Source organism: Lissotriton helveticus, chromosome 1_1 (genome assembly GCF_964261635.1).
Source record: "Lissotriton helveticus chromosome 1_1, aLisHel1.1, whole genome shotgun sequence".
NCBI lineage: Eukaryota > Metazoa > Chordata > Amphibia > Caudata > Salamandridae > Lissotriton > Lissotriton helveticus.
The window spans coordinates 1,645,006,684-1,645,261,952 of NC_136057.1; the positions used below are offsets into that span (position 1 = coordinate 1,645,006,684).

The window sequence follows — 255,269 nt, forward strand, 5'->3', positions numbered from 1 at the left end:
GAGATCGCATGGATCTTTAAAATGCAATCCATGAAGCCGATGGGATTAAATGACCGATTAGATTTTTCATGTTTCCTATAAGCACCCATCAGAACATAATATGTCGCATACAGGACTTCTATTAGTGCTGCTATAATGAGTACTATTCGTATAACTCATTGAATGTTTTGTGTATAATGTTTTGTGTATAATTTATATTATTTTCTTTAGATTTCTGTTTAAATATTATTCATTATTTACAAAGACAGTGCGAACTGTTGATATTAAATCTTACACTTTTTCTTAGACCTTGCATGTGTACAGACACTTACACAACATGGCTACCACACTTTTTAATTTATCGTGCATCTCGACACCCACACAATATGGCCGCCATACATAGAATCGCGTTAGTCCACCTTCTATATCTATGAACACACAGCTGCAGAACAATGATTTCTCTTCCGCGTCTCCACGCCGAAGGATACAGACCCCGACAACAGTACCTGACGGATAACTTACACGCATAGCTTAACAAATATCAAGTAAGTCGGCATCTAGCTGCATGTTATTTAATGTTATTTAACGGGATTTGAATTATACCAGTGTATATTTGAATACGATATATGACCGCTATTTATCCGCCCATTTCCAGATTCCATCACTCTTCCGACGATACGTGAGTGTACCTTGCTACGTTCAGCATGCCACCCGTTTTAGGCACAAATGCTCTATGATGCCATCACACACATGAGCTGCTGAAATGCCCCTGTGGCATGGTGTGCGTACATGTGAGACACTTGCTATCACGACACAGACCCATCATAGATAGAGTATGACGTTTACCCGATACAAACAGCATGTCCAATATATTACATGGCACACACATTACATTGTCACACAGGGTCATGCATAGCGTCAATTGGTACAGTGAGACAGTGCCCCTGTCCCTGGCATCATGTGACAGATGGCCGTAATGAAGTGTGTGCCATCACAGTGTTCATGTGAATAACAACATGTTCATTATGTTACTCATGTGACAAGTGTCAAGGTAATGTAAACCACATAGTAGGCCGTCACAAATGTCATGTCTCCACAGCCCATCACACATCAACAGTGCCACTAGTTCACATGCCCTCTGCTATATGACTGTGTGCCACACCGGGGGCCTGCTCATGTAGGTCTGCCATACAAAAACATACATGGACATCCTCATGATCACCTCACACCCACATCCCTGCCATGTGTTTTCCTGTTGTCACAGTAGTAATGGTGCCATGCGTGAGCTTGTGGAACGCACTGTACACATGCATTCACTGGAGCATGTGATACGCCCAGTACCCCACTGGTGCGTGCGTGTGTACGGGTCGTCTCACCAATGCATTGTAGCCATACGCGTGTGGAGCGAACCCCACTGGTGTGTGCGTGTGTACGAGTCGTCTCACCAATGCATTGTGCCCATACGCGATACAAGTCTGGAGCGTACCCCACTGGTGCGTGCGTGTGTACGGGTCGTCTCACCAATGCATTGTGGCCATACGTGTGTGGAGCGTACCCCACTGGTGTGTGCGTGTGTACGAGTCGTCTCACCAATGCATTGTGCCCAAACGCGATACAAGTCTGGGGCGTACCCCACTGGTGCGTGCGTGTGTACGGGTCGTCTCACCAATGCATTGTGGCCATACGCGTGTTGAGCATACCCCACTGGTGTGTGCGTGTGTACGAGTCGTCTCACCAATGCATTGTGCCCATACGCGATACAAGTCTGGAGCATACCCCACTGGTGCGTGTGTATGGGTCGTCTCACCAATGCATTGTGCCCATACGCGATACAAGTCTGGAGCGTACCCCACTGGTGCGTGCGTGTGTACGGGTCGTCTCACCAATGCATTGTGCCCATACGCGATACAAGTCTGGAGCGTACCCCACTGGTGCGTGCGTGTGTACGGGTCGCGTCACCAATGCATTGTGGCCATACGCATGTTGAGCGTACCCCACTGGTGTGTGCGTGTGTACGAGTCGTCTCACCAATGCATTGTGCCCATACGCGATACAAGTCTGGAGCATACCCCACTGGTGCGTGCGTGTGTATGGGTCGTCTCACCAATGCATTGTGCCCATACGCGATACAAGTCTGGAGCGTACCCCACTGGTGCGTGCGTGTGTACGGGTCGTCTCACCAATGCATTGTGCCCATACGCGATACAAGTCTGGAGCGTACCCCACTGATGCGTGCGTGTGTACGGGTCGTCTCACCAAATCATTGTCGCAATACGCGTGTGGAGCGTACCCCACTGGTGCGTGCGTGTGTACGGGTCGTCTCACCAATGCATTGTGTCCATACGCGATACAAATCTGGAGCGTACCCCACTGGTGCGTGCGTGTGTACGGGTCGTATCACTATCGAAACATGGCGTTTGCAACGAATCACGCACCGTACTTGTGTGTGGATGCCTGAGAATACATAGGGAACACCTAGGGGACGAGTTGGATGCACAGAATGGAGACTGGTTGTCAAGGAAACAGAGATTTGAGTGTGCTACAGGTGACCTGCAAAATTCAGTTGGCCAAAACTATACAATGTTGCAATGTTTGTTGTGTAGCTAGAGCTAAAATTTCAAACCATGCAAATGTGTGTCAGGGCCTTATGTGGAATGGGATTGGATGAAACATAGGATGCAAAGTAATGTGACCTATCACACTGGCTTCCTGAGAATGACAGCCCCTCAGCAGCAGAGATGTAAGGCTGCATGTGGCTGTGAGGGGGCACTTGTCTGCACAACATAGGAGTGGACAACACAGCTGCTGTCTCTGCATTCCCTGGACCCAGATTTTGCTGAGCATGGAGAGGGCACCTGCATTCAGTGAGTAGGAGAACCAGGCCCTGCTGGATGCTCTCCTACCCAACTACAGCAAGCTGTATGGGGAACCAGGGGATCAGGTGAGTGATGAATGTGTGAGTGTCACTGCAGTCATTGTGTTTTTATGGGACTGAGAGATGCAATGTAGTTTAGAGACAGTGCCTGGTGTGTACATTAAAATATCTACCATGCAGTGACTGATGTATCTAAATAGTGTTTACTGCTTACCGGCATTGTGCTAAGTACATTCACTTGAGAATGTGTGGTCTGCTTAGAGTTCTTAGGTGTAGTGGGATATGTGCCAGCATGTCACGTGCTGTACACCACCCTGCAAAAGCATATCTTGTTCAGTGTTAACCATGCTCAGTGAGTAGTTTTAAAGCCCTAGGGCATCTGTTGCCTTTCACAGACATGTAGTGCATTGTTGTTTGCTCACAGGCCACATTCACATGAACAATGATACTAGTCCTGTCTGCATCCTCTGCCCTGTTGTTATCATCAAAGTGGGGCAAGTGTGTCTCTTTGGGACATGGAGCAGGTGTACTGATGTACTTTCACTTTGTATTCCTGACAGGTATCTGCCCATGAGAAGGAGGACATCTGGCTGGGCATTGCCAGGGCTGTCAGGGATGTCAGGTCTGAGGGGGGACCTTACCGCAGGGTCTGGAACATCCGCAAGAGGTGGCAGGACATCCGGTGCTGGACCCGCCGTATCGCCCGGGTTCAGCTGAAGCTTGAGGCTCCACGCCGGCATGGCGGCACACGTCACCTCACCCCCAACCTGCTCTGGGTCCTGGTCGTTGTTTTCCCTGACCTCCATAGGCAGATTCAGGAGGGACAGCAACAAGGAGGGGGTAGGTACATGTCTGTTTGCTGTCATGTGTGTCACATGATACCTGCAGTGTTTGGAAGCCTGGTAACATTCCCATGGTTGGGGTGGTGTGGTCAGACCGGCACTTTATGCATTGTCTTTTCGAAGCCCCTTTTGAAGCTAATGCTCTTTTACATCCCTTTCCCTCCTCCACATTTGGCCGCTGCTTTGTCTTTTTCATATTTGTGAATGTCCTCCTAGGGAAGAAAGGTATTAGTATGCATATTGATTAGCACATCATCATGTTGGAGGGGGGTCTGTGACACTTGTTGATACCTTAACTGTTCAACAACCTGTGCACTGTGGTTGCCCTTCATGATAGCTTGGCACTGATCATGAGTCTCAACAAGGAGTTCTGCACGGGTCTGCATCAGTGGCCTTTGTCCTTGGTATGCTTTGTATTTCTCATGAGTTAGCTACATGTGCACACTGTCCATTTATACAAATTTAGGCTTGTGCATACTCACACTGGGCAGTGCGCGTGTGCATATTCACAAGAAATGTTGCAAGTTCTTTGGGACTAATTTTGATGTGCAGCAAAACAATGTGACCTTGGCTTACTTTATATAGCTTCCCAGTTATTGAGAGCCAGATTCATATTTTCCACTACTTGGGCAGTATTACTCACATTGACGGAGTGATTGGGATGTTGTGCATGGGAGGTGTGATGGGACCAACTGTTTGGCCTTGTCAGTGGTGTGCTGAGGATGTCATATCTGAAGTGGACTTGTCACTATGCACTTAGTCTGAGCTGCTGGAGAATGTAGTCATTGTAGAATTTACAGGCAATGTTATTGGCTCCCAGAGATGATTTTTCAACAGCGTTTTATGATACATGTATGTATTGGTGGTGCAACGCAGTTTTGGCTTGGTGTCCACACTACTGTATTCACTTTTCACATCTGGTTGCAGATGTGTCAATAATGTATCAATGTTTCTGACATTAACAATTGTAGGCACATTAGCTTTGCCATTTTCTTGATTTTGTTCATGTGTGTCACTTCACTTGACAGCCAGTGTGTGTTATGTGCCAGCAACTGTATGGTCTGGGGATAGATGCCACTGTGAGGAGTTTCACTAAAGTGTCTGGTGATGGAGGGAGCCTCTGTACCAATCATATACTCACACACAGTCAACAGCTCAGATTTTTACCCATCACCTCTCTGTTGCACACTCTGCCCCCAAGTTCAAACATGGCCATGTGTAAATCTGTCTATCCATGTGCCTCATGGGAACAGTCTAGCCATAATTGTCAAGCCATGCCTTCCCTGGACTGTTAACAAGATTCCTGCTACAACTTTCTGGCATTACAGCCGTCTTCAGCCATGCTTGTTTGTATACACATCTGTGTTTCACACAAGCCTGGCTGTATACAGCTGTGATGGCAGTGAGAGGTGATGGCAAACTTGTTTCAGCTCCAGGGATGGCATCACATGGCTGTCCAGGCAAGACTGTTCCCATGTGGCACAGGCTAAAACAGATTTGAGCATGTCCATCTCTGGCCTTGGGTGGCAGAGTGGGCAACTTGACGGTGATTGCTCAACACCTATCCTGTTGACAGGCAGTGGCTCATCATTGTGACTGTAATCCAAGTTGTGGCCTGGTCTGTGACTTTGATCTTTGTATACAATGAGCGTTGTGTCTATTAAAATTGCGCATTACTAGGCTTATATTTGTGCAGAGTTATGTGGCATGTGACTCATGATGCATGCCATGATTAGAAATGCCCCCAAATTATTTGTTGCTGATATGTATGATGTGGACAGGTGACTGATATATTGTTCTTTTCATCATTGCCAACAGCATCATCACCACAACCTTGAGGAGACACAGGCACAGAACGGACAGAGGGACCCAGCAACAGTGCCACCAACTTTGAGGAGTCGGAGGGAGGCAGTGGCACAGAGGGTGAGGGGAGTCAGGCGGCCGGACCTCATGAGCACGACACCTCCTACCATGCAGAGGGCTCGGATTCTGACTCCCAGGAGGAGGGGGAATATGCAGCTATGCCATCTACTGCAACTATGTCTGTCCCCTCCTCCTCCAGACCCATCTCCACCCTAAAAGTTGATAGGGGCCCTAGAGTCCATTTTACCCCCCGTGTCTCCTTTGTCCCCGGCACCGCAGCCCCTGCCCCTGTCTCCCCTGCTGCCCTCAGTGCTGAGTCTGTTGACCTACTCCGGCTGATTCAAGTTGGTCAGGCGTCAATGCTGACTGTCCTCCATGGCCAAACACAAATCATGATACAGTTGTTGTCTTTCATGGAGGGCATGTCAGCTGACATGTCTGATCAACGTCGGAGTTTGGCGTCCATGGACTCAACACTGACGGCAGCACTTGCCATACTGCAGCGTCAATCCCCCCCACTCCTTCTGACCCGTCCACATCCCCCTCTCCCATCCCTGTCCACCATACACGCAGACGCACAAGATCACACACCCCAACAGAGACACCGAGCACACCCACACGTAAGTCTAAGCGCAGACCTCCATTCACCCAATCTCAGGGGGATGTACGCACACTCACAGGGACAGGGGACAGACATCACACACCCACCCACAGACACCCTACACCTGACTCACAGCCCTCTACCTCCACTCCCATTGTGTCCCCGGGTTCAGGTGGTAGCCTGTCTGAGCTGGCAGCAGTGTGCAGCGCTGAATATGTTGCAACCTTTTGCGCTACACCTGCCACTGTGGAGGAATCCTCCCCACTTGCGCCCACTACACATACCCTTCCCTCTCCTGTCCCCGCGGTGCCGGATCCAGACTCCGATGATGCCCCCCATGGGTCCACAGACCTCTAAGTCCAACATGTGCAGGCAAGTTTTGGGGTGATAGCCTCCACGAAGTCACCACTGTTATGGACAGTATTTTGGACTGGCCATTGGCCTTCTGTGAGCCTGGACTCATTTATTTCTTCTTTGACGTATTGGCGCTGAATAAAGCATTTTATTTTTCATTCTGGACTATTGCATTTCAGGGAATTGCTTTAGGTGCTGTGTGCCTACAAGTTGGTGTAATGTAAATGTTTTGGTATTGTGAAAGATGTCATTTTTTCAGATCGGAATGAGGTGGACCATGGTATCTCTGTGCTATCCCAATGTTTCTGATAATTATCTAGATTTGTGTGTGTGCAGTTTGCATACAGACATTATCCAAAAGAGTGTCCCTTCCTCTGTGACACATGAGATCTTCACTACAGACAGCTGCACAATTGTTGTGGTGACTTCAGTATGGATTTTCCATTGATTAGTATATTCACTTGCGCAAAGGCCATGCCTGCTCACAAATGCTATCTGACAATTGGTCAGTGCAATCCATGCTACTCACTGTGCTTGGGTTTGTAGTGTGTAGTAATGCCTTCAGGGAGTACATCATAATTTTCCACACTATGCATGACAATTTTATCCGCCTTGACCTCATGATTCAGATTGTCACATTTAAAATTTGTGTTAAAAAAACACATTAGGCTGCTTTGTATCTAGGGCTTTCCTACCCTGTTCCTTCCATGAGGGAGTACATGTTTCACCACATGGACAGCCACATCATGTCCGGGATGTACATGACTCTTCCTAATTCCATTTGTGCTTCATTTGTATAGTGGTCTGTTGCATGACTACACACTATTCAGTCATGCTGGAGGGGGGGGAGGATGTGCCAGCAAACTACATGGGTGGATATGCCTGTGGGATCTGACAAAACAACCACATGTGGTGTGTCACTCAGTGTGTGACAGGAGACCATTCTCCGTGGAGTAGGTCACTGCTGAGAGTGATGTGTTGATATGCAACTATCATGAGTGTCACAAGTTAGGGGTGTACACATACAGGCATGTAGTTGTTGTATGATGTTGGAAAGGCACACCCCTATGTCTGGGCACTGCTGGGAGTCCTCTGCACCCAGCCCCTATTCTGTTGGGCACTGTTGGGCACTGCTGGGGATCCTCTGCACCCACCCCCTATACCCTTAGGCACTGCTGGGGGTCCTCTACACCCACCCCCTATACTTTTGGGCACTGTTGGGCACTGCTGGGGGTCCTCTGCACCCACCCCCTATACCCTTGAGCACTGCTGGGGGTCCTCTCCACCCACCCCCTATACTGTTGGGCACTGCTGGGGGTCCTCAGCACCCACCCCTCTTATGTCTGGGCACTGCTGGGAGTCCTCTACAGCAGTGCCCTGTTGGGCACTGCTGGGGGTACTCTGTACCCACCCCTCTTATGTCTGGGCACTGCTGGGGGTACTCTGCACCCACCCCCTCTACTGTTGGGCACTGCTGGGCACTGCTGGGGGTCCTCAGCACCCACCCCTCTTATGTCTGGGCACTGCTGGGAGTCCTCTGTATCCACCCCCTATTCTGTTTGGCACTGTTGGGCATTGCTGGGGGTACTCTGCACCCACCCCTATACTGTTGGGCACTGCTGGGCACTGCTGGGAGTCCTCTGCACCCACCCCCTATAGTGTTGGGCACTGCTGGGGGTCCTCTGCACCCACCCCCTATACCCTTGGGCACTGCTGGGGGTCCTCTGCACCCACCCCCTATACTGTTGGGCACTGTTGGGCACTGCTGGGGGTCCTCTGCACCCACTCCCTATACCCTTGGGCACTGCTTGGGGTCCTCTGCACCCACCCCCTATACTGTTGGGCACTGTTGGGCACTGCGGGGAGTCCTCTGCACCCACCCCCTATACTGTTGGGCACTGCAGGGCCCTGCTGGGGGTCCTCTGCACACACCCCCTATACTGTTGGGCACTGTTGGGCACTGCTGGGGGTCCTCTGCACCCACCCCCTACACCCTTGGGCACTGCTGGGGGTCCTCTGCACTCACCCCCTATACCCTTGGGCACTGCTGGGGGTCCTCTGCACCCAACCCCTATGTTGTTGGGCACTGTTGGGCACTGCTGCGGGTCCTCTGCACCCACCCCCTATACCCTTGGACACTGCTGGGGGTCCTCTGCACCCACCCCCTATACTGTTGGGCACTGCTGGGAGTCCTCTGCATCCACCCCCTATACTGTTGGGCACTGCAGGGCACTGCTGGGCACTGCTGGGGGTCCTCTGCACCCACCCCCTATACCCTTGGGCACTGCTGGGGGTCCTCTGCACCCACCCCCTATACCCTTGGGCACTGCTGGGGGTCCTCTGCACCCACCCCCTATACTGTTGGGCACTGCTGGGGGTCCTCTGCACCTACCCCCTATACCCTTGGGCACTGCTGGGGGTCCTCTGCACCCACCCCCTATTCTGTTGGGTACTTTTGGGCACTGCTGGGGGTCCTCTGCACCCACCCCTATACTGTTGGGCACTGTTGGGCACTGCTGGGGGTCCTCAGCACCCACCCCTCTTACGGCTGGGCACTGCTGGGAGTCCTCTGCATCCACCCCCTATTCTGTTGATGCACTGTTGGGCACTGCTGGGGGTACTCTGCGCCCACCCCCTCTACTGTTGGGCACTGCTGGGCACTGCTGGGGGTCCCCTGCACCCACCCCCTATACTGTTGGGCACTGTTGGGCACTGCTGGTGGTCCTCAGCACCCACCCCTCTTATGTCTGGGCACTGCTGGGAGTCATCTGCACCCACCCCCTATTCTGTTGGGCACTGTTGGGAACTGCTGGGGGTACTCTGCACCCACCCCCTATACTGTTGGGCACTGCTGGGAGTCCTCTGCACCCACCCCCTATACTGTTGGGCACAGTTGGGCACTGCTGGGGGTCCTCTGCACCCACCCCCTATACCCTTGGGCACTGCTGGGGGTCCTCTGCACCCACCCCCTATACCCTTGGGCACTGCTGGGGGTACTCTGCACCCACCCCCTATACTGTTGGGCACTGCTGGGGGTCTTTTCCAACCACCACTCAGATGTGACGAACCGTACCCACATATGTCGGCGTGTGTGCGGCACGTATCACTATTGCAATGGTGATATGCGCTAGCGTGTGACACACCGTACCCCGAGATTTCTGACGTGTCTGCAGCACGTATTCCTATTGCAATGGTGATATGCGCTGGTGTGTGATGCACCGTACCACGAGATTTCTGACGTGTGTGCGGCATGTATCACTATTGCTATGATGATATGCGCTAGCGTGTGACGCACCGTACCCCGAGATTTCAGACGTGTGTGCGGCACGTATCACTATTGCAATGGTGATATGCGCTGGCGTGTGGCGCACCGTACAGGTATACTTCCGTTGTTGCGGTGGGTTGTACTCACCGTCTGCGCCGTCGTCGGTTTCTATGTATGAGGTCGTAGGTGTACAGGGCTCGGATGACACGGTCGATGGGGTTCATGTCGTGAATGTCGCGTACCGGGGTGCAGTTCATGGCGGACTCTGGTTTTACGGCAGTTTACAGCTCTCGTAGCATAAGGGCCGTACGGAGTGTCGTCAACACGGATCGTACTTCCTTGTCCAGAAATGGCTGCCTATTTACATACGGACGTGGCGTCCTGCGTCGGCCGGAGCGAATCCGTATGTACTTTCTAGTTGTACGGTGTTTGGTACGAGTCGTACGGAGTGGCGCTTTCGGTTAGGATCGTACTTGCTCGTTCGGACGGGGATGTTGTTGGTGTACGATTCGTACGGGAAAAACGCTCTGTACAGCTAAACGGAGTGCTTTTTACCGGATCGGAATCAACCCCAAAGTGTTAACAATTTGCTTGCTCATGGGGATTACACCCCAGATAGAGGATTGTACCTCTTGGGGTACAGTTTTCACTGCAATATACACCAGGACTCATGGTATGCCGTCATTAGCAGTAATACCAGATGTATTAGGACAAATACAGAATGAGTATGGTGCAGAACCTGCTCTAAACTTAGGGGTGAAATTACTAGGTAATTTTGCACATGTATCAACTATAATACTAGCGAATATTAAAGGGGAAGCAGCATCAGTGGCAATTCACCAACGCCTAGGGAGTTCACTCCTTTACAACAGGAACATAAATCACCGTAAATAATTGAAACAGCTTATGCTGAATGAGGTAGAGACAGTTTGGGGGCTAGAGCAATAAACCCTCAACTTATGGGTGGTCCTGAGAAGGATAACATGAAGCAAGCACCTCCTTCTTCCAAGGAAAAATTGGATAATAACAAACAACAAAAGAATAAAAACAATAGATTTCAATCCAAAGGAAGGTCTCCTCAACAGGAGCCCTCCGAAAGGAAGTATAATACTAGGGTAAGCGTCTCACATTGGTTACATGAAATAACACTCCAAATGGAAGGAGACAAACCCAAAAAAATTAAAGGTCTCTTTTGGGAGAACCTGACTTTTGACTACGAATGTTTTTAGCTGAAAGAGATTGGCCGCCTACTATTGTTATGGATTGCCCAAAGGGAGAAACAGTAATTATGCCAGCTTTTTATTGACCTGGTTCCCCAATACTTAAAACACACATACACGCTGGAGTGGGCAGTAGTCCTTACTCCTGCATTATATCATAACCATGTTGGATGGGATGGGGATTCAACTCACCACATGATATCATTAAAATCTACTCCGACTCCACAGAGACAATATCAAATTAGGCAAGAAGCTAAGAAACAGGTCAGGGAGAACTTCGGATCTTGGACATGCATGGACGCTGAGGAAAAGCTTACCCCGTGATGGAACATATCATGGCTCCATACAGGGGTTGAACTCAAAGGATTAGCAGTTGACACAAGAAGTGCACGATTTGGTGCAGAGAATAAGATGTGAATCTTACATCAAGTATCTTAGACATTGGATCTTTTATTCATACCTGCAGAGACTAATAGGGTGTGAATTATATTGCCAGCGAGCCTTGAGGAAGGCCTGATAGGGCAAAACGCGTGTCGGTTGTGGAACATTGTGTCAGAAAATTGAATAAAATGTGATTGAGCTACACTACTTGATTTTTATTGATTGGGAACTCTTTAATATAAGAACATTCACTGCAGAAGAGTGCAAATTGCACGGAGGATGAGAGTAATTATAACATGATGTGCTCTGGTGTCTTTTGATAAGGTCAGAAAGAACTTATATCAACTTGAATATCAGGGGGTGATTGAAACTTGCACTTCTTCAATGAATAATCCTTTATTTCCCGTAATTAACCCAGACAACTCATACCGTCTAGTTTTAGATTACAGACATCTTAACTCATGCACAAAAACATTTGCAGTACAAAACACACATAGTGCCGCATTAACCCCTGGCGTGCTCATGGCGGCCCCCTTCCGTCATGCATCACAGTGCTCGTGTGCTGATGACGGCTGGGGGCCGTCATGAACCCGCCCACTCTTCAAAACGGCCGCACAGGCGCAGAATCGAGGCCACACCCAAGGGGTTAATGAATAACATTTTGTGTGGAAAAAATACAAAACAACACTAGATATCTCGAATAGATTTTTCTGCCAGTATACAGCACCTGAGAGCAGATATTTGACAGCATTCTCGGCGTTAGGGTCCCAGCGTTAATTTTGTCAACTCTCCCAAGGGTATAAGAACAGCCCAGGGTTGTTCTCGGCTAGAAAAACTGAGTTACTCCAAAATCTGGATGAAGAGGCATTTTCATATGTAGATGATATTTGTCTGATGGAGGAGGACCTAGAGGAACACTTGACCAGGTGAGCACCATAATTTTGGGATTTGCCTCTGAGGGCTACAAGTTCATCTTTAAAACATCAAAAATAACCCACCTCAATGTCCTATTTTTGGGATATGAGCTTTCAAGTGAAGGAAAAAGCCTGGCAGCTAATTTTTTAGAAATGTTTGCGCTGCTCCAACCTCCAAAATCATTAAAAAATTTACAATCCATACTAGGATTCCTGAATTTTGGTAGAACATACATTTTGGATTACGCAGAAAGGGTTAATCCTTTCTACGACCTCATAAGACCTGATTTTTCTGTTAGGCATTGGACACAGGCGCACACAGACACCCTTAGTTCCCTACAACTTGACATTGATAGCTTCAAAACACTTACAGACAGGCTTAAATGTCCGCAACCACTTGATCCGTACAGTTGCAGGTCAATCTGGGTACACCTACCTAACATACAATGAAGGCGAAACAGTACCCAAAGCATACAAATCACACTTATATACGAACGCTAAGTAAAGCGGACCGCCACTGGGGAAGTCAAGTCAGTCACAGCAAAACCTGTCTGCGTACCTAAAGTCTGTGATCTGGTCAGAGAAAAGATTGTGGACAAAAATGAATTTGGGCCATCGTACAAAAAGCCTGTACCTGTCCTGGCCGTTGAAGGAACAAGAATTGTACTTATGCCGCCTCTTGCCGCAAAGAAGGAGAAAAGTTTTGTCTCCATTGACCCGGATGTAATAACATTAAATAACAAAATCTCCAGTTTCTTGGTTTTCTTGTATTCTTCAATTTGTTCATAGAATTCTTGGTCTTTAGTCAACACGTGTTTCGTTGCCAAAGGAAAGTACCAGCGACTTCCTCAGGGCTGTTTTTTTACTTGAGGTAGGCTTTTCTTTGAGCCGGTTTTAATTCTGTCCAGGTTCACACATTCCTGTATATTGGGTGAAATTCCCCGTTTTCTGAAAACACGACTAGTCTTATGTCCGTTGCGGTTAGTTTAGTTGATTTTGACTTGGTAATAGTGCCGATTTTGTTTAGCGTAGTCCAAGTGAGTACGCTCTGTTGGTTACCAACAGACCATTAACAAAACTAACCGCCACGGACATAAGACTAGTCATGTTTTCAGAAAACAAAGAATGTGCATGGGACAAGGGCTGGCTTCTTTGTTGCTCTCAGCAGGTGGTGGTAGAGGTTGAGGGAATTGTTGAAGGCTGTCCATCTCAGTTCCACTGACTAGGACCCAATCTCTTCTTTTGGAGAGACAGCTGTATAAAAGTTGTAACAGAAATGTTCGTAACTGTCTGCGCTAGGAAAGCCCCAGGCCAGACTTTCTAAACAAAGTGGCAGAGACTCCTGAACCCTACCCACATTTGGCAACATTCCTAAAGAGTTCCTCCAAATACTCCAAGAAAGGGATCAACAGACCCTGGAAAGACTGTCGGGACAAAGCCCTAGACCTAGCAAGTCCCCTCTGCAAAATTCTGGAGATTGTCGTCCAAATGTAGGGTATAGAGTCAGAATATTGAGTTGGAAGTGTCGGCTTGCACTAATATCGACTTTGAAATATTGTGGTCCAGACTATCGAATTTAAGGTAAGAAATATCATTTTTTTTAAATTTCGAAAGTCATTAATATTGTTTGCAAAAATATTGTTGTTAAAAAGATCATTTTTTTAGTTAGTGTTATGCATTTAGTATATATTTTCAATGTATGTATCTTCTTTTTTGTCTAAGTATTTCTTTTGTTTTTTAATATATGTGTTAATTTTTTTGTAGTTATTAATTTGACTTTCATTAAATTTTGCATTTCAGTCCCCTAGCGGGTTGTGGGTTTATAGGGAATAGAGTGGTAAGTAATTTAATTATAATAAATTAAATATTAATTTTTATTTATTAGTATTTATTTTATTTAGATTCTATATTGGTAATTGTGATACTTAATTTATTATTAATTAATTAATAAATAGCTGTTAATTTTTATTAATTAATGAATTGGTAAATATGTTAATTGTATAATTTTTTAGGAGCGGGCTGTGGGTTTATAGGGGCATAGGGTGGGAAGTAATTTAATTATAATTAAATTATTCTTATTTTTAATTAATTCATATTTATGTATTCAATATGTTATACTGTTAATTGTGGGAATTAATTCATTAGTAATTATTTATTTATTGGTTGTTAATTATTAATAATTAATTGGTAATTGTGTTAATTGTTTATTTTTTTAGGAACGGGTTGTGCGTTGCTAGGGGAGTAGGTTGGGAAGTAATTTAATTTTAATATATATATATATATTAATATATTTTATATAATTTTTTTTAATTGTATTTTATAGTGTTAATTGTGGGAATTACTTTATTAATAATTATTTATCAGTTGTTTGTAAAATTGTCAATAATTAATGAATTAATCGTTAATTAAAATCTCTGGTGTTGTCTAGACTGGACTATGGGAACGCAATCCTCTCCGGTAGAGCTCTCTCCCGCCTAGCACCCCTAAAAACTACCCTCAATGCAGCTGCTAGAATGGTCTCCGGAGTCAAAAAATTCGACCACATATCTTCCGCACTCAGAGATCTAAAATGGCTCCCAGTGGAAATGCGGGCCAGCTTCAGAACTGCCTGCCTGACACACAAAGCCTTGCACACAGGGAAACCGTAATACCTAGCTTCTAAACTCAAGAAAGCCGGCCAGTCTAGAAGTCTCAGGAGTTCCAACTTCCTCCTACTTATCACCCTGAAAACAAACAAACAAAAAACCGCAGCCCGCTCTTTTGCAGGCAACGCTCCTAAGATCTGGAAAGCCATCCCTGCGGACATAAGAACTACCCCTTCCTTTCCAAAGTTCAAAAGCCGCCTAAATGTCCTCTACCTCAACCGTGCCTTCCCAAACTCAATTACATGACTCACACGCTTCCACCTGGCAGTCATCAGACATCGCGCACCTACAACCTACCTTATCCCTTCTCCCCATCCTATCGCCTGGGATCATTACCACCAGGAGAAAATCTCAGGGTAAAACTTTGTCGATACATCGAGAATACACCCTGACCGCTCTACCTCAATGGCGACCTCGGATCCCTTGATCCCTCAACCTCAACGTCGCACCTCAGGCGCTCAACTCAATTGTATCCTCTGAACACTTATGTTTACGTGTATTTTGTTCTTTTATTCTGTATTTGACTATTCCCCATCCTGCTGTAAAGCGCTCCGATACCCTCGGGTCTGGCCAGTGCTATAGAAAACGCCTAAAAAAATGTAAAAAACAAAAAATTGTGTCATGTTTTTAGAAATGGGTGGTGGGGTTTATAGGGAAATAGGAGGTAGGTAATTTATTAATAATTAATTAATTATTTTTTAATGAAAGCTAATTAACTAATTAACATTTAAATATGCAATTATGTAATTAATTTGATGTGTGAGTTGTGGAATTTATAGTGGTAAATGGTCGGAAGTAAAAATAATTACATTAATTAATAATTTGTGGTTAATTGACATTAATTTATTAATGTAAAATTACTTGTGGAAATTGTGTAATTATTTTTAGGTGTGTGTTGTGGTGTTTATTGGGGTAGAGTGTGGAAACTAATTTAGTTTAAATCAATTAATCATTACTTGATCATTAAGATTCGTTTATTGATAAATATTTTTGGTAATTTTTTATTTTTATTTTGTTTGGGTACTTGGTTCTATAGGGGTAATGTTTGGTTAGTACATTAATTTTTATCTGTTTTAATGTGTTATTAATTAAGAATATTTGTTTAATTGATAATTATTTGTGTTAATTATGGAGGTACACTTTTTTTAATTTAGATGTGTGTTTTAAATTGTGTGTGGTTACAGGGCAGGTACAAAAAATATGCTATTTATTTAATAGTTAATGTTTTTGATTATGAATAATTTCTATTACAAAATTATTATTTGTTTGTAAATTATTTTACATTTTGTTTAAATTAATCTTTGTATGTAATTTTTATATTTTTTTAACATTATTATATGTTTATATGTTTTGTAATTTTTTATATTTTTGTATGTTTTGTTTTTTGTTTCTTTATTATGTTTTGTATTGTAATTGATATTTTGTTTATTTTTAAATTTGAATTTTCTTCAGTCGGAATAGTCATTTTTACCCTTCCACTATCCAACACTTTCCCTACTTTTGCAATCGCTGGAATGGGAATAGTAGTTTTTTCCCCTCCGCTATCCAACACTTTCCCTACAGTTGTATTCGCTGGAGTGGGAATAGTAATTTTATCCCCTTCGCTATCCAACACTTTTCCTACTGCTGCATTCGCAGAAGTGGGAAGAGTAATTGATACCTGTTGGGTTCTGTCCGAGCTCGTGTGTCCCCTCGTGCTCCACCCCATCCTCGTCGCCACTGAAAAGAAGCCATGGTCAGGTAAGAGTATGCTTTATTCAGTCCAGTAACAGCAGCTCCCTGGCAGCAACTGCCCGACCTGGAACCCCAGAATAGAAACCACAATGAACGATCCAAGGTGGAATGGAGTACGAAAGGGACACATGAGCTGGGACAGGTTTCGACTTTCCCTCATCGTGGTGGATCCCGGTGCCTGCTGGTTGTCCATTGGATTCCTCACAGTTTACTTCTATGGTACTGTTTAGTATATTACTTCCTGTGCGCGATCGAGCTCTCCTCTCACGTCATCGTCCTCCCCACGGTCTGCGCGCAACGTGAATCCTGCCTGACTTGCCCGACGACGAATGAGCGACATCCTAACGATGCGTGCAGCCATTTTGATTTCCCCCATTGCCATAGCAACGCTTGGCTGTATTTCGCTGATGCGCACAGCCTTTCATCGTATGCGCTCAGTTTTCCCCATTCATCGCTGATGCGCACGGCTTTCATTTTTACACGCACAGTCTTTCTTAACTGCTCCACATCGCTGATGCGCACAGCCTTGATTTTGATCTCCACATCTTTTCAAAAATGTTCTGCCTTTCGCTGATGCGCACAGCCTTATAGTAGAGTGCATATACGTTTAACGCCTTGTTCTGCTCATTGTTAACCCCTTTTCAGCATTCTTCACTGTTTATGGAAATGCTCACATCTTCAATCATAATTTTTGCCAGTACTTATGACCTTTTCTGCCCTGACCGATTTGCTATTTACAGTTAACTCTGCAGAAACAACTGTTTTTCTTACAATAGGCACTTTAGACAGTTCCTTTTTGTTTTTGTTTTATCCGTGAATCTCTGGGGCAGCAACTCACCTACGCACATGGATCGTGTTGTGGTATCTCCGCCCTTTTTGCAGTCAGCTGGAACTCGACCAGTGCCTTGAGAACAGTGGAAAGACACATTTGAGGCTTACTTGGAGGCTATTGATGGTGAAACTTTTACTTAAAAAAAAAGAGCTCTTTTAGTTTATAATTTGGTACTGAAGGGAGGAATATTTCAAAGACTTTACCTTTGGAAGTTGTTAACACTTTAGTGAGCGGTGGTGACAATGGTGATTCACTCCTTGTTGATGACTATGCTTATCTTGTGAAAACTTTAGACAAAGGGTTCTCTCCTAAGAGGAATGTTGTACTTGAACGCCATAAGTTCCTTCAACGAGCTCAAACTCCTGGTGAATCAATAAATGACTTTGTTGCAGCTCTTCGTATTCTTGCCATCAATTGCAATTACAGGGAGTTTAGAGACGAAATTATATGCGATCAGTTAATTGAAAAAACTTGTAACAAAAAAATTCAAGAAAAGTTACTTTCTTCTGGGGATCCTGATTTAGAGATGGCTCTCACATTAGCCAAAAGTATAGAGCATTTGCAGTTTTGTGTTAAAGAGATGGGTGCGACCTCCTCATCCACCGAAGTAAAACTTTTGAACTCCAGGCCACCTCCCAAACCCAATGTCCCTTTACCTAAAGTTTCCCGCCCTATTACATCGCCTGTTTCGGCTAAGGGCAAGCCGGAAAAAAATTATTTAATGTGTTTTCGCTGTGGGAGTAAATCGCATCTTGGCAATGCGAAATTTTGTTTTGCTCTTAATCAAACTTGTTACAAAAGTGGAAACAAAGGTCATTATTCCAGGATGTGCAAAGCTGTCTTTATCAAGAAATCCCAATCTCAAACTCAAATTGTGAAGACAATTACTGAAGATTCTGACGAAGAATCATATTATTTATTAATGTTATTTCCTTCTTCGTCTTTTGACACTGGTGTTGTTGAACTATCCTCGTTGGCTGGTCTTCACAAAAGGAAATCTCCTTCTTGCCAAATAGCTATTGATGGTGTGAGTCTCAAGTTCCTTGCAGATTCTGGATCTCCTTTTACTCTAATCAATGCTCTTGACTTTAGTAAAATTTCCTGTACTCTGCTTGAGCCTTCTACCATCAAAATCTTTGCTTATGGTGGCAAGTGTAAAAGTACTTGGCAATTTTTCTGCAAATTTGGTTTTCAACTCAGATCACACTTCAGGTGTTATATTCGTGGTTAAACTTATTGGAGTGGGATAAACAAGGGGATTTGAACATTGTTTTGGATCCCAATCATCCTGACATGGTTGTATCCCATAGCACGTTGTGTCAATTTTACAGTTCTTTGTCTAATGCAATTCTTCCTCCTCCTGTGTCGCAAATTTCTAATGTTAAGTGGGCACAGATGTTTCCTGAAGTGTTCAAATGTGACCTTGGGATGCTTAAGGGTTTCCAGCACCGTATCGTACTCAAAGATGATGCTAAGGCTGTAGCTCATAAGGTGCATAAAGTACCTTTGAGTCTGCGTCCTGAACTCAAAAAGGAACTTGAACCGCTGTGTGCTGCGTGAGTCATAGAGCCTATAGAGTGTTCCGAGTGGCTCGCTCCCATAGTTTTAGCACGCAAGTCCGATAACAGTCTTAGGATGTGTGTTGACCTGAGAGACCTTAACACGAACATTTGGATTGATTGTCAACCACTTCCAAACATAAATGAGATGTTGTCCACTTTTGAAGGTGCCAGATTTTTCACTTCCCTTGACATCTCATATGCTTACCATCAAGTTGAGTTGTGTAAAGAGTCCAGGCACTTAACATCTTTCGTAACGCCTGAGGATGCTTTCCGTTACATCCGCATGCCTTTTGGTCTTGCGTTGGCTTCGGCCGTTTTTCAGAGATTAATGAACAACCTGTTTAAAGACATTCCCGGGGTGGTTTTCTTACAGGATGACGTCCTTATTCACGGGAAGACTGAGCCCGAGCATGATGAAAGAGTCAAACTAGTTTTGAGCATTATAAGCACCAGTGGTTTAACCTTAAGGGAGGACAAATGCAAGTTTCTTTGAGATGGTGTTGACTACCTTGGCCTTTATATCTCGCACAAGGGGATTGAGCCTAAACTCAAGATTATTGATGCCATTCAAAATCCACCTGTTCCGTTAAACACAGATCAATTTCGTTCATACCTTGGGTTAGTGGAGTATTACTCCAAATTTGTTATTAACTTTTCCACCAAAACGGCTGCTATGCGGAATCTACTAAAGAAAAATTCCAAATTTAGGTGGGACGATGTCTGTAACAAAAATGTTGAAACCATCAAGCAAGATATTGTGTGTGCTTGCCCTTTAAAGTTGTTTAACATCAATGATTTATGGATAATATCCACTGATGCAAGTAATGTGGGTTTGGGAATTGTTCTCCTGAAGAGACCAATGGTCGGGAAGAGACTATTGCTTTTGCCTCCAGGACTCTAAGAGGTGCTGAAAGTACTTAGAGAAGGAGGCTTTAGGCATGTGGTGAGGGGTTTTGCATTTTAAATATTTCCTGATTTATTTACCACCAAAGGTGGAGACAGAGCTACCCCTCGGATCTCGAAATGGCAGTTTAGACTACAGGAATTTCGTTATCATCTTGAATATGTGCCCGGAGCGAAAAATCTAATAGTTGATTGTCTGTCCAGACTACCTCTCTCCTGTGCAATGGATGATTCTGAGTGCGACGATTTTCAAGTGGTTTGTGCTGTGGGCCCTTTGAATGGTAGTGTGGGGAGTGCTTTGTCTGAAGGTGAATGGTTGGAAAGTATTTCGCTTGATGCTGATGTTGTGAAGGTTATTGATTTCTTAGGTGGTGTGTGGCTTTGTGATAAAGATTGTCCTTCTGAGTTGGTACCATACAAAAGAGTCAACGATGAGTTGTCTGTTGTGGATGGAATCTTCAGAAGAGGCGGTTTACTTGTTGTTCCTTTTTCTACTCAGAGTAAGGTTTTAAGTCTTGCTCATGAGGGGCATCCTGGTATTCGGGCGATGAAACGCAGAGTCCGGCAAGATTTCTGGTGGCCAGCCCTTGACAAGAATGTTGAGCATTTTGTTTGTGATTGTTGTGTGTGTGTTACCAGTGATAAGTCTCAAGTGACACGTCCTTCTCCCGTAGCATTGGACATTGCTGGTTCATTTGGTCTTATTGGTACCTCTCCTAGGTATGCCCTTGTCTTGTTTGACTATATGTCCAAATGGCCTGAGGTAAGATTTGTCGACAATATAAATTCTTCTGTGGTCATCAATTTTTTACAGGACGTTTTTCTTAGGGAGGGTTTTCCTGAGGAAATTGTGTCCGATAATGGGACCCAATTGGTTTCTACTGAAATGGCTAGGTTTTTCATGGAGGCTGGAATTAAACACGTTTGCACATCACTTTATCATCCTCGTAGTAACGGCTTGGTTGAGCGTTTCAACCGTGTTGTTAAAGAACACCTCCAACTCGCTTTGGTGAATGGTTTGCATTAACCCTGGGCGAAGCACTACGCTACGCTCGCGGAGTTTGCGCAACTTCGCACTACGCGAGCTGCACGTAGCACAGTGCGAGCATGCGCAGTGCAGCGTAGCATAGTGCAGCGGTCATTTTTTGCTTGTTCGCGGTCCTGAACGTCATGTTCGCGACCGCGAGCAAGCAAAATGACATCCCGGCGAGATTCTCAACGCGGGGAGGTCAGGTTTCTCATTGTGAGTGGTTGCGCATGCTCGCGACCACTCTCAATGAGAAACTACCTGTTGGCGTTGAGAAAGCTTTAGCTCGAGTAATAATCTACTCGAGCAGCAGAAAACTACAGCTCGCACTGTGCAAGATGCCGTTTTCAATGCTTGCACAGTGCCGGATTCTTGTCCGCACTGTGCAATCATTGAAAACGCATCGTGCACAGTGCGAACATGCTACTACGCAGCTCGCGTAGTGCTACGTGAAGTTCGCGTAGTGCGAAGTGCACTTCGCGTAGCGCTACTTCGCGAACTACGCCCAGGGTTAGTTTGCATTAGCGCCGGGCTGTTTGTAATATGTTGTGGGCAGTGAGAACTACTCCTCATGTTTCTACTGGTGTTGCTCCGTTTGCTCTTTTACGGGGAAGAGTTGCGGGGACTAAGCTAAACAAAGAGTGGATGTCCAGGAGAGTTGTGAACACTCAGGGTTTGGCTGTGGTAACTGTTATCAGGGCTGCTGTCCAGGCCAAGTATGACACCAGATCTTCTGTTTCTTCTTCGCTCAAAATTAAAGTTGGAGATTGGGTGAGGTTGAAGAACCCAGGTTTTATTCGCAAGGGGGAGTCCCGATTTTCATCTCCCAAAAGGGTGTCAGATGTGAGAGATCATGTTGTTGTGCTTAATATTGGAAGGATTTGGAATAAAAGTCTCCATTGTTCCTGAGTCCATGCTTGATCATGTCAACAAAAGGTTCGGGGTTCATTTTCCTCCTTGTGTTGATTCTTCAAGTATCCGTGGTGAGATCGTTTCACGGTCTAATCTTATTCCTGAAAGGCGTGTTTCTTCAGGGTCTAACATTATTCCTGTAAGGAGTGCTCTTCAAGGGTGAAATCTGCTCCTATCAAATTTTAAGATTATAAAATGTTATCATTTGAATGAAATGCTATAAATATTTTGTTGCATACAATGTTATATTAGGATATAATGTTCTGAACATGTTTCTTGCTTTATTTTCCTTCTTATTTTCCTTTTTCTTGTTTTCTTGCGTTCCTATTTTTTCTTTCTTTGCTTTCTCTTTTGTTATGAAGGGAGGGGGGGGTGTTGGGTTCTGTCCCAGCTCGTCTGTCCCCTCGTGCTCCATTCCACCTTGGAGCGTTCATTGTGGTTTCTATTCTGGGGTGCCAGGTCGGGCGGTTGCTGCCGGGGAGCCGCTGTTACTGGACTGAATAAAGCATACTCTTACCTGACCATGGATGCATGAGATGCTCTTCTTTTCAATACCCCTCCGTTATCCAACACTTTCCCTACTGTTGCACTCACTGGAGTGGGAATAGTAATTTTTTCCCATCCGCTATCCAACACTTTCTCTACTGTTGCACTCGCTGGAGTGGGAATAGTAGTTTTCCCCCTCTGCTGCAGTGGGAATAGTAGTTTATCCCCCTCTGCTATCCAACACTTTCCCTACTGATGCACTCGCTGGAGTGGGAATAGTAATTTTATCCCCTCTGCTATCCAACACATTCCCTACTGTTGCACTCGTTAGAGTGGGAATAGTAATTTTTACCCCTCTGCTTTCCAACACTTTCCCTATTGTTGCACTCGCTGGAGTGGGAATAGTAATTTTTTCCCCTCCGCTATCCAACACTTTCCCTACTGTTACAGTCGTTGGAGTGGGAATAGTAATTTGTTCCCCTAAGCTATCCAACACTTTCCCTACTGCTCCACTTGCTGGAGTGGGAATGGTAATGCGTTCCCCTCCGCTATCCAGCACTTTCCCTACCTTTGCACTCGCTGGAGTGGGAATAGTAATTTTATCCCCTACGCTATCCCACACGTTCCGTACTATTGTATTCACTGGAGTGAGAGTACTCATTTTTACGTCTCCGCTATCCAACACTTTCCCTACTGTTGCACTCGCAGGAGTTGGAATAGTACATTTTAATCCTTCGCTATCCAACACTTTCCCTACTGTTGCACTCATTGGAGTGGGAAGAGAAAATGATTCCCCTTCATTATCCAACACTTTCCCTACTATTGTATTCACTGGAGTGGGAGTACTAATTTTTACCTCTCCACTATCCAACACTTTCCCTACTGTTGCACTTGCAGGAGTTGGACTAGTACATTTTAATCCTTTGCTATCCAACACTTTCCCTACTGTTGCACTCATTGGAGTGGGAATAGTAAATTATTCCCCTTCGTTATCCAACACTTTCCCTACTATTATATTCACTGGAGTGGGAGTACTAATTTTTGCCTCTACGCTATTCAACACTTTCCCTACTGTTGCACTCGCAGGAGTTGGAATAGTAAATTTTAATCCTTTGCTATCCAACACTTACCCTACTGCTGCATTCTCAGAAGTGGGAATAGTATTTTTTACGTATCCGCTATCCTAAACTTTCCCTACTGGTGCATTCCCTGGAGTGGGAATAGTAACTCTTACTTATACGCTATCCAACACTTTCCCTACTGTTGCTCTTGCTGGAGTGGGAATAGTAATTTTTACACCTCCGCTCTCCAACACTTTTTCTACTGTTACCCTCAATGTAGTGCAAAATGTAGGTTTAAAAAGATTAAATATTTTAGTAATTTAATTTATAATATATAATTTTTTTAAGGTTTATGTTACAGGTGTATGTATATATATTTATTTATAATTTTTAATATATTTTAAACATTTCTAAAGTAATTAAAATTATTATTTAATTATTGTTTTTAAGTAAATATATAGATTACATTTTATATATGTATGTTTAATTTGTTAACATTCAATTTATTAATTATAATTGTTAACATTTACAAATAAATCTAAATATTTTTTTAAGTTAACTGTATTATTTCATTTATTTTACATTATTGTTATACATATAAAAAATGATATTTTATACATCGTTATATTTTACAACTAAATATTTGTTTCGATATTTTCGATATTTTAGTACTTACCATTATGAAGATAGGAGGTCGATATTTTTTACAACGATATTTATGTCCTGATATTTCTGTAGGTCGATATTGTTGTTGTCGATATTCTGTCAGTGATCCCAAGTGAAGGATGCAGGCAAGGCTATCGACCCCGCCGTTTTAGCGGGTTGGACGCAATGCCCTCTTTGCCTTCTAGGCAATGCAAACTGTACCTTTCAGATTTAGTTGTAGAGCTTACTTGCTGCTATTCCTTCATCCTTTTCTTTTTTTTCTTCGCTATTGTCAGACCAAGTGCGGGACTTCATTCTTGCTACTCGATCCAGGTCTCCGTTGGATCCCTGTCCCCTGGCGACTCTTCATACAGTGTCTGCCACTGTAGCCAGTTTATTTACACCGATCTTCAATTAAATGTTCTTGCAGGGTTTCTTTCTATCAAACTTGAAAGTTGCCTCAATTCTACCGCGCTTAAAGAAACCACGGGGCCCATTAGGATGTAGGGCGGATCGCCACCGCCAGCATGGCGGTGGCGATCCGCCCTACATCCTAGCCCGCTGGCCACCCATTTACCCCCGCCATATTAGTATGGCGGGGGGACCGCAGCAGACAGGAAGACCCTCCGCCGCTAGACACTACCATCCATATCAGGATGCAGGCGCCTTTCTGTGGCGGGAGGGAGCCTTTCTGTGGCAGTGTTGCCGCCACAGAAAGGCATGCGGATTTCGACTTTGGGGGCCAATTGTGGGCCCCCAGGATGTTGAGGGGTTGGGGGGCACATGGGGGTACCTATGATACCCCCCTACATGTGTATGCACAACATGGCAGGCACCGCGCGGTGCCTGCCACATTGTGCATGCACATGCACGACATGCATTTTTGGCATTGCGGCGGGCGGTGCTGAATGCACCGCCTGCCGCAATGTTAAAATGCAGGATGCGCCCGCCAGCGCATCCTAATATCACCCACGGGACCCCCGCACATACGGCCGGCGGTTCCTTTTACCTTCAGTATGGCGGGCGGATCCTAATGATGCCCTACATGTGGATCCTTCAGTGGCCTTATCTCGAGACATCCCTTTCCTGCTAAAATTGTGAAAAGGCCAATAATAAGGAATTGAGCCTATTCATGGAATCCAACAATCTACTGGATCACTCTCAATTTGGGTTTTGTGGCCAGCATAGTACTGGGTCGGCCTTAATCACAATCACGGAGGTGTTAAGGGCTTTGCTGGACAATGGAAATCAAGCAGCCCTCATTCTACTTTCTCTTTCTGCCGCTTTCAAAATGGTCAATCACAAGGTTGTGATTGACCGCCTCGAAGCCTTACTATCCTCCTTTCTCACTTCCTTGTGGTGTTCAACAGGGCTACTCATTGAGCCCTACTCTGTTTAATTTAAATGTCACTCCCCTAGACAACTTGATCCGAAAAGTGAGCTTCTCGGTCATCACCTATGCTGAGGATACTCAAGTTATAGTTTCAGTCTCTAGTAATCACCAAGAATCAGCTGCCAACGTCCTTAAATGTATGCAACAAGTCAACAGCAGGATGTTGAGTAATTGCCTAAAATTAAATTCCAACAAAACTGAAGTATTGCTGTTAGGAAACCATTTTATCTTTCTGGTCCCCTAATTGGTGGCAATCTGATTTAGGCTCGATCCCGATCCCAGTAACAAAAGTGAAGAACTTGGATGTCATTTTTTAAATCCATCTGTCCTTTGACAAGCAGGTGAATGCAATTACCTCCAGTATTGTTCTCACTCGAACAATTCTAAGAAAGATTCTGCCTTTCATCCCCCTGGACATGAGGAAACTAGTAAAAACAGCCCTTACCCTTTCTCAACTGGACAATTGCAATGGTCTGTACATTTATCTACAGAAACGCCTTCTCAATAAGTTACAGATTCTGCAGAACTCTGCTGCTTGCTTATTGCTTGGAAAACCCAGGCACAAATCTGTTTCTAAGGCGCTGGTTGATCACCATTGGTTGCCAGTGCAGAGGTGAACAGATTTCAAGGCGCTTTGCTTCGCATATAAATCCTTACATGATGAGGGCCCTGACTATTTCAAAAAGAATTTATTTAAATACACTACTTCTAGGCCACTATAGTCCTCTACAGCAGTCAACCGTACAGTACCCAAATTTAAAAGAGTATGCTGTGGTGGTAGAGGCTTTATCCATGGAACAACCAAACTGTGGAATGCATTACTGCTTCAACTAAAGACCAGCCCATCCTTGTCTTCTTTTAGAAAGAATCTTGAATCCTGGCTTTTTAATCTATAGCTCCTCAGTTGTGTCCACCGTACCAACCAATCTGTGATAGACTAACGCCAAGACGCCCTTGGGCATTCAAGTGCTTTAAAAACCCAATTTCATTTCATTTCAGTAGAACGAGGCAGGTTGATCCTCATCAGAATCAATCCGAAGCTTGCAGACCTGGTGACCGCTGAGGCAGGCCCTATGGCAAATATACTATTTTTTGCCTTCAAGTTTGTGAAAAATTTGGGCAAATTCGTATACACCTTCAAGGCCTTAGAGAAGTGAGTGTTCAATTCCTCATCTTTTTGGCCGGGCTGGACAATAAAAAAAGGCAATCACTCAGGTGAACCATATCAGAAGGCCCTTCCTGAGGCTTCCAAGCCAGATGTCGCAGTTGGCCAGACTCAACATGAGGCACATTCTTCCCCTGCAAAGGCTGAGGAGTTGGAGGCAAATATGGGAGAGCAAATTTCCACAACCAAGGAAATTTTGGCCTTGGATCAAGTTCAACAGATATGAATCATTTCAGCCTCATTGGTAACCCTTGGGGACAGGACAAGTTCTTTTCTCTCCAATTGGGAATCTCTGACGAATTTGTTGGAGGGTGAATTTTTACCTGCATAGCTATCCAAGGACACACCTATCACCTGCACAACATGACCCCTGTGTAGGCCCTGCTGTTTAGAAGTTACAGGCCTCAGTTACGTTGCCCTGAGCACTGCCATTTTCTCTTAGCTTAAGCAGAAGCAGAAAGCAGGTCTGACCCGAGCTTCACCCAGCTGCTCTTGTCTGCAAGGACCCGCACCCCTACCAGGCCCCACCTCATTGTACATTTCCCACAAGCTGTAGAAGTCAAGTTCCTCAATAAATCTTGCAACATACCCCACGTCCCCCACCTAAGCCATGAATAGAATAAGGGAAGCTCGCACAACAACTACGTCAAGCAAGATATCCGATAAACTGAGGATAATTGTGGCGAAATATTATCGCAAACTGCCTGATTGACACATGAATAGAACCCTTTCGAAGCAACAATAACACATTTCTGATTAATGACAAACTTCCAGTCAGAATGGCAGGAACTCAGTCTAGGCTAACGTATGTGCCACACAATTACGAGAAGGTAGTCACATTTACACCAATGATGGGAAAGTCACCAGACAGGGGCGTGAGAGGCGACAGAAGGATATGTGGTTCGAGGTGACGTGATATAGCGTGACCATAGGCCCCTCACCCCTGAACAATATAAAAGGCTGGTCCGCCAGAGTATCGTTGAACTACTCCGCGTCTGCACTTGAGTGTCTGACAGGAGTTTTTCCCAGGGGTTACTCGAGATAGCCCTTGTTTTATGTACTTAGGTTTCATGTACTTAGATTCTGCTCCTCCATTGTATATTCTGCTGTTATGAAATGCTTTTTCCTCTTTACATTTAAAGTTATATACGCTATTTGAAATGTTATGTTTTCTCTGACATTGTTTTATCTCCACTGCATTTAGGGTGTTTAAATTTGTACTTTCAGGATATCATACATGCAGTGGTGAGTGAGTGTGCCCAATAATATGTGCTTAACCTTTTCTAAACCTTTTCTATGCAATCTGCCTCAGCTCAAAAGTGTACTTAAAGCAAAGCCTCTCTCATAGCAGCTCTAGACTGTACTTTGTAAAACTCAAACTGGCCCATGTGACTTTCAAGAGAATGCTGGGTACAGGGCCAAGTACTACGTGGTTTTTATGCTATCATTGATTATTTCTAGAAGCTGTGTCTTCAAATAAATTGTACAACTCTCAAGCTTCAGTCTCCAGTGGCTCATATATATGTTTTTTCCTGTTTTTAGAGCAAGCGTTCCAGGAGCACCGGTTACAAATTAAGGTGTGCCATTTCCCTTGGTTCTCTCTCACGGTCTCCCCAGCGCGGCTTCTGAGCGGCTGCTCTGAGTCCCCTGGCCCCTCCTGCCCCTAATTAATCATCCCCTCCGACATTTTGGTGACCTCGACGTGATAATAAGGAGTTAAACTGACAGGATGCAGCTGGGTCCTAAGGAGGAAGTACTAAACTGCTAGACGATCCTGCGCAACCGTCCTGCTGAACCATTGTGAGGAGACCTCAGCGCTGACGGGTAAGCATACATATTATTGTGTCTGCCCGCCGCTGCGGTGCCTCTCTCTTGGGTGGCGGCCGAATGGTGTTCAGTGTTGTAGTGCAGCAGTGCTTCTGCCAATGGTCCAGGCTTCCTGTCTGTTAACCTTGTTATATGATTCCACGCAGAGGAAGGGATTGTGTGCCATGTGGAGACTGAACCTGACAGTTGGGTGATTATTACTGAGATTCATGTGTTCCTCTTTGCTTTGTGAATAGTCGCATGTTATTGCTAAGCCTCGTGTAAATACAAAGAAGGATTGTGGTTGTCATCCTTATTTTTAGCTTTTTATTCAGCATTTATTTAGCGGTTAAAGGGAGCCCCTGTTGCATATAGAATACAGGGAAGGAGAGCCGCACGTGGCAGGTCTCTCAGCTTATGGTGGAGCCTCCTCTCTGGGGGAGGGCCTTTGATACACCAACAATAGGGTGTCAAGGAAGAGTGAAGGTGAATTATACATCTTACTGCTTAAAGGGAACCTCTGAAGTTACAGGGAAGGAAGAGTTGCGTCTGGCATCTTTTCGATATATTCGTGCAAGTGATCCTCTGTTAGGAGCGACAGAGACGAGGAAATCTCTCATGTCAGTAGTCCATGAGAAAGAAGGAATTTCAGCAGGTCCGATTAGCTACCGTGACCTTTGATCTTTCCTTAATCTAGCGGTGATATCCCCTGCTGTATGTCCAGGGAAGAGTTCTGTGCGGGACTAGCAAGTTTATTTACTCATATTGTAGGCATTATATTTTTGCCAAGCTAAACGTGGTTTGTTAATTATTGTTGGTGCACCCCATATGTATAAGGAATATTCTAGCACACTCTAGTGGCCATAGAGCGTGATTTTTTGTAATATAATTGTTGAAATGTTTACATTTTACTTATGCTCTTATTAAATATCTGTTCAAACACAGACCTGCATGTTAGCACCTAGTGTTTAATGGTGAATGTATTTAGGTTCATAGAACAAGAACTCTTGTGTGATCCTTACTGTTTTCATGGTCTCTTTTGTTAGGAGTCACTGGCTGGCACAGAGGCTGACCATAGCAAAAGTATACTATTGATATATAAGTGCATTATGATCGTTTATCTTTCCTTGACTGATTATAAACTGTGAACATCGCATTTCTGTGTAACACTGTGTTGTCTGGCCCCATACCAATATTATTGTTTAGGGAAGGGGCCCGTTAAGTAGAAACTGCTGCTAATATATTTTGTGGCCATCATTTGAAAACTGGGATATGTTTTAGCGAGATCCAATAACTAGGGAGATTGTAAATGTATTTTGGTGTATCCCATGTACGTTGATCTGCCACTGACTAACTGAAGAAAGTCTATAAGCTACAGCATTTCAAGCGCCACGGCTGTCACACTGACATATTGTTTCCTTTTCTTCTTGCTGCTGCTCCCCTGTGTGCCCACCTGGCAATACAGGATTTCCCCTTCCCTCCACAAAGCACTGCAGGCTTTGCGAGGGAAGTCTCAGGGAAGTGCTCTGCGTTATTTTATTTTTTCTACAGATCGTTTAGACTAAATAAGAATGTTTCTTTTTTTAACTGCATTCCACGCTAATGAATAGGTTACATGAGTGTAGGAGGTAATCAGTCATCACAGAAGCATCGTGCTTGTGGTAAACTGCCCCACTCCCGAAAACAACTGACAGGAGGTCAGCCAGATGTCCGGTACATACATGAGCTATAGTGGAAAACAAATAGTTGAGGTAGTTCTACACATATTAGACAATAAAATTGTATCAGTGCAGAACGTGGGTGAACAAACTCATAGAAAATATAACAGAAGCGAAATTTCCCTAATATCTAGAGCGTGGGACTTATTGGGAATCCCACTCACACAGGGTACTGAGATAAGGGCATCTACATTGCATCTAGTGAAAGTGTGCCTCCCAGTGCCAACGTGTACATCCCCCACTGATAACACACAACTTACACTTCAGTCAGTAGGTAGTGTAGTAAGTAGCGAAAAGCCCTGATACTGCTCACCAGTGTTCACTCACACCGCCTTCTCCAAGCACCAGCTGCCCGGAGGGGCAGGGAGATCCATAGGATACCCTCACTCTACTAGGCTGTGAGCATCACGCCCACGAGTTACATGACCAGCAGCAGAGCAGCCATCACCAAGACTCACAGGACTGTTACAAAGACACCCTTCCACGACGCATTATCCAGAAATGTGGGCATATTTACAAAACAGCATTTTAAAAGGAGATTAGTTTCGCCACATTCACTGCTACAGATAGCCCACCTCAAAGATAACTCGACTCTAGGAGATGAGCAGACAGCCCAGGCAAAACACAAGACTACAGATCACAGTACACATAGTGAACGGCTGTATTGTTGCCCTTTCTGAAGGTACAGCAACATCCCCTGAGTCTGTCTCACCCCTGACATGTACAGTCATTTTGACACTAATCTCAGCCCTAGGAATTGACGTAACATCCTTGCAGCAGGTAAGGCTGACAATAACACCCGGTGGCGTTACACTCTTACCCCTGCTTACACTCAATACAGGAGAATAATGTCAACACCCACAGCACATCCACCAGCCTATGACGCAGATGACATTAATTTAGGACGAGGTATAAAGACTGACATAGAACTCTTATCAGATGTCCAGGCAGCCGTAGCCCATGACGATGCCTTAGCCCCAGACATCCCAGACAATTCACGAGATAGTACACCAGAGAGTACATCGGGTCAGCTATCCCTAAGCTCCCAAAGCCCAGTACTGCAGGATGCAGCATCAGGAATGCCAGGCCAAATTGACACACTATTGATAATAAAAATGAGACGTATCCAACTCTGCAGCCCCCAGCAGGAAGAAAACAAAGAGAGCCATGAGGCCTCCCACATGTCACTCCCCAGACCTGACCGCCCAGCACCTACATCCCTCACTGAGAATGACGATACTCCAAGAACAAGAACTAGACATTATGGCCCATTCCGATTCCCGAGCCACCAGCATTGCAATACACAGAGTCAGTATAATGAGTGGCAGCCCCTTGACACAGGTCCTAATAGAGAGGAAAAGCACCTGCTACAGTTCAATGATGTAAAGAGAGACAGCGAACAGTATCCCTCTGAGGTAGTAACTGAGGGAGACATTAGCAGGACTAGGACAGAAAGTGACATATGCCAAAGAACAGGTAAAGAAGAAGAGGACATGTCACACAAACAGTACTCGAGAAGCCCCATAGAAAATACAGCAGCACGCCAGCAACTTGCATTATACCTAGCCAGTATAGGGGATAGAATGACTGAGCATATGGGTGCAAAGAAACGACCAGCACCAAATGAAGTAGCTAGCAGTATGAAGGAGGTAGAGCCACACAGTGGTGGGGTCCCAACTATCATGCCACAGCAAGGGCCATGGATAGACTTGCATCAGGAAGCACAAAGTGCAGCCCCACCACAGATCAACATGGCAGTCTCTCTCGCAGCCAACTTAAGTGTACCCCAAGCTCCGTCTGCAGTCATTAATTTTAACACTCAGGTGACACGACCACCTACGCCTATGCCTCAGGCATCCCCTCTAGTAGTTACACCACATATACCAATGACACCACAGCTAGAGCAAGACTATTTGGATCTGCCAAAATTGTTTGAACAGGCAGAAAAGAGGAGAAGGCAGAGAAGAAGAGAGATAGAATGTGTTACTATGTTAGGTAACGAAGGGCGACCTGAGAACATCCCACAGGAATATGATGTATCAGGTACAACACGCCTGCGTACAGCAAGATCTAGAGAACTGAACAACATTGCCCTTTACAGGCCAAGACAGCCATTGACCAGTGGTCTGACGCCAAATGAGATAGTAATACTTGGAGAAGGGAGTGACCTTTATGTCATTCCATTCTCAGATAACTTGGCAGACTGGACAAAGGCTAATGCATTTCAAGAGAATGTCTGGCCCCGAGAAGGATCTTTTGAGCCAGAGCAAATGGCCACTGCAGAAGAATGTATCTTGCAAGAAGCAGGAGATGATGATTGGAACTACACCTACATGCGCCAAGGCCTAAGGGTCTGGAAGAAATACGCACGCAGGTACGGTCGCACAGGACTTACAGGGGAAAAGCACCAGCTGCCCCTGCTGTCGAAAGAGGTCAATGACCCCCCTTCCTCAGTCACTTGGTCCCTAACGGACAAAGAAAAACTGAAGAGAGAACTCCCACCCCTCACAGAGGGTGCGGAAAAGTGGATACAAGCCTTTGAAAATGACACTGATTGGAAAGGATGCAGAGGATATGTTTTCACGCATCGACACAAGGCTTTGCACCACTAATTCAGAATTAGAAGGTGATCCTTTCAATAAAATAAGATCAGCGCTATGGAACGAACTGCGCCAGAAGTTTCCAGATGTCTCAGACATAGGATCTCTAATGTCACAAACAAAGCAATAAGCTATTGAGAACACAGCTGCGGAACTAGAACAGCAGAAAGTAAAGAAAAGAAAGACTCTTGATGATGCAGTTAGGCTAGCTTCACCAGTGAGTCAAGTGACTACTGTCACTAATGTTTCACAAAGTGCCTTAAATATGCTAGGAGGTAACGCACAGGTAACAAATGATCAAATACAACAACAGCTACCTCAGCAACACATGCCTGTGTACAAACTGGTGTCCCAGACACAAGCTCCTGTATCACAGGGAGCTACAGTACTGCCCCCCTTCAATTCGGTTTCACAGGGCACCATCCAGCAGCACAAGGCTGGAGGCAATTCAAGTTAGGATGAGCCCACAGCCAACTCTAGTGTTTCCCTTATTGACATTAGAGAGGACCCCATTGTGAATGTCAGGATTAATAACATGTATAGTTTTTTGATTGACACAGGTGCCACATTCTCCTGTATCAAGGAGGGGGCACTGCCCATCTCCAACCAGAGCGCAAACACACTAGATTTCTCTGGGGCGATATTAAGGGTCCCTTTCACAGAGTTAGTACAAATAGAAGTATTCAACAGCGTCTACTTTATACACCACAGTCCACATGGTCTAATGGCCAAATTAAATATGAGAATATGTTTCAATGAAAATGGCACAATGCCCTTTACGGTTCCCAAATGCACGCAGACTGTCAATTTTATGTTTGCATTTTCTATATAGAAATAGATAGTTATGTTATGTGAATGGTCACATATAATTCACACACACTGTAAATTTCACCTAATAATGCAAGACTGAGCAACTAAATAGAATGATTCACTCACACGTCCCAAAATTCAGCAGCAGCTGACACAGGCACAAGCCAGAGATAAAACGATGGAATGGAATGCACACTAGTTGCATCACATTTCTTTTCAGATAAATAAATATCACGAGTTACGAGATCATGTGCTGCTAGAGCATTTCATCCTTCTGAGGTGGATTCAAAGAATACCTTGAGTTGGAATACAATAAAGATCTGCTGTTTATCATCAATATACTATTTTGAGTGAACATATACATTACAAATAATTCTTTATTTTATAATACAACACGTATATTTTGCATATTGCAAATAGAGACAACACATGTTTTCAGATATTATAAAATACAGACAAATTAATAGAGTTTCTTTTTATTTTCGGGCCATGTTCATAAGTAGCGTTTCTGGCCAGAGTGCATATTCTGGGCGTAGAGCCAAAAGAGGAAACAGGCTTCCTGTAGTTGGCAGCAAACAATAAGAAGAGATAAGGAATACGTTTCCAGATATGCACCGCCGTGTACAGCTATTACTTCACACATGCCCAGTGCTAGGGAAAAGCAAATTAATGCAGATATAAAATAGATTTCAATGTTAAAAGTACGAATACAGGGAATAAGCAATGCTCAGTATTACAACATTGTCAGACTAGAATGTGACACCATTGATAATACTCAGCACTATGATTTCATTGCACAGCTGCACCTTAGAGAGATACAGGGAAGTGCCCCACCTGAAGGAAAAGAGCTGTGGAAGAAGAGGGGAGTACAGAGGAATAAGATTTTATTTGTTTAATTTTCAGACACACAAGGACAGGAAGGCTTTTTACAAATAGCACTCACTCAGTTACACCTTCTTACACATGTCCCTCGTGATATCATGTCCACTACTTTGCAGACAGAGTGGTTCAATCCCAATGCACATGAACAGATACAACTCTTTGTGTCCTTTTAGAGTCCTTTTTGGAGAGACAGATGCCTAAGATAAAGACACATCATGTTAGTGGTGTGCCCTTTTTCACGGTGGATTTGAGTTGGACCGTGTGTCCATTGTGACGCGAAGGCCGCAGCTACCTTCCTACTTCATGAGGTCATATGTCACTGGGGATTACTGGATGCTGTTGCAGTGACCCGCAGTGACAGTGACAGTCATTTTATTTTCATTTTTCATTTTTCAGGCACTGTGACAATGTTAGGGTAAGAGCCTTAACGGCCTGTTCAAGTCTCACCGGCTTGTCATTGACAGATCAATAGATGTGGTTATTCTCTCCGCAAGACTTAAAAGAAGTCACTGGGCCCTTTTCTGATATTGTAAGCGATGAATTGTTGTTCATTTATGTGCACTAATGCGTGCTCCAAAGTTCTTTTTCATTCAGATATCAAAGACAAAGACAAGCGTCCTATCCCTGATGAACTTCCGCCTATCTGCTTTGGGACACACATCTTTTTATGAAGCAGTTCGGAAGTGGAGAAATTTCAATTCAATGAACACTTGCAAATGGACTTTTTGAGGTTCCACCCGTCACCGTCCAAAATCTGAGCATTGACAGCAAAGAAGACATCATGTGCCAGTTAACGATCCAAGATCAAGGAAGTGGAGATCGTATGATGGCCTACGGACTGAGACGCAGCAACAGAACAACCCTCCATGTCAAGCTTTCAATTAAAAAGATATGTACAGCTATTATTTTCTTTTTTATGTTTGTAGCTGCAGTAACAGCATTTCACTGGTTAGCAGTGCGATCAGAGAGAGAGAGAGGAGCTACTAGTAATATGAAATTTGTCACGACCACAGAGCTACCCATGCCTAAGACACTTCCTGATAACGAGCAAACTGGGAAAAGCACCAGTAGTAGCTATGACACCTCTGTGCCTGTCTTGACACCTTCTGTACCCCATGCTGACCCTACAGGAAGGGACTTGGCACTCGATATCATCTTGACCCCCACTGTGCCAGGTACACCAAGACGATCCCGTAAAAATAAAAGAAGTCTTAGACATAGACTGAGTGGCGAGATAGTGCCAGTTAGATATACATCGTGTATCCAACGTAAGCAAGAATAGGCTTTGCGAATTCCAGACTGGATCAGTAATTTCCAAAAGACAGTTGTGTACACCTTCGACCAGCACTCTATGCCTGATTTTCATTCCCAGCGCCCCAGTATGTCAGGGGAGGATTATGGTATATACAATGCATTGTTAGATAACAACATGTGGTATAGACACATGAGGGAGGTTGGAAGAAAGGTCACAAATGAGTCTTGCCTTGTATGTTCCCACATTCCACACGCTGTAGGCGCAGATAGATCGCTCTTTCCTAAATAAGTCCCACCACCCACAGCCAAATGTCTCCTACACCTGTTTCTTTGCCGCATACATGGTCAGATACAGCTCCACTCAGCCAAAGTGGATGATGCATTCGTAAATACCACAGAGTGGGATGACTAGTATGTACCATTCAGGGTGATGACTAATACATTGGAAATTGAAAGGAGAATGGAGGTTTACCGTGATATGAAAGTACCTGCCGACATAATGCAGATTTGGGAACATCACTATAAGAAACTAGGGTACTTCACCTTCCCAACACCCACATCCAAATACCACTCACCTGAACATCACCAATGTAACCACACCCATGACACATGCCCTTGTCAGTGGAGACCTATTCTACACCTGAAGGCCAGCATTTATTTCAATATCAAATGGAATGGTCCACATGACTTGATATGTAAAGCAGCCTCCTTAGGTAGCACAACTGTAGGACAAGAGCACAAATATAATTTAAATGAGGAGATAGAGAGGGAGTGTGCTGAGATATGGGGTAGGGAAACTAGAGGATACACATCCAGTAAAGGTACACCATACACACAGAAAAGAGCATACAAGCTAAAAGTCTCCTCTCCTTTGCTTCCTAGGTAATGGGACGGTACCTGTGGGCAGGAATGCCAATTGCAAGAGCACTAGATTTAATTCGGACATGAAGTACGGCACATCCATCCTCATTGGCATCTACGGATCTGCTGAGAAAATATGTACCTGCAATTGCCTCCCCAATGGCAAGGACTTTGTTCTATCGTGACGATGCGGATAATGGCATCTCGTCGTCCCAGCAACGAACATTTCCCACATCCATACACACCCAATGGCAGGTGATGTCACCCTGCTCCACCACCGAAAAAGAGAAGTCAAAAAGTACTCCTCAGATGACACATTCCATGAGATTCCGGAAGATTTCAAGGATGCTGAACTTTACCTTGGGGGAGTTATCCCCATGTTCCAGACCAAAGACAATGCCCGATGGCACCAAGTAACGAGATATGAACTGATGCAGCTTGTTAACAACACCCGTGATGGGTTCAACGCCGTGAAAGAAGAACTACGACCTTTGAGACTCATGGTTCTGAAACAACGCTATGTTTTAGACCAGTTAATTGCGATGACTAGTGGTGGATGCGCCAGGATGGGAAATTCGTTCTGCTGTGCCTTGATATTGGCCGATGATGCGGATAACAGAACACTTACAAAGGCCATTGGGGATTTGGACAATTTGGGAGACAGATACCTGAGGATGGAAGTGCAAAAGCAGATGTTTTAAGTAATTGGTCCAACTTGGACTGGACGCCTTTATGGCTATCTGCAGTACTAAAATTTATAGTGCCTATATTATGTGTGCTTGTAGTTGTGTATTGCGGAACACAGATTATTTTGCATTATGTTAGAAAAATAAGGTCTAAAAGAGTTGAGATGAACTACACAGATGTGAACACAGGTATGCACGGGGGACAAGGGGAAGATGTAGAGATAGCAGTGTTGAACATAGAGCGTACTGTCCCCGACCCTCACTTAGAGCAGGTCCCCTCTGAAAGTCAGAACCTCCCTATGAGACAAATGTGTAAGAGATTAGGAGGACCAGGTGAGGATTTAGGAGCTACTTCTTTATAACTCGCCCTGGCCACTTCCCCCATCTCCAGCTAAGTATGCAGTTCGTATGATGTTCGAGATGTTGATTGGTTCAATAATTTTAACCAGAGGGGGGAATGTTGGAGGGTGAATTTTTACCTGCATAGCTATCCAAGGACACACCTATCACCTGCACAACATGACCCCTGTGTAGGCCCTGCTGTTTAGAAGTTACAGGCCTCAGTTACGTTGCCCTGAGCACTGCCATTTTCTCTTAGCTTAAGCAGAAGCAGAAAGCAGGTCTGACCCGAGCTTCACCCAGCTGCTCTTGTCTGCAAGGACCCGCACCCCTACCAGGCCCCACCTCATTGTACATTTCCCACAATCTGTAGAAGTCAAGTTCCTCAATAAATCTTGCAACATACCCCACGTCCCCCACCTAAGCCATGAATAGAATAAGGGAAGCTCGCACAACAACTACGTCAAGCAAGATATCCGATAAACTGAGGATAATTGTGGCGAAATATTATCGCAAACTGCCTGATTGACACATGAATAGAACCCTTTCGAAGCAACAATAACACATTTCTGATTAATGACAAACTTCCAGTCAGAATGGCAGGAACTCAGTCTAGGCTAACGTATGTGCCACACAATTACGAGAAGGTAGTCACATTTACACCAATGATGGGAAAGTCACCAGACAGGGGCGTGAGAGGCGACAGAAGGATATGTGGTTCGAGGTGACGTGATATAGCGTGACCATAGGCCCCTCACCCCTGAACAATATAAAAGGCTGAGTATCGTTGAACTACTCCGCGTCTGCACTTGAGTGTCTGACAGGAGTTTTTCCCAGGGGTTACTCGAGATAGCCCTTGTTTTATGTACTTAGGTTTCATGTACTTAGATTCTGCTCCTCCATTGTATATTCTGCTGTTATGAAATGCTTTTTCCTCTTTACATTTAAAGTTATATACGCTATTTGAAATGTTATGTTTTCTCTGACATTGTTTTATCTCCACTGCATTTAGGGTGTTTAAATTTGTACTTTCAGGATATCATACATGCAGTGGTGAGTGAGTGTGCCCAATAATATGTGCTTAACCTTTTCTAAACCTTTTCTATGCAATCTGCCTCAGCTCAAAAGTGTACTTAAAGCAAAGCCTCTCTCATAGCAGCTCTAGACTGTACTTTGTAAAACTCAAACTGGCCCATGTGACTTTCAAGAGAATGCTGGGTACAGGGCCAAGTACTACGTGGTTTTTATGCTATCATTGATTATTTCTAGAAGCTGTGTCTTCAAATAAATTGTACAACTCTCAAGCTTCAGTCTCCAGTCAGACCCCCCAGGATATAGCGGCATGGATTAGCAAATTTAGCGGCACAAAAATGGAAATTTAGCGGCACAAATATGGAAATTTAGCGGCAATTTTGCGGCATTTCATTTGGCCCTGGACCTTCATAAAGCGGCCTCCAGTGACCCCATCCGTCACCCGCCCTTCCTAACACTCTTTCTGCCTCCCAATTCTCCCTCTCTTAGTTGTGTTTTGCCGCTTTTAGCTCCTCTATCTTCCTTCCTAATTCACTCTTTCCACTGTCCCATTCAGCTTTCTGTTTCTCATGCCCCCTCCTTTCTGTGCCTCATTCACTCATCCTCTCTCTCACGCATACACACACATCTTTCTCTCCTTATCGATATCTCTCTCATCAGCCCAGTCTCTTCTCCCCCCGTCCCTCTCTTTCCATCTTCGTATCTCTCTAGCACCCTGCCTCTCTAGTTCTCTCTTGTCGCCCTCTCTCCCTTCCTAGCCCTCTCTTCTCTCTCTAACTCTCATACTTTCGTTCTACCAGACACTGTCTTTCTTCCCCTTCCTATCTCGCCCTATTTCTCGCGCATTCACCCTCCCTCTTTCTCTCCTGCTCACTCCTCTCTACTTTTCTCCACCTTTCACTTTCATTCGCCCAGTTTCTCTCACCCCCTACTACCCTTTACTTCTTTCCCACCTGTGACTTCTTTGCTCCCTCCCCCTCTCTTTCACCCCTTCTTTCTCGTCTCACCTGGCCCATACCCTCAGTTTTCATTCTTGCTCCCCCTCTTTACCTTTGCGCTCCACTGCTACTGGATAGGGCAAAAGTAGGCACAGGCTGCTATAGGCTGTCTTCCATTGCTACTCACATCGGTGATTACTCAGGCTTTTAAGTGAAAGTGACACACTTTTCGATGCTAGATAATGTGCAATTTGAAAGTAGCACTTATTCCGATGTGCTACTCTGTAGTTGCTGACGTTGCAACGTGATTTGTTGATAGTATTCCTAAGATGGCCTGTAAGTCTGTGTTCATAAGAGATATATCATGGCTAAATCATCGGCCATCAGTCATAAAAACGTAATTTTATTGATGGGCACAACTAAAGTGGGTGGCACTAGACACTCTGAGATATGGTAGTGGGCACAACAGAAGAGATGGGATGGGACCGTCGCGATAACGACGATGTGACAGTCCTAGATAGTTGCTGTACACATCTCCATGGATGCCACCACTAGGCAGACGGTAAACTGACTCCTAAATCAACATTCAACAGTTCATCCCACATGCTGCCTAGATATTTTAAAGTACATTTTCCTAGGTATTTTACTTTTCTTGTTTTTTAAGATGTTTATCTTTGTGAGGCACTTTCCTTGGGTTCTGTACTATTTTAGCCCATTTGCTTTTACTGACCTGGAACAAAAATTGCCTGGCTGGTATCTAAGAGAATGAGAGGGGCAGTGGAGGTGCGAGCCCCTGCTTCCTGCTGGGAATCCAATCCCATCACAATCCTCGTGTTTGTTTCATTTCCTTCCCGAGACCCCCGGCTCCAGAGCTCATTACCGAGAGGAATGTCGGGATTACACTGAGGCTTGTCTTCAGGGTGGGGGGGTCGGGTGTCCACTTCGAGCCCCCCGGCCCGCCCTGCAGCGGTGTTCACGCTCACCCCACATCATAGGCAGCGCAGTCTGTACACACGGCAGACACACACACACTGCAAGGCACGCCGCTCCTCTCCAGCAGACACCCCCACCTTGTCTCTACTCCTCCCCCCCCCGCCCTCTGGAAGATAGATGCCCCCAGCCTCTGGCCACCTGCAGGCCCCGGGTCGGTCTGTGCGCTTCTATCGATTGTGAGCTGAGTGAGCTGCTAATGCCCCATTAAGCAAGCCCGGAATGTTATTCTTTCGTGCTTCTGTGTCCTTCCCGCCCGCCCCAATAAACAAAGTAAGTCAGACCCCCCCAGGATATAGCGGCTTTGGTAAAAATGCCGCGATTTCTACGAAAAGTGCCGATTTCGCGGGCACTTTTGTAAAAATCGCGGCATTTTTACTAAAGTGCCGATTTCGCGGCAAATCGCGAAATCGCGAAATCGCGATATCCTGGAGGGTCTGTCCAGTGGCTCATATATATGTTTTTTCCTGTTTTTAGAGCAAGCGTTCCAGGAGCACCGGTTACAAATTAAGGTGTGCCATTTCCCTTGGTTCTCTCTCACGGTCTCCCCAGCGCGGCTTCTGAGCGGCTGCTCTGAGTCCCCTGGCCCCTCCTGCCCCTAATTAATCATCCCCTCCGACAAATTACTGTTGGGTATTAGAAACAGTGAGGGGCTGCAGAATTGAATTCTATGGGGTCCCCGAATACACCAGGTCCCCTCATCCCATACTTTTTTCTGATCGAGAGCAGAACATTATGCACACAGATGTCCTTCAACTTCTGCGGTAGGATGCTATTTGCACAGTGGTCCCTCTCTCAAACATTTTAGTAGTGACCAATAAAGGTGTGGGTTCCTGACTCGTAATCAACCTGAGAGAATTCAATGGATAGATTCTGTACTGCCATTTCAAAATGGAGGGGATCCATCTACTCAATGATCTTCGAGACAAAGACTTGATGTTACATCTCGACTTAACGGACACATACCTCACTATACAGATTTTTCCACCCCACAGTAAATATTTACAATTCTTATTCTATGGACTCTGGTATGAATTCGAAGTACTCCCCTTCGGCCTGTCATTCTTCCCTTGGTGTATCACCAAGGTAATGAACCAGGTGATGGAGAGCCTCTGATTCGGAAGGGTGAGACTGATCATTTATCTGGAAGACATTTTGCTGATGGCTTAAGACAAAACTTGTTGGTTAACCCATCTGAATGAGATGATCCAACTTCTCCAAGATCTAGGCTTTCTAGTAAGCAAGAGGAAATCTTTATTGACTTCGACACAATGCATTGAACTTCTGGGCTTAATGATCAGTTCAGTGAAGGCCCAGTTATATCCCACATCAGAAGGTGAAAACATTTCAGAAAGAAATTAGGTCATCCCTGAACAAAGACAAAGTCTTCCTGAGAGCCCTAGCCAGGATCGTAGGGTTACTAGCCTCTACTATTCAACCCAATTTTCCTGTCTCATTGCATTACAGAGCCCTTCAAAGACTAAAACCCTAACACCATCAGAGGGGTGCATCATACTCTGATCATTTACTTGACTGTAGAGACCAAGGCAGAACTGCAATGCTGCAATGGGTGCTAGAGCATATGTTGGCTGAGAAAGGCAGAGACATCTTCGGCTCCCATCCAGGCATCACCATTATGGGGTTGGAGGCCACAGGTGTTCGTTGGGCTCCAGATACATTTTTTTTTTGTTTGTAAGACCTTTATTGACCTTTGTTAAACATACACGGCCATGAGCCTACAACCCTGGCGCCGGCTGCGAGTTATAGCGTTGATTGACGTTGAATTCACACAGCCCTGTAGCCGACAACGCTAGGTCCGGCGGCGTAATGCATTGTATGAAGTCTTACATTTTATGATATTTTGTAGGTAACAACAACAAACAGAGGACCGTAACTTAGAGACCAAAGATACATATCAGTACATTTAGCAGCGCTAACAGCTCAACCTGTCGATTCCTGTCGTGCCTTCCTGACTGGGCATTACGGCACACTACCCTCCCAATATCCGCCCTCACCACTCAGTAAGCATAGGTAGCTCATTCATCCGTGTCCGTTTGCAATGTACTCATGTAGTCCGTGAAGTAACTCCAAATGTTCTTGGGTCTCGATTTCGCTGGGAGCTCTTCCTCATATGTTAATAACTTATCTCTACAACCGGACATGTCCTTCAGCCATCTGGATGTCTGTGGTACTTTCCTACTGTGTGTAGCAAGTACGATGGGACCCCCTCAACAAACTAAATAAGACCCAGGAACAGAGGGGAAGAGAGCAACATCACTATGAAAAGTTGTTCCAACATGGGCCATTAATCTTCAGGTACTGGTAAGCATCCCATACTTAATTTAGACAAAAGGTGACAGATACATGACAATCTTTTTTGTAATTTTTATTTTCTTCAATGATCTGACTGTTTCTTTATTTTTAGTTTCTCAGTCTTTCTATGTTCTTCATTATATCTAGATTCATTTTAACCCCTTTAGAGCTTGTAAACAAACCTCCCCAGTGCTGCGCTGTCCATTATCCAGTGCTGAACTGGACGTCCAACGGTCGTGCGCAGCACTGGGGAGGTAGTGGCCGTGACGACCGTTGGCCGACGGCAGCAATTAAGGGGTTAAACATTTCATCACAAATACAATTTATAAATATATACATAATTCATACAAAAAGAAGGAAATATATAATACAATAATACACAACAAATAACAATATACCTAAAGTGAAAACGTCCCTGGTAACATGCACTCAATCAAAAAATACTACCACAATCATACCCATACTTCATTCAAATCCACAACAAAAAGAAGAGAAAACTGAATTTTAATTGGCAGGATCATCACGCCAATTAATAGGTCTCAAAGCACAGTATGAGACCCTGCACAGGTCGACGCGCGTTTCGGTGGCTCAAGGCCACCTTCTTCAGGACCTCTTCCAAACAATCTAATCCAAAAATCACAGGGGACCTAGAATGTACATAGAAGATACTGTCACCATAAACACTCTTAGATGTATAGAACAAGACACTAAATAATCAACATATTTACAGAAACATTGCTCAATGTACCACAATAGCTCAACAATTGACCCAGTATTGGTTGAACCTTCAGGAGATATGGACAAACAAAGTATTTATCAAAAAAACACGTAAATGTTAAAATACTATGAGGATAGCAATTCCACAGCTAGTCCCTAAAAAGACAAATATAGTAACTAGGACTATGGATGAACCTAAGGCGATGTCAATTACACCGCTTGTCTGAGAGGTAACATTTATGTTAACTAAGCCTTTATATGATCCTGGATGTAATTCATTCAGCCAGAATGAGTGTCAATTATCACTAAATTCTAACAAAACCCAAGAAGTGGCACCTTTTTTGAAACAGGTATAGATCTACTTACGGTTAAAAACAGGTACTTATTCCCAAATTTTGATCCATAATGTTGAAGAGAAGGGAATGGAAACATCAAATAACTAGGTGATTTAAGGATATTGCGTTTTTTTAAAACAGTAACCTAAGAAATAAAGTAGGAAATAATACGCTGTAACTACCTTTCTGACCAAATGGATTCATTGCATTCTAGATACAGCAACCCTGCTAGAATCTAATCTTACCACAATGCAAGTTGACGATGTCATTAATTAAGACATAGTTTTAATAAAGTGCCACACCAGGTCCACTCAAAAGGGACTTCCTCAATTCTTGGATGGACAGTATCACGATGACATAAGTTGAAACAAACAACATGGGCATTGCAAGACTGGTGATCTCATGATGAATAAAGAGATTTCAAGCGTATAATCTCAGAATGGTAAATGCCATAGATAATAATCGATATGGTAAGTAGATACAGCTATCAAAGATATTGAGAGGACACAAATAGACACCATCGAAAATGAAATGGTATCTATTTTGTAACATACCATGATATTTCCTCATTAAGGCCATGTTTCACGCAATCAAGATGATAAATCCAAAAGGTTTCACGTTTCTTCTGTGTGATCTCGATGGGCTGGCCTAATCTTGTTTGTACTTTTTCTAAAATCGACCATTTGATTTCTCTCTCATTATGATTCATGTCTAAGCAATGTTGAACCAAGGGTGCCATCAATTTTTTAGTTTTGACGGCAGACTTATGTTCACTGTAGCGAAGACGGAATTCACGACCCGTTTCCCCTACATATGCCAACCCGCAGCTACAGAACAAAATGTATATGATATTGCTACTACGACAGTTTGTTAGATGGCGTAGTTTGATTTTTTTATCATTGTATTCGATAACATCAGATACAATTGCTGAATCACAGGCGTGGCAAGAGCCACATCTGTGATTGCCCAAAACCACAGGCAAGCCTGTGATAGAACGCAAACCATCAGCGGTGGATCTTTTTGTCTGTCGAGTATGCACTAGCATGTCCTTAAGATTCTTATTCCTTCTATAGGCTAATAGAGGTAAAGGAATGGGAGGTGCATCTACATCCAAGTTAAGAATACTCCAGTTTTTATTGATGATGTTCCTAATTTTGTAATTCAGAGTGGAGTGATTAATCACGCATGTGATCCGATTCTAGTTTGGGCGCTTGGATCCTTGTAGTAAAGCAGATCTGTCATAGTATTTCGCTCTTTTATATGCGTTGCGTGCCGTATGAGTCGATGCGGGTAACCCCTCTTAAGGAGTAAGGGCATCACCATGTTTATGGAAAGCAGCCATATCCGTGCAGTTGCGACAGATTCGTAAAAATTGCCCAAAGGGGATGGATTCCCTTTGGCAGTTGGGATGATAGCTGTCAAACTTCAGAATAGTGTTTTTAGCTGTAGTTTTCCTAAAGAGGCTCACTTCCAAATGACCATTAGTACCTTCAATGCTGATGTCCAAGAAGTCAACTCTATGGTTGTTGTAATTAACCGTAAACCTGAGGTTGGTGTCACTGGCGTTAAGCCAAAGAACAAATGACTGAAGCAAATCAACAGGGCCACTCCAAATAAAAAAAATATCATCTATAAACCGCTTCCAGATAGAGACATTTTCAAAAAAAGGTGCCAATTCATTATGGATGTTCTGTAGTTCCCACTCTCCCATGAAGGTGTTGGCCACACTAGGGGCGCAAGAAGCACCCATTGATGTCCCTTTAATTTGTTTCTGAAGGTTGCCATTATATTCAAAGAAGTTGTTCAAAAGAACAACCTCCAGGCATTGTAAGATGAAGCCATCTGGCCGATCTCTTGGGTATCTCTGTAATAAGGCTGACGCCGCCTGTAACGCCCGACATTGAGGAATGTTGGTATATAACGCCTCACGGTCGAGCGTCACAAGGATGTCGGTGACCGGATTGAATGGTAGGCCCTCAATCTTATTGATAATATCACCGGTATCCCGAATGTACGAGGCATACCTCCGTGTGAGAGGACATAAAAATTTGTCAACGTATTTTGATAAGGGCTCCGTGCAGGACCCAATGGTGGATATGATAGGTCGCATGGGTGGATTTGTCTCTGATTTGTTTGTCTTGCGTAGCCCGTAAAGGGCGGAGGTGGTCGGGCAAGGTTTGTTTAAAAAAACATATTCATCTTCACAGATGAGCCCATCTGTGAATGCCACCTGAGTTATCTCTTGAATATGCTTTTTCAATCTTTCCAATTCCCTCCGTTGTGCTGGTCTATAATGATCTGTCACTGACAGCATCTCAGACATCTTTTCATCATAGGTGTCTCTATCAAAAATGACAGTCCCCCCCACCTTTGTCACAAGGTTTGATGACAACAGAGGGGTCTGTCTTCAATTTCTTTAGAGATGCAATCTCTAATTTAGAGAGGTTAGACTGAGGTTTGTAGGGATTCTTGATAATTCGTGCAATGTCTCGAAGGACGCTCTGTTCAAAAATACGCACTTCAGTGCCGACCATGTCCAACGTGGGGGTAAATGTCGATGGGGGTTTACAACTGGACAAGTTGCAATCCTCCTCGCATGACGGACGGTCCAAAAAGAATCTGTTCAGTCTGACCTTTCTAAAAAAGGCAAACAAGTCCTCATGTAACTTGAATTTGTTCATATGTACACTCGGAACAAACGACAGACCCTTGCTCAACAAATCTATATCTTCTGGCTCAAGCGAGATGGATGAGAGGTTGTAAATAGGCAGGTTTTCTACATTAGTCAGTAAAGGGGAATTCGATGTACCTCCTACCACCAATACTGGTGGTTGCGTGTCCTTACATACTGTTGAGGAGGTTGAGGGCTCATTTGACCTTGAGCTCCTTGATCCTGCCACCGTACATTCCTTCCTCGGTATTGGCCCCGGGGTAAAAAACCCATTCCATGAAATGTTCGTTGGGCGGACCTACCTCTCAAAGATCTCGAATTAAATTGGCCATTACTCATGTCTTGATAATTGTCACCATCAGATCCGGAGGAACCTGTATCTGAAAAATTGGTATATTTCCTACCCGGGTAACCATTGAAGTTCGAATTATAATTACCCTGTGTCCCTTCTTGATAGTAACTGGGAGTAAGGTTGGGGTAAATCTTTTCTTTTGTGAACCATCTTACATCTTTTCGTAGTTTTTCTGTTTTTTTATTTGTAAGATAGGTATCAAAGTCCTTCATTTCGAACTGAATTTTTTCAAGACAGTTCTTTGCTTGGATGTACTCAGTTTGGCCTCTAAGTCGTTAATCTCCTGCAAAAGAGTTGATGCTATATCCTTAGCTGTTTCAATTATTAACATCATCCAGTCCCTGTGCCAGCATTGCGCAATCTGTCTTTTGGCCAACAATAAGTATATTACACAAAATTTGCGCTTGGTGGCTTTTAGTTGCGGTACGATTCCCAGCAGGCAAGATCTTATTGTGCATTCTACCTCCACCTCTATCATAGTTGAGATCGTATTGGTGACATCTGCCCAATATTCCCGCACCTTAAGACAAGACCAGGCCAAGTGTTTGAAATCTGCGCCCTCTTTACCACATCTCTTACATCTGTCGTCCTCCTGTAGGCCAAATTTAAGCATACGCGCAGGCGTGTAGTATGCCTGGTGTATAAACTTAAAGTGTATAATTCTAAGGTTGCCATTAGGGGTGAGTATTTGTGTTAATGTGCACGTTTGCTGCCATTCTAGATCTGTCAATGGATCAAATAAAACCGTGTCTCACCTAACTCTAGCTTTATCAGTGGTGCGTGATATTTCGGCCTGTGCTGTGGAGTATAGCCGTGACACTAAGTGCGATAGATCCAGGGTGGTAATGATCATCTGCAGCGTGCACAGACTCTCTGGTTCGTCGGGAAATGTCGGATAGAGTTCTTTCAGCGCCCGCTTCAACCTGTAATACGTGAAGTGGAACATGGGCGATTTATTTTGGATATATGTTAGGTTCTCAATGTCTAAGAATTTGCCCTCATGGAATAGATCCCCCATCCGAACTATCCCTGCACATTGCAGTAGTGACATGCCCACTTTCTCGCTTGTTACCGATAGCGCTTGATGGTAATGCAATGGCATCGCAGGTGCGTATAGCGGTGCTTTGTGTGCAAGGTGCCCTAGTTTCTGCCAGGCTTTGTCTGTGGTGTTTATAGTGTTGATGTCTTGGGCATGAAGGGGCTGTCTGACATGAGATAGGATTGCTGTCAATGGGACGGGTTCCGCATCGCCCTCTTCGATGGCAGTATGTGTGAGATACGGTATCTCATGATACCAATAAGCCACGTATTGTGCCTGAGCACACAAATAATACAATAGAAAATCTGGCACCCCGAACCCTCCACGTATATATGGAAGAGTTAGTGTTTGAAGATCTACGCGGGCCTATTTGCCTGCCCATATGAGCTTCAGTACAAGCGACTTTATGCGGCGGAAGACCTCTCCAGGGGGTGTGATAGGGATGTTATTAAAAAGGTACAATAGTTTAGGCAACACGTTCATCTTTACAATCGCTATGCGGTCTGCCAAGGACAATGGAAGTTGTATCCAGCGATGTATTTTGTCTTCCAATTTGGAGATGGCTGATCCATAGTTCAACCTTATCACCTCCGCAGGGTCTCTATGGTACATTACGCCCAGGTATCGTATGGGATCATGCTGCCATTCCAGTGGGTACTCAAGGGCAATGGGAGTTGTTGCATCCGTTAGAGGGATGATGGAGGATTTGGACCAGTTTATGGCCATCCCGAGTGACCCACAAATTTGATGTATTCCCTGAGCAGACTGTTGAGGTGTGTGCCTGGGTCGCGAACATACAGTAACATGTCGTCTGCGTATAACGAGATATGAAGCGGTCTGGAATTAAATCGCAGAGCCGATTCTTTGTAGTTTTGTCTTATGAGGCAGGCCAATGGTTCTAGCGCAAGCGTGAAAAGTAAGGGCGACAGAGGGCACCCCTGTCTCGTGCCTCGCTCTATAGTAAAGACGTCGGACACATATCCATTTACACGAACCCGGGCGCACGGTTTGGTGTATATTAACGCCACCCATTGCACGAAGCGTTTGGGGAAACCCATTCTATTCAAAATGGTAATCAGATAGCTCCATTCAATGGAGTCAAAAGCCTTGGCGGCATCAAGCATGACCGCCGCCGCTTTCATGGAGGGCTGGAGATAGTGCGATAGGGCAAAGAGTGACCTAGTGTTGTGCGATGTTGTTCTAGTAGGGATAAAACCTGCCTGGTCTGGGAGGACCAGTTTCGTCATCAGTGGAGTCAGCCGAACCGCAAGCAGTTTGGCGAGTATTTTGGAATCCACGTTTATAAGCGATAACGGTCTGTAAGAGTCACACATCTCCGGGTCTTTGGAGGGTTTCAAAAGGGCGATTATCACAGCCTCTCGAAGTGTGGGGGGCAGCTCTGATTGGTCGAAAGACGCACCGTACATTTCTACTATATAAGGTGCAAGGACATCCGCGTATTGTTTATAAAATTCGTTTGTGTACCCATCGGGCCCAGGTGCCTTCCCATTAGGAAGTGATTTGATCACGTCGGTCACCTCCTCAACCATGATAGGTAGTGCCAACCATTCTCTCTGGCCAATCAACAGCCAGCCTATTGCCACATCATTCAAATATCTGAGTATCTCCTCCTCTGATTGTATTGGCTGTGATTTGTATAATTTCCCATACGTGTCAACAAAGCTATTCAGTATGTCTGTAGCATGTGTCTGTAGTGTACCATCTTTTGACTTTATGCGCAGTAAAGCAGTGTGTCCCTTACCCTCGCAAATTTTGTTTGCAAGTACGCCGCCAGGTCGACCTCCCTCACCGAATAACCTGGCCGTGTGTTTCCTATCTAGGTATTTTATTTCATCGTCGACAAATGCTTGATGTTCTGTGTGTATGTGGCGTAATTCCCCCAGTAGCATAACATCCTGAGTGGACTCATAGGCCACCTCCAATTCTGTCATGCGTGTTTCGCAACGCTTTATCTGTTGTCTAATGTCCTTCAATATGCCTATTGTGGTGCTTATGCACACGCCCCTTATCGTGGCCTTAAAGGCCTCCCACAGTAGGGCTGGGTCTTCGATCACTGGCGCGTTTATCTGAAAGTATTCTTTAATCGCTGTATTGATGGTGTCAGCGTAAACAGTGTCAGTTAGAGCACGGGAATTGAATCTCCAGTGAAACGGGGGTGGTGTGTAGTTCGGTATCGTGAGTTTAAGCAATACAGGGTTATGATCTGACAGTGTCCTTGGCAGGACGCACAGATCCCGTGTCCACAATGTAATGCTATCTGTGCCTAGCCAATAGTCCAGGCGCGACCAACTATTGTGGATCGCAGAAACGTGAGTGGCTCCTGGTGTGTGCGTGTGTCTATGTCTCCATATATCTGTTAACGACAGGTCCGTCAGCATTTGATCTAATTTCGCCCTTGCCTGCTTGTGTTGTTCTGATGAGTATAAGGAACGATCCGCCCCATCCACCATAGTCACGTTCCAGTCTCCCCCACATATGATGTGTGTGAAGGTGAATGTCTGTAAATGCCCCCACACTTCTTGAAAGAATTCTGGCGCATCCACATTCGGACCGTATACATTGAGGAGCATTATCCGTTGTCCACGTAATACACCGTACACTATAACATGTCTCCCATTCGGGTCCTGAAGCACATTTTGTACCGTGAAATTCACGCCCTTCCGGATCAGTGTTATCACTCCCCTCCAATAAGAGGAGTACGTGGCAGTGTAAGACGATTCCGCCCATCGTTTGCCTATATGCTGATGTGTGTTAGGCGCAATGTGGGTCTCCTGCAGTATAGCCACATCTACATGCCATCTGTTCAGATAAGCAAACACCTGCCTTATTTTCTTAGGTTGTGTAAAGTCTCTGATATTCCACGATAGGAAATTTAAGTGTGTTCTGCCTGTAGTTTTATCTGCCGGAGTCATTGAAAAGGCCATACAGTACATGTCAGGAGCAGATAACAAGCAGGATCAGAGTCCAAACTCACTGCAGTGTGTGAGGCCAGTCGTGGCCGATTAGCCCTTTGCCAAACAATGCACAGGATCGTAGCATTTTTCAAATTTCTTGGTCCCGTAACATGAACAACATCCCTACTCCCCCCCCACCCACTCCAGCAACCCAAACCTGCCGAAGCCATATTCCCTTTTGAGACACACCCTTCAAACTAGCGAACTTCAGGTCATTACCTGTCATAACCAAAACTTATTTGGGGAAAACCCTTGTGGAGATCCGCTTGGGGCACAACTCAGCACCCAACTGAATGGATGCGGACGACTCTCTTGTCTATCTATGCATACACGTTTGGTGTGGTAGGCTGCCCTTACCCCATACACAGCCAAAAGGAAACTCGAGTCAAGTCTGAGAACAGCAGCACCAGTACCCATGCAAGCAAGGCACTCATGCCGGAAAGCGGCCAACGACTCAGGAATGTCCGCCCCCCCGGCGGTGCCCACCAGGTCCCCCGACCCACTTGTTAGATTGGTAATAAATTGTAAGGCTTACAGTTACATGTAGCATTTACACCTGTAATATTGCAGTTTTGAGGATATCAGTGATAGTACAGATGACATAAACTGCGCAAATCAACGTCTCTGACCCGCCCAAAAACAAGGCACTGGTTACGTGCGTCGATAGTCGGGACAGTATGGCATCGTTTTCCACTCTCCCAGTGTAGTACATCACAATAAGTGGTCTCTGGAAGGTCTGGGATCAGTGAGTTAATGACTCCCTGGACGGGACTTTAAGAGAATTCAGGCCACGTTGTGGGTTAATACCATGTTCAATGACTTAAACGCTACATCAGTTCTACGTAAACAAAGAAACAGTAGGCTTATTTGGTGGGCATAGTAACTATACAATTTTCCTTGCAGTGCATGGGCCTCCATCCTGATGTGGGAGGCAGCACGATCCATTTGTTAATGTATCTCGCAAGGACATCACCAAACCCTGACAGCAAGCGTGTGATATCTTACCACATTTCACCAGTGGTCCTTACCAGCACCTTCATTCTGAGTCCTGATGCTGCTCCTCACGAGCATTAGTCTTGTTGTGTTTCAAAACTTTTTTTACAAAGTCCTGCGCCGCTTTGGGAGATGACAACAGCACCGCCTTGCTTTCCCATGTTACACGCAATCTGGCCGGGTATAACATGGAATACGTGATGTTAAGATCTCTGAGTTTGGCCTTCACGGATGCAAATTCCTTCCTCGCCTGTTGTACTGCTATGGTGTGGTCCGGGTAGAATTCGAGAGTGTTACCCTGGTAGATGATTTTTCCTTTTTCACGTGGCAGACGTAAGATGGTATCTCTGTCGCGATAATTTAATATTCTCGCTACAATTGATCTAGGCGCAGCTCCAGGTGGTGGGCGAGGCGCAAGAGACCTGTGTGCACGTTCCACTATGAAGATCTGGGAGAGCGCTTCTTCACCGAAGAGGTCCCTGCATAGTTTCTCTATGTATACTTCCATCCGCCCGGTGTTTGTCGACTTTGGAAGGCCTGTGTTGCGCACATTATTGCGTCTCGAACGCGCTTCCAACTCCTCCGCCTTCACTTTTATCACCTCCAGGACGCGTTCCATGCCGGTGCATTTGGTAGTTGTTATGCGCGATTCATCCTCTACGGCTGAGATGCGATTTTCGGCCGTGTCCAGTCTCTCGCCCTGTTTTTCTTGTTTGGCAGCCATGCTGTCCATCCTGCACGTCAAATTATCCAACTTGCCGTTGATGTCCTGCAGGTTCGCCTGGATAGATAGCAATATCTTTTCCATGTTGCTGCTCGGCACCGGGTCTGCCGGACCCCCGCTGTCCGCCATTTGCTCCGAGGATTTGGGTGTTTTTTTGCTCTCGAAGGATATCTTTTGCTGTTGCCTGTCAGGTTTCACCATCGTTACCGGCAGCGACGTTGGTGGGTTTGCAGTGCGGATTGAAGACCTGGTGACCCTGGTTGACGTCGCCGTCCTGATTCTCGGGTTGGGGTGTGCGCCTGGAGGCTACGTGTATGACCGTGGGCGAGATGTCCTTCCTGCTATGTCCTGGTTACAGCACCCTGCGAGTAGTTGTACGCCACAATCCGATTTATCTCCGAACCCTGCTCCGGGGTCCTACATGCAATGCCTGTGCTCCCCAGTTTCACGATGTATACATCGGGGAGAACGGTGGTCAGTCTCAGCAGAAAATGAAGAAGTGTATTAGCGCCCGGCACGACGCTCGTAGTGACCCCCCTGGTCTGACCCCTAGCAATGTGCACACGCTACCTTCTTCTCATTCAGGGCGCTCCATCAGATCCACCACTCAGGAGTCGCGGGCTTGTCGATAGACGCGGCATATGGTTTCGCGCCGTTTTACCAGTCTTTCATCCGAAGCAGCATTATCCATTCATGCCACGACGTCACACTTGCTTGGACAAAACTGATGCACACAACGGACCGCAGAGGCACCAGTGAGTTATGCGCTGCTTTAATTACTCTTACATGCCGTTGATGGCTATCATAAAGAATGTTTATGTTTGTTGGGCATCGGCTACTCGAGGGTGCCGCCATCTTGTTCCTACGCATATTCGGGTGCCTATCGGACATCGCAGTACGGCACCCGTGAATCGATACGCGTTTTTGAAGCACTGAACGTGGCCCAGTAAATGCAGCTTTTTCTGCCCCTACAGCGTCCACTGTGGTTTTGTGTCACGTTGTACTCACTGTTGCACCGTGGTGGTGTTTGAGATGGCAGCCGCATCCTCCGCCATCTTAGACTCCGGGCAGCCGCGCTCACAGACCCAGGCTGTTTTCACCGCGTTGCGTGCAGTGTTTCATTCCATCACTGACCCGAACGTGCACGGTGTGTTTACACACCTTGGGGAACGGTTATCTGGCACTTTAGCAGAGCCAGAGGCAGGTACAGGCCATGACGCTGTCGGTTGTCCGGCGGAGCTGCGGATCACCCAGCCATTCCGCTGTGCGCCCCCTAGCGCCTCCGGGCTCTAGATAAATTAGGCCTCCATATAAATTGTCTAGAACTGTTAGCAGGCTCCTCTTTGATCAAGACCCTATCCCCTCACAAATTGAACTGCTGTATTCTGCTTCAAATTGACAACATGTCAGCAGTCAGTACATTCAACTTCACCAAATGCCTTATCTGCAAAACAGAATGTATGAAAAACAACTGCTTGAAACTCATGTCAGACAAACCAGAAGTGCTGATCTTCATGAACAAGAATTCCCCCTGGGACTCCACCTGGTGGCCATCAGAGCTTCGCCCAACGCCGTCACCCACTAACCACCCACAAAACCTGGGAATCATCATAGATGATAAACTGAACATGACCTCACAGGTGAACACAGTTAGCTGTTCCTGCTTCTACATACTACGCATTCTCAGAAAAAAAATCTTCAAATGGATCCACAAGAACACTAGGCCCACTCTTACTCAAGCCCTAGTCACCAGTAGAATAGACCAAGGCAATGCACTCTATGCTGGAATCCCCAACCACCTTCTCCATCGTCTCCAGAGTATCCAGAATGTGGCAGCCAGCCTCATCTTGGTGTTCCATGGCAGAGAACATTGGAAAATGATACACAAATGCTGCCAATTCAATCTCCTCACACATGCACACATGGCACTGTACACCTTAGGACCAGTTTACCTCAACTGCCACCTCCACTTCCACCAGCCCACCAGACACCTATGCTCTGCCTGACTCTCTATTGTACTCATCCCACTCTATTATACGCGGATTATGTGGCCATTTTTTATTTAAATCCTATTGGCTTGCAACGTCGCCTGGGCGCCTTGACTAAATATGCAGAGGCCTATTTCTTGAAAATTAACATCGCCAAAAGTAAGATCTTGGTTTTCCGTAATAAAGGGCTCAGAATAAAGAGGTGTTACCAGTGGATGTTGGGGTCTGAAAAACTGAGATTGGTTGATTCCGATTTATATCTCTGAAGGGTCTTTTAAAAAACCGGGTGAGATATAGAGCATATTAAAGCCTGTGTAAGCTGGGCCGTTTCCCATGCTAGTGCACTGAACAGATTCTACAGAACATGTGGGAGATGTCACTTTGGCCATGTTTTATCAGTGTTCAGGGTTAAATATCCCCCTTCCCTTTCATGTGCTGCTGAGGTGCTGGATATGAACCATTAACTTTTCTTCGATAAGGCTTACGGTCGAATCCTTTGCCAAATCTGTAACCTAAACTCTCTGGCCACCCCCATGCTGTATGTCTTGAATTTGGCTTACTCTCCCCATATATTTTAACCCTGGCAGTGGTTTTGAGGAGGGGTAATTCCATCCTCTGGGGGAAGAGAGTACACTTTAGGCTGCCTTGAGAGGGGAAATCTTTGCTAAACTGAAAGAACAATCGACATTCTTTAGGTCCTTTGAGCGAGCAAAGAATTCATTCAGGCTTAGCTGGAACACTGACTCCCCATGCCAAAGTCTGTATTGAAGCTGTTTATAAAGAAGTCTGTGACCTCCATTACTCTGGCCAGAGATATTGCTTTAAGTCAGCCCAAGTCGCCTAATGAGGTAAGTAAGTAAATATTTTATTTAGCATAGTTACTTAAAAACATTGCTACAAGTATCTCATGACATTTCATTTATAATTTGCAATTTTAAAAACATAATATAAAACAATTTGCTAAAAATCTGTAAAATTTGTACAAAATTTTTGTTTAGCAGCATCCAACTCAGTTCTTAATGACTATAATGTTGTTCTGCCCAAAGATAGCGACCAGCGGTCAGCATCTTGATTTTGTGGTATTCTCCTCTCTGCTTGTCTCAAATATTTTACCAGGCGGCAGTTCAGCTGCATGTCGCATGGTGCAAAGCATGCCACCACGGCCTGCCTCCATGTGTGGATGCCTCTCTGGTTAAAAAGTGGCTTTAAGAGCTGGTTCCGTTCCTGTGTTAGTTCTTAAAGCGGATGCAGCATATCCTCCTGTGCTGTGCCGCACAGGGGACAGATGGAATCGGATTGGTGTTTTAGCCAATGTGGATAGTGCTTTATGCATGGTAGCAGGCCAAGTCGGTACTTCAGGAATTGTATTTTTATGGATTTGGCAAACCCTAGGGCTAGGTATTTTTGAGCAGCGGGAGAGGTATAGGAGCTCAGGATCATCCAGCCGAGCGATCTTCTGGATAGGGCTGCCTTGTCTTCGATCCAGGATTGGCTCTTTACTATTTTCTTTATTATTTTTTTGAGAAGGCAGTGGCTTATAGATGTTTCCCAGAGCTCGAGGAGGCCCAGTGTTGTCAGGCTTGCTAGTAGGTATTTTGTTGCTGGTGATGTTTTTTTCTGTTGTAGTTCTAACCACAAATACCAGTTTAGGGTTCCTGGTTTTGATTTTCTTATTTTGTCCCAAAAAATAACTGTTGCACCTTGTTTTGCAAGGATCTGTTTTTGAACACCAAACTCAAGCCTAATCTGTGCTGGAGAGACTCTTGTTGGTAGACCAAAGATTATTCTGTATACTTTTGCAACTACACCATCCAAGATTTTGGAGTCCCTTCACTTCTGTGCCTCGCTCCCGTAAGTTATTGTAGGCAGGAGTTTTGCCCATATTACTTCGACCAGTGGGGCAAGTGAGGGGCAGCTCAGTTTGGAGTTAAGGTTTCTCAATGAAGTTGCTAGGGCTGTTCCCTTCTTTTTGATTGTTTCCCTTTGGGCAGCCAAATGCCCCCCGTTGTCAATGATCACCCTCAGATATTTATACTCTTTTACTGAGTCTGCGGGTCTTGCCCCAAAACCAGACAGGTGTGTTCGTGGAATTCTTTTTGATTGTCATAGTTTTGTTTTCTCCAAGTTGATGTTCAGATTATTTGCCTCAGAGTAATCAAATGTAGTGTTGAGGAGATTATGTAGACCCACCTTCGTTTGGCTGATCAGAACTAAATCGTCAGCATAGAGTAGACATGGTAGAGCTAGATTTACGACTTTTGGAGAGTGCGAATTGCTGGCGTTTAGAAGCGGGATAAGGTCTGCAAGAAATAGGTTAAATAGGGTCGGGGCCAGCACGCAGCCTTGCTTGAGACCTTATGTTGTTGGTATCTTCCTTGATAACGCTGACCCATCCCCCAACTTTACTTGGATCCAGGTTCCAGTATGCAGATTATTTAGCAGATTTAGTAAAGTCTGTGGTATGCCCCTGCCGGCCAACTTTGACCAAAGTCTGTTACGGTTCACGTGATCAAAAGCGGCCCGGTAATCGATAAAGCATAAGTGTAGTGGCATTTTTGAAGTCTCTGCCTTATCTATTAGCAGAGCCATGGTGATTATATTTGTTACTGTTCCAACAGATTTGGAGAAGCCAGTTTGGTTTAAGGGTATAATTGAGTTGCTTTCTGCCCAGTTTTGCAATTCTTCCAGCACAGTGCCTGCAAAATATTTTGCCTCATTATCCAAAAGGGCAACTAAACGATAATTCCTAGGCAGAGTCTTATTGCCCGACTTGAAAATAGGTGAAATTATCGAGGCACTCCAGGACGAAGGAAGTAGACCTGTCTGCCTTACTTCCATGAACTGTGGACTAAGTGCTTTTGCCCAATAATCTGCATTTTGTTTATAAAGCACAGGTGGTATTCCATTTGGGCCCGGCACCCCTTCTTGTCTTCCCTTCTTCATATAGCTTTTTATCATTTTGAGGTGATCAGTTGGGGGTATGAATCTTGACAATTCTCCTTGTATTGTCTCTGAGCTGGTCCCAGTATGTAATAAGATATTTTCTTGGTAAAAGTGGTTTCCAAGGTAGATAGCCCAGTACTCCTTGGATATATTTGAAGACAGATCATCGTGTGTTGGTTGGGTAAATCTTTTCATAATCTCCCAGAACCTTGCACTGTCTTTCCATTTAGAATCTGCATGCAATTTCGCCCATAGAGAGTCCTCATTGTCTCTCCTGGCCTCCCAAATCGCTCTCTTCAGCAGTTTTTTTCGCTGTTGTAATTCTGCTAGTTTTAGGGTGTTAGTTGGAGACCACCGTACCTGCTGTAACGTATAATTGATAGTATTTTTTATTGATCTTATCTTACTCTTTTGGAAGCTTGTGATGTTGGGATTGCCGCTGCAGCTTTGCTGTGTCCTTGATTTAATTGGGACGGCAAATGATTTTGCCAAGGAGTTTGTATAGTTTGTCCATTTCTCCATCTCATTACCACCTTAACAGGATTCGAATAAAAGTGTTGCTGCTTGCTGAAAGTTATCTTGCCTAATGAGGTGGTTTGTGAGAGCGCACTGGGGAACAAACCACAGCCCTATTTAACTTGGAACCAACTGCATGGGATTAGAAGGGTGATGCTCTTATTGAGACTCCATTTGTTGCATCTAAGAGAAATTACAAACCTTGGGATAAAATACCGAAAGACAAGAGAATCTGTGAAATGTGATGTTTAAAAGTTCAAGATTTTAATCATGTGTTTTTTGTGTGTCCATAGTTGCAAAAGGCTAAGCGTATTTTTTAAAGACCTTCAGACATCAAATACAATATTTATTCCACCCAAGAGGCCCGTCTATTTGTCTTGTACCCACCAAATGAAATGGTCTGTCATAGGATTTACCAATTTTTTTAAACTTTCTTGGCTGTTTATTAGGTAATTGTAATGCTATTTCTTATGCTGTAATATTTTGAGGGTTGTTTATTTGGTTGTATATGCATCCTAATATTTATTCTCTTGCTCCATAGGAATGCCTTGTTCTATTTCACTACTTGTATTTGGTACTTTACACTTTGTTGTTTTATATGACTGTTTTATAGTCCCCTGTATTCCGTACAGTATGTATGATAATAGATTTTAAGGAGGCTGCCTTGTACAAAGGAAAAAATATTTATTGAATGAAATGCATTTCTTGTTTTGTCTATAGTGTGTCATTTTTTGGACCTCCGTAGGAGTTGCATATCATAGTAAACTTGATATTTGTACTCATCCCTCCCAACTGCAATAATAGAACAGGAGGCTTGGCCTACTTCTACCTCACACCCAAACCTTGTAACAACTTCCCTCGACATATAAGGGCCTCCTCCTCACTTCTGTAATCCTGCAGGAAGCTGACGACTTGGCTCTTCAACTAACACCCAGCAGACGACCTACACACCTGCCCTAGCACCTGGTTACCCTTCGGTTAATAAACTGTGCTTTACAACTCCAAATAAAATAACATAACACCACATAAACAGACTGGGAGATACCAGAACCAGAGTCCTAGTGGAGGTAGTGAAGGAATTCTGGCAATATTGTCTTCAATATCAGATTTCTGTGAGAGCAGAATATCCCTCAGATCGCAACAATGTAGTGGCAGAATGGAAGCCAAGATACCTTCGGGATTCAAGTAATTTAACCCTATAATTTTCTGGCCCCTTCAGAATGGTGTCTATGCAATACACATCGCTTTGACTCTCTCATGAACAAACAATTGAAGAGATTCTTCTCCTGGAGACTGGGCCTGATGGCCATCGCCACAGACAATTTTCTCCAGGATTGGCATGGTCCCTTTCACTCTGCGCTTCCCCTTTTCCGACATCAATCAATCAATCAAATCAAATTTGTATAGCGCGCTACTCACCCGCTAGGGTCTCAAGGCGCTGGGAGGGGGGGGTCGCTACTGCTTGAACAGCCAGGTCTTGAGTTGTTTCCTGAAGGAGAGGTGGTCCTGGGTCAGCCGTAGGTGGGTGGGGAGGGAGTTCCATGTCTTGGCCGCCAGGTAGGAGAAGGATCTTCCTCCGGCGGTGGCTTTGCGAATTCGTGGGACGGAGGCGAGGGCGAGGCTGGTGGATCGGAGCAGGCGGGTGGGTATGTAGAATGTGAGACGGCTGTTGAGGTATTTGGGGCCCATGACGTGGAGAGCCTTGTGTGCGTGGGTGAGGAGTCTGAACGTGATCCTCTTGCTGACGGGGAGCCAGTGTAGGTCTTTCAGATGGGCAGAGATGTGGCTGTGACGGGGGATGTCCAGGATGAGTCGTGCCGAAGCGTTCTGTATGCGCTGGAGTCTTTTCTGGAGTTTGACTGTGGTTCCAGCGTAGAGGGTGTTCCCGTAGTCCAGACGGCTGGTGACGAGGGCCTGGGTGACCGTCTTCCTGGTTTCGGTGCGGATCCACCAGAAGATCTTTCGGAGCATGCGCAGGGTGTTGAAAAAGGATGACGAGACGGCGTTGACTTGCTTGGTCATTGTGAGGGAGGAGTCTAGGATGAAGCCCAGGTTGCGTGCATGGTCCGTTGGCTTGGAGGCGGTGCCCAGGGACGGGGGCCACCAGGAGTCGTCCCAGGCAGAGGGGGATGGGCCCAGGATGAGGACTTCCGTCTTGTCTGAGTTCAGTTTCAGACGGCTGAGCTTCATCCATTCCGTGACGTCTTTTATTCCTTCCTGGAGGCTGGCTCTGGCGGTGGCGGGGTCGTTGGTGAGGGAGAGGATCAGCTGGGTGTTGTCAGCGTAGGAGATGATGTTGAGGTTGTGTTGGCATGCGATGGCTGCGAGGGGGCTCATGTAGACGTTGAAGAGGGTGGGCCTGAGCGAGCACCTGGTTACCCTTCGGTTAATAAACGGTGCTTTACAACTCCAAATAACATAACATAACACCACATAAACAGACTGGGAGATACCAGAACCAGAGTCCTAGTGGAGGTAGTGAAGGAATTCTGGCAATATTGCCTTCAACATCAGATTTCTGTGAGAGCAGAATATCCCTCAGATCGCAACAATGTAGTGGCAGAATGGAAGCCAAGATACCTTCGGGATTCAAGTGACTTCGGTGGCCGCGGATCGGAACGGGGGGAGGCGGACTCTCTGGGTTCTTTTGGCGAGGAACGAGATGATCCACTTCAAGGCCATCTCTTGGATTCCGGTGTTGCTGAGGCGCTGTATCAGGGTGCGGTGGCATACGGTGTTGAAGGCTGCTGAGGGGTCCAGGAGGATGAGGGCAGCTGTTTTCCTGTTGTCGAGCAGGGACCTGATGTCGTCGGTAGCTGCGATGAGGGCGGTCTCGGTTATGTTATGTTAAAAACTTTTATACCGCGCTCGGTCACCAAACGGTTTCATGGCGCTCATAACAAATACGGAGAGCAGGAACGGGTATTACTCGAAGGCTGACTGGAAGAGATACATTTTCAGCATCCTACGAAAACAATCGTAGGAAGGGCAATGTCGGAAAGCAAACGGGAGGGAGTTCCAGGTCTTAGGGGCCAAAAAAGAAAAGCAAGAACCGCCGTGTTTTTTGCGTTTGATTTTGGGGATGACTAAGAGGTTGTGAGAGGAGGAACGGAGATCTCTGGAGGGGACATATCGCTTCAGACTCGAAGAAGTGAAAACAGGGGCCAGATCGGACAGACTTTGAATACAGTACAACCCAGTTTGAAGGTGCAGCGCTTAGCCACCGGGAGCCAATGCAGGCTCCGCAGTAGCGGCGAAACATGCTGGTGCTTAGGTTGATGGTAGACCAGGCGTGCTGCCTGATTTTGCACCAGCTGCAACCTGTAGAGATGGTATGCAGGAATTCCCGCATACAAAGTGTTGGCGTAGTCAATTCTCGACGTAACGAGGGCCATGATGACAAGGATAAGTGCATCTCTGGTAAGAAATCTACAGATTTTACGTATCCTGCGCAGATGGAAGAAGCAGGATGACATAACAGCACTAATCTGGGGCCTCATAGATAGGTCGCTGGAGATGACTACGCCAAGGCTCTTCACAGAGTTGACAGGGCAGGGAGGGGGCCCTAGTGAGGGGGGCCAAAAGCTGTCGTTCCATGGGTTGGCTGCTCCACCCACGAGCACAAGCTCGGTCTTGATGGGGTTTAATTTGAGCTGGCTATGGTACATCCATTCCGATATCTCAAGCATGGTGAATTGGAAACTGGTACGGAAGGAAAGGGAGGTGTCAATGGGAAAAATTAACTGCAAATCATCCGCGTAATTGAAGAAAGTGGCTGCGGATTTGCGAAGGGAAACAATCAAGGGCTGCATGTACAAATTAAATAACAAAGGGGATAAAGCAGAGCCCTGTGGGACTCCGCAGGATAGGGAGGAATAAGAGGCGGAGAAAGTAGACAGGTGCACTGCCTGAAAACGCCTGTCCAGAAAGGATCTAACCCATTCAAGAGCTATGCCCTGAATGCCAGCATTTTTTACACGGTCGATCAATATTGCATGATCGACCGTGTCAAAGGCCGCCGATAAGTCCAACAAGACAAGTGCTTGGGAGATGTTATTATCGGCGCCCTTTCTTAGGGTATCCATAACAGCCACGATGACCGCCTCGGTGGAATGGAGAGGGCGGAAACCGGCTTGCTGGGCCTCCAGAAAGGACGAGCTCTCAATAAAAGCGCTCAGGCAGCGAGTGACATATGTCTCCAAGATTTTCCCCAGATAGGGGAGAAGGGAGATGGGCCTATAATTGCTCAAGGGTCGGCATTGGTCTTTTTTAAGATCAGTATCACAACTGCCTGTTTAAAGGAGTCCGGGACCACCCCGTCGCCAGCGAGTTATTAAGTAATGCCAGGGGAGGGTCGGGGCAGGCCAAGAAGATTTCCCTAAGAACATGGGGAGGGCAGCAATCATTGGGGGAGCCAGAGCTCACTTTATGCAGTAGTGAATAGAACTCCGAAAGGGAGATCGGGGGAAAAACGTACAGGCAGCAAGGATTTCTGAGAGGTAAAGAAGGAGAAAAGAAGGATGAGGGCGGGGGGATATTGTTCTTGATGGTGGTGATTTTGTCAATAAAAAAAGCATTAAGTGAATCACACAAAGACTGTGAAGGTTGGGGTTGGGGAGTGACATGGTCTGGCAGAGAGAGCTCATTCACAATGGAGAAGATATCCTTTGCCTTGGAAGCAGACTCCGTAATTGTTTGGGAAAAATAAGTTGTTTTAGCCAATAAGATGGATTTTTTATAGGTTTCAGATGGTCCATATACTCGCCTTTTAGTTGACGGTCATAGTTACGCCTCCAACGGTGCTCAGCCCGGAGTAGGGCCAATTTGTCCAGCTTTAGTTGGTCCGTAAACCACCGCTGGGCGTCATGGGGGCGCCTAGTTTTTATAGTTTTCAAAGGGGCAACAGTATTACAGGCAGACAGCAGCCATTGTTCTAAAAGGGAGGCCTGGTGAGTCACCAGGGCGGAGGTCAGAGGGACTGTAGCGGCCAGTATAGAATGGAATTCCACCAGATTGGCTCTCTTCCAGTTCCGAGCAGTGAAATTGGTCGTAGGGGAAGGACGACTGGGGGTAGTCAAATTGAGGGAAAAAGAAATAAAACAATGATCTGACCAAGAGCAAGGGGTCACTATAGGGGACGAAATTTCAAGATTGGCCGTCCACACTTGATCTAAAATGTGGCCTTTGCAGTGAGTGGGTATTGTAATGTGTTGGTGACAGTTCAGGCCTAATAAAAGATCAGAAAATTCCTCCGAGAGGCGACTTTCCCGGGGATCAGAGGGCCAGTAATTGAAGTCTCCAATAATCATAACCTTGGCATGGTTAATGATAAGTTGAGAGATAAAGTCACCAAACTGTTGAGGGAAGGAAGGCATAAGGCCGGGGGGTCTGCACACAAGGACAACAGTGAAAGAGGACCTGGGAGAAGTGAATTTAATAGTGAGACTTTCCGTTCTGGGGATCGCCGCACAGGCTAAAGTAGTAAAAATATACTGGGAGCGGATGATGGCTGCCACCCCCCCACCGGCTTGCCCCGCTGGTCGATTAGATTGCAGGATATAATAGCCGACGGGGATGGCGGCGAGAATGTCAGGGACAGAGTCCTCAGTCAGCCAAGTCTCTGATAAGAGGAGGATATCCACAGCTCTATCATCTAGCAGCTGGAAAATTTCAAGCTGGTGTTTCACCATTGACCGTGTATTGAGGTATATCACGGTCAATGGAGTGGCCCCAAGTGATGACGATTTGAGGCAAGAGGATATCGGCTCAGGACAGGGGATAGGAATCTCTGAGCTAACGGTGCCCGGAGAAACAAAAATGCCACAATCTAGAGCAGTCTTTACGGCGTGGGCCTGTAAGGGGACTGTGCGGCAGAGCATTAAAAGGTCAGCGGAAGAATAGGTAATAAGTTGGGCAATATAACTGGCCCCAGGCCCCGATCGCCCGCGGACGGGCGCAGACGGGCTTAACTTAGGCGCAACTTCGGCGCGAAGTCGGCGCTCCCGCTGCGCTCGTCCGCTGCGCTTCCGCCAGGCTGCAATTATATACAACCCAGGGAGTGAGCCAATAGACCGCTAACCTGCAAGGTGGAGAGGCAGGGCGGAAGTGGTGCCAGGAACAGGAAGTGGCGCTCGGCTACACGACCCTCCGCACAAACGGCACAAAGCCGGGGCGGAACGGGGTCAAGAGCGATGGACAAACAGGTAAGAACGTTTTTGCCCAGATCAGGTTCCCACAAAAGTAGTACACAGTACACAGTGCGAGTTTGCACAAACAATATAAATTCCACACAGCTTTAAAATCAGCTTATTAAAATGCGCAGCGAGACTAGCACACACCCGCAGCCTAAATCGCCGCGTTTGTCAAGGGAGAGCTCCAGCTGTCACGCCTAAAATAGGGGAATTTCGGTGCTGTGGTTTGCTCGGAAACCGGACTGCGAGGGATATCGGCCCATGCACGCAAACAACAAGCGGAACAGATCCTAGTGACCCCTCTTTAGAGAGCTCAGCCATGGTTCCTTGTACTTCTAGAGATGTCCTGCGACTCTCCTGTCAAACATTTACAGTTTCTCAACTTCCTGTTAGACCCATGGGGGTTCCAACACTCCTTGATTCTACAAGGTCAGTTACACCTCATGGCCTAGCAACTTTCAGGAGTTACTGGTTCTCGTCAGGCTTATTGGAACAGTCTGGATCCTTCATCTCACCATCTTGGTCTTACGATATTCATCAGCATAGTGAAGGTGGCTGGGTTGGTGTGACAAACAGACTCTGGATCCCTTGGGGGCTGTGATTCATTTTGTGACTTGGCAGAACTAGCTTGAGTAAATAACATCCACTCAGCTATCTTGGCAAGTCATTCTTTAGTAGAGGGGAAATATATCGGAGACCGCCCTTTGGTAAATTCAGTCATGTGAGACATTCACCTCCCTAATCCTCTGAAATCAAATGGATATTGTGCTAAGATTTCTCCGGAAGTGGTCAGAAAACTCAAATTTATCTAAGAAAGAGCTTTCTGTGAAACTAACAATGCTCCTTTGCCTGGTATCCTGCAGGAGAGTCTCAGATATCAAAGCCCTGGGTCAAACAGGTAGGGGTTGCTCTCCAGATTGGGGTTTCATTTAACGTCTCTAGAAGAACAAAACCATTCTCAAAACAAATTTTGTATCCTAGTTGTCCAGACAACCCAAAACTGTGCATTGTTTAATGTGTAGAAGAGTTTGAATATTGCACAAGAGAATTCAAGTAAACCAATGATAGCCAATTATTTTTCGACCTGCAGAAACCTTATAATCCTTCTGTAGCAAAATGGGTACAATGGTTAATGTCAGAAGCAGACATAGACGTGAGCAGATTTGGAGCCCCGTCAATAAGGGGGACAATAGCTTTCATGTCATTTCCACTGGGTTCCTGGTTGGAAGACATAATGAGAACAGCAGACCGACCCATGGACTCCACCTTTTAGTCTTCCTATTACAAAAGAATACTAGATGTCACCTCAGGGGTGATGGCGAAGCTTAAAACAAGCATAAGCTGAAGCCTCCTGTCCTTACATAGAATACAAAAACTTCTAGATAACCTGTCTAGAATTTTCAATTCTAATAAAGAGTCAGAAGTGAGGAATATCCTACCCTGTGAAAGAGCTTAATATGAATGGCTTGATTGAATGCTTGAAGCCCTGCTGAGTTTCCCAGGTCCATGTGTGATGTGCTGCTCCAGTCCAGGTATATATTTACAACAAGGGGTGGTGATGGAGAGAGTCTCTGAATTAAGCAGAATACTCTCACCCAGTCAAGAGATCAGGGCTAGATCCAACACCGTTTTTTAGCTCATTGCACCATCCCAGTTTCAGAACCCGGCTGTATGCAAATTAGTCTGTCCCTGGCCCAGTGCATCATGGGAACAGGGCAGACCAGACTACAAAAGCCAATTCTTACACTGGGAAGGAAACAAGCTTCCGGGTGACTTCTTTGAATTTTGTGTTCGTATTTTACATTTTGCTGTGCCTGCCCCCTGTTTATTTCTCCTGATTGTGCATTCTTCCTCCCTATTGTTAATCACATTGCAAATTCCTCAGCCTGGTTTTCCCGCCACTGCTGCCCCTGCAGCCCCTCCCAACCCGTTACAGCCTCTGCTCCCGCCTCCCACCTCGGATACCGCCCCCTCCCCTACTTATTGCGACTGCTGCATGATTGCGCGCAGCGGGCGCACCGCTGGTAAGCCGACGGTGCGCCTAAGGCAAGCCCGTCTGCGCCCGTCCGTGACCTGACTGCGACCAGCGCCAGGAACCCTTCTTCTCCCAGACCCCACCGGTACGACTCATACACCCTCCACGCACTCAATCGCGGTAGACATGCCGACTGCGCAGTATCCTTGCCAAACACCACCAATGGACAGTTGTCATGCAGACCCGCCCACAGATCCTTCACCATAGACAAAATTCCCACAACCACCGAAGGCCCGCCTGACGCCCGCTCCACAGAAAACCTGTCTTGCATCCTCCTCAACGTGCGCTCCATGCATCGACATGCCGTAGAAATCTGGGACCTGATTGACACACTCTCGCCCGACGTCGCCTTCTTCACAGAATACTGGACCAACGCCTCCTCCGGCCCAGACATCTCCACAGCCATCTCCCATGGCTACAAGATCCAGAGAAAGAACCACCTCCACCGCTCAGGAGGAGGACTCGCAATCGCACACAAGACCCCCGCCTTACTCTCCACATCCAGCACGAGTGACCCCCACTCCAACACAGAACACCTCCATTTCCATTTCTAGATCCAGACCAGCCCCAGGTCACGCTACGCGGCGACCCTCATCTACAGACCACCAGGACCTCGCACCCAGTCGCAACTACCATCGGCGAGCTCGTCGCACCCCACGTCATCATCTCCATGGACTACATTCTACTTGGGGACCTGAACTTCCACCTCGACAACGGCAACAACCCAGACTCCACCACTCTCTTCGACAATCTCTCCAACCTCTGACTGAAACAGCTGGTCCACACACCCACAGAGCGGGACACACTCTCGACCCCATCTACGCTGGAGGGAAAAACATCCGCTTCAGCCACACCACCGAGCCCCTCTGGACGTACCACCACTTCGTCCATTTCACCTTCAACACCACCACCGCACCGATGCCCGCCCCGTTTCCACCATGACGGAACTGGGGCAAGGTCACAGAGGAACTCCTCAACACCACTCTCCTCCCAAAAAAAAAACGGCGCCACCACCGACCCCAACGCCGCAGCCATAGGACTTCACCGCTGGATCTCCTGCTACGCCGACAAGCTCGCTCCCCTCCGCCACCCTGCCAAACAACACCCTCTGAAGGCCACCTAGTTTACCACAGAATTACGAGAAGCCAGGCGCATCTGCAGATGCCTAGAGAAAACCTGGCGAAACCAGAAAACCACAGAGGCACAGAACAACCACAGAAGTGCCCTGAAGGAATACCACCAGCACATTAGAGACACCAAACAGACCTTCATAAGACACAAAGTCCAGACCAACGCAACCAATGCCAAGGAATTGCTCAACATCATACAGCAGTTTGCCGAGCCCGCCAGCGAAGCCACGGACATCGCACTTTCCCATGTACTCTGCGACAAATTCAGCTCCTACTTCCATCTGAAGATCAATGCCCTTTACGAAAACTTCAGCAAACCAGCGCCGGACACTGCCCCCCTCCCACCGCCATCGATAAACCTTCCATCATGACCTGGGACCCCACCACCGTCGAAAAGATCACGGCGACCATGAAGAAAACCCACTCAGGAGCCCCAACGGATCCCTGCCCACCGCACATATTCCACAGAGCCACCACTGCCATCGCACCCGAACTAGGACAAACCATCAACACCTCCTTCACATCCGGAATCTGCCCTGATGACTGGAAGCGGGTGGAGGTAAAACCCCTACTCAAGAAACCAACAGCCGACCCTACAGACCTGAAGAACTACCGGCCCATCTCTCTCCTCCCCTTCACGGTGAAAGTCACAGAGAAACTTGTAAACACCCAGCTGACCGCCTGCATCGAAGAAAACACCATCCTAGACGCTTCCCAGTCTAGATACCACAGCACCGAGACCGCCCTCCAAACCGCTACTGACGACATCCGCCTTCTACTCAACCAGGGACACACTGCGGCCCTCATCCTTTTAGACCTCTCCGCAGCCTTCGACACCATCTCACATCGCACTCTCTCATCCAGACTTCACGATGCAGGGATACAAGGAACTGCCCTCGACTGGATCCAATCCTTCCTCACCAGGAGAACCCAGAAGATCAGACTCCCTCTCTTCCTCTCCAAACCCATCGAGATCAACTGCGGAGTACCCCAGGGATCTTCACTCAGCCATACGCTGTTCAACATCTACATGGCCCCCCTCGCCGCCATTGTCAGACAGCACGAGCTCAGCATTGTATCCTACACCGACGATACACAGCTCATCCTCTCACTCACAAAAAACCCCGAAGACACCAGACTCTGCTTCCAAGAAGGAATGAAGAACGTGGCAGCATGGATGAAAGACAACTACTTAAAGCTCAACTCAGAGAAGACCGAGGTCCTCATCCTCAGATTATGCCCCTCTGCCTGGGACAACACCTGGTGGCTCTTCCCTCTCCATGAACCACCACCGCTGTGGCCTCCGCTAGCTTCAAATGCCTGCGCATCCTCCGCAAGACCTTCAAATGGATCCACCCGACTGCAGAAGAACCGTCACCCACGCACTCATAACCATCAGGCTGGACTACAGCAACGCCTTCTACGCCGGAATCAACAAGACTCTTCTACACAAAATCCAAACCATTCAGAACGCCGCAGCCAGGCTCGTCCTCGGGACCCCGCATCACAAACACATGACCCAACACCTACGAAGCCTCCACTGGCTCCCAATCGAGAAGAGGGTCACCTTCAAGCTCCTCACTCATGCCTACAAATCCCTCTACAACAGTGGACCAAATTAACTCAACAAGAGAGTATCTTTTCACGTACCCATGAGGAACCTCCGCTCCGCCGACCTCACCCTGGCGGAGGTCCCCCTCATCCGCAGAAGCAGAACGGGCAGGAGAGCCTTCTCCTACATCGCAGACAAGACCTGGAACAAGCTCCCTGTGAACATCAGATGCTCCCCTGCCCTGCACGCATTCAGAAAGGACCTCAAGACCTGGCTCTTCGACTGATCCGGAGCTGCCCCCTCCCCCCCCCCCGTGCCTTGGACCCTAACGGGTGAGTAGCGCGTTATACAAACCCCCTGATTGATTGACTACAAGTACCCAAATTCAAAGGAAAATATCTGGACTGGAGCAGCACATCATGCATGGATCTGGGAAACTTCCCCACCCTGATGATTCTTGTGCATAATTGCATTTTGAAATTAAAATCCATCGTTGATATAGAAGTTACTTGTATATCCTTTAAATTTTTTCAGGTTCTGATCAAAAGTAGGAATAGAAGGAGACAAGGTGGATAGCTCCTGGAAATACATTTCAACCCTTCAAGCCTGGGTTTAAGTCCATTCCTGATCCACAGCAGGTGTTCTTTTGGAGGATATGTTTGTGTTTCCTCCTCCATCTGGAGTCTAGTGTTATGGAACTTGTTCAATCAATGGTATAGTTGCCAAGGTTTCATTTTGCTTATATGTGGCATGTCTATGTTTAGTGTATCCTCATGTGTGACATTTCAAGGCCTTAAGTGTGACACTTAGGGCCTGATTGCGAGGTTAGCAGTGCAGCGCCGAGTCCACCCCGCCGCCCCACTGCCAAACCCATGGTCAGGTCGCCTGCCATGTTACGCGTTAATCTTGCGTCTGGCTGGCTTTTTTTGGCATTCCCATGGCGGCACCGCAATGGGAACCCAAAAACAGTTCCTGCACGGCATGGACCCGAAAGTCCATGCCGTGCAGGAACTGGTGTGATTGCATATAGTGGGACATATGTTGTGCCCCCCCTGTGTCCATACACAGAGCATGAGGCAAAAGTGGGGCTCTGTAGGGCTCCCTTTGTTTCCTCTCCACCAGGGTTTTCATGGAGGTGTAACCGCCATGAAAACCCTGGCGGAAAGGAAACTAGTAATAATATTGGCGGGACCATGATGGTCCTGACAAGCATATTGCAGCCTCTGGCCCATCGCGCCACCTCCAGGGCATGGTAGATCCCTGGCGGCGGTCCCATGGCAGTCCTACCGCCCAAGTTGTAATCGAGGATTCATACAACCTCCACCAATGCACCCTTGTGTGTCTGGCGGTGCATGGACCGCCAGACTCGTAATTGACCCCTTAGAGTGACACTTAATTGCAAAGACAACAAACAGTTACATCGCTATTCGCCATAAATGGTAGTCATCCAAAATGTTGATTTAGTATATAAGATACCAAGTTGCAGGTTTTCATTCCAGAATGGTTTCCTAAGCTCTAAGGACCATGAACTTTTTCATTATCTATTATTTTCTTTTTAGCAGTGCACATTTAATGAGAGTTTACATCTGTAACAAATGTTTGAGTTAACTTAGACGTTTTAGTGATTTACATGTGTGGTATTTTTACCCTGCAACATTTGTTTCAAAATAGCAAGCGTAAAATTGGCAGCACTAAATAACTGCCCTGCAGAATACAACATTTTTTTTATTTGTATATAAAGTTTTATATAGTTCGAACATGACCCATGTGGGTATCAAAGCGCATTACAAATATTCAGGAGGCAGTAAGAATAAACACCATCATCAAGGACGGACCAAGGTGTGATAGAATCACCCAAAGGGACCACATCAGGGTACAAAACAGACAAAAAACAAAAATAAGAACATAACATGAGAGAAAAAAAATATGAGTGCAGACTATGGGATATAAAAGAGTTTGACACTGAAATTCACTGGAGTGAATTAATAATTCATAGAGTATTCAATAAACTTGAACATTAAACAAATCTGGCCCAGTAAGAATGCACTTTTATTGGGCAGTGCAGCATCAAACTGCTGCGGATTAAATACATTTATTTTGCCAACTATCTGGGACAATGAACAGCAGAAAGAGGTGAGAAATGTCTTGGAGTGTAGTCAGAGTACCTTTAGCTTTGCGCGATGCATTAAAAAAAAGAGCTGGACAAGTTATGTGCTAAAAATGTTATATAACCCATTGAATCTTCCGATTGGGTTTCCCCCATAGTTTTAGCCAAGTAAGCTAATGGGGCGTTACGCATATGTGTTGAACTTCGCAATTTGAATCGTAACATATGGTTTGATCAACACCCATTAATCAACATCACGAAAATGACAACCACTCTGAAAGATGGTAAGTGGTTCAGTTTGCTAGACATGACTTCTGCTTATATAAACATCACAAAAGGGCGGATTTGCTATATTTGATCTGCACATCACAGCTAGTCTCTTTCCATATACAAGAACAACACAATATATCTGTAATGTCATTCAACTATTGAGTGCAACCTTGGTGAAAAATGCTTATCCACATTAAGCATTAACAATAGACAATCTGCCCACCTACAGTATTACAGAATGTCACATCCATAGAAAACAAAAACACCAGCGCACATCGTATCAAGTCACTATTATCCCAGTGCCTTGTGCACCATTCTTCAATTTGAATTCTTGCCCAGACACTCCTTCTCAATCCAAGGGAGTCACATAGTGTAGTCAAAATTGGTATTTTATTTCTTTTAAAACCAAGTGCTTCACAGCCGACGAGCGTTTCGCCCTTTGCGGGCTTCCTCAAGGCTGTAAGTCATATATAAAAGAATAAATTACAGTCCATTTTTCTATACTATTATTCCTAATAGATAATACTCAATCCATATTGTTTACATTGCCATCACCTCATTGTATCCCATGAAAATCAATCTGCAACACAACCACCATTGATTGTTGAATAGAAAGCTATCATGCTTTTGTTCATGCTTCATCCCCCGCAATCAATATGCAGGTCTCAACCCATGAAGCATGAATCTACAAAAAGGATGGAAAGACAGACACCACGTGAAGACGCCAATATGAACCAGTGAAAGTGACCTAGAAATCCAAACTTAGATCAATCAAAAACAGAAAAACAAACCTTAAATTCAAAACCGACCACACCTACAGTCGTGTTTGTGCAGAGATTAAGGAAACTGTCTAGAGACCAACATCCATCAACAAATTGAATCTATATGGGTATCTCACCAGATTTCCAATATGATTAGCGCTGTGTAATTCTCAACGCTTGTCACTGCGGGGGATGAAGCATGAACAAAAGCATGATAGATTTCTATTCAACAATCAATGGTGGTTGTGTTGCAGATTGATATTCATGGGATACCATGAGGTGATGTATGTATTAGGAATAACAGTATAGAAAAATGGACTGTAATTTATTCTTTTATATATGACTTACAGCCCTGAGGAAGCCCGCAAAGGGCGAAACGCGCGTCGGCTGTGAAGCACTTGGTTTTAAAGGAAATAAAATACCAATTTTGTCTACACTACATGACTCCCTTGGATTGAGAAGGAGTGTCTGGGCAAGAATTCAAATTGAAGAATGGTGCACAAGGCACTGGGATAATAGTGACTTGATACGATGTGCGCTGGTGTTTTTGTTTTCTATGACTTCTGCTTATCATCAGATTGATTTGTACCCCGACTCCAGGGGTGATGGCATTCCAGGATGTTGTATTAGTGTATGGTGCTGATCAGAAACAACACAACAAAAGATTGCATTCAGTTTTTTCTATTTTAAAGAGCACAGGTGTTAGAAATGGGATCCCTGTCTGGCAAGGGCTTGCGCCAAAGTCAGTCAGAGACCACCACTTCCACGTCAGGGCAAGGGAGTTACACGCCAAGATAACCCCTGCTCACCCCCTTGGTAACCTAGCACGAGCAGTAAGGCTAAACTCGGAGGCAATGTGAGTTAAGGGTTTACGCACGCACCCCCAGCAACAACACCCAAGGCCCACCACAAAGGAAACTCTACACAAGGTTATATATAAACATAGCCTTTGTATTACACCAAAACACATTAGATAATAACCACATATTTTACAATGTGCCAGAGGCACGGGCAGAATTTACAGGGGATATATGTACAGGACAGGGCCACCTGGACCACTGTCAGGAATAAGCACTTTTAGAAATAGAAATACTGTTAGAAATAGCACCTTGTAGATCATAGAATGATAATCACTTTAGCACACAACCAGTAACCACTGGTAACAGGTAAGTACCACCTACGAAACCCTAACCACCTTAGGAGAATATTACGCAGGGAACCTGGGCTTCACTAGCACACCTGTACTAGAAAGAACAACCACCTAAGTATCACCATACATTTAGGGGTATAGGCAAGAACACATTACACATGATGCATCACAACATTCAGAGGTGTAGGGAAGGAAAACACATGATGCATAGACATACATTTAGCGGTGTAAGAACACGGCACATGATGCATCAAAACACATTCAGAGGTGCAGGGAAGGAAAGCACATGATGCCTAAAACATTCAGAGGTGCAACACAGGAAAAACACATGATGTATAACCAACACATTCAGAGGTGTAAGAAAACACAATTGCGCAAAACATCACCTTAGGCAATTACTATCATAAACATAGCAAAATCACATTAGGGCCTCACGCCCCATCCACATACCAGCCCCCTGGCCAACTGGCCATCCAACAAGGGGACTCAAAAGCCCTGTGTCCAGAATGTCAGGCCGCGCTGCCAATGCAGCGCCAGTCAGGGGTGCGCCACCGGCGCAAACCTAAACGTTGCAGCTGCCCACTACTTGCTGGGCAGCTGGGAACAATCACAAGGGCCTAAACGTTGTAGCTGGCACTAAGTGCTGCACAGCTGTAGCAGGCCTGGCACCACTGTGCCATCTCTGTTCCTCTCAAGGACTCTCTCTCTCACATTGCGCCTAAACGGTGCAGCTGCCCACTAATTGCTGGGCAGCTGGGATCTCCGCAATGGGCCCTCACTGGCCCTCAGGAGCCCTGCGCCAACACATTGGAGCCCTCTGGCTCTGGACCTCATCATTAACATCCTGGGGCGACCCACTGCCATCGGGGGCCGCCCGGAAGGCATCTCTCGGGCTCTGAAATCAATTATGCCCCTTGGAGCACTCTGGCTCCCAAAACAATCATGCCCCTCGGAGCACTCTGGCTCCCAAAACAATCATGCAACTCGGAGCACTCTGGTGCAAGAATAACGGGGGCGGGGGAGCCACCTAGGCTCCTTAAACAAATATGGCCTGGGTTGGAGCCACACGGGGCTCTAAAAGAAAACATGCCCCACTGTTGGAGCGGCCCGCTGCTCGATGGGGCCACTCTGACTGCCACGGGGCCCTCACTGGCCCACAGTCATTCTCGCGGGATCGGCCCTCAGTCAGGCGGGGCCGCCCTTCACCGTCACTGTGCCTGGTACAGGCACCCACACCCCGGTGCCACAGCAGAGAGCCACTCACCTGCTCTGAGGGGCAGGACACTCCGCGCCGCTCTGTCCTAGAGTGGGCGCCTCTCTCCTCACCTCTGGGACAAGCGGGCTCCTCTCTCTGCTGCGGGACCGACATTACTCCTCCCGGTCTCGCAGCGCAGCGCTTCACTCGGCGGTGGCAGCGGGCGGGGCTCTCTCACTCCTGAGAGCCTCGCGGAGACCTGCTGTACTGCGCTCCACCGGGGGCGCATCCAGACGCTGCAGGGCTCCCTCCGCTCACGGGAGCCCTGCCGAACAGCCGCCAAGCTCCTTCCTGCTTTCGGGCTGCGGGGCGGGACTTCCGGCCCTTCTCCCGGGGCCGTGCTGTGATTGGTCGGCCAGCAAGCTGCTTCTGGGTCGCCGTGGGCAGAGCGGCGGCCCGAGGGAATGCTCTCTTCGTGAAAATAATTAAAATAGAGGAAAAATATGCGGCGTGGGCAGCCGCTTGGGAGGAATATAATCAAAATAGCGGCACGGTCCCTGGCAGTGCAAAAATGCAGGGTGGGCACCTGCCTGGAGCATAAAGCGCTCCCAAGCGCAAGGGGAATAATTACAGCGCTCCCCAAGCGCTAGAAATCAAGCCCAGGGACAAAGGTCAGGCTCCCAAAGGTTTCAGGGACATCCATCAGGCATCCAGGGGCTGGGCAGGGCCCAGGGAGGCAAGCCTTCCCCTGGGCCCAAGCAGCAGCACGCCCCTGGCAGGATTCAAGTAGAAAGACAAGAACATTTTAAAAGGAGACACAGACCCTTTTTATACATTGAATTCCTTTGTCTAAAGGTGCAGGGTGGGGGAAAAACCAGGCGCAGCAGGTTTGGGAGCCCCCTTGATGAGCTCAGCCACCCCTCCCATTCACTAGTCAGGCTAGGGTCATCAGTCGCACCACAGGGGGCGGAGCCAGCATTGTGTGGGGAAAGCCCAGCCCTATTCAGGACCCAGGTGCTCCCCTCCCTTCACATCCGCATGCTAATCTCAACACTCACCACTGGGCAGACACATCCAGACTCCTGGAGCCAAGCTCCAGCCAATCACGTGTCAGCACACTCACTACACACGCACACCCATGTCTAGAAGTGGCACTTCCACACTAGACACATTCATGCCGCATACATCATTACGCAGCATGCAATATCACGAGTTCGCACATACCAAACTCGACCCTGCACTCCCCATACATCAGGAACTACCATGGTCACACATATTCCCCATGCATTCCTATGGGAGGGCAGGTCACTCACCACACATACACAGAGAGCTCACGCACTTTACACTGTACCACAGTGAAAAAGTGCACAGAGGCCTAAAATCACCAACACTAGGTTACAGAAATAGGCTAGGAAAAAGCAAGAAGTTTCGGGGTGAACCTGCCAAAAAGGGCCAGGTCCAACACAACCCCCTTCCAGCCAAAACGCAGGGTAGACCAATCACTTGATGGGCTTCCCTGCTTTGGGCGACAAAAACACGGACACGGGCCCGCACGGCAGGGACACCCTCCTGTTTTGCGCCACTCTGAACCCACATGGATTTCTCTCAACAAGAGCTCTCTGGCACAACTAGGATACCCCACTGGTACTCCCTAGTCATCCACGGCCAGGACCAGGCCCTAGGCCATCCAAATGTCACAGGCCCTGACCAATCCAGAGAGTGGGGGGCAGTAACCCTTGGCACACAATAGCCATTCTCCACTCTCCCTCTCAGTGTAGCTACAACTACCACTGATCCTTCAACCTTGGGACCATACCCTCAGGCTGACCAGAGGTCACGGGCAAGAATGCCCCACCCTACCTCTACTTCTGGGGTTCCGTACCCTCCCAGGGAAGCACCCACCAGAACACAACTCTCCTACCAGTTAAGGACCTTTCCCTCCACTGGTCTACCACCTGGGATCAAAATTCATCAGATGCACAGGGGTCAGACTTCCTCAGACCCCCTTCCAGAGTTCTGCACCCTCCCACTGTAGAACAGGGTCCCTCCACTTAAGGTGGGCCCCACCTGCTCTAAGGGTAGTACCACAACACTCGGCCAAGAACCCTAAAGATCCCTGCTAGGCCTGTACCACCCCTTCTGGGAAACACAGGGTCTCTTCACTTAAGATGAGCCCTACCTGTGTTCACAGGGGTACCCCTAGAAGACACAAAAACAGCTAAGAGGTCTTTTAGTTTTCCAGAATTACTGGGCGCACTTCCTAGGTGACCGCAAGGTGATATACTTATCAGTAGACAGTTTAGGCAATGAGGCGAGCGGTAATACCTCCTAACCGCTCCAATGGGGACCAGCAAGCTGATCCACAGCTACAGAAAAAGCAACTATGCCCCTGCACTATAAACATTCAGTGAGTAAATGGTAATAATAGTGTAAGTTTTTTTATAATAATCTAATACGTAAGGCATTAAACAAATCTAAACATTTCCTAAATCTCCGAGAAAGATGAAACACGTGTTTCATCGCAGGGAACAAACTGCGATTCGCAGTTTGTTCCCTGCGATGAAACACGTGTTGGCTTTTGAAATGGAACAATAAACAGAAGTGACCACACCAAGAACACACTGTATCTCCACTTATGTATCTCCATGCATATATACTCATTCTCGGAGATTTAGGAAATGTTTAGATTTGTTTAATGCCTTACGTATTAGATTATTTTAAAAAACTTACACTATTATTACCATTTACTCACTGAATGTTTATAGTGCAGGGGCATAGTTGCTTTTACCCCTAGAAGACAAACCGGCCAGGACACTGGCTACAGTCGCCCTGCCGTCCAGATCCGAAACACCGGCTACTAGCTCCCCAACAGAGGGACGTACCCTTTGGTCAGATGCCTGGCGCACCAGGACTATCTTGAGGGTGACACATAACAAATGCGTCATGTACAAGTCTGCCTGACACTCAGGACAGAAGTGGCCTCACCATGGTCACTGCTTGGCAACACAACCCTTCTGGCTGGCCCCTGACCCACTGGTTCTTCCACTGGGGAACCTATCCCCTCGCACCCCTCCATCTGGACTTCTGCACCCTCCCAACTGGAGCGGTACTGCCACACAACAGAACTACTAGAGCCCTGCTTACAGGCGCTCCACGTTCTCTCCACACTGGGAGATCCCCCTCAAAGGAGGCTCTATACGGACATGCTAGGCTCCCTCACCTGGTGTTCCCAAAAAAAATACCCAGACTACGGAGACCGGGCTTGTGCTCCTCTGAGCCACTTCCACCACCGGGCTGGAAGACCAGAACTTTCCTTAGGGTCACTCCCTAACAAATAACACAATGGCACAGGGGCAGGGGAAAATCCCTTGAGCTTCAGGCCCACCCATGAAATCCAACACACCAGTTATTCAGCAAGCTCCCCATCCAGTGAACTCACACCATTCATCCACACACGCCCCCCCCCAGACTGGTAAGGCAGTTTCTACCACCCCTGATTTCTCAACCTGACCACACGTGACACAGGTACCATTACTCCAGGACAGGGACGGGGGACATGTGCACTGAACACATTAATGCTTCCACCACTGGATCCCACCCTTCTGGTGAATCCAGAAAACACACTGCCCTTAGGGGGATGATCTACCCTCCCGAGATAGGGACACCTAACTCACAGTGCACAAAAAACACATTTCCACAGAAATGACATTTTTAGCAAACTTAAAACAATAATCCTCAAAATGTGATTTATCTAAATTGCAGAGCTTTGTGGTGCAGCCAGCTGCTACTGTGGTACAGCGCAAACACAAATCCAGATCCCTTCCGCTGCCAGCCAATGTTAGAAATGGGATCCCTGGCTGGCCAGGGCTTGGGCCAAAGTCAGTCAGAGACCACCACTTCCACGTCAGGGCAAGGGAGTTACACGCCAAGATAACCCCTGCTCACCCCCTTGGTAACGTAGCACGAGCAGTAAGGCTAAACTCGGAGGCAATGTGAGTTAAGAGTTTGCGCACGCACCCCCAGCAACAACACCCAAGGCCCACCACAAAGGAAACTCCACACAAGGTTATATATAAAAATAGTCTTAGTATTACACCAAAACACATTAGATAATAACGACATACTTTACAATGTGCCAGAGGCACGGGCAGAATTTACAGGGGATATATGTACAGGACAGGGCCACCTGGACCACTGTCAGGAATAAGCACTTTTAGAAATAGAAATACTGCTAGAAATAGAACCTTGTAGATCATAGAATGATAATCACTTTAGCACACAACCAGTAATCACTGGTAACAGGTAAGTACCACCTACACAACCCTAACCACCTTAGGAATATATTACGCAGGGAACCTGGGCTTCACTAGCACACCTGTACTAGAAAGAACAACCACTTAAGTATCACCATACATTTAGGGGTATAGGCAAGAACACATTACACATGATGCATCACAAAATTCAGAGGTGTAGGGAAGGAAAACACATGATGCATAAACATACATTCAGCGGTGTAAGAACAAGGCACATGATGCATCAAAACACATTCAGAGGTGCAGGGAAGGAAAGTACATGATGCCTAAAACATTCAGAGGTGCAACACAGGAAAAACACATGATGTATAACCAACACATTCAGAGGTGTAAGAAAACACAATTGCGCAAAACATCACCTTAGGCAATTACTATCATAAACATAGCAAAATCACATTAGGGCCTTACGCCCCATCCACATACCAGCCCCCTGGCCAACTGGCCATCCAACAAGGGGACTCAAAAGCCCTGTGTCCAGAATGTCAGGGCGCGCTGCCAATGCAGCGCCAGTCAGGGGTGCGCCACCGGCGCAAACCTAAACGTTGCAGCTGCCCACTACTTGCTGGGCAGCTGGGAACAATCACAAGGGCCTAAACGTTGCAGCTGGCACTAAGTGCTGCGCAGCTGTAGCAGGCCTGGCACCACTGTGCCATCTCTGTCCCTCTCAAGGACTCTCTCTCTCACATTGCGCCTAAACGGTGCAGCTGCCCACTAATTGCTGGGCAGCTGGGATCTCCGCAATGGGCCCTCACTGGCCCTAAGGAGCCCTGCGCCAACACGTTGGAGCCCTCTGGCTCTGGACCTCACCATTAACATGCTGGGGCGACCCACTGCCATCCGGGGCCGCCCGGAAGGCATCTCTCGGGCTCTGAAATCAATTATGCCCCTCTGAGCACTCTGGCTCCCAAAACAATTATGCCCCTCGGAGCACTCTGGCTCCCAAAACAATCATGCCCCTCGGAGCACTCTGGTGCAAGAATAACGGGGGCGGGGGAGCCACCTAGGCTCCTTAAACAAATATGGCCTGGGTTGGAGCCACACGGGGCTCTAAAAGAAAACATGCCTCACTGTTGGAGCGGCCCGCTGCTCGATGGGGCCACTCTGACTGCCACGGGACCCTCACTGGCCCTCAGTCATTCTCGCGGGGGCGGCCCTCTGTCAGGCGGGGCTGCCCTTCACCGTCACTGTGCCTGGTACAGGCACCCACACCCCGGAGCCTTTGTCTAAAGGTGCAGGGTGGGGGTAAAACCAGGCGCAGCTGGTTTGGGAGCCCCTTGATGAGCTCAGCCACCCCTCCCATTCACTAGTCAGGCTAGGGTCATCAGTCGCACCACAGGGGGCGGAGCCAGCATTGTGTGGGGAAAGCCTAGCTCTATTCAGGACCCAGGTGCACCCCTCCCCTCACATCAGCATGCTAATCTCAACACTCACCACTGGGCAGACCCATCCAGACTCCTGGAGCCAGGCTCCAGCAAATCACGTGTCAGCACACTCACTACACACGCACACCCATGTCTAGAAGTGGCACTTCCACACTAGACACATTCATGCCGCATACATCATTACGCAGCATTCAATCTCACGAGTTTGCACATACCAAACTCGACCCTGCACTCCCCACACATCAGGAACTACCATGGTCACACATATTCCCCATGCATTCCTATGGGAGGGCAGGTCACTCACCACACATACACAGAGAGCTCACGCACTTTACACTGTACCACAGTGAAAAAGTGCGCAGAGGCCTAAAATCACCAACACTAGGTTACAGAAATAGGCTAGGAAAAAGCAAAAAGTTTCGGGGTGAACCTGCCAAAAATGGCCAGGTCCAACAACAGGTGTTACTTTGAGCTTCGAGAAATGCAAATTGAATGTTAGCCCTGTGGAATATTTAGGTTACAAACGGTCTGCTGAGGGAGTTGAACCTAAAGCTAGCCTAGTAAAGGCAATAGAAGATTTTGGTGCACCTGGTGATATGGACCAATTGAGATCATTCATGGGACTCATTGAGTTTTATTCTGGATTTGTACCAAATTGTTCTGCTAAGACTTATCATATGAGGAACCTTCTCAAAAAGAATGTAGTGTTCAAGTGGAGTGAAGAGTGTAGTGAGGAATTCAAGTTAATCAAAAAAGAAATTGCAAATGCCATTCCTCTAAAATCTTTTGACATTAATGACCACACGATAATCATGACCGATGGTAGTCAGCATGGGTTGGGTGCCGTTCTTATGCAATAAAGAAAAGGCAAGGATAAAGTGCTAGCCTTTGCTTCCAGATGTTTGAGAGGAGCTTAAGCAACGCACTCTGTGGTGGAGTGAGAAGCTTTGTTGATGGTGGGGTATAGTTCATTTTATACATTACCTATGGAGTTCTAAGTTTATAGTGAGAGTGGACCACAAACTTTTAGTTCAGCTTTTCACCACCAAGGGTGGAGACAAGGCAACTCCTCGGATTGCTAAGTGGCAATATAGAATTTTAGAACACAATTGCAATGTTGAATATGTGCCTGGAAAAAAAATATCCTGGCTCATTGTTTGTCCAGGCTGCCCATTTGTATGGACAATTGTAATAACTATGAGGATAAGAATTTTGATACTGAGATTATTTGTTATACTATGTCTCATCCGGATGGTGCCATTTTGGAGTGTGAATGGAGAGATGCTTATGATGCAGACCTAAAAATTATAAAGGTTATGAGCCTTGTGTGTAAAGGTTGGTCAAGAGGATGTTCCGGAGATGATGTATCAGCAAATATAAGCATGTTTTCGATGAACATCTCTTGTTAATGGGTTTTTCTATTGTGCCTCTTTACTAGTGTTTCCTGTCAGCATGAGGGACGTTAGTCCACGAAGGTCAGATTGGCATGCGTGCCATGAAAAGAAGAATTAGAGAACATTTTTGAGGGCCAGGTCTAGCTAAGCAGGTAGAACACTATGTGAGAGACTTCATGTGCTGTTCTGTTAGTGATAAATCTCAAGTAACTGTGCCTAGTCCTGTAGAAGCAGTAAATGCTCCCTCTAAAGTTTGGTCCAAACTTGCCATTGATATCATTGGTCCCATGTTGTTGTCTGTCAGTGGTGTTCCTGAGTATGGAATAGTTCTGATGGACTATTACAGTCGTTGGCCAGAGGTAAAGTTTGTGAAAATGCCTACCACAGCTTGTGTAATAGAATTTCTTGAGTTGCTATTTGCAAGAGAAGGTGTCCAAGATGAATTTGTTTCAGACAATGGATGCCAATTCACTTAATTACAATTTGAGGAGTTCATGGAACTCATGGGTATAAAACACACTAAAACCTCTCTTTACCACTCCAGGAGTAAACATCATCACATTAACAGTATGAAAGTTTTCATTTTTCCAACAAACCGCCAGTCTTTGTATAAATCACCATTTGTGACACATAAATTCTCAGATTTTGATTGAATTGAGCAATTGAAAAGAATGAATATAAGATAAGATCTATGTGCATGCTCAAGCAATTGAGAATTGAGAACTGATATGTATTCACTGTCTAAACAAGAGAGTATGTGTATGTTTAAAAAAAAAGATTACCAGTTTTGTATATAATTGTGTATTGTTTTTGAACTAATTTATACAAAAAATAGTTTTCCATGTTTGACAAAAGGTATATGAATATCAAAGTAAAAAGAAAAAGTAATAAATCATTTATATAAATAATTTTTGTGTTGTACATATTGACATCATGAGCATATGTAATTCTTGTTAGTCTAGAATGAACATGTCGCACTAAGATAGAATACACTGTGCCCGGTGACATTGTTTTTCTCAGTATTCTATTAACTGCGCTCCATCTCATTTGCCATCCAGATACATCCTATTGAATCTTAGCCGCTGGGAGAGAGGTCTGCTGTTTCTCCTCAGGGCAGGCACCTTAAAATATCTATTGTGCTTCCCAATAGGCTTTATTACCAATCTTGGGCAAACGCCTTGCCCGTGTGGCTATCGGAGCAACCAATCAACGCTACATTTCTTATTTTTTGTGATTTTTATTTGTTATACACTAAACAATTTTTGATCCCTTTCTTTAAGTCAGCTACCATTATCGACTTTAGAATAGCCTACACGGAAATTCTCAATCTCAAAAGTGCAGACTTAACTTTTAGAATAATTTTCTTTTCTAAAGGCGGCAGTTCACTCACTTATTTCAATGAGCATCCCTTTAAAACAACATATTTCTCATGATCACATCTAGTTGTTACTTTATTGTGAACCATAATCTTTAATGTTTCGTGGCATTTTGTAGAAATCTTTGCCCTGTATATTATGATTTATTAAAAATAGCTAATACTTGTATGAGGGCGTCAAACACAGGCTGAGGAAAAAAATATCACTGAAAAGGCAATTTACAACTTTAATATGAAGGGGGTTAGTGAGGCAGGATGAGTTCTATGGTGGGAGAACCCGTGGGACGCGCCAGTTTATTAAAGGGCAGTGCTGAGTGTCGGATCAGCGGGATAGTGGAACCCAGAAGGGGGTACACTTACTGGAAATAATCGGCAGCCAGGATGAAATCGCACTGGCTGGCATCAGTCAGGCTATGTGTGAGGTGCTCGGGCGGAAATGGATAAGGACGCGCAGCCGGTCACGTGGGTGGAGGGAAAGAAACTGATTAAAATTCTTGAGGCGCTGGTTGTCTAGTTTCTCGCTATTGGCCATGGTGAATTAGGGACTTCGGGCGTCGCTGCACTGACTGTCGGGGGGAAGAGACGGAGGGCGGCGGGACTCACAGCTGGTTCTCTGCGCAGTGTGCACAGCAGTTAGAACGTTTGGTTTCCTCGCTTGTTGCTTGAGCGAAATGGAGGCACAGAAGGGAGAAGCCTTGCTCTGGGAGGTGTCGGCGTGCCACGCCCATTACCAGCAGACTGCCGTCTCTGATTGGCCGAAGAACAGACCTGATTGCAGTGAGGTACCTGCACAGACTAACTTCGGAAACATGATGGGTGACTACACGCCCCCTATAGATAATAAATACTGTCACAACAGCCATCAAACAGGCGAGCCAGTCCGGATGGTCCGCCCAAAAGGGAGACAGGGCGGTAACCAAGAAGCATCCTTTTCAATGGGAAGCCAGTGTTTAGCATAAATGCTGACGCAACCCAATGAAAATGATGGGCGGGGCTTCAAGTCTCCTTCTGAAATCTCCTCGATCACAATAGGCCTTGTAGAGCGAGCAGAACATGCGCGCTGCTGAGATCTAAAAAGACCTCAAGCTCCTCCTATTTCAGAGACACCTTTGTTAATCTCGCTAGAACAAACTTAAGTGCTCTCTTCACCAGGATCAGTATTACCTTCGTTATGTGACCCCCACTATCTAAATAGATGCGTTAACTGTGTACAAGCTCTGACTGACTGCTGTAATTATCTCTTGTGGTAACTTATGCACGCATCTTCCGATGTAAAAGTCTGAGTTTAATCACTGTAACTGGAACTCCATGTATCCTGCTACTGTTGTAAAGCGCTCTGATACCTTTGGGCCATGTCCGCGCTAAACAAAATTGCTAAAATTATAAAATAGAAGACCATAAGCTATCATTCAAACATGTCAGCCGCGAATACTCTCTTAGGTCCGCCTTCTACGAGCTGAGAGATTATAAGCGGCCATCTTTGAGTAGAAGCAGGACCCTCTTCATATCGAGGGAAAAGGGACGAAATGCTAATGCTAAATTGCTGCTTTCCGAGGCACGAATAACGGCATGCTTTTTGCTTTTCCTAAAATATTTTCATAGTAGAAAGTATTTTCTAATAGTAGTAATTCCATATTAACACTAAAAATACAATATTTCTGAGCTACAATATTATTTGAGATGTGTTGGTACAAATTGCGAATCTCATGGTTAACGTTCTTGAAGGAATTGCGCCAATTTAAAATGGAGCTGACTATTGCGGATATTCTGTGCCTCAATATACTGCATAGCCCAAGCAGTCCCCTTTTCCTTTCCATGGCCACGCCCAAGAGGAGATGATGTCACAGGAGCCGACGGACTTTGGTTTTACCGGAGCGGAAGTTGGTTTAGATTTAAAGAGACACGCTCTGTGGTACGGTGTGTTTGGCTGAGGTTCTGGTTTTGGTGTCTGGATTTGGGGCAGCAACGGCAAGATGGTGTGCGGCGGCTTTACGTGCTCGAAAAACGCCCTGTGCGCTCTGAATGTCGTGTACATGGTGAGTGTATATGGGGAACAGTGGACATAGAGTAGCTCTGTGCCGTCATTACAACATGTTTCCAAGTCTGTCTTTCCTTTGGAAAACCTTTTATGTTTTAGGAGTACTAGTGAAGGGTGCTTACAGAACCAGCTGGGCAGACCCCTCTCAAAACAATGACTTGTAATAGAGAAGCCCACGACTGGAAACATGGTGTTGTGTCGACATGGCGCTAAGTGGCAACCCTATTGCCATCACCTGAACAACTCCTAAGCCAGGATGTGCGGTGATAACGAAAGAAGTACTCATTTGGGGGTCACTGTCACTCTGTAAAGAAATGTTATAGGGCTACTGTCACTCTGTAGAGAAATGTTATAGGGCTACTGTCAAGGAGAGTCACTAAAATGGAACACATTTTATGATGAGTCTGGGCACGCCATAAACGTGTTATATAAGAAAGACCAGACTGAAATATGCATGGAGGGTCAGTGTCTGACAAGTGAGATCATAAGTGCCTGACCCGCTGCCATAGAAGATAGACTACAGAAGGGATGCTAACATTGGTCCACGAGAGCTGCATCTGTGTCATACTATCGGGAAGGGTATGAAGTAAATATACGTATAACGACTTTAGAAGGATATCCCTAACCTTGCTTGACAATATGTATCCTAAAAATAAGGCATGACCCACCCCTCCAAGGCTTGCCATCTTTGTTACAGACCACAAAGTAAAGAGTATTGCTAGGGAAGAATTATTTTTGATGGGTGGGATTTGAAGGCATAGTCACAGTTGAAAGACCGCGACTAGAGGGACAATACATTAAATCAGTTTAGGAGCCGGTAAAATTATTTGATGGGCAATAGTTGGCGAGGTCAGTTGGTAAAATGTGGCTTTTCGACAGGTAATCATATAAAGGGTGTGCAACGCTTCTGGTAGCAACTTTTGGATAGTGTTCTGACCAATAAGACCTCAAGGGCCAAGGACATGTGGTGATCTTACATTTTGTTTTATTCTTTTGTGATTACTGGTCTAGGTTAGTATGGTAACTTAGGCCAGTGAAGGAATATGGACATCCCAATGACCTCTGTTAAAGGCAGACCATAGGCATTAGTTCCCTCAGTCTGAGCTGGGCACAGTCCTATGTCAGAAGCAAAGCACACGCATTACATAAACTGGAATAACATTTTAGAATGAACATTGCAGTGAAGTTGGTAAAAGAGTAACTTTACTAGACCTCTGTTGAAGCAAGGCTGATTACATTCGTGCATTTAGGCCAGATGAGTCCAGGAACCTAATGGGACCTTATACAAAATGGGTACACAGATTTAATGGGGAACCAATACACAGGATCTTAATACAAATTTCACAGATGTAGGATAGAAGGGGAGTGCAGCATTATGGTGTGGTCGGATTGGCGGCCACACATCAAAGTAGGTTATAATAAATGGGTGTAACCCGAAGAGTCACTGGGACCCGGGTAGCTAAAGGTATAAAGAGAGGGTGGTCCCAGGATAAACGCAAATAGTATAGTAATGAATTCACAGGAATGGAAATAGTAAATAGTAAACCAAAGTCAGAAGTACATATGTTATTTAATCACAAAGTATTACATGTAAAGTTAGCATACATAGCCTAAATACACGGATCAACCTGTCATAGTGCCCAAGGTAGGGAGGGAAGGGGGAGACAAGGTGAGGGTAAATGTGGTAAACAATAGTGCACCAATAAAGTAACTGCAGTACACGTCACAAATACATCTTTGTATAAATACTCTGAGACTGACTAAGGTTTGCGCCAGGCACCCGAATAGTGCAAAAATAACACTGAATTAGGTTGCAATCATGCTTCCACGTCGGTGAGCCAAATTATTTATAGATAGGGCAGGAAGCTGATAGGGGATCCAGTTGTCAGCGATGAAATATACAGGGTCGAAACGTCGAAAACTGGATCCCCTGGATCCCCCATCAGCTTCCTGCCCTAGCTATAAATAATTTGGCTCTCCGACGTGGAAGCATGACTGTAACCTAATTCAGTGTTATTTTTGCACTATTAGGAGGAATCGATGTGCTAAATTGATACGGGGTCAGTATGACCATAGACTTTACTGGCATCAAAGTCCTGGATGGCCATGTATATGAGCTTGATTTTGTGTAAAGGAGAGCTCTATGTATTTCAGGAAAATCATCAGTCGAAAAGCATTTAAGTTTAATTGAGTCTCGAGCAGGTGAGGATCGTATGCATTACAGATCCTGGACAGAGTAGGGCCATTGATGTTTCTTGCGCCTTAGACGGAAAAGAACTTGTCCTTTGAGTCTTTCAAATATAGAGGATGAGCCTCACTGGGATCTAGGATAGAGGAAGCCTATGATGAGTGCACGGATTTGGGCCAGCTGAGTCCCATGGAGAGCATGGGGATCTAGTTAGAGGTTGCCATGAACCGTAATGGGTCCTGGGGATGATGTCAATGGATCTAGAGTGAACAGGGGTGGTAGGTGTTGCAGGGATTTAGTATGGGAGGGAGTGCACCCTGGACAATATAGGATGTAGAGAACCACAATGATAATTTCAGGAATGATTGTAGTGGAAGACCTTTAACATTATGGGCAGTTAGACAAAGAATGAGCATGGACCTTACAGGGATCTGCATCAAGGTAGTAATATAGCTTTGCTAGAAACCTCTAGAGCTTGATGGATGTGGACTCTACAATACCCTAAGGCAGAAGAGGATCATATACATTCTGTGGAACTTGGACAGAGGATAGACTTTACTGACAGTTTAAGAGTCTGAGCATTATTTTGATCCACAATAAAGGACATCCATGGATGATATGGGAGTCTAGCATATAAAGTGACCATCCGCATTACTGTGATCCAGAGCACAATGTCCATGGATATTTAAAAGTGACCTATCTTAGAGAAGGGAAATTGACATTACTGCAGTGTAATTAGACTGCTAACCATGGACCTTACATGAACCAGGGCATAGGAGGACCCTGTAAGTGTCCACTATAGATGACAAAGGACATTACTGAGATTGAGAACTGGAAGACTAGACATTAGAGCCCTCCAGCATATGGAGGAGAAACATGAACATTAGTGAGATCTACTAAGAAGTTAGATGGTGGGCTTTGCAGAGACCAACACTTGAGTGGACCTTAAACACTAAGGGACAGATTGCGAGTCTGGCGCTCTGAAGACCACCAGACTAAATTTCGTGACCGTGGCAGATCCAGCCACCGGCGGTCCGACCGCACGATTACTACCCGGGCAGTGAGACCGTAGTGGGACTGCCTTCTCCGTCAGCGAACCACCGTTCCATGGCATAAAAGTGGTGGGCAGAGGCAGCAATATGCTTGGCTGGAATGCCACTGTTATATAGGTTTCCTGTCAGTCAGACTTTTCATTGTGGTTACCACCATGAAAAGCCTGGCTGAGAGGAAGCAAATGGGAGCCTACAGTGACTATTGACGTATATATATGGATGCACACTGGGGGGCATAACATGTCCCCACCCCCGTGTGCATGTACATAGGTTCCTGCATGGCATGTACTTACAAGTCCATGCCATGCAGGAACCTTGTGAGGCGCTCCCATTGCAGTGCCCTTTTAAAAAGGCACTGCCACCATTTAAAGCAGAGGTCTTCAAACTGGGGGGCGGGCCCCCCTAGGGGGGCCTCGAGTCATCTCAGGGGGGGCGCCAGGCTCTGGCCAAAAGAAACATTATGCTTTGTTTTCAGCCTAAAAAAATGAGCAGCAGTAAGCTTGTCTGTAATGGGCCATCATTCGCATCCTTTGTCATTTAAATCCTGGCTGGGAGAAGGTGTCAAAAGGGAAGGGACTTCAAATTTTCTCCAAGACCCACACTGCCGTTTTGAATAACCACACTGGATCCTTTGCACATTAGTAAGGCCTACCTCACCGGAATAGTATGTTTGGAAATCATGTATTTGTTTGCATTTCTAAAACAGTGACAGAACTTAGCTGCAATGTTTAAATAAGTCTAGACATATTTAAACATTGCCAGTTAAATAAAATAATTTTGAAATATTTTGAGGGGGTGCCCGGCGAATTGTTTTTCTACACGGGGGGGGGGCGCAATAAAAAAAGTTTGAAGGCCACTGATTTAAAGGGCAAGGGGGAACCGCTACGCCGCCATACCTGTGTAAAGTAATAATCTGGCAGGAGGCTGTGACCTTCGGTGGAGCGGTGGCGCTGCGGTTTTCACTGCCGTGCCACCGCTCTGCTGTAAGGTTGTGATCTAAGGGTTTTCATATGAAGGGGTCCATGGACATTACAGGGCTCAACTTGGAGTGGTACTTTGGATAATATTGGGATCAAAGATGGAATTCAGTGAGTGTGAGAACATGCCAGAGAATGTGGTTAGAAGAGTATTATGGGCCATACTGACAGCTAGGCAAGAGCAGTGCTTAAGATAGTTCCAGGGATTGGCTGGCTAGAGAGATACTATTGTTGTAATGTGGACCAGGTACAAGTTGGACGTTAAGGTTAAGAGGGCAAAGGAGATCACAGGAATTGAAGGGCATAGCCTCCACACGGTGGATTGATCTTCGTCATTTCCCTGTCCACACCTGAAAGTTGAAGTTGAAGTTGCAGTAGGTTACATACTGGTTACTAGTAGCACCTCCACATTGTTTCTCCACAGCCATGGCAGATCATTACCTCTCACCCTTGCCGCCCCACTCCACAGTACTTGATGTCTTCTTGCCTCAGGCGCGTATTCTGTGTACCTCCTTTGAAATCCCCTTTGTCAGGAGAGCTTCTCCGATGACCCGTACTGTGACCGTTTCTTTTTAATGTAACGGCTGAGGACCACTGTATAAATCTGCGAGATGGATGTGGCAGTTCCAAAGGGAGCCAGACAATCTTTTTTGTGCTTTGTAAGGTTTTTGTCCATAGGAGGAAAACACCTTTGATAACTAACTGCACTAAAGTAATCCTCGTTTTATGCATTTGATTGTCGTAGATGGATGTAATGTGTGGTTTGGATTTAAAAAAACGGTTTGCTTTTACCTCAAAACCAGGATGTGGTAATTAATGTTGTGCACACACATAGCAAGCAGTTCCTTTTCAGTGGGCGTTTGATACAGTGTCATGGTCAACTATTAATTTTGACAAGAAATTAAATGCCTAACACGGTGTTTTTTTTGTTTTGTTTTTTTTTAAGTATTGCTGGGTTTTTTTCTGCTTATGGCAATACACCGAAGTTTGATTTCATATGAAAGCTCTGCTCAAATCACAGGGCGCTTCTCCCTGCATAGGAATTCTCGGCAGATTATTGGTAGCCTGGTAAATAAATTACCCATCAAAGTTAAATCACCTTTGGTCTTTTATCAGTACTTTTATGACCCCCTGTACTTTGTTTCTTCTACGTGTTGATCTTGGGTTTATCTGATCTGCAGCCATTGGCTTGGTAGGCCTGTCCACAGTAGGAGCCACCCGGTTTATTTGCTGCCTATCTATTTGTTCAGTCAGGAATGAATGAATGAATGTATAACTGACGTCAGTAAAACCACCTCTGCTAGGGTGGTGTAAATGTGTTATTAGAAGACTTATGCCTAGGGTAGACAGCTAGCCATACACATAGCTGTTTACATTTGATGGTGCGACGCTTTAAACGAAACTTTAAAAAAAACAAAAAAGAACTGCTGGTTATCCAAGTGCACAGTGAGATTTGGGAGTGCTTGACACAGCATGGTCCAGAATTGCTGTCCAAGTAGTAGAGTCCGGCAACAGATTACTTCAGAGTAATTTTTAGCAACCTCAATGTAGCAAGTACAAACGGGCAGTAACAAAACCATGCATTCTTTTTGTTGCGAAAGGTTTCTCGCGTTTTAGTGAGAAGTAAAGTTACAGGCTCACATGATGTTCAATTTAGCCAACACCAGCCCTCTTACCCCACACAATTACTGTCTACAGATGTAGTGTGTACATTAGTAAGTACTGTGCGGCGTAAGTGCTGTTGACTGTGAATGGTACAGGCCTAATTTAAATCCCTGTTGATGCACTTCCAGTCTAGAACATTGAGAAGGCTAGTTTACTAATCTAACTCCAAACCTAGATATTTGGGGAAAGTTGTAAATTACGGAGGCTACATTATGCATATTTCTTTTAATGTGTACTCCAAGTACACATTAAAAGAAATATGCATAATGTTAGCCTCTGTGTCTTTAATAAAATCCAGATTTTCTTGTCATGGTAATAGGGGAACCGCAATTCCTCAGACATTTATAGGAGCATTGGCAAAGCGGTTATGTATTGTCTTTGCAACCTATTGGCTTTGCAGTGCTTTTTGTGGGTGCTATTTAGGATTGGCGAAAAACAAAAATGGTTGTTGCCGAGGCTAGACAGCAGTGGCAAAAATGTTTTTAAAAAGCATGATGGCCCATATGCACGTATGCGTCATAATGTATGCACCTTGTTGCTACTGGCAGTACGTCTGGGATTAATGTGTATAAACACATAGAAAGCCGGGCATCCATCACGAAATCCTGTTTGCATGAATTAGCACGTTAAAGATCTGTTGACTATGCAAATTCTTGCGCTTTGTGCTACATCAGTAATGTTTCCTACTGCCTTTGTGCGGGAACATTCAGACAGCTTGTGCTGTTCAATCCATAACCGATAACATTTTTTAGCTAATTTACCCAGGATAAGAATTACATATTTTACAACCACGTTCACGGTGTCAGTGATTAGCGTAAGAACAGACGGGAGTAGTAGAGTAAAAAGCTATATCCGAAAAGATCGCGAGACCAAACTGACCTCTTAGCTGCACTGAAACTTCTGTGGGAACACAAGGTGCTAGTCCAAGAGTCATCTTGTGAAAGGAGTGATTCAAAACAGGAAAAAAAAAATTTAACAAATGGAGCAAAGCACCCTGCTAAATATTACAAAACTAGCCCAACTTCCACCACTTTTTCTCTTCCACTATAGCTTACAAAAGAAGGTAAATTGAGAACAATGTAAAATCAAAGGAAAGCAAAGAAGCTAAACATTTTTTTATAGTTTCATTGGAGCAATCACCTGCAATAACATATACAAAGAGATAATAAAAGAAGGTAGTGCACCTTTTCATATCCTAGTGAGAAAATCAACATTTCCGTTTGTAAACACAGAAGAAGAATGTTTCCATTTAGTTTAATGTTTATATGTAATATAAGTAGACTTGGGTAGGGATTTTTTTTGCTTGAATTAATATTTTTTTTTAATTCATTGTTGCCTCTTTCTACAAAAACACTTTGGGCGAGACTGCACGCATATAATCTTAAGGGTAATAGCAGCTTTAATAGAACGGGTCTGGAAGCAGAATCCGTACCCAAACTCCTAGGCAAAACTGCATTACAAAACAATTAATGACCTCACTAATATATTGCAAGCTTCCTAAGCCCACCCTTCTAAACGTGTATTGCCCCCTCCCTCTAAACTGCTCTATTGTGGCTACTGCGAAAGAGGTTGATCCACAACCCAACCCACCTAAAATCCCCTCCCACTCCACCCTCTACCCTACCTACCAATAAGGGCATTGGAATGCCTTTGGGGCACGCCACGCGCCTTCTGCACAGGTCTGGAAACTAAATCCTTACACAAAAACCTAGGCAAAGTGCCTTACAAAATTAAAAACAAGCATTGGCATGACTGACTGACTGACTGAAGTTTTTATTAAGCGCTCGAATGCCGCGGCGTCTTGGCGCTGTAGAATAAAAGGTGATGTGAGACAGGGCAGGGAGAACAGCCATGTTTTCAGGGATTTTCTGAATCTCAGTTTGGAGGCTTGTGAGCGAAGTTCGACAGGCAATGAGTTCCAAAGTTTGGAGGCCTGATTAGAAAATGATTTTCCACCCCAACGCACTTTCCGGATTCTAGGCACGCAGACCAGGTCTTGATTAGCCGATCTTAGAGTTCGGTTGGGCACATAGCGCGGGAGAAGTTTGGCCAGATCGTCTGATCCTTTTCCGTGTACGGCTTTGTGGGCCAAGCAGAGGGCTTTAAACTGGACTCTGCGCTTAATTGGCAGCCAGTGCAGCTCTCGAATGGCCTGGGAAGTGGGGTGACGCTTTGGCAGGTTCAGGAGAACCCTGGGGGCCGCGTTGTGGATAGCCTGCAGCTTGATCAATTGCTTCTCTCCCGTACCGAGATAGAGAGAGTTGCAATAATCAACCCGAGAGATTACTAGGGCAGCAATGACAGTCTTTTTTAAGGTGGGTGGAATAAAAGGCAAGATCTTTCTAAGTACCTTCATCATATGAAAACAAGCTGAAGTGACTTGGTTCACCTGCGCTGTGCAGGAGAGGTTTTTGTCCAGTAAGAATCCGAGGTTTCTGACCTTCTCGGCTGGGATAGGACAGCAGCCGGCTTCCGGGGGCCACCATAGCTGACTCCATATCGAGGGCTTTCGACCGAATTCTATGATTTCAGTCTTCTCAGTATTTAGTTTGAGAAAGTTTTGGCTCATCCAGTTTTTTACACTGAGAAGGCAATTCCTGAAACGGCCTGCGGTTGCTTCAATGGAATCGGAGACCGACACTATGATTTGTGTGTCGTCTGCATAAGACACTAATCTCAAGCCATGGGATTTTATCAGTTTTGCCAAGGGGGTGACATATAAATTGAACAAGGTTGGTGATAATGCCGACCCTTGTGGGACTCCTCCGGGAAGAGTGAATTCCTCTGATTTAAGTCCATCCCAGTGGACTTGTTGGATTCTGCCTGTCAGAAATGATGCTAAGAGGGCTAGAGCGGCATCGGAGATGCCCAGATTTTCCAGACGACTTGGTAGGACCGAATGATTGACGGTGTCGAACGCCGCGGTTAAATCAAGTAATATGAGGGACGTTCTTCCACCGTCATCCATGGTCTTCCTGATATCTTCTGTTGCCATGATAAGGGCTGACTCCGTTGAATGGCATGCTCGAAAGCCATGTTGTGTAGAGTCAAGAAGATTATTCTTCGTGAGGAAAGTCATCAGTTCTAAGTTCATGGCTTTCTCGAGGATTTTAGCTGGTAGAGGCAGACAGGAGATGGGCCGATAGTTTTTAGTTTCGGAGGGATTGAGTGAGTCTTTTTTCAGAATCGGGCGGATACAGGCCTTCTTCCAGATTGAGGGGAAGGAGTTCGAGCATATAGCCTTGTTTAATAAAGAGGTCAATACTCTAGTTATAGCTAATGGAATAGAATGCAAAATGTGCGGAGGGCATGGATCCAGTGGAGATCCTGATTTCATCTGTAGGAGAAGGTCCCCGACCTCCGACTCCTTTAGCATAGGAAATCTAGAAAAGACAGGGAAAGTGGGAGGTGAAGATTCCTCAGTGTCCACTGCCGGGATCTGGGTAGGAGTGACCGAGATGTTAAGGCTGGTATTGGAGTTGGTGGCTTCGGTGCCGAGACCGTCATAAACTGCCTGTACTTTGCTCTGGAAAAAAGCAGCAATATTCCCGACAAAGTTCTGGTCCGGTGTAAATATAGTGTCTCGCGGGGTTTTTGCCAGAAGGGTAACAGTCTTAAAGAGCTCTCTGGCAGAGTTGGGGGCTTCTTGGATTTTGGTGGTGTAAAATGTGGATTTGGCCTGAAAAATCGCTGCCTTGTACTCCTGCAGAGCTTTGGAGTATTCGGCCTTTTTAAGAGCGCAGTAGTTGGACCGCCAAATGCGCTCAGCTTTGCGGCATTTGAGTTTGATTAATTTCAACTCAGCTGTATACCACTGGGCGGTGGCCAACCGTTTCTTAGGCACTCGGGACTCCAGAGGAGCTAGCTCATCGGCAGCCTGAGCAATCCATCTGTTAAAGCTGGAGGCTCCAGTGTCGATGCTACATTGCTCAAATGTTGGGGGGTCGTTGGCAAGAGCCTCTGCTAGCAGATTCGAGTCTAAGTGTTTCCATGAACGCTTGCTTTCCGGGGGCAGGAAGCGTCTTCTGTGTCTTGCAGAGTCATGAAATTTTAGATTAAAGAAGACAGCCCTGTGATCAGACCATGGGACAGGCAAAGTGGAAGAAAATTTTAAATTATTGTTGTTGGTGAAAATGCCGTCAAGAGTATGTCCTGCAATGTGGGTGGGCTTACGCACTAGTTGGATCATATCAAAACTAAGCAGGTTGTCAATGAGAGTTGCGGAATCAGAAACATTAGTAGCTTCGAGGTGAAAATTAAAATCTCCTAGAATTGTAAAAGTGGCGGAGTCCGTGGTGGATTCCAGATATGTGTGGAGAGCAGTGATGAAGGGAGCTTTTGGCCCTGGGGGTCTGTAGAGCAGCAGGCCAACGAAAATCAGACGGTTATTGCATTTCATTTTGAAGTTCAAGGCTTCAGCCTCCATATTTAACTCTGGTAGGCAGAATATTTTTAGATGGGACTTGTAGATGATACCAATGCCCCCGCCTGTTCTTCTAGGTCGGTTGAGGTACTCTACAAAATATCCCTCCGGAACTGCTATGTTCCAATCTGGACCAGAGGCCTCAGATGACCAGGTCTCAGTAAGGAACATTACATCTGCATCGTGATCGGTTATAAACGCCTCAATTTCGCATTTGTTTTGGCATGGATCTAATATTCAATAGAATGCATTTTAGAGTCCTTCTCCTGACAGCAGGAGAGGCTTCCAGACTCAGATGATTGCAGATGGTAGGTCGATAGCCACAGGTCAGGCATGTAGAGACTGTGAGGGAGTCTGAACAGTTAGCTCTGACCGGATTTTTACAACTAGGACGATTAAGCAGAAATAGCTCTTTGGCTGAGTAGCGAAGGGGCGAGGATCGGGCAGGGGTCACGGCGCATGACGCTGGCCCGGCGCAGACGGGCTTGACTTTGGCGCAACTTCGGCGCGCCCGCTGCGCTCGTCCGCTGCCGGGAGAGCATTTGGCTAAGTAGGCTCGTGTCAGGGTGGTGCTTGTGAGCGCTAGACCGCGTCCCTGCACTCCCCCACACCTAAGATGGCAGCGATGTGTGGGTGTTTGTGGATTTCAGCAACCCGGTTCTCCCTCCGCACAAACGGGACTTCCCGCGGCAGAAACAGGGATAGGGTAGCAGGTAAGGGTCACAGAGCACTATTAAACAATTTAGCAGTCAAATTGCAAAAACGAAATATTTTTTAAAAAAACGAGATTTCAGCAAGCAATAAAATACAATTTATCAATCAAATTGCAGAGGGATTGAATCTTTAAAAAACGAAGCTTTACACACAGAGAAAATACACTTTCTAGCGTGAGCTCTGATTGCTCCATAGCCAATAGGCCTCGCTTTTGGGATCTTCTAAGTTTTTAGGTATGTAATAGTTGTTGTTTTTGCGCTAATTATATTGTTTTGGATAATTATACAATATTTTTTGTATTAATTCAAAACATTTATTGGGATGAAATATCTTTTAATATTGTAATAATTATCCCATTGTAAAATATTATTTCGTATGTTTTTGGCAAATTATGCATAAGAGCATCCGCTAAGTGAATCTGTCAGTGAGTTTGTAAATAAGAGTGTCAGTTATTGAGAGAGTGGGGGCATGAAAAATAACAGTAGAATAACGAAAAGTAACAGGCAATGTCGGTTTGGCTGAGAATAAAATCAAAAATAGCCAATGTTGTCTTGTCCTGTCACACCTGCTTATTTTCTAATACAGCCGTGCCCGGTGTATTAATTAATTAATGCTGCTGTATTAAAAAACATATTTACAACAAGGGGTGGTGAGGGACAGAGTCTCTGAATTAAGCAGAATACTCTCACCCAGTCAAGAGATCAGGGCTAGATCCAACACCGTTTTTTAGCTCATTGCACCATCCCAGTTTCAGAACCCGGCTGTATGCAAATTAGTCTGTCCCTGGCCCAGTGTATCATGGGAACAGGGCAGACCAGACTACAAAAGCCAATTCTTACACTGGGAAGGAAACAAGCTTCCGGGGACCTGTTTCTGGCATTACAGCCGTCTTCGGCCCGGCTTGCTTGAATCCTGATGGTGCAATGAGCAAGGGACTCATGTCTGAGCATACCCTTCCACGCTTAGGGTGGACAAAAATATTTACAACAAGGGGTGGTGAGGGACAGAGTCTCTGAATTAAGCAGAATACTCTCACCCAGTCAAGAGATCAGGGCTAGATCCAACACCGTTTTTTAGCTCATTGCACCATCCCAGTTTCAGAACCCGGCTGTATGCAAATTAGTCTGTCCCTGGCCCAGTGCATCATGGGAACAGGGCAGACCAGACTACAAAAGCCAATTCTTACACTGGGAAGGAAACAAGCTTGCATACAGCCAGGTTCTGAAACTGGGATGGTGCAATGAGCTAAAAAACGGTGTTGGATCTAGCCCTGATCTCTTGACTGGGTGAGAGTATTCTGCTTAATTCAGAGACTCTGTCCATCACCACCCCTTGTTGTATATGTATTAAAAACCATGGCAGATGGATCTCAAATGGGAGAGTGAGTGGGAGAGTGAGTGAAAGCGAAGAGAGAGCGAAAGGAGAGAGATAGAAAGAAGGGTAGAGAAAGTGAATAAAGGGGAGAGAAAAAAGAGAAAGTGGGGAGAAAGAATGAAGGTGGGAGAGAGAGAGGAAAGAGAATGAAGGACAGAGAGAATATGATAGGGGTAGAGAGAGAAGATAGAGCGAGAGGAGAGATATTAAAGGGGAGAGAGAGATAGAGAAGTGTTGATAGAGTGAATAAAGTGAGAAAGAGAGAGCGAGAGAGAGAGAAGATGCAATAAAAATGAATACATTGCTAAATGCCTCTGCTTATGTCGCCTTGTCCTGTATCTGCTGCTTGTTTCAGAAAACAGCATTGCACGAGTGAATAACGAATGCTGTCACTTTAAAATACATCCATGCAACATAAATCGTGTCACAATAGATAGCTAATGATATTTTAAAGCACACGCAAAATAAAAGCTGTGCAGGAGTGAATAAAGCTGATTCGCGATTTACATTCGCTGTAAAGCACACGCAAAATAGAAGCGTGTAGAAGTGTCAAATTAGAAATACACACCTAATATAGATAAAAGCAAACCACAGAGGAAATGCGTTTTATTTTTTTTTTAAATCGAGAGAGCACTAGATTAAAAGGCCAGTGAAAACATTCAGAGTAAAAGCAAAACACATGAAAGCCGTGCACAATTGATGAAATAATGCTCCATAAAAGAATGCTTTATTTGTTATTTTTATTCCTTTCGTTTTTTGGGGGTAAACGCCTTTCCCCATACTGTTCATAAAATTACAGCCCTTTAACAACACTTTAACACAATATCTACCAGTAGAAATAACCGGCTTCTGGGGGATGGAAGTGTTTGTTTGGAAGTAATCTTGTAAAAAAAACCTCAGCTGGGGGGATACAGGAATCAAGGAGGATGGCTCTGTCTGGATTGTGCCACAGTGGCGCCTCTGGTCTGTTTCCTGCTAACTCTTCTCAATTTAGCATTCTAATGTAAGTGCAAACAAGCCGCTCTGTCTGCATATTTAAACAACAAACTTTAAATAATAGTTATGCGACCTTGCTGCAGGAACACCAGGAGTCTCTTGCACCCATGTAACACAAAATATATGACAATAAATAGGTATGGAAAGCTTGATAAATACATTTGTGTTTAAAGCAAAACACACACATTTTAGTTTAAATGTTAGGCCTACACAACCCTATAATTATACCGCTCGAAGAACTCCTTGTCTGCTGTGTCGATTTGCAAAACACACACATTTTAGTTTAAATGTTAGGCCTACACAACCCTATAATTATACCGCTCGAAGAACTCCTTGTCTGCTGTGTCGATTTGCAAAACACACACATTTTAGTTTAAATGTTAGGCCTACACAACCCTATAATTATACCGCTCGAAGAACTCCTTGTCTGCTGTGTCGATTTGTACAACCCGCAGGCCAAAGTGGAGGACAGTGGAGGAGAATATAAAACAAAATAATGCAAGAAGAGGTAGAGGATAAAGCTCAAGTGGGAGAATGAGTGAGAGAGAAGAGAGAGCAAGAGGAGAAATAATCAAGGTAACAGTCAATGAAGGGGAATGAAAGAGAGAAATAAGGTGATAGAGAGAGTAAATAAAGGGTAAAAAAAAACAGAGGGAGAGAGAAAATGAAGGGGGAGCAAAAAGAGAGCGAGAAGATGCAATAAACAAGAGCGGCCGGGAAACTGAAAGTACGGCCGGCCAGCCATGAATAATTAGGGGAGGAGAAGCTGCAGAGCGCACGCTGGGAGAAGCCCTTTGATGTGGTGGCGGCCGTGAAAAAATGCAATTGGGAGGGAGGCCGATGCGCGTGCTTGTTTGGTCACGTGATTCACGTGAACTCGAAGAAAACCGCACAGAAAAAGACATAGTTTGACGAGTATTTTGACCACTAGAATTCTCTCCTTTTCCATTCCTGCGGAATGGGAAAAGGCGAGACCTAATAATCTCACATATACATTGTAAACCTCTAAACCAACACTTCTAAAATCACATTGCCCACCTCAATTCCCTCCTCCACATTCAAACCTGTCCTACAACTCCTGCACTCACTGATATCATCAAATACTCACCTGTTACATCACCCAATACATCCCTTTGCTGCTTGATCATATCCCTGAACTATGTTCACTGCCCCTTCTGATCCCGTCCATGCAACAATGGTCCTATTGCCATGCCAGCTAGGAATACCTCCTGGTGGCTTCCTGCCCCACCCCACAGTCCTCTCACAAACTTCTCGAAAAAAATATACAAGCTTAAGTCCTGAGCTCTTTCCCTAAAGCTGCACAATCTTAAACCTAAGCTCCAGCAAGAAATACTAGTTGCCAAATAACGACAAATGTACCCCATCCTGTTGAAACAAAGCCTGGTCTTCTTGATCAATTGCCTCATGTTTCAAAACTGAAATCCCCATCAATCTGCAAAAACTTCTCAATTGACCGTCAGGCCAGCCCTCCTGTATTTACAATTGTTAAGCAGTCCCCGCATTATATTTTACGTCGCTAGCTTCTTAGTAGCTGGTGTGCAGATTAAGAATAAGAGTATATGTGCCTCAATTATTTCAGCCTGACTTTGATTGAATCAGATGTTTGTTGGAACTGGCCCTTTTTGCAGGGTCATCCTCAAACTTTTTGCTTCTTCCTCACTTATTTTTCCTGACCCGTGGCTGTTGGCAATAGGACTCTGCGCACTTTACCACTGCTGATCAGTGCTAAAGTGCATATGCTCTCTGTGTAAATTGTTATTCTGATTGGATATACATGATTGGCATATTTGTATCACCATGATGTCCCTAGTAAAGTGCACTGGGTGTGCCAGGGCTGGTGATGACAGATGCTACTAGTGGGCCTGCAGCACTGATTGTGCCACCCACATGAGTAGCCCTAAAATGGTGTCTCAGGCCTGCCACCGCAGTGCCTGCATGCAGTCTGTGAACTGCCATGTCCTCCTGGTCAGTGTCCCCACTGATCAGGCCTAACCCTTCCCTTTTTATGCACATTAGTCACCCCTATGGAAGGCCCAAGGTACCCCCCTGGGCAGGGTGCAGTGTATGTGAAAGATAGAGCATGTACTGGTGCAGGTAACATGCTCTGGTAGTGAATGGCACCCATTTTCGTTTTTCACTACTGAAAGGCTATCTTGTTCCATAGATTAACATGGGGGATGCTGGCTACAGTGGTTACCAGCATTTCTTCTCATAGGAACAAGATAGTACATAAGAGTCTAGTATCCCTGAACTCAGAATTTAATAACACATCTTTTAGGAAAGGTTGTTTTTGAATCCTGTGTTTGAGAACCGCACTTTTAGAAAGTCGCTGTTCTCTTGTCTGACCCTTCTGTGTGCCTTGGGCTGTTTGTGTATTGACTGTGGTTTGAGAGTGACAGGGGCTGGGGATTCCCCAGGAGGCTGGCTGAGTCAGCCCTAGGCTGAATGACTGCATTTGTAACCTGAGTGGTGGTAGGAGTTAGCACCTGGGCCTGAATAGGGTTGTGCCTGCCTGCCACAATGCTGGCTCCACCTCCTGCTGGGTGGCTGACGACCCTGCCCCTCACTCGGAAAGGAGAAGCCAGGCAAACAAAGTGCTCAAGCAACACCCAGAACTGGTTCAGACCGGGCTCAGGGCCCACTTGCACAAAGAGAACAAAGACTTTTAGGGGGTATAAGTACAGGACCCCTGACAACAGAAAATTTGATCATCCTGGAATCAAGAAGGAACCTCTGCCAAGGAGAAAGCTGAATCTGAAGATGGAAGACTGTCCTGCTGTTGCTCTGCTGGACTGACCTGTTGCTTTGCTGCCAAGGAGAGGGAAAGGACTTTGCTGTTGTGCTGTGTCCCCTGTCTTGAAGGAATCTCCAAGGGCCTGAGAAGAGCTGGCTCCCTGTTCTGAAGTCCCAGGAACAAAAGGACTTCACCCCCAGCCTCCCTGAACTCTGCTGCGAGAGTTCTGTCCTTCCTAGAGTGCTTGATCCAGTTGTGGGGCCTCTGGAAGTTGTACCTGTGCTGGGAAGCTTGAAACTAAGCTTGAGAGACTTTTGCAATTGAAAAGTTATCGCATCGCTCGCTGCGGAGCGCAGCCCCGACAGTGCGAGGAAATTCCTGCCGCTACGAAGGCTGACATCGTCGGAGCGTCTGTTGCCGCTGCCAGTGCCGTCGCATCCTTCATTTGCGGCCTGGTGCGTGAAAGTCTAACATCGCTGCGAGTGTCGTCCCAGCGCCTGTCGTCGCTGGGTGAGCTCATCGCTTGCTTGCGGACCTCATCACGTCGAGGAGCTGCGAGAGAGAAGATCACCGCTGGTCCGCGCATCGTCGCCCCGGAGATCATCGCAACTCCAAAGATAGTCTCATCGTGCCTTTGCGAGAACAAACTTCCTACAGAACCTCCGCACCGGAATCCATACAAGTGGCCTTCCTCCCCGTACAGACCGGATTTGTCGCAACACGCCCGCTGCTGCAGCTGGGCTGTCGCAAACGCCTCCCCAGGGTCTCAGGAGCAACGCATCGCTTGTTTTCCACCGCACCAGCTTCTGCTTTTGTAACTTTGTCGCAACTAGAAGGTACTGTGAGTAAACGTGACGCAACTGTGAACTTTTCACGCATCTGTGGATTATTTTATCGTAACCTGAAGAATTTTATCGCGAACCTTAAGAACTCTTTTGAAACCATATTCTTGAACTGTGTATGTTGGATTTTTGTCGTTTTGGTCTTGTGTAATTTAGATTAAATACCTTTATTTTTCTAAACTGTTGTGGAGTCAGTTTGTGGTGTTTTCACTGTGTTACTGTGATTGTTGGTACAAATACTTTACACATTGCCTCTGGTTAGCCTAGACTGCTCGTGTCAAGCTACCTAGAGGGTGAGCAGGGGTGATCTCAGAGGGTTTCCTCCTTGCCCTGACGAGAAGCAAGGGTCCCTATTTGGACAGTGGTACCTACCTCTGCCAACTAGAGACCCCCAGTTCTAACAATGTTCATTTTAGATCTATGGTATTTATGGATTGTTAAATTGAAACTGATATCTTGCGTTCACTCATCTTGATGGATTTTTTTAACATTTTCAAAAAAATTTAAATATAAAATTGTTGTTGTTTACTCTACATGAATATAATTGTACCTGTGTCTTTTTATGATATTAATTTATTGAATAAAAGTGTTTTGACTGACTGACTCTCAATTGACCGTACTCCTCTGTTTTTCCATAGTAACCCCTCTGTTTTTCTGGCAACCCCTTGGATAGGTCAGCGGCACATTCAATTACTCTCTTCAAAATTAGTCCTTTTTTGTTCTTTCCGATGAAAGAACTGGGGTTATGGTTTTTGTAGAATGAGGTCAGGTGACAGAAGAGGGTTTACTTTTCATTCTAAAAAGTATGAGCATTTCTTTGAATTAGATTTAATCTTGTTGGATAGGAGAGAAGTCGGAAATGTACAGTGTAGAGCATCAACATAAACGTATTTCAGATCATGCAGTAGTGCATAGGAATTGAAATTATCAGCCCAAAACAAGGAAGTAAATGGACTATGAACCCGAGGGAGCTCCACATGGAAGATTGGATTCAAAGGCTGCAAAGCAGCTCTGACTTTCTTTGATATGAATATAGGCACAGCGATTATTCATGTAGTGTGGGGTGCTTACAAGGCAATCCTGAGAGGTCAGGGTGCAAGTGGTACTTATTTTCAGATGAAGAGGACTGATCTTGCTAGCATGGAGCAGAAGACTGGAGAATTGCAGTGTCTTAGAGGAAGGTAATTTGGAGTTCGGGAAAAGACAACAGTTAGAATCTGCATTGAAGGTCTCGTAGGAGGCCCTGAAAATATATATGGAAGAGCAGCATGTACAGAAGTGGGAAGCCAGTAGAAACAGACATTTTGAGTATGGTGAAAAGAGTTGAAAACTGTTAGCGTGGAAAACAAAGGCTGATTTAACCAGCAACCACATAAAGGAAATAAAGCATAATATGACAGATACTTTATAGAGCACATTAAGGATATTGGTCAAGTATTTAATGATTGTTTTTTTGTAAACGTATCTATATCAAGAAAGGAAGTAACCTGGACAGTGCACGATTGAGGTAGTGGAAAAGGGGGCAGGACTACAAGTGAGTACATTGTGCCAGGAAGAGCAGACTAGTTTAACGCAGGAAATAACAGTTGGAATCAATATAAAATCTAGTAAGAAAGGGAAGGCCCCAAGGTCACATGGGATACCAGTAGAGCTGGACATTACTTTGAAAGATCAACAATGATAAAGAACCAAAGGCGAACCACACTAGCTGCACCTCTCTGCTTCGTTCCCTTTATAACTGTAGACAGTAGTAGTTGAAGGTGGTGTGCACAAACAGCTCCTGCACCTGCCGTTGCAAGATGCAAACTGGCAAGCAGATTGGGACACTGTGAGCACCTGGAGCAGTGCACTCCCAATCGGGTCTTTGTTAATGATAGACTAGTCGGTTCCTTTGATGGAATTTATAATGAAAGACTTGATTTATACAAACACATGAGTTTCAGCCAACGCGTTTCATTTAACAGATTGAACTTCGTCAGGTTATGAAAGTTTGATGGGAACTATCTGAGATCCGAGGTAAATGTTTCCCTAATATATAGATTGAGAGGGATGCACAGGATACACCAATGATAGAATTGTATCCGAGAAATCACGGCTCAAGTGATGACTCAAAAACCATGCATGGGCCTCCTTGATAAGGGCCCGGGAGGACTCCTTCCTCACTTCAAGATCCAGATCTTGAAGTGCGGAAGGAGCCCTCCTGGCAGCCGCAATTAGGCTCACACATCGGGTCCCCCCCCCCCAAATAAATTACCACCCTTGCTCCATCAAGTCCTAGTTGTTTGGCCTATATCCTGGTCTCTGCTTCTTTTGCCACTCACCGAATGAAGGAAAGTCACAAAACCCGTACTACAGAAGTAGTTCTGCACGAACGACTATACAGCCTATGCAAAACACAATAACCGTTAATAGAATCCTAAAGACCATGCAAATATGATCAACTTAGACAAATGAACGTAACGCTGATAACTGCTAGACCTCCACCCGCCCAAATGTTTTAGCCTCTCATCCGATATTCCCATTCATTTGGCTTCTGTTGCAGCCCCAGTCCTAAAGGAATGTGTCCCATAGTCAGAACACAAACTTAATTAATCCAAAACCTGTTGTAATACTTTTAGAACTTGGAAGGAGGTTAAATATGAACCGTCCCCATGGACAAAAACTTGAGGTGAAGATAAACCAAATAAGCTTAAAAAAATCAAACCAACTGAAACTGGACAATCATGAACGAAGTAAACTTTGTGGCAGAATTACCGCCACACCCCTCCAAAACTGGGCAGTCTTACTGTGTGATAACCAAAGCCTCCTTAGATGAAGCTGGCACGTTATTCCTCAACAAAACAACTTTACCTCTCAAACCCATCAATTTTGTAAAACAAAAGGCCCCTTGGTATAGACAAACCAACAAAGCCATTTCCGAAGGAGAACAACAATTCAAAGACCACTTCTTCACAATATCTGATAACCAGTTACAAGAAATTGGCCTATTTTGGTTGCAACAAGCACCCCCCTTATCTAGGCTCTCCTTCCAGAATCCTCCTGCATACCTGCGTTCCCGACTACCACTGACTTTTCAGTGAGTACAAGCACTGTTATCTCCCCCAGCTGCCAAAGATCCCACTGCATTCTGTTCTTCACTGACTCTGCTCTCGGTGCTCACCCATGAACCTCTGCCTCTCTGAGCGAGACTGTGTGTCTGTTAAATTATCTACACCTGGTACATATCTTTCCTTAAATAGATTGACCTTTAAACAGCTTAACAGAAAAACCCATAGCAACCTAAGGACTCATCTTGGGTTTTTGTGAATTCATCAAAGCAACCAATATTTGTTTATCAACATTGAACACCAGTTTTGTGTTAGCCAAACGTTTTCTCAACAAAACCATCGCAACAACCAAGAAAATCAGTGCTTCTCTTCTGATCCATTGTGGAGGCCAAGGATCAACCATCCCAGAAGAAGCCAAAACCATGGGCATCTGCAGAATCAGGTCAGAGTGCACCTGCCACAGCCAATCATCATCCAGTGACCATCTTGTAACTCCATTAAATTCTTTCAAAAAGGTAGCTCAAATCCTAAAATCTTCTCTCACACGTGCTTTGATCCGTAACCTTTGATGTTGTGAAATCGCCCCTGCTATAGAAAAACACAGCCTCTTGCAAAAAAGCGCTGCCTGCTCTCACCATTCTGCAAGCGAAATTCAAATGCCCCAGCAGATATTACAGTCTCCTCAACTACAACTTGCTGGAATGCATTACCTCTTCCAACAATTGAATCATAATTTTGACCATCACTTTTGACAAACTACCTTCCCTCCATGTGCAAATAATCCAACTCAAATGCCTCCTAGTTATTTTTCCAGAGCCTAAGGCACTCCTAGCTCCTCAATTGCCATTTGAAAATCATGAAAAGCTTTCTGGCATTCCCCAAAATTCTATTACCTACCAGAAGCACGTCACCCAAATAGTGGGTTACCTGACAAACCATATCTAAACTGTAAAAAACCACTACAAGAAAGAACAAAACATTACAAATATAGACCAGGAAGACTGAACATCCTTTAGGCAACATTCTGTGAATGTAACTACCTCTATCAATTCCAACAAAAAGAAATATCAGAATGAGTAGGCAGCAGCCAAAAAGGAAGTTTGATATCCGACTTTGCCCTTTGTGTGCTCCCCACATGCTTTCACTAAAGCTGCTGCCTCGTCCATTGATTAATATCGCACCACTGCTTCTTCACTAGCTATAAGAGTCAGCTCATTGCCATGACAGATGATGTATCTGTCTGTACTCCCCATCGGGATCACCACTGCCAATGGGGAAATTGTAAGATTCTCTAATGGGCATTCTTGGAAAGGGACCACAATTCTACATTCTCGCACTTCCTTCCTCAATTTATTCCTGACCACCTCTGAGTTAGTAACCACTGATCTTAAATTATTTGCCGATCACCTCTGTCTCTGTCCCTGGTAACTTAGTCAAAAACTTTCTTTAAAATAAAAAAAATTTCGCTTCCATTTGCCATAGATAAGATTGAAGCCAATAACTTAAAATGCCTAAATCAATTGTACTAGGGCCCTTTTCCTGCCACTTGCTGTTTACCTCTACCCCTTTCACTTGCCCTATTTTGTACCCTTTGCAAGTGGAACAGAAATGTCCCCATACATTGAACAACTGGCTGCCTCTCCCCACAACTGGCACAATCATGCGGGAATCTGCATTGAGCTCTTGTGCAACTTCTAATATTAAAGGGTCGATATGATCCATTCTGTGACAATAGTCCCTTACCGGCTGTACCTCTAAACTGAGTGGGGCGCCACTGAAAGGGCTTGTACTGTTGGATGTCGATTTAGATTTCGAATGAATTTCCCAATTCATGCCCTTATATAGGTACAATTCGCATTGCCCTTATATAGGCATAGAAATCCAGTCCTTATTTAGGCATAGCCCATGCTACCCAAATACAGGCATGGCTACTTCCATCCGTTCATCTGCGTCACAACGATTTCTTGGAAAACCAGACTCTTAAGCAGAAGGGACTTCCCCTAGCCTGGATATTGATTTCTCCAAGAAAGTCATGATTATGCATGAACAACTATTCCTTAGGGGTTCATCCATGACGTTCATATGCCCGACTTTTACGTCAATACAGGCATTCCGAAACACCTTCAAGGTATAAATATACCTTCACTTGCTATAGCAAAGCACGGTGTGCTTCGGTGCAGTTCGACTACCTACTTGCCCGACTTGAGTAATGTACACAGCACTCACGGGACGCTAGCTTCAGCAATGGCGGGTTGCTTCCTAACACCTTTTGCACTTGCATTTCTTGGTTTCCTACTGATCAACGTTAGAAGGCATCAGTTTGTGCACTTCCTCCCCCCCCCCTTCTGTGTTATGTTTACTTTGTGGCTGGCTTGTTTACTTTGAATTGCTCCAGCATGATTCTCTGCACCACTTGTTTCAGATGCTACACTCCTTGCCCATCCTACCTGTGTGTTTTTTTTCTGTCTACCCACTCACGCAGTCACGCATGGGTGACTTTTGGAATAATTGCAGTGTTTAATCTGGAAGTGCATGGGTTCAAACATTAGTTTAGGTGCCCTTCTGGTGCTGTTTAATGGCAAGGTGTTGATTAATCCCAGGGCTGCCTAGTCTAGATCCCACTCATTCCTCTTTATTTTATTTATTTATAAAGCGTGACAATCATCCGAATGGATATCACGGTGCTGACGGACAGCCCTTTACAGGCGAGAAATACAGTAGTGAGGGGGATTTTATAACATATCAAGCTTTGGGAAATGGGTGTGTTCAGCTTTTTCCTGAATAGTGGGTGGCAACTGGTAAGTTGAAGTTCAGATGGAAGTTGGTTCCAAGATTCTGCCGCCAAATATGAAAAAAAGCGCCCCCCTAGTCTAGACTTTTTAATATGCTTAGTGGTTGCCCTGGCTTGATGGCATGATCGCAAATTCCAATTGGGAAGATAAAACTTAACTCTGCCTCGTAGAATTTTCGGTCCGGCATGATGCAGGAATTTATGTGCATGACACAGTAATTTAAACATGGCCCTCTGTCTCATAGGGAGCCAGTGTGGGGTATTCATGCACTCCGAGCTGAGCTATACTTAACATTGCATACTGCCTTAGCAGCCGCATTCTTGACTAACTGGAGTCGGGAAAACCGGTAATCCGCCATACCGACAAAAAGAGCATTCCCATAATCCAGCCTGCTAATAAGCAGTGCCTGGACCAGGGCCTTTCTACACTGCAGCGGAATCCACTGGAATGTGTTCTCTTTAGCATTTTTAGGATAGCAAAACTTTCCCCGCAAAGTGCATGTACATGATTCTGCATGTTGAGCGTGTTGTCCACCAGAATTCCCAAGGCATCTTTATTGCTCACAAAGTGAATGAGCAATAAAAATGCCTTTAAACCTTAACTTGTCACATTTGCTCACAGGTGTCAAGTGCATTAGTTAGGTTGAGTACATTTTTTAAGTTACTAGGTCTGCAGGTCTAGTAACAATAATGTATTGATTTTTCAAGCCCTGTCCTAGTATATGGTACTGAGGTACCCAGGGCATAGGTACACCAGTGGTCTCCCATGGGCTGCAGCATGTATTATGCCACCCATGAGAGGCCACTCAAAGTGTGACTACAGGCCTGCCATTGCAGCCTGCGTAAGCTGGTGCTAGCACCACTTACACCAGATATAGGTTTCCCTATATCTGAGGTCACTGCACTTAAAAGCCAGAAGTCACCCCTAAGGCAGGCCTTTCAATCCTGAAGGCCGGATGCTCGGTTCCAAGTGTGAGGGTGCCCCTGCATGAGCAGGACACCCCTATAAACTTCGGAGTTCATTCTTCTGGGTTGTAAGTGCATCAGCCATTATGATACATAGTGGCCATGCGTCATTACACGATGGATAACTCTAAACTCTCTAACGAACCCTGTCATGTTTGGTATTGAGCATGTTGGAATCCTACCCTCATACAATAAACGGTGTGGGAGGTATGATTGCATGCACTGTAAAGCTCCTCCAGGAAACCCTCCGTGCTCCTGGTACCACCTTCTAGACCTGGGCAGCACAATATGGCTGCTGCCGACCGGAAATTCTATTCTGCTCTCCTGCTGCTGAGCCTAGCAGGAGAAGGCCGAACAATCGGTATTCTGTCACAGGGAGGTGTGACCACGTCCCAGGCAGGGTTTAGTGTATTTGGGCCGAGTGGGAGCGCTTGCCAGTGCCACTTTGTCTGCTTGAGGGGCTCATTTGTTGCTGTCCTTTCATAGTCCAACTCAGGGATCCGATAGCTCCCGCTCTGGTGCAAAACTGGACAAAGGACATGGAGTATCCTCCCCACTGTCTGAATCATCCCAACCCTCTCCTTAGGGTTCTTAAGGGCTTACCTGTAGGTGGGTCCCTAGATTAGTCGTCTGACAAGGTTCATATCAAGGCACCACTTTTTCTTCGACTGTCTGGGCACTCTGGACTTTGCTGGACCTTGGTCTGGGCTCTGAGACTGCAACTGGGAATACTCCTGCTGCTCCTGGTCACGTTGTCCTGCAAGCCTGCTGCAACGTCTGTGCCCTTGCTCCAAACAGTAACCTTCCAAGGCCTGTGGACATCCAAGACACCGGAAGGAATCGCCCTTGAAGTGAAAGTCTTTCCTTTCCTGCATCTGCAGGCACTGCAGCTAAGCTGTCCGGTCTGCTGATCCTGGGCTCCCATAGACTCTGAAAGGCTCAGCAACTCAGGTGATGGTTTTTCTCATCCCTCGATGCCTGCCATGTCCTCTCACCAAGTTTGAGGCCAGTATCCATTATCTGCGCCGCAGGAACTGAACCCCTGTGAACTGTGTCGACTTGCTGTTGCAAAGGCTTGGTGGCTTCCTTCCTCCAAGATCTTCAGGCTCCAAGTAGCCCCAGCCCAAAGCATCTTCTGTGACCAAGATCTTCCTTCGCATCACTTGCACCGTGGGCCTGCATCTTTGGTGAGCTGCTCGAGATCATCTTGCGACTTAAGTGCCTCCGGCCTGTGGGTCCTCTTGAGGGTTTTTTTTTGTTTTGTTTTTTTATTCCGCAGACTTCCCTGATTGCTCTGGCCTGCTCTGACTCCCCTGCTTGTGGCAGGGCACCTGGACCTTGCTGGTCCCAACACTGCACCTTTTTCGCTTTCCCCATTGGGGCTACCAACGGACACCGACTCCCCTCCACTCTCGACATCCAACGTGGGACAGCTTGTGAGCGGCTCCTCCACAGCGTCACCTGGTCTGCACAGCTGCAGCCCCAAGGACACAGTCGGCTCTCCTGCAACACTCTACATCTGTGGGCCTTTTTCTTCCGTGCCTCCTAGTCTCTGCTGAGTGACGTAGACTCTGTCCCCTCTGATTGCAGTTACTTTTCATCTTGAATCCACCTTTGGTTTCCATCACACTTTCACTTTCTCCAGTAGCAGCATCTTCCTGAAGTCCTCCATTGAGTTCAGCTGTTTCCGACGCCACTTCACACCTAAGCACCCAGCTTCCCTGGTGTAGGTATCCTAGTTCCTAGGGTATCCACAGGTGGGGTGGCTCTCCAACCTTCTGTCTTCCACTGGGTTTCTTCAGGGTCCCCTGGGAATGGTCCTTCTTTAAAATTGCAGCCACGACTTACCCATTGACTTGTATGGAGCCCACAGTCCGTGTTCCCACTCTGCACAGTGCCTCCATGGAGCTCCTGGTTACTTACCTCAGTGGTTCCTTGGGTCCCCAGCACTTGTACGTCTTCGGGGTATAGTCTTGACTTGAGTCGTGGTTCACATACCACTATTTAGGTATATGGTTTGGCCTCCCCTGGCGACCACTGTGTATTCATGCTACTTAGCTGTTTATTTGCAAAGTATTGTGTGCATTGTGTATATCTCTGGACAGGAGATATTTGTATGTGTTAATGAGTGTCTTGTAATAAATACATATTTTTTAAAATACACTGTGTGGTTCTTTTTCACCTAATATATACCACTAAGATTATGCTTTGGTAAAACAAGTTACTTTACACTCCATCTAAACTAAGCCTGAAGGCTACTTTCCACAGCTGCCACTTAGAGAGCTTTCTATGGTTGCTTAAAACCATTAACATCACATCACCATAAGGGTTGTCTGGAATAGTGCAGGGTGCTACACTTACATAAGTGAGCACCATATACTAAGCCCGCTTCTCACAGATGGCTTTTTGCTAATTCCTATGCAAACTTTTCCTGTATGTTGCTTAAGCTTTGTGGTCGGGATTGTTTATTCAGTCCCTCCCACCCCCTGCGTTTCCATTTGGCAGCAGTCAATCATAATTTTTAGGTTAGAGCTCGATGTCCTTGAATATACTCCCTAATTAAACAATGGCATGTGTGCTTATTCCAGCTATCTTCGCTTGTTTTCTTTTATTGCCTCTTGCCTCCTTTTCACCTGTCCACCCTTCCTCCATGTTGCCTCGTCCCCCAATCTACTCCTCTTTTGCTTGTTTCTTCAAACAAACGAGGGAATGGGTCTGGTGACGAGGCAAAATGGAGGGCGAAAGGCAAGCGAAAAAGGACTTGGGTGGGGAGAGAGGACGGGAGAATTGGATTAAATGTCTAAAAATAATAATCAAAAATAGTGTTATACAGAATTTTTTTGAACTGGTTTCATATTAACACAGTAAAAAGGAAACCAATTAAAATGAGTCCGAAAATACCACTGCTTCATTGTCTTTGCAGTGCACTCGGTTAGAGCACCAGAAGGGAAGGGGACTTTGTTTATGCATTTGACACTTTAACTGTAAAGCCTCGGAAGTGCATGTGCAGTTGCTCGTTTGACTCGGGGGTGGTTCTGCGTATGTGCTTGTACTGTTGGAGCACTGGTGCTTCTACATTTGTGCATGTCATGTGGGTCTGTGCACGTTTGAACTGTAGGCAGTGGTCATTCTGCATTTGTACACGCTTGTTTACATTGTTAGGGCTGCGGTGACACTGCACTTGATTGAACTGTTAGCAGTTGTGATTCGGCATGTGCCCTTGCAGTTTTTGGACTGTGATGAGTTTGCATTTGAGTCATTTAATGCAGCGAACCCTCTTCGGGTTGTGGACAGTGGAGCTCCCCACACAAGCCTCCCCTTGGGCCTACCGACTGACGCCAAGCTCCCGTGGGCTTGAGCCGGCCAGCATGAGCTCACTGCCTCTACACCGCAGACAATAACAACCCGGCTAATTATAGCAGTGTCATGACGTCTGTGCGGACACGGACTTTAATACAACCGAAGGACTGAGAGAGAGGCAGAGGAGGGCCTCAGTAGCGGCAAACAACTGTCTGTCTGCAACCCTGCCCCCACGCCATGTACAACATTCAGAATCGTCTCTTAAGGCTTCTTTCTCCGTGCCTTTCACGCGGGGGCTTCCAGGAAGCCCTACATTTTTTTGTCGTCCTGTTAACACCGCATCTTTGTGTGTGTGTGTGTGTGTGTGTGCAAAGCGCAGATCCGTATTTGTGTGTGCCGCAGCGGAAGTTTGCTGAAGGCTGCACTCAACCCTTGCATCTCATTTTGAAGGTAGTTGTGCTCGTGATTTGGGGAGCGGTTTCTGGAAAGCTTGTTCTTTTCGCTGTATCGTAAAGGAAGCTTGCAGTGTCGCTTGCAACCTTTCAGCGTTGTCCGTAATAGGAGAGAACATGTACAGCTCTCCAGCCCCGCCCGCCATCGAAGAGCCGGATGGAATGGTCCTTGCAAGATACCCGTGTCTCGCTGTTTGCATCTAGCGTCGCAGGTTACTTTCCTTGCTTGGCAAACTTATTACAAATACGGTAAACAGCGACAGGGTCCGTTCTTCACAATGGGATACATTCGATGTTAAACATTCCGCCCCTTCTTATGTCTGTTGTCTAAACAGACGCATTGTTTCACATGATTTGGGGTCCACCGGGGCTTTAATTGGGATGAAAAAGCCAGGGGGTCTCTCAAAGGGCCGTGGCAAGTGTAATTAAGGGCATGGCTTAAAACACGTAAGCTAAAAAAAATCTGTGCTTGGCATAGTGTGCCGCCCGATTTGTGTTTGGCTGTTTGTCACTGCATCCAGATATGATACAACACGTAAAATCATACCTACGACAAGTCAGGACTATTGGCTTTGTCAATGGTTGTTCCGCGCCGGGAAACCCTTTGTGGGTAGCTGTTGCGCGTAACAAATGCAATAAAATAAAATAAATAAAAAAAAAACAATAAAATAAATTGTATTAGATAAATAAGCAGCAACTATCGCTTGTAATAATATTGAAAAACCTTCTGCTTAAAGCCCTGGTAACACCACGACAATGTTGCTGCTCCTGAGTTTAAACAAGAGAAGGGAAAACCAGAGAAACAAGCATTTGCAATGCAATAGGTCTTGCATTAGAAAAATTTCAGCTATTGGTATTGTAAATTAATTTTTTTTAAATTTGTGTTGGTTTTGAAAATCGTGAAATTAATAGCTTTGTCATTTACAATACCAATACTTTCAACTTTTGCAAATGTGACACCTTTGCATTTGTAATGCAACATGTTTTGTATTTACGTGACTTAGATGTATTGATATTACATATAACAATAGCTTTTAATTTTGTTAAATAATTAATACTTAAATACGTTATTGTAATTTATAATGGCAATAGCTTAAACTTTTGTTAATAACTTTTGTGAAGATTATGTTAAGTGTATTTTATTGTGACGAAAATCCAAGAACAGAAGTGAAATATTAACATCTTTTTGTGACATTTGTAATAAAGCTTGAAACTTTCAGAGAACATATTTGAACCAGTTGTTGTTGAATGGTTGCACAGATTGATGCTGTGGTGGCTCTGAGTGATGTTGTGGTGGCGCTGAGTGATGCTGTGGCGTTCAGTGATGCTGTGGTAGCGCATAGTGATGCTGCGGTGCCCCTGAGTGATGCTGTGGTGCCCCCCGAGTGACGCTGTGGTGCCCCCGAGTGACGCTGTGGTGCCCCCCGAGTGACGCTGTGGTGCCCCCCGAGTGACGCTGTGGTGCCCCCCGAGTGACGCTGTGGTGCCCCCCGAGTGACGCTGTGGTGCCCCCCGAGTGACGCTGTGGTGCCCCCCGAGTGACGCTGTGGTGCCCCCCGAGTGACGCTGTGGTGCCCCCCGAGTGACGCTGTGGTGCCCCCCGAGTGACGCTGTGGTGCCCCCCGAGTGACGCTGTGGTGCCCCCGATAGATGGATAGAGTGAGGGCGATGGATGGATAGAGTGAGGGCGATGGATGGATAGAGTGAGGGCGATGGATGGATAGAGTGAGGGCGATGGATGGATAGAGTGAGGGCGATGGATGGATAGAGTGAGGGCGATGGATGGATAGAGTGAGGGGGGATGGATGGGTGTGGCTGTGTGGGTGGGTGTGTGGTTGTGTGTGTGTGTGCGTGGTTGTGTGTGTGTGGTTGTGTGTGTGTGCGTGGTTGTGTGTGTGTGCGTGGTTGTGTGTGTGTGCGTGTTTATGTGTGTGCGTGCGGTTAGAGAAGGCTGTATGTGGAAGAGAGCAGCAGATCAGCACAGCAAAAGAGAACAGGGAGGTAGAGAAGGAGGTGGGTGGATGAGAGCAAAAAGCTCCTCAAAGGAGAAGGCAACAAGGAGTTAGAGAATGAGGTGGGGTGGAAGAGAAGAGCAGATGAGCACAGGAGAAGAGAAGAGAACGGGGAGATAAAGAAGGAGGCGGTGGACGAGAACAGCAGATCAGCACAGGAGAAAAGAACGGAGTTAAAGAAGGAGGTGGGGTGGAAGAGAACAGATCAGCATGGGAGAATAAAAGAACAGGAAATTAGAGAAGGAGGTGGGTGGAGGAGAGCAGCAGATCAGCACAGCAGAAGAGAACAGGGAGTTAAAGAAGATGGTGGGGTGGAAGAGAGCAGCAGATCAGCACAGCAGAAGAGAACAGGGAGTTAGAGAAGGAGGCGGGAGGAATAGAACAGCAGATCAGCACGGGAGAACAGATCAGGGAGTTAGAGAAGGAGGCGGGAGGAAGAGAACAGCAGATCAGCACAGCAGAAGAGAACAGGGAGTTAGAGAAGGAGGCGGGAGGAAGAGAACAGCAGATCAGCACGGGAGAACAGATCAGGGAGTTAGAGAAGGAGGCGGGAGGAAGAGAACAGCAGATCAGCACAGCAGAAGAGAACAGGGAGTTTGAGAAGGAGGCGGGTGAAAAGGGAACAGCAGATCAGCACAGGAGAAGAGGGCAGGGAGTTAGAACAGCAGGCTGGGAAGGAGAGGGCTGCAGATTAGCAATTGTTGCCAATTTAGCTCTGTCACTTAAAAGATTGGTTTGCACCTCTGCCATGATGTGCAGCCAGTAGTTTTTCCTGCCGGGGTCTGTCTTCCATCTTTCCGAGGTTAGTATTTGAAATATGATTAAACGCTGTTAATAGCAGTAATGGCTATTTACAGCGCTTACAATCTGCAAAAAAGTGGTACGTTCAGCTTTAAAAGAAGTTAGTGGCGAAACCGTACAGACAGCATATGTGTATTTGAAACATTTTTGCTATGTTGTGACCTATGCCTGTTGGTGTAGGCAGGTATGAATTTGTTGACAGTTTGGTCCATAGTCGGGATGACATTCATTATAGACACTAAAAGCAACAATAGAGACGAACTGCTAGGAGCAACGAGGAGCCAGCACTCAGGAGGTGTGGGAGGGAGATACGACACGGGGATTAACAGGGGGGGTGGGGAAGCGCTGTGCAGTTCCTCTGAGTGCTATATGTCAAATTCTGTGTGTGATGATTGCATTCCACAGAGGCAAAATCGCCCCTCACGCACAACAGGGCAAAGACAGGGGGTGGGAGGCAACCACAGGAGGGTGGAATAGGTGGTAGCAACAAGGAACTGACTTACAGGGGAAAAGGTGGTGGTGGAAGAATACACCCAGATGTGGACACATGAAGAGCCGTCACCCCCACTGAGCGCTAAAAGCCAAATGCTATGTGGGATGGGAGTGTACGTCATGGAGGTAAAATCGACCCTCGGTCATTACAATAGAGGTAAACACAATGTGGCACAACAGGGAAAAGAAGGAGGTGTGGGAGGACTTACCAAATGGAGCGACGGTCAGATGCAAAGAGGAGCTGCCACCCAGGTGAAAAGGAGGGGAGGGAGAAAGTGGATGCAAACGAGGGAAAAATGAAAGGGCCATGCGGGTTCCACTGAGAAGACAAATGCGTTAGAAACACGCAAAAAGGACAAGGAGACCATCAACACTTGCCATGTAAAGAAGGGGGAAAAAATGGATGTGTTTCAAGAAAGGGGTCACATGGATGGTAAAGGAGAGTTCCAGAGAGCTAAACGGGAAGAGGAGGAACTATGAACAAGCCCTCACCAAAAGAAAAAAAAATGAGGGGCCGCGAAAGTGAAAGTGATCAAGCTTGCAGTGCATGTGCGCGAGTATTTCGCGGCCGCTTTGATGTTCTCAGTGGCCGCGCAGCTCACTGAGAACATCAAAACTGCCGAAAATTTCCTCCCAAAGCTGTAGGCGGACAGATGGTGTGCGCGAGCCCGTCGCACATGCACTGTTTCTGATCTGCAGACTTTGGGAGCATTTTTGGAAGCCCTACTATACTCTCGCAGAAGCTTCGCATGCGCGTTGGCTTCAGCGAGACCTAATAATTGGATCTCCTGGCCATCAAATACCCACCAGCTAGTCTATTTGGTCTGGCATTACTGCTCCACCCTACAACTGGACATGTATGCACCTTTGGAACAAGCAGTTGGGCTATGAGACACTCGGAACATGGGAGTTGATAGTATATAATCACGCTGGCACATGCGTTAATATTTCACAGGAACATCGTATGACAGTCGTACTGCTTGTGTAACGATTGCCGTCTTGGTTCCCGATAGAAACACAGGCATCCTCTACAGTACAGCGTGATCTTCTGCTATGACTACCACCAACATATTGCGCATCACCTGATGCAAATGTGAACGCCCGCGTTTTAAGGTCATCCGTGTGAGGCTGGGGGCAGCTTTTCACATAATGTTACGTACAACAATAGCCTGCAGTGGGACATCTGTTGTACGTACGTGACGTCAAGCAGTAACTTGGTTGCAAGTGGAGACAAAAAGCTCGATGCACTGAAATGCTACTGAAGTTGGAAAGCCTATTTCACTTGTCGAAAATGGAGTGAGAGGTGGACCGAAACCAAGGGGACTATTAACAGGAAAACAGCTTTACACTACACGCTTCTGGAAAAGTGTAGCAAAAGCCACATTATTACCTCAGAACTGCAGCCCAGTACCCTAGGATAGTACTGGTACTCGCATTATCGCGTCATTGGTCTTAACATGCCAGTGTCGGTATCGAGAACCCTGCCCTGATGGTATCCAAGGCATCAGTACCAGTAGTAATCTCATTACGCGCAGACACCATTTCCAGTTTTCATTTATTACTTACCGACTTTGGAACTGGGGAATCAGGTGAGAGTCAGGGCACCGGCTCATCGTGCGCTTAGTCTAATCTCCCAGTGCATAAAAAAAAATTGTGTAATGCAATCCGATGTACACGGAGCATTAGCAGCAACAACATCCCAGACCTAGTCCACTATGACCTTGGTACCTCAGTATCGACTGTTGGCTGATCTATAATTATTCGAGGCACTAGCATTCGCAGCACTGGGGTGAAAGTAAATGTCAACATTTAGAAACATATATTTGTATATATTTTATTGTAGCAGCTCCCTGTCCATCATGTCCGAAGCAGCACTGGAAGACCACCAAGGTAAGAGTCGCGCTTGTTGGGCACTTTGGGAGAAACTGACAGCTCTCCTCTGTCATATTTTTGGTTGCTTTGGTAGAGCACCTGCGTTGCATCTCCGCTCCTGCCCGTCTCTTTCATAAAGCCTTAACCATGATTATTTCCTTATTAAGCCATTGAACCGTATCTTTGAAAAAAATCGCATTTTGTGTGAAATGCTGTTGTGCTGGCAGAACTTCAGACGTCATGTGTTGAGTTTTTGAGTGTGCTTTATGAGGTGATGGGTAAAGGTCAAATCTTGGTGCTAGATTGCCACCTCTGAACAGTGCCTGTGTTGGGGCCGGTTCGGTGCGGGTGATGGGCAGTGCTGTGCATGAGCAGCCAGTGCGTGCAGCGCCGCGGGGCTCTTTGTTTAGAGATTGGAGGCATCATTCTTGCTCTGTGACCTCAGAGGGTGTGATGCCCTGGCCTAGGGTGCTAAAGTGAAGGGGGGCACTGATATCGGCTGGAGCCCCCAATGGCGCCATTGTGAATCCCACGCCTCCCTCCGAATGAGTGAAGGCTCGTAGTGACAGGGGACGGATGAGCGGAGGGTGGGGGGGGGGGGTAGTGACAGCGATCGTCGCCTTACCCATTGGAGAGGTATGAGCGCATCCCCCTCAGGAGGGTATTGCAGGGGAGCCGAGGATTCAAGAAAGCCTGGTCGGGGGAGGGGTGAAGGAGATTAAAACAGGTCCTAAAACGAGCAGCGCTCAGGAGCAAGCAGCAAGGGAATGGTTGAAAATGGAGGAGGCGATTTTTTTTATTTTATTATTTTTTTATTTAATGCATTTTTATAAAGCGCAGACTTTACCCGAAGGTGTCGGAGCACTGTACAATAGAACCAGTTACGTTACACGAGAGAACTGTTGCAGGAATAGAACAAACAACAAGCATTGAAAATGCAATAGGTCTCGCAATAGAAGAGTTTGACATTTTTCGTTTTGCAAATGGATGAGTGGCGTTGCGTGGCTGAGTGGCGTTGCGTGGCTGAGTGGCGTTGCGTGGCTGAGTGGCGTTGCGTGGCTGAGTGGCGTTGCGTGGCTGAGTGGCGTTGCGTGGCTGAGTGGCGTTGCGTGGCTGAGTGGCGTTGCGTGGCTGAGTGGCGTTGCGTGGCTGAGTGGCGTTGCGTGGCTGAGTGGCGTTGCGTGGCTGAGTGGCGTTGCGTGGCTGAGTGGCGTTGCGTGGCTGAGTGGCGTTGCGTGGCTGAGTGGCGTTGCGTGGCTGAGTGGCGTTGCGTGGCTGAGTGGCGTTGCGTGGCTGAGTGGCGTTGCGTGGCTGAGTGGCGTTGCGTGGCTGAGTGGCGTTGCGTGGCTGAGTGGCGTTGCGTGGCTGAGTGGCGTTGCGTGGCTGAGTGGCGTTGCGTGGCTGAGTGGCGTTGCGTGGCTGAGTGGCGTTGCGTGGCTGAGTGGCGTTGCGTGGCTGAGTGGCGTTGCGTGTGTGGCGTTGCGTGTGTGGCGTTGCGTGTGTGGCGTTGCGTGTGTGGCGTTGCGTGTGTGGCGTTGCGTGTGTGGCGTTGCGTGTGTGAGTGGCGTTGCGTGTGTGAGTGGCGTTGCGTGTGTGAGTGGCGTTGCGTGGGTGAGTGGCGTTGCGTGGGTGAGTGGCGTTGCGTGGGTGAGTGGCGTTGTGGGTGAGTGGCGTTGTGGGTGAGTGGCGTTGTGGGTGAGTGGCGTTGTGGGTGAGTGGCGTTGTGGGTGAGTGGCGTTGTGGGTGAGTGGCGTTGTGGGTGAGTGGCGTTGTGGGTGAGTGGCGTTGTGGGTGAGTGGCGTTGTGGGTGAGTGGCGTTGTGGGTGAGTGGCGTTGTGGGTGAGTGGCGTTGTGGGTGAGTGGCGTTGTGGGTGAGTGGCGTTGTGGGTGAGTGGCGTTGTGGGTGAGTGGCGTTGTGGGTGAGTGGCGTTGTGGGTGAGTGGCGTTGTGGGTGAGTGGCGTTGTGGGTGAGTGGCGTTGTGGGTGAGTGGCGTTGTGGGTGAGTGGCGTTGTGGGTGAGTGGCGTTGTGGGTGAGTGGCGTTGTGGGTGAGTGGCGTTGTGGGTGAGTGGCGTTGTGGGTGAGTGGCGTTGTGGGTGAGTGGCGTTGTGGGTGAGTGGCGTTGTGGGTGAGTGGCGTTGTGGGTGAGTGGCGTTGTGGGTGAGTGGCGTTGTGGGTGAGTGGCGTTGTGGGTGAGTGGCGTTGTGGGTGAGTGGCGTTGTGGGTGAGTGGCGTTGTGGGTGAGTGGCGTTGTGGGTGAGTGGCGTTGCATGTGTGTGTGTGGCGTTGCGTGTGTGAGTGGCGTTGCGTGTGTGAGTGGCGTTGCGTGTGTGAGTGGCGTTGCGTGGGTGAGTGAATGGTTAGCTGTTGCTTATGCGACGTATAGCACTTAATACTAAAGTAGGCAGACCTTAGCCTTTGTGAGAATAATAGCAAAATAAAAACCAGATCAAGTCAAGGACGCAAACGGCACCATGCTATTGTTTATTTACTCAGATGATTTGCATAAAAATGTAACTTGTGAGCACGTTTCTCTAACTCTCCAATAATCCCATTACAACACTTTGCACAAATGAGATTGGGACTCATCCTTCCGAAGTCGAGAAAAATGTGCAACGCTGTGTTGTAGTTAATTTTTTTAATTAACAAAATGCAAATAATGTGGAGAGATTTCAAGTGATTCAGGAATGGGCGCCCGTGTAAAGAGAAAGTACGGCCGGCCTGGGCGGTGATGGTGACCAATTAATGGCACTTAAGACAACTTAACGAAAATTTCTGGAAAGGTAGAGAAGAATTGAAAACTTTAACAAGCAGTGAGACATACAGCTTATATTTTGGATGCACTCTGTTAAAACGCATTAAATTATTTGAAAAGCGCAGTAAACATAGCGCAGCAACATGTACATGTTGATACAGTCTTATGTCTGGTAAAATATCAACATTAACCTTGCCTCATGTGTGGCTGATAGAGACGCCGTCGGGCATGTGGAATTTCTTTGGCAGCGGAGACCTACATGATAAATTAAAGTATCCGATCCACTACTGAGCATAATGCCGAATGAAGCAAGCATCGCGTAAAAGTATTGTGAGCACGTTTCTCTAACTCTCCAATAATCCCATTACAACACTTTGCACAAATGAGATTGGGACTCATCCTTCCGAAGTCGAGAAAAATGTGCAACGCTGTGTTGTAGTTAATTTTTTTAATTAACAAAATGCAAATAATGTGGAGAGATTTCAAGTGATTCAGGAATGGGTGCCCGTGTAAAGAGAAATACGGCCGGCCTGGGCAGTGATAGGGGAGGAGGGAGGAGAAATGCGAGTCAGGGCAGCAGCAGCCTTTGATGTGCCTGCCGGCCGGCCGTGAATAATTAGGGGGTGAGAAATGCGCTCGGAGGGCTGCCTTTGATGTGGTAATGCGAGGCAGGCAGGCAGGCGGCTGGTGGCATTGTGCACGCGCTTTTTAGGGCTTGCGCAAGCGCAATGACCTAAAAAGCACATGCACTTGAAGGAATCGCCAGTGGTGGTTAACCTCTGTTTAAGCCACAATAGAGCTTCGCCAGCTATGCGCTGAAGCGCATCAGCAGGCGAGCCCTAAAAATGGCCTGAACAGAGTGTACAAGCAAAAGTAAGAATAAATGACACATTTTACAATGACTAAAGAACTTCCTAGCGAACAATAGCAGGCCACTGAATCAAAACCACGCAGGCAAAAGGAAAACAATTTCAAACACAGCAAGCACAGGATGTACATCAAAAATATAAACACATGTGACAAATTTACAAAGACTAAATAACTTCCTGGCAGGGTCTGAGGAGGAGGGAATTAGCGACGAGAGGCTCGGACAGGACCGCAAGTATTTAACAGCGGGAGGGGGGTGATTGGAGGACGGGGAGAAACTAGCTGCTGAGCGTGTTCAGGAAGGCAGAGAGAGACATGTGTGTGCTTTTTGACTAGCTTGTATCTTTGAGGGAGAAATAGTTTATAAAGCGCCAACAGGAGTAACTTCGCATGAGGCGCATAAGGTGAAAAGACTGTGTACAGACACACGCAATACACGAAAACACTGCTCGAATACACTTGTTAGGCATGCAGACATAGTGCATCCAGGCGCATACACACACATGCAAAGAGCCGCGTACACAATCATGCACACTAAACACAAGCACTTATTGCCAGCACACAAGTCCTAAAACGAGCGGCGTTCAGGAGCAAAAACGAAACAAATGCTTGCGGCCCTCATGCTTAACGATAAAGCATGGGTTACCGCGCTTGATCTGGGCTTTAATACTGGATCACATATTAACTCCGATAGTACTAATTAATTTGCCTGACGTTGGAAATGTGGGTAAGAAGGCAGACATTTTACCTTTCGGCTTGTAGGAATGCCACACTGCGAAACAGCAACCTGGCTACTGACAAAGCCCCTGTCAGTGGAGTCAAGGGCCAGTACACAAGTACCAGGAAAACCCTCCAGGGTCCCCCAGCAGGTCTTCTTCCCCCAACTGTTACTAAGATGTCATGGGAGGGGCAGTGCCACCAGCCCTGGAGAGACCCATCCAAGTCCAGGATAACAGCTGGAGTCAAAGTTCTTCAGTCCATCTTCTCAGTGGCATCAGGTGGCTTCTTCTTCTAGCCTGGATTTATTCCTGTATCACAGCCCGAGGTCCAGTTTCTTCTCGAGTCGCTCACATGTGCAGAAGTTTCAAAGTTGAGGCCTAAGGGGCCAGAAGCTGCTCATGCCTGGCCAATCTGCCGATGCCATATCATTCCACCTCTGACCCAACATTCCTGCATGGCATTCTGGGGCATTTCAACATTCACAATTAGTGTAGTTATGACCAATTTTACTGTAGAGATACTCTGGATGCGCGTTACCCTATGATTGATACCTCACTGGACCATGTGTAGGCTTAAGTGACGTGAAGCTTTTTACCTGGCTGTGGATTTCGCCTATCTTGTAATTCAGTTAAGCACCACACTTAGTAAGCACTTCAGACCTACTCTATGAATGCCCCCTCACATCATAAGTGCTACCTCAGGTCAGCACCAGACGTTGAAGGGTGACACACTCAATCCATTTCCTCCGAATTTACTGCGAGTGAGACTTTGATGGTGAAACTCGCAGGCAAAGTGCAAAACCAGATATTCAAATAGTCCAAAGCAAAACTTCGAGCAGATGAAATGGTTGGCGCCTGCTTTGCTAGACTTGCCCTTCCCTGAACCCTAAAATATACATTACTGCCCTGTTCCATTACCCACTGCAAAACCCTTAAAATGACTTGCCCCCTTTATTCCCATTATAAATTGAAAAACTAGCCTGCGTTAAGCACTATGTCTATGTAGGGGTATTTATAAAGCACAGCTGCTACTCCAAGGAGTGTCCTGGCGCTGTACTGTAAAATATTGAAATGGGCTCCTCCACTTATCTGTGATGTAAAGACTTGCTTTGTAGCATCCATTATGGTAAAAACTGTGCTATAAACATTACATACCCTTGTCGCCAGTGCATGCAAACATACATATTTGTGCATTACAGTTGCCGCATATGTTAGCATATTAAATCTAGACTAATACTTGTAATGGTGAGGTGAAAGCGTTTCAGACCACACATCCAAGAGCAATCTTCTTTGCTATGATGTTAATTTACATAACCATATTTAATACAATCAAACATTTTGGGGAAACTCCATGTAGTGACCTTCATGTGTACCACACTCTCCCCATTATTAGATGGTGCTGTGACAACATCACTGCTCCTGAATCGGGTAGTGGAATCCATATTAGTAATAGCATCCCCACAGTAGTGGGTTGCTCTGTACCATGACTTGGAAGCTCTCTGTAGGATAGTGGTGGAGCACCATGTGCTTGTCCTGAACAGCATGGTTTGTGTACCAGATCAGGTTTCTTTAGGACCGTGGTGGAGCACTGCATGTCTAGATCATAGCTGCTCTCAGTAGGGCAGGGGGGTCAAATACTGTTCATATAACAGCAGTTGTTAATAAGATATTTGTAAATTGATTTGTATAGTGCTTTATAATCTTTGCGAGATCTCAAAGCAAATTATCAGATGGTAGCGCGCATCTCTATGGTTGGAAGGACATTTATTTGTAGTGTTGCCTGTGTAGGACGCAGTTTTGTGTTGTGTGTGAGTAATTGTAGTTGAGCCTCTGCCCATGTTTTCCCCTCTTTTTGTAGAAGATTTTTGTGACTGTTTCATAATGACAGTTGTGTACATTTTGCTTCTCATAAATGCAGGTGGTGCTTCCCCAGGCAAATGTGAGACGCTTGGAAGGAGTATGTGCATAGTCATTTCCACACAAGTTCATGAGTTAGAGCTGCCAGTAAGCTTCTAATTCTTGTACTCTGACCCTGCAGTCCATTTGTGTAAATTAGTCATAATATGATGGTTTGCTAAAATGAAGCTGCTTCCGTGGCAGCAAGAGGAAGAAAAAACGTGTCCACTGTTGATGCTGACAAGGAGAAGGAGCACTGCTGCTTCTTAGCGCTTCGCGCTATCCTCGCTATATAGTGCTTTTAAAACTTACTTTCCGTTTTCGTTTTTGTATTGATTTAATGCCGAATGCACAGGGTTTTTAAAATTGCCCCTTACCTTGCACCATAATCGTTCTCCACCGCTGCTTGAGCGGGTCCGGGTCTCAGGGTGGATCCAATCAGTGGCAGACATCTTGGAGTGGGGTAGGAGTTTGGGCGCCATGTTTTAGCGAGCATTCTAGTGCGCTTTAGCACAGGTAGGACGCCTATTTAAGGCGAGCTGCCCCAGGGTTCTGCCTGACCAGGAGAAGGAGCACTGCTGCTTCTTAGCGCTTCGCGCTATCCTCGCTATATAGCGCTTTTAAAACTTACTTTCCGTTTTCGTTTTTGTATTGATTTAATGCCGAATGCACAGGGTTTTTAAAATTGCCCCGTACCTTGCACCATAATCGTTCTCCACCGCTGCTTGAGCGGGTCCGGGTCTCAGGGTGGATCCAATCAGTGGCAGACATCTTGGAGTGGGGTAGGAGTTTGGGCGCCATGTTTTAGCGAGCATTCTAGTGCGCTTTAGCACAGGTGGGACGCCTATTTAAAGCTCCCTGCCTAGCGCAGCGGGATCGCCTACGCTTAGCCGGAGTCGTGCCAGAGTCCTGCCCGTCTGCGCCCGTCCGAGCTACGGCCGTGCGGGTCGCTGCGGTTGCGGGGCAACGACACTTATTCTTCTCTTTGTGTCGCAATGCTGACATACTCCAGCGAAAGCCTACATTCCATTGGTCAGGTGAGCTATAAATGTGATCTACCGCCTGTCCACCCGCTCTGCGGTCCATACCGCTGCCCTTGCAACGGTTGGGCTCTTGATTATCCGGGGTCCATCCTCCGGGAACACAGCTCAGATGTCCGCCGCAGTAGGGGTTCTTTTTCCTCTCTGCGGATTCTTAATCTGAATGTTAGATCTGCGTCAAAACATTACCAGAACATCTACGATCTAATTGAGGATGAAGGCCCCGACATCTTTGCCATCACTGAAACCTGGCTCCAGGAAGCGGACGCCGCTATTATCAATGTTGCATGCCCCCCTGGCTATTCTATGTTCACCTTGAATAGATCCTCTAGAGGTGGGGGCATAGCTCTTATAGTCAGGTCCAGTTTTTCCTGTGTGTGGAGTGCCCTTAATATTCCTGGATGTGAAAGCGCCTCCTTTAAGATCTCTGTGAGTCCTGAGTTTACATTTTCCGGGATGGTTGTGTACCGTCCGCCGGGCAGTGATGTGGCGTTTAGAAATGCTTTTCCCGATATTGTTGGCACCTTGGTCATTGACTGTGCCAACTTTTCCATCCTGGGTGATTTGAATCTGCATTTCGACGCCCCCTCCAATCCGACGGTACGCAGCATTTCCGCAGACTTAGAGGCCTTTCAGCTCTCCCAGCTGGTTTCTCAGTCTACCCACACTGGGGGACATACTCTTGACCCCTTCTTCACCAATCTACCGGAGACTAAAATTACATCTATTTCTCCGGTGGAGTGGACTGACCACTTTTTGGTGTCCATTCTCTGTCCTATATTGGTTGCTCCTTCCATCTCATCAGCGAGACGGGTACCTAGGAGGTTATGGAACAAACTCAGGCTAGAAGTCTTCCACCGTCTTCTGCTAGAGGAGCCGCTGGGTCCATTGAATGGCGTAGAAGAGGGATATGACCTCTTCTGCTCCTGGCTTACCAGGGGCGCTGGACGCTCTGATACCCATCGTATCGACTAAAATCAATACTAGAGAGTAGAGTCCCTGGTATGATGGTGCCTTACGTGCCTTGAAGGGAGCCTGTAGACGGGCGGAGAGGGCATGGCGGAAGACGTATTTGGCTGATTTAAAAGCTGCATACGCCATGTCCGTCAGGCTCTATCATCGGGCTATTTGTCGGGCTCGAGAGGCATTTTATGCCACTGAATTTCGAAACCGCACTAACCCGTCGCAGGCCATCTTCAAGGCCGTGAAAGATCTGACGGTGAAGCGGACCACCTCTATGACCATGAGCTCCATCTCTCAATGCGAATCCCTGGCCTCTTATTTTCTGGGGAATGTCCAAGCAATCTATCGGACATTCCCTAGCACAGGGACTGGTCTGGGAAGTTCCGATGGGACACCTCATCAAATCACCCTGCTCTCATTTCCCCCTCTCACTGTGGAGGGGTTTGACAAACTTGCGTTGCAAGTTAAATCTGGATCTCCATCTGATCCAGTCAGATCTGCTCTCTTTCGAGATCAGACCTTTATGGGGCGCTCTGCTGTGCGTGCCCTTGTCAACCTCTCCCTTGAGTCGGGTGTAGTTCCAACTAAGTGGAAGCAGGCAGTGGTGTCCCCAATTATTAAAAAACCTTCCCTGGACCCATCGAAGCCTAAAAGCTACCGTCCCATCTCGTTGCTACCCTGGCCGGCAAAGATTACAGAGGCCTATGTCAATCTGGCCCTGTCAGAACATCTGGCCCGGACCAACGCCCTCGACCCCACACAAAATGGCTTCCGTGCTGGACACAGCACGGAGACCGCTCTTCTTGTGATGGTGGAACATCTTCGGGCGAGGTTGGATGAGGGTCAAACGGCGGCGCTGATATTGTTAGATCTCAGCGCCGCCTTCGACACGGTATCCCATAGCATCCTCCTGCGTCGGCTCGAGGAGATTGGTATCGGTGGCCGGGTGTTGCAATGGTTCCGCTCCTTCCTCGACGATCGGTCCTTCTGTGTTTCCATCTCTCCCTTCAAGTCCAACTTCCAGCCTTTGGCCACGGGGGTTCCGCAGGGGTCCTCGCTGAGTCCCACGCTGTTTAATCTTTATGTGAGACCGCTGGCTGATGTCGCCAGGCAGTGGGGCCTTACCTTGGTCTCATATGCCGACGACACTCAGCTGGCGGTTACGCTCAGCGGGGACGCGGAACAAGATGCCCCCTGGTTTCAGGCTGGACTGAAGGAGGTGGCTAGCTGGTTGACAGGTAACTGTCTCCAGCTTAATGCCACTAAAACGGAGGTAATGGTCGTCGGAAGGGGAGTGGAGCTGTGGGGCGACCAATGGTGGCCTCCCGAGCTGGGACCCACTCCGACCCCGGTGTCGGAGGTGAAAAACCTGGGGGTCTGGCTGGATACGGGCCTTACCTTTGTAGGACACACCAAAAAGACAGCAGCGTGCTGCTTTGGTCTGTTGAGATGCCTAAGACCAGTATTAAAATTCTTCGATGCCCCAACCAGACAGCTAGTGGTCCAGGCAACTATCATCTCTCGCCTGGATTACGCTAGCTCTCTCCTGGCTGGGGCCAATCAGGCTGAGTTAACTCGCCTGCAAAGGGTTCAAAATGCTGCGGCGAGAGCGATTGTCGGTCTGCCCAGATTTTTCCCGGTGGCGAGTGTCCTTCGCTCCCTACACTGGCTCCCAGTGAGGAAGCGTATTCTCTTTAAGGTCCTTTGTTTGACCTTTAAGATTTTGAGAGGGTTAGGCCCCGACATCTTGTCCAGCTGTCTTTCTTTTTATGTCCCCACTCGCACCCTCCGCTCTCAGGGCCAAGCCCTTGCTGTAGTCCCTAGATTCAGACTCAGTCTTATGGGGGGTCGCTCCTTCAGAGTAAAAGCTGCGTTGTCTTGGAACTCTCTCCCAGTTGAAATCCGCCTACTAGAGGACCTCGTGACCTTCCGGAGAGCAATAAAAACTTTTTTGTTTTAGCTATCCCTTTTCTGTGTTACCTCTTTCTGTTGTGTTATGTTTCTCCTTGTCTATGCGCCGGGACGCTCCTTGGCTGGAGTAGCTGTGCGCACAATAAATCATTATAACATGTCAACGCAGATGTAAGTACATAATCTCCCTTTTAGGGGTTCCAGCACGTTCTCGTCGAAGTAAGATGCCCACTTCTTTCTCCTGTTTCTAACTCATTTAAAAACAGTTGAAGTGGGACTCTGCTGCGACTGCTCAGCAGTGTATTCACTCCTATGTCTGACTGGAGTCATGCAAATATCAGGCTGCACAGAAGTAGGCCGCCCACACAGTGTACTGAAATAAAGCTTCTCCCGACTTTATACGGTTCTTTAGGGCTTCTTAACCCAGAGGAGGGTTAGGGCATGGTTACCAGCCAGCAAATTCAAACTAGAGGTGTTAAACGATAAAATGTTAAAAGCTAAGGTGAGACACAGCAGAAATGCAGAAACAAATGTTGCCAGGAAAGCCAATGAGAAGCAAGGAATAACTAGTCTTGGGAGCGGAGTGACCGGGACGGTGAGGGCCAAAAAGACAAGAGGTACTGCGAAGGATAGGAGTTTAGTTGGTATCCGTTAGATGTTTCTCCAGTTTAGATTTGAATGAAGGAGATGGCAGTGCATAGTCAAAGGGCAGCAGTTTAGGGTTTAGGCAAAGTACTGCATGTAGCCCTTTTCATGGTGGATGCTATTCGGGTCTCGCCTAGGCAGTGCATGCGCGGTCTCGAAGAACATGCTGCATCTAGGATATGGGCTAATACACCTATCTTTTTAATTGGTTCCTCTTGCTGTCCCTTAGAAATACTGGCTGTTCATTGGTGAATTTACTTAGGATACATAATTCCAAAATGAGGGACTGTCATTCGGACTACCCCCTGTTACATGTGTTCTTACTGTTAAGGTTATTTATACTTTGAGAGACCTTGTTTTTTTTGGTTGACCTGCTGCTTAGCTCGTTATGCGTTCTGTTTACTTGTGCCGTGAAACTTCGGTCCTCTTCATTTGCTTTCCCCTCGTGCCTCCGCCTCACCCCTCCCACAACACTGCTTGAGGCCCCCACCAAGGCCACTGCTTTTTTGTTGAATATCCCCCCCCCCCCCCCCCCCCCCAAATCCTGCTTGGTTCATTTTCATGTGATTCGCAGTGCCCTTATTTAGTTTCCTCCCTCACCCACCCTGCTTGCCTGCCCCCATCTCCGAGATCGCTGTATTTATTTATTATCCTTATTTTAGATTAGTAGCTTTCTTTTATGTTGAGCTGATACCAGACTCCAACATTGATTGCCTCCGCTCCCCTGTCGGCAACACTTGCCGCTGCACCATTTTTGCTTTCCCTATCATTGTTGAAGGGTGCAGTACCTTATGTGGCCACAAGAGGTCCCTACTGACAGCCTGTGGTACTGCACCCTCGCAGCACGGTTTGCTCACCCCCCACCTCCGAGATCGCTGCATTAATTTCATTAAAATCTGTTTTATGTTTCGGAAACTTATTTTTCTTGCTCAATGAAATGAACTGCATAGTACAGATGTACCAGCTGGCTGTGCGCTGGGTACTGCTGATGGGTAGGGGGAGGCGAACATTAGAATCTGAAATCATAAGTTTGCAGTATTCTCTTTCTTTGAATTGTGATAGTTGGCGCGGTTTGCTTCAGTGACCAGCTGGCTAAGTTGATTGGCACATGATTATTTCTGGGTTGGTGGTACCTTTTGGAAGAGGTGAGGTATCAATAGACCATTTATGGTTCTGCCCCCCTTGACATGGTAATGCTCGTCCTGGAGGAAAATTGAGGGCTCATCAGGCATAGCAGCTGCTAGCCCTATAGTATTTTAACAATGCTCTTTCTGTCCCTAGTTTCGAGGGCCCTGAAAGGACGGACAAAAGCAGAAAGAAAACTAACCTCGAAGAACCATGTTTACTTTCTCTCTTGATTCCACTCTAGTTTGTTCCCGCAGTACCTCAGCAGCAAATAGGAGACAGTTGCACTGCAGGGCAGGTACAAGGGAGACCATGGGTGTGTGATGTCACTTCTGCTACCTTGGTGATCCGGACTACCGTAAGAGTTCCTCCTTCTCTGGAAAAGAGATTTGGTTCCCGATTTATGCCCTTATGTGGTTATAACAAATCATATCCTTATAAAGGCATAAGGATCATATCCATAGCCACCACTGCGCGTCTGGCGACGAGGTATGAACACTGTGTACTCCACTGAGAGCACCCTCTCTGGGCTCCAACTAAGATTGTAGGGTGGATTTTCGGGGCCCGCTCGATTGCTGGACCCTAATTATAAGTTGGACCACATGCGCTGATACTGCCCATCTCACGACGGTGAATGCATGGGGTGTCTTTGAGTCTTCTTCATCCGCAGGCGCACCGAGGCCGCAGATCGAGGCCTCTCCTGTCTCGTGGAACCCCTGCACCGGCTCCTTGCTCAAGCTTTGAACCACTCCTGCACCTCTGGCCTGCTGCACACGCTACCAGTCAACGGGGGCCTTCTCCACTGCGAATCTGCTGAGGGGCCCTATGGAGGACACTGTTGGATCTACCTCCGGACCTGCCATGACAATCATATCCATGGGAACTTCTTGCCAAACTACCTTCCCCCTACTCCTCCTCTCACTACTCCTCTCCACTTTCCTGCTATTGACCTCTGCCTTCACCTGTCCTGGCCCTAGTCCCCACCCTATTTATTTCCTCGCTCTATTCCTCTCCACTTTCCTGCTGCTGACCTCTGCCTTCACCTGTCCTGGCACGTAGTACCCACCCTGTCTATCTGCGAATTTTCCCTCGTCATTTGAGATCTAGCTATTTTGTCTGATGCCCGATGGAGCTACCTGGTTTAGCTATAGGGGAGACAGGTCGGGGATTCCCTCCTTGGACGTCACCTACCCAGTGGGTCTTCAGCCAGACTTCCTTTCGTCTCTCCTGTCGTCTCTTCCCGCATCCTCCCTCTATTTTTCTCTCTCTCTCTCTCCTCTCTCAATGTATTGAGACTGAACTATTCTGTCAAATGCTCGATGGAGCTACCTGGTTCAGCTATAGGGGAGATGGGCCGTGGACTCCCTCCTTGGTCGTCACCTACCCAGTCGGTCTTTAGACAGACTCTTTCGTCTCTACGGTTGTCTCTTCCCTTATCCTCACTTTCCCTCCTCCCCACCCCCCACCCGACTTTTTCGCTCCTCTCTCTCTTCCCCTAATGTATTGCTGATTGTTTTGATATAATGTTTACTTGTTTGATCTTTTCCTGATATATTGTTGAACCACATTGTTGCACTTCCTTTCGTCTCTCCTGCAGTCTCCTACCGCATCCACCCTCTATTTATTCTATCCTTCCCTCCCCTCTCAATGTATTGAGACTGAACTATTTTGTCTGATGCCCGATGGAGCTACTTGGTTTAGCTATAGGGGAGATGGGCCATGGATTCCCTCCTTGGTCGTCACCTACCCAGTCTGTCTTTAGACAGACTTCTTTTCGTCTCTCCTTATTGTCTCGTCCCTAGCTCCTATCCCCTCTCCCCCGAATCTCTCCCCTTGCCTGCTACTCTGCCTACCCCCCTGTCCTTTGTGCCCTTTGACTAAGCACTCCTTCTCCCCTTGTTGGGGAAAGATCCAATATTTACACTCTTACTCCTTCTCCCCTTGTTGGGGAAAGATCCAATATTTACACTCTGGAGTCTCAGCGAACCCGCTGAGTGAGTCCACTGCGCCAAGGGAGCCACTCACACTTGAGGTTTGGTATGGCACCCCTTGCCAAAGCACTCCCTCTCCCCTTTCTGGGGAAGGATCCAGTATGTAGGCCTTGGAGTCTCAGAGACCACTCTGAGAGAGTCCACTGCCCAAAGGGAGCCTCTTGCAACAGAGTTGGGGAAGTGATATCACTTCCCCTGGGATCACAGCTTACTGGACTTTGGACGTTTGCCTTGACTCGTCTACCGGTTTGTGTCCCCGTCACCCTTCCTCTCCTCTTCCCATGCTGTGTCTCTCACCCTACCCTCCTCTTTCCCGCCTTCATTATCTGTCTACTTCCCCTGCTCCTACCCCCCCTCCCCCGATTCTCTCACCTTGCCTGCTTTTCCCCTTTCGTATTTGTGCTTATTGTTTATCTCGACCTTACAAGTTACTATGTGGCCATGCTGTACGAACTATGTAACCTTTGTAACAATGTAACCTGTAACTATGATCTGATGCTCATGTAAAGTGCTCTGATACCTCCGGGTCTAGCCAGCGCTATATAAAACTTTTGAAATGAAAAGTGAAAATGGTTCATTTTGCACTTTATTGCATGGATGTGTGTTAATGACACAAGAAAACAGTGCATCTAGTTTTTTTTTTAGACTGCACTGTATGGTGTAAGCTGGTATGTAAATTGCCCTCCTTAAAGGGTACTATTGCACGTCACGGCCTGAAGGGCGCGGCCTTTCTTCACATGCAAGGATAATCCACTCATTATCAATTGATCACAAGCAATTTTCGCTGTGACTGGCAGTCTCTAACCATGTTGAAGGGTGCAGTACCTTATGTGGCCAAAATAGGTCCCTAGGGACACCTAGAGACAGCTTGTGGTACTGCATCCTTTCACTGCTTCATGCACAGTACAACAGTAAATGTTGCTGTACCCACAATATTGTGCTTTATAGCTAAAAACATATAAGGCCCCAAAAGTGAAACCCATTGCATTACAAATGCTTGTTTTAGTCTTCTGAAGTGAAGAATCACTTGTCCTCTTTTTCTTGCACTAGTGGTACGAATTGGTTTTTAGGCTAAATATGAAAGGTATTCTAAAGTGCAAAGCCTTTCTTGCACGTTGTATAGGCAGTCTTGAACATGTTGTGGGTCGCTTGGGGATGCACTTTAGAGGACTCTGAATGGGACCAATGTGTCTTAAATTTTAATAACCTCCTAGAGACTTCACTGATGAGATGGCTTCCAGAGTAACACCAAGTGCCCCTAGTATTTCAAACTATATTGTGACGATCTGCTGTTATATTTTGAGAAGAGTTTGAGGAATTCCATTTTCTATTCATTGTTTTTCATGTGATACATCCAGTTTTGTACGTACTTTAGGCCAGTGCATTTGTGCCTCGCCAAAATTACATTTCAGAATTGCAGAAAAAGTTGCTTTCTTTGCTTTCCTAACTGCTGAATGTGTTCATATACATGCGTTTACATTTTGTTGTCTGAACAAAAATTGCATCCTACAGCCTTTCTTTTAACTCCCTGTACCCCAACAAAATTGCCACACAATTACCTTTACTTTTCTTTCACTGACTGAGAAGTTGGAGGGGGTTGTAAACGCCAATCCCCATGTTAAAATGCATTAAAAAAAATACGAAATTAGCAGCAATTTACCAGAAGACCTAGCCTGACATTTGACCTTTTGTCTTTTTAGTCAGCAAATGTGACCAGAATAATACAGAATTTAAAGGCATCTTTGATTATTGCTTGGACTTTGCGACTCAGTTTGAGAAATACTGCTCTATGCACTATATTAAGGTCTAGAACTTCAAGAGGCATTTATTCTTTAGGTAGATTTATGTGATGTCCACATATTGGTGTGAGACCACTCTATCTGCAGCAGTTCTCCTGTTGGATTGTCACATAGATTGAAGATAATTAGAATTTGAACTGATCACTGCTACTATGCATGTCGGCGGTATGGTGTGTTTGGAAAAAAACAAGCATTGGCATAGCCAATAGGTCTTGCTTTTGGGACCTTATTAGTATTTAGTTATGCAACAGTTGATGTTGTTACACCAAGGATATTGTGCTGCGTAACTAAATACTTATAAGGTTCCAAAATCGAGACCTATTGGCTATGCCAATGCTTGTTTTTTACGCATGGCAGCACAGCAGGAAGGCTTGCTGCACTGCAGTGTGCGTCGAAAGATTGTAAGTGAGGTTCGAAATATGTATTACACAAGAATAATCTCGGGTAAATCCTGATTGTTGGGTTCTACATATTTAGCAAAATTAATCCAATTTCTTGCGGTGATTTTCTCTTGCAAGAGACTGGTTTGAGCAGAAAATATCTGATGGGAACTTTGACACAGGATGTGTGAAGTGGCACCCTGTGCTGAGCTGGCAACATGGAAACTGCGGCCAAAACATGGATCATGCAGCCTATATGCCTTTTGTACCCAAGGTCAATCTTTGGTATAATTTTACACGTAGACAACTGCCCCACAGAACGCCATGTAATACCCCCAGTTCTTAGGAGTTTATCCAGTGCATTACACATTGGAAAAAAACACAATTTCACCAGATTCACGGAGGTGTTAAGCAGAGACGTTTCAAGCATTAGCAAAGTGGGCAAATGTCCAGTACCCCCAACTTCCTGGCAAAGTGAATTTTATCTCGGTTTGACCTCTGTCTACTCTGTTTCTCTAGTTCAAACTTTCTCCCTCTCTGACTTTGGGGTCCCACGCAAGACATTTCAGTCGATTTTGTCTGACCCCGTTATATAATTTAGTATTGTTTGGCATTGTATGTGCTTGAATTAGTAGGAAATGGGTAATACATTTCAAATTAGTTTGCCCAGAGTCCCTCAAAATATGTCTTGTCCGTGACCCCCAAAACCCTAAAGATGGCACTCTCATTAACTGTTGTACAATGAAGTGCAGAGTTTAGTAAGAGCGCAGGGACATCCCCACTGTGCTGCATGCCTACATCAGAAACGCCTTCTCAGACTGCACCAATAGAGGCTGCAGGACATGGACCACCGAGCTTTCGACCTTGAATAAATGTCTTCTAACCAGAATTTCAGAAGCACCACAGTCAACCTCACCATTTCCAGCTCTTACACCAAACATTCTAGATGTGGTTAGAATAGTAAATGAATCAAGTGTTGAAATGTGTGGTAAATGGTGGTGATCTGTTGCACTATTGTGTTAGGTAAGCATTTCATCCGCCGAGGGCATAAGTGCTCTTTGGTGTACGTGGGTATTGACAGATTTCCACACATTCATGTAGAACATTATGCAATAATTTTGGATAGTGTGAATAAGCGGGTGTTGTTCCAGTGGCAACTAGGGCACTTTCACGCTTTTATGAGAAGCAAACACACATCCCACGTGTGCCTAAAGCCTGGTACTTTGAAATATCAGGTGAGCAGTTCGGAGGGGTTGTGCCTTACATAAATAAGCATTGATGATACATATGTCACAGATTGTGTCAGTGTATGCTTGTGTGAAATTATGATTCCGTTGACAAACTTGAGTGAAGGGGACCAACTTCACCTATGGATGAAATTTCTTGCAAAAATTTCTCGATAAAATGGGTTTTGTTTTTTTGCTCTTTGCTTTCGACAGAAGATTTTATTCTAACAATAGTACGTTTTAGTATTTTTTTTTATTAAAAAATTCCTTGGCAATTTTGAAAGGTCCTTTTTTGCTTTTTGCATTCGACAGACGTTTTTATTCCAAAGATAGTACGTTTTCGGGTTTATTTTTTCTTATGTCAAAACTCCGTGATCATTTTTACCCACTATATTTTTAATCTTCGTCATCTGTGTAAATTTAAGAGTTGACCAATTGCAAAAAAAAATGTCCTAGTGCCAAAGAGCAGAATATTTGTTTCCGTGTCTGTCTGAATTATTGAGTTGCTTGAGTTCTGTTGAAGATGATCTATAGATTTCGAATCTGATGTGCACTTTAAAACTTGGGAGTGAGCCCGTTAAAGACATTGCCTTCATTCCAGAGGGCTTCATTCCTGACACATTTCACTGAGGATCGCCGTAGGTGGGTGAGCTCTGGGGCGGATCTCAGTCACTGGGTGCATGGTGCCTGAGCCTTCTGCGTTTTTTATGCATCACAGTATTAAATGCTGTGTTACTGGCGAGATGCCTTCACTTCACGTCTTTCTTTTCTGCAGATGTTTTAAAATGTTATTTATTTCAAAAACACATTTTTAAAGCAAAATCCGTGCGCAGCGAACACAAAATCTTCCTACGCTGCGAAAAGACATCAAGCGAGGCAACTGATTCCGCTTGGCGAAATCTTGACTACTGTGAACACCTCAGAGCTACCTGGAGACAGTGCCGAAACCACATTACCAACAAGCACAGAGGCACAGGTGCAAGAAGGAACACATCACACTACAAAGCGCCAAGAGGTGAAGGAATGGCACATTACACTTGGCATATATACATGCCAATAGTGCTTGTAATACACAAACATGACGGCGCTTACTATTAGCCACAAAAATACAGAACTCCGACTTCCCCGACCCACAGCTCCAACTGGAGGCTCAGCCAGTTAAGCGCTCGCTGCTGACATCTGACGTGATCAGCACATCACAAGTCACAGCCCAGCCTTTCATCCTTCCGAGGTCGGTAAATGGCGTGTAATAAATCTGGGTTTCTACAACACTTGCAGACCTCACAAACTGAAGCAAGAGGGGCTATAGAAAAGGTTATTGTTTTATAAAGCCCTGAACTCACTGCCCAAGGAGGACAGTAGAGAGCCCTGAAGTGTTTCCAGTGTGACACGTGGCGATTTACATTGCGTTATGTATTCCGCATAAGACCTTCTGGAACCGAAATGAAAGAGTCCTACAGAAATTGGCCCCCACTAGGTATACAAGCATCTGCCATTGCATGAAATACCAACATAAGGCCGCCAATCAAAATTCAGCAGTAAAAATACAGCAAAGGCTCCCATCAACCGAGCCTGGAACCGAACCCACCCAGAGACAGAACTTCAGAATACCCATCTTCAGAGAGGCCTTGGAAAAGAAGGGGGTGTACTGTAGATGAAACTTTGCACTGGTCCAGAAATCGACTGGATGGATTTGCACCTTGCTTGCTGCTTATGCAACGGGGACGTCTCCCCGTACAAATGGTGGCAGTACCAATATAAATAAAATTAAAATTGATTAGTTCTACAAAAGCTGTGTTTACATGATACGAAATGGGAAAATACGCTTTCCCCTTCCAAATGTGAAATACCACGATGTGGTTACCCAGCCCTTCATTCAGCACTCGGTACCCCGCAGTAAAAATGAGTCTGTTCTATTTGTTTTAAAGGTTTATTCGAAGACTAGGACGTCCATTTAAATATATCTGTCACTCTTTGAAAATAAAATGCAATGTAATGGTTACACGTATTTTTCGAGGTTGTTAAAACCATTTTGTCCCTTTTTATATAAATATGTATATAATATGGAGAAGAGAAAAATATATTTGCCCTAATTCCTTGCCCGGCAAAATCGTGCAGACTTCGTTGCCCTGTTTTTATGCACCAGTGAAAAAGGCGTCCTTTGATGCTTCGACTGACTGTACTGGCTGTTCGGAGCCCTATGTTCCAATCTGAGATTCCCCACCAGAGCACCCTGTGTGATCCATAACACATCGCGTCACCTGCATATGTTCTAATTTCCAAACCAGGAGCCGAGGACCGTGTGAATAACTGCTTTTGCCTATGTGTTAATATATTGTGGGTAGCAAAACCTATGTCATAGGTGGCATACAAAAATAAATCAATAAAATAGAAGAAGCTGCATTGTGCTTTCTTTTACTTATTAATTGGTGCCAGTCATATGTAACATTCACACGAGAACTAAAGAGTTAATATTTTAACCCATCGCGCCAACGAGAAGATCTTGTTACTTTATATTTTGCAGCCTCAAATCAGAATTTGACGTAAAAGAAAACGGCTTCTTAAAAATCCATATATATTTCAGGTCAAAAGTAGTTCCTGTAGATGTTTAATTTTTTATTAGACGTTGTATTAATACTCTTGTTTTTATTATCTTTTGATAAACTGACACTGGTTTTTCCGCGGAACCTAATTAAATATAAAGTCAAACTCTAATATCTATGTCAAGAGTTTCCAATGCAGTTTGCCCTTGTGGTGTGTGTGGTCTAGTCTCTTGTGTATTCTCTTACAGTGTACATTAGAGGGTAGAAAAGTCTGACTTCCCTAATGACGGAAGCGAAAAAGGAAAACTAGTAATGTTGAAAGCAAGCTCAATGTCGAAGAAAGCACCTCAAAGTAAAAAATAACAGAAACAAGAAGAGACTGCGCCGGCTATGAGCAGAGAAAACATATACATGAACATAATTTTAAACAAGCATTGGCGGCGCAGCAAAAGTGAAAGTATTTGTCGCTGTAAGGGTGCAGCGAGATGGCGCCTCTGCTCGTAAGCCCGTGCGCGTAACAGCAAGCACTAGGCCACCACCAATTGCGTGTGGTAGCATTTTCTGAAGCCCTTACAAAAAGTCTCGCCAGAGCAGCGCATGAGCTGGCTCAGACGAGACCTAAAAAACAGCAGAGGCCAAATCAAGTGAAACTGAGAGGCAGGATTTACAATTTTCAAGAGTCTGTGGAGGGTCCTCCATAATTCTGATGCTGATTTTTGTGCTGTTACGCTCTGAACCTGGACTCTCCAGTGTCCAAGAGGCTATTTTTAGCAATATAATTGATACAGCTAAACAAACATAATTTTAGTATTTTGGTGGGAAATGGGAGTCTGGTGAAAGGGCCTGCATTTGTCTTTTGTGAGAAGTTGAGCAGGGCCATTTTTAAGGAGTTCTAGTGTTCCTACATAGGGGCCCTATTAGGATGCGGGCTGAAACTGCTCCGATCGTCGGTCGAAGCCCTTCAGACCGATTTGTAATCTGCTGGTTGGATTCTTTTCCGACCGATCCATTTTGATGGGGTCGTTGGAAGGGAATCCAAATCGGATTTCCGAATGGCCTCCGACAGGCTACCTCAAGGCAGGCACCTTGAGGTGCCTGCCACAGGGTGCAGGGATGTACTGCACCTTTGCTCTTTACAATGAGAGCATGCATTCCGTTCTGAATGCATGCACCCATTGTAAAGTATAGGATTGCGACCGAACAGGGTTGGGTCGCATCCTACTTGCTGGGCTGGAAGTGACGACAGGAGGTCGTTAGATTCCAGTTCCCAAACTACGTTGTAGGGACTCCGGTCTGTCTGACATCGTAATCTGGTCTTTAGAGGGAGACCATTGTCTTTGGATGCTGGAATGAGATCATCAGAATAGGAACATTTGGTATTTTGGCTTTTACCAGGTCCCAAATGTTGATGGTTTAAAACTATTCCATTCACAGTGTAGATTTCTGGTGGTGAGAGTAGGGTGCTGAGATGATTTCCTGTGCTAGTTAAGTCTGTTTTGAAGCAATATTTAGCAAATTCCTCTCATCTTGACTTTGGTACTCTAAAGTAGAGGATTGTGGTTTTTTGGTTTAAAAAAAAATGCAGAACAGTTCCTTAAAGACTACTGGTAGAGGCAAATCCTGCATTTTACAGTGGTTTCTCTTCGCTTTTTCCAGCATCTTTTTGTAGGCAAGTCTTAGTAGGGCCAGCATTATTGTGAGGCCTGGAAGAAATATCGCATGGGTATTTCCTCCATTTACACTTCGTTGCTCTTCCCACGTGACTTTGCCCATTGAGTTAAGTGGATTACACATGAAAGGGTTTCCTTGAAAGTATAAGCTGGGATGTTGAGAAGACCAGGATGTTTAGGGTGTTAAAGTCTTATTATAATTACGAACCCCGGATGTGAGGTCTGTTAATGTGTGGGGAGAATTCTGCATTGAAGTGCCTGATGCTGTTAGCATCTCTTGGAAGCAAGTGTTGACTAAATTGTTTATTCTCTTGCAGTTAAAAATGTTTTGTTCTTGGGAGAAACAATCTGAAGTGTGAGGCAGTGTAGGAAATAAGGTAGCAAGTGGCCTGACCAGTTCATGGAAAGGGAGTCCAGTACTTGCACAAATTTGTGTGGACTGTAGGGAGCATATTAGGACCGTTTTTAATTGGCTTGTAGCTTTTTTTTTTTTTGCCTAATTATAATGATTGTTGAAGATGCTAAATATTAGGTAGCCTTCGTGGTTGAAGCATATCCAGTGCTTTATTTGTAAATCAATAAGTGCCAGGGTCCTTATCAAGAGGCTACCGCAGCTCACACTACCCATTGTCCCTGCTAGTTCTGCCAGTGACAGTACCAACACGACTACTAACAATCACACTCCTATAAGTATGACTCTTCCAGGCCCCAAAGCTATAGGTATAGCTTGGATACAAGGTATTAGTAATTTGTAATATCTTTTGAATTCAAAAACAGCTGTTGCGCTCATCCCATAATCAGACCAACTGCACCACCATGTGCCGTTGCTGAGCACCAGAAACCACTGGCACAAATTAAGCACGAAGTTGGTCACTTATGAATTCCAAATAGATGATAAATGAGGCTGATGGTACAAGGAATACCCTTGTTAAAGTGGAGTTTAAAGTGAGGCATTTAATGTTTGATCCTTGAGCTTGCAGTTTAGATGTTCTTTGAAGAGGAGTGCAACTACACCAGTCCGTGTTCGTCTTTGTGACTGACAATGTAGCTTGAAGGCAGAAGAGGGCTGAAGACAGGTTGAGAATTTGGATTGAACCTGGTTACAGTGATAGCTAGCCTAATAGGATCTTTTTGATGAGGAATGAAAATGAAGGCAACAAATATGACCGTTGCAAATCTACAATTTATTAGGCTTGGTTTAGTGATTTGAGTGGTGATATATTGTGCTTTGCAGAGAAGGTGCTCATAGTGGTAAGGGTGTTCAGATGTTCTAATATCCTAGTTATGTATGTGTTGTCTATTCCTAAGTAGGTAAAATTTGTTGAGGGGGTGGGTGGGGAGAATTGTGTTGGGATAGGTAACTATCAGAGATGCTGAGGAGGTTGGTAGTGGCATCTGAGACATGAGTATTGGTTAAGTGTGCAATTTGTTCTTCTTATGTGTAGTTTTTGTTGAGCATAGTATTTAAGTGTGACTTTACAGATTCACCCAGCTGAAGATTCAAACTAAGTTGGGAATTATTTGGAAGGGAGGTAGAGTTGTGAGGGAGATAAATGAGAAATCTTAAGGCATGTGGTAAGCAAATGAAGGTGCCAATGCTGTAGATGTTAAGACTTAAGATGTATCAATAGGCAATGGGATTTTTCGTGGAGATGGGAATAATCACTGAGGTCCCTGGTGAAGGTGGTAGTTGCCCTGGGCATGCCAGCTGGACTCTGTCTTCCTCCCTTTCATCTCATATTGTTAGGTCGAGCCTAGCGGCAGCGCGCAAGCGCTGCTCGCTCTGCGAGGCATGCTGTAGTCTAGTAGGCTGTGGAAGCCTCGCACACTCTTCCCATATTTGTAATTGGCTTCTGTCATTGTCCTTCATATATGCTGGTTTCCGAATCATTGAGACTTGTTAGTCCCGCCTTGGTACCGCCCTTTCTCCATTTGTTACCGCCCATAAGGACTGGACCTTTTACTTTGCTTCTAACACTGCATGCTTTATCTAGTGGGTGAGCACTATTTACTTTATTGACAAAGGCAGCAGTTTTTTTTTGTTGTTTGTGCATGCTGAGCGTGGCACCCGTTTTAGGGACACCGCACTCAGTTTACATTTTATTTTTAAAAGTTGAGTGCGGCGCACGCTTCAGGGACACCGCGCTCTTTCGTTTTTTACAAGGCCAGAGGTTCAAAACACGCAATTGCGAGACCTATAGCATTGTAAATGCCTGTGCTCCCCTTTGTGTTAATTCAGAAAACAGCAATGCAGGTCCCCTGTGTCCTGTCTCCTCAAGCAGTAAGGCCACTCCTGCTGACTCCTCATACATTGAGCCCGGTCTCCTGCTCTCTGAGTAAATATATTTTATTTTACCTACTTCTCTTTTTGCCCTGACTCTTCAGATGGTGATTCCTGCCCCCTGAAACAGCAGATCTTGCATACTGCTCCCTGGGCCTTGTGCCTCATACGGTTTTCTCTGCTACTTCACGGGTAGTGTACTCTCTGCTCATACAGCGAACCGGACTCCTGCGCCCCTCGTCATTGCTCTACGCTCCTCGTCTTTGGGGGTCGGCTAGGCACCGCTAGCCCAGTCTAAATAGATTTGGTGACCCGGGAGGGCAGGACCCGGCTCTGCTGTTGTCCTTGGCTAACCCAGGCAATCTGATTCTCTAGGAAGCCCGGGTCTACGCACAGCGCTGGGAGCACCAGGGCCGGTGCACAATAGAGCCTCATTTACATCCAGACCTGGCGCACAATACACATCTCCTCGTTTGTCTAAAGTCAGCTGTGTTCTGTGGGTGCAACGCCGTCCTCTAGTGCCGGAGCCCATTTTTTTTGTGCTGGGTTAGGCAGCATTTCTGTCCGCGGCCTTTCCGTTCGCTGCTCCCAAACGGGGTCCTGCACCTTTTTATTAACAACCAACAATACAAAACATCAGGTGACGTTAACCATTTTCACAATTGCCATGATTACAATTCCATAATATGCAAGATGATGATCACAATATACAGATAGTGGATCAAGGGGATTCATGCGCCTCCACTTCTTATACACACATCGGGGGCTTACAAATATCTTAATGGTACCAATTCCAGTCCCCCCCAGACTATACTCCATTTCTCAGGACGACCCCGTGCCACATACACCGACCTCTCCCGAAACCTACACCAGTCCAAATCTTCCAACCATTTCCGGATCCGGGCTGCTGGCCGGCTCCCCCCAATTGAGCAATATTACGCTTTGCTAACATACATGCCAACGTGACCCATTGTTTCCTGTGCACGTTCAAATCTGTGGGCTCCCATACATTTAATATACATCTGCGGGCTTCCGGTCTAAGTTCCACCCCAGGACTTCCTGCATCGTATCATGAATTCCCACCTAAGAACCAGTTTTAACAAATAACGGGAACGTGAACACCTCACTCTGGCGAGGCCACACCCTGCTGTGCCTGGTGAATGCCTTCCATTAGCACAATACATACCCTCCGGAGCAGTACAAGGCAGCCTGCCTTCTGGAGATGCACGGTGTGGTGGTGCCTGAAAAGGGGGTGTATTACAAGAAAGGAGGTGTCTTTCAGAAGCCTGTGCCTCTGCATTTCTACGTAGGGCTCTGCCTTCCCGGAGGTTGATTGGCTCTCATGGACATCCTTGGCATGTGTGTTTACTAGCTGCCCTTTCCTGTGACCCCAATACTTTTCTGTTGTAGTGTTTTTTGAGGACCTACGTTACGGGGAGGGTGGTCAGCCTTCCTGTACCCATCACACTCCTCTGGGAACGTCTCTGGTGTTGGACCGGTGCTCGTTTTGTAGCCCCTGTCTGTAACCTCGCTGCTTTCTTCTCATTAGGTTCTGGGGACACCACCTTTGGGGTCTGCCTATCTACTTAAATCCACGCCCCCTCTATATTTTGGCTTCCCTATAGCTGTGTGACATAAGCTGCTGCTCACTTTCGCCGTGCCTCCTTTTTGTGCTCTGTCTTCCAATGCCCCTCTTTGTCTTGTGTGGTTTCCCCTCTGCACCGTTTCCTGGCAGGATTGCTTTGGGGTTGGGTTCACCTACAAGCCCCCTTGCCCCTTTTTTTATTTTTTTCCTTTTGTGGAATATTTTTTATTGATTTTCAACCAACCAACTCCAGTGAGCAGCAATAGAACATCAAATAAACACATGACAGCATGATATATCACAAGCTACTTTCCACTGTGTTCCCTGCCTAAGTCCCTCCCCCGCCACCGGTGTGCTTCAAGAACATGGTCTATTAACAATTAGTGGTGTATCAGAATCCAATACAATTGTAATTTTGAACAACAGTAGTACAGTACACGGCTTAAATGCACTTTTTAAAGATCAACATTTGTCCCACTGATCATACCCTGAGTCCTACTCCTTGTACCAAAGTGTCAGTCGGATCTCGCCGGTCCTCCAAGTCCGAACCCTCCTCTGAATCTGATTCTGGAGCCTGCAATATTGCAACTAAGGCCTCCCACGCCCTAGCCGCCTCCTGTGCCTTGTCATTATTAGTACGTAGGGCCTGTTGCAGCCTAAGTGTACCTTCACTCTGCGCCCACTTGAGCAATTCCACCCGCCATCTCCCTACCCCTGGCCCCCTCGCTGACTTCCAATGCCTTGTGATTTCCCTCTTGGTTAATACGAGGCCCAGGTCTATGAATTTACTTGTCATTTTCGGTTTAGCTATATGTGGGAACCAGTGCAGAAATCAAGTGCCCAGGTCAAGGTCTATCGTACGATCACACATCTTTCCAATACGTTCCCAAGCTCGTACATCCCCACATCATATGCTGGAAGTCGGCTCCCTCCAAACTACATCTCGGGCACCATCAATTGAAATCGCTCATTCCTCGTGCTCTTCCAGGCTCTACTAACCAACTGGGCCCAAGTTATTTCAGGGATATCCCTGCCAAGTTCAATTTACCACTTCTCCTGCAAGCCCCCTTGCTTTTCATATGATTTGAGATAATCAGAAATAATTTGAAGTCTGCCGTCTTGATTATTCATTTATGCCTCCTATCCCCTATACTTTGTTGTCTGTTTATTAGGGAGGTTTTCCTTCACTAGTCCTTCTGTTGTTCACTTGTAAATGTACATACATTTGTATAGTGCTGTATGCTGCTTGCAGCGTGCCGAAGGACATTATCAAATGAGTTGTATGCTACATTGTATGGGAGTGATTTTTGTGGACAATGTTGTACTTCCAATCAGATGTGTGTCAATCGTATTGTTGGCATGTGTGATCAGAGGTGCTCATATCACCGTCTTGAGGTGCTTAAGAGGGATGAAGGGAAGAGGAGGGAGAGAGAGTGAAAACTCTTGCAGTTTTAGTTCAGTTGGTTGGAGTTACTCTGTAGGTCCCATATAATATATTTTGTGCAACTGCGACCATCAACCCACTTCTTGTGCTTTCCACTTCGGGCAATGTTGCCTTGGAGGTCTGCCTCCTGTGTTATATGTGGGACCTCTTGCCTAGCACTCATGCAGTGTCCCAGTGTGGTATGTGCTTTAGTGGATGACTGTCTTTTGAGATGCTTTTATTACAATGTCTGTACTTTGCGCTTTTCCACTGTGGTTATGTGTTTGGAAGCCTTTGAAATCTTTTCCTGGCGGAACCTCCTATATGCCATACTAGTTTGTTTTGGAAGATGCCTGTATCTGGAGTTGCCTATTGGTGGATTTATCTATATTTATTGTACTTATCCAGATTTTGTTGATTATATTAGGTAGCTGTAATGGGAGTATTGATTCTTTCCAAAAGGTTCAAATTAGGGGTTGATTCACAAAGCATTTGCAGTCACATCCCCGAAACAGGACCGTTTATAGTTCCAAATCCCATTTCTGGATTCACGGCTTGCTTTGCTGAGGCTTCCGATTGTGAAGTCCACGTACAAGTACAGAAAATCTGCTAGTTTGGAAGACTTTTTTTTCTATAATACATCTTGTACAGGTGAGGAAAATGGATGCTCCCAGAGAAAAGTACTTGAGAATGTGGAGAAAGCCCATCTCACCATTCCTATTCTCCCCCCCCCGCCCACCCCCCCAACGTGCACCACTCTAGCAAACCCAAATCTGCCCCGTTCCTCGCAACTTTCCTATTAGATCAGTGCTGCAAGATCTCGTCAGTTATGGAGTCCCATCGTGTGGTTGTCTTCAACACACTTCTCGATATAAAGAGTAAATCATATAAAAATGATATTAAGCCAATACCTCCAAACAAAACCTGCATCCCAAAAGAGAGCCAAGTGCATCCTGGCGGTCTTAAGAGCCCACTGACCACATCAACTAACAAGCATTTGTGATGCAATAGGTATCGCATTTGCGAGAGTTTGAGCTAATGGCATTATAAATGACAATGCCTTTTATTTATGTGTTGGTTTTCAAAACAGATAAATAAAATCAACAGTAAACCCAGACACCCTTGGTATAATGAAAGATGTCAAAAGGCCAAACCCGCTTTGATCTCTGCTAACAAGGCAAGGACAGACAATTGATTAAAATTAATAGTGGCCTATCAAAATAATATTGATGAGGCTAAAAAAGGGTGGGAAAGTGATAAGTGGGATACTCTGAGAAGCTCCTTGGGCATCCATGACATGAGTACTTTCTGGAACGTGGTAAACACTGGTAGTTCTGAAGGAAAATCTGCGATGGAACCAGTGCTTAATTTGTAAAAAAAAATGAAGTGCCGGGGCTGAAAATGCTGCCAAGGAGGCTACAGCCCACTTCTACCTCCTGTGTTCCCAACTTTCAACACCTGCATGGTCTCTATCCTGTAACCATGCTCTGCTGTCTGTCCCCTAAGCCATGCTTTTTACTTCTTTACTTACACCGACGGATGAGTGCGAAAACAAAATGTACACCAAATGAAAATGCTTTTTTTTAACATAATAATCAGTGCAGTCTGACTGGGTTTGTTGCAGGTCAGGAGGCTGCTTGAGCACAGCAGGTCATGTCACTGCTAGTGTTGCCTGTAATTAGTTTGGTCCAGTTATGACGACAGCATAGGCATCCACTGCTCAGCTTGCTGTGACCCTGCCTGCCACAGCACAAGCACTGTCCCCAGCCGTAATGCTGCAATACCTGTGAGATGTGAGTATGGCTGTTGCACCTCCTGGGCTCAAGCAAAATCAGCAATTGGCATGCTTGGAGGCAGCACACGGTAACTGCAGGTGACTCCATAGCGCAAAAAAATTGCTTTGGGCCACAGCCACATTAAGCACGTTGAGGATAGTATCAATGCAGGGCTGTAGACCCCCCCCCCCCCCACTACAATTATCCAATGGGAGGCTTAGGCTCAGGCAGTGGCAGGGTGCAACAGACTCGGGGAATAGAATGTAAGCCATTCGTTAATGAGGACTTCTTGGATTCATGACAGGCGTTACAACATCATCACTAAAGTGATGATACACAATCATGCCTTCCTGAACAGATGTATGCCTGCCCATGAAAACATACCAGCCCGTCACCATGATAGGTATGTGGTTCTTTTTATTTTAAATTGGGCAATTAATATTGATACCGCCACCTGGAGGACCTAGAAATTGTAGCCCCGGCCCTGTGAAAGAAGTGCCTGTGCTGAGCACCTGAGAGCACCTACTCAAATTAAGCACTTTATGGAACCAAATCTAGGGACAGATGTGTTGAAGGACCATTTTTAGGTTTCGCCTCGCCGAAAGCTGCGCAGCAGACTTTCGCGCAGGTGAAATCTTATGAGTTACAGTATGGATGTTTGTGCCGCCTCTCTGTTCCATTGGCTAGCTCCATAAATGGAGGCTAGCGATTGGAACAGAGATCTGTCCGTCATGGCCGGACCAGATTCGTGGGAGTTCCCGACAGTTTTTCGCAGTTTTGCCCACGTCATGCGGCTGTGGGCGTGTTTATTTTTATTTATTTTAAACCTTTGTTTTCGCCATTTCGGAAGTGTCCTTTGCAGGGGTGGGTTGCGTGATGTCCCGCTGTCCGTTCCCGACCCCCTCCCGCTGTCCATGTGTGCCCGTTCCCAATGGTGGTCTCCCATTATCACTGGCTGAGGCCCCAGCTTTCACTACGCTCGGCCTGATGAGCTCTTACTTCTGACTGGCTGAAGCTGTTGTGGTGCCGATCTCCATCCCTGCTCGAGGGTGCCCTCCAAAGCAGCCAGACCTCCGTTGCTCTGTGTGTGCCGTTTACGCTTCTTCCTGCACCCTGCCAGCCTTGCCCCCGCTGATGCGGATCGCCGTACGGCGCTACCCCCACATCAAGATCGTTGATACTGAGGCCCTTGACCCGACGTGCCGCTTCCCGCCGCCCTGCCTGCACAGTCGCCCCCTACTGGCAATGGGCCCACTGACACAGACAGTAAGTAGTAAGTCCTAGATGCCGGAACAGAGATCAGAGCGCCAGCCGCAATTTGGAAACCTGTCTCTTGACCCCCCCCCCCTCCCCCAATAAGCCCTGGGGCGGTCTACGTTTCTCCTAACGGCTCTGACCTCCGCCACAAGGCCCTGACTTCGAACCAGGCCACGGGTCCTGGTTCATGCTCTAACCACCCCCCATAAACACCCTTGTCTGCCTCTTTGGGCCATGTTTTAATGTCGCCCCACTACCGGAATGAGCCCCTGACCGTGACAAGTCGGTCCTCCCCCCCCACCCTCCACCTTTATTCTCATACTCTTGCGGACTGGACAAACAGAGGAAGACCCCCCCCCTTTCCAATTTCATTCTCCTGCAGTTTCAGCAAATCGTAGGAGACCAATTACAATTGGTCTCAAGACCCCTAAAACCAGATGGCAACTTTCCCTCATTTCTTGCTCCCAAGATGGCCTACGTGTTGCCCCTCCTCATGAGAACACGGAGAATGATTACCTATCCTCGTGTCCTCCCAAGCCTCACTCTCAAAGAAACTCTCTACCTGGACTGTGAGTTTCGCACAGAGTTTTTGCTCTGCTGACATACACCCCTTTTATTTATATAATTAGTATCTGTTACCTCTACAATTTTGTTATTTCTATAACTATTGCCCCCCTGTTTAACTGAGTGCTGATGTCTCGCCATCATGTCTGTTATTTTGTTACTGTGACAAATCTGGCATGCTATCACCCTAATTATGTTATCTTTATAAGTATTGCTCCCCAGTTTAATTTTACTTTCAATTTCACTAGAATTTGATGCTCCATTATCATTAGCATCGTTACACTATCCTAGCTTGACCCGGCTGTGTTCGAATCTGTCTAATTCTGGTGACACCCCAGTTGTGTAGCTAGTGTGGGGGGGGGCTCTGTGTGGGTGTGTGGGGGGGAGCTCTGTGTGGGTGTGTGGGGGAGGCTCTGTGTGGGTGTGTGGGGGGGGCTCTGTGTGGTTGTGTGTGTGTGGGGGGGGCTATGTGTGCGTGTGGGGGGGCTCTGTGTGGGGGGCCTCTATGGGTATGTGTGTGTGTGGCATTTGCGAGAGATTAAGCTATTGGCATTGTAAATGACAATGCCATTTATTTATCTGTTTTCAAAACCAACACATAAATAAAAGTGTTGTCATTTACAATGCCAATAGCTCTAACTTTTGCAAAGGCGAAACCGTTGCATTGTAAATGCTTGTTAGTCCTTCTACTCGAGGGTAGAGATGGAGGACGACAGTGGTTAATGAACGTTGCCCCCTACATGCCAACTATCCCGGAGCACACACGACTACTTTCTAAGGAGAAAAAAGATATCCAGATGATTACACTCACAGAGGTAACTGGTGCACTAAGCAAAATAGCACCAGCTAAAGCACCAGGGTTTGACAAGATACCCGGGGATCTGTTCCGTAGCGCACCTACCATCTGGGTCCTTACTTCTGGACTCTATTTAATGCCGTCCTGCAAAATATGGCCATTCCAGCTAGCTGGGCTGGGGCTAAAATCACACCAGTTTACAAAAAGGATCTCCTTCCCACAAATTACAGGCCCATAAGCCTTATTGACAAAAAATGTTTGCACGAGTGCTGTTGTGTTGTCTACAGAGCTGGATGGAGGAACACAATATTCTCAGCCCGTTCCAAGCTGGGTTCAGAGTAAAAATGTCCACATTGGATCCGTTTTTAGGCTACAATTATTACACTGGAAGGCCGTGTGCATTGAGGGTGGCAACCTCTATGTAATGTGTGCACCTAAAATCTGCATTTGATCGGGTGCCAATAGAGACGTTGTGGGCAATCCTACTAGGGATGGGGGTCCCAGTGTATCTGTGCCAAATCCTGAGGGGGCTACTCGAAGGAAATTTCACACAAATAGGGTTTGGCAAACATGGGAAGTAACCACTCCCATCCCTGTAGATCAGGGGTCTTCAAACTGTGGGGCGCGACCCCCAGGGGGGCCGTGGAGCGATGCAAAGGGGGTCGCGCCTTCACAGTGTCACTTCTGCCCTGGCCTCCAGGGCTTCAGCCCCCCTCCTCCCCCATCCTGTGTCTCAGCCCGGGCTGCTGCAGTGCAGCTCGTGCTCCTGCGGCCTCGGCTGGGCAGTGTCTGGAGTCTTTTCTCCGGCCCGAGTTTTTCACAGGTCTTTTAAAGACCATTAGCATATTTACATGCCTTTTGTTAACCAATTACCAAAGCTTAGTTTTTTTTATGGTACCAGTACCCCCTGGGTCCCCACTCTGCCTATTCCTTACATTTGTCTTTTTACACTTACTGCTGTAGTGTGAGAATGCATTTAAAGAGACATGCCTGCTATGTGTTGTTTAAAGATCCTGCAGAGACCTGCTCTTGACACTAAATTGAGTTATAAATAAAAAAGTATGTATTAATTAGTTATGTGACTTTTATGTCTTTATTCTCTTTAATTTTTAGTCTTGGATCATTGAGGCATCCCTAGAATACAATTAAGTGTTTTCTATTTATATTTGCTGTTCTAAGTATTCACAGATAAGTGCAAAAAATACAGCTGTAGGTGACTGCTTATTTCTGGGCCATCAAAATAATGAGCTGGTAACCCTAATCACAAGACTGGAAGTTTGTTGCAGGATCAGCACATTATTTATTTCCTCCACCCTCGAACCCTGATTAATGCCATTATAGCAATAGTTTAACTTATATCTGAAACCCTACGCTTCAAGTTTCTGGGAATGCACCCTGCTTTCAGACTACTCACTTCTCATTCTCGCCTTCACTTTCACGTTCCAGCGATCACCCTGCACTCACAGCGATCACCCTGCACTCACAGCGATCACCCTGCACTCACAGCGATCACCCTGCACTCACAGCGATCACCCTGCACTCACAGCGATCACCCTGCACTCACAGCGATCACCCTGCACTCACACTGATCACCCTGCACTCACACTGATCACCCTGCACTCACACTGATCACCCTGCACTCACACTGATCACCCTGCACTCACACTGATCACCCTGCACTCACACCATTCACACCATTCACCCGCTCACCCAGCACTCACACCATTCACCCGCTCACCCTGCACTCACACCATTCACCCGCTCACCCTGCACTCACACCATTCACCCGCTCACCCTGCACTCACACCATTCACCCGCTCACCCTGCACTCACACCATTCACCCGCTCACCCTGCACTCACACCATTCACCCGCTCACCCTGCACTCACACCATTCACCCGCTCACCCTGCACTCACACCATTCACCCGCTCACCCTGCACTCACGTCATTCACCCGCTCACCCTGCAGTCACAGTGATCATAATGTACTCGCAGTGATCACCATGCCCTCACAACATTCACCGGCTCACCCAGCTCACAGTAATCACTCTGCACTAAAAATTCGCTTGCATTGTTCACTCTGTACCTCACCCTGCAGTCACACGAGCACACTTCTCACCCTGCACTCATGTGACACTCCACTCACATGTCCCCCCTTACTGCTCAATCTGTAGCTCACTCAAACAAGGCCATCACTAACCATGCACTAATTCGTCCCACTCTGCACTTACAGCCGAACACAAATTCATATGGTCACCTCACTCATCCTGCAGTCACTCCTTTTACCCTACTCTCACACTGTTGCATTGCTCACCGTGCAGTGACATGGGCACTCTTGTCACCCACACAGGCAGAAGGTTAAAGTGCCTGGTACAAAGAAGATGTACCATGCACATCACAGAACTGAGTGTGAGTAAACTATGAGTAGCGCTATAAAAAAATGAAATGTTTGTCAGACAGGTGCTATAGAGAGATGAGGTGTATTGTTGGTGAGTGGTAGTGAGGGCATTCATGGAGGAGGTGGAAAGACTGTTGCACAGTGTGCGACCAGTGCTTGGACAAGCCCTGGCTGGGAGTGTTAACCCCCCCCCCCCCCCCCCCCCTGAAGTTCGGGTCTAGTGGATCCCCTGCTTCTGCCTATTTACATTTGTAGTGCACTACTGTTACCAAAAGGTGTCCTGGGGCTAATAACCATCTGCCTGCCATGTGACCGAGGGATCCGGGGTTGGGAGACTAGAGAAGAGAGGGATGGAAGGAAGGGGGTGAGAGGAAAGGGGCATGAGTAAACTGCTTAACTCTGCACAAGACCACCATGGTTTGAATGCACCCTTGCTGCTCCCGACCATGGCCAGGTGAGCTTCTAATGTGGCAGCGCGTATTCCTGCGGATTTGGAGGCCATTCACAGAGGTTGATTTAACATCTTTCTGATGTTAATTGCTGTATTTTGGCTATAAATTGGTACTGATGGGGTGAAATCTTTCCTCCGTATTACTATGTTTAAAAAAATTCTAAATAATAAAGCAATGCTACCCCAAAATACGCCGAATCACAGAACATTATTTACATTTTCTACTCACACAACTTAGTCAAGCCTGTCGCATAATTTCGTCCTCCCCTTCCTCATAACCTAGAGGTTTCGAAATTTTTGTCAGGAGGGGGTCCTTACGTTTGAAAATGTTGACAGGGGGGGTCTCGGCATCCAAAAGTTTGAAGACCTCTGCTGTAGATAGAGGTGTCTGCCAGGGATGTGTCCTTGTCCCGACCCTTTTTTGTCTTTTTATAAATGGGTTACTTGAATTTTTAAGCCGAAGGATACAGATGCACCCAAGTTGGCAACCCGTAAAATCCCGGCCATGATGTTTGTCAACAATACCCTGTTACTTTCAAGATCTCCTATGGGTATAGAGGGTTCTTAATACATTTGATGTTTTCTGTAAGGAAAGGGGGCTTGAGACTAACCTGCAAAAAACAAAATGGTGTTTAACTTGGCAATAGTACCCAACCAAACACATGAGGGTGTCTTTGAGTATCTCGGCATTATGATTACAGAAAAAATGGACTGTGGGGGGGGCACAAATTAATAATACTAGTTTGAAGCTAGCGCAGACAACGGTGGGCCTGACTAAGGTATTTCGAAATTCTAGCCCTAAACCTGTGACCCCGGTACTAGAAATATACAAGGCTCAAGAGGGAGGTGCTGCTTTATATGGGGCAGAAATATGGGGACATAGTCATTCTGACAGTCTTACACAAGCTGGAAACACCTTTTGTTAGGCAATTATTTGGTCTCTCTTGCAGCTCTCCTCATCGCTTTTACTAGATTTGGGGATCAGGTGAATCGCGGAAGAAGTTGCTCTCAGACCTCTTATTTTGGAAACATTTGTGGGTCACTCCAGAACTGGCTGAGTATAGGGAAGAACTAAGATAGGTGTTGAGTATACCTGGGGCAGGGAGATTGCCATAATTGTCCCACATCCGGAACACTTTTTGACTATGGGACGGGGTAATTTGTGGGATAGTCCAGAAATAACATGCCCCACAGTGTCAAGGAAGGAGCTAAATGATTGTTACTGGGAGAACAAATTGGCTCAACTACAGGGGAGCCATTCAATAGGCACGCTTACTGTAGTATTTCACGGAAATCAAAAAGCAGTACAGGCTAGAGTTGATATTGGACGAAATCAAGCCGGTTGCCGCAAGGAAGTTAAATTTAAAATTCAGGCACGGGGTACTGCCACTGCGTGCTTTTACGAACAAATGGGCGGGCCAACAAACTTTGGGTTGCCCGGCCTGTAAAAATGCAGCTAAGTCAGAATACCATGTGTTTTTATTTTTTCTGCAATGGCTATAAGAAAGCGAGAGAACGATGGCTGATCCAGATATGCAGAAACTTGGGAACCAGACATTGCCCAGACACTTTCAGGATATTGAAATATGATGCAAGCCTCCCTATAGCATTTTCAGTAGCAGGCTTTTTATTCTCCATGTGGTGCACACATAGAGTATTCCCAAGTTGACCCCTACAGACAGTTAATCCTTGATATAATTTTTTTATCTGGAGGTATTATCTATGAATTTTATAAGCTTTTTTAACCACTTTATTGACATATTTTTAATTTGATATATAGTGCGTAGGACTGTCAACAAGTAGAATTGTGGTCGATGGATCTAAAACCATGTTTACAACTTTTATAATGATAGATACAAGCACTTTACAAAAAATAGCCTGAATGGCTGAACTGTGAGATAGAGTATGGGCTTATCAAATTTGACAATGTATCCAATGAGTTTGACTGATTGTATTGTAGATTGTTTGCAGGTTACACTTGTGTGTTTATACAATGCCATATGACGAATGTATTTCTTTTTATTGGTTTAATCACGAATCAAATTAAATGTATGCTATTGTATATATGCTTTTATGGTCAAATTGGCCGAAATAAAGTTTCATTGATGATGATGATAAATACATAAAAGGCATTGTCATTTACAATGTCAATAGCTTAAACTCTAGGAAATGTTAGACCTATTGCATTGCAAATGCTTGTCTGTCTGATTCAGTCAAGTCATTTGAAAGCCATATTCCCAGGGATTTATTGTACTTTGGTTTCCAATGTAGGCTTGTGTTTCAAATATGCAAAGGAAGGCACCTCCTCTAAAGCCTACTGGACCTTTGACTAACTTGCTGAACTTAAAAGTAATTGATTCCAATATGTTGGAAAACCGAACTACAAAGAACACGTTTTTTCAGCTACAAGCTACTCTGGCCATGTTTGAATAAGATCTCAAACCGCCTGAAAATCATTTTTAAAACTTGCAATAAATTTTACTTACTGGGGCCTTTTCTCAACTCCTAGCTCTCCTCACAACATCTTATGAGAATCTTTTAAACCTATTATTGACTGCATTTCTCCTAATTGAATGGAAATCTTTCAACCAAATCTCATTCCACACATGGTAGGCATAGATTGCATACATTGGTGGCACACACAATACCTGTATCAAACCGAAAATCCTCAGACTATAGAGCACAACAGATTAATATATTATCTGTAGTTTCTACCGTTCCTTTTCCCATCTGAACCATAAGACAGCTACCTACTTTTATATTCCGCCAATTACTGGACACCTGGTTATCCTTTCATGCTCTACCACTCTTCCTAACCTCTCCCCTTCTCTATTTACAATACTCGCACTAGCTACAATATCAAACCTGTGCTTGTCACCTCCTACATACACATTAAAATATTTATTTTTTTACCAGCCCAAGGTTCTTGTATAAATGTACACTTATTATTCATTTGTTTTATTGCCATTAAACATGCTGTGTTTATTTTCTATCAGTCGTCTTTTGATGATACTTACCACTATGTGCTATTGTACCTTGTCTTGTTCTTCTACATTCTATCATCAGTCATCTTTTGATGATACTTACCACTATGTGCTATTGTACCTTGTCTTGTTCTTCTACATTCCTATCTTTACATACAGTTTTTAAAATATTCTTCAAATAAAAACGTATTGGGGGAAAAAATGTATCTACTCTAAAAATGTGTGCTACATGCAGGTTAAAGTCTTGTATGGTTGATTTAGATGCAAGATTTGTAGTGAGCTACCTGTAAAAAAGTTATTTACTGTCTATTGGCATTTTCTTGGTGTTTTACTATTAAGCCATTTGTAGTAATCACACCAATCCAAGAGTGTGGTTCAGAAGTATTTATTCTGAAATGGTATCCCCAGCATAGCAGTCCAGTTAACAACGCTGCCCAAGAGAAAATGACTCCCACATAGAATATCTGGAACAGGACACTGCACATTCTGTCTGGACATTCCAGCTCACATGCTAGTCGGTGTAAAATGTAACTTTACTACTATTTAACTTCACTAATACTACACATCTCCCCCCTCATGGAACATTAAAAATTGTACAAGAAAAGATTTAGAAACAACATAACACAAAGAATGTCATTGCAACACAATGACATATGACGATGGTTATATTGTACATTAGGTACTTTACAAACATTTCCAATACTCCAAACCGTCCCATTTTCCAATAACACTACATTGCGCTTTACTTCAATTACCTTTAATGGAACAGAGAATTTGATATCCCCTTTAATGACCACACCACTTCCTTTGGTGACTACCCAATCTCCAATCACAATATTTGGCATTTTCACACCTTTTCTCCTATTGTAATAATCTTCAGTAAGACTTTGTTTCTCTGTAACATTTGTCTTGACAGCATGATGGTCTACCCATAAACAATCCTTGAGAACCAACCAACTGGGATTGTCTTTCCTACCTGGTTCTCTCCCTTTAAGAGATACAAAGGGAGAAATACCCGTAATAGCATGAGGAGTAGTCCTATGTGCCCAAACTAGTTTCTTTAACTCTTCTTTCCAAGATAAACCATTAGCTAATGACAATTGGATAGTGTCCATTATTAGGCGATTAATCCTCTCTACCATTCCATTGGCTTGTGGTCTATATAAAGCCACTCTCTCATGAGTAACTCCCCATTTTTCCATAAACTCTTTCATTTCTCTTGATACAAATTGTACGCCATTATCTGATACAATGGCTTTAGGTACGCCTTCTTCCATGAAAAATTACTCTAAAAATCCCATCACAGTTTTAGTGTTGATAACATTTGTTGTCTTGTACACAAACCACTTTGTGTGATAATCAGTGAGTACAAAAATAAACCTATTTGCACTACCTAATTTGTTTATAGGACCCAAAAAATCCATTGCTAACTTTTCCCATGGTCTAGCAGGTAACTCAACACACTTAAGTGGCGGTTCTCTCAATGTCTTTACTTTGTCACTGTTGGCACATGCATAACAGTGCTTAATCCCATCCTCGTCGCCATAAAATGTAGTAATCGCACCAATCCAAGAGTGTGGTTCAGAAGTATTTATTCTGTAATGATATCCCCAGCACAGCAGTCCAGTTCACAACGCTGCACAACAGTAAATTACTCCCACATAGAATATTTGGAACAGGACACTCCACATTCTGTCTGGACATTCCAGCTCACATGCTAGTCGGTGTAAAATGTAACTTTACTACTATTTAACTTCACTAATACTACACCATTGTATCACTAGACCGCAATGTAACAGTCAATATAAACAGCAAATCACATACAAGGGCAACTGTGTGAAATTCAGAAAGATTTTTAAATCTGTTTTGCTCTTTGTCCTCCTGTTAAGCTGGGTGGTCCACATGCATGTAAGTTATTTTCTTTATGCTCGACTAAAGGTCAGGTCAGGACTGGACAAAGATGCTCCTCGATTGAGGCCTATTGGAAACTTGGTCTGGTGGCTGCTTCAAGTACAAGCCTTCCTAACTTCTATCTTTTTTTGCCATTTGCAGCTGGTTGGCCTCTTGCTGATCGGAGTGGCGGCCTGGGGCAAGGGCTTCGGCATAGTCTCAAGCATCACCATCATCGGCGGTGTCATCGCTATTGGTGTCTTCTTGCTCCTCATTGCCATTGTTGGGCTCATCGGAGCTGCCAACCACCACCAAGTCATGCTTTTCATGGTATCCTTTACAGTTGAAACGTAGCGCTCTGAATCTCTTGAGTGAGATGCCTGGAATTAAACCTGAGTTGATGGGTACAGGCTTTCAATAGCTGAATTTGTAAGAAACTGTTTCCTTTGTCATTGGATAGCTCAGTGGTTGAAGTTCCTGCTCCAGAAATGTGTGTTTAACACAATTTTGTTAGTCACAGGTTCCAGTCCATGCATGTTTGACTGCTTTTCGTTTTTAATGAGATTCTGTTGGGTAATACCACCATTCATTAATTAGGTGTTGGATAGCATCGTGCACTTTATTAATTGCCTGTATTATTTACAATTGAGGAAGTTTAACTTGACTGCCAACATTGCAAGAAAATGTAGCATGAAGACAAGATTTGTACATTCATGCGAAATCAGGTACTAAGCTGAAATACTAAATACATTTATGAGTGGTGGTGGGGGGGTAGATGTATATATTTTTTTTATTAAACAAAATGAGTAAAGTGTTTCTGTATGATAACACACCTATAAGGTTTGGTATGCAATCCACAGGTCACAGTTTAGACTGCTGACCAGTTAACATTTCATAGTTCAACGCTTGATTAGATTGTTATTAAGTTGGATAATAACTCTCATTCTTAAACTCTACGAGGTTACATGATCAGTGAAACTCCATACTTGGGGTATCTTTGTCTAATTCCCTTGAAGCAGTTGGACCGTGTGACTAAGCAGGAAAAACTGAGTGTGCCCCGGAAAGGCAACCACATTGAAAGGTTGTGCTTTGCCCATGGTGCCTTATCTATGCGTCCTCTAGTGTGAGGCTGAAAGATGAGGCCCTCAAGAATTTGTTTCCGGATCACAAGCCCAAAGAGGGCATCTGGAAAGGGGCTTGGCACGCAGAGCAGAGACAAGCCAATACTAAACATAGCACACTTTCTAATTCAGACGTTTTGGATCACACATGAGGCATTGTGAGGCTATTGGAGATCTAGTTAAACTGTTCAAAGAGCATACATGTAGGTGCAGGCAGAATAGTAGTGTACAAAGAGTGTTACACATTCACATAACCAACTAGTGCATGCAAATCAAAGATTTTTGAGTCTGCCTTATGTGGAGTCTGATTAGCCAGGTACTTTTATCAACTCTTTCTGTAGTTTGCAAAAATGCAGTACGTTGCACTATTCCCTGTAGTTAGAAGCTAAGTAACAGATTTGATCAACTTCCACAAAAAACAGGCGTAGGCTATGTCTGGCTGCAAAATTGTCGATTCTGTTGGATTCCAAAGCGTGGGCGCCCACCTTTCTGCCTGTCAGTTTTGTGGTGGTTTAAGATAATTTTGCGCTGCTCCCTGGGATGCGTCCTGCCAGTCCTCTGTCACAGCGCAACTCTTGTTAAATATAGCAAGGCTGATACTAAGGGGTGTTTGAGATTAGAGGCAGAGGAGCCAAGAATGAAATGCGTCTGTAGACAGCCAGCTATGGTTGTATAGAGAACATGGCAGTACCTTGTCCCAGCTCGTTTGGAACAAGAAAAGCCCATCTGACTGCCTCAAGCTGTTATTCATCAATAGCGTCCTTTGGCTGTAGTCTGTGTTGCAGTGGCCCACAAATGTATGTCTCATGCTTCCTATTATCAGTGTCCTGTTTCATTTTCACTTTCTGTGCACTTCTGCCCTCATTGCAGCACTCCCACGCCCTTAGCAGCAATTTGACTCCTAAAACTAGACTTTTTCCAGAAAATTAATTGAAAGTCTGACCTCCATGTGCCCTAATTTCATGAACCTCCTTTTTGTGAATTTTGTCTGGTCTATTCAGTAGTGTGTAATATGCCGTCGTTGGAGTCTACAGTAGACAGAAAGAGACTTCACTGTGTTTGTATCTGAATTTTAATGTACTTGTACGTGTGTATTTTTAACTGTCTAGCATTATTGTACCTTAATACTCGTTACTCTTTATATCCTTTTTTTTTTTTTTTACTTTACCCTGCGTTTTGATTATTGGGTGTGGTTTTTTTCAGGTTTCTCAACAAAAAGACCAATCATAATTAATGCTACTTACTTTTAACCTAGAAATATATGTATCCAACATCCACTCTAGGTTCTGTGATCTAAAGAAATGATTGCAGGATCATTTAAGATCTGTGTTAGTGTAAGTCTGTGTTTTGTGTAGAAGGTACAGTTTAGAAATATAGCTGTCCATATAAACAGATGACAGAAGTTGAAATTAGAGAGGAAATTCTTGGGGCACTTCTTGCAACAACTTTTTCGAGTCTGACTGCACTAGGCAGGAAGAATACCAAGCAGAGTACACTATTCATAGTGGTAACTTTAACCTCTGCCACTGTTTGGTGATCGTGGTATTGCAGCTGTTTAAACTTCCTATACACAGTACAGTTGGCACGTCATTCTATTTAAAAACCAGGCAGTTATCGCCCTGTTTTAATTTATTTTCATGGCTGTCGTTGAAGAAAAACATGCGGCTTAAATAACTACCCAATCTTAAGAGCGCTTTCAGAAGTGTAAATGTATGCCCAAGGTCACAAAATTATGCAGGCAAGCCATGATGTGAACTCTTGAATGTACAGATCGTATAAGTTGTATGAGGTTAGTGTTTAAGTAGTCTGTTTTGGCATGCTGGTGCTTTCCTTAGCTTGCTGTTTTCTTCACAGTATATGGTCGTTTTGTTCCTAGTCTTTATTTTCCAGTTTGGCGTCTCATGCTCTTGCTTGGCACTAAATCAAAGTCAGCAGGTAAGTCTGTTTTAACTGCCAAACATTAACTACATAGCTGAAATTTTGTTGTGGGGTAGAATTTCAAACCCCTTTGTCCAAAGTTGTTGGTCCAAGGCTTTCTAAGCTCTCTTATGATTGCTGTTGTATGGCATTTCAAAACAAAGTTGCTGGTGTCGCAACATGTGCGGACATCGCCATGATCTGGCTCACGTTTTCTTTGCCTAGTTGCTTTCATTTTTGCTGACCCACTGGACTATTTATTCATTAATTTATACAGAGCTTAATACCCCTAACAGGGGTCAATGGTGGCTGCCAGTATACCACAACTAGACCATGAATACCAAAAATAGTCAGGGATGACCATTATTATGCCATTGGCACTATTATGCCAGTAACTGACACAGGTATGCCAGAGAGAACACCCTAATGATGGGGGCTAGCATACACATTTGGCGGTCCTGGACACCAGGTGTAGCTTCCGGAAAACAATGGTGTTTATTATGAACACACACATAAATGCTGATGAATCGCTTAATTTTCTCTGGTTTCGAACATGCCCTGTTCTCTTCATGTCATGGACTGATCATGTACCCATCAGACACATTTTCACTAGCTCCTGCAGTCCCACACTTTGGTGGGTCAAATCTGATAACGACTCAGGCTACTGCTTCCACACTTTTTTTATGGACCACGTTTCATATACATACTGACTGATAAAGCAGGGTCTACAACATGGTCAATCTCCTTGTGGCTTATATTGAGATTGGAAACAGACTGTCATGTGGCAGGCCCTATAGGCTGACGCAGTGTGCGAGTGTTATCATGCGTTACTGCCATAGGTTTGGCTGACTGTCACTCTAAGGGTCTTGAGTTGAGCAGTGCTGCCTTCTTTAATAGGCAGCTACACTCTGAATTAGATACTGGGCTTTACTTCACCTCTGAGAGATACTTTGAAGGAACTGGCGAGCTGCCAGTTGCTCCTGAGCTACTCATTTGGGACCCCTACTTTAGAGCATGGTTGGGTGGTGGAGTTAGTCAAAGTTGAGGGAAAGCTTTAATAGCAGAAGTGCCACTCCTGATTTCAGTCCACGGTAGCCTCCCAATTTGTGCAGAGCCAGGGTTTAATCCAGGGCAGCAACCAGTTTGGATGGAAGTGGACAGAATTTTTTATTTGTTTATAATGGTTTGATGTAGGCAATTTTGAGATCATCTGGGAGTATACTAGATTACAGAGGATACTTGACAATAGCTCTTGTTCAGATGGCAGCTGAGATATTAGTGAGGATGTTCTTAAATAGATGTGTTGTGTTTGGGTCCGCTGGCGATCCGAGGAGCAAAAGGCTTTGGTAAGATTGGCAAAGTCTTAAGGAATAAGGGGTTTGAAAGTGTATTGTTTGTTGCAGAATAGTTTGGGAATAGGCCAGGTAAGTATTTGAGTTGAAAATCCTCCTTGATGTTGGCATCAAGCTATCTTGACAGATTATTTTGCTTTAGCTATGAATTGTTATGCTAGGGACTAACATATTTCTTGACAGTGGATAATTTTGAGTTTGAACTCTCTGGGTTTAAGAATGCTCACAATTTCCCAAAAGGGTGTCTTAGTGCTTCAGAGAGAAACTGAAAAACAGACCTCTCGAATAAGTAAAAAATCGACTCATGAAACTGAATAGAGAAACTTTTAAGAGTTGCAGAAGGAGTGAAGGTTGGTACTGCGCCTAAGGGAAGGTGGGAGAGTATTCCAGTGTTTGGCTACCAGATAGTAGAGAAGGAGTAAGCACCTACCTGTTTTTTCTGAATTGCAGTGAGTCAAAGTAGATGGTGAAAAGTATAACCGAGGACCTGAAAGGGAACATATAGCCTTTAAAAGTAGAGGCTGCAGTTTTTCTAAAACATTTTAATTGAAGGGGGAAGTAAGGAGCCGGGATGATAAGGAGCCAAATACGTTTTTTTGAGGAGTTGGACTACCAGAGCCTTTTTCTTGGCCATAGGGAAATGGGCCTTGGCCAGTGAGTTGTTGTAGAGGTTTGTGAGCACGGAACAGATCGGCGTTTCACCTCTGGCCAAATTAGACCTGGGCAAAGCATGGAGGTTGGAGCAGATCGTATGGTTCTGTCCAGTTCCCTGGTAAATTCAAGAGAAAGGGCCAACACGTGCATTATGAAAGCTGGAGTAGGAAGAGGAGCAATCCCTATGGAGGGCAAGTTTGGGAAGGGGTTAGATTATGCAGTGATTTACTTTTTTTCCACACTAAGATTCAGTCTGTGAGGGTGCCGCACTGCTCCTGAGATGGGGTGACTGTTAGAGAAACCAGTAGGCAAAATGGATATTTTTTAAGATTTACTTCTTAGAATTACTGGTAGTCTATACGCCTGGCATGGAATGAGGAGTTTGTGCAGCCAAGTTTGGATCTGTACTCTGTGAGGAAAGCGCAGTAGTTGGCTTTGGTGGTGGGACGGTTGTCAAAATACTATAGCCTTTCCAGGGATTTGCAATGGAGTGTGCAGTGTGTGTTCAGCAGAGTACTGTGGGGCAGAGAGCCTTTATTGGCATGTGCGCTTTCTTAAATGGGGCCAAATTATTGCTGGAGGATCCAGTCATTAAAATGTACAATGTTAATGTCAAGTAAGTTCTGTAGCCTGACGTGTGAGGCGGGACTCTGAAAATTGATCAGGACTGATTTTATTGCAGCAGCGTTTAGTTTTGGGTGCCAGAGAGGAGAAATCCATGGTGGATGGGGGCAAGGGGATTATACTTGGAGCATAAAAGGGATCCCAAAGTCCTCCAATCATCCTACAGGAGATAATGATTGTTGTGTTGAAATATGGTCAATCTGAGAAAATGGGATCCAGAAGATGGCCAGCCTGTTGAGTGAGTGAAGAGGCCAGCTTGAGTTCTAGGTTGTTTGTCATCGTCAAGCCATATATTAAGATCTCCTAATGGAAAGCAGGACTGGTGTCAATTGGCATCTGGTCATGTTGAATGAGGAGCGTAAAAAGCTCCAGCGCAATAGGTAGGGAAACAGGTTTATTTAGAAACAAAAACTCTGCAGAAGAGAAATTTGAAGTAGGGATGGTGAAAATAGTTCTTATAGCCACCTAATTTGTATGGGTGGTTGAGATGAAGGTTTTATGTAGGTCTGCACATAAGTGAGTGTGGTATCTGGGCCAGCACAGTCTGAACGACGTTTTGGTGGTAAAAAAATATCAAAATGTGAATCCAGGATCAAGGGATGGATTTTTCTTGAATGTTTTGGGGAGCAGGCACCCATCATGCAAATGTCTTTAGATGGCATAAGGCAGTGATACTCAAAGTACGGGCCAGGGGGCTGCATGTGGCCCTCCTGACCTTTACAGTCTGCCCCCTGATCCACATCACCACTGGGCTGCTGGACTCAGCACGAACATTAAAAAGATCCTAAACAGGCAAGCATTGAGCTAATGGTTAATTTAAGTAAAATAAATGAAGTAACTAGGGTGTCCTGCACTGCTTAAATTTAGGAACGCCATCGTTTTTAAAGCCATTTTGCAGCAAAAGTTTAAAAGTAGTAGTAGTAAATTTCTTTATTCGGAATTTCATAATAGAAATCCATAAAAGCAGTATTGTACATATTATTACAGTAATACGCAGAAGATCAGTTATACAATAACACTAAGAAGAAATAGTTAAAAAGAATATCACTTCACATTTCATTAAATTCATTGTTCTTTGTTTTGGGCGTGTTACTTACAAATTTTTTCTGTGTTTAAAAATAAATTTCAAAAAGTTAACAACGTGATAACAACAAATGGTTTCAGACTCTAAAAACTGAATGCGCAACATGGCAGGACGGTACTGTCTGAAACCCCAGGTTTTTAACAATGATAGCAGCCAAAATTTGCGATGATCATGATAAAATTTGCAAAACATTACAGTATGTATGGTGGTCTGCACTGATTTATCGTCACAAGGACTAAGACCTAGAATTGGCTCCCAAGCATTTGTCGTGGGAAAAGCTACTAGCCGATGGAAAAGGTTTAATCTGAATCTGGTTAGTAGAAGTCGATCGAAAATACCAATTTCAAGCATTAGATAAGGCTGGATGGTGATGCTAGTCTGGACCATAATTGCGTGATGGACAGAGGCTTTCCCTATTTCGCTGGCGAGCCTTAGTCCATCTAAATGGCTCAAGGCCATTGCTTTCAGATCTTTCTTGGGTATTTCGCTGATCTTTGCTGGTGTGGTGTAAAATGTCTCTAGGCCTAGGTCTGTGAGGAAATTTCTAATATAGACGAGCCGTCTTATTTTTACCGAATGATCTAGTGCCATTGAGTCTGCCACGATCCCGTTGGTTAACGTGTATTTATCAGAGGTCCAAATACGCCGCCATAATAGAAACGGTTGGATTTTTGCCAGGTCCTCTATGTGTGGTATACCTAGTTCAGTGTGGAACGCGTATGTAGAAGATCGTCTTAGTGCTGCAAGGAGAAATCTTAGGAATGAGTTTTCTGCAACCTGTAAAGCACTAACATGCGCATGCCCCCAGACGCCGGCCCCGTGCAGTGCAATTGTCTGGCATTTAGCACTGTAAATTTTCAGTAATTCCACAGGAGACCGTTTGCCCAATTTTTGTGAGAAGGACATCAGGGCTGCTATTGCTCTCTTAAAACAATGCTTCCTAGCCCCGACTGCCGCTTTCCAGGTCAATTTTTCATCTATTGTGATGCCTAAATAGGGGTACTGGGCCGTCACTTCAAGTTTTTGATTATTAAGGAATATGTCCTTGGGCCGTTTTCTCCCTGTGCCTGCCACCATTACGAAAGTCTTCTTAATATTAATGTGGAGGTCAAGACTGCCCATGAAATCAGAGTACCTTGAGAGTGCCTTCTGTAATTCGCGCGGGGTGCGTGCCAGTATGACGGCATCGTCTGCATAGAGCAGAGCGGGAATCGGGCGTTGTTTTGCTTGTGGGAGGTCCTGTGGGAACTTCACCTGTATGTGGTTCAGAGGTAAGCTCCGGCTCCACTGACTTAGGCCTCAGATGGTCTTCTGCCAGTGATCCCTCTGATGTTGTCCTCCCCACTCTTCCCTCTCTCTACCCCGATATCGAGGGCCCACTGTGTGCCAGGATCCATCGTAATGGTAACCGTTACGGTGTCTCGGGGGGTAAAAGAAGGAAAGGTGCTTTGTTCCTATACTGCCAGTTAAGCTCGGGTGTTCCCACGAACAGATATGGTCAACCAATCTAGGATCTTCAAAGGTAATAAGGACGCAGTCTCCCTGTATTATTTTCCTGCCATGCCCTACCCAAGGAGCTCTTCTAACCATCAGGATCTTGGTTGAACAATAGGGCGGAAGTGGCCGGTTCGTACTAAGCCAATGTTGGACCTTGTTCTTTAGTGACCAATTTGGTTCAGAATTTTGATCCGCCAGTTCTGGGACACCGTTCATTACGACAACAAAGGGACTCGCTTCTGGCGGCAGGTTGACGAAAAATCTTCTGTCAGAAGGTCCTCTATCCCACCCTCTGTTCAGTTGTGTTGGTGGTGTTTTTGGACCTGTGTTGGTATGTTCCAGGTTAGTATTAGTGATAATATTTGGAGTATTGGTTAATGGCTTCTCTGTTATCTTATTTTTGGCCACTATGGTTTGACTTGGTTTGGCTACTGCTCCTGGGAGAATAGATTTTTTTTATTTTGGGCAGTGGGGTAGAGCAGGGATGCTTGCCTCCCCCGACTTTTTGTACCCCCTGATTTGGGTTGGCTTTTATAGAGGTTGAAAGTTCGGCTAGTACTTTTTCTATCTTAGACAGCCTGACTTCTAATGGTGTAAAAATTTGCTTTAGTAAGTCTCCAATTTTTAATAGCAGTTGGGTGTTCGAATTATCGTCTGCCTCCTTTCTTAATGGTGAATTGGTTGCGATTTCTACACTAATAGGGGCCGGGGTGTCATGTGGTGTATGATGTATAATCACCGTGTGGATGTCATGATCTTCTGTCAAAGGGGTACAGGGGCGCTTCTCTGCTGTCTTAATTGGAGCTTTATTGGGTTTTTTAGTTTTTTAATTTGTTGGGCCTGCAGGTTTTTTTTTTCCTTATTGCTCCCTCTCTCCTCCCTCTTGACTGCCTTATCTCTTCAGGGGTAGTTTGGATCGCTAAATCTGGGGTCTTTTCTAGATCCAAAGTTAATTGTGTTTCAGAAAGCTGTGAGACCGATAGGTCGACTGTGTTTGGTAAGCTCTGCCTTTGACCACAGCCTTCACTCAGTCTTGAATCCCTACGGTGATCCGGCGTTCTTGCATCAGCCAGGTGACCCATGGAGGATCTTTTTGCGTTAGCTAAATCTTGGGACACTCTACGTTCCATGAGCGAAATACTCTGATCTATAAACGAGTTAGCCCTTGTGATGAGTTAGCCCTTGTGATGAAGCTATCTATAGGACCTATGAGTTGCCCTTCCTTTGCAGCGGTTTTACTTCTGCTTCCTCGTGTAGACATAATAAAAATTTAAGGAATACTCAAGTTAAGATAAAAACAATGAGTGATAAATATAAATATCCCTGATATTAATTTAGGACAGAAGAAAAGGTACAAACAGTTCGGAAGATAGTCCTGGGTGATGGTAGGTTTTAGAGGGGGGGCCAGGCCCGGTCTTTAACGGTCTCTAACGGGCCCGCCCTTGGCCCGGGCTTCGCCCGCGCTAGTCCCGCGATGCGCGGTATGACCTTGGTTTAAATACTCAAGTAGGGAAGGGCGGGGCTTACGCGGGAAGAGGCCCCAGCTGGTGATGTCCAGAGGTATGCTGGTCCTCGCAGTCCCGGTGAGCCGTGCTGTGAGATGAAAGCAGGGTCCTTCCCGTGAGATTCGGGCAAGAAGCGGGGTCCAATATGTTCCGATTTACTCCCAGCAAGATCAGGATGCAGGCAACGTGCAGACTCCTACGAGCGGCTCCCGCGGAGCGGGGGCCGCGAGGAGTAAAGTACAGGTGGGGAAGGGCGGGGCTTACGCGGGAAGAGGCACCAGCTGGTGATGTCCAGAGGTATGCTGGTCCTCGCAGTCCCGGTGAGCCGCGCTGTGAGATGAAAGCAGGGTCCTTCCCGTGAGATTCGGGCAAGAAGCAGGGTCCAATATGCTTCGATTTTACTCCCAGCAAGATCAGGATGCAGGCAACGTGCAGACTCCTACGAGTATGATAGTCTGTTCAAAATTCAAAGTGTGTATTACATTAGCATGCACAAACTTTTCACCATAGTATATTAATATATCTGTGCTTTACGAAGATTTTTTTTGTTATAGGTTTAAAGCATTCACCCCTGCGCGTGCACGCGCACACACACTTACACCTTCTACAACAGTGCTAATAGTGAACTAAGAGTCCGGTCCGTTATGTGCATTCTTTGGATGACTTGGGTTCCTACTATAATGAACGTTCTAGTTTATTAAATCAAACCCAGAAGGTTTTGTACAGCACACATCCTGAAGTCCTGTATTTTGATATCCTTGTGGGAAAATGAAGAAAAAGGAGGGAAAGTGAAATAGCTAAATCGTGTGATCCTAGGCATATGTTTTAAGTGGAGAAGCCAGGATTAATCCCAGATGTTTGGTTTCAATTGTGCAATTCAGACACTAGCTGTATATGCTTTGCTTCCCCTACATCTACCTTACTGCTGTCCCTCCAACCCTTCTTCTAACACACTGCTGGCATCTATGCCTCCCACAGTCACATCACAGATCAAACTTTGGGGTCCCTGGGGGAAATGTGGGAGTACCCATGGTGTAAGGGATCAGAGGGGACCCTATATGTGGAAGTGACACAAGCAGCCAAGATGCAAGATGGGGGGGTGATCAGCACCGTCAGTACTTGCCTTAGGTGAGTTGGAACTTCCAACATGTGCAGGAGGCCTGGGCTGATTACGGAAGAACAAGAATTTGCAGCTATAAACCGCACAAAGCAAGTTTGAAGGGCCATCATTTCCTGCCCTGTGCCCAGGCAGAGTGCGAATGAACGCAGGTGACCATTGCGGACGCTGCAGTTTTAGACCTATGGCAGGAACAGAGGTGTTGCTGTTCTCTTAATGTTCAACATCCAGGAAGGAAATGAAAGCAAGCAGAGGATGGGGCAAAGTAAATATCAAACGGTTGGGGGTTCGTACGCGCATCAACTGCTGCTGAGAAACTACAATGAAAGTAAATAAAAAGTGAGAAGCTTTAAATAACCAACACAATGGATGCATTAACATATTAAAGCACGGAAGCAGTGGGCCTGAACTAAAATAATTAGGTAGTGGGCCGAACTAAAATGAGTAGAGGAGCAGTGGGCCCATATCTCTAAAGTATTGTCGAAGAAAGTTAAATTGCAATAACTTTGCTGTCCTGTACTCTATTTCTGACTGGAGAGTCGAGCAGACAGAGGACAAAACAAATAATTGAGCAGTGATCTTGTGCATTTCGGCAAGTACCTGCATAGGTGCATTATGAGTGGTGACGCTCATTAGCTTTCATGACCACAGCAGCTTTATAGATTTTTGAGTGATATAGTGAGATCATTTTGACATTGTTTGTGTTTTTCCACTGCCTTTTCAAATGTCTCTTGTTAGGTTTGAGAGATTTAACTCTGGTGTCATTTAATACGATTTCCAAAGCTGATGGCGGGTTATAGAGGTCTTCAATGGTGCAGTGTGTCAGGGACAACGTACAGCCAGCGATGGAACAGTTAAGCTGAAAATGTTGGGTTGTCTGACCCAGAGGATATGAGGGCCTCCCTAGAGAAGCAACGCTAAGCACAAAAACACTTGTGTTGAGGAGAAGCTCATACCACTCAGACTATATGAAAATCTGCCATGCGCAGTGTAGATTCCAAATCCATTGGAATATCCTTCATGGCGCTTAAGGTTTCCTGGAGATTGCCGGGAGAAGCTGTGGTGACTAGTCCATTGATCCATCCTGTATGTAGTGGGTATTCCCGAAACCAGTGGCAGTATATAAAATTATGGCCCAGTGACTGATGCCCCACCCATAAAAGTGTTTTTTTATTATAGTTTTATTTTTCTTTCAATACCAACATTTTGGAAGCCGTGTCTAATTGGGCGCCGTTATAGAATGGGAGTGGTGGGCAGGGATCTGTTGTCAGTGCGCCTGACGGTTTGGCCAGCCATCGCAGGCTGGCCAAACCGTATTGCACACTAAAGCGGTTTCAAACCCAGCTGCGTTGCCGGATTGGAGACATTAAGTACAGGCTCCCAGTCTCACTGGGAGCGCACATCATCGGCGCCAAGACCAAGCTGTTTTCACCAGAACGAAAGCATCGTCCAAATTGTTCGCAGGGGATTCTGGGAGCCTGTGCTGGTGAGGAGGGAGCAGAATAGTGGAGATGCTGCGATACGACTGGTATGTGTTATTTTTTTTGTTGTTGTTTTTGTTTTTTTGTCTCTCTTCTTGGTTTGTCATGCCCTGCCCGCCACTCTGCCAGGACATAAGCCGCTACTGTATAGGCCTCCCTGCGAAATTTGAGGAGTCCCATAGACTCCCAGATCTTCATTGGTCTTGGGCCAAATGGGGCCCCAATGAAGGATTTTCGGGGGGGCGGGGGCGGCATGCTGAAGAGCTGTTCGCCAACACTGCCAACTCCGCCATATCCGCCAACTCCATGCCGCAGGGTCCTGCATAACTCCCCAGCCCAGTATCTGCAAGGAACACAAACGTATTTGAAAAGTAAACACCTATTTCCTCGTTCACGTCTGGCTGCGTTTGCTCTAGTTGACTCAGAGGTTGGGGAGAGAGGGGTGCGATCAGTGGGTGCAAACTGACAATTACAAATCTTCCCTGTGTTAAATATTTCTTTGTTTTGGGGAATCTTTTCTGATGGTGCCAGTCCTTAGGGTGATTAGAGTTTCCATTGCATGTCTGAGTCTTAAATAGCACTCCAGAAGTTTTTTTTTTTTTTAATTTCTTAATTTGCAGGTTTTGTTAGCACGATCTCGACCCGAAGGTATTGCAACGCTTTACGTGTGCACCAGTTACATCACACAATGACACACAACTGTTTTTTGTAGGCGCTGAGAGATTAAGTGATTTGCCCAGGCCATTGAGTGGACGACAACTCTAACCCGTTTCCCCAGTTCCGAAATCTTCACCTCTGGTTGTTACACTACATCCTCTGTCCTGACTAGTCTCCATGCAAATGCTTTTCAACAAGAATGCCTGATGAGATGTTTGCATATAGAACTTGTTGAAATATTCTTAAGAGGAGTGTGGCCAACCAAGATGGCTGACTGGATGTGATCCAAGACTGCTCCGCTACCACTCACAGGAAAGTGAAGGGTCGCCGACTTAAACACGTTACTCAGTCTGGGAGCAGTAAACTAAACATGCTAGGAGACTGAAAGCATACTGAAAGAGTACAGCAAGCCCGATTATCAGCTTGATGTTACTAGATGCCAGCAAGGGCAGCGAAAGGCAATATTGCGGAGCAAGCCATTTGCAGCGGCCTCTCGCTCTGAGAAGAAGTTGGAGGTACTTGCCTGCTGCACTGACTGCAGTGGAGAACGCGCTCCCTCACCGGGCACGAGACCGCAAAGCTGGAAAGATGCATCGGTGAGTAAGGGAAGTGAGCCCAGTCTGCTAATGGGCTGCGAGCAATCCATAGTAGGGTGCCCAGAGATGCTGGGGGGAGGGGGGCGCAGTGTATGAAGGCACTGTAACCCTCAGTGACACTAGCCTGTGAGGAGGCCCTGACAACCGAGAGTAGTGGAGCCACAGCCTGCCTGAACTCAAAATGGCGACTTAATGGCCTGAAAAAGAAATAGTGGATAAATGGAACATGACACCCAGCCACACCTAACCTTGAGCTCAGAGCAAAGATCCCCTGAAGAACTCTGAAGGACTGGCGGATTTGGCACCCTTTTCGGGGATACACCGGGAGAAACTACAAAACATCCAATGCCTGACATACAAATGGCGAACTCGACTATCCCCACATGGTCGGCATGCTCCTTTTGTATGCTGACTGAGCACTCCTTATGACTTCTTTCTCCCTTGCGGGACCACTAAGCCTCAACCTAAGTAACTGGATGTGAAGGAATATTGGGCTTCGCTCAGTGTTGCCCCCAGTCGGCGACGAAAGTGATGCCCACAGCTACAATGTCGTGTTCATAGCAAGACAGGCTTACGGTGGGGGCTTAGCCTGGGGCATGTGTTAATGGTACCCACCATGAATACCTGATACGCCGCATGTGGTGATTAAAAGGACATGTAAACTGCAAACAGATTCAGGCGAGTCTGCGTCGGGGACACTGATGATAGCACTATCTACCATCAACCAGTCACTGCTGGGGGGGTAATTTCAGTTATGACTCTCCATACAAGGTGGTAGCTTCCTCACGTACACTGCCTCTGCCGCTCACACAAAATAAAATTCTAAGTAGGATTCACATGAGATATTGTGCTGGTGGCCAACATCGGCACACCCTCCCTACGGCTACCTTCATGCCACCAAACAAAAAGCAAAATAATCGTTTCTAGCTATTTCGCCCCGATAGAACCATGAGGCAGCCAACTGACCACAGAAAAGAGCGATCTGTCCCTCACTAAAGAGGATCTCCTTTCTTCACTACGAGAGTTCAAGAAGGAGCTTCGAGAGGAATCAAATCAGACATTAGCCTTGTGAAAAGCTGGCCTGGTATATGATGTCCTCAAATGTAAGTGGGCACCTTGCACCAGTCCAGACAATCCTTATGGTGATTTTAAGGTCTCAGACAACCTTAGAAAGCTATCCAGGTGTTAGCTGTGGAGAGCAGCATCAGGCTTAGTCTTGAAGGTATGTAAAGCAGCTTGTTTTACCAGAATGCAATCTTACAGTATAGATTAAATGAAAAGGATCCACACACAAAGTATGTATAAAAATGTGTTCTATAACACTCTCTAGTACGTTACAGTATCTCCTACAAGGAGATGGACACAAAGCACGCAATACCTTAGCAAAGAAATCACAGTAAATAGCTCTAATACACAGTGGGCCGCAGGGGGGGACCAAGCCATATACTAAGAAAGTGGTATAAGAACCACAACTCGAGTCGGACAAAGTCGAGAGGACGTAGAATTGTTGAGGACCCACAGAACCACCCAAGTTAAGTAGATAGGGACCCAACGGAGAGCATGTGCTAACACGACCGCGTGCTCCGTGCAAGTCTATGTGCAAGTAGATTAGGGCCCCTTCCCAGTGGACCCTGAAAAAACCCAGTGGAGGACAGAAGGTTGGAGAGGCACCCCACCCGTGGATACCGTTGTACCCAAGTTACCTATCCCAGAAAAGCCGGGAGCATAGGGGTGAAGTGACGCCAGAAACCGCAGTCGCACCCTGGTGGGGGACTTCAGTAAAGTGCCGCTGCTGGAAGAGGAGAAAGTGTCCAGAGGAATCCAAACGTGGATTCTGGAAGAGGAGTACCTGAAAGCAGAGGGTACAGTGTCTCTGTCACTCGGGAGTGACCAGGAGACTTGGAAGATGGATGCCCTCCCATGTCGGGTGCTTCAGGTAAGATGACTGTGACCTAGACTCTGCAGCTGCGAGGAGCAGGCAACGCGGAGGAAGACCAGGACCCGGATACAAGCAGTTCCACGAAGGATGTAGAGTGCTGAGGGGTTGATGTTTGGCGGGAGCACCAACAGGCCTTGGAAAAGAGAACCCACGCAGAAAGTCAAGAAGGTGCGCTGTTGGGACCAGCAAGGTCCAGGAGGCTCACCATAAGCAGGGGAGGCAGGGCAGGGTCTGAGCACTCAGGGGAGCTGAAGGAAAACCAAGATGACCCTCAATTGGACCTATATGCCGGAGGCACAGGAATCTCGAGAGGACCTCTAGCAGCTCACCAAGAGGAGCAGGCCACGGTGCGCACTAGGTGGTGTGGCTGAAGATCTTGGCTGAAGAAGTTGCCGTAGTATGGGGCTACTTTGAGCCCAGTGCACTTGTCACAAAGTAGCCAACAAGCATAGGCACTCGCAAAAGTACGCAGTACACAGGGGTTCGGGTAATGCTGCCCCCACAAGGGATTCTGACCTAAGACTTGGTGAGAGGGCAGCTCTGGCCTCGGGAGACATAGATAACCACCACCTGTGTTGTTGAACCCTCCTGAGTCCGCAGGAGCTCTGGATCCGCAGACCAATCAGCAGTGTTGATGTGCTTGCAAATGCAGGGAAGTGACTCCTTCATTTTAGACAGGTGGTATTTAGACAGCTTGATAGTTTCATCGAGTCCTCCCAAGCGCTACATCCAGCACAGTCAGGGTTCAGAGCCGCCTATAGTACCGAGACGGCACTGGTCGAGGTCTCGGAGGCGGTTCGGGAGTGCCTGGATGGGGGTGGCAGAGCGGTCCTGATTTTATTGGACCTCTCTGCCGCCTTCGATACGGTGCCCCACTCACTGCTCCTTGCGAGACTAGAGGCCGTTGGTATCTCGGGGCCTGCCCTTGACTGGATAACATCATTCCTGAGTAATAGGACACAGCAGGTCTGGATGCCTCCTCACACCTCCTCGCCGAAGAGACCGACGACAGGGGTCCCGCAGGGGTCTACTCTAAGCCCCTTACTTTTCAATGTATATATGACTCCCCTACTTTATCTGGCGGAACAGCTGGGAGCCAAAATAATGGCCTATGCGGATGATACGCAGCTGCTTTTCACCTGGCCTAAGGGTATCTTTGATCCATCTACCGTACGGCTCTGCCTGTCAGCGGTCTTTCGGTGGCTTGCACAGGTCCAACTTAAGTGCAATGAGGACAAGTCCGAGGTCCTTTTCTTTGGTTCCTTCCCCGACAACTTTAAGGACCAGATATGGCCCTCGGACCTGCCCTGCCCTAACTCAGTGGGAGGTCCAGCCAAGAATTCGGGGGTCTGGTTTGGACAGGACCTTAAATTCTTGGACCACATCAAAAAACTGACTGGCATTTGCTTCGCCACTCTTAAAACTTTGAGAAGATTTTTCCCTCTTCTCCCTAGAGTAGCCAAAGAGACTGTATTACGAGCCCTGATTTTGTCTCGGCTCGACTATGCAAACGCACTATTTAGTGGCTTGCCGGACTACATGGTACACCGCTTGCAGGTGATCCAAAATGCGGCGGTTCGTCTGCTATTCTCGCTACCTAGGAGATCCAGTGTGCGGAGCCATATACGAAGCCTTCACTGGCTTCCAGTGCCGCATCGAATTCTTTTTAAGGTTCTGGTTCTGGCATTTCGAGCGGTCCATCGTCTTGGACCAGTTTATCTGCAGAAACGGTTTTCATTCTATACCCCAAACCGTGCACTGCGCTCTGCCAACCAATGTCAAATGGCCCTGCCTAGATACAAATATGCCAGACTGGGAGGCCAGTCCATTGCAGTTAAAGCCGCCAGAGCCTGGAATGCACTTCCTCTGTACCTTAGAGCCTCTCCGACCATCTCTGTTTTTAAGAATGGTTAAAAACCCATCTGTTTAATGCCCCTCTCTAGTTGGGTTGGTTATGCTATGTTCTGACACTCTCCTTGTCTAAAACTCACCGCGCCAGGATACTCTGTAGTAACAGAGCGCGATACAAAAGATTTAATAACATAACATTTTAAGGGAGATTATCTTCGTGTCTTGGATGCTCCACAGGTCCTGCACGGATCCTGTATGGTGCACAGATGAGGCCGCGGACTGGAAGAGACTCCTTCACTCCAAGGGAGATTACTTCGGTTGTCCTGACTGCTTCACAGGCCTTGGAAGGTTCCAGTAAGATGCACATGCACAGACGATACAGCAGACTGGAAGGGAGACAGTCAGGCTCAAACGAAGTTCAGAGTGCCCAAACGGTAGAAATGCAGTAGTTTCAGTTCTGAATCTTGTCCACAATGAATCTAGGGACCCACACCCAGGTAAGCCCTTGAGTATCCTAAGGAGAGGGCTGGGAAGATTCAGGGGACCCTCCCAGGGGAGGGTCTGGAAAGGGGGGGGGGGTTAGTCCCATGCCCTTTGTCCAGTTTCGCACCAGAGCGGGTGGTCAGCAGCAACCATTTTGTGATGTCAGGGCTAGAGAGAACACGCAAATAAGGAATTTGGAAGAAGGAGCAGAGGGTCCAGATTTAGAGACCTTAATTGTTGACTTCTTCACTGAGGTACTTGGGACTGTGCAAATGAAGATAAAACTAGAGCGAGAATCCACAGGGAAACAGATAACGGGTGACAGGAAACTCCCACAGGATGTGCTGGCTAAACTACATTCCAGTGAAAGAGGCTATTCTTCAGGCTGCTAGAAAGCTAGATGCCATAACATTCCAAGGTGCCACGTGCTTCTTATAGCGACCCTAGCATCAACTGTTTAGGCCAGCCACGTACAAATATAAGACCAGGGCCCATCGAATACCATTGGACACTCTTGAACAGCTATTTCGGATGCCCCAGGCCAGCATAGTCTACTGAGGCTTATTGGGTGATGGGTAAAAGAAAAGGTCCGGATAGGGCCCAGGGCGTGGAGCACCCAAATAAAAGGTCCTCCGGTGCTGTGTGTCACAAGGCTATTGACAGGATAGTCGATATTGGGAGAATGTTATGTTTTTAGTTTCCTCTGGTCCACCTACCCCTCCCTCCCTGTCAGCGAGCCTCCTCCGCATTGAGAATTATTCTGGTGCTAAGACCACTGCTTCCCTTGAACCGCCACCAGCTAAAAAACTGGCAAAGCATATTCCACTTGTGTTCAAAAAGCACACCAAAGGACGGAGCAAAGGACTGGCCACTAGGCCTTCTGACCTGGAGCCTGGTACATTCACCTCTCCACTCTGTTAATGGCAAGGAGGTTCTCCCGCTGCAGCATTGATCACGCACATTGAGTGCCATAAATAGATTTGACGCCCTTGTAAGCGAGGAAGTTGAGGTAGGAGTTGGGCCTGAGACCAACGATCCTGATGAAATATGCAAAATCTCTGTTGGGGAGATTCAGGTGCTGAGAGCACTAATTGAGTCACTGAGAGACCAGGTTGTTGCACTCAGAGTGAAGGTTGCTAGTTTAAAAGAGCAGGTTAACAGTGGGAAGGGACCCCCACTAGTGACCTCGAAAGCCCTCCCGATCGCGGCCACAATTGGGACTGATGATAGGTGTCTGGGGTCTGGTAGCCTGGGTAACACTAATCCCTCACACAATATTATGCAAACCAGGTTCATTCACCTGCCCTCACACAGTGCTAGAGACTGTCAAATACCTGACCCAATGACAGGAAATCCGCGTGGTGTTGGCCAAGGCAGGGGTGGGCATAGAAACACTGATAAAGGCGAGGTCCTACTGGATGAAGGGAGTATCACTAAGCCATGGTTTGGAGGGGTACTAGCAAAGGGGATGGTGTTTACACCAGACCAAGTGAACAGGGCAACCAAGCTGTGGTTTACCTCTCCGAGGTTCCCAAATCCCCAATGGTTAGATATGAAGATCACAAGGTCATCCATTGGTTCAGGTCTACCCAACATTGCTACTCCATCATTAGGGACGACATCAAATCTGTAGAAAGACTGCCCCTTCCCGGATCACCATGGGATTTGATTGAAGTTAGCTTTTCAGATGAGGGTATGATCACTGGACTATTGTCGATCGACTCACGCATGTCCCCCCCCCCCCCCCCCCCCGTGAACTCCCTAATTTCTATCAGATATAGGCCTCCAGACAGACCTCTTATTAGGCCCATGTTGATGCCTACCAGGTCACTGTAGACTTTTCCCGTGCCTACTTTATCAGGATCCTTCACAAGCACTGGGAGCGAATGGAGTGGGCACAGGTGACTTCCGCAAGAGGATCAGATGATATTAGTCAATAGCCAAGTACACCTAGGACCATCATTAAACACTCCTTCATCAGAAATCCCTGCATCCCTGGACTTGATTCCCATTGCTCAGGTGCATCGGGAGTTTCTTGCTGCAGATGCATGTAGCGGTGTAGTTGCTACATCCTGGTGGATATTGGATGGGGAGGGGGTTGGGGGGAGGGGAGATCTCTTTGACCACTCAAGGTTTCTTGTCTGGAATATGGCAGGGATCGCCAAGCTATTAGCTGACCCAGACTGGTGCTCCTTTGTGGATTCTTATGATGTAATCTTATTCCAGGAAACCTGGAGTTTGTGCACACCACACAGAAGTGGCTTTTCTGCCTATGCCATTAATGCAACCAGGAAGGAGATGGGTATACCCTCGGGAGGGTTTGCAGTAAGGGTTATAATTGCATTGGGGTCAAAAGTCAAGTTTCTTCATGTTGAATCCCAAGACCTACTAGCATTTAAGCTTACCCATCACGGTGGCTGTAAAATTTGGACTCTCAACGTGTCCACACAGTAGACCTCGCCCTGTCCCATTTCCCAGACAACATTCCTGTATTATTGGCGGGTGATATTAATTGTACATTTGAACTCCTCGCCCACATCCCGCCAGACTAGACAGAGGAGTGGGATTTCGTGTGGCAAATTACATAGCTATATCTCCCCACAGTCAGGTGGACAATGAGAGTAGCCCAGCCCAAGCAAAATAACGATGGATTAAACCCAGATCTGTGACTGGGGGTGAATGTTTTGCCATTGCGCAACCTTCCGTCCATCATCTTGTGTGTTTTTGCTGTTCAACCTATGTGGGAAGGGTATGCCCGGACGTGGGTCCCCTGCTCACTAAGCCACTGGAGTCAAGCTATCCTGGCTGAAGACGGCTGATAGCCAGAAACCGGTCCTAGGATGCTTGATTCCGGTCCAGGGAGGACATGGCTTGGCAGTTCGGGCTGGACTGTTCCCATTGCCATAGAGGACTGAAAACCGACTGAACCGGCCTCTCCTCACCCGACGCGATCAAATATAACCTTTTGACGCTCCCTCCGGCTCCCGATTCTGGGAGGCCGCCAATATTCCTAATCGCCCCATCCATCCTAGCAATCCCTAGGCAATAGAGGCTTGTACCAATTAGGCATTAATTAATGTCCTGATGATGATCCCCATGATTAAGTAGTGGGATCGAAACGCCGTCGACCTTATATGTACCTTATACATAAAATATACCATCTGACATGTATATGTAAAGGTGCATTCCTGATTATCTGTTCTAATTGCTACTACAGAACCCTGAAGCTTTTGCCTAAAAGCCCTGTTTGTGTTCACGGTTTTCCTAATGTACTAATCTGTATGTGCTTTAGTAGGGTACAGGCTTGTGCCCCACAGAGTTGAATTGTCGAAGGAAATCCTTTGTCTATTTTTCCTGAAGTAAATACATTGAGACCTCTGTCCGGCTGGACAAGTCTAACCAATATAGGATCCATTGTATCTATATTTATTGTTCTCGTATTTCCTACTGCATAGGACCACTGTTTTCAATAAGGACTGTTCCCATGAGGCACAGGGTCAAGACTGATTTGCATATGGCCATGTCTGAACTGGGGTGGCTTGGTGAGCAAAATAACAATGGATTAAACCCAGATCTGGGACTGGGGGTGAATATTTTGGCATTGCGCAACATTCAGTCCATCATCTTGTGTGTTTTGCCTTCCTTTGCTGCACGATTTGAGAGCCACAAACGGGAGAACTAGTTCAGATCCAAAAGGGGATCCTGCTTTCTATAGAGTTGGTTACGAAAGCAGAATAGATGGTCTGACTTCCCTTTAACTGTGGCATCTCTTCAAAGACATGGTAGCAGTTAAGAGAGCTGATAGAGACCATAACGCCCTTGCCCTTACTTTGGTTAAACTCGGCACTCTAGAACCAGACACTAGGGGTAGCCCTGACCTAGGTGTGTTCTCAATTACGAACAATCTGAGAGGGATCAGATGGGACTGGGTGGAAAAACATCCTGGAGCTTTAGGCGCAGCTAAGGGTAAAGTTCGCCTGGCACTAGAAGAGTTAGCTAATCATCCCACTAACAATGTTATGAAGATTCTGGGAACTCGCCACAAGGCATTATATACTGAAATAAGGGCCATGCTAAGTCAGCCGCATAATGCCCAAAAAAGGGAGGAAATTGCACTCCCCAGGTTTCCTGGTACAACCAAGATTGTAGGACTGCAAAGGGGGCGCTTCTACACGCAGTAAAACAGAAAGTACAGCCCGAGGTTGTGGCACGTAGAGCCAAGTATAGGCAGGCTATTGAGACTGCAAAGGAGTGGGACGGGTCCTTGTGTTCCTCCCTACAGAGGATGTTGCTAGCCATAGACTCTAAGACATTCTGGAGTAAAGCTGCGTACAGGCTTAAGGGGAATAAGAGCCCTGGAATTCACCATTCAGCCTGAGGAGTAGGTAGTGCACTATGGTTCCCTTTACGATATGGTTGCAGAGGAAGCTGGTTAGTAGTGGGGGGAGGTGCCTGGTGGTGAGAGCAGAGCTTTGCACTTTTCAGTAGAGGAAACGCAGGCAGCAATTGGCTCATGTGGGCCAGCCCGCACCTCCGGCCCTGATAGAATCCCAAACGATTTGTATAGAGAGGGCATAGCCCTCTGGGGTTCTTGCATAGTCTGCTTACTAATTCAATCTTGCCAGGTACCCCTATTCCCCTCTCCTGGAAAATAGCGGAAATAGTCCCCATTTATAACCAGCATTTGCAATGCAATAGGTCTCACATTATTAAAGTTTGAGCTATTGGCATTGCTAAATAATGCAACACCAATAGCTCAAACTTGAATAATGCGAGACCTATTGCATTGCAATTGCTTGTTTTTTTCTGTTTTATATAGCTCAAACTCGACCGGAACGTGCTGGAACGCTTTACACGAGCACCAGTTACATTCACAAGGAGATTTTGTTAGGCACTGGGAGTTTGTGATTTTCCCAGAAACACAAGATTTTGAGCCGACGCCGAGACTCGCACCTGACTCTCCAGTTCCAAAGTCGGAAGCTCTTATCCCAAATCCTCTAAAGACAGGACTGCAGGTGATCCGGTTTAAATGTGTACGAATCTCTCACAATACAAACTTGTAAAGCTGAGTAGATGTGAGTCTATTGAGTGCACGGGGTGCAGAGTTCAGCAGGTTGGACTAGTCCACTCATTTGTACCTGCAGGGTGTAGTGTAGGATATGCAGAAGAGAGTATGGTGGGGACGCTTATAATAATAGCTGAGATAGCCCCTCTTTGGAATAATAGCGTTCCCGATAGTGCCTAGATTTAGTGAACTCCTATGGCGCCCTCCGCTAGAGAGCTGCGAAGCGAGGTGAGCGTGTTCCGCCTGTCTAGTCCCAGAGCTGGAGTGGAATGGTTTATAAAATAAATTAAAATCGCAGTTCTTTCTTATGTGGATTTACAGCCCCCGGCGTGTGCTCACTCGAGTCTCCGCGCCCCTGAATCAAGCATCACGGTCACTCTGGGGGAGGGGGGAGGGAGAAGCACGTCCCCTGGGGTTGGTTTCCATCACACTCTCCGTTCCGCTTACGCCGCAAGTGCCAGAAGGCACCGGCAAGTGTTTAGGGGCGGGGAGGGTGTCAAAGATTCCCCCACCTCCGGTGCCTTGCTGGGCTCCTGTTGGGGCACATGGTCTGGCGGTGAGAGGGTCCCTGTAAGGGACACTGGTCAGCAGAGGTGTAGTCCTGGCAATCTGTGCACGCCGTAAAGTATGGCCCTGGCCCCAGCGGCCCCTGCTGCTGCAGCTTGCAAACATCCCTCCAGCGGCAGCACTCCCTGCTCACAGCCCGCGCTGTGCCTGCTTCAGGAGCTCACAGGGAAAGCTTCGGTGTATTTGCAACCCTTGCACCCGTGCTGCGCCTACCAAAGAGTGTCTGCTGCTTGCACGGGGCTGTTTCTACTCCGCTTCCTTGGTCTGTGCATATTAGGCTCCGTGCAGTCTCTGCTTAACTGTGTGTGTAGTTCTTTCCCCTTACACTGCACATACAGGTAACACACGGGTACCTGTGGAGTTTTACTCCAATCTAAATCCGCGGTTCTGTGTATAATCTTTGATGCCTTTCTGCCCCTCGCTCTCCCTGCTCCGTGTCCTTGCGGTTCCTTCATCTACACTCTTTGCAGTTCGTACTACTATGTTCTTCTGGATTAGCATTCCCTGCTCACTAGTCCGACACACAAACAATATAACTTTATTCTGTCCAAATAAAAAACAAGCTGAGCATATTTGCTTCAGCACGGCAGAAAAATGTAAAAAAATAAATCAACGCCAGTGAGTGGTGCGCACGCCACTGCGAGACATATGTTTTCAATTATCGCGCCTGTGTCTGGGCGCGATAATTGAAAACATATGGGCTTTGGTGCGTGTAACAGACACCAATAGGCCATGGGCGAAGCAATGCGCCCACATTTGGTTTGGCCTATTGCGTGCTCTATTAACAAAATACACGCACTCAAAGCCCAAATACAGAAGAGCAGACAAAAAACACACGCACAAGCGTGTGCCATTCCAGGGTCCATTTCTGAACCCTGGACAAAAGGACTCTCGCCTGCGCGAGCACTGGACAAAGCACAGCCGGCAAGTTATAGGCCTATAAGCCTTATCGACTCACTGCAGAAAATCTTTTGTAAGCAAATCCTAGGAAGGATCCAGGTTTGGATCCCAGAGTCCCGAATCCCGAGTGATTTTCAAACGGGCTTTCCCGCTAAAATTAGTATCCTTGACCAGGTCTTTCGCCTCCTTTGTATTTATTGGAAGGAAGTGGCAGCTAAGGGAGGGAAAACTTTATGTAGCCTTTGTTGATCTACGGTCTGCGTTTGATCTAGTCCAGCGAGCTAGCCTAAGAAGAGTTTAAAATGAGTTGGGCTTACCTAGAAATCTTTTAGATGTTTTAATTAGGATACCATTATCAAACCCAGCATAGGTGAGTTGGGGGAGGACAAGAAAGTTACAGAAACCATTCCAGTACAACACGGAGTGAGCCAGGGAAGTGTGCTAGCCTCCACAGTTTTTACTTTTTTTTATCAACGAGTTGGTTGATTGTTTTAGGCCCAGATGGTGCAAAGCTCCAAAAATCGGCGTAAGTAGAGTTCCTGCCCTTCTTTTTGCCGACAACACCCTTTTAATCTAAAAATCCCTGCAGGGTCTTCAATAAATCTTTAATGATTTTACTAAGTTTTGTGACCAGCGTGGTCTGGTGCTCAATGAGGCTAAAACTAAATACATGATTTTTATTAAAAGAACGACCAAACCTTCTAAAAGACCTGTTAGTTGGTAGTAGCAAACTTAACGCCTTCGATTATTTAGGTATTCGCCTGACCCCGACAACACATTGGGTCGCTCACATTGAAAAAGCGAAACTACAATTAATACAGCAGACCGCAGACATTACTAAAATTGATGGGAAAACCCTGTCTAGACATTTAGCACCAGCCCTGGAAATTTAGAACTCTAAAGGTTTTTGGGGGAGGGTCCTCTTTGGAGCAGAACTTTGGGGTAAGGGCAACGCTGTCTACCATTTGAAAATCGCTTTCTTAGATCTTTGGTAGATCCTCCCTCTAGTACCCCTCTAATGCCCCTTTACCTGGACCTTGCCCATAGACCGCTGGCCCACAAATTTAATTAAAAACTTCTTATGTTCTGATACAGGTTGTGGACACGCTCATGTCATATAGAGAGGCACCAGTCGGACTTCTGAAACTCCCCCAGCTAACTTCAATCCCCTGGTTTAGCTCCCTGGGGGGCTTACTGGTGAGGCAGGTGTTTTGGTCAAACCTGGAAAATTTGACCACCATGCCAAAGCTCAGGCTGAAAGTAATGTTCTGGGAAGCCACTTTAGTAAAGGCTTTGGCAACTTCCGAGGGATCTTCGACCAATGAATTTTTAAACATTAAATCGATTCCCCCATTTTGAGTACACCATCGATGAAATCGTTCCCCCTCTGGCACGTAAATAATTTGTATTGTTTTGTTACAAGAACTTACCTACAAAGTTGTTTTGTATAAGGAGGCGCTGCAATGTTCTTAACTATGATCTCTGTCCCGCGTGCAGTGTTAGTCCAGATTCCATTGTGCACTTACTCTTTTTTTATGTTTCGCCTGGCGTAGCACTGCGCAGCAGTGTTCGCGCAGGCGAAATCTTATGTTAGAATAGTACGGGGCTTTGTCCCATCTCTCTCTTCCATTGGCTAGCCTCCATAAATGGAGGCTAGCCATTGAAAGAGATCTGTCAGTCATTGCCCGAGCAGATTCGTGGGCGTTCCGTCGTTTTTTTTTTTTTTTTTTTTTTTTTTTTTTTTTTGATTACTCATCCCGCCCCTTTTAGAACATCATGCGGCGCTGGCCCCCATTGTGGGTGTTTACTTTTTTTTTTTTGCTGGATTTTTTTCATGGAGCTCGGGCGGGTGGGTCGCGGGTCCCGCCGCCTCGTCCAAACGGATGATTTCGGGGACTGACTGGCGACTGATGGTGATAAAAGGGAACATATATAATCAAACCTCCCAAAGGTGGCCTGTCAACCGGTTTTATATAGCCCCAAATACCGTACATGAGTTGTTCTGTGCGTTAAAAATAGCATATGTTAAAAGGGATACTTTACGTGCTTTACAAACAGCTGAAAGGACAAATGTGAGCGTTTACTATGTGCATACGGACCCCGGGAGCTGGGCGGCGTTCCTGTATATTCGCCTGGCCCATGCATGCAGTCCATCCTGGGCTCAAAATCTAACCCCTGACACCCCCCCCCCCCCCCCCCCTCCTCCCGACCAGGCTCAAGATGGAAGCGGCCGAGCATATCTTTTCACCCGCTGCCAGCCAGGAATGCTGCGAATTGGCAATCCCGCTGAAGGCCTGCTAGGCAATCAAGGTCTCCGCTCAGAAGTACCCATAAAGCGCGGCTGTGGGGAATTGGCTACTGAGAAGGCCTGCCGGTTTCTCAACAATGCGCCGGAGCAGTCAATAACTGGCCAGGAGAGGACTGCAGCCTAAAATCCATGCTTCCTAGTAAGGTCAAGTCAATCACCCGAGAGGTATTATTGAACCGCACTTTCAGGAGCAGGCAGCCGGGGCTGAGAGATATTTCAATAAGCAACCATTTAGATTGCGAGCACTTATAAAACAAGCTGCGAGGGAGGGCGCTGGATCGCGGAGCAGGCCTCGGTTTGTAAAGGTGGGTTGTTTTCGTGCTTCTAAACGTGGGTCGTTTTTTCTTACCACCATTGTTTTCAGTGTATTTGTGTCTAGATTTTTGAGGTCCGCAAATGCATGCAGATAAATATCATAGCTGTGTGTGCCTGTAGATATATGTATGGTTATTTATAATGTATAGCATGGATAGAAGAATGTTAAATATACATGCAGCTTATGTGTAACTTATATTCATGAATACATCTTGTTGATATATAGACATGAAGGGGCCTGCATCTTACCTTTAAGCCCGGTCTCAAGGGGGTTAGTGCAGTATTGATTTCACTAGAGGAATTTGTCCTCACCTCTGGTTCAAATCTTGGCGGGTCTACTCAGCCTCTCATCCTCCCAAGGTAGATAGATGCAAGCATAACCATTGAGTAGACTTCACATTCAACAGTTACAGGTCCGGAAGACCTCACTGGGTGGACAAATTTCTTATGGATTCCTGTATTGCTTTGTTATGTTACGTTACCATGGCTACCAGGTTCCCCGACCAACCTACATAATCCCATGCACGTTGTCACCCTGCACCCCCACTCCGCACCGGAGGCGGTATTTAAACCTATTACATTGAAACTACGTACCCTCAGCTCTCATGTGCACAGCACCATCCCTACTTCTGAGATACGTTAAGTAGCCCCACCTCCCCGTGGGCCAGTGATCTAAAAATACCCCCAGTAACATAAATATATGTAGATGCATATGCAAGATTAGTTCGTGAACAGATGTCGTACGATTAGTTGTTGTGTGGGTATTAGTTCGTATACAGTGCATAGTTAACACGCGCTGCAAGCGAGCATCGTGCAGTACATCTGTGGCGAGGATGGTGGTGTACTCGCGAGTGCATCTATCGCACTCATTAATTAAGTGCATTTTCTACAGCTGCCTGTGTAATCAAGCTTTACAAATTGCATTTTGCTCCAGGGAGCCGCGCCGCGCTTCTTTTCCCAGCTCCACGAGCCGTGCTCAGTCAGCGCATACCGCATATGTCCGTCTTTAATTTCAAAGCAATTACTGTGGCATGTTCTGTGCCGGTGTCTGAGAAGTGACACGCTTCCCAGAGCCGAGGAAGCTGCAGGCCTGGGCTTCCTGTTATTCAGGCAGATGTGGCCGCCTTCATGTGGTCGTGCGGCCCCGCGCTGCTGCCGTCAATCTGAAACCGCCGCATGCCATTCGCGAGCAGACGACTTCTGAGCTTTAAAATGCCACCAACAGTAAATGCCCGCATTACGGACACACTGTTGTAAGGCATTCCATTTCCCCCTTTTTCTTAAGCAACAATGCAATTGGTGCTCAGTAAAACTCCACACCTTCGGGTCGAATATATAAATCTCCCCCCCCCCCCCCCCCCCCGAAAAAAAAACTGTCTGTACAGTTAGGCGCTGGCTGGGAGTTGATGCAACTCACTCTTTTTACCGACTAAGTCATAGCATTGCTACCCCTGTATTACGTGAGGACAAAGGTGAGTGATGCTGTGGTAGCGACGAGTGATGCTGTGGTAGCGACGAGTGATGCTGTGGTAGCGACGAGTGATGCTGTGGTAGCGACGAGTGATGCTGTGGTAGCGACGAGTGATGCAGTGGTAGCGCATAGTGATGCAGTGGTAGCGCATAGTGATGCAGTGGTAGCGCATAGTGATGCTGTGGTAGCGCATAGTGATGCTGTGGTAGCGCATAGTGATGCTGTGGTAGCGCATAGTGATGCTGTGGTGATGCGATAGACACATAAAAATGTTGTCATTTACAATGCCAATAGCTCTAACTTTGGCAAAGGCGAAACCGTTGCATTGTAAATGCTTGCTTTTTTTTGTCCACACTATAAATCCTTGAGGGAAAAATTGATAATTCCACTCTGTAGACTGGTTGGCCCCAGCTATTACCTAGAGGTGCTGAGAATCTTGACTATCAATACACGCAGAGTAATGGTCTATGGCCTCTCCAGATGCACTGTGGATCAAGCACTTTATATGTATTGAATGACAGACTGTATGTTTTATCAGTTTCTTATCACTCCCGCTTTTAAATATTTTATGGTATCTATGCTATTTAAAATGAATTATTTATATTTCGCATTTTATCTTTCTTGTGCGGTGTACAATTATGATCTTTGTGGTCGAAATAAAGTTATATATGATAGTGTTAAGTGAGGTCCTAACAAATTTTTCATTAACATGGGCGATGTCCTGACATTCTGAAAACTGAATGCCTTGACTCGCCACTTTTGCCGCTTGATAATTAAACAAATTTGGAAAACAGTTTCTCTTCCAGGGGATACTCATTAATAGTCATAAGCACTGAATTATCTCCGCCCATGAGCGGGAACCCGGAACACATAACAATATACATATATATGTGTAAATATATCAAAAAGTACATTGTACTAAACTAATTATACACATATACATTTTTAATAACCATAATATGCAGCCTAACATATATACATAGGCTAATAAAGCCAACATTACACACGTTCTGAAGCATGAAAATATGCTATATATAATGCAATAAACAGGCATGAACCCAAAATGCATTTCATAGCCATGAAAAACTTTTATTTTCATCAAAGAACCTGTTGTAAACAGTTATTAGCCTAAAAGGCTGCATATGAAAAATTGTCTGTGTACAGAAAATCAGACTGGCACCCTGCCTTTAAGGCCCCCGAGAATCTGCACACTTTGCCTTTAAGGCCTCTAGGGGAACTCTGTTCCCATCATGCACCACAGGTGACAGTTAGGTTAGTTCTTTTTTCCGGCTTGTTCTGTGAGGAACCTGGAACTTGAGCTCTGCTCATTTGTAGTATTTTTCTGTCAGAAGTTGGTTTTTTCTTACCTTTTTTTGACAAAAGATTATTTTGGTGGTGTTTTATATCTTGTTCTGACTAACTGTTGGTGTTTTTTTAGTCAGAATGCCACCTTTATTTTACAAATGTCCTTCCTGTGGGAAGATGTCAAAAACGGATCCACACTCTGTTTGTGTGGTGTGTCTTCCAGCTTCTCATAAGGTGAACGATTGTTATCACTGCCTCAACCTTTCTAGTAGAACTTTAAGAGAAACGGATAAAATGAGGTTGCTGGGCCTTCTGGAGAGAGAAAACCGTGGTGAGAAGAGTTCCAAGGGCTTATTATCATCTGCTAAGCCATCTTCTCATCCTAAACATCGAAGATCAGCGTCTCCAGAAGGTAGAACTAAGAAAAAGCGACTCCAGGGAGCGTCGCCGTCAAAAAAGGTGCGGTCGACGTCGAGTTCCAGATCGCCGTCAGCATTGTCGGCGTCTAAGAGGGCGACGACGAGGACTTTGCCGGTGAGGCAAGGTTCAGCGTCTAGACAGTCGCCGTCGAAATCTTTCTCGACGTCGAGACATCTGGTGTCGATTGCTGTAAAGACGACGTCGGGGGCTCCACGTTCGACGTCGAAGACTCGTGAGAAGTCGACGTCGAGGGAAGAGAGGCGGTCGACGTCGAAGGATGGTGTGTCGGCGTCGAAGGATGGTGTGTCGGCGTCGAAGGATGGTGTGTCGGCGTCGAAGGATTGTGTGTCGACGTCGAGGAAAGTGTCGACGTCGAAGGATAGACCGAGGTCGAGAGAGAGACTTACGACGTCGTCGAAGAAGAGGTCGACGTTGAGAGAAAGGAGGGCGTCGAAGGAGTCGACGTCGAGACCTAAAAAGAGAAGACCAAGGTCTCCATCGCGACATAAGTCGATGTCGAAGTTTGCTTCGGGCTCGAAGCATGGAGTGTCTAGGTCTCCCCCACCTGAACACGGGTCGGCGTCGAGACTATCCAGACCGGCCTCTCGGACCTCAATTAGGTCTTTGTCGAGGTCAGACATCAGTCCAGAACATTTGTCTTCACCGCGAGACCAACAAGACGACAGGTCTGCGGTGGGGCAAGAGGTAGTGCACCAGGACTCGTCTGTGGGGGCTCATTCGGGCTCAACCTCAGGGGAGGTGTCGGATGACAGACAATTGGTGCCCAGACAACTGACTCCATCTGGCTCATTGGTTTCTGAGCACAGTGTAGTTTCCAGAGCCTCCAAGTCTTCAACGGGACTGAATATTGTGCAGGTGTCACCTGAGGCTTCACCTGAGCGTGTAGGGCGGCCTATTAACTTGTCTCCGAGGTGGCTGGAAAGCCTGAGACATTGGAAGATGCGTCCAGATGCAGGACTGATGGGGATGAGGGCTCCGGTCCCTCAGACGGAGCTGCATAGAAGACCACGCTCGAGGTCCTTAGTGAGAGAGAAATCGCGTTCAAGGGAACGAAGGAGGCAGCGATCAGCAACTCCTCGGAGGCGGAGTAGAACGCCTTCATCATCTTCTACGTCATCTAAGTCTTCTTTAAGATCTTCATATAGAGACTATTCTCCCACAATCTCATCTACTCCTCCGTCCAGAGTGTCTCCAGTGGATGATTTGGGCACATTTAATGATGTGTTGTGTCGTGGGGCGAATAAGTTCAAGATCAAGATGGCAGTTCCTCAAATAGCAACGTCCGTCATCTTTGAAACCCTACATCACAAGACGACTGGTAGGCCTCTTCTGCCGTTAGTGTCCGGGTTGATAGAACCAGCAATGAGAACATTCTTAACTCCGGCCACGGTGGGTTCTGGTCCTTCTAGGATTGCTAAGAAGTACAGGGCTCCAGCAGAGGATCCTTTATTTTTGCGTTCTGACCCGCCTCCAGATTCACTTATTGTGGCAGCAGTCAGAAAAGCACATTCTGCGGCATCTACCTCTTCTGCTCCACCTGAAAAGGATAGTAAGAGTATGGATTCCTTGGGGAGAAGAATGTGCAACACCTCAGGTTCGGTCATGAGAGTGGCTAGTGCGTCAGCCTTATTGGGCCGCTATGATCGTCTGCTCTGGGACTCAGTGGCTCGTTTTGCAGAAACTCCTTAAGGAGGATCAGAAAGACTTCCTGGAAATAGTGGAAGAAGGAGGATTGGTGGCCAACCAGAGTATAAGTGCGGCTGCTGATGCGGCGGATCTGTCAGCTCATGGCTATGCACATGGTGTTTGTGCTAGACGTACGGCTTGGCTTCGCCTTACGGGACTAAAGCCAGAGGCGCAGAGAAAAATGGTAAATTTACCTTTTAATGGTTCGACTCTGTTTGGATCTCACGCTGACGACAAAATGTCTAAAATGAAAGTGGAGTTGGACACTCTGAAGGCCGTCTGCCTTGAAAAGAAAAAAGAATTTAGACGTCGGGGTAATTTTCGTCCCTTTGACAAAAGATCTTTTCAGCAAAGGGGCCACCAGTCGAATTGGTCTTCGCAAAATCAAGGCCAGAATCAGCAGAGGTCGCAATTTCAACAGCGACGACCTGGACGAGGCAGAGGCAATGGAAACAGGCAGCAATCCTCTGCTACCAAGCAGCCTCAAAAACAATGAACAGATGCTTCCTCCACAACCGTGTGCCACTCCGGTTGGAGGAAGTATTGTGTGGTATCTGGACGAGTGGAAGCAAAGGACAGATACGTGCTGAGTATCATTCAGAGCGGGTACCTTTTGAGATTCAAGAAGCCTCCTCCTGTCATTCGCCCCCTAAAGATGGTTCAGTGGAATATAAAGCGCTTGCAACAGGAAGCGAAAGTCCTTCTGAAGAAGAACGCCATAGAACCAGTACCATCTCAACAGAGATGTCAAGGCCTGTACTCTCGATTTTTTTCTCGTAAAGAAAAAAGGTCCAGCTACGGAGTTCAGACCGATTCTGGATCTGAGAAGATTGAACAAATTCATTCGGAAGGAGAAATTTCGAATGCTGGCTCTTCATCAGATTTTCCCTCAATTACACCAAGGGGATTGGATGTGCTCCATCGATCTGAAAGATGAGTACTTTCATATTCCGGTATCCAGAAAGCATCGCAAGTTCCTCAGGTTCCAAGTAGGGGCTCATCATTACCAGTACTCAGTACTCCCTTTTGGCCAGAGATCAGCTCCCAGAACATTTTCAAAATGTATGGCGGTAGTGGCAGCTTGTCTTCGAAAGAGACGGATTTTCATATATCCGTACTTAGACGACTGGCTTCTGAAGAGTTCATCCCCATCGCTACTAGAAGAACATCTATCGATATGCCTCCAACTCATGTGCAAGTTGGGTCTGCAAGTCAACTACAAGAAGTCCATAATGAATCCCACCCAGAAGATCCACTACCTGGGTGCACAACTGGACACAGAAAAAGAAAACGTGTGTCCATCGGAGGAGAGATGGTCATCTATCAAGGCGAAGTGCGTGCTTCTCCTCCAGTATGCACGTCCGACAGTTCGGCAAGTATCCTCTCTCCTGGGGTCCATGGCATCATGCATATTCATCGTGCCAAACGCACGTTTGCAGATGCGTCCTCTGCAGCAGTGTCTGGAAGATCAGTGGAAACAGAGGACGGGATGCTGGGAGGATCGAATTCATCTCCAACAGTCGGCAAGAGATTCCATTCGGTGGTGGATGAAGAAGGCACACTTGATGAAGGGAGTTCCTTTTCATCAGGACCCACCAACGCAGACTCTAATCACAGATGCTTCTCTCCTAGGTTGGGGGGCACATATGGGCCCTCTTCAGGTACAAGGGCTATGGTCAGACTTCGAGAGAGGATATCACATCAATCTACTCTAACTCAGAGCGGTCCATCTTGCTCTCAAGTCTCTGGCTCCATCTCTACAGACTCGGTCCCTTCTGGTGCAAACAGACAATACAACAACAATGTATTATCTAAACAAGCAGGGGGGTACCAGATCCAGGACTCTGTCCATAGAAACCCAGACCATCTGGCATTGGTTACTTGCACGGGACCTGTCCGTAACAGCAGTTCACCTACCAGGGAGTCTCAACTCCGAGGCGGACGGCCTCAGCAGAGACTTCGTCGAAGCGCACGACTGGGTTCTCAACGAAGACGTCGCGCACAGCATTTTCCAGGCTTGGGGAACACCAGACATCGATCTGTTCGCAGACGCGGCAAACACAAAATGCCCCGTCTTCGCGTCCAGGTTTTCCCAGAAAGGGTCTCGAGGGAATGCCCTTTTGATAGACTGGTGTCAAAATTTGCTGTACGCCTTTCCACCGACACCGTTGATACCAGCAGTGATCAACCGGATGTACAAGACCAACTCCAGAATGATACTGATTTGCCCGGAGTGGCCACGCCAGTGGTGGTTCCCAGATCTCCTCCAGTTGTCAATCAGGCCACACAGGAGATTGCCTTGTCGCCCGGATCTTCTGTCCAAGCAGGAGGGGCGAGTGTTTCACCCCAATCTGCCCTCCCTGCGCTTGGCAGCATGGCTCCTGAAGTCATCCAGTACGGACATTTACAGCTGAATCCAGAGTGTATGAACATTCTTAAGGAGGCAAAGCGGCCTTCTACAAGACAATCCTACGGATTTAAGTGGAAACGCTTTTACCTCTGGTGTCAGAGTAAAGGTCTTGACCCTATTCATGGTCAAGAACAGGTGATCTTGCCTTATCTTCTTTACCTTGCTGAGTCTGGTTTGCAGTTTAGTTCTATCAAGGTCCATCTTGCTGCAATAACTGCTTATAGAAAATCGCCAACACAGATATCGTTTTTTCGGATGCCTGTGGTGAAGGATTTTCTAGAAGGGGTTAAGGAAGGTGTTTCCTCCAGTCAGGTCTCCTTCTCCACCTTGGGAGCTTAATGTGGTGTTGACTAAGTTGATGGGTCCACCATTTGAGCCCATACATAAAGCGTCTTTGCAACACTTATCTTGGAAAGTAGCATTCCTGGTAGCCATCACTTCTGCTCGTAGAGTGAGCGAAATTCAGGCTCTGTGTTGCAGGGAACCGTACACAGTTTTTCATGGAAACAGAGTGGTGCTCAGGACTCATCCGGCTTTTCTGCCTAAGGTGGTGTCGAATTTTCATGTTAACCAATCCATAACATTGCCTACTTTCTTTCCAAACCCTTCGAGTCCGGCTGAGCGGACTTTGCACTCATTAGATCTAAAGAGGGTTTTGAAATTTTACTTGGATAAAACGAAGTCGTTGAGACACACGGACCGTTTGTTTGTGAACTATGATCCTACAAATACTGGTGTGGCAGCATCCAAGAGATCCATTTCTAGATGGATAGTGTCATGTATCTTACTGGCTTATCAGCTAGCCCACAAGTCTTTATCAGGTAGACCTAGGGCTCATTCTACGAGAGGGAAAGCTGCTACCACAGCTCTCCTTAGGAATGTGACTATGTCAGAGATATTTAAAGCAGCTACTTGGCGTTCAGTGCATACGTTTATACGCCATTACTGCTTGGGATTCTGATGCGCAGACTGATGCTCAAGTGGGACAAGCATCACTCAGAAATTTGTTTGCTGTTTCTAGTTAAACACTGTATTTTTAAAAGTGCAGCTATGCATTTATCTGTTCGCCCGCTTCTAGTGGGTATGAGCTTGTTACTCTATTCAGTGCTTAGGACTATTAATGAGTATCCCCTGGAAGAGAAGGATTAGTTACTTACCTGTAATCCTAGTTCTCTTCCAGGGGTATACTCATTAAAGTCATAAGCACCCTCCCGCCTCCCCGGGCGAGCAGTGGTATTGAACTTTTTTCTATATATATATATTGTGAAGTTTTTATGTGCAGATTCCTGCTAAAAGGTTACTGTACCGTACAAAAGAACTGACCTAACTGTCACCTGTGGTACATGATGGGAACAGAATTTTCCTAGAGGCCTTAAAGGCAAAGTGTGCAGATTCTCTGGGGCCTTAAAGGCAGGGTGCCAGTCTGATTTTCTGTACACAGACAATTTTTCATATGCAGCCTTTTAGGCTAATAACTGTTTACAACAGGTTCTTTGATGAAAATAAAAGTTTTTCATGGTTATGAAATGCATTTTGGGCTCATGCCTGTTTATTGCATTATATATAGCATATTTTCATGCTTCAGAACGTGTGTAATGTTGGCTTTATTAGCCTATGTATATATGTTAGGCTGCATATTATGGTTACTATACATTTATATGTGTATAATTAGTTTAGTACGATGTACTTTTTGATATATTTACACATATATATGTATATTGTTATGTGTTCCGGGTTCCCGCTCCTGGGCGGAGATAATTCAGTGCTAATGACTTTAATGAGTATACCCCTGGAAGAGAACTAGGATTACAGGTAAGTAACTAATCCTTACTTGCTTATACCACCGGCTAAGCTTTTTTGTATCTTTTTTTTTATTCCAAAGAAATTCTGAACGGAGTTTATCTGCTGCGGGGGGGGGGGGGATTTAAAAACCTGACAGGGAATTGAGGCGGCCATCATTAAGATTTCAACTAAGCCCAACTGTGATTTCTCGAAGTAACCAAGCTTCTACTGAGTCTTTTAATTTTGCAAGGTTTTTTATTCTCCTCTTTGTGTGTGATTCATACCTGAGTAGGCCTGGGCATGCAATTCCGCTCTGCTTTCGGAGTTTGCTGAGTTTTTTCTCGCTCATTGGCTAGTGCAAGCAAGGAAAATCTTACACCAGACCACCTCCCGGTGAGATTTCTCGACACTGGCCCGCGACCGCACACGTTGAGGAAGCTGCCCCTTGAGTAGAACATCTACTCTAGTGGCAGAAAGAAGCAGCGCCCCCTTGCGCTGCGCATGGTGCAGTTCGCGCTGATTTTCCAGTGGGGAACAAACATCCGGTGCTTAAAATCTGTGCGAACGGCCTGAACTAACGCACTTTGCTGCTTGCGAAACTCTGCATAGCTCGGCGGACATTTTGTGTCACTATGTGGAACTCCGCCTAGGCCTATTCTTGAGCAGTTTAGGAACCCTTTAAAGTATTTCATGTATTTTTGTTACTAATATCTGCCATTGTTTTCAGTGCAGGCACCAAGGTTTCAGGGGAAGGACTTGTGATTTGTCTTTGTTCATCCTGTTGCCTGATATGTTAAATTCATGGATTATGTACTGTAACACTAGGATCGATCTGTTGTCCTCCTTAGTGAAGATCAAGATATCGTCCGCATATACTACTTTTTGCAGGAAGCCAAATCTCAACTTAATAGCTTTGGTATTTGTGCAGTCAATCATTAGCTGTAGTAAGAAGTCAATTGCTAGGAGAAACAGCTAGGTGGAAAATTGGCCTCCTTGCCAAGTACCTTGCTGTAGATCGAAGAAGTTTGAAAGAATGCCATGATCTTTAACCCCCTTGCCTTTGTGAATACATATGACAATTGGCATTTTGATAAAATCCTCTTCAAACTGGTATTGCTGAAGTGAGACACATGGATAAGGCCAGGAGACCTTGTCAAAGGCCTTCTCCACATTAATGCCAGCTGCTGTTGAGTGAGAGCCAGAGAGGTGGGCCTTCTCTGTAATGTGGCAAACAGTACATATATTGTCATTGTCCAGTCTGCCTTTAACAAAGCTGGGTTTTTGAGGGGTGAATTGATGTTCTTTTCTAGCCATATTGCTAAGACTTTGGCATATATCTTTGCTTCTTCGTTAATTAACAAAATCTGCCAGTTTTTCTTTGGGTACTGTTGGTCTTTATCCTCCTTGGGTATATCTACAATTGTCGCTTATGCAGCTGGTCCCTTCACTTTGCCCTCGACAAAGGTTTTGTGGTTGCTTCAAGAGGATTGATGATGATTGTTTTAGATAATCTTTCATGAAAAGTGATCAGAAAGCCATCTGGGCCTCTGGCTTTACTGCTTGTATAGCATTGATGGCATCCAGGATCTTTTTATTCTCTAGAGTGAGCCTATCTATCTACTTCATTGACTTTATTGATCCTGACAAAAGTCAGGTACTTGGTAACATTTTCTGCTGTGCTAATTTGTTAGCTTCATAGAGAGGTGTAAAGTCTTAAACTAAACACAACGAGCTAACCAAGACACGTTTCTTTTTAATTTTAGGTAGGATGTTACTGTTATCTGCTTTGTTTAGGCAATACAGTGGTTTGGGTTTCTAGGTGACCCATAGGTGGGCATATTTGCTGATGATTTTCTTTCAGTTATACTTTAAGCCTTTAAGGGTGTCTCGATTAGTTGAGGTTCTATGAGAGCTAATGTAGTTGTTTTGGCAATTTATCTTTGGGAGGTCAATAATTGTGTTTTCCTAAAAAAAAAAAAAAGCATAGCCAATAGGTCTCGCCTTTGGGACCTTTTTAAGTATTTAGTTATGTAGCACAATATCCTTATTGTAACAACATTAACTGTTGCATGGTTAAACCCTTATAAGGGCCCAAAGGCGAGACCTATTGGCTATGCCAATGCTTCTTCCTCTGGGGAAGGTGTTTCAGCAGGCCTGTGCAAGCACCCCGCTCATCCACCAATGCCTGGAAGACACTGGAGCCGAGGTGACAGGGGAAGGGGGGCAGAAAAAGCATACCGCTGCAACTGCTCCAGAAATAGGAAGGGAACAACGGATATGAACTGGCAGCCATGGGCGGGTAAAGGAGGCCCTAAAAACACAACTCAGCCCACCCTAAGACCCCTTCCATCCTAGCCCAGTGCCTCCCTTTACAGTGCGGCCCCGGTGGTGATGGGGGTGAGGAAAGTGCACAGTGTTGAATTCTGTGACTCAAGGGCAGGCTGTGTTTAAATCGATCCGTCCAGAGAATCCAGTAGATGAAAGCGCCCTCCAGGCGCTAGACAACTCTAGCACCTGTAAGGTCAATAGAGTGACTGACACACACGTGATGTGGTGGAACGTGCGGGGCAACCGCCGGTGAGAAACAAATCAATGGTGTAAGATGGATGTAAACTCCCCTCTACACTGACCTCCGCAGCGTGAACTGTAGATGCAGCGCATAGGGACTCCCCTTTGCCATCTTCTCTCCCCCTGCTGACGCACAAGAGCCTGGATGTAGCACACATGCAGCAGAGTTCATTTCATAAGTTCCCCAGGAAGCCAAAAGGCAACTGACCCTCTGTTCCAATCATAACAACTCCGAGGTGACATCCCAGTGCTGACGCAGCAGTGTTCCATGCAGTGAGAAGACTCCGCCTCTTCTGTCCAGTGTTGTGGGCCCAGGAAGCAGGACAGGCTGAAGCAGCCTCACGACACTGGGTGCAGCTGGCAGCAGTGTGAGTGGACACACTCTGAATGAAATATGGGCACGACAACCTCCCGAAGCACCTCCTCTGGTCACTTGCAGGAAGTGAGCCTTGTGCAACGGATGTCGTACAAACAATGCCCTTTACCAGACATGAGCTGTAGGAACAAACCATGCACCCTGGGGCTGATTAAGAAGCAAGTGTCTGAACATGCTATTATTTTATTATAAGAATGCTTCACCGGAGCAGATATGTTTGGATGTTCACCCCATCCTTCTAAGACAGCGTGTCAGCCGAGCGTCTAAGATACTTGCTGTTTGCTTAAGCCTGTGAGTAGCTTCATATCAATTACATTAAACCCTGCATGCAAAACTGGATTCAAGGAAAAACAAGCAAGTTCAAATCGGCAAGGCTTTATAGAGACATAGAGAACAAGACTTAGTCCTCGAGGTCCGCTTCGGTGAAGGGCACGTCCTCGATAAGCACCATCTAAGAAAGTTCAGTTGTTGGCGCCGGTCGCAAGCTTAACGAAACTGTTGCTGGGTTTGTTGATTGTGCCAAGTGTGCAAGCAGGAACGGCGTGAAGAGAAGTGTGCGATGGAGCAACATGGGAGGAGGATCCATTGCAAGCCCAGGAGTGGTGCGCGCGCTTCAGAGAGCAGTCTGGTCTTTTTCGGAGCACATACTCGTGCTTGTGGCGCGCCCCTGCGTGCTCCTGCAAGGTGTATGCCGCCACAAGCACGAGTATGTGCTTCGAAAAAGAGCTGAACGACGGCTAAAGGTCTCCTAGGCGAGACCTAAAAATGGCTTGGGCAGCAGGTTAAGTCAATTTTAATGTAAATTAACTGTTGTTGTGATCCTCTCTAAATTCCCTAGACAGCGTCACCTTGTGGCAGATTCTCACAAGCACTTGTGTTGACAATGATATTCCGGTGCCAAGCACCGGAAACCAGTGGCTCAAATTAAGCACTGTTTAAGAGTCGGGAAGGTGGGGGGGAGATCTAAACTGCATCACACTGCAAACGACAGCATTTCCATCCATCCTGCGTCTGCCTCACTTGCACATAGACATGCTAGAACATTCTTGCAATATGGTCAATGCTATCGGTGTTTTGTAAATGATGTTATTGTAATCACTCTGGGCTAGCTGGATAGTCATAGGCCACTGCCAAATTTATTATCTCTCAGAAAGCAAGTACTGAGAAGAACACAAGATGTCGAGAGATGCAGGGGAGGGAGGCTGAGCAGGTCAGTGAGAGGAGGCAGGGTTCAGCAGAGAGTAAAAAATGAGACCAAAGGGGCAAGTGCACTGAGGTGCGCATGTAGAGAAGGGGCAAGTGCACTGAGGTGTGCATGTAGAGCAGGGGCAAGTGCACTGAGGTGTGCATGTAGAGCAGGGGCAAGTGCACTGAGGTGTGCATGTAGAGCAGGGGCAAGTGCACTGAGGTGCGCATGTAGAGAAGGGGCAAGTGCACTGAGGTGCGCATGTAGAGAAGGGGCAAGTGCACTGAGGTGCGCATGTAGAGAAGGGGCAAGTGCACTGAGGTGCGCATGTAGAGAAGGGGCAAGTGCACTGAGGTGCGCATGTAGAGAAGGGGCAAGTGCACTGAGGTGCGCATGTAGAGAAGGGGCAAGTGCACTGAGGTGCGCATGTAGAGAAGGGGCAAGTGCACTGAGGTGCGCATGTAGAGAAGGGGCAAGTGCACTGAGGTGCGCATGTAGAAAAGGGGCAAGTGCACTGAGGTGCGCATGTAGAAAAGGGGCAAGTGCACTGAGGTGCGCATGTAGAGGAAGGGCAAGTGCACTGAGGTGTATGTATAGAAGAGGCAAGTGCACTGAGAGGTGTGCATGTATAGAAGGGGCAAGTGTACTGAAAGGTGTGCATGTATAGAAGGGGCAAGTGTACTGAAAGGTGTGCATGTAGAGAAGGGGCAAGTGTACTGAGAGGTGCTTATGTATAGAAGGGACAGGTGTACTGCGAATTGTGCATGTGAGAAGGGGCAAGTGTACTGAGAGGTGTACATGTAGAGTAGGGACAGGTGTACTGAGAATTGTGCATGTAGAGAAGGGGCAAATGTACTGAGCGGTGTGCTTGTATAGAAGGGACAGGTGTACTGAGATTTGTGCAGGGGTCAGCAGAGTGAAGAATGTGACCAAAGGGGCAGGCACTGAGAGATGCGCATGTAGAGAAGGGGCAAGTGTACTGAGAGGTGCGCATGCAGAGAAGGGGCAAGTATACTAAGAGGTGCACATGTAGAGAAGGGGCAAGAGTACTGAGAGGGATCAAACAGCACAGAGAAGTAGCAACACAGTACAGCAAAGGCAGCTGAGAAGAAAGTGCAAGTGAGGTGTGAGAAGATTGCCCTTTATGCAGGCAGATGTGCATACTGTCCAGAAGGCCAAAGCTGCTGAAAGGCTGGTAAGGGTGGGTAGGAGTAGCACATAACTTGGGATGGTCGTTGCAGGTGGTGGGCAGTGACGATCATTTCTGGGTACCAGGCTTTCTTTTCATCACAAGACTCTCACCCAGAGGAAGAGAGGCATAAAACGGAGGCAAAACAGAGGCCGAGCGAGATGACCAAGTACCTACAATAGTGAGACAAGGAGACACGAAGCATGGGGAGATGGAAGTAGGATCTAGGATGCGGAAACAAGACCAGGCAACCCCAAAGCTCTTGAGAAAAGATGCGGGCACTTACACCTAAAAATAACCAGCATTGGCCGTGCGGCCGTGAAAGGGACACGGCTGCGCTGCCGTGAAAACGATCGGGGTGCATGCGTAGCATAGCACATGGTTTCATTTTGGGCAGTGGGTTGCCAGGATCTCATTTGACGTGTTTGCAGAGGTTTACACAGTATGATTTTCAGAAGGCAGAAGGCGCCAAGTAAGTTGCGAACATGTTTCATTCTGTTCTAAATTAACCTCCTTCGTATTGGTTTTAAGGGGGACATCATGTGATTGAATGCTAACTTTGTCCAAGGGTTAAAAGAGGCACAATACTTTGGAATTTTCCATACAGGGGATCGGACGTTGCTGTAGAAAGTCCTACGTCTTGAAGCCGGAAGCGCGAGATGGTTCTGGAATGTGAATGCGCGCTTCTGATAGGAAAGTGTGAGGGTGAAAAGATCAGACATTGAAGAGGCGGAGCGAGGCGCCGGCTTGTGCGCGTGATAGCAAGCTGGTGGCCGGCAAATGCCTTTGGTAGCACTTGAAAAACCCGCCTACTAAATGTCTCGCCCGTCCAGCACATGCGCTGGCTGTAGCGAGATCTACAAAAACAATGCATTTCCCTAATTCTTGTACATCTTTCACATTCTCAGTGATTTCAGGGTTAATGCGCTAAGTGATTTTTCAAGTTCAGGTAGCCTATCCATGGCAAAGTTAAAATTGCCACCAAGTATATTGGCTTTAAGAGCGATAATTATTTTTTCAGACTTCGTGTCATCCATATGGGGTGCATAATGTTTCTGCCTTTATCTGTATTGCTGCTTTTGAGCCTGGTAATGAGCCATTTACCTTTATTAATACTGTGTTCTGACATAACTGATCAATCAGAGCATTTGGAAATTAGAGTAATTACTCTGTATTTTTTCCAATAGTGTCTGAAGATGTATTGTCTTCAACCCTGCCTGATCTTATATTCAAAGCATCACAGCAACTAATTTTTGTTTCTTGCAAGAAAACCTGTTGGCTTTTAATTTAAAGTGATAGTATGTTTTACTTTCTGTTTAGGTAAGGCCTCTGGTATTTAGCGAGCACACCTTAAGATCAGGCATGGTTGATGTTAGACAAATAGATGAGCGTTTGGTAGTATGTAAAGATTTGGAAAGGGTACGTTTTATTAACGGAAGCTCCAATATCTCAGCCATTGTGGAATTTCGACCGAAACAACGGATATTGCAGAGAAATGGGAATTTGGAAGATGATGTAGGTTCAATCATGTCGCAGTGTGACATAATGGGTCCTCCTAAAGTGAGCGAAGAAACAACTGAACTAGAAAGAGGGAAAAGGAAAACAAAAAAATAATAATCCAGATTACCCCTACCCTCCCATCTCCCCTGCTGAGATCCCACCCAGAAAACCGATATAAATATTGGAACTGTGGTGAAGATACAGTAAGTCCCCCTTCGCTCCTCCCAGAACAAAGAATGTTTAACAGAGTCCCTAGCATCAAAAAAATCATGAACGGCAGGAGTGTTTATTTGAGCCGCTAAGCCAGTATGTAGTTGCTAAATGCATTTATGTGCATGCTAGCAGGCTTAGTTGGTTATGCTAGGAGTATACTGGTTATAGGTAGGGAGGCTGGATTGATTGTTGTGACAGTGGTTGTAGGTAGTTGTGTACTGCGTGAATTTTGAAGTAATAAGGTGTATAAAGAACTTTATGTAGTGATGTTAGGTTACAAAATTACATGGTGATTATTATACCAGATAAGCAAGTGCTTTTGTTACTGTGATACCAACTGAGATGCAATTATGAGTGAGGCATTAGTAATGGATGCACATATTGGGTCATTTAACTTAGCGAGTAAGACGATAGTATTTGAGAGAGCATACATGGCAGAAACAGATGATTTTCAAGCGTCCTTGTAGGTGTGGGTTTGATTAAATGGAGACAGTGCTGTCTTTAGTTGGATTTAACACATCCAAAGTAGTTTGGGATTTGTTCCTAGAACTAGCGCATTGTGCCTTGGTAGACAGTTCTGAATTTAGCAGGATCAGTGAAAATATGTCGATAGACCACTCTGATAGTGTGCCACAGAGAGCAATAAATCCTCTTTTAGTTTGTGTCGCTGGCAAGGTCTTGACATGTGGATAATTGTCCTCTGTTCCATAAGATAGACTTTGCCTTCTGCATGTGTTCTAGGACTTGGTATGTGTGCTGGAATCTAAGTGGTTTGAAGATCAGCATTCTTGGAGAGCTGTTGGACCTGGTTTTGAGGGAAGTCACACTGTGAGCACGTTCTATTTTAGTCTCCGATGAAGGTGATGTATTACACTTTGAAGATTCATTGCTCTCGAAAGATGATGGTAGAGGCTGTGGACTCTTCCTGTCAGTCCGGTGATTAGCCTGGGTAGATGTAGCCTGGAATGCCTGGAACGCTACAGAGCACTGCTGATGGAATGATTGAGGTTGTTGAAAGTATTTTTTAGCGGAGGACTTGGCCAATTGCTGTTACTGTTGCGCAGGAATCCCTATTGTGCAATGCAGGACAAAGCTCCAACACTCTGCATACTGCATCGCTGGCAAGCATATCCAGGGAATCTCATACTATTCATTGCCACTCTGAGATGACAAAGCGGTTTGAGTACTGATGTATAGGCCCCTTGTTCAAGCTGCTCCAGAGATACCTTGAAGCAGCACAGGTTTTTGGGTGTTGACGAGTAGTGCTATTTTGATTGAAGCCGTGTGCTCTAAGTGGACTACTCGATCCGCGTCAAACCTGCAACATACAATCGCATAATTTCCAAATGTTGCACACTGACTGTAGATCCACATTTTATAGGTTAAAGAAACCAAATGGTATTGTGTTGGAAAAGGAAGATGCTATCTTCCTTGGGATTGGGGCCACACCTTCCCAAGACTCTGTTCTTTTAAAGCTTTGTCATGTTTTGTGATCAATTTAATTGCAGGTGTCCTCAAATTGTGGACTGCTTGGTTCTACATCACCATGTGTTGTAAAGCACTATCCTGCTGTCTTCTAACCTTAATATGAACCCACATATCAAGAGTTCTGTGAGGCTACCTGAGTGTGGTTAGAATGTTACACGCACCTCCATAGTGAAATAAAAAAATTATATGTTCTTTCTAAAAATGCAGTCTCATGTGAGCAGAGTTGCTGGGGTGAAATGCTTCGAGACTAACTACTTCTCATGGCCTTTTACTCCGCTATATGAACACTAGAAAAATTTGGAAGGAATATATCCCAAAATCTATCCCTGTGCTGTTAGACGGGCCAAGTTGATAATTGTTATGCACTGACGTTTTATTTGTGTTTTGGTCGTCTTTAGTCCACCATTTTGTGAACCTGATTTTTTATGATACTTAACTTGTAGACTCCATCCTGCAATGCGGTCTAATTTAGAGAAGATATGTTTACAGTTGTTAGACATCAGCCAAGTAGGCCCCCAAAATGGTCACAGCGCTATTGATTAAAACCCGGGTGGAAACTTCAAAATACATTTCACACTCAATATTTTTGTGTTGGTTGTCCTCTTTTAAGGAAAACTGTATTAACTATGTGTTTGAGGCATGTGTGCTGGAGATACGTACTAGCTGTGTTTTGAAGCATGTTGCTGGGCCAGTAGACTCTACAGTAAATTCTGGGACACAAATTTCCAATATAGGAACTCCTTCTTTGACTGCCTGCTCATTGCATGTGTTCGTGGGAGAGGGACAGTTTGTATGTTATTTATGGTATTTTATTATTTTATTCAAAACAGGAACAGCTCCTCAACGCAACATGGGCAAAGATGAGTAACAATACAAAGATTGAACTGGAGAATACACTAAACTGCTGTGGTCTGGTAAACGACTCCAACCATACAGAGCAGTTCCAGAAGGATTTTGTTTCCTGTACTGCGGTGAGTAAAAAGAAATGCATGGCATAGTGTAGAACCTCTTGTAGAGGAGAGGGAGGAGGGGACCAGGACTAGCTTTTTGGAAGAATAACAAGGTTCCGAGCTATGGCGATTAGGCAGTAGGCGGTGACTTTAGTAATGTGTTTGAAACGGAGAGAGCAATGTGTACATAACCAGTTGATTGCCAAAGCACAGATATGTCTGGGGTTTCCATATTGTTTCCTGGCTCTCTGTATAGCCTTCCTGCCTCTAGTTAGGACAAAAACTTCTAGGACTCATTGTTCATTATCTCCTGCTCTAGTCGCCTGTGGAATGGCCTTACAAAACAAACTGTGCATACAAAATGGAATATAGTAGACTGTTAGTAGTATCACTTTATTGTGATCGTGGCATTTCTCTTCTTGCACTATCTCTAGTTTTGTGTGGAGGACTCTTCCTTTTCAGATTTGCTAGTAAAGTAGAACTTTCTTCATGAACAAGCAGTTGCTTCAGTCTGCCATTGATATCTGCAAGACTAGTGTTAGAAATGGGGTCTCTAGTTAGAAGAAGTATGCACCCGTTCCAAGTAGGGACCCACACTCTGTAGTCGGGGTAAGTGTATTACAGACCAAAGTTTACCTGTGCTCACTCTTGTGGCTTGGCACATAGCAATCAGTCTAAATTAAAGAGGCAATGCGTAAAGTATTTGTTTTCCCATAAACAGTAACACAGTGAAAGTACCACAAAAGTACTTCACATCAGTTTAGAAAAATAGCCAATATTTATCAGTTAAATCAGACTAAAAATGAAAAATAAATCAAACCTGCACAAGTCAAGATATATTTTTAAAGATTAAATAAAAAAATGCAGTGCTTAGAAGTCTATAGTTTCAACTGGGTTTATCTGGTCACGCTTCAGTACCTTGGTGGTGTAAAAAAACCAGCAACAGGGCGTCTAAAACCAAGATGTGGAATCGCGGTTACAGGTGATGCGTTGGTTCCTTACTGGGTTGCAGGGTTGTTGAAGCTATTGCTGCTCCAGGACGATGCATTACACAGGGGAGGGGATGCATGGGTTGCGATTGCGAGACCTTTATTCCAAAAGGCGATGTGGTGCCGAGGTGGCAGCTACGTCGTGAGTGGGGCGCATCCATTCATCATAGTCTGAGTCAAACAATTGGGCCCAAGACGCTGCATCGATCGGGAGTCTCACGCGGTCGTGGCTCAGTCGGGACGGAGCACCACGGATGTCAGTGGTGCGGTGTCTAGACTCACTGCCATGATTCTTTGGAGATGCTGTGGCAATGCTGGGCTGCTTTGAAGTCGAGGTTGTAGCATTGCACACCCACAAACGGTGTCCAGGGCTTCGGTGCAGGCAGTGGCTACTCGTTCATTTCGGCGAAAGGCACTGGTGCTGACTGATGCTCAGCATCTATTTTCTTGGTTTGAGGCACCAAATTCACCTTAAAGGTCCCAGGTCTGGGTATGGCACCACATGGCAGTTCAGGACTCGCCGAGGAGGTGCCCAGGTGCTGGTTGAAAGATGCAGGTGAATCCTTTGATGTCCTTGAGACTTAAGCAACAGGAGGCAAGATTAGTCAAGCTGGTGAGGAACCTTTAGAAGGCAAGATGCTGAGAGTAAAGTCCAGTCATCTCCCTCCCAGGCAAGAAGCAGCAGGCCAACAAAGCAAACCGCAAAGTGGCAGTCCCTCCTGGCAACACAACAGTTCTTCCTGGCAGAATGTCCTCAGTCCAGAAGTGTTGAGTGTATGGTGTCAGAGGTGCAGTACTTGTACCCATTTTAGCCTTTGAAGTAAAGAGACTTCAAAGAAAGGTCTTTGTAGGGCAAAAAGCCCTGCCATTCCTGACCTTTGCTCCAGGCACACTACAGGGGGGTATGCAGCTCTTTGTGTGGGGACAGGCACAGTTCTATTCAGGTGTAGGTGTCGACTCCTCCTACCACTCTGGCTCAGGAAGACCCGTAAGCCTGGTAAAGGGCCATCAGGATATGCAGGGCACACCTCCGCTCCCTTTGTGTGTGACTGCCTAGAGTGAATTCACAAAGCCCAAATGTCATTCAACCCAGACGTGTATTCTAGGGACAGACTGGGGCACAGGATGGGTAAAGTAGAAAAATGCCAACTTTCTATAAGTTTTAAACTATAGGGGTTACGTCCGTTACGGGGGCCAGGTAGGACGTTTACAACTGTTATTAAAAAGGGTTACCTGGCCAACATTTTATGTGCTGCTAATTTATTCAGCAGATACAACCTGCAAAGCCTTTAGTCATTGTTTTATTCTTCAACAATTGTATTTGATTCAAATCATTTTAAAACTACCATTGTTCATTTTCAATGCATTGCAAGAATACACATCATTCTGTGTTGTATACTTTTGTGAACTCTTAACAAACGTATGTGCATTAACTCATAACAAACAGATTAAATTATATATAAACAATAACATCAAATCATTGAATTACACCAGTCAATACTGTAAATTGTCTGCCAGCGCTGAGATTATTTTCTTTATACATGGAGCGTAAAGACAGACAGGCTACGGGGATAAACCTATTTAGGGGGTTCTCTCTCTGGGTATATTTCATGCGGCACCCTCACTAGAGTCCCAGTTGATGTGGGTCCCTCGTAGACTGGAATGGACAAGCCGACACGTTTCCAATCCCCCTTTGCCTTAGGGGATTATCATCAGGGCTTAGACCACGGTGTAATCTATACAATTAACAAAATAAAACACCATGAATTATAAATGTAATCGCCCCTTCTTTCTTTTCATCTAATGGTTGGTTAAGGGATTACCATAAGGGTACCTTATATTCTTCAACGTGACTCATTCACTCCTGTAACAGATATTTCTTCTTCTGTGGTGACTGTGTACCTAAACATGTACAAATTAATTGTGTCAATGTACGAGTCTAAAGGTTACTGGTAATTATTTTCACAGCTGCGTCTTTATTTCTAGACTTACTCGATATCTTCAAGCGTGTGTCTCAATAAATGCCAAATTGTTTCCTTCTTCCCGGTCAAAATGAATTGAGGCTTTCGCCCTGTAACAGATACATTGTGTTCAATAGACTAATTTGATGCCCTTCTGTTTTTGATATAGAACGAGCTTATAGCGGCATTTCTTACTTGAACAACCTGCTCCTCTTTAATAAGTAATTTCCTGCATCCGTTATTTCGAAGTGTGTTCTCGATGGCCTGTTAAGATAGATCAAACATTTGTCACTTGAGTGTTTCTCATAGTCACAATTGCGTGTTGCATCTTTCATGCACGCGTGTGCTGTTGCGTGGGGCCCCCTTCCTGCTTTTAGCAACGTGCGCGTCTATATCTGCAGACTGTATCTTGGAAGGAAATATTCATGCGTTTGCTTCTTCAATGTGCCATTGCGCTTCCCTTTTGTGCTTAGATGTCAGTTACCGAACGTCGCACGTTATGCAGTTCCATTCTCGGCTTTTCTTCCGTTCTATTGCCGAGTTATGGCAAACTGTTAAGATAAATGCGTTTTTACAGTTTTTCCTCATATTCACGCGCTTCTCTGAATTGCAAACTGCTAAAAGGTTATATGCGATCATTTTGTTTGGCTCCTGTTTCCACTCACTCAAGTTTGATCACTTACTTTATGGACGCTTCCGTTGGACCACAGTTTGTCCGTAGAGTCTCCAAGTCGTCACGCATCAATCTGTGCTTGTGCTGACTCTTCTTTTACGTATTCTCCTTCCTGTCACTGGCCCTAGGGGATTCTGGGACTTGTAGTGACATGGAGTATAGATGTTATTCTGTGATCGTTTTCCCAGGTCAGTAAGTACTTTTTGGGGGTTTGGGTCTTATCCATCCATCATATTAGCACTTGGTTCAGCTCGGTTAGATCATTTAACCCATTTGTGGTGCAATGAAACTTCAAAATTAAGTACGCTTCTTTTTTTGCTAGCAGACTTTCCAAGTTCCCTTCACGTGGGGGCGGCTTGACTCCAGATAGAACAGTCCATTCAAAATCTCTTTCAGAATGGTTGTATTTTGCAAAATGTTGCACCATCGGGGCAGTCAGGACTCTATTTTTGATGCGTGATCTGTGCTGCACAATTCGCTGGTTCCCTTGTTGCGTTGTTTTCCCAATATATAACTTGGAGCAGGGACATTTCATTGCATAAATGATGTTTCTCGTTTTGCAGTTAGTGAATTCAGTGTGTGTCCACTTAATGGAATCATGTAAAAACTCATGGCCCTCAATTGTCATGCTGCAGACGGAGCAGTTACCGCACTTGCGGTGACCTTGGATTGGAGGTAAATTCCATTGTGTCCGTAAGTCATTAACTTTGGGTGATGCTGTGACCATATCTGCTTGAATTATCTTTTGACCGATGCTTTTGTTCTTGCGCATGGCAAATAAGGGTTTTTCCATTGGTCATTCCATCTCCGTTAGAAGGTGCCAGTTTGATAGAATTCTCTTCTTGTATTTATTGGTGTGAGGGCCAAAAGTAGATACACATACTAATTTTTCCATGGGTGACTTCTCTCTTTTGGATAACAGTGTTTCCCGCGGGGTATACCACGCTCTTTTTATGGCATGTTTCAACAGCTTGTGGGGATAACCCCGATCTCTTAGTTGGTCGCAGAAGATGGTAGCATTTGCCATGAAGTCTTCTTTACGTGCGCAATTGCGTCTGATTCTCAATAGCTGTCCGTATGGTAAATTATTTTTTAAGTTGCTGGGATGACAACTCCGATAATGTAATATAGTGTTTCTATCTGTCGGTTTGCGGTGTAAGGTTGTTGTCAGTTTTTGATCTTCTTCAAAGACTTCTACATCAAGGAATGTGAGTACTGATCGATTTTTCGTGATGGTAAACTTGATGTCTGGGTGTCTTGTGTTTAACCATTCGTGGAACTGTACTATTCGGTTTTCAGACCCACTCCATACACACCAGATATCGTCGACGTATCTCTACCACTGTGTGATGCATTCACTGAACGGATTGTCATTATCTATAAATCTTCTCGAATAGTGCCATAAACAAAATGGCCATTTCAGGTGCAAAAGGACACCCCATAGCTGAGCCTTTTACCTGCATGTAGAATGTATTTTCAAATCTGAAATAGTTCCGTTTTAGTGCAATACGAGCCAGATCTAAAATGAATTCAGTTGGCACTCTTTGTGGTCTTATGCGAGCCTCACGGTAGATCTCCATGGTTTCTAAGGCTTCGTCTTGAGGAATTTGTGTGTATAATGATGTTACATCAAAGGACACTAACCCCTGTGTGCTTGCGTCGAATGTCTGTCCTTCTATTTTTTTGAGGAAGTCAGTAGTGTCTCGTAAATACGATGGCACTTGATGAACAAATGGCTTTAAAAAAATGTCAACATATTTGGCGATCGGCTCAAGCACTGATTCACACCCGGAGACAATCGGTCTCCCCGATGGATCTCTCATGTTCTTATGAATTTTCGGTAGAAAATAAATCCCTGGGGTCCTGGGATTTGACTTGTTCAGAAAGGCATATTCTTTGGGTCCCAAGATTCCTTCATCCAGTGTTCTTCGCAGGAAAAGAATATCAAGGAAACAGTGAAGCCTTCGGTCTAAGTAACAAATCGACCTTCACCCCTCTGTGCTGACGGTTGTTTTCCTTGTGCACTCATAACCGTGAGAATATGATATGTTACACCTCATTATTATAGCACTCATTGTACAGGTGATGTTATTACAATTATATTTTAAATATATGTTAAATACGGAAATGATATGTAACCAAACCAACAGGTGACAGATCAGGATTTTGGTGTACAATTATGCACATTTTAACCCCCCACCTTTTTCTGTATTTCTTATATATACGTGATTAATTGTGCAAGTTCTCAATACAGCATTCTTCCTAATGTTGAAGACTTTCTGGATTCATTTATTTTTGCCACGGTCTCTTATTTTTTTTGCAATAAAACCCATATAGACTACTTGAACCAAAAAGAAAGTGGCCTTTACAAGAAGTTACTTACATTTGATAACGCTCTTACTGGTGGGCACTCTATGTAGCTGCAGATTTCTCACTGCCCTCCCACCTCCCCGTTCTGTGGAATGGTCTCTTCCCACCTGATAGGTCCCAGTTTTAGGAATCCGTACACTGCTCGCTGTTGGGCTCTGCATCGGAAGGCGTGTGCATGGGCAGAGTGTATAGATGCTCAGCTCGTCCCTTCTGGAGCAGAATATAGTCAACAGTGTTACACGACCTCACCTAGCAGCAGGTAAGCAAGCAATGTTTTTTGAGTTTTCCACATCCAGTCTGGGGATATTCACAAGGCAGGAACTCTGCGTTTAAAGGGAGTATTCACCAGACATAGCATTATCAAAGTAAATAACTTCTTCGTAGCTAAATGTGTGTGCGCTTACACATGTAAAGGCACACTGCTGCTTCTTGTTCTGTACCTGTAATGTGTGTTTGAGGAGTGTGCATTGCTGTTGCTGCCACCTGTCTTGTACCTGTTCTATGTGTTGTGGAAACGCACGCTGCTTTTGTCCCTGCTATACATGTACCACATGTGATAGTGAAGCTTGGTAAAATATTTTCACAGTACAAAGGTCAAAGCAGTTGGCTTTGTATTTGTTGATGTCATATTTAATGTATAGTTTGTGAATTAGGGGCCTTATTTTGTGCTCCTTGTTTCATAAGTAATCTTAAACAAAATCTCACCTGCTTTTCGTCATCTAACACTGGTTTCTAAAGTGGGCTTTCTGTGCATCCTCCCTACTAGACATTGCTTTTGTGCTGGATTTTTATTCCTACCTGCTAATTTCCCCACCCTTTCTCCCTGTTCTATGATTACATAACTTGTATTTTATTAACTGTCGCCCTAGTGTTGCTTCACATTAACCTACATAAATCAGAAGACGTGGGACTAAAGCTAGGGGAAAAGCATCTGCAAAGATCAGGTCTAGCAGACCTTGTTCTATACCCATCTGCATGTTGGTGTTTTGTTTACCTCTGAAGACCTCGGTTATAATGGACCACTGTGTTCTACCCCCTGCAGAAATGCAAATCGCAGCATTGCCAGACCTGTGGTTGGAAGATGTTGCAGCATGCGGGTGAAGCATTGAAGATTCTCGGCGGAGTTGGGCTGTTCTTCAGCTTTACAGAGGTAATGTTTGCTTTGCCAAGGCACTTGTGTAGTTTGTGGTATGGTCAACCATTTGGAGTGTCTTTGGAGGAGCTTCGATTGGTGTAGGCAAATCAAGACCGTATTGTTTACAAATAACAACAATGTTGCCCTGATATTGCACATAGAAGGCTATTGTATTTAAAAGTACAAATTGTCGTACCTTAAAGTGACTGCTTCACTCAGATTAATAAGGACCCTGTCTCCAGTCTTGAACGTTTCATCTGCAAAACATTGTTTTCAGATGTGTTAGTCTAATGCACTCTGAAAGTTGTAGTTTTATTTCGACTCATTGATCTAATTCGCCTATCAAGAAAGTGTAACCTAGAGGGAGATGGTCACCCTGGTCTATTTGGTTATTTTAATACCGGGTTATAAGAGTTCATGTGGCTGTGGGTCCCACCAATAACTCATTGAGCCCAAGGCATAGGATAGAATCTCACATTATTTTCCCTTGAATTGCAAGCCATGTTTACTCCTTGCATAACAATTGCACAAAAAAAAGGAATTGCAAGCCATTTCTCACTTGTGAAACTCTTGAGCCCAAGCATAATGTCATTCAACACAAAAAAGGTTTTTGTGATTGAAAGCAGTGCTTTTTAAATGCATAAAGAAAGTTTATCCTCCACTCCAACGCCCCCTCGTTTCAAAATGTAATTTACCCCTTTACTGTATGGAAAATGCTTCGTAAGGTTTTCAGAAAGTCAGGAGGGCTTAAATAAAACATGGACTCAAACCTCTTGCCTCATGTAATTTAATTATAAAAATGTACAATGGTAAACCTATTTTTATAAGCATACATAATATATTTTGCAAAGCTTTTATTTCAAAGGACGGATGATGAGGTTGTGACAGCCTCGTCACCGATGACATTATATTGTTGCACATTGTCTGTCATTCCCCACCTGTGTTTTGTGGGGTGGAGGGGCTGTGACCTGTTTCTTCTTTCGTGATTCAAGGTATGGCAGTTTGTGTGTCCAGTGCTGGTCTGTTGGCGCTTTACAAAATGAATAAATAGCTTATTGCTGGTACTGGAGTCCTTCAGTCTTTCTCATGTCTTTTGGAAACACTAGTCCGGGCATCTCAAATAGCCCACACAATACAAGTAAAATAATGGGCGTACCCAGTAGGCTTTGTGTGCACTCGCATTTATCATGGTTTCTGTTTAGTACTGCCAGGCTGTGGGCCAGAAGTGCCAGGCAGACGCTCGTTTGTATCAATTTGGTTACAGTATGCTTCTGTAGCTTCTTCCACTGTGGGTGCAGAATTGGACTTCTTGGTGGATTGTCATCTAAAAACAAAATCACCAAGAAACGCACTAGTCAAAATGACAAGATCCCCATACCATTTCAAGGGTAAGGAGAAGTGGTCACCTAGTCTCAGGGAACGGTTATTTTATCTATCTATGGTCTTAAAGAATCTCTACTGAATGAGAGTCTGTTCAAGAGAAGACCACTTAAAGTAGTTTTAGTATCTGATCCCAGAGTCAAAGGTCAACAGAGGGAAGTTACTGGGGTCAGCGTTGGCTGGTGTATAAAGTGTGGCCCCGTCTGTACCAGCATTCAAGAATCACTTTTATGTAAATGGCCAAGATATTTTCCTTCCCAGGCAGGGAAGGGTCCATAGAGGGAGTGTGAATTGGTTTCTTTATAGTGGCATTGAGAAGATGTTTTACAGGCTCCTAGGCGGCTCTCCCATGACATACTTGTGCTGAAGGACCGGTGAGAAGTGAGGTGTGCCTTAACAACCCACAGGTGTGGTTTTGCTTATCTGCCGCTTTGCAGTGTGAGGGGTTGGAAAAAAGAGTACGTGCTGATGGTCCAGGTCAGCAGAGTTCCCTTCTTGACTGATAATTATTAGTGTGAAGGTGGGTCCTCCTCATCAACCATTTGGGGCACCTTTACAGCCTGAGATGCAGGGTTGTTGGGGTTGCTCGTTGCGATATCTATTTGTTTTTTTTGTTTTTTAAATAGCACCGTATGTATTGTGGATACTAATTCTCCCCCCCCCCCCAGCATAATTCTTGCTTCTTGCAAACAAGTTGCTTGATCTTGGAGAATGTTTGGTTTAAGCTCATACATCTTGAGGATTTTTAGTCTTAATTTTATGCTCTTAGTTCAGTAATTCTAGAATGCACTTTCAGTTTTTGAGGCAGAGCTGACTTGGTTAATCTGCCTGTGTGGTTTTTTTTTGGACTTGCATATTACCATTTCATGCCAGTGTAAACAGGGGGTAAATTCCATTAATTTTACCATTTCCTGAAATACTTTCATCTTGGTTTTGACTACGTAGTGCCAGTTTAATAATACAAAATATCTTTCTTCTTTCCCTTACAGATTCTTGGTGTTTGGCTAGCCGTGCGTTACAGGAACCAGAAAGACCCCAGAGCTAATCCTAGTGCTTTCTTATAAGACTTTGTTTTCCTTCAACTACGTTTTTATTCCCTCCTCCAAGTTTCCATCTTCTTCTTTTGTAGCTGCTCGTGTGATAGCCCAGGGATATTAATCATTTGACTCATATGCTGATATCATGGTGGGAACCACACGGTCAGGTGCATAAGGATTAGTGCTTCTCATGTACTGCTTGATGGCGAGCTGGTGGCCTGCTGTGTTGCCCGAACGCTGATTGGATGAAGTCAACAGCCACTGTACAACCGCTCATCATTGATATGAAGTTTTTGGCATATAGCGGCTCCAGAAGGAACTGAACGCCTGTTGCAGGCATCAGAAGTACACATCTCAAACTAAATCTTGGTTGACGTTTGTTGCATCTGCTGCTATAAGGGCTGGGAGAAGGGAGATTGAGGAGGAGGGGCTTAAATGTGTCTTGGCGGAGGAATAAGTAAGGTGATGTGGTCTTGCACAATTTAAGACCTGCTGAGAGACTCAGGAAAGGGTGTTTTTCTGTTTTCAGTTATGTGAAATAAGTGAAGGCATGTGCCAACATTTTCACAAGATATAGGGAAGTCACAAATGGTGTGTGTTTGTTTTCCGCAAATAGATTTGCGCATCTGCATCCAGTCTACCTTCCCAGGGGCTTGGCATAGCTAGCTAGACAAGCATGGCCTTAAAAAGAACTAGCAGTTCACTGTGCTTAATTTAGCAGATATTGCGTTAATAATTCAGATATGTGCTGGTGAGCATAAGCTTCGATGTGAATTTTTGTTACTCTGCTTTGTGCCTGTGGGTGGTGGGTGGTGGGTAGTAGCACGGTACAGGATGTAGTGCAAGACTGAACACTTGTGAAAATGTTGCCTTTGCCCTAGAATAGCATGCTACCATGTGGTATTCAGTTTTTGAAGCAATTATTTGCATACTTCGGGTTTACATTTTAGTTGGCAGGAGTGCACTTTCTGCCTCTTTCTTTGATGACCCAGCGGCTAGTCAATGAAATATTTTAGGTGGGTTGGAACAGCAGAGAGAGATGTTAGAATTTGGGGTGGGGTGGTTATTGCAAGCTAAAGTCCATTTCAATAATTTGAGGGTAAGCAGGATGATATTGCAATCTATATCAATTCACAAACACTTGAAATTGAAAACATCGCTGCTAGCATATATATATGTCATGTCATCAAGTGGGACCGTATTGTGAGTTGCTCCAGCTTTTTATTTTTTAATTATAAACGGAAATCCCGATTGAGAAGCGTTTTAAAGTGTGCCACAGTAACCAATCCCAAAAATTGGAAATATTCCCCCATTTAGCCACAACCTATGATGAAGGTGCACTGTTGACATTCTGGGTCTGCCAAACTCTTTAGCACTTAATTTCCCAGCATAAGGCACACGTTTTTGATGGAGAAAGCTGATGTAGCCGTCTGAGAATATTGATTCCCAGTCTAGGGGTGAGTGAACTGGAAACTGATAATATGAGCGGTACACTCCAATTATTCCCAACACCTCTAGAAAAAAAGTTGTATTAAGGAGGGAAATATAGTATAGGAAAACGCGAATAGGGGACCAAAACCCAAAAAGGGAACGGTAAGAATTAATGAATGGTGGCAAATTATGTAAACATTCCACTCTGGGTTGTTGTGTTTTTTTTTTTTCTCCAGCCTTTCCATTTTGCAATCCAGTTTGACCATAATGTTAAAGATTGTGTCCGCTTGGCGGATTGTGACCACTTGGGGGATTGTGATCAATTACCAGTGAAAAGTATCAAATTATATCCCGGCTTTCAGGGCACTAAGCAAGTTATTTGGTTAGAAGCATTTCTTTCAGTTTTATAAAGCCATTTAGAGGATTATGGACCAGTTCATATTGTATATTTTGTGATAATTGTTTTTGTTTGTTTTATTTAGTTTATTTATACATTATGCTCTGCCCACGAGAGGTGGAGGTGCTGTTTCATGGCTCAATGTTTTTAATAGTCTGAAATGCCCCCAACTAAACTGGTTGCACAGATTGTGGCCCAGAGGTCCAGGTTGTGTAGGTTTCTGAAAGGGCATCCGGCTTATGCATGACCAGCATCAAAGTCTAGGTAAGACAACGGGCTTCCAGGACGAGACAGTTGCATGTATCACCAACCTTAATTATTAAGAATGATAATTTTACCCTATCTGCAATGGCATAGAGAAGTTTCCAAATGCAATCATGTTCCTGAGTAAATGGCACCAATGTAATTTTAAAAAAAGTGTTTGAACAGAAAATAAAGGTACTTTACGTGATAACCAGCCAAGATGTGCATGGAACAAGTATATCCATTGTTTGGAGACACTCATAGTGAGGTATGCACTTAGGACTGGACCATAAGGGGGGCTATTGTAGATAAATTGTACTGCAAAGCCATCCTGTCTTTCTGCCATCTTAAATGCTGTAGGAATTTGATATGCTCTGTGACGGTGGAATATGGATTGGTGACCTATCTTTGTTCGGGAGGACAGTTTGAGATGAATCAGTGGGCTGGCACATGGCGCGAGTTGGTCTGTGTGATTTATTATTTTAGTGAATCCAAGAGAGTATCAAATCAAATGATGATGCTTCAAGTGGCGCCTTCTTGATTGGCTTAGTGTTTTGATTAGTAGTTTCCTTAATGAAGCATGACCGGTAAAAGTGCCCCCTCATCTCGCTGAGTTTTATTCGATGGGTTATGTTTTCATGGATGATTTACTCCAGCACCCCATCTGAGTATGAAATTAAGAGGAAAGCATGGAGTGAAAATAAAAACGAAACCTGATGTAGTTGTTAAAATATCTTTGGCGGGTGGATGGACATCAGGATAAGTTTGCTTGTCTTTTTCATATGGTCGCCAGCTAGCAATTTTTAACCTCTCAGCATGACTCAGTTTTAATGGATTTTTTTTTTTGGGGAGGGAGGGGGGGTAGAGAATGCTAAACACGGCTGTGCAAGTTGAGCTCCTGGGCGAACTGCTGCCATGATCGGTGCTGAATCCTCCGTGGTTCAGTAGTCATTGCTAGAATTGGTTGCAGTTCAGAAAGTAACGGACTACCATAATCTTCCATACTTAGCCTTGCGGGAGCATGCTTTTTTATTTTATTTTAAAAGCTGACATGCTGAATGAACATCACAGAGGCCAAATAATTAAGATTGTTTAATGAGTGAGGTAGAAGAAACAGAAAGGGTTTAATGAAGGGAGTTAATTTGTAGCACAGCCAACATTGTGCCCCAGTTCTAAGAAGAAAACGCAAAGGCTGTGTATCTACCTCCTAGCGAAGCCGAAGTTTACATAGGTTTTACTACTGTACTACAGAGGCACATCAAATAGGTGGAGGGAAAATCAAAGTGTTAAAGTAAGGGAAGAACATTTGAAGTTATGTTTATAAGCATTTTTTGTATGACACAGTGGATTCTGATATCTTGGTCTGTGGTGTTAGAAAAGCTATATACTAATCACTTCCTGTTGTAAGAAAACTCATTTGAGATGTAAACTTCTAAACACCAATTCCTTATCTTGTTAACTTCCCCAGGTGCCAAACTGGATCTAGAAAACTCAAAAGAAATTCTCTTGTGTGCCAATAGATAACACCAGGTGATTCTGTGGGGTTTTTTTCCCGCCGGCCCACCCTGGAAGTAACAAACCGCTGTATTGAAGTCCCACCCATGTGCAGGGATGTCCGTTCCTTTCTATTTGTGCCTTCATTTGCAGATCTGGAGCTCCACTCCATCTTACTCTGTGAAGAGATTTTCTTCCGACTTTTACAGTGTACAAGGGACATGGTACCCAATAAAACGGCAGGGTTAAAACCTTGTGCACTGTTGCAAGCAATGTCTATAACTGATCCCCCATGAGGTATGCTTCTGGTGTTTGGATTTGACACATAAGACCGAGACCTGTGATGACGCCACCCAGAGGGGTCCAAAAGCCATCTGAGAACACATAGCAAAGCTCCTTGTGGCAAAGTATTTGAAGACTCAGTGCCAGTCCTGCTCCAGGTCGAAGTGGAGAGCACCAACCTGCTCCCAAAGTTGTTCCAGAGGCAGAGTTTCCTTACAGTTGAAGTCTTATGGTAAGTCGAAGAAAGAATTTAAATCCAAGGCAACTTGGCTCTTTCCTGCCACCCCCGTTCTCCAGAAAAGTCGTGAGGGCATCACTGTGCCTCCATGTGGCAGTTCTAGTGAGGAGCTGATTCCATCCTTGGCCCCAATGTACCCTTGGTTCTAATGGTGGTGATGCAGCCGGTCAAAGCCTATCTTTGAGGCCATGCTGCACATCTTGGGCATGCTTACAGCTCCCTCTTGCACGACTTTGGGCCACAAGGATCACCCGTGGTGCTGTCTGGGTCTCTTGAACCTGCTTCAGTTTTTATACCGGTGTCGGACCAAGGCTAAAATGTTGCTGGCCCCTCAAGCATTGAAGCCTGTGTTTGAGGAGGAAACCCAACCCATTGTGGTGTCTGACTTTGAGCCGGCTCCAGCAACGTCCAGATCCTAATGTGCAGCGGCCTGCACTGAATCAACACGATTATACTACAGTGCAGCTGCTTACAGATCTAACACCAGCCTTTTGGCTCAGACTCTGCAAAGAGCCAGCCCTTTGAACACAGCAGGAGTCGTCCCGCTTGTACATGGACTTGCAGAATGGAAATGGACAGTGCACCTTGCCCAATACTATTGCCGATGGTGATTGAGATCTTACCTGCAATCCCAGACAACTTAAGTGTGTCCTTTGCACAGACTATTCAAATGGTCGGAAGCGACCAAATTTGTCATCAGTTCTGATCTGGACACCACAGATTGTTTGGGAAGGGGCTATAGGAACGTCCAGCCATCCTGAATGAACATACCTTTTGACAGTTTCCACCTGTTCGATGAAAAAGGGGACGCTCCCTACAGTGTTTTCAGAAGAACCAAGTCACAACACACTCTTTTGGGGCTTTTAGCTCCAGTAAGGCAACCACCCTCCCCAACCCCCCCCCCTCCCCCCTCCCCTGATCATGAGGGGCAGTGCTCATACCCAATACATTAGTTCTCCAGCCACAACTTTGAAACCCTTTTAGTGTTTCCTTAGTGGTACACATCCATCCAGTACGAGGCAGGATCAGCCTCTTTCTGCAGGGGTGCAGCACTACATTGGTCCTGCATATTGTCCAACAGGATTACGCCCTGCCATTTCTTTTAGAGCCACACACCTGCCACCTACATCGGTCTACTTCTATAAGAACCATATGTCTATTTCATGCCGCAAAGTGCTGGATCTTTGGATGCTGACCTTAGAAGTGGGGACTGGCTCTTCCTTGTGCCAAAGAAAGACTGATGTCTCAATCCTATTCTAGATGTTCACCCTCTCAATGCCTTACTGCGCATGGATAAATTCAAACTGCTCACCCTGGCCCAAATTCTCTCTGCTTGAATCCCGGAGAGTGAATGCTGAGGTAGAACCTGCATGGTGCTTATTTTCGCATCCTTGGCTTGCATTTTCATCGGCACTACCTTTGATACCAGGTGAGCCACAGGCAGAGCACTTGGCTGGCCTCCTTTTCAGCCTCACCCGTGCCTCCCTGGTGTTCACAAAAGTGAAGTCGGTGGTGGGGTACCAGTCTTCCACTTCCTCTACGACTACCTGTTGAGAGGCTCGCCACAGTTGGATGCGGACCACTTCCATAGAACAGCAAACCTCTTTATATCATTGAGATTCTCAGTCATTGATGTGCATTTTGTTAAATTGATGAAATAAGGTGCATTTAAAAGGAAATTATGTTAAACGGATACTTCAATTTGTTCCACCTTCGGCTTGGTGTTAAAGGCATTTCTTCCCTCCTTTAATGGACAGCTGGTGTAAGTTCTCACAAAAAAAAACTACAGCTATGTTGTCCTGCAAGAAGTACAAACAGGGTGCGGTGGTGTCCTGTGCCAAGAGGGCCTGCGGCTCTGCAACTGGCTGAATCGCATGGGGATTTCCCTGGTGATGCACCACCTGGGGAAAATCTGAAAACACCAGGGTAAACCAGCTCAGTTTGTGGTACTTGGCGGATAACGATTTACAGTTACACTTGGATATAGCACAGGGCATCTTCTGACAGTGGGGAAAAATTGAGCTCTTCTCCAGCGCAAAGAACTTGCATGGTGAGCACTTTTATGCTGTGGAGTTCCTAAAAAGGCTCTTTCGCTGAGACGCATTCTGCCTAGAGGGGAGCACAGAACTCTTGTATGCCTTCCTGCAGTTACCGCTCCTGAGTTCATACTAATGGCTTTGGCCAGAAGCACGTGGTCCCTGGAACTTCCAATCGTGAGCATTTATTCTCTGATGAGGCTGCCGCTTCAGGTGGGCCTTTTGTCACATCAGCAGGTCAGTGCCTTGCACTAGAGCCTCTACAACCTACCTAGGGATTGCACAGCAACAGTTGATCTTCTGCCTGTGGTCGTTGATGTTGTTTTGTCAGCCAAGCACCCTTCAATTAAATCTGTACATGCAGGGTGCTGTGACAAGTTTGTGGCTCGGTGCTGTTGCCAAGTCAGACCTGTTGCTAGCAAAACTGTTGGATGTATTGTTTGGTTTGTCTTTGGCCCAGCAACGGCTTGTGGTGTGCACTGCTGGTTACTTGTTGGCCCTTTGCGGAGGGGGGGGGATGGGGAGGGGGGGGATTGGGGTGGGGGGTGTGTGTGTGTGTGTGTGTGTGTGTGTGTGTGTTTCCTAAAAGGATTACAGCATATATTTCCGCTTAAGCCCTTTTTCATGCCACAGTGGGACTTCTATCAATTTCTTATGTTCCTGGTGTGCAACTATTTTGAACCAATGAACAGTTGTCCATTGCGCCTATTCATCTTATACCTGGTCTTCCTGATTGTGGAAACATCTGCATGCAGAGTAAGTGAACTTCATGCCCTTTCGGCCCAGCCCCTAAACCATGTTTTCCCAGACAAACTGGTGTTAGACATGAGCTTTATTCTTAACAACGGTGATGGTGTCTTTTCATGTTGGACTGCCCTTACCCACTCAACATTTATTCTACTCATCCCTTGACAGAGATGCCATCACTTGGACCTCAGGGGAGTACTTTTTTTTATTTTTATACAAATCAATCGGTCTAAAGGGGACAAAGAAGAGAAAGGTGATGTATAGTCTTGGCCATTAAGATATGCTACGGACAGGTGCCAGAAGGTGTAAGGGCTCACTCCACCAGGACAAGGGCTGCTACTTCTGGGTGGCATGTGGAGTGCCTGTCCTGGATATCTGCCAGGCAGCTATGTGGCATCTGTTCACATGTTCACAATGCACTACTGCCTCAGCAGACCTGTCTGCCGAGATGGACATCTTGCCCGCTCAGTTTGGTAGGATTTTTCTTTTTGTTTGAGCAAATCCACAGACCCACCACCTTGGAAAGTTCTGCTTTGGTATCTACTCACAAGATGAGGAATCTATGATAAGTATCCATTATAGGAATATGTTACTTTCCGTTGGTAATGCTCTTTCTGGTGGATACTCTAACTGCTGATTCCTCATTGGCCTCCCACTTCCATGTTCTAGGGTTCTGTCATTTCCAGCTAAAAAGATCCCAATTTTAGAATCTGCACCCTGGTTTGTTCAATTTGTTGATGAGCTGTGGGTGAGAGTTCATGAAAGAAACTGGCATGGCATGTGTGGCTCTATTTGTCGCTTCAGAGCAGAATGTTAAGTTGATGTCACACTGTGCTATGTACCTGCACACAGAAACACTACTATAGGTTTTTCTGGAATCAGTCTGCGACCTGGGGAAGCTTACATGGTGAGGAATCCGAGCCACCAGAATGAGCATTACCGAAAGTAAGTAACTTATATTTCAGAGATACAGAGTGGTAACACAACTTTTACCAGACTTTATAATGCAGCATCTGTTAATAAATCAAATTCTTAACCTCTGGCTCCGCTTTCGAAGCGGAGTTTCTTAAACATGCTTGAAGCATAAAAAGGAAAACTGGCGTCCTTCCTTGTCCAAGCTAGAGGTGCACATGATAAATAAAAGATTGCTTTGCATAGTTTTAGCCTAGTTTTAGAAAGGAGCACATCATCCTATGAAGTTAAGGCGGTAAGGTAATCTGAGTGACAGCTGTAATGTTAGTGTGATCAGGTTTATGAGAGAAATCCTCCTATATTACTCATTTTCATCCTGCTAAAGTAGACATTTGTATGTTGAAATAATAATTGTGCCACTGGCAAAAGCTGAACGGTGTCTCTGACAACTAACGGTGTCAAAATGGCCTCTCTTTTTGGACATGGTAGTGCATCGATTGCTATAAAGTGGAGTTAGGAAAGGCAGCATCTTCTGCATCTTTTTGACCTCCCCAACACAGCTACTACTTTTGAAAAGTTTGTGGTTTGTTTTTGTCAACTGCAACGCCACACGAGTCCATGCTAAAATTAAAAGCGCAACTGCGTTTGTTTTGAATTTCAGAGAACAGTGTGGTGTTATTGATTTATGTAGGTGACCAGTGATGTTTCTTTAATTATTGAAAGACCTCTCCTGCACCATCAGTAAAGGGAAAGTAAAGATGGTTACCGCAGTAGAAAAAAGTCTGGAGGTGGTGTGAAAAAATATTGTTATCTGAGCCGTGTGAATTGGATTTCTATGGTGGGAAGATGCATGAAAACTTTCAGGGCTTCAGTTGAGTGCTTGTTTGGTGTGGGCGCAGGAGTTGGCATGACATCAGTCGTCTGTCAGTCTACACAGGATATGCCATAGGAGGCCACAGAAATACGATTGGGTGGTTTGACGTACTGGAAATGTAGGATTTGGCATCATGACTGAAAATAAAGTAAGTCATTGGCAAAATTAAGAGCTTTGGAGCTATTGCGCTTCTTTTTTTTTTTAAATCTCATCTCTAGGAAGCTTTCCCTCCACTCAGTTATTTTACCCATTACATTTCTTTTAATTAGCAGTTCCCACCATGTTAAGGTGCAGTTACTCTCCATTAGTTAAATACACCCTATTGAGCAGAATGTCCTTTAGATTGTGCAAGGGGCAAAATGAATTCCTGCTGCGGTATGTTGGAGCACAGCGTACAAGCTTATTCGTAGTCTACTTCGTATATTGCATGGACTGGCAAAGTCAATACCTGTATGTTATATTTGGGACCTTGCAAGTGCCGCTGCCTTTATGTGAAGTTGTTTTGTTTGATATTTTCAGGAACTGATTGTAATTAAAATATCGTATTTATGATTGCTCAAGGGTTAGTGTGAAATTTATAAAAGATGCTCTCATAACCTATGTTTTCAGCAGCAAATGGAACTCGTGCTGTTTATAATGGAAGGCAATTTTTTCCCTTTAGTGCTTATGTTAATATTCAAGCTTTTCAGCTGTCCGCTCTTGTTAATAGCATGTTCGAGGAATGTGTGCTGTAGATGCATGTGCTTTTCATAGGTCGGCCATCTAGTGTTGGCCTTGGATGATTACAAGTTGTTTTTGTTCCAAGAAGTTTTCTTTGAGTCACAAGGCTGTGTGACTCCTTCTCCTCTTGGGAACATGGTCATCAATGCCGTTTTCAGATTGTTTTTATGCCGACGGTTTTGGATATAGTATATCGCGCTCCGGTTCGAGTCTCCTTCTGGCCAGTGTGTCTCAACTGTATTGTTTTGTTCGCTATAGTATACATCTCATACTAGGTTTCATAGAGGGTTTTCAACTCGTCTCTTTGGCCTATTGGTCCTGCCCGGGCAACACTTCTACCATTTCCAACAAGATTGAGAATGACCTGCTACTGGCATGCACTCCATTCAGTTTCTGTCCGAAGTACTACTACAAATACCCTCACACCGACCAACATCCTATTTGCAACTTAGATCTCCCGCCCGAACATTGAGATTACACCTGTGAGGCCTGTAAGTCTTTTTGGTCTAAAAAGACTCTTTGAGATCGAAGGGCTAGACATCAAGAGATTCAGCACAAGCAAATGAACAATATCCCTGACATCTTCAGTCGACAAGAGGAGGAGGAAGAGGCTTCAGTGGTACAAGATAATCCCTTTCCATACATGATTCAGAGTCTCAATCAGAAGTGTACTCTGCCACTCTTCAGCCAGCACAAAAACAACGTACAGTGAGTACTTCTACCCCTGTGCCGAAATCCACATTTTCAGCCTCCACTGAGAAAACTGCTCACGGGGCACCCCTGCACACAGGCAATGGCGTGCACCGAAAACATAACTCAAAAACCTCTGGCTCGGTTCTGAAAGTTCGGCCTACATGAGGGGCCTCTCTATCCCTTCCATCGGAGACTAAAACATCTCACTCTTTGGTCTCAACACTGGAAAAAAAAGAAATGTTCTTTTGGAACCGAACCTTCTTCCACCAAAAACAAGGCTCTCTTCACCGAAATGCTCTGTTTTTGGTCCAAAATCTCCCCCAGAGCCAATCCTCAAGCAATTTCATCAAAAACCCGATCTGAAAAAAAACCTTCAAATTCAGCCTGGAACAAAGAAAATTCTGGGACAGCCACCAAAACAACAAACTCCTCAGCAGCCGTTGTGTTTTGAGGAGGCTTTGGAAAAAAAAGGATGCTGCAACTAGTCCATTGCACATTCCCATTCCTTCTTCACCTGTACCACAATCAACACCTTCACCTCCCACACCACAATTGTCCGAGACGGGTAATATGTCTCTTCAGTCAACAATAGATCAGGATCAAGACATCCCATTTGAAACACAGCCAGTGGATCCTTGGGAGGATTATAATACTGATCCTCCTGTTGACACCGATCCTGATTTATACTCTAGCTGTCCATCACCACCTGATGATGCATCTGCTTATCAGGATCTCCTAGCCAGAGCAGCCATTTTCATCAGGGAGCTTTATATTAGAACTCAATAGCGGAGGATTTCCTCTGAAACTTTATATAATACACAAAGAGGGGAACAATACTTACCACTTCTAACAGGTATGACACTTCATGCAGTTGACATTTTCAAACAACCAGCCAAACCAAGAATAATTCCTTCTCGCATTGATAAAAAAAAATACAAACCTTCTGGCCCCATTTTTATTAGAGGTCAGTTAACTTGTGACTCTTTAGTAATATCCAATGCTAGAAAAAGGGCTCACTCCCAAACAACTGGAGAAGCACCACCACCAGAAATGGAATCCAAACTTATGGATGCCTCTGGTAAAAGAGTTGATGCACAAGCACCTAATCATTGGCGTATAGGTACTAGCCAAGCATTACTAGCCAGGTACAACAGGGCCCATTGGGATTAAATGGAGGGCCTTCTCCAACATCTCCCAGAGTAGCACAGAAAAGGAGGCCAAGAGATTGTTAATGAAGGCAACCCTATCACCAACAACTCTATTAAGTGTGCATTTAATGCAGCCGATACTGCTGCTAGGAGTATAAATACTAGTGTCCTAATAAGAAAACATGCATGATTAAGGGTGTTAGGTTGTAAACCTGAGGTACAACAGACCATATTGAACCTTCCATCTGACAAGGAACATCTCTTTGACCCCCGGGTGGACACAATCCTTGAAAAAAATGAAAAAGGATACAGGTGGCAAAATCAATGGGAGTTCTACAGACAAACACCTATAGAGGTTCCATTTGTAGGCCCAGTTTTAAACAAGGGGCAAGGACAGCTTTCACCAATACCTCAATAAAACTCAAGGACAAACCTCAACAACTAAAACCTTCTACAGAGGTAACAATTTTCAGAGGCAACAATACATGTTCCTCAAATACCAACAATAAACCATGACTCGCCTGCCTCCCCCCCACCCAAACACCAGCTGGGGTTCGTCTTCAACAATTTCTCCAAAACTGGAAGTCCATTACAACAGACAATTGTGTCTTAGACATTATCTAACATGGTTATTGGCTGGAACTCATAAGACCGCCAAATATTCCATCTCGCAGATGTAAACTATCCATGCAACACCAAATCCTTCTGCTATAAGAAACACAGCTCTGTTGCAAAAAGGAGCAATAGAACCAGTTTCACCACAATTGCACGTGACAGGAGTATATTTACTATCTTTCCTTATTCCCTAAAAAGATGCGTCTCTCAGGCCCATTCTGGATCTCAGACCACTAAATAATTAGCTATCAGAACATTTCCATATGGTCACTCTTCAAGAGATCATCCCTTTATTACAAAAAAGAGACTTCATGGCAGCCTTAGCTCTAAAGCACACCTATTTTCTTTTACCAATTTATCCTGCACACAAAAAATACCTCATTTATATTTCAAGGAAATCATTATCAGTTCAAAGTACTTCCCTTTGGAATCACTACAGCACCAAGAGTATTCACAAAGTGCTTAGCAGTTGTGACAGCACATCTGCGCAAGGAAAACATGAATGGCTTCCCTTGTTTAGACAAATGGTTAATCATAGCAAATACATTCATACTATGCAAACAAAACACTTAAAAGACCCTAGATTTACTACATCTACTAGGGTTCACTGTCAACCTACACAAATCTCATGTACACCCAGCTACTAGAGCATTTCTACGGGCCGCGATCAACACATCTAGCGTAAGCATCCCCAAACACATACAGAATACACAATATGCTAATGCTAATTCAACAGTTTCAAACAGGAACTCCCATTCCAGCCAAAATATTTCTCAGACTTTTGGACATCATGGGGTCTTCTATTTACATAGTCCCACATGCCATATTCAACATGAGACCTCTACAACAATTTCTCTCCTAGCAATGGACCCAGTCATAGGGTCAACTTCACGATCTAGTGTTGGTAAACAGCTGCTTGTATCACTCATTGCAACAGTAGAATCCACAATATCTAGCGAAAGGGCAGCAGTTTCAAGACCCAGTTCCACAAATAACTCTTAACAGATGCATCTCTTAACAGGATGGGGATCGCATCTCCACAACCTTACTATTCAGGGACTATGGGATTCCAGACACAAGAATCTCCATGTCAATCACCTAGAGCTGCAAGCTGTTCATCTAGCGATCAAAGCCTTCCCTATTCATCTACAACACAAAATTGTCCTTAACCGAAAAGAGAATATGACCACAATGTATTATTTACAAAAACGGGGGTGGACAAACTCTCGCCAATTATCTCACTTGGCTCAGAAAATATGGAAGTTTGCAATACACCCCAACAGTCTTCTATTAGCAGAACATGTCCCAGGAACAAGCAATCAGATTGCAGACTTTCTGAGCAGATCACATCAAGTCCATGAATAGGAAATTCACCCCAATGTTTTTCAACCATTCTTTTGCAAATGGGGATTCCTGGAGATAGACCTGTTTGCAGCAAAAGAAAATGTGAAATGCACACTTCACAAGCATATATCCCTACCATCAGTCCAAAGGCAATACTGTATAGATGAACTGGTCAGAGATATCTGCATATGCTTTTCCACCTCTCCTACTACTTCCATTAGTGGTCAGGAAACTCAAGCAAACATCGCTCACCATGATACTAATAGTGCCCACATGGGCTTGACAACAGTGGTTCTCAACACTCGTGGAACTATCACTAGTCTCACACGAGAAGCTTCACCTCAACCATGACCTTATCATGCAGAACTGTGGAACATTGACGTCCCAATCCCAAAGAAATTAATCTTGCAATTTGGCTCCTGAAGTCTTAGAGTTTGGATACTTATATTTGTCTCAAGTCTGTATGAACATTCTTAAAGAAGCTTGTAAACCAACTACAAGGCAATCTTATGCACCAAAATGGAAACGTTTTGTTATATTCTGTCACAAACAAAACGTTAATCCTCTTCAAGCAAAGGTACAAACTCTTATTTTATACGTATTGCATTTACAAACTGCTGGATTAGCATATATTTCTGGAAGATTACATCTTGCATCTATTGAAAACATTCCTATCGCTAAAATTTGCAAAGCAGCAACATGGTCTACTCCACACACCTTCACAAAACATTATTGTGTTGATGTATTTGCACGCCAACAAGCCAGTGTTGGTCAGGTAGTACTTAATATTCGTTTTCATACAACTGCAACCCCCCACAAGTTAACCAATTCCTAGGGAGAGGGTCTGCTTTACAGTCTATGCAAAGCATGTGCATCTACAACACACATTCCTGGAACGGATTATGTTACCCTGTAAGCATCTGTCCTTGGCATGTAGTGCTGCAGATTCACATGCGCCATTGCTCCTCCCCAAATTCTTGTGTAGGTTGCAGTTCATATTCTTTATCTCATACTAACGCATGGCCATCTCAATGCTTACATATACTGTATTCTTTACATTCTCATCTACCCACGGCAAAACAATCTGAAGATGGCATCGATGACCATGCGCAGTATTCTCAAGAGGAGGAGTCGTCACAGCCTTGTGACTTGAAGAAAACTTCTTGGAACAAAAACAACTTGTAATCACTAGAGCCTAACACTAGATGGCAGACGTATGTTGAATTTGAATGTATATAGCGCTTACCACCTTGACGAGGCATTGAAGCACTTTACAGTGAGAAGCATGTGAATCTACAGCAGTATATGCAGAGAACAGATGCTTACAGGGCAAGTAACATAATCCATATAAACCATTGTCTGTTTGCCCAGATAGCCTTTGTGTGATTTAACAGCAATTGTTATCATGAAAACTTTGGAAAAGTAGAGGCTACTTTCTGACGGAAATGCAGTCAAATGAGTCAAAACTCACATCACTTCTAACCTGGCATTATTGATAAGGAACCTTGTGGAATCTATCTTTGGGCGTGTTGGTTGACTTTTCAACAAAAATGATTTTACAAATGGCTGTCGCAATGTTTGCCCATGTTTGTGTTCTAAACACAAAACTGAAGGATGGGTTGCATCCTCCTTTATTTTTGGAGGCTCTGTACATTATGTAACTATCCTCATATTCAAAGAACATTTGTACTATGAGCTAGCCCTTATTTGTCCAATGACGGAGTCAAGCTGCATGTATATTTCATTTTGTTATACCAAGGTAGTAACTTAATAATTATTTGTGACATACAGTTGTAGAAAAACAATCTTTGCATGTCTGCCGAGTGCAGTCATGTATTTTGGCAAATAATGTCGGATTTGCGTGCACTGCCTCAACCATGATATATGCAAGTGGAAGACAGTCCAAAAGAATGGAACCAAGATGAATCAGACTTAGAATATAATATTTGCTACAGAAAGTTTCAGTTCTTATAATGACTCAAAACGAGCATTATGCATATATTTCTTTCCTTATTTACGAATCCTTCTAAGCAACCATAAAAATCCCAAGAAGCTAAGAGCAAACTACAAAAATCACATCACAGAAACCAATCGGAAAACTGGTCAATCCATATGTACTTGTGACTGTTCTATTTTGACCATCTTGCCCTTGCATATGAATCCACCATCGTAGCTTCATAAGTTTCTAATCATTGCCATCAAGAAAAAAAAGAATTTCTTAAAATCAATTTTCCACTGATATCTACAATTCATATAAACTAATCTTACTATTATTTCACAGACCATTTATCAATACGGAGGGTAATTTAAACTACGCTATGCAAACACTGTTAATAATTCAGGTGGATAAATCTTGCCTCAGCCTACTTAATACAATGGAAAATTTGTTTCAAAACCAATGAGTTATTTTTTTTAGTCATGTTATCTATGCCTGAATCAAAGGAGAACATTATAGTTGTTCACTGCCTCATGATGTATCGAGAACTCTTAAGATAAAACTTTTTAAATGTGTATTCAGCTGGCCAGTCTGCACACTTAACTAGGGAGCCGAATTTGTTACCATAGCTTCTTCTCTAACAGAAGCCAGTTGACATCACTACCGGATTCAGTTATTAACAGCTGAACTCACCTTGATGATGTAAAAGATAGTCATTTCAGTAAAAGGTTTCGTAAAGGCTCTCGAGTTGGCTTGGGCCCTTCCGTGTGAATCCCATTGACATGTCTACATTTGATCTTGAAAGCTGCATGAAAGCGTGAGTATTTTCCATTGCTGAGGGACCATAAGGTTCTCCCATCCAGGCTATTCTACCAGCCATAGAATACTACACTTGTGTGCTCACATTAAGACATGGAATCATGGACGTTTTTCAGACAGCTGAATTGAGTACATATCCGAAATCGCTGGCAATCTTTCCAAAATATGCAACACATCAATGTTGACCCATATCTGTGTATATCTGTTTTTTCGCAGGAATTGTGGGTCCTATTTCCTCCAACAGTGTACACCATCAGGTGTTCACCCACTGCATTCCCAATGACTTAAACTTGGTCCGTGGGAAATGGCAATCTACGTGCTTTAAGCTAACCCTTCATCAGCCATTTGAAATGGAAATATTTTTGTGTTGCTTCAACTGTATCAAGGTACTTTTGAGCACAGCAACTGGTCCGTCGGCACCACTGTGAACTATGCCTTGGTGTTCTGTGCTTAATTGGTAAACAAAAAAAGTGTACAGGTGGGAAAGATTTTTCTAAGGACACCAGCACGTAAATATGTGCATCAAATAGTACTGTGCAAGAGAGGAAGCCCAACTTTATTTCTTTTAAGAAGCTCGTTGTGGGTTTCCCACTTTGTTGACAAATTTTTTTATGGTAACATTTTTACATAAATTATTTACAATTTTTAGAAGATGAACGGACAGTAATGAAATATAGCACATTTTGTTTTTTTCATTCTACCAATTAATTCCAAGTAGATTATCAGTCACAAGTTGTATGTCATGATTTAGACACTACTAAGAAGTGGCTGGTGAAAAACAAATCAAAAGTTATCCAATTATATGCCGTGGACAGAAAGTGTTCAATCGTACAGTCTGCTCTAGCAGTGCTACTGCTCAATTACATACAGTTTACCAGGTCAGAGAACAGACAGATTGCATCAGTCTTGCGTGCTCCGGCATCCATAAGACAATAGGTCTTGTTTAGACAGCCAGTGATACAAAGCAACCAGAAGCAGCTATCAACTTTGATGGGATTATCCTAAAGTGCCATATATTAATTATAGTTCTGAAATGCAGTTTTTGTCTTTAAACATGAGCTTGCAAGTTCCTGACAATAGAGAAATGTTATCATGTGATAAAAACGTTGAATGTTTGCTAAATAACCTGAAACCTCCTTCTCTCACCACAAAAATATCAAGAAGTGGAAATCTCCCGTTTCACGATACAAATAATCAATTCATGTTTGGGGCCAAGGCATTGCTTGTTATTTTCACGAGGCCAAGCAGTCATATGTCCCACTCAACACGAGAATCTGTTTTGCCTTACAGGCTTATTTAGTACACACTATAATTTCATGGTAAAGAGACTAAACCAATTTTTTATCATTACAATAGTGTGTTCTTTGTGCACCTCTCGAATCCATAGCAAGTTACACAGATCTCGTTTGATAGTAATTATTACCTCATCTAACCTGTTTCTTAATTTATTGACCATGCTTGGATCTTGCAGATCTAAGAGAACATATTTGAGCAGTGATTGCTTTAGAAAATGTATACAAAAATTATGTGAAGGTTTTTAATTGTATGCTTTAATATATATTCTGTGCCTGTAAAAAAAGTTTATAAGCGGTATAGAAGCATATTCCTATATGGATGATTGTAGAGTATGCTTCCTAAATGAGAATAGATGACTAATAGACTTTGAATAGATGCACCCCATAAAAACAGGCATGATAGGAAAGTGATGCCACTTCTTAAGATGCAATTTCATTGAACATTACGGATCATTGTTACCTGCTCTTACTTTTTATGACTTATACCCTAGAAATCGCTAAGACATCCCCATTTAATTTATTAAGGTGCTATATGGCATGCACAAAAACGAGGCCATTTCTAGTGGGTATATCATCTTCTAACAGATTGTTCACCTTATGAATACTTCTTCCAGGTTCGAGATTGGCCCTGAAAAACGTGTTTCAGAGCGAGGACTCTCCAGTGCTGTCATGAGGCCACTCCTCCCTTTTACAACATCAATGGAGTATATTAGCTGTCCACCACAGCGCTAGTGCCAGTTTGTGATATGTTTTCTGCATCCAACCAAGATCTGTGGAGAGGACCCAAGAGAGCCACAATAGCAAATACTACACTAAATATCTTTGCAAAGCTCGGAATATAATTAATTGCCATATTAGCTCATTGGGGAGGAGGGAGCGCACTGAGGAATCTGTAGGAAGTTTATATGTAAACCACAAAATATTGTTACCGAAGGTAAGGATTTTTTATTTAAAGGCCACATCCTCCTGGAGATTATTTACCTTAGGAATGAGGCCCAAATCAGTACCTTTTTGGAAGGTGGGACTTGGGTGCCAATTAACCAAGGAAATCATACAACACCGCTCCGGCAAATGACCCTTCACTGTGTGCATGTGTTGTGTAGGAGCAGTGCTTTGCAAAAGTATGCAAGGATGATCATGTAGCTGCCAAGCAGATGTTGGCAACGGGATGCCTATGGATTGTGCCTTGGAAGCAGTGATGTCCATGGTGAAATTAGCGCAGATGGCCCAGGGAGGATACTTCTTGGCCAGGGCATGGCAGATCATGATCCAAAAAGTTGACCCATTGTGAAATAGGGTATACTCACTGCCCTGCTTTTTTTTTTTTTTTATAGCTTCAGCAACGTCCACAAAAAAATGATCATCAACCCTAGCCTCTCAAGTGTGACCTATGTAACACAACCCTGCAACCAGCATATATTGTTGATCCTTATCCTTGGTTGGGTTCAGAGGAAGACATCAAGATGGAAGTGTAATAGTCTGAGCTTTGTGGAACGCAGACACCACTTTAGGTAAGAACTAATTATTAGGTTAACATATGCCAGCAAACTTTTAGAGTCTGAAGTTCAAGACCCAGCAAAGTAATCATTGTCAATAGATTGCTTTATATAATAAGAAGTTGAACTGGGTAACAGTGCATCGGCTTAAATGAAGATGCCAACAAGAATCAAAGCTCAATCTAAGGGCGTCTCCCACTTACCCCAATCTAATCCTGAAACACTCCCCAATTGCGAGTAACTTGCCTCCTTTTTCACAACAAAAACAGAAAATAAAGGCAGACCTACTTAACAATCTATTATCCCATACCGAACCATACATGAACTCCTCACTGACCACACCAGGGACCCTGATTAACTGCTCTGCAAAGCTCGACCTCGAAAACCCCGCCTCCTGAACCGCCTTCTACTTCTACAGCGATGAAACTATCTTATAAATACTTGCAGCTCTGAATCCCTCCAGTCACTTAACAGACCCTCTCCCAGCAACCCACTTAAAAGCCTTGACTACACTGCTAGTGCCCCTTTGGACTAGGACTATAAATACCTCTCTTCTGCAAGGAACTATCCCAGATATCCTCAAAGCTGGTCAGGTATCCCCCATCTTAAAGAAACCATCGACCGACCTGTCAGACCTGAATAACTATTGCCCAATTTCCAACATCTCTACCCTGGCCAAACTACTAGAAAGATGTGTCCACACGCAGCTCAGTAACCTAAAGACCACTTCAACCTGCTCGATCAATTCCAATCAGGCTTTCAATATGGGCACAGTACCGAATCAGCCATGACCCACATATTAGATGACCCATCACAAATATTGGATCAAAACAAAGCCTGTTAACTAATCCTGCTTGATTTATCCTCCACCTTCGATACAGTCAAACACAACAACTTACTAGACCTCTTGAAACATAGAATGGGTCTATCAGGTACGTGTTAAACTGGTTCACTTCCTGCCTCTAAATCGGAACACAAAGATTCAAGATCAATCAATCTCTATCTAACCCCTCCCCAGTCACTTTGGGAGTACCCCAGGGATCTTCTCTCCCCCCAACACTCTTCAATCTGTTTATGGAACCACTCACTGAGCTTCTCAACTCCTCAAATATTCAATATCGCATGTACGCTGACGACACACAACTCTACATTAAGGTCCACTCACTTGAAGACATCAAGTCCTTGAATTCAACGCTCCAAAAAACACAGACCTGGCTGGCAAAGAACCATTTAAAACTAAACACCTTAAAAACAGAATGTCTCTTAATCACTCCCCCATACCAAACAACCATCATCCGTCAGTGGATGAAGCACCTAACAGCACTCAATGGACAACCTCTCATCATTGATTCTGCTAAATCATTAGGAATATCCCTGGACAATAAGCTAAATATGCAGAGTCTCATCAGCGCTGCAACAAAAGGAGCACATTTCCAGATGAACACCCTGCGAAAACTGAAGCCCTTCGTACCCGCAAATGACTTTAAACAGGCAGCTCAAGCAATTCCCAGACTGGACTATGGGAGTGTTGCTCTCTGCGGCCCGTCCAGATCAACAACCGTCCCTCTAAGAGCCTCAATCAATAGAGCCGCTAGACTCATCACAGGCACCAAATGAAACTGCCACGTTTCCCCTGACCTGCATGCCCTCAACTGGCTACCTTTTGAAGTCAGAATCCATTTGAAAATCGCCTGTATGAAACATAAGGCATTGCATCTCAAAACCCCAAGATACCTAGCAGAGAAGCTAGTACTATCAGGTGGTAACAGATCTACTAGGAGCTCTAACAATCTGCTACTTAAACCATAACGTTTCTCCAAGAAGAAAACATACAACCGTACCTTCTCAGGAATGGCTCCCAGGATTTGAAACGCCTTGCCCCCAGAAACTAGACTTAACCCTTACGCAGCCTTTTTTTAAAAAGACGTGAAATCGATTGTCTTGGCCAAATTGACCTGAACCTTTTTTTATACACTCTTGAAAATATATGCTAGTCTCAACCGTATTCACATAATTTGCTGTACTTAAATGTATATGTCGATATATTTGCCCTGTGAAGCGCTCTGATACCCGCAAGGGTCTTGTTCACACTATACAAAACCACCAAAATAAATAAAGTGGCAGTGCCCAATAAAGCCCAATCTACCCTAGTGCCACCTATACCTTCCATTACTCCTAGGAGCAGTAGTTAGGGTGAGAGTGGAACCTCCCAACCCAGATGCGTCCCCTTCAAGTGTTTCTTTATGACCTCGCAGGACCATGTCATGTGATAGAAGTCCACAGGCAAGTCGTGCACCTTGGACAACTTGGATTCTGCAGGTGCCCTGCCCCGTGGAGCCCAGTAGATGTGAGGTACGCTCAGTGAAGATAATTAAGCTGCCTAAGCCTAGCTGATATGGTAATCGTTTGGGGGTGTCCCTCCAATCTTCATCCTCCAAGGGCCCCACCCATCTCTTTCATTGTGATCGTAACTGATCTAGGGTATTAAGGGAGTTATTAACTAGAGACCAGTAAATCTGGGACCCCCCCCCCCCTCCCCTGGGCTCCCATGAGGATTTTGGTCTCCAAAGAGACTGAATTCTGGTTTTGCGGTGCCCGTGGGGATGAGCGAGTGATAGCATGTCGGAGCTGTGGGTATTTATAAAACTGATTGACTTTGAAGGAGTATAAACCTTGCGGGTCTTGAAAGGACCGGATATGCCCTCCCGACCAAATGTCTCCTATTTATGAGATGACTATAAGGTTCCACTTTTGGAATAACTCCAGTTTCCCTTCATCCTGTCCACGTACCCAGCCACACCAGTGTCTGGAGTGTGAGTTTGGTGTTCCATTGAATATAACGGAGCGCTGATTGCCAAGCCAAGAGGATTCATATTGTCACCGTTGGGACACTTTGTGGGATTGGTAATCCATAAAGCATAGCTTGAAGCTTTGAGAACTCCAGATTTTCTAGTTGGTATACCGGATGTGAGCATCCCTCATCGAACCAGTCCTTGGTTACCAGGAGACGGGTTGCTATATAGTAGAGGAAGAGGTTGAACAATCCCATTCCCCAGTCATATGTAGCTTTTTGACAGTGGGCCAATGTCACCCTCGGCCTGGAATTGGCCCAAGAGGAAGGCTGTCAGTTTATCACGGGAGTGGAACCATTGGCATGGGAGATAGAGCGGGAGGTTTTGAAGCTCAAGAGTATCATCATTTTGTTTAAGGCTGTTTTCCCCATCTATATAAAAAATCCTGTACTTGTAAAGCGCACAGCTACCCGGAGGCATCCCGGCGCTGGGGGCCATTGGGAAGATTAAGCGAGCTATTGCCCATAGTCACATGGTGCTGGGCAGACCCCTGCTGCCGGAGCCGGGGATCGAACCGTGAGCCCCAGTGTCCGGTTCAATGGAAGGGACTGCCACCTCTGCAGATCTGTTTTGGCCTTCCTAACTAGCGGGGTCAGTTTTAGGGACCAGGTCAGTTCAGAGTGTAATGCCAACCAGATCTCCAGGTAATGAAAACTGAGACACCTAATAGGAATGCTCAACTGACAATCTATGCACTCCCTTGAGGCGTGAAGGGGAACCAGGACCGATTTATTTAGATCAAGCCTCAATCCCAATGCCACCACAGAGAGTTCTAGAATCCAAAAACAACAGGAGCCTGTGCAAGCGGGATCTGCCAAGTACAGGAGGACGTTGTTTGCATAAATGTCAACATCTTCTTCATGAGACGCGTTCCAGCGCAATCCTTGGAATTGAGCATTGCATCTAATAAATCACGCTAGAGGCTCTATCACCAGAGCGAAGAGCAATGGGGACAATGGGCACCCCTGCTTCATCCCCCGGCGGATCGAAAACTCCTGCGAGAGGACTCTGTTGACCAAAACTTGAGCTGACGGGTTAGAATATAATACTTGGGTCAGCCTTCTGAAGTATGGGCCAAAGCCTGTCCGGATGGGGACCTCACGGCATAAATTTAAATTTCTGTGTTAATAAGGGATATCAGACGATAATCTAAGCAGGACGTAGACTGTGGGTTAGATTTAGGTATGACCACGACCGTGGCCAAATCAATGTCTCGTCCCTTCTCAATCTACTGCTTCTTTATATAGGGCCTTGGGTTGTGGTGTCAGGATCCCCCCTAAATGTCGAATAGTACTCCACCGGATATTCATCTGGGCTTGGTGTTTTGCCAGTAGCCATTGCCGATATGGCCTGGCCTATTTCCTACTACGAAATGGGTTGATGCAGCATCTGAATCTTGGTCTCCGACAGTCATGGGAGCAGGACATCTTGCAAGAAGTCTGCAACACCCGTTGTTTCTGTGGTTGGGGTAATGGAATAGATGTTTTTATCATATGTTGCAAATGTCTGAGCTATAGCCTCTGACTTCCTGTGCATGCACTCCTCGCATCCATGAGCTTGGGGATTATCTGATTCACCAAGGGGCGGGATATTAACCAGTACACATCAGGATTCTTTTCAAGGAGTTACAATCAGGCTTCCTCTATCCAGTCCCTCTCTCTTCCCTCTTCAGGATCGAGGTTGGGTAATCTCCGCCTCAGTGTGCAGTGCGGTTCCTCCCCGTCCGAGGTGCCAATCCGTCACATCGATGACAATATGTTTTTCTCCCCATGGCAAAGTCTGGTGACACGCCACTCTCCTTTTCTAGCTGATTTTGCATACCCCACGATGTATCAATAGGGGCCTCCTCAGTGGTCCCTATCCCCCCCTACTCGGGCCTTTCTATCTTTTCCCAGCTGACTATGTTCTCTTCTAATGGCCTCTCATAAGTATTTCTCGTTTGTTGGGCCCAGCTTACATCAGAGTAGTTGCGGCACCCACTCAACTAATTGCTCAGATAAATAGCTATTGAAGGGAACCACTTCTCCTTGCTCGAAAATCTTCTCTACTGTCCGGCCTCCCGCTCCAACCTTGATTTCTTTGAAGGCAGGGGATCGTGCCAGGCATGACCAGGTTGTTCCCGTTCCCTGATCCAGGACACCTGCGGTCGACAGTCACCCCAGGAGGGTTCAGGCGGTATTGCAAAGATTGCTCCACGATGGGGAGGGCGGGGGAGTCAAGAGCCCCCTCACCTTTGCTCCGGTTCTGTATCTCTGGGTCACACTGGTTTGTGACTCAGCTGTGCTCCATCCTTTTATCTGCTGCCCTTCCCTTCAAGCGCCGTCTACGGAGCAGGCCACCCCAAGCATGTCTGCAGCCATCGTCACAGTCACTCTTCAGTACCCAGCAGTCAGTTCCTTCTGGGTCGGCTCACCCTGCGCAATTGCCATTTTCGATGACTGCTTAAGTCTCGGTCGACTTTGTTCTGGGGTGGCAGGCAGCTCAGTGCTAGTGATTGGCTTTGGGGGTACCACTGAATGAGTAATGACTGCTATGTCTACAGCTCCAAGTAAGCTCTAGCTGCAGGTACCTTCCTGCCTTTGTCACAGCTCTCGGGCCAGGGAGTCAGAGGCCTTCCTAGCAAGGTCCCGGATCACAAGCCTGTCATACTGTTTTCAGTGTGGGCTGCCATTTTGTATGGGGACGGCACACAATCCGATTCAGAGTGTAAATAGGGCTCCCGCGTCATAGACTGTGGCTGCAGGAATACCCCCCGTTAGTCCTTGGTAGTGACGGGGTCATTATCCTGGGCTCAGAAGAACATCGAGCAGATGACGGAGAGGTCCTGAGCACTCTTAGTGTGCAACCACCATCTTGACGCTCGTAGCCACGCCCCACAACCTTCCCCTTTTTAATCATACCAACTACAGGTCAGAATATATAGGATACACCTACTAGTCAGGTATTTTTAAGACACACTCCATTCCCCACTCTTCTTCCAACACCACTTCGTTTGTCACTATATACATAACTGAAGTGCTCTTACATAGTCCATAGGTCTCAGCATGCTCTGCTCCGGAACGGGATAGACCTGATGATAAAGCATAACACCCTGGTGTGTGATGGTTTTACAAGAAAACCTATTGGTTTTCAAGTGGAGGGTTAGCCCCCCCCCTTTTTCACATAGCTTAGTTCCTGTTTTTGTTGCTACCCATTTAAGCTCCCCAAAATGGCAAAGAGACATCTGCGACTATGGTTGCCTGAACCTGGGGAGGGCTAATGTATAACCCCTCAGAAGGTTGGCAGGAGTCCATCCAGCATTTTACAGATCAGAATATCTGCACCAGTGCTAAGAGACCTGGGATGAGGTTTACATATATTTTGCTCTGGGTTTGATTCACAAAAGTGTTGCAAATCAGTACAGAATGTTTTTTTAATTTTTTTTCCAGTGCAAATCTTGTTTGGAATCTGAAAGTAACTCAAAGTGCTGTTTTGCAGTGCTCTACATTGAGGGGGCATTCCACGGGGGCTACATAGATATTCCTGTACAACCACCCATGGTTTCTGATGCAAAACCCCTATTTACTAACAGGGTTTTGCGCCATAAAATGGCAACACTGTGAAGCAGGTGTTAAAATGGAGAAACAATCAGAAACAACTAGAGAGTATCATAATCTATAAAATACATAAAACTCAATAGGAAAAACGGTGAGAAAAAACGTTCACCAACACTCATAAGTGCCCCATGCGAGACTTAACAACTGTGTCAAGAAGAGTAGTAGTGAGTATACCAAAAGGAAAAAGGGGGACCCTCAGGCACCCACACTAGGTAGGTAGCCGTTTGTCTTCATCGGGTTCCCGTAGTTAGTATGTGTTAAGATACGACAAACTAAAAAGTGCAAATTTAAAATGAGTGTAGATCACTCCCTCAACCAACAATTTTAATAGAGGGGTGATTCGAACTCAATTAAAACCAAAGTGCTTAAACGGACAGTGAAGAGTTAAGTAAATTTGAACCCCCTGTCCTAAAAAACAGTCGACATGTTTCAGCTTTCTGGTCTTACTCGACCCAGCATTCCTCAGGACCAGTGATAAAAGAAACTCACCCAGCGAGGCAGTACACCCCCCAAAGTGCCTACCTACGTTGGGTGGATGTTCAAAAGAACGCGTTTTTACCAACTTTTGTTCGTTGTTTTGGTAAAAAAAAACTCAGATGTGTTACCTCTGTTCTATGAGGATTATGGAATCTGTAAAGAAAACAGTAAACAGAACTGATAACCATTCATAATTAAAATATTTCTTCGCTTGTGAAGTTATCGCAGTTATACCTATTGGCTACCCATCAATCACCCTGTGACACAGTCAAACCAATGTGTGTTAATTCAAAAGCATATAGATAGCCCTAGCCGTTATGCTGGACGGATGCGCAAACTTCTCCCACTGCTAACCTTATTGGCCGTGGAGGAATGGATATTAAGACTTATCCCACTGCTAACCATTTTGGTAGGCAGAGCGCTATATAATATTACATAATGTCTGATCGCATTATTCGTACCTCATTACTCAAGGACCATGGCTACTTATTCCCGCCCTGGATCCCCCTTTGGTAATGAAACATAAAACAAACAATTTTCCTTGGAGACAAAGCACGTACGGACCAGTGATCTCACTGTCCATATCGACGTAGTTAAATCACGCTTGTGAAACGGGAAGATCATAGATTCTACATTGCAGCACTTAGTATCTTGGAACTCACTCTGTTAGTATTCCAGTCTTTTCCTAGGTATAGCGAAAGACAAACTTTCTCTTTAGGATCTGTTTAGGAAAAAAAACGAAAATCTAACTTCAGGTCATTAACATTCTCTCTTATGTTAAGGTGGTGAAAACTCGAATTCGATCGTCTAAAATTGTTTTATTATTAGACTGAATCATTACAATTTTCAGTAGTGACTTACTTCATTGATCCTACAAAAATAACTCCATGAGTCCGTGGTGGAGAAATTCTTCACGTCAGCGTCTAATTAGAAGTAACGTGAAAGAAGAGATATTATTCCCCCCTATAATGGAAACAAAAGAGTTATGTTTAGTTGGTGTCCTGGATGGTAATTGCGACTTGACTTTAATGTGAAATTACAATTGAATGCCATACGTCGACTATACGTCAGACTAATCACAATAAATAAACAATGTTGGTGTGCGGCGATTTTGCTGCTCAGATGCTAATGGTTGCTGCTCGAAACCAAACAGCCTGGCCGAGCGTGTAGCTTGAAATTCCGAAAAACTTATAAACACGCTTGTTTACTCACTAGCTTGCTGACGACTCCCCACACTTCCACCTAGTTCTGGCTCATCCACGGCTCGAAAAACAACTCGAGCAGCGGTCAAAACGTTCTTTTCAACTTCCGCAATACCACGTGACCTACGTGCTTACTTCTCACGTGATCGGCTCGTGCTGCGGACGCCAAGAAATTTAAAGCTGTAGCAACCTGATTGTCGATATTCACTACATTTTACGCTACAAAGCTCGAAAGCATAGACCACAGTCAACACCAAAGTCGTTAATCATCAAGGCTTCGATCTTCATACAGAACGCAACTAATCATATGCATGTGTCATTACATTCCAAAACTAATCTGGGTTACCGGTCTGAAGCAAACAAATAACCAAAGACCAGCCAGATTCTCAACACGAGAATCAAAAAACGTCAATCAAAAAACGTCCCTGCAGCAAATTCACTCAAAATTAACGGGAAACACTAGTGTCAAGACCAAAAAGACTGGGTGGAGGGGGATATTGAATTAGCACATTTTTATTCACTATCAGTGTAATCCTCTTCCTCATGTATATGTTTCTAAAAGGACATCTGGTAAACCATCTGTGTTTATTTTACCCTGTTAATGAGCCCCACTCCGTTTAAAATCAAGTACTTCAGTCTCAATACTCCTAGGCAGTAATATGTTAACGTCTCATCACTGACCCCCACGGGATATCATCATTAAGTCCTTGACGACTGGTTGCCAATCGATGCACCCATCTTTGTTCTTTTTCAAATAAAAAGCTCTCACTACTGTGTTCTAGGTGTTCTATGATGGTCCAATTTAGATCATTCGGACCATGCCCTTGTTCAAGGTAATGTGCTGTCAATTTCGTTGTATTTCTCTGGCAGCTCTTAGAGAGGAGAGATTTCCAGCTCCAAACTCCCATGCCAGGTTTGGTGGTCTGGTCGCCAATCGAGGCTGCCCTGATAGCATCTCCCCGTGCACAAATTTAGGATAACATCATCCTTCCTTTCTCCATATAGACACATTTTTTAGCTTTCTCCTTTGTTTTTAAACTATGGCTCACCCTGAGTCAACAGAACGTTGCACCTGCGGGAGTTTTTCAACACTCTTGGTCAAACTTACCTAAACTTTGTAGGTAAGACAGCCCTACATTTCCATAACAATCAATGCCCTACAGTTTTAATGAATGGATGCCTCCCTGTTCATGCACTGGACGGAAGCAGTCCTTGACAACTTAAGAATATGTGCTGGATCTAGTTACCGAATGCAGACTGGTCCATTTCTTGAAAGGTGCACTGCAATGGTTTTCCCCAAACAACATTAATGTGCCAAAATATACACAGCAATGGAGCAGTGTGCAAAAACTATTCCTCGGTGTCTATCGCAGAAAGACTTCAGTTGGTGCTAAATTGTCTTTCTACGTATATTGACATCTTCCGGAAATCCCCATTCTTCCACCTCTCTGATGCAACACTGCTACCCTAACCGAGCGCCCCATCTTTAATACTTATGTCAGCCGGCACTGATGCTTCTTGGCTGTCAAGCCGTTAGTGCTGCCTGATGCTGCTATACTGATATAATTAAGGTGGAGCGTCTGTCAGCGCACTGTGGCATGCACATGCTGCTCCCTACAGGCATGGGGACTCCGCTGGCTGACTGGCTGCTGCTACTATGTATCTCTAGAAGGCGATTCCTGCTGTGACGTGATTACATGACGTCTTGTGGAGGCAGTGCCCAATGGTTACTACCAAGACATCCGCCAACTAGTTAGGTTGAGTGACATAGTCACAGAGTCAGACTTAGGCGTAGTGGGACGTCCAGTAGTCCGGCTGCAGATTTTGTGTGGGGCTGCAGCAAATCATGGCCGCAATGCTCGTACAGCTGCGATGTTAATTCAAAATCAATCATCATGACCCTGTGGCCCCGTTGGCTTAGGGAGTGAGTAGTTGCAACAGCCAGGACTCAGCCGCCCGCCGCCTGGTAACAAATTGTGGTGGCTCTCCTCGCAAGTAAGAGGAATTAGTGAGCGTGCAGCCGGCTGAGTGTTTGTTCATTTAATTTGCTTTTAGGCCGCAGGGCGCTTTAATCATCAGCTGCCTGCCAGTTGGTGTTAATACTGAAGTTGTGCCCTGGGCTGGTTCTAGTCTGCCCACAGGCTGGGTAATATTCAGAAGTAGTAAACGGTAAGAGCTTCCAATGAGTCAAGACAATATTCACATGATCATTCAATCCGGGCAGAAATCTTCGCTCCTCCAACAGACTGCTTCTTTCTGTTCCTCGTATTAGGAAGACCAGATGGGGGGGGGAAGGCCTTTTCCAATCTGGCTCCTAAATGGTGGAATGCTCTCCCTTTTGAGGTAAGGTCCCTTCCCACTCTGCAAGCCTTTAGATCTGCCTTAAAGACACATCTCTTTGTACGTGCATATTTGTAATGGTGCTTTGCAATTTCTGATCCTTTTGATAGGTGCCTTGACACCTTCGGGTTTAGTTTGCGCGATACAAGTTGCATAATAAATAAATAAATAAACATTGGCGGCCGAGAGACAACCACTGGTAACCTCCTACAAACAAGGTATCAGCGGGAGGGGGGGCGGGGACGAGCAGACGGACAGCGGGAGGGGGGGGCAGGAACGGGCACACAGACAGCGGGAGGGGGGCGGGAATGGACACTGAGAGGATGACGACCAAAGGGAAACAGGAGAGAAAGCCAAAGCAGCGGACGCCGAGGAACCTCATCCTCGGAGCTAGGAAGCGAACTTGGTGGGTCAAGGTATCAGCGGGAGGGGGGGCGGGGACGGGCACACGGGCAGCGGGAGGGGGGGCAGGAACGGGCACACGGACAGCGGGAGGGGGGCGGGAACGGACAGCGGGAAATCAAGCAACCCACCCCTGCAAATGATACTTCCGAAATGGTGGAAAACAAAGCTGTAAAAAATAAATAAATAAACACCGCCCACCGCCGCATGACGATCGCAAGGGGGCGGGATGAGTAAAAATGGCTGGAACGCCCACAAATCTGCTCCGGCCATGACGGACAGATCTCTGTTCCAATGGCTAGCCTCCATTTATGGAGCTAGCCAATGGAACAGAGGGGCGGGACATGAGTACACATCTCTAGACATAAGCTTTCACTTTGCGCGGAAAGTCTGCTGCGCAGCCTTTCAGCGAGGCGAAACCTAAAAACCTATCTATGTACCTGGAAACATTGGGTCAGTATGGACTGAGAAGAGGAAGGTGTAGACTTGGAGTGATGGAGATACCCAGTAAGTAACATATCATTTTTCCTTGGGAGGCCGACTTCTGAATAAAATTTGATTTTCACAATTCAGCCTGGGAACATTGTAATAACTTGCTGGAAAGTTGAGGGGTGTGGTTTGCGAGCACAAGATGTTGGGGGACTTTAACATCGCTCTGCATCCCACCAGAGTTATCCGCAATTTCTACTGCCATAGCGACGCCATCGAACAGCCCGGAGTGCGTCTGCTGCGGCTTGGGAGCACTTTGAATGTGTTCGTGACCCATGCGGAGCTGACAAATTAAGCGTTGTTGCTCTGCACTGGGCGAGCAGTGGAGCTGGGGACTGGGCGCGGTCCGTGCCCTGTGCAGAATACGGCTCGAGGCTGGAAGAGAGAAGCGATGGACTGACGGAGCGCCACACTCTCTGCTGATTACCATTACAGAAGGAACAGTTGCTACCCTCCTCCCTGTGTATGAAATTGCCAGAGAAGAGCTGGAACGAGGAAACCTGGCCCTGTGGGTGGAGTAAGTTGGCTATTGTTCTCTCTAAGTGGTGTGATCTGGGTGATAGGGAGGGACTTCAATAACGTTTTAGATATAACCCTGGACAGGTCGTTCCCGCCGATGAGGGGCACCTCAACTGCCACAAGGGACTTGCTGCTGAAAAGTTGGGCCATCGGCTGGAGACTGGTATATTTCTGGAGACACCGCATCCCTGACTCACACATATACTCTTTTTTATTCTGCTCCACACACGTATGTCCACATTGATAGCTTGTTGTGCACATCTAACCTTCTGCCGTCTATGCAACGTGCCGAATACTTGGGTCGCACGCACTCGAATCACAATCCACAATATATATCCCTGGTGTGGGATATCAGGCCCTCACCGATCCCATTATGGAAGTTACAACCTACCATGCTAAAATACTCGATTTTCCGCGAATCGATTTTGAACAGGATGCGGGCACCACGTCCTCAATTTCACTGGAATGGGAAGCGTTAAAGGTAATGCTCAGAGTCAGTTACCTGGGGCTGGGATGTGGAATACAACCACTGGTGGTGCTTGAACTCCTGAAATTGGAACATGAGTTATTGGCATTGGAAACACACCTGTCCTCGGGTGCCTCCCCTCCACGGAACTGTTAAAAGCAAGAGCGACACACACAACTGTCATTGAAAGGCTGAGATGCCTTAACTATGCGGCACACTTAGCTAGAGTACATACGTAAGCAGATAGTTCTGGCACCCTGCTTGCCTGGTTAATTAGACATGAACAACCGAGTAATTTCATCACTGCATTACAGTCCCCCGCTGGGCTAATGAATATGCCCAGCATGAGATACATGAGGAGCTAGTCCTTCACTTTACCTCACTCTATCAGCCAACCGCCGAGGCCTCGGAATTGGACCTAAATAGATTCTTGGATGTCCTCTGATTTCGTACAGTCATGCCTCACCAAAGCCGTGACCTATAACATTGGGGGAAATACGGGAAGCAATTTGATCCCTGGCTTCAGGAAAGGTACTGGGCCCGTATGGCTTCCCCGCGGAGGTATACAAGGCTTACTCGAACCTATTAGCGCCAACGCTGCTGAGGGTCTATGACGAGGACAAACAGTTATCAAGTCCGCTGAATTCTATGTGAGAGGTCCTGTTAATTACACTGTTAAAATCGGACCAGGACCCCACGCGGCTTGGCTCCTAACGCCTGTTAGCACTATTATATGCACACTAAAAGATATTGGCCAGCATTCTTGCAGGAAGACTGGCACCGCTGGTGCCCCGTCTGGATCATGAGGATCAGAACAGGTTCGTCCCAGATAGAACCACTACCCTCAACTTGCACCAGTTATTTCGCATATTGTGATATTCCCCCCATGTTATGCCTTGCTCCGGTGTATGGTGCTTGATTAGGAGAAGGCTTTTAATACAGTGGAGTGGCCATTTATCTTTAACGTTCTGCCTCGTTATTGGTTTGGAGTTACTGTACTATAATCCGATCTTGAGTCCGAACTGAGAGCTTGGTGTCACCGATCATATCTGTTAAGAGGGGCACTAGGCAGGGATGTCCCTTTTGCCCTCTTTTCTTTAACCATTGGACCACCGGCCATGGCCATGCGAGCATCAGCAGCCAATGGGGTGTTCACATGGGAGAAGAGGTGCATGCAATTTCCTTATATGCGGATGACATGTTATTATATATCAGATGTAGGATACGTTCCAGATATTATAACAAACATGCTGTATCTGTTTGTTCGACTTTAAAGGCTGCAGGTAAACTGGGGGAAAGTCATGTTTATTCCCATTCAACTCTATCACGTCTGACCCATCATTTACCATAGGTGGGATTACGGTCACCTAGCAACTGACCATGTTCCGGTATTTGGGAATCAGGGTGTATCATGACGATCATAACCTTGTTGATGGCATCCTCAAATGGGACCTTACATCAATCACTCTCACCGCAAACGACGTTCTGGAAGTAGCTTGCTCTTTCAGTAGTGGGCAAAAGGTGGTACTTCCCAGTCTTCTGTATTATTTTGCTAATCTACCTCTCTATTTATCGGCATCTTTCTTCTGACCCATAGAGTGGCGCACACAAAGTTGTATTTGCCATCAGATAAGGAGGGGCTGGCAGTGCTTAATTTTGAACACTATTATCTAGCATCTCAGCTGCAATGGGTGGCTTGCTGGGTGGCAGACCGGCACCTATCGGACACGGTGGGCAGGATGTTCTGCACATGATTAGCACAGTTCTTTCACTGTTCCACTCTAGCGGCGAAAAGACTGGCCCTCTCACCCGGCTGTTACAGGTGGCTTACCGCTGCTATTGGAGGTTATGGGGGCATATTATCAAGAGAGGGTGTTACATTATCGCCGCTTTTATCGGCAAGAAACTGCCGATAAAGCGGCGATAATGTGCTTGATAATATGCTCTATGAATTCCAATCGAAGCCCATGTTAGATGTCTTCAGGGGTGATGGGAGAACTACTCTGGCTGAGCTCACAGCTTGGCACACAGCAGGATTACACACACTGGGAGATCTTTAGCTAGATGGAACTCTTCTGATGTACAACAATCTCACACAAGAAGAAGGATTAGCTCCTGGGCCCTTTCTTATACATGCCTCGTGGATCAGTCTACTACAACACAGCTGGGGAGATATAACACAAGAATTACAGACAAACCTCATACTTCAATGCATTCATGTTATGGGAGAGGGTAAACGCTTAACTCACTGGTTTGTGGATGCCCTCCGCTTTCACACCGCACAAGACATGGGAATCTGGCCTAGGTTGCTCATACACAGACAGAGTGGAGCGCAATTCTGGTAAGTCCCACATATGTCCCACGTAATGCCCGGTTCAGATTAATTCATTACTATATAGTACAAAGGGAGAAATGAAATCGCCATTTTCACAGAAAGAACATGACATGCTCTTGATGTACTTGTCTGGACGCGGATCTCCTACATATGTTATGGTCATGCCCTTAACTGCAGCAGTACTGGGAGGGGGTGATGCAGTACCTAACGCTTCGCAGATAGATAATTGCCTAATACATGGGAGGTGTGCATACTAGTGCTGTTCAAGAGAGATATAAAAAACAGTCACAAATCGCTTTCTAGATCTGAGACTAGTGGTAGCCAAACGGTTAATAACAAGGTGCTGGAAATCCAGGGATCCTGCATCGCTGTAGGCCTGGTCCTGCTCTGTCCTCAATTGGGCCAAAGCGGAGGGTGTGTCCCTTTGTAGGGAGGACACATTGAGACTGCGTAAATTCCCCATCTCGGATAGCTGGAAAGTGATCCTTGTGGCTCTCCAGATGGTCCCACACCCTAATTTGGTAACAGACGATTCATAGACTAAGCTATCTACACTTAACAATAGGATGAAGCTATTCGCTCTTTATCTAGGGTCGACTACAGTGGAATACCAAAGGAAGAATTCTTGAATGGGAATTTGTAAAATCAAGAACTAAGAATCATGGAATTGATCAGATTTATGTACTATCAGTTCTGGGAAGGATATGCTGAGTAAGGGCAGTCTGAGGCTTGTTGGTTAAAGGTTTAAGAAGTTCTCCATCTAATAAAACTTAAATGTTGCAAAAATGCATATTATGAGTTACTGGGATCGCATATTGTATAACGAAAATGGGACAACATCTGTACAAGGATCCATGTAACTATGCTGTAGTGTGTTTACCAATTAACCCAAAGAAGGTTCATCTCTTTCATGCTGTAAAACTCAATAAATAGATCAAACTAAAAGTCACAAATAAAAAAAAAACTTGCCCGGAAAGTTATTTTCTACTTTTTATCAAAACAGTAGTAAAAGTAGATGTTTGTTCTCCGTAGTCTAAAGTAACTTTTTAAAAGTGTACCGTGTTGCCTAAAAGCCAAAACGAAATAAACAGTTCTGTTGGCTGCCTTTCCTGGAGCAACTGTAATTAGCATTGCAATTAGGCATGGCGTGTTGGCCTGCTAAAGAACAATACAGTTACATCTAAAGCCAGTAAGACTATTGTAGAGTAAACACTGGTTAATGAACCTGGTGTGAGCCATCTGGTAGGAGCAGAATCTGGTGGTATCACAAAGGACGTCAGTAACAGCCTTCATGTTTACATTAAAATCCCAAATGGGTATTGTCAGCGCCCCATTCGTGGCTACAGGGCAAGCAGTAGCTACTGGGCCATAACCATGGTGGTTGGTGTCCATCCTAACATGGCTCAGAAAAAAGGACAAGTATATCCCTTCTGCACTAGACTCTCAATGTAACAAGTGTGAGTAGTTGCAGGCTTCTCGTGAAGGTGGTGTATGGGTAGAGGCTTAGAATTCAAGAAAACAATACACAATGATGCACAGTCAAGCCCACTGTTTTTTTTATCAAAAGGAAAAATACTTTAATATCACAAAACTAAGTATGCAATCAATGGTGGTTCAGCTGCAGGGTTGTACGAAATTCAACTATGAGGCTCTAGCCACATTCTATAGGTATTTCTCACAAGACTATAGAGTTCTTGCAGCAATGAAAAAGACCATAGACAGAAGTCAGGCAGAGACGCAAGCTCACAATTCAATTGGGCGTGCAGCAACTCTGTTCAGTAACGCATAGTTCAATTCATAACTTGATCAAAGACTGCAATTGTTAATCTCGCCAATATGCAGAAGTATTAGTGAAACCAAGACCGTTTCTAGATTCAGGCCTTGTGTCACCTTGTTGATCCAGTGAAGCGTTCAGTAGTGCACCTTCACATGCTTGAAACCTCAGCCAGTGAGTGTAGTTAGCAGCCTGCCTATCTTGCTGCATGTGTACTTCAGTTTGACACCTTAAGTGGGACGAGTATGCCTAGATGTGGGCCCCATGCACACTGTGACACTGGAATCAAGCTATATCCGACTGTTGAACTCTAATAAGGGTGAAACCGGTTTTGGGTTACTTGTATTCCAGTTCAAGGAAGACCTAGCCTGGTAGTTTGGGCTGGACTTTTCCTACTGGAGCAAAGTGAAGATTGATTTGCATATCACTGGGTCCTAACTGAGGTGGCATGGTCTGCAAAATAACAATGGACTGGAATGCGGCCTGAGTAATTATCAGTGGCTGAGATTCGTTCAAGCATTCCACCCATCACTTTTTTGTATACTTCAGCAGGATGCAGAACAGTACAGGGGTTGTTCACTTTTAAACAGCTGCAGTTTCCAGGCCACTCTGCTATAGCAGTGTCATTGGGCCTTGGGCAGAGCAGGTCTCTCTTAACTTGTCTTGGTGATGACAGACCTCATATTGTTGGGGTGGTGACAGTTCAAGTAGTTTGCCACATAAACCAAGTAGGGAGGCTGGGGACCCTCATAGCTTGGGTGGGGCGGGCACGCCTCTATGCCAAGCTGCTATTTTGGGTGCCCTGCTCTTTGAGAACATGACTGGGCTCCTCATCCTACTGGGCCAGGCACTCACCTTTCTTCTCTGTGGAAGTAAGCTTTGAAACACACCCATAGTTCTTCAGCAACTTTTGCAGACCTCTGGAGATGTTCCTTCACCTCCGGGAAACTGGCTGTCAGGCAAACACCAGCCTTGGGTCATAGTAGCTCTTTGAGTATTCTGCATAACACTCACTTCCTTGGTCAAGAAGAAAATGGAACTAGAACAAAGTGGGATTGTTTTGATCCCACCTTTATACTCCTTTTCCAGACTGAGAGTGTCTATCCATTGTCTTAAGTCCAGGAACCATTTTGAAGTGGTTCTTTTTCAAATCATATTTTTAGGCTGTAGGGCAGACACAGTCTTTGTGAATGGTGATGTATCTCCCAGTAGGTGGTGATGATGCTGGCTTCAAGCAGGAATATCCAAAGCATGACCATAATGGGGAAAGCCTCTACATCAGGTTGTCATCAGTCTTCCTGAAGTAGAACTCCAGTAGACAAAAAAGGAACAGGTACTGCCTATATACCTCCCTACTTCTAGCAGCATAATCTGCTGACACTCCATTTGCCTACCATTACCCAAATGGCAGCCCTTAGTAAGGGGTAATCAGTAATCCTTCTCTAAAAGGTCCTAATAGAATTTTTAAAAGTGTCACTGTCTCCATTCTCCCACACGTCAGTGTCTAAGACTCCTCCCTTCAGCAATGCTGGCAGTGCATGTCCACTCTCTGTGTAATCTACACTTAAATCTTCATTTTGTGCCATGTAAAGCCAGGCACATTCCAAAATAGATAAAGTTGGTCTCACTTACCATACATTATCAACAACATGAAGTCCCATCTACAATATTCACACACACACACAAACAAAACACACTCAGTATGCACAGAGAATATCAGTGCAATATTCTGGGTGTAACATATAAGTGCAACTTTACACATGTGAAACCTGTAGACAATACTCGCTCTGAATCTGAAACAAAGGCCTGTTCAGTAAAGGAATCCAAAATTGGTACATTGGCACCACCACTTTATGTGAGCAATTCAGTACATGGACAGCCCCGTGTTGAGCTGGATGATACACTTGTGCCTGTCTATGTCATAGAATAGGTTATGGACCGGCAATTATCAAGGACAGGCTTAGACCTCAGCACACATACCAGATTTGCTATTAACACAGGCTAAAGAAAAGCCAGGATGCCATTTTCACACGCCGTCTGGTCACTCAGTTCAGGGTACATGCCTGTGTGGCACATTCGAGGGCAAGTGACTGAAACCTTTTTATTGAGAGGGGTCCCTCCGCAATTTGTCTCTGCCTGCGCCAGGAGGGGAGCTATTCCCAAATGGAAGGGGAGGAATTTTTCTTCATTTTTTTATTTTAATTTCGAGCAGGTAAAAAGGAATAAATAAGATACAGATAATTATACATTAAGAAATTGCATGAAGAAAGCACAAAGGTAATTTCCCCCCCTTCTCGAGCAGGGACCATACAATAATTAATTTCATTTACTCATGATAAAATACAGCATCTTAAATTCCCACATTATTTCATAATAAGTTCAAGTTATCATAACTTGTGATGCTCGATTAACTAATTATCGAAATTAAAATAGAAAAACAGTATAAGTACACCTGACGAGACCCCTAGTATCCTTATTAATTCATTCAATGGGCCATACTAATTTTTACCCAGAAAATGTTAGCCCTCATCATACCAGTAATTGACCACGGGTGCTAGACCCTCCTACATTCTCCTGTCCCATATTTCCAGACATTTAGAAACTGCCCTAATCCGCAAGGCAAAAAGTTCTTCCTTTGCTTTAACTTGCTGCATCTTAGATACTCATTGCTCATAGGAAGGAGCTTATCTTGATTTTCATTTCTGAGGAATCAGTGATTTGGCCACAAAGAAGTATAGCTGTTTCTGATGGATCTTCAGATTCGCATGGCTACATATCCGAACAAGCATTGGCATAGCCAATAGGTCTCACCTTTGGGGCCTTATAAGTGTTTAGCCAGAGCTAGTTACTTTGCCAATCTCTTCAAGCTGTGCTGTAGAGAAGAGTGGCTGCTGTGCAGCATGCTGAAAAGTTATAATAAAAAAGTGCCAGAAGCATTTTTGTTACCTTATATAAAACCAAGAAGGCATTATGTACAACTGATTGACCATTTTAAAAAAGGCAATAGATCTCGCCCATGGGCGGACGATTGACTTTGGCAACGAGGCGTGGGTGGCTAGTGGGGGCAGGGGAGGGTGGCTAGCAGGGTGGATGAGGGTTGGGTGGATAAGGGGATGGTTAAAAAGAAAAGTGGCATAAAGTGTCCAGTGCTGGTCGCTTCATAGCACTTTTTAGGTGGAAGTGCTAATGCAACTGGTGCTCGTATAAAGTGGTCCAAAACATCCAGAAAATGTTAGCCCCCATCATACCAGTAATTGACCACGGGTGCTAGACCCTCCTACATTCTCCTGTCCCATATTTTCAGACAATTAGGAACTGCCCTGATCCGCAAGGCAAAAAGTTCTTCCCTTGCTTTAACTTGCTGCATCTTAGATACTCATTGCTCATAGGAAGGAGCTTATCTTGATTTTCATTTCTGAGGAATCAGTGATTTGGCCACAAAGAAGTATAGCTGTTTCTGATGGATCTTCAGATTCGCATGGCTACATATCCGAACAAGCATTGGCATAGCCAATAGGTCTCACCTTTAGGGCCTTATAAGTGTTTAGCCAGAGCTAGTTACTTTGCCAATGTCTTCAAGCTGTGCTGTAGAGAAAAGTGGCTGCTGTGCAGCATGCTGAAAAGTTATAATAAAAAAGTGCCAGAAGCATTTTTGTTACCTTATATAAAACCAAGAAGGCATTATGTACAACTGAATGACCATATTAAAAAAGGCAATAGATCTCGCCCATGGGCGGACTATTGACTTTGGCAATCAGGCGTGGGTGGCTAGTGGGGGCAGGGGAGGGTGGCTAGCAGGGTGGATGAGGGTCGGGTGGACAAAGGGATAAGGGGATGGTTAAAAAAAAAAGTGGCATAAAGTGTCCAGTGCTGGTCGCTTCATAGCACTTTTTAGGTGGAAGTGCTAATACAACTGGTGCTCGTATAAAGTGGTCCAAAACATCTTTTTAATTTGGAGCTATAAAATGTTGCAAAAACATAAATAAATAAAAGCCTTCCCAATGCTTTTTTTCTGACCAGGTAGGAGGGACAGGTCTGAAAGCAATGACAGAGGGTTTTTGGGAACTAAAAGCAAAGACAAGAAGGTGGGGGAGAATTGAGAGTAGCAATGGGAGGGTGGGGGAGATAGAAAACAATGATTGGTGGGTGGGGGATTACAAAACAATTCAATAAATAAAAGAATTACCAAAGCTTTGCCAATATCTTTTTTCTAGACAGGTGGGATGTATTTAAAGGAATGATGGGAGGTTGAAGGGTGAATTGAAATCAACAACAGGAGGATGGGGAACAATTGAAAGTAGCGACTGGAGGATGGAGAGATTGAAAACAATGATAAAAGGGTGAGGGGGTTGAAAAAAACAATGTGGGGGCGGGAAGTTTGAAAGCAAGCAACACACATCAAAATAAACAAATAAATCTGATCTTGTGTAACATAATCTGATTATCATGTAAAGTGCTCCGATGCCCTTGGACAGATTGTGCACTATATAAAAAGAAATAGTAACTAAATCACAATGCGAGAAGCGAATGACCAATGAAATAACACAAATGAAAGGAAATCAATTAGTACTTTGTCCGTGTGCCAGAGAAAAAAAAGGAAATGACGTGAGGCATTTGGTGAAAAATTAGGAGGCAGCAAAAAAAAAAAAAAGACAATTAAGCCAACAAATAGTAAGTAATGGGCAGGCTGCAAGCCCTTGACAGTATACAATACCCCTTGCAGCAAAAGCACTTGCGAGGCCATGCTGGAAAAAAAACATGAATAAGGTGTATGTTGAAAATGCACTAATCACAAAAAAGTCACCAAAAGTTGGAGCTATCAGCACAAGGACCTAGATCCCAATACAAACAAGAGTAGCCTCCCCCAGCACCAAGAGGCCTTTTTGGTGGACAATCGCTTAACAAGTGATCTTTAACATAACCTGTTCACTAAATGGATGTGCAAGGTAAAAAAAAATCATAATTATAAAACGCAATAATTCAAAACCATCAATAAATCGTTAGTAATACCAAAGCGGACCTGTCAGCTTTGCTGAAACCCCCTGGTATGAAAGGGTTCTGTTAACAAATGGTCGCTACTGACTTGGTCTGAGGAGATTTGCTTGCTTCGCCACTGGCTCGCGCCAGATCTCGCTTGTTCCGCTGATGTCACAGAGAAGGCGGCCAGACTGAGTCGGCTCCGTTTGTTGGCGGGCGGCGTGAAGCGAGCCTGTGCGGTCAGGCACGGCGCTGAGGGGGACAAAACCGGAGAAGTATCTGTAAGAACCGCAGAATGGGGTCCACCACTCTGCCATCAGGAGACGCTCTCTTGGAAGTAAACAGGCGCGGTGCGTCCATTGGGGCGTGGGGGCGTAGCCCCCCCGCCCGCAGCTCCCTCTGCGTTTCTGAACTTAAGTAAACTGACTGAGTTTCCTTAAGTTCACAGACGCCGAGGGAGAACTGACAATCATGTCAGTTAGCATGATGTCGGACCGCCCACCCCTTCAGAGACTGGGGGCAACAGGCAGCAGCACAACACAAGTGTGCATGAGTGGTGACGGAGGGCGAATTTTTAACCCGTGCCCACTCATGCGCACTTGTGTTTCAACTGGTTTGCGCATGCCCATTGGGAGCCCCTCGGTCTCCTAATGGGCGTGCTGCGGGCGAGCAGTAGCCATGCCCTAAGCCAGTCCTGGTGCTGCTGGCAGCGCCAGGATTGGCAGAGAGGGGCTGCCAGTCTGCTCCAGCCCCGTTCATGAAGGCGCCAAGGAGAGCAGAGGTGGCACGACCGGCTGTGTGAGGTAAGTTTTCCTTTTTTTTTTTACCTCCCTGGCACCCACCCCTGCGCGACCCCCCCTCCCATTCCCCCCCACGAAGGAAGATTTGTAAAACCTCTGATTCAGCGCGCGCACCTTCGTGCTCATCTAACTTCCCACGGCTTTCCCACATTTCATTACGTGTGCTTCAGGAGGTGTTGAAATAGCAAACAGAAAGGTTTCAGCCCATCTAGTGTGTAGAGAGTAACATGACGTTGGTGCACAAATGGCCCAGGGGGTTGAATTAACAAGTCTGCGCTAATCACACTTGGGAACCTCACTCAGGCTTCTCTGCACGTCGAGCGGCACGCGCTGGAAAAGGCTGGCATTGGCTGTCCCGTAGCAATCAGTAATGGTTCGGGCTGGTTGATTATATGTACAAGAGAAAGTGTCATACGAGTGCTAACAAGATATAGATAAGGTTGTGCAATATGTTCTGTGTGACTGAAAAAGAAATAGGTGTGAAAAGTAAGAGTCTGTACGGCACTACGTAGCAATTAACAGCAAGTGCTAGTTTCAATTTTCTGTATGCAATGCATGACATTTTAAGTATGACAGTTTACGTTGTAGTGACCATGATTAATTATAAGTCCTAAGATCTTTAAACGAAGGGTTTCTTGTCAATGAAAGTTTCCACCTGCCAATGTACATAACAATTCTGTACAAGTTTGCACCTCGAAATCAAAGTGTAAGCAGAACGAGCACGTTTAGCTTTACCGCTGCCGACGAAGCCCTAGTAAGGAGGAAGTGTTTGTTTCCAATGACTACATTTCCCAGAACGCCTGGCTTTGAAAACAACAGCACACAGAGTTCCAAATACCTCTGCCCATCTTTAGGTCAGTGAAAGTGCTGAAAACTAGTAGCACCTTTGACTTATTTGACTGCTCTCATGACCACCCCATGGCCGTGCAGCTGCTAGGAACTTATTCGTTGAATCCCTTGTGAAACCAATAGTTGTGCCAAATTTTAACGGATAAGGGACACCATTAAATGGCAGACATAATGGCTTTGCCAGTGCTTGATTTTGTAATGGGCTTATGTTGTTAGGTGCTGTATTTTGATGTGGAGATAGAAAACACACCCACACGGGGCCTTCATGCACACAGACCATACTGCAACGCATGCAATATACGCTACGTATTTGGACTCCCGCAGACCCAGGAATGGAGTTGTTTAAAAGCATGTATGAGTGGATTGATTGTTGTGTGTTTGAATACAAGGACCCTCCGTAGGTTGTTCCGTCTCGCTCGCTCGCTGTGGCGCATTAGGACAATAATTTTACGCCCTACCACTTTCAAATGTCACCAGCCGCCCCTGGAAGTAGAGCCGACAGGGCCACCGCTCTGGTACAGGTACCACACAGAGACTGTCCGTCCAGAAGTACCCCCGTGAGAGTTCACCTTTAATGATCTTCCTTGTCACCTCTTTAGTAGACCCTTTCTGCGTGTATTAAATCATTGCTTTGATAATTGTCTGCACAGACGTTTATTGAGTTGAGGCTGCTTTTTGTGCGGCCAAGCGCATTGATTGTCCTTTTCATTCGCAAGGAAAATAGCAGGGGCACTAATTTGAAAAACACTTCGAGGTTACGTTAGGGACGACATAAGATGTGATGATGGCTTGCCCTTAGTATAATTCTGCTTGAAAGGTCACAACATAATCACTAAAGAATGTGAGAAGAACATGTTTGGTTTTACAAGGTGTGTGTTTTTTCTTACATAGCAGGTTGTAACTAAGCTCTGAAACAGGTGAAAGCGACAATATTTTTTTAAACAGAGATGTTGAACTTGAAAACTCTATGTTTAAGCGGTTTTCCTGGGCCATTCTCACAAATAATGTGGATACTGCAGTGGGATTGACGTTTACAGTTGGAGACCAGTGCTATGGAATAAGGTGACACTCTTAGCCTCAGTGAAATGGAGTCCCCTTTCTAACAAGCATTCACTGAGAACAGCAAAGCGGCCACAAAAGTGAAAGTAATCGCGGCCGCGAAAGTGAAAGTAATCGCAGCGACGAAAGTGATCACGATCGCGACTGTAATGATGCGAAATGCATGGGGCACTAGGACCTGCCCGGGGACAGGACAGAGGTGGGCGGAAAGGGCGGAGTCGGGGAACAAGTTAGTTAGTTAGCCCATGCAGTGGGAAGAGGGCAGACGCAAAATAAAGGACGTTCCACAGTTCCCGCCGAGTCTGTGTCGTATGTGCCCACCAAGACACTACAACTGGCGACGTGGGTGGCCACGGGACCTGCGGTAGTGCAGAGCTGGTTAAGAGCGTCATGGATGCCTGGCAGTTGTGGCGTGTCCAGTGTGTCGGACCGCCTGTCTGCTCTGCTGCCGTGTCGTTGCGCGAGTGTTCTCGCGCGCTGGGAGCCCACCCCACCTGTCCAGAACTGTGTCCGTGCACGCTGGGAGCCCACCCCAGCTGAACCGTGCGTGTGTGGTGTGCTGTGGGGATCGAGCGCTCTTTTT

General features: G+C 45.5%; 1 protein-coding gene across 1 annotated transcript; it reads left to right on the forward strand.

The window, feature by feature from the left end:
* The first annotated feature begins 84,836 nt into the window (after window positions 1–84,836).
* TSPAN31 (tetraspanin 31) lies at window positions 84,837–214,114 on the forward strand. Its single transcript, XM_078688745.1, has 6 exons — window positions 84,837–85,032; window positions 156,849–157,016; window positions 159,662–159,742; window positions 202,165–202,305; window positions 209,320–209,427; window positions 211,782–214,114. Exons 1-6 carry the CDS (start codon window positions 84,970–84,972, stop codon window positions 211,854–211,856), a joined length of 636 nt encoding a protein of 211 aa, XP_078544871.1. The 5' UTR covers window positions 84,837–84,969; the 3' UTR covers window positions 211,857–214,114.
* The last annotated feature ends 41,155 nt before the right edge of the window (window positions 214,115–255,269 follow it).

Coding starts and splice junctions, on each gene's coding strand:
- TSPAN31 (XM_078688745.1), top strand. CDS start 84,970: ATGGTGTGCGGCGGCTTTACGTGCTCGAAAAACGCCCTGTGCGCTCTG. Junction 157,017..159,661: donor ACCAAGTCATGCTTTTCATG/GTATCCTTTACA, acceptor TTTTCTTCACAG/TATATGGTCGTTTTGTTCCT. Junction 202,306..209,319: donor ATTTTGTTTCCTGTACTGCG/GTGAGTAAAAAG, acceptor TACCCCCTGCAG/AAATGCAAATCGCAGCATTG.